The 237,908-nt window shown below is 39.3% G+C and overlaps 6 protein-coding genes across 6 annotated transcripts; 3 read left to right on the top strand and 3 right to left on the bottom strand.

Annotated features, from left to right (window-relative positions):
* Positions 1–4,810: 4,810 nt before the first annotated feature.
* Positions 4,811–151,277, bottom strand: LOC134648848 (uncharacterized). The gene is made up of 131 exons (XM_063503429.1): positions 150,926–151,277; positions 114,784–114,845; positions 114,122–114,323; positions 113,525–113,629; positions 112,951–113,067; positions 112,725–112,856; positions 112,481–112,596; positions 109,944–110,193; positions 109,141–109,406; positions 108,298–109,033; positions 106,929–108,101; positions 106,622–106,831; positions 106,242–106,535; positions 103,169–106,159; positions 102,413–103,081; positions 101,625–102,335; positions 101,338–101,529; positions 100,795–100,977; positions 92,298–92,429; positions 91,497–92,217; positions 91,184–91,359; positions 90,049–90,960; positions 89,658–89,795; positions 87,675–88,448; positions 86,676–86,819; positions 86,371–86,442; positions 80,974–81,189; positions 80,035–80,217; positions 79,743–79,943; positions 79,352–79,642; positions 77,983–79,137; positions 77,569–77,904; positions 75,910–77,166; positions 75,303–75,608; positions 74,346–74,666; positions 73,892–74,209; positions 73,489–73,800; positions 73,091–73,405; positions 72,696–73,010; positions 72,293–72,604; positions 71,768–72,082; positions 71,356–71,682; positions 70,956–71,267; positions 70,414–70,734; positions 70,008–70,322; positions 66,317–66,640; positions 65,896–66,210; positions 65,490–65,822; positions 65,045–65,344; positions 64,500–64,823; positions 63,478–64,413; positions 62,123–63,052; positions 61,706–62,020; positions 61,302–61,610; positions 60,887–61,204; positions 59,692–60,012; positions 59,293–59,607; positions 58,799–59,125; positions 58,385–58,693; positions 57,992–58,294; positions 57,033–57,671; positions 56,639–56,950; positions 55,734–56,069; positions 53,127–53,735; positions 52,398–53,021; positions 51,891–52,205; positions 51,470–51,793; positions 50,416–50,715; positions 50,030–50,335; positions 49,314–49,949; positions 48,897–49,214; positions 48,449–48,775; positions 48,074–48,367; positions 47,664–47,969; positions 46,936–47,568; positions 46,532–46,852; positions 46,063–46,389; positions 45,659–45,961; positions 45,188–45,496; positions 44,459–45,079; positions 44,031–44,356; positions 43,637–43,952; positions 43,232–43,531; positions 42,675–42,980; positions 40,962–41,594; positions 40,183–40,806; positions 39,688–39,996; positions 38,274–39,593; positions 36,067–36,702; positions 35,677–35,982; positions 34,103–34,732; positions 33,678–33,989; positions 33,159–33,494; positions 32,766–33,065; positions 32,152–32,454; positions 31,739–32,056; positions 31,330–31,647; positions 30,941–31,243; positions 30,421–30,756; positions 30,011–30,304; positions 29,332–29,634; positions 28,604–29,248; positions 27,861–28,493; positions 27,441–27,743; positions 27,062–27,358; positions 26,325–26,978; positions 25,813–26,118; positions 25,404–25,724; positions 24,720–25,025; positions 24,280–24,594; positions 23,350–23,664; positions 22,358–22,684; positions 21,341–22,270; positions 20,934–21,236; positions 20,542–20,853; positions 19,939–20,256; positions 19,555–19,857; positions 18,972–19,439; positions 18,523–18,879; positions 18,110–18,313; positions 17,411–17,593; positions 16,732–16,920; positions 15,876–16,640; positions 15,205–15,402; positions 14,361–14,555; positions 12,089–14,188; positions 11,618–12,000; positions 11,161–11,340; positions 10,506–10,776; positions 5,754–5,998; positions 4,811–5,527 (listed from the first exon to the last, which is right to left on the bottom strand). Exons 2-131 carry the CDS (start codon positions 114,838–114,840, stop codon positions 5,138–5,140), a joined length of 54,585 nt encoding a protein of 18,194 aa, XP_063359499.1. The 5' UTR covers positions 114,841–114,845; positions 150,926–151,277; the 3' UTR covers positions 4,811–5,137.
* Positions 130,400–134,856, top strand: LOC134649145 (uncharacterized). The gene is made up of 5 exons (XM_063503859.1): positions 130,400–131,516; positions 131,566–132,959; positions 133,539–133,711; positions 133,784–134,017; positions 134,845–134,856. Exons 2-5 carry the CDS (start codon positions 131,801–131,803, stop codon positions 134,854–134,856), a joined length of 1,578 nt encoding a protein of 525 aa, XP_063359929.1. The 5' UTR covers positions 130,400–131,516; positions 131,566–131,800.
* Positions 151,278–199,063: 47,786 nt separating the features above from the next.
* On the top strand, positions 199,064–200,199 carry LOC134648796 (transmembrane protein 11 homolog, mitochondrial). Its single transcript, XM_063503353.1, has 3 exons — positions 199,064–199,134; positions 199,307–199,527; positions 199,603–200,199. The coding sequence occupies exons 1-3, from the start codon at positions 199,112–199,114 to the stop codon at positions 199,881–199,883; spliced, it is 525 nt and encodes a 174-aa protein (XP_063359423.1). The 5' UTR covers positions 199,064–199,111; the 3' UTR covers positions 199,884–200,199.
* Positions 200,200–201,219: 1,020 nt separating this feature from the next.
* LOC134648795 (dehydrogenase/reductase SDR family protein 7-like) lies at positions 201,220–203,173 on the bottom strand. Its single transcript, XM_063503352.1, has 6 exons — positions 203,094–203,173; positions 202,821–202,981; positions 202,574–202,717; positions 202,273–202,492; positions 201,821–202,066; positions 201,220–201,424 (listed from the first exon to the last, which is right to left on the bottom strand). The coding sequence occupies exons 2-6, from the start codon at positions 202,953–202,955 to the stop codon at positions 201,228–201,230; spliced, it is 942 nt and encodes a 313-aa protein (XP_063359422.1). The 5' UTR covers positions 202,956–202,981; positions 203,094–203,173; the 3' UTR covers positions 201,220–201,227.
* Positions 203,174–204,577: 1,404 nt separating this feature from the next.
* On the top strand, positions 204,578–235,423 carry LOC134649144 (nipped-B-like protein). Its single transcript, XM_063503858.1, has 28 exons — positions 204,578–205,021; positions 205,513–205,681; positions 207,115–207,707; positions 207,780–207,988; positions 208,881–209,112; positions 209,347–209,508; positions 209,695–209,882; positions 211,082–211,319; positions 212,337–212,581; positions 213,202–213,435; positions 213,985–214,203; positions 214,925–215,107; positions 215,192–215,932; positions 216,302–216,451; positions 216,733–216,888; positions 221,783–221,921; positions 222,286–222,410; positions 223,197–223,431; positions 225,280–225,434; positions 225,574–225,838; positions 226,685–226,875; positions 229,679–229,875; positions 229,957–230,080; positions 230,187–230,333; positions 231,442–231,629; positions 232,351–232,525; positions 234,961–235,036; positions 235,377–235,423. The coding sequence occupies exons 1-28, from the start codon at positions 204,955–204,957 to the stop codon at positions 235,421–235,423; spliced, it is 5,850 nt and encodes a 1,949-aa protein (XP_063359928.1). The 5' UTR covers positions 204,578–204,954.
* A 248-nt stretch (positions 235,424–235,671) lies between these two features.
* Positions 235,672–237,263, bottom strand: LOC134649143 (uncharacterized; the record flags this gene model as incomplete). Its single annotated transcript, XM_063503856.1, has 2 exons — positions 235,672–235,994; positions 237,060–237,263. Coding segments are annotated over 2 exons (366 nt in total), but the record flags the coding sequence as incomplete, so codon positions are not given.
* Between the last annotated feature and the right edge of the window lie 645 nt (positions 237,264–237,908).

Here is a 237,908-nt window from a genome sequence, read left to right as displayed (position 1 = left end):
TTTATTATATTTGTACCTACCCATTAAATAAATTCATTAAATGTAAACCGCTTACTGTCCCTCACTAAACTACGTAAAATTATATTTTCTTCGGTTAGGTAACGAGGTTTTAAAATTGAAATAGTTATTTGTACAACAAGAGATCAAAGTTTGATATTTCTTCGAGTGCTTATTTTGAGTCCCGTGCAAGCGAAAGATTCTATACTAGATTCACGAGCGTAGCAAGTGAATCTAATTTAGAATCTGGAGCGTAGTAAGGGACTCAAAAGCGCACGAGATGTAAATAACTTTGATCTCGTGTAGTTCACAAAACTTTTCACCTCAGCAGTGAGAACATATTAGAGAACCCGAAAAATGTATTCCTTCTTCATCACTTACCTATTCACTCATGTTTTCTTAAGATATACCAACAATTAAGTTTTCACCTCAGCAGCTCGAACAAGGGTACTTTGCTACTTAAAAACAGTGAGCAAAATCGCATTTTGCTCATTTTATCTCACTCAGTGAGCAAAATGCGATTTTGCTCACTGTTTTTAAGTAGCAAAGTACCCTTGTTCCAGCTGCTGAGGTGAAAATACTTATTTTAAATCGATTAAATATGTTGCCTATTTATATTATTTAATTTATACGTGCCGACATGCTCTTGTTATTATTTACAACTAAGTACTGTATTGGTTTTGTTTTTAACTAGATCATTCTAAGGAATGCTTCTTAAATGTCAAAGAACGCTTTTATTTAGGTCCATCAGCGCTTTTGCTAAAATTCAAAACAATGAAGTTTTCATCACTCCCGCGATATCTGTGGCTACCAGCCAGACTTTTTCCACTTGGATACCCTATACTCGTATACAAGGTGGGAACGAGTAACCCGACAAGATTTTTAAAGGTGTATTCTTAACCGCATTTGGAGGCTAAAATGTGAAATCGGTCTTGTGATAAATTTGTTTGTGATTGATAACTCAGTGAAAATTAATCGCCTGTTAGGCTGCGACGCTGCCACTATGTGACTTGGTTTACACAATAGACATACCTACTGACAGAAGTACTTAACTCGTAAAATTTATGTAATGTTTTTTTTCGCCAAGATGAAAAAATAAATAACGTGTCTTGTGTGTAGAAAATGCATTATCCGGATTGGCGGGAAAATGCAAACGACAGGGTTGAGTGGAGGAAGGGAGGGGAGGCCTTTGCCCAGCAGTGGGACACTAAACCAGGCTAACAAAAAAAAAATATATATGTAAGTAGGTACACAACATTTTTTGTCGTATTTGACTAAATGTTATATAACATTTTCTGCTCCTTATGATCTCAATAATGCGGGGTTACTCGTTCTCATCGTGTATATTCAATATTCCCCACTCCTTAATAGTCATTGTTTCCAGGTGCCCTAGCCATCGAAACTTGCAGAAATAACTGTCAAACTGCTGTAATTCACAAAACAAAACTCTACCTATAGTACGAGGGCGGGCTAAATTCCTAATTTTCTTTTAGCCAATAATATAATTTACTAGCTTCTGACGCAAAAACTATCATATGACTTTCCCCGAGACTCATAAACTACCTCCTAAACAAATTTTGTCTAAATCGGTTCAACAGTTTAAGCGAAAAGAGGTTACACAGTAACAGGCATAAAACAGATTTAGCATTTATAATATTGGTCGGGATCGCTGGTGGCCTAGCGGTAAGAGCGTGCGACTTTCAATCCGGAAGTCGCGGGTTCGAACCCCGGCTCGTACCAATGAGTTTTTCGGAACTTATGTACGAAATATCATTTGATATTTACCAGTCGCTTTTCGGTGAACGAAAACATCGTGAGGAAGCCGGACTAATCCCAATACGGGCCTAGTTTACCCTCTGGGTTGGAAGGTCAGATGGCAGTCGCGTTCGTAAAAACTAGCGCCCACGCCAATTACTGGGATTAGTTGCCAAGCGGACCCCAGGCTCCCATGAGCCGTGGCAAAATGCCGGGACAACGCGAGGAAGATGATGATGATGAATATTGGTCGGGATACTTTTAATATGAAAGGAAGTCTTAATCTTACTGAGGTATAACTGGTATCCGGAACTGCAGTCGGTATGCCCGTATTGTCCGTCTCGTGTCGATTGCTCTACTTCTACTGCGTGATCTATCATTTAAAAAATAACACAGACACATGCATATTTCGATGTCAAAATATTGATGATGGTTCACTTGACCCCGGCTTATTCTATTTGACTCCGGTCTACTCTACAGGAAACATATGAATATTACTTAATAAATAAAGTTCTCCTTATTTAGCCCTATAGGGCCGTTACATAATCTTTCGATTGGTTCCTTAAATAAAACCCTTATTTTTCTAAAGCCACCTTAACGCCCTCTTTGTAGTTTTGACGCTTTGACGCTTGGTATTTTCACGCACAAAAACCTACTCTTGAAAATGAATAAGAAGCTCTTGACTTACCATATTTGTTCATATTTCTTCTTTGAAGAGTCGAGTAATACCGGAATTCGAGACATTGGATGTAGATCGTTATCCCTAAAGTTGTTCGATTAAACTGGACGTTGCCAAAATCTGGCAAACAATATATAACTTACCTAAAGTACACATACACACCCCTTTTGTCAATAACTGATGTTTGTCGCCATTCGTTACCTTTTCATTAGCGTTCCTAATTTACAAGTCCGTTTATATTAGTGATACTCGCGGTATGGTCGTAAGTAGCCATGTGACATTCTTTGCTGGTAGTTGCTTAAGTATAATTGCGTTTGTGGTTTTCCAGGTGGGTATAATAAACCTAATAGCCGTGTAAGTCTACTGGAATGCCGTTTCCTATCACACTACTAAAATAATTTATCTTTCATTATTTTAAAACCTGGATTTCAAGGAGAAGCCAGGTCTTGCGGCAGGCAGGTCATGTGGGCTAGTAGTGTAAAGGTGTAGAAATCTATATCGGAGGTTAATTCCTATCATAGCGGCCAAATGTTGTGTAAACTTTCAAGACCTTAATTTATTTTGTCTCTCATATATTTAGGCTTTTATTTTTAAGATGAAGGACTACGGACGGAATTTAGCATCGCGAAACATAAGGGAAATCCACGTGGAATGTTCACGACCTCGCAAGGGATTATTAAACGTTAATAAACTTAATTTTTATACGACACTAGCGACCCGCCCCGGCTTCGCACGGGTTAACAAATTATACATAAACCTTGAATCACTCTATTTATTAAAACAAACCGCATCAAAATCCGTTGCGTAGTTTTAAAGATCTAAGCATACATACAGACAGACAGCGGGAAGCTACTTTGTTTTATACTATGTATATGTATGTAGTGATCTTTATACAAATCAATCTAGTCCAGAGTTTTCCAACCACTTGGGGGGGCTAGTGTGATTCCAAGGGAGGCGCTACCTACGAGGGGCTCCAGATTTACCTCCTTATATTCATAAAACCTCAGATATATATAAATATAAACTAGTATACGCGACTGTACTCGTTGTCCACCTACCTACAGGTATTTTGTTTATAGTAGATTGTTAACCAAGGGTGGAAAGTGAACTAACTTACTTAGCGCCACTTGCACCATTCCACTAACCCGGGGTTAACCGGTTAAATCTGGAGTTGCCATGGTTACCAGTACAAATTGACACTGAGTTAACGGTTTAACCGGTAAACCCTGGGTTAGTGAGATGGTGCAAGTGGCCCTTAGTGTACTTTAACCCCAGTTAAACACTCTCTAAAGTTAAACTGAATGAATGAATGTAATGTAATGATAATATTTTGAACATTAATCGTCATTTATATTGATATATTGACAAACTGACATATTAAACACAAGTAGTATTTTTTTTTAAGTGAAGACTTCTTTAGCGGCGCTGGGCACTTTTTGAGGTGGGGAAAAAATTATAAACTCGAGACAGCGTAAGGCGATCACGTGACCGTAAAGTTTAGATGGCCACTCATTTAGATGGCATTTAAATTAATAAAGATTCTCAATGACATAATTCAATAAAGCTACATCTTGATGAAATCGCTAATAAAAGTGAACTCTAGTACTGGTGAATAAAACTCAAAATATCATGACCATATATTTAGATGCGAGGTCTGCAAGGTAACTTTATAATTTCTATTCGAATTTTAAACAATTAACGCTACAAATTTGAATTTCGAATTTTAAACAAGCTCACTGACCAGCAATTTCGGAACTAATTTTTTTCAATAGAAAGGAGAGTGGGTCAATTATACATAGTGCTGCAGACATTTTCGACTAGTCATTGAGTTTTCACTTCTGTCGGCACTCCCGGAGTGCAACCCGTTGTTTTTTTTATTATAAAGCAATGCAATTATTTCGATAATACTTGGTCTGAAAATGCGGAAGCTAATATTATAGTTTTTAACTGAATAAAATGGTATATATGGCTGATACCCGTTACTCGAAGTAAAAATAATAAAAAAATACTTTCCACCCTAGGTTGGGAAATGCAATTTTCCACCCGGCTATCAGCCTATGAAAGGTGAACTTCCCGAATAGGAGAGATGAAAATAAAATAATATTTACAGTACATATGGCCTTATTTTTCCGCACTAGTGCGTAAAATGTACTGTACTATAAAACGTTGTACGATACACGTGCGAATAGGTAATTCGCAACTCGTGTCGATTTAAAACACTCCCTTCGGTCGTGTTTTAATTTATCGCCACTCGTTTCGAATTTCCTCTTTTCCGCACTTGTATCGTAAATAACAATTCTACTTGAGTATAACCTTGATTAGTATATGACTTGGTATTGGCACCTATGGTGGATAAGGGGAAAGATAAAAAGTACACGATTATTTATTAATTGTTTATTTTCCTTAACCTAAGTTTATTTTACATAAAAATCTGGTGATTTCTTTCAGTGTATATTATGTTTTATGAATATCACAAAATTCGAAGTATTTGACGATTCTACGTTAATATAGATACAATATAAATCTAAAAAGGGCGCTGGTAGCGCAAGCGAGGGGCGCGGTATGAAGCCGCGCGGCGCTCCCGGCGCCCTAGCCCGGCGGTCCTCCGACGGCGCGCACATATTAAAGCTAAGTGAGTAAGAAGAAAGGAGCCGACACCGCCCAGCGCCGGCGGAGGAGCGGGGCGAGGACTAGTAGTAGTGTGTCTTAGCGCTGGAACAGAGGGTTCGGGAAGTCAGGCGGGTGTGGTAGCGGCGCGGGCGGAGGCCTCGCGCGTCGCCACGCCACCAGCCAGCACGCCACGGCCGCCGCTACCGCCACGAGCGCTAGCAGCGCTGTCAGCGCCAACGCCACCGCCAGCCCGGCCGCCGACACGCACACCTCGCCGGCGCCGGCCGCCGGGTCCCCGCTGCCGCCGGACGCATCGCGCTGACGCGCAACACGAGACGGATCGCGTCTTTCTAATGTTAATATCTGATTCGATTCGACCTTAACTTCTTCTCGAATTTGGTCCTCTCTGGTCGACAGAGGGCCATCGGTGTCGATCGCTTCTCGTTTTCTTCGTTTGCCGTAGGCATCAGCGCCGCGGCAATTAACCTGCGGGTATACGAAAAATAAATGTATTAAGTTTCTCAGAAAAAACTCGATAAGGTCAAGGACGGATTTAACTACATTGACCTTAGTTAAAAATTTGTTACCACTAGCACTACCACCTCGGTGGTAACACTGTTTTCACTTTTGACTAGGGTTTTTTTTTGTTCGTGGGTACAATTTTTACGTCTCGCGCAGGAAAGTGGTACCTAACATATAATGAGTGTCTTACCGGTTGACATTTTCCAAAGCAGACTCGTATGTTGCACTGGAAGCGTATGTTGTCGCTGCTTGGGAACTTGAAGGCGTTGAAGGCGGCGCGTAGCGCGCTGCCGTCCTCGCTGCGCTCCCAATCGTTGAAAATGGTGGCGTCCGTTGCGCAGCCGTCCGCGTCCGTCACCGTGTACTCGTTCTCCACGTTCGTCGATGCTTCGCTCGTCTTCGCGATACAGCTGCGCGCGAAACCGCCGTATATACCTTCGAAAAAGAGAAATCTAACAGTTAGTGGTTCTCATATATATATATTTTTAGGGTTCCGTACCCAAAGAGTAAAAAACGGGACCCTATTACTAAGACTTCGCTGTCCGTTTGTCCGTCCGTCCGTCTGTCACCAGGCTGTATCTCATGAACCGCGATACAGTTGAAATTTTCACAAATGATGTATCTCTGTTGCCGCTATAACAACAAATACTAAAAATAAAATAAATAATTTAAGGTGGCTCCTATACAACAAACATGATTTTTTTGCTCTATTTTTTGTTGATGCTGCGGAACCCTCCGTGCGCGAGTCCGACTCGCACTTGGCCGGTTTTTAATTTATTATTATAAATGGGCTTACTCATGGCCACAGACTAGCCTAGGCGAAGACGTGGCCTACGATGGAGCGAGCCTGCCATAAGGTGCCTGTTCAGGTTCACCCTTGATTTGAAGGTTGCCGGGTATAAAGGAATCCTAACAAAATTCGACAATGTGTAATGTTAAATTGTATACACAGATGTCAATCACAATGAAATTAACGATGATCAACTCTGGCCATCAACATCAATGGCATTTGATCATCGTTAATTTTTTTATTGTGATTGATCTGTACAAATATACAATTTATAGATTGTAATGTGGTAAATACGTCCCATCAAATAAAAAAGCGGCCAAGTGCAAGTCGGACTCGCCCATGAAGGGTTCCGTATTTAGGCGATTTAAGACGTATAAAAAAAAAACTACTTACTAGATCTCGTTCAAACCAATTTTCGGTGGAAGTTTATATGGTAATGTACATCATATATTTTTTTTAGTTTTATCATTCTCTTATTTTAGAAGTTACAGGGGGGGGGGGGGGACACATTTTACCACTTTGGAAGTGTCTCTCGCGCAAACTATTCAGTTTAGAAAAAAATGATATTAGAAACCTCAATATCATTTTTGAAGACCTATCCATAGATACCTTGGAGGATATAATCAAACGGAGACGCCATGTCTGTAATTTTCTGTACAAAACAGTCTGCCGATTTTTGCGGGGGAGGGGAACGTCAAATGTATGCGTAACGTAAAAATAGCCATGTCAGATAAACGTCAGTCCATACATTGTGTATGACCGTTGGCCGCCTATTTTCGACAGAGGGGAAAGCCTGTTAATGGCTACTCCGTTTAGTTGTATCCTCCAAGATACGAGGGGCGTTCAAAATATTCTCGGTATTGATATCTTACAACCTCTTCTAAAATTTCTTTCGTTACTGGCCGCTAAGGTTTATTCATTGACATTAAAAAAAAGTATAATTCGAACCGAGATGTTCTTTTGTTTTTCTGCAATTGCTGAACAAACATGAACATCATGTGGGAATTGACAATGTTAACTAAATTAGAACATCGATGCGTGATAAAATTCTTGACAAAACAGGGTAAAAATCAAAAAACCATAAAAGAGGAAATGGATTGTGTTTACTGTGAGTCTGCTCCTTCTTTATCTACCATTCAAAAGTGGTCAAGCGAGTTTAAACGTGGAAGGGAGAGTGTTGAAGACGACCCTAGACCTGGCCGGCCTGTAGTAGCTACTTCACAAGAAAATATTGATAAAGTGGAAAAACTTATATTGGAAGATGGTCGAGTGAAGGTAAAATCTATAGCACAAGTAACCAATCTCTCTATTGGTACCGTACATGATATTATCCATGACCATCTTAATATGTCAAAAGTAAGTGCAAGATGGGTTCCGCGAATGCTGACTCGGCTTCAAAAAGACATGCGTGTAGCTTGTTGTTCCGATTTTATTGACCTGTGCGGTGAAAATCCTGATGAGGTGCTGCAAAGAATAGTTACTGGAGATGAAACCTGGGTTCATCATTATGACCCAGAGAGTAAACAAGAGTCCATGCAGTGGCACATTAAGGGTTCAGCTCATCCCAAGAAGTTCAAGGTCATCCCTTCAGCTGGCAAGGTCATGGCCACGATATTTTGGGATTGTGAAGGAGTATTACTGATCGATTATAAAGAAAAAGGTGTAAATATCACAGGACAGTACTACGCTAACATTCTACGTCAATTAAAGGATGCAATCAAAGAAAAGAGGCGAGGAAAGTTAACCAAAGGTGTTATGCTTCTGCATGACAACGCCCCCGCCATACTGCTCATATTGCCAAGGCAGCTATTGTTGAATGTGGGTTTGAAACTGTTACTCACCCACCGTATAGTTCGGACTTAGCCCCCAGCGACTTCTTTTTGTTCCCCAATCTTAAAAAGGATCTGCGTGGAAATAAATTTTCCGATGATGAAGCATTGAAGGCGGCAGTGGAGGAGCATTTTTACACCAAAGATAAAAAATATTTTTATGCAGGATTAAAAAAAATAATTGATCGATCTTTTAAGTGTATGAACATAGGGGGGGAGTATATTGAAAAATAAAAATATCAAACTTTTCGTACTTGTTTGTTTTCATTCTCATACCGAGAATATTTTGAACACCCCTCGTAGATACCCCACACGTATGGGTTTGATGAAAAAAAAAATTTTTGAGTTTCAGTTCGAAGTATGGGGAACCCCAAAAATTTATTGTTTTTTTCTATTTTTGTGTGAAAATCTTAATGCGGTTCACAGAATACATCTACTTACCAAGTTTCAACACTATAGTTCTTATAGTTTCGGAGAAAAGTGGCTGTGACATACGGACGGACAGACAGACGGACAGACAGACAGACAGACAGACAGACAGACATGACGAATCTATAAGGGTTCCGTTTTTTGCCATTTGGCTACGGAACCCTAAAAAGGGGAAAATATTAACATTTAAGATCTAATGTTGTTTTCTTATACGCGATTGGTACTAATTTGTTCCAATCGCGCATTTCAAATTAGTTCATTAGTGCATCTCAGTAGCCATTTTAATAAACTCTTATTAATTGACCAATTTATTTCAAATCAAGCTTTAAATAACTTTCAATTTAAAACTAATAATGTTTATTCGGTGAAAAACGACGAAATGCTGATTTTTAGGGTTCCGTAGCCAAATGGCAAAAAACGGAACCCTTATGAATTCGTCATGTCTGTCTGTCTGTCCGTCTGTCCGTCTGTCCGTCTGTCTGTCTGTCCGTCCGTATGTCACAGCCACTTTTCTCCGAAACTATAAGAACTATACTGTTGAAACTTGGTAAGTAGATGTATTCTGTTAACCGCATTAAGATTTTCACATAAAAATAGAAAAAAAAACAATAAATTTTTGGGGTTCCCCATACTTCGAACTGAAACTCAAAAATTTTTTTTTCATCAAACCCATACTTGTGGGGTATCTATGGATAGGTCTTCAAAAATGATATTGAGGTTTCTAATATCATTTTTTTCTAAACTGAATAGTTTGCGCGAGAGACACTTCCAAAGTGGTAAAATGTGTGTCCCCCCCCCCCTGTAACTTCTAAAATAAGAGAATGATAAAACTAAAAAAAATATATGATGTACACTACCATGTAAACTTCTACCAAAAATTGGTTTGAACGAGATCTAGTAAGTAGTTTTTTTTTTATACGTCATAAATCGCCTAAATACGGAACCCTTCATGGGCGAGTCCGACTCGCACTTGGCCGCTTTTTGAAATACGAGCGATAGAAATTGGGAATCTAGTGGTATCAACCACTCGTTTTCAATTCTATTAGTAGAATTTACATGCTTAGTAGTGGAGATATTACTGAACGAAATACAGGAAATCGAGCGGTAGAATTTCAAAAATCGGCCCCCTGTCTTGTTTATGATTATGATAAAAAATATATTTTCACCACACCGCTGCTACCAAGCTGCCAATGGCTCTCTTGTTTGTTAAAAAACTGATGAGAAAGTTGCATTTTATCCAAATTTGTGGCAAAGTAAATGTTGAGTTGTTTCCTTATGTTGGCTGGTAGATTTGATTTTACATGATGATTTTGAATGATAAATATTTAATAACATTCATTTTAAATTGATTTAGTTCGATTTTGTTTGTTATGTTACAGTTAGTATTTTTCTTGCGTTAGTGTGATGAAACATTTCGTATTTCACTCGGTTGCAACATTTGTTTAACCCTCGTGCCTTGCAACCCTCGCAACGCTCATGTTTCCACTTTTCGGAAGTGATTTTGAGAATTTGGATTTTGGAATCTTTCGCTTGCTCTGGTATCAATAGATTAAACAGCAACTTTGCCCTCTTGTAAAACAAATAACAATTTTTTTATGATTAAATAAATAGCCGTTTCCACAGTTTTCAATCGTGGCTGTATACCGAATGGGCTTTTGCCTTTAACGTCTTTACGACAAACAAAAACAAATTAGCGAACGGTATTAACCTGAAAAAAAGTTGTTTTCGCAACTGTAACGAGAAACGTTGTGGGTAACACGGATACCTCCCGTGTTACATAATGTTTAACATTAAAAAAAACTTTTGCAATAATAATTAACACGGCGACAACTTACAACTACAAAATGTGCGTAGGTACCTAAACTTAATCAAAATAGCCCTCGGAAATACTTACTTGACGGTTGGACATCAACTTGTAAGACGAGGTTCTCTCCGATCTCCGCAGAGCTTACTTCGTCACCAGTCCTTGAGACGATGCGCATTGAACACGTGGGTGGTGGGCCAGTATTTGCAATTGTACCAGCTGTAGTTAACATTGACACATTGAACGCCAGCGTTACGTTCTTTTCACCCGTCTGGTATATGCACTTGATGTGGAATGCCTTTGCGTTTGATGTTAGCAGTGTTGGGTGAATCTGCATCACGAGCACGAAGCTGGCCATGCCCTGTAGGAAGTACATTATGATACAACAATCCATTCTTAAGATCTATCTTATATAGACACCATCTTATAAAAATAATATTTATAATTACAATTCTTTAGCTGTATATTCAATACAAGCAGCTGCGGGTTATGTAAATACGTAGCAGTTGTTTCAATTTAAATACTTAAATCGTTGTTATGTTTAAAGTGGGTTCAATTGACGTGGTGGGGGTAGAGGCATACTTCATAGATCCTATATGGTTGAAGTAGACATGTTTGAACTTTATGCATACCGCGATATTATCTTATCTCTAGGCTGAGCAGGCGTATAAATTAAATAAATAAATGAAAAGCTGCCTAGCTTTTCATTTATTTATTTAATTTATTTTAAAATTATTGTACTTACATTAACGTGCACTAAACCGCAGTCCCCGAAGTGCACAGTGAAATCAATCAGTTCTTCGTGCTCGGGGATATGTACAACTAGTCTACAGCGTTCATCTTTGCTGTATCCCTTTACGTACAAAACTCCATTAAAGTCCTTGATTTTCAGGCTCACTTTCACAGCGTCAGCGAGACAATGCACCTAAAAATTGTGTTATTTAAAAATAATTATGTATGTAGACAAAAGTGCCTTATTCTTTGTAAAAATGTACCATGCGGGCCACCTATGAAACTATGTTATCTGCTATCTTTGGCGTCGAATTAAATGTAACAAGAACTTTATTTAGCAAGCCTTTGACTGCTAAAACGTCCCAGCAAAAACACGAAGTTCGCAGACAGTTTTGAACAATATAACTACCTAAATCGTTATATACGTATTGCATGCTTATACATTTTATAATTTAGATTAGTTTACGTACTTGCATGTCCGGCAATGGGAAGTCCGTACGATAGTTAGGAGTGGTAGCGTTGCAGTGTTCTTTCGGATTTCCAGTGTAACCGTTGGCACATGTGCAAATGGAGCGATGCCCCTGTGCGGTGCAGATGGCGTGTAACCCGCAGGGCTCAGCATCGCAGGCTGGTATGCAGACGCTGTTGCGACATGTGGCGCGGTAGTCGCAGTCGTTGTCGGAGCTACAGCTCGCAATAGGCAAGCACTTGTCGCCACGCAGAACAATGCCGCGACTTGCGTCGCATACGCAGCGTCCGCGTGAGTCCACAATGCGGCCCTCTGATTCGCGGCATGGAACGCATTCACCGTTCGCATCCATTCCTTGCCCTTCTATGCATACCGCGGTAGGTGCTGAAAAATTACGTAATTGTTAGGATTTGTTGATAGCTCATAGGTATTCAATTAAATCTATTGGATTATATAAAATATTGGCACTTACGTATATTTGGGGTGCATTCCACTAAAGCATTTCCTCTATATCCTGGTAAGCATTCGCAAACCATTGTCCTAACAGGAAGCGAGTCGACCACTCTACATTCAGCGTTATTCCCACACGGGCTTGTCTCGAGACATGGTTCGACGCACTTAGCATTTAGACACGCGGTTCCTGCTGGACATTCTGAATCGGTAGTGCACTGGGGTTCCGTCGTTTTAGTGCAACCTTGGTCTGTGCTCTGGTAACCGGGTGGGCAGACACAGTGCACCTCGTAAAGATGCACTCTGCACTCTGCAGGTTGTTCGCAGGTGTTTGCTGTACAGGGTTCTATGCACTGTGAGTTAACACACAATCTATCCGACGGGCAGTCCGAGTTCGTCCTACAACCAATAGGCGTACAGCCAATAGACGGATTACCGGCAGTTCCGATTTTACAGCGGCAAGAAGCTCGATGGTTGTTTCCGTAACATTCGGCCGACGTTCCACATATTTCGCCGTCCACTGAACAGGCTGGAATACAGCGGTTATTGATGCAAGTTTCGTCGTCTGAACATTGTGAGTCTGATCGGCAAAGAACATCATAGCACCCAGTGCGAGCATCGCCGATGAATCCTGGTCGACAAGCGCATACCGGTTTATGATTTTTAATTTGACAATCTGTGTTTGGACCACATTCACATGGATTCTGACAAACCGAAGTTATGCAGGCGTGATTAGACGTGCAGTTAGTATCAATTTCACAAGCGACATCCGAGAAAGTAGTGAATGGGCGGCATAAGCCTCCTCCGCTGCTGATGTAACCAGGTGGACAGGTACAGATCATAGTGCGAACAGGCAATGTGGGAGAGACTTCACACTGCGCCGGTGAGGCGCATGGTTTAAGCACTGAACAAGGATTAACACATCTCGATGATAAACATGCTGATTTAGGTGGGCAATCTGCATCAACGAAACATTCTGCTATAATTTCAGGCTTACATTCTACATAGGGACTTCCAATAAATCCTTGTTCACATTTACAAACTGCAATATGATTGCGCACTAAGCAAACTGCGTTGGTTCCGCAATTCGTTTTCGAATAACATGGATTAATGCATCTGTGGCTGCGGCATTCTTTGTCTAGAGGACAGTCTCCATTTGATCTACATTCTATCGCATTACATCCTTCATATGCGTCTCCTTCGAATCCAGGTCGACAACGGCAGAGTGGTTGGTTTCTTTCAACGTAACAATCAGCATTTGGTCCACAGTTACTGTTCAATAAGCATGGGCTAACACAATTTCCATTTACACATGCTTGATTTGATTCACATTCTGAATTGGAGCGACAACCAACAGTGCGGCAAGTTTGATAAGGATTTCCGTCAAAGCCCTCGCGGCATGAGCATACCGGACGATGATTGCGTACAAAGCATTCGGCATTTTCACCACAATTACATGGATTCCGACAAATCCTGTTAACGCATGATTCATTATCGCTGCAGTCATCGTCAGATGAACAACTAGGAGCAGGCAGTTGTGTAGGTCTGCAGGCGCCGCCGACATCCGGAATGTAGCCTTCGGTACAACGGCATATCAATGTGCGGAAAGGCACACTATCAGATACTGTGCACCTTGCATTAGCCTGGCATGGTTGTAATTCAGCGCAAGCTTCACGACATTGATCTCTGAGGCACGCTTGGCCACTTGGGCAATCGCTGTCCATTAAGCATTCTGGTCCAATGACTACTTTTTCGCAGTGTGTTAGAGGATCGCCTATAGGAAGTGCTGGAGGACACTTACAAGATGCAGCGTGGTTTCGTGCGAAGCACTCTGCATTACTTGCGCATGGGCTGCGTCCTTCTGTAGAACAGGCATGTCGGCAAACTCCTTTCATGCAAACGCTGTCATCGTTGCAATCGGCATTGATTTCGCATTCAACTGGTTGACATCTGGTGTATGGATTGCCATTTGTGCCAGCTGGACAGCGACAGTTTGCTCGATGATTTCTGCCGAAACATTCGGCGCTTATGGAGCATGGAGCCTCAACAATACAAGGATTGACGCAAGCGCCGTTGTAGCATGTATCGCTGTCAGGACATTCAGAGTCCGATGAACATCCAACTGTAAAAATAAAAACATTATTATATTTATATTCTTTAACTTTTTAGGGAATAAATTTGTCATAAACTTTCCGGAAAACAGGCGTCTTTCCTGTGGACATTATAAAACTGCACGATTTAGGTCAATTTTCCTAAGATCCTAGTTATACAGCTTTTAAAAAAGTAGAATCTACCTTTAGTGCATCCGATGTACGGGTTGCCAGAGTAGCCTTCTTCGCAGTAACATACGGGATGGTGTCGTACAACATTGCACTCTGCATGTGATCCACACGCACACGGTTCAGCGCAAGCGCCATTTATGCACGCTTGAGACAGGGGACAGTCCGAGTTGGCCTTGCATCCCACTGGAACCACTTGAACGTCTGATGCTGAAATATACAATATTGTTTATTACATAGATAGATAGAATACTCTTTATTGGCACACCTCAGTAAAAAGATACAAAAGAAAAGAACAATTGATTAAATGTAGAGGCAGACAACAGGCGGTTAGGCTAGGATTTTGTTTCCAAATTAATATAGAACCATCTTCGGGTTATAACCCTTTCCAATAAAAATAGAATTATCAAAATCGGACTACTCTGTAAAAAGTTATGCGCCATACATAAAAAAACATATTCGCGTCGGCTTGAGAGCCCCCTCCGTTTTTTTTGTCGGTTACAAATGTCCAACGCTAAGCCGACTTAATCATAAGATGTATGGCTTATAAAATAAACAAGGTTTAAAAAAAAATGTCTAACGCGCCTAAAGAAGTTTTTACTTCAAAAAACCCGTAAAGTAAACTTTACAATGTAACAAAAACAAATTGACGTGTACATGCAACAGAATAGCTGTTTATGATTAATATAACGTTAAAAAGGAGCTTTCCATAATGTTCCATTCACTTCAAAAGCTGGTATTCAGGCGAACCCTTAGTACAAATTTTAATCACTCACTCGACGCTGTCTACTCGATGTTTAGTCATATTGCGCGTAACATTGATTTGTTAATGTTAATAAAATTTGTTTCTGGAACTTACGTGGTTGACATCTAACACGAGCATCGCCTGAGAATCCTCTAGGGCAAGAACATTGCGCCTTATGGTCAATGACTCTACACAGTGCGCCTTCGCCACAAGCAGAGCTACATGGGTTTACGCATCGACGATCCTCGCAGGCACGCTCTGGGCCGCATTCGTCATCGTTATAACACTCCCATATAGATGGTAGCCTGGGTTCTAAAAATAAAATTAATTGAGTTAAAATTGATGGCTACTTTTAATTAAGCATCGCATGTAATTTCAGATTCAGATTTAGTTTATTCAGAAACAATACAAGCATTTTGTGTTTGAAATCATATGTAAGCTTAAACTATGCATCTACGATTTAACAAATCAACGTACCTATTAAAAAAAAAACATTAATACAGTAAGGGCCACCCCACACTAGCGAGTAGCGACCAATCGGTAGACCGAGCGTCGGCGTCTAGCCATCTCTATAGCTGCTGCTCGACGCAACATTGGCGCAACTGCACAGCGACGCCATTTTCCATAGCACTGACTAGACACTGACGCTCAGAAAACGCTAGTGCGGGGTTGCCCTTAAGACAATACAGCAGTCGCTCAATGTGGTAAATCCGCAAAGTTCTTGTCAATACTGTAATTATTTATTTACATGCGACCAGATGGTTTGTATTTTAAAAACATCTTACCTAAGTTGCATTCTGTTCTTGGGTTTCCAGTGTATTCAGGTGGGCATGAACAACGGGAGGCATGGTCGATTGATTCGCAAAGGGCGTTGAGTCCGCACGGGTCGGCTCTGCAAGCTTCGACACAGCTGCCGCGGCGACAAGTTTGACTATTGGCGCAGTCTGAATCTGCTGAGCACTCTGCATCCGGTGGCGCGCGGCAGCCACTATCGGGGGCCACACGTCCTCCATCCGGACAGACACAAGCCACAGCGCGCAATGGCAATACATCGACCGTTTTACACACAAGCCCGGTTTCGCATGGGTTGCCCACGCACAGATCCACGCAGCGAGTGTTAACGCACGCCAGTGGAGCCGAGCACTCGGAGTCGCTTGTGCATTCGGGGCCGACGTCGTAAGAGGTACAACCAAGCGAGTAAGGATCACCGGAGCGCCCAGGTGGACACGAGCAGATCGAACGATGTCTTTGAGCTGTACATAGTGCTCCAGGCGCGCAAGCGCTGTCGGAACAAGCGGGGCGGCAAACTCTATTGAGGCGGTCGCAGATCTGCGTATCATCACAGTCCTCGTTATAGTGGCAGACGGCGGAGATGCAAGCTCGTCGTGGGTCGCCCTGCGTTCCCGCCGGGCAACGGCACGTAGCCACGTGAGCGATGGCCTGGCAAGTCGCATCCCGAGCGCAAGGTGATCCGAGTATACATGGGTCTTGGCAATATCCGTTAATGCAGGTCTTGTCAAATGGACAATTGTCATCTGATGTGCACTCAGCTAAAAAAAGTACATAATGTTTCATTAGGATTCTGAACTGAATGTAATCATTGACTTAATGGACATTATGTAGTGTAAATTAAATTCTTACGTGTATAACAAGTGCGGGCTGGGTCTCCGGCTGTACCGGGCGGGCAGTGGCAGCGCGCGCGGTGCAGCGTGGCCTCACACAAGGCGCCGGTGCCGCACGCTCCAGCGCACGCTGACACACATTGCCGATTTACACACGCTTCCGCGGAGCCGCATTCTGAATCCGCTGTACATTGAACGTCTGGAAGACCTAGAAATATAAAAAATAAAGTTAGTAACTATTAAAACAAAGGACGGAAAAAGCTTTTATGAAAACATTGTTATGATATGTATAAACATTTAAGTAATTAGCATAGTGTAATTCAGCGGTCGGCAACCTTTTAACAGCCAACATAGTAATGTGGCCCACATAGTAGGTAACGAAGTTGACGCGGGTCGCACTTTGTTAATATTTATGACTAGACTAGACATTGTCGTTTGTCAATATTACATACAAAATAGCCAGGGAGGCTCGCGGGCCGCAAGTGACAGGTTCACGGGCCGCATGCGGCCCGCGAGCCGCGGGTTGCCGACCGCTGGTGTAATTGATGGGTAATTATGGCTAAATTGTTTACGTCAGAGATAAAGAAGGCAAAGAAAAGATATTGAATTGAACACGTCTCCTCGTCACCGCAACAAGTCTTCGTTACATTTCAACTATCAAGCAATTTCAAAACAACCTTATGCTATATACTACTAACCTGGCAAACAGGCAACTCGAGCATCGCCCTGTAACGGCGGCAAGCAAGTACAAGAGGCGCGATGCGCGCGGCCGCGGCACTCGGCGCCCACGCCGCACGCGCCGGGCCCGCACACCGGGACGCACCGCTTTGAGGAACACGTCTCCTCGTCCCCGCACTCTGAGTCCTCGTTGCATTCACCTCCTAAAGCCACAAGGTAAAATTGGGTGGTGTGTATTAGATAAACTTAATATTTTTTAATGCTAAGCTACGTTGGCTAGGAAAAACTGACTAGACGTACCGTGTACTTTGACTAACTAATTAAAAGTAATAAAGAGTATTGTGTATCTAATTTATACAGTGGCTATTTGTGTATATATACAATAGTGAAGATTATAAAACATGCTATATTATACCCACTCATTTTATTTGGGTTCTTTTTTTACATTTCAGTGTCGTCGATGCCATTAGAAATCGCACCTGCACTTTAAACAATAACATTTTAATCATTAGCATTAGCCCGATTCTACACTTGTAAGTTTTACTTACGTAAGTAGGGACAAAGCTATTTGTTAGAATGAGATAACGATATTCATCTTTCATTCTCTAGTATAGCTGTGTCCCTACTTACGTAAGTAAAACTTACAAGTGTAGAAACGGGCTTATATTTGATAAATTACAAATCATTTTATAGGTAAACGAATAGTCGAAACAACTTACTTGGACTACATTGGACGGACGCGTCACCCGTTAGTGGTTTAGGGCATTCGCATACTAGTGTCCGGAACGGCAGAGTATTGGCGACACGACACACGGCGCCTCTCCCGCATGAGGTAGCGTCGCAAGGGTTCTTGCATTTGCCTTGCAGACATGCCAAATCAGGGCCGCAGCCAGCGTCAGTTTCACATTCCACGTCATCAATAACTAGAAAAAAAAACAATTGTAAGTATATATGTATTTTAAATGATTAATTTTACATTTTATCCTAAGATATTTTTCGTTTATGTAAGTATTTCATTTTATTGTATTTTAATAGTATGTACATATGAGTATATGTATTTATAAGTAACATTTTTAATTGATTCAGAATGGAAGAATTAAACATTGTGGTTAAATAACTGACAGAAATTTACCTCGTCGGCATTCAACGTTCGGGTTGCCTACAGTGCCGCGCGGGCATTCGCAGATTGGTGAATGGCGAGTGACAGTGCACACCGCGTCCGGCGCACAAGCTCCGGGACAAGGGTTCTGACAAGTGCCTCCACGGCACGCCAGCCACGTGGCACAGTCGTCGTCTACCGTACATTCGGCTCTATGGCAGGCCGTCCACGGGTTGCCGCGAGCTCCGCTGTCACATTCGCAGGTGGCAACGTGTCCACGCGCGACGCAATGCGCCTCCGTGCCACAACGAATTCGCGGACACACCTTTACGCAAGACCCGCCATCGCAACTCTCGTCGTATGGGCAGTCGTTGTTGCTGTGACATTGAACTGTGAAACATATTTGAAATGTAAGCTTTAAAGTACTTTTAACGCACAAACAACTGTATCATTTATATTGAGTGAATGATAGATGTTTATACCTGAATAACAGCCAGTATATGCGTCGCCTTCGTATCCTGGCAAGCAAGCACAGCGAGCTCTATGCTGTCTAGCTATGCAACGTGCGTTGAGGCCGCAATTTGAGGGTCCGCATACGGGAGAGCAACGAGAGTCGACGCATGCGGCATTGTCGGCGCACTGGTCATCTCTGATGCATTCTGGTACAGGTGCGGGTGTGGGTGTGGGCATGATGATCCGTTCGCAACGTACAAATGGAGAGCCCGTGTAACCGTTGGGACATGAGCAAACCGCCGAGTGCCGCACGCCAGAACAAATCGCATTTAATCCACAAGCTCCGACGCAAGGATCAGTACATTTTTGATTAATGCAAGCGCGGTCTCCAGAGCAGTCATCGTTAACAATACATTCCGGATAGGTGCAGAAACCGTTGCGGCATGTTCCGTGTGGTCCACATGGGTTAGGATCGCATGGGCCCTTACTGGGTTGCACTGGAATGAGAAAAATATTGCTTGAAAGGGTCTTCTTCTTTTGCTTTTTAATAAAATAAAATAAATTATTTAAGTAAACCCAAAGGTCTCTACGTAATTAATATAAATATATTACCATCCAACTGTCTACATCCTAGGAATGGATTTCCAGTTGTTGGTGGTGGGCAGGAGCAAATTGGCGCATGATCAAACACACGACACTCTGCACCGTTGCCGCATGCGCCGATGCAGGGGTCGACGCACCGGTTTCGCACACAAGTACGATCGCGCGGGCACTCTGAGCTGACGACGCACTCGGGTCGACAGCCACCTGCGGCTGCATCGCCGCTGGTGCCTTGCGGGCATGAGCACACCGCATTTTCATCGACGGCAGTGCACAAAGCTCCTGGACCACAAGGGGACGGATCGCACGGTGGCACTAAAAATACATAATGTGTGATTAATTACACAGAAATCAGTATTATTAGTTGCGAATTAAATTATTTTTTTGTATATTTACCCGATTTGAGCACTTCTTCACATCGTACAAAAGGATTGCCCCTTGTTCCCGGTGGACAAGAACAAGTCGGTAGGTGGTTGAAGGTTTCGCAATCTGCTCCTATTCCGCAACTGCCGATGCAAGGGTCACGACAGTGAGAACGTACGCAAGCGCGCGAAGGTGAACAGTCCGAGTCCGCCAAACATTCCGGTCGACAACCCGTGTACGGGTCACCGCGAAGTCCTGGTTCACATTCGCAAGATGCGCCTGTGCCTCTCGTGCGACAGATCGCTCCAGGCCCGCAGGGCGACGGATAGCAAGGATCGTCTTTTGGTTTCTCTGAAACATTTGAATATTAAAAATGAGATCATGTCCTTATAAACGCTCTAGAATTAGCAAAATCGTACGAAGCGCTTTTCGCAAAGCGACCTAAGAACATCAGTTCACGCTCACGTAAGTTTTGGGATAAACAGCTCGCTCAGTTTCACTAGTAAAACCCATGCCTAAGTTTTAAAAGCGAAAGCCGAGTTTGCCGTCTAACCTAACCTAACATATTTTTTTATCTAGCAACACATTCGTAATAATTTAAAAGACAAAGCAATCTTTTATTTGAGTCTGTCTTACGGATATCACTAATTGGACGACATTCAACAAGAGGGTTTCCAGTAGTAGAGGGGGGACATTCGCAGCGAGGTTCATGGGAGACAGGCGAACAGATCGCGCCACGACCGCACGCGCCGGGGCAAGGGTCCATGCAGCGACGATTGACGCAAGTAAGGCGCCATTCGCAGTCACTGGAGCTTAGACATTCAGGGCGACAGAAAGGAGGCGCTCCAAAGTAATTAGTTCTGCATCGACATTGGCCATCGATGCAGTCTGCGTTCGGCCCGCAGTCGGGACATCGTGAGACAACCTTAGACTCTACGTCTGTGGGTGCTGAAAAGTAAATGCAACATGAGAATACAGTTTTCAAATGAACACTGTTGATTAAACTGATTTATGTAGGTGTATTTTACCTGGTGAACAACGAACAAATGGATCTCCAATGAAGTTTATTGGACAAGAGCAAATGGGTAAATGCATTCTAGTTTGGCAATGAGCTCGGAGGCCGCATACGCCAGGACAAGGGTCGCGACATTTGTTATTTCGGCAGGCGCGATCTGCTGGACAGTCGGAGTCAGCGCGGCACTCGGGGCGGCAACTGGTCGGATCGGAAAGCGCGGGTGGCCGGCAAGAACAATGCGCCACGGTGCCCTGTGCTCGGCAAATGCTGTTTGGACCACATGGATTTGGAGTGCAGGGGTCAGTTACCGTTGGAGCTAAAAAAATAAACGATTTTATGAAACAAAAAAAAATAAAAAACAATACTGAACCAATTATTTGATATGATATACTGTAAATAATATTTCTTGATGAGTCTTACCTACGACAGGGCGACATGCAATAAATGGATCACCTTGTAGAGGAACGGGACATTCGCAAATCGCAATGTGGTTGTAAACGTTACAAATTGCATCTAAGCCACAAGCATTTTTGCATGGGTTGACACATTTATAATTAACACAGGCCTGTTGTTTCGAGCATTCATTATCGTTTATACATTCAGGTCGACATTCAATAAATGGGTTTCCTTGATATCCGGGGATACATGAACAAGAACCGTTAGAACACATTGCATTGATTCCACATGGAGATTGCGCACAGGGATCTAGCGGTAAATCTTTTTGAGGTTCTTTAAACGGATAGCAATTGACAAACGGATTGCCGCTATAACCGGCTGGGCACGTACAAATAGCAAGATGATTCATTGCTCGACAGTCAGCAAATGTCCCGCAGGACCCACGACATGGGTTGACACACTTTTCTCGCACACATGCCTTGTCATTGGGACAATCCTCATTAATTGTACATTCGGGTGCGCAATTCGGCGGCGCACCGGTGTAACCTTGTAAACAACTACAAATAGCTGACCCACCAACGTCTCTGCATGTAGCATATCTACCGCAAGGGCTAGGTTCACATACAGGTGGTTTTGGTGGTGGAGATGCTACTGGTTTGATGCATCTTACAAATGGATCTCCTTCAAAGCCAGGGGCACAGGTGCAATAAGGACTATGATAATGTACTCGACATTGTGAATTTTCTCCGCACGTTCCAATGCATGGATCTATACATTTTTGTCTTATGCAAGCTTTGTTTGGTGGGCATTCAGGGTTTGTTACACACTCGGGTCGACAATTAGGAGGGCTGCCGAAATATTGTGGTAAACATGTGCACATAGCTTGACCGTTCAATGCTTTGCACGTGCTGTATGCTCCACAAGGAGATGGGGTGCAAGGATCAGTAGGTGATTCTGAAATAAATAAATTTGTTACTTGCTAAATGAAATAAATCAAAACTGACATTTAAGTATAAGCATACAATCGTTGAACCTCATTACCTTCTCTCAAGATGCAACCATCATAAGGATTTCCCACATGTCGATCGAGGCAAACACACATAGGATAATGATTGACCATTTCGCACCGAGTATTTGATCCACATAAGCCAGGGCATGGATTTTGACATTTGTTATTTGTGCATGCGAGATTTTCTGGACAATCAGAGTTAATTAAACATTCTGGCCGGCAACCTTCATATGGATTACCGAAGTAGCCACTAAGACAGGTGCAGCTGCCCACATCGTTACGTTCTTGACAAATCGCGTTTGGCCCGCAAGGATTAGGCACACATGGTTGAGTTGAGGTGGGTGGTTTCCGATGTGGTACTGAAATGAAAAAGTAAGCTATTTTTAAGTAAGTTCATTTTACTACCTACCTAACATCTTTGGTTCTATTGAAATACGATGTATTAAATATATTAAAAGGGGCAGAAAATAGATACAGCTAGATTTTTTTCTTTAGACAATTCGCTTTTAGGTAGTAGGCACCCGTACCCCAGATATTAGTAAAAAACCGGTTGATAACCCTATAACTTAAACCGGTTGAGTTGAAATTTCGTGCCCAAAATATAAGTCAGCGATCCAAAGATGTAATATTTAAAATAAACGAATTTTATTTTACTGAGGGCATAGAGAAATAAGTAAGCTTAGAGTGCTGAACTGCTCACTCCATGTAATAAAATTTAAGCTTAAGTCTAGTGTTCATTCAGTTTTAAGCGCGTTATAAACTTATTATTTACTGTACCTACCTCTCATACAACGAATTATTTATTATTTTATTAACTAAGGAAATTGATGCTTGAAGTGAGCACATAAGAGCCACGTCACTTTTTGGCCATAAAATAGAAAATTTAAAGTAATTTTTCGAAGTTTATCGTCTGGCATATCAAATTAAAAGGAGCGTGAGTATCTCAATGCCCTCCTAACGATAAACATGGCAGTTTTTTCGTAGTACTTCTAGTACTTGCTAGAAATGTAACTATGCATCGTACCTTTAATTGGTAGACATTGATCAAAGGAGTTTCCTTCGTATCCTGGTTGGCAAACACATTGAGGTGAATGACTGATGACGCGGCATATGGCGTTTTGTCCACAAGCACCAGGGCATGGGTCTACACATTTGTTATTGATACAAGCCTTATCGAAAGTACATTCACTGTTTGCGACGCATTCAGGACGGCAGAATGGAGGTGTTCCAATGAAACCTGTTAAGCAGGAACATGACGGTGCATCATTTGCGGCTCGACAGATGGAATTAGGACCACAGGGCGATGGTTCACATGGAGCCTTTCTTGGTGGTTGATCACCTGAAATAATACATATCATATTGAATCAATATTCTTTCGTTTTCTTCATTTATTTACAAACAAGATATATACAGTGGTATTACTAAAAGAAATTAATAACTAGCTTAAATCTAAAATAGGCCCTTGAGGCATTGTACCAAGGATGCCGGCGACATTTCCTCGTTGTATCGCAATGCTGATACGTTGTATGAGGTAGCCGCCAGCTCTTCGGTCACCAGTTACGTCAACCAGACGCTTCGCGATTTCTGCGAAAAACTTATCTATGCGCGCTGGGACCCCTTGGACCTAGAGTTTCAACTCCAAATTGTACAAAATGGTACTCTCTACCGAGGCTCTTATATTTGTTACGTTTTAAAATTTCGGCGCTTTCCGCCGCCCCGCCCGCTTTTACATTAGTCCGTTGGAGGTGGGACGGTGCCAGTGTGTCTACGCAGGTAGCATTTCACACTAACATCCGTCCCAAGCTCCAAGGAACTAAGGACACCCCATCGGGCCTCTTGCCATCATGTCTGATAATGCCAGTCGGCTCAAGAAGAGCAGGCACATTGATGGTGGCAAGAGACCGACGGATTTTTATATTCCAGATGTTAATATGATATAAATACGGAGACTTACGGTCCACAACAATGGCACATCTGGTGAATGGATCACCAGTAAAGCCATTTGGGCAATAGCATATTGGTTTGTGGTTGTGCACTCTGCATTCTGCGTTAAGGCCACAAGAGCCTGCGCAAGGATTATTACATTTCTGATTGGAGCAGGCCATGAAACTTGTACAGTCTGAATCGACAGTGCACTCCGGCCTACACGAAGGTGGTGCGCCAATGTATCCCATTAAACACGAGCAAATCGCTTGCTCATTTATTGCTCGACATACGCTGTATGGTCCACAAGGTGAAGGCGTGCAAGGGTCTTTTCTGATGGATATAGCTGAAAATAAATATATTATTAGAACATGTGGAGAAGAGAAGGTATACAAATACAATATATTTAAGAAAAATTAAAACAAGTTTCGGGCTTCTTCATTAATGTAACAGTCTAGATAGATTACTTACATGTAATAGGAGTGCAAGAGAAGAATGCATTTCCTGTTGTATTAGAAGGACAACTACACATTGGTATGTGATTATAAACTTCGCAAACGGCACCTTGACCACAAATATTTGCGCATGGGTTTTTACACTCATTATTAATGCATGAAAGATGAGGCGCACAGTCAGAATTGTGTGTGCATTCGGGCTGGCAGCTCATGTAGGGGTTGCCGAAATATTTTGGTCTACAGGTGCATTGGCCATCTCTACAATCAGCGTTAGCTCCACAAGGGCTTGGATTGCATTCATCGTATACAGTTGGTTGGGGTTCTGAAAGAAAACAATATTGTAAGGCAAAACCAATACCACCTATTTTTACCTCGTCATATTAAAAGATTAGGTATACATATACTTATTTAGTAAGGGCAACGTTGATAAAATAAAATTAACCGTAATGTTTTCAAATAATAGATAATATCTGCGTGACCGAGCTTTGCTCGGAAAACATATAAAAACTCGAAACTGCGCATTTTCCCAGAGATAAGACCTAGCTGGATCGATTTTTCGCCCCCGAAAACCCCCGTATAGCAAATTTCATCGAAATCGTTAGAGCTGTTTCCGAGATCCCCGAAATATATATATATATATATATAAATAAATAAATAAATAAATAAACAAGAATTGCTCGTTTAAAGGTATTAGATTTACCTATATGTTCTTGGATGTAACAATTCTGGAATGGATTTCCAGTGAAACCCTCTTTGCAGGTACATACAGCAGCATGTTGATAAACTTGACACACGGTCTGTAGTCCACACGAGCCGGGACAAGGGTCACGACACTTTTGATTCATGCAAGCCATAGTACTGGGACAGTCTGAGTTTACTGTGCATTCAGGCCTACAGTTTGGAGGCGTTCCGATGTAGTTGTTAATACAAGTGCACACAGGTGCTTGATTTACAATTTGGCAGAGAGCGTTTGGTCCACAGGGAGATGGTATGCATGGGTTCACTTCAGATGGTGGAGTTTCTGAAAAAAATTGGTCAGTAAGGACAATTCAATAAATAATAAAGAATTCCGATTAAGTACTTACTAAGTAAAACTAGAATTAACTTACTGTCAACTACTACGCATCTGATGAACGGATCTCCTTGAAAACCTGGTCGGCAAGAGCAAATAGGAGCATGGTTGACTACTCTGCACTCAGCGTTTTGTCCACAAGCATTTGAGCATGGGTTAATACATTTCTGCCTTGAGCAACTCTTTGTTGTTTCGCACTCCGAGTTTACAGTACATTCAGGTCGGCAATTTGGAGGAGCTCCCAGAAAATCTGGTTGACATGAGCAAGCCACATGTCCATTGTTGTTATTGCAAACTGAATTGCTTCCACAAGGGTTTGGAACACAAGTATCTTTGGTTGGTTCTGTAAAAAACGTTAAAATTAGGTAGTTACCTAACTTATTAGATATGAAAGGTACCTACGTTTCATATCTAATAGGTATTATTGACATTACCTATAATAAAATGTGTAGGTATTAGCAAAGCTTACTTAAAACCCGCAGAAAAGGAATATGTACGGTACGCAACTATGCTTTTGTTTCCAAACGTATGAATTAATAAAATAATTACCCGGAGTGTTGATTATAATGTGGCAATATGCGTAAGGATTTCCAGTGTATCCTGGTGTACAACTACATGATGGGATGTGGTTGATAACTTGACACACGGCTGAAACACCACACGTTCCGGGACAAGGATCAACACATTTATTCTTTAAGCATGCTTTGTTGTACGGACAATCTGTTTGTGTAACGCATTCGGGCCTGCATGCTTCGTAAGGATTTCCATAATAATCAGGGTCACATATGCATGCAGCAGCTTGGTTTCTTGAAGCTTTACATTGGGCATTAGCACCACACGGCGTTGGATTACATGGGTCTGTCGGTTCAGGTAATGGTATTCTGTGACATGCTGTAAAGGGATCACCAGTATAGCTTTCTTCACAGGAACACATGGGACTATGCAGCCGTACAATGCACACTGTGTTGAGTCCACAAGATCCTGGACAGGGGTCTTTACATTGATAGTTTATGCATGCTTTGTCCATTGAACAATCATCATTGCTTGTACATTCTCGACGACACTGTGGCGGGGTACCTTCAAATGTCGGCTGACATGTACATACATAAGATGAACCGCCGTTAGTTGGTTTGCAAATACTATTCTGTCCGCATGGGGAAGGTACACATGGGTCAGACGGTGGTAGTTCTTCCGGAACAAATACTGTAATATAAATGAATTTTATAAAATGTTTGTTTACGAACAATCCTCATATCCAGTAGATACTTTAAAGAAACATAACATACCATAGCAATGGGAGAACGGAGAACCAGTGTATCTGTCAGGACAGCTGCAGATAGGATTATGTTTTATAACATTACAGATAGCATTACTTCCACATGATCCCGGGCATGGATCTTCACATTTTTGATTAATACACGCACGCGATGGAGCACAGTCTGAGCTTTGAATACATTCGGGGCGACAATTAGGTGGATTTCCAACATAATTTGGTAAGCACGCACATACAGCTTGCTCGTTAATTTCTCTGCAGTTACTGTTAGGCCCGCATGGAGAAAGTTCACAAGGTCTATTTGTTGGTTCTGGGAACAAACAAATAAATGCATTTTAAACCAAAAACAGGTACATATAATGCTTAACTACCTTTTGGTGTAGGTTACTTACTTTCGATTATGCTGCATTGGCTGAAAGCATTACCCGTCATACTAGCCGGGCAACTGCATACTGCAACATGGTTGTAAACGTTGCACTCCGCATTAACACCGCACATGTTTCGGCATGGGTCAACGCATTTGGAACGCACGCAAGCCTTGTCCAGAGGGCAGTCAGAGCTCAGCACGCACTCAGGACGGCAGCCGAAATATGGATCTCCGGAGTATTCAGCGAGACATGTACATATACCGTTATTGCATTGAGCATTAGCCCCACACGGTGTTGGATTACAAGGATCTGTCTTTTGTGGGGGTTCTGAAATAAAAGCAATTTTATTAATTTCAATGTGCTAAAAAAGATCTGCGTTAACTACCATGTTTCTAGTCTCGTGAACATGCAAAATAAAATATAGAATAGAACGTTGAGTCGTACCTGAGGGTTTAAGGTTGCAAATGGCAAAGGGATCTCCTTGATAACCTTCTAAACACGAACACATAGGCATGTGATTGATTACATTACAGACAGCATTCAGTCCGCATGAGCCTAAACATGGATTTTCGCATTTCATGTTTATGCACGCTCTGTCATTGCTACATTCGGCATTAGCAACACATTCCGGTTTGCAGTTCGGTGGGCTGCCTAGGTATCCAACATTGCATGTGCACGAAGGGATGCCACCGATGTCACGGCATATGGCGTTCGAACCACATGGTGAAGGTATGCATGGGTTAACCGGAACCATGGGCGGCCGTTCTGGTATTGGAGACACGTAACATTGTGAGAATGGATCTCCAGTATAACCTTGTCTGCATGTACAAATGGCGTTATGCTTAATAACTCTGCAGTCTGAATTAACACCGCAGCCTTTCGGGCATGGATTGACACACTTAAGATTTTCACAGGCCTTATCCATGGGACATTCCGAGCTGGTTAAACATTCTGGCCGGCACATTGGAGGTGATCCTTGGTATCCATCCAAGCACGTGCAGATAGACAACCCATTTTGAGATCTGCATTGACTATTAGGCCCGCATGGTGATGGATCACAGGGATCATGTATTTCAGCTGAAATTCATTAAATATACATTAATAAACCAACGTTATCAATTAGGTACTCGTATACTAAATACGCGTTAGTAAAAATTATAAGTGTATTAAGTAAAATTGATACTCACATTGAAGCTTAAATGTGCATATTTTGTAAGGATCCCCGTAATATTGATCTGGACAAGAGCAGCTCGGAATATGGTTGATTACATTGCATAGCGCATTTAGTCCGCAAGTACCAGGACAGGGATCATAGCATTTATTATTTCGGCAAGCTAGATTAGCCGGACAGTCCGAGTTAAGTACGCATTCTGGCTTACAGGCCTCATATGGATTTCCGAAATAACCTTCTAGGCAAGTACAAGACCCGGCGTTGTATTGTTCACGGCATTCTGCGTTAAAACCGCATGGAGAAGGAATGCACGGTGTAGGGCGTTCCAGTTCCGTAGCAACAACTTCAAGGTAAGTGCACGTCAGAAACGGATCACCAGTATATCCATTTTGACATAAGCATATCGGTGTATGGCTTACAACTCTACATTCAGCGTTCACGCCACATGAGCCGATGCAAGGGTCTACACACTTCCTATTGATACATGCCATGTTCAAAGCACATTCAGTGTTACTAGTACATTCGGGTCGGCAATTGGGTGGTGTGCCAACAAATTCGGGTAAGCATGTGCAAACGTAATTTTCACCATTTTCATTGCATTGTGAATTTGGCCCACAAGGAGACGGTAGGCATGGGTTAACATTCACTGGCGGTGCTGGAGCTGTAAAAAGATGTACAATGTGAATTTTATACCTATTTCGACAACTGTTATTGAAACATTTTATTTGTAAACTGGTTACTTACGAATAAATTGGCAATATGAAAATGGATCGCCTGAATATCCAGCCAAACAAGTACACACTGGATTGTGGTTCACCACTATGCATTGAGTGTTGCGACCGCATGCTCCTGGGCATGGATCAATGCATTTTTGATTAGAGCAAGCACGATTTAACCTACATTCGGCGCTTATTGTACATTCTGGTCGACAATTTGGAGGACTACCTATGTAGCCTTGAATACACACACACACCGCGTTTCCATTTACTTCTCTGCACTGACTGTTGGGCCCACACGGGGACGGCTGACATAAGTTGGTTGGCATGTCTGTAAAAAAATAAAAATAAGTATTACGGATGAAGTTCCCTACCCGCATGGAGCCAATTTATAATTAATTAATAAATTAAGATAACGTTACAGGCTCATTACAACTCAGCCAATGATTAAAAAAAATTAAATAAATAAAAACCTATTTCGACAACTTCGATAAAATTAGCATGTCTTAAAAAAACACATACAAGACAAGACCTCATTTTGTCGTGGACACTCTATTACAACGTATTCATAACACAGGAAACTTTTGATGAATTTTGTCCCTTTCTAATAAACACAAATGTTAAACCGACAGATAAGGACAAACGATTATCATGGGCTTTGTGAGGCTTGACAAGAAGCTTTACGTTGATAGAAACATAATACTTACCAATAACTTCAGTACAGTACGAGAATGGCGATCCAGTATAGCCCGGTGGGCAAGAACACATAGGAATATGATTGAAAACTTCACAAATAGCGCCGCTGCCACATGTTCCAACGCAAGGATCCTTGCATTTATTGTTCATACATGCTTTGTCGCGTGGACATTCGGTGTTCAAAACGCATTCAGGATGGCAACCGAAATAAGGATCACCCTGATATTCAGGTAAACATGTGCAGGTGCCATCTCGGCAGACTGCATTAGAACCACATGGGGAGGGAGAACACGGATCTATTGGATCTAAAATAAAAAAAAAACAAACAAACATTGAATTCGTTAGCTGTTTGGTGCTTACGGTTTATGTCATTTTGACAGGATTCCAAGCAACTTTATATTTTGATATGTAGATAGCTAACCTTTGGGCGGGATATCGTGACAGGCAACGAACGGATCCCCAGTATTACCAGGTATACATGAACAGATCGGCAGGTGGTTAACGACGCTGCATTGGGCACGGAGACCACAAGCTCCGGGACACGGATCCGCGCAGCGGTTGTTGATGCAAGCAGTTGCAGCACTACATTCCGCGCTGGTCACACATTCCGGCCTGCATCGAGGTGGTGAACTTATGTAGTTCGGTAAACAAGTGCATCGAGCGCTGCCTCCGTATACTTGGCATTCTGAATTCGGTCCACACGGCGACGGGATGCACGGGTTGACTTCTGCAGGTGGCGGTGAAATCGACTCTACAACTATAAATAAATTACATTACACACATAGACAGACAGAAGACGATATCACAAGACATATATTTGACACAAACATAAACATTTTTTATTATTCTCAAGCAAGAGAAGAGACATGAAATAAAATATACCAAATTAAATAAGCTAATTCTAACGTTCAAATGAGATTAAATAAGTTGAGACAACTTACTCGGGATACAGTTGGTAAAAGGATCTCCAGTAAACCGTTCTTGGCAGGAGCATATCGGATTATGTGATATTACCCTACAAATAGCATTTCTAGCACATTGACCAACACAGGGATTAACACACTTGCGATTTATGCATGCTTTATCTGTCTGGCATTCGCTATTAATCGTGCATTCCGGCCGGCAGTTTGGTGGAGAACCAATAAATTCAGATAAGCAGCTGCATACTGCTTGAGAGTTCACCTCTCGACATTGACTATTCGGTCCGCATGGAGACGGATTACACGGCGCCGGTTTAATTTGATCTGAAATTATATGTTTTACTTTTTAATTCAAGGATATGGCTATAGTAAAACATAAAGTATTACGTAGCAGCGTAAATAAATAATACCTTCCAATTGTGGTACGCAGTAGGAGTATGGATTGCCAGTTAGTCCTGGAGGACAATAACATGTGGGTAGATGATTCACAACTTGACAAATGCCATTTGATCCACACACACCAGGGCAAGGATTTTTGCACTTGTTTTGAATGCAAGCTAACATGGGTGGGCAGTCTGTATTTATGACACATTCTGGGCGACATCCTTCGTATGGGTTGCCGACATACGATTCAATACATCTGCATGCGCCCGCTCCGTTTCGTTCAGAACACTCTGCATTAAGTCCACACGGCGATGGCTCACAAGGAGAATCATAAACGATGGAATCTGTAAAACACAATTATAGTTTAGTTGGAAACATACAAAAAAGCACGTTTTGAATTATTAATAGGTACTTGGTACAGTTATGATATCTTACCCGGAATAGAATTACAGGAAATAAGAGGATCTCCAGATAAACCGAAGGGACAGGTGCAGACCATAGCATGGCTAATAATTTTACAGTCTGCATTATATCCACAACTACCTGGGCAGGGATTTTTGCATTTTTGATTAATGCATGTTAAATCGCTTCTACATTCTGAATTACTGACGCACTCTGGACGACAATTGGGAGGTTGGCCTAAGTAATCTGGTTGACATGTACATGATGGTGACTCTCCAATCACTTTGCAAACAGAATACGGTCCACATGGAGAAGGCGTACATGGGTCTCCCTGCGGTATTGGCGTGGCAGCTGTAATCAGAAGTATTCGTGTCATTTTTTAATCAGAAATTGTTGCATTGCTATTACTTTAAGTAGAAGAAAACAAGCGAACGTTGGTTACTTACGTATTGGTGTGCATTGAGTAAATGGATTGCCTGTATATTGGTTTGGACACGAACATATCGGGTTGTGATTTATAACTTCACATTTAGCTGCATAGCCGCAAGCACCAACACATGGGTTGATACATTTATGATTGTTGCAAGCTTCATTCTGTGGACATTCGGCGCTGATAGTGCATTCCGGTCGGCATGATGGCGGGTTCCCAATAAACGTAGGTAAACAAGAACATACTGCCTGGTTATTGATTGAACGGCATTGGCTATTCGGACCGCATGGACTTGGATTACACGGTTCGACCAAAGAAACTGCAATAAAAATACATCCATTGTCAACAAACTGGGCTGTACGCCATTTTTTTCACCCAAAAAAAGAAGGCTACATAAAGCAAGCGGGTTTGCCAATGATGATGATGCTGATGATGAAAATTAAATTGCATGTGTTAGATTATCATCTACTGTTTGGTACATATATAATGTTCCGGAATAAATACTTATTGATATGCAATAAATCACTTCGATAGTTACGTACTTAATATTTCATAGCAAATTCCTATAATTAGTCTGTCGTGAAATATTTACTAAAAATAATTTAGATTTAAAATGTTTCAACAACGTACCTGTGATTGTATGACATCCAGTAAACGCATTTCCAGAAGTACCTTCTGGACATGTGCAAATTGGTATGTGATTATAAACGTTACATTGAGCGGTCGCTGCACACATTGCAGGGCATGGATTGATACATTTGTTCCTGGAACAAACTTTGTCCGGAGCACAGTCTGCACTCGATACGCATTCGGGTTTGCAAGCGAAATATGGATCTCCCTGGTAGTCACTAATACACGTGCATTCCCCATTTCTGCATTGGGCGTTGATACCGCACGGTGAAGGATTACAAGGATCAGATGGTAATTCATCTAAAAAATTGAACAAAGATGAATTAAAAACTAATTTAATAATTTATATAAGAAGTTATTTCAATATTTGGGATTAGTTTGTGATTAGTTTACCTCTTTCCGGTGGAATTGGTCTACAGGCAACAAACGAATCGCCACTATAACCTTGAGAGCATGTGCAAGACGGAGAATGATTAAAGACTGTGCATATTGCGTTTTCTCCGCAACTTCCTGGACATGGATCACGGCATTTCATATTTATGCATGCCATGTTAGACGGGCAGTCCTGGTTAATAGCACATTCAGGTCTACAATTAGGAGGCTGTCCTTGATATTGTGGCATACAACTGCAAGATGGACCTCCATTTATTTCTCGACAAATTGAATTGTCTCCACAAGGATTTGGGACGCATGGGTTTCTCGTCGGTTCCGGTGGTAATTGCAATGGTTCTAAAAGAAAGTACATCAAATTATTAGGCCGAATACGTCGGAGGTCAATTTAAAACTTAATTTTACGCGAAAAATTGTGCAAGTTTAAATCAGTGTTTTGCAAACCGTTACGGGCCGGGTAATAAAAGTTATATTGTATTTTTTTCTACTTATACCTATTGATGTCAAAGTTTAAAGACTTACGTTGGGGATAGCAGCGGGTGAATGGATCGCCTGTGAATCCAGGCGAACACGAGCACAGAGGACTATGATTAATAACTCTGCAGTCTGAGTTTAAGCCACAACGTCCGGGGCATGGGTCAGCACATTTCTGATTAATGCATGCGCTATTGGTAGAACATTCCGAACTAACGGTACACTCAGGTCTACAGCCAGGTGGCGAACCAATGTAGTTAGCCATACAGGAACAAGCGCTTTGTTCATTTACTGCCCGACAGACGCTGTTTGGTCCACACGGATTGGGTACACATGGCGTAACCGGTTCCGGTGTAGGTTCTGTAAACATGAATCAATTATTAGTGACTAAAAGTAGACCCATGACAGCTTTGGAAAGGGTATTACATTTTACATATAGCAATCGGAAAATAATGTGTTTGAATAATAATTACCATTCTGAATAAGGCACTGCCGATACGGGTCACCTGTAAATCCAGGCAAGCAAGTACAAGATGGTAAGTGATTAACGACAGTACACGAAGCCATCGTTCCACATGTGCCTGGACAAGGGTCTTGACATTTATTACGTATGCAAGCTTTGTTTGACGTACAGTCAGTATTAACTGTGCATTCGGGTCGACATCCTTCATATGGATTTCCTATATAGTCTGGCAGACAAGTACAAGATCCAGCGAAGTTCAATTCTTTACACACTGCATTAGCACCACAAGGTGTTGGATCACAAGGAGTTGGTATTTCTTGTATTACATCTTGAACATAGCAGTTGGAAAAGGCGTCGCCAGTAAAACCATTATCGCAGAAACACATTGGAGAATGGCTTATTGTTCTGCATTGCGCATTAGTACCACATGCATTGATACACGGGTCTGAACATTTTGAATTGGTGCAGGCTTTGTTGGGTGGGCATTCGCTGTTACTGGAACATTCAGGTCTGCAATATGGTGGTGATCCGAAGAAGTTAGGCATGCAAGTGCACGATGGCGTCCCTGAAGTTTCCTTACAGATAGAGTTCGGGCCACACGGCGAAGGCGTGCATGGAGCTACAGGGTCTTGTGTGAGAGCTGAAAATAACAGAAAAAATAATTTTTGGTACTAGCTTTTATCGCTGACTGTACTTTTCTTTCCACAGACAACTAATACTCATCGAGACAATTCTAAAAACCCCAAACACAATTAGGTTGCGTTGCTTTATCACAGAGTTCCTATAGCCACCTCCTGTCTTTAACATCAGATCAGCTCCATGGTACCATGCAAATTTTCAGCTCCATCGGAAACCGGGAAGTGGGTCAAATTTAACTTGCAAAATTTGACCCGTACAAACATAGTTACATTGGTACATATAATGCAAGTTAAGTAAACGCTTGTAAAAAATAGCACAAAGAGAAAATAACCCATGCATGGCATGAGTAAATAACTCACTCACGCCACAAGGGTTTCGTGCCGTTACCGTACACATTTGTTATCATGTTTGAATTTTTTTCTTATATCCGACTCGAGCTTGGCCGGTTGTTATACATTTTCGTTATGAAGTTTGTTATCATTATCACTCTTAAGTTTGATGCGTGTACGTTTAACAGTTATAGGTGAACCAGGATCTATTGAGGGTGCGCCATGTTGCGGAATTTCACTGGAACTTATTTTTTCATACTACACTGAATTGTCACCCTATACATGAGAATAACAGCGCCCTCTTGACAATTATCATATATTACTGGTCAGGCTATAGGTACAGAGATATATAAAAATTAAAAACAAAATTCAGTACTTTAATTTTTCAACAATATTGATTGAAATGTATACATCATGTGTAAATGAATATATTATACACATTATGCATACATTTGAACCGTTTTAGAAGACGTGACGTTCTCTCTTTGACGCAGGATAAAAAACACGACTAGGGGACCAAGGCGGGAAATCTAGGTGCGAACAATGAGCGATCTTTTCCACCCTCGCGCGTTGATTTCAAATGATCAGTAATCAATGTGTTGTTATTGTGACTTACCGAAGGGTACGCATCGCACAAATGGATTACCCGTGTACATTCTTTCACAAGTACATATCGGGTTGTGTTTCACCACTTCGCACTTTGCTTCGACTCCGCAGGCTCCCGCACAAGGATCGATGCATTTCTGATTGCTGCAGGCTCGATTCAATGGGCAATCTGAACTGACTGTACACTCTGGTCGACATAGCGGAGGGCTGCCAATGTAGCCTGATACGCAACTGCAGACTGCTTGTCCATTAATTTCTCGGCATTTACTGTTTGGACCACATAGAGAAGGTTGGCAAGGGTTGGTCGGTATTGCCACTGGAAAATAAAGCGCTATTTATTACACAAATCCAATGCTAAATTAATAAATGAAAAATTATATTAAGTTAGTTAAATGAATACCTTGGATTGGCGTACAGTCGTAGAATGCATTTCCTGTCATTCCCTGAGGACAGCTACACATAGGCACGTGATTGATGACGTCACAAATAGCAGTGGCTGCACATGTGCCTATGCATGGATTAACGCATTTATTTTTTGAGCACGCTTTGTCTCTTGGACAGTCAGTGCTCAAGACACACTCGGGTCTGCAGCCTACGTACGGGTCTCCTTGATGCTCAGATATGCACGTGCATATGCCTTCGTTACAAATTGCATTGGATCCGCATGGTGATGGATTGCATTTATCGACAATATCAGCATATACTGGTGGTTTAGGAGCGCAGGATGTAAATGCGTCGCCGGCATAACCTTCAGGGCACGTGCATATTGGATTGTGTTGAGTTACGGTACATACAGCACTAATACCGCAAGAACCAGGACATGGGTCGCGGCATTTCTGTTGGATGCATGCTTGAGATGTAGGACATTCAGAATTTATAGTACATTCTGGTCTGCAATTAGGAGGACTGCCAACATAAGTTGGCATACATGCACACGAGGGTATATTTCCAATATCGTGGCACACCGCATTAGGCCCGCAAGGTGATGGTACGCATGGATTCCTATATGGCTCCAACTCAGCGTTTGCAACTGGTGCTGCAAACAAAAATAGTTTTAACAATGATATTACCTTATTTGATATAAATTTTAGAATACAGTGCGTGTAAAGACTGTACAAGATAAAGCCCGGCCACGCATGATATAGTAAATCTTTTCAATGAACGTGCATTTTCAAGCAGTTTTTTTTTCAACCATTTGTGGTAATCAACCTACATAATAAAATTACAAACACAATATAACATTAGGTTGTCTGTGACTTTGAGCGTTATATATAAATAGAATAGTACCAAATTTATCTGTCTTTAACTACCAAATTCTCCTGTTAAAAAGTTTTTTTTTTTTTTCAAATTTAAGATAAATTATGCCTTATTAAATTATCTTTTCACAATAGCTCACATTTTTCTAATAATTTTATTCAGATTGAGATAGTTCTGAGGTGTTTTAACATTGGTGAATTCGACTTTTTGACAAAAAACGACTTTCAGTGCTTGGAGTAGAAAGTCTTCCTAACCTGGTAAGATGATATCCTAATGTGCATAAAACAGCTTGTAAAAATATAAACACAATTGTGGCTTTGTAGCAGGAAGCGAGTGAAGATTACCAAAAAATCCTGGACAAATAATTACTTCCGTATACAGACGAGCTGGGCAAATCGACCGATTTGATCAGGAAAATAATTGGCGCCAATCTAGCCTAGAAAATTGGCATTTTTGTGTCCGCAAGATTGTCTCGTCTGGACTCCACTAAATATAATTATGATGAATGTATTCGGCGAAAATTTACACACGCCCATACATTCTAATATTATCATATTTTATTATATAGTACTATATACAGTGTGTAAGTCAAATACGGGCAATAAATTAAACCAGATATAGAATTTACCCGTCTTATCATTAATTAAGATGTTTTTTTAAGTTACACTTAATTATGACCCCGTGATTAATTTTTTCCACATGTACCGAGCAGCAATGTACTGTAAACATTAAGAAACAAGATGATAATGACATTACGAGATACGAGCTTTTCATAGTAACTGCCAACAAGCGTTGACAGTTACTTTAAAAAGCTCGTATCCCGTAACGTGTGTGGTGTATTACATTGCGGGCCGAATTATTTTGTATGGTTATAATTTTCAATGCATTTCTAAGTAAAATCTATCTCAATATACTTTTTAGGTCCTATGCTAACCACCGTTTAAATATTCGCCCGTATTGGATTTACACACTGTATATACAGATTATTAAAATAAAAGAACTGCTTGAATATCTCCATTCGGTAAAAATATATACCAGTTCATGCGTGGCCGGGTTTTATCGTGCAGTCTTCATATAGATATCGTAATAATAGTGACTAAACGTAGAAACCACAAATAAGTTTTTCGAATGGAGGCCCTCTTCAGAGGAAAGTTGACGACCGTGCACAAAGCCTTCTCCATATAACATGATATAACGTAACGTTAACATACTCAAATTGTGTAAAAATATTTTCCATAGTGTCAATTTCCATTGAGTAAAAATAAGACTACGTTTGTATGCACAAGACGGTTGCCGTAAAAACTAACAGCAAAGGAATTCATAAAAATAAATGTTGGTTTGGAAACTTACGAGGTATAGGCGAACACCTTGCGAAGGGATCTCCTGTATATCTTGGTTTACATTGACAGATTGGACTATGATTAATAACTCTACAATCAGAATGTATGCCACATGCATTAATGCATGGATCTTGACATTTTCGATTGATGCATGCCTTGTCTTTATAACATTCAGCACTAGTAGTGCATTCTGGACGACATCCTGGAGGTGTTCCAATGTATTCGGGTAAACAAGAACACACAGCTTGCTGATTTACTTCTTTGCATCTGCTGTTTGGCCCACAAGGTGATGGTCGACATACATCTTTAGGCGTGTCATATTGAACTGAAATAAAATAAATGCAATGGTGAAAACTTGTTTCAATTTTGATTATCAATTTACTAGTAAATGAAAACTTACTCTCAGGTACACAGTAGCGGAATGGATCGCCAGTAAAACCTCCTTGACATGAACATTGTGGAGCATGATTGACCACTTGGCACAAAGCGTTCGGTGCACACGCGCCCGGACATGGATCACGACAGTTATTCTGTAAGCAGGCTTTGTGCGATGGACAATCAGTATTAATTAAACATTCAGGTCTGCATCCCTCATATGGGTTTCCGAAATAATTGGTTTGACAAGTGCATGATCCAGCACCATTCAGTTCTTTGCAAATTGCATTAGCACCACACGGAGACGGTTGACAAGGAGATGTAAAATCTTGCTCTGGCAATTGGGTATGACATTCAAAGAATGGATTTCCTGTGTATCCTGGTAAGCAAGAGCATGCCGGAGAATGGCTGATTACGTGACATTGAGCATTCACTCCGCAAGAACCAACGCACGGGTCTGCACATTTTTGTTTGATACAAGCTTGATGAGTAGGGCATTCTGTGTTACTAATACATTCTGGTTTACAGTAAGGTGGAGATCCAATGAATCCTTCTTGGCAGGAACATGAAGGTGATCCTGAGGTTTCTTTACATATCGAGTTAGGCCCACAGGGTGACGGAATACAAGGATTAACTGGTTCCTGTTCGAACGGCTGGGCGATGCATCTTATAAATGGATTTCCAGTATATGAAGTTGGGCAAGAGCATATAGGATTGTGATTGATTACTTGACATATTGCCTCTACTCCACATGCACCTTGACATGGCTTAATACATTTATTGTTACTACAGGCTTCGTTCGGTAAGCAATCGGAACTGACAGTACACTCAGGTCTGCAAGATGGTGGACTTCCGATAAATCCTGTTACGCAAGAGCACACTGGTTGTCCATTAATATTGCGGCACTGGCTATTAGGCCCACAAGGGCTGGGTTGGCACGGCTCTGGCCGAACAACTAAAATAAAAATAAAAAACAAATTAGGTATAGTTTCTTCGAATTAAGAACTGGATTTGTTTTTGTATACATGTTTATTAAACTATGCAGTTACCTTCCATGGGTGTGCAATGAATAAAAGCATTCCCAGTCATAGCTTCAGGACATCGGCACATCGGTACATGTCCGATAACTTCACATATCGCATTGCTCGCGCATACACCACTATTACACGGATTTACGCATTTGTTACGCATACATGCTTTGTCTTGAGAACAATCAGAACTCAAAATGCATTCAGGATGACATTCAAAGTATGGATCTCCTTGATATTCCGGGATACATGTGCACACTCCCTTATTGCATACTGCATTTGCTCCACAAGGTGAAGGATTGCAAGGGTCGATTTCATCCTGAGATGGAACTGTAAAAATAAGTTATGAAATTACATTAGCGAAGTTTTTATTTTCTTGGTCGGGCTTATACTTTTTAGATGAGTGCGTGTGTGAGTGTGAGAGAGAGAGATGGAGACAGATAAATTAACCTTTTTAACTAACATATTTCAGGAATGGTATAATATGAGTATGATATTATTAAGAATTAAAATTACCTTGTAATTTACATTCACTGAAGGCATCGCCAACATAATTATCGATGCACGTACATATGGGAGTGTGATTTTTAATTGTACAACGTGTATTCAAGCCACATGATCCTGGACAAGGATCTCTGCATTTTTGATTGATGCATGCTGTATCACTGGGACAATCTGAATTTATTGTACACTCGGGTCGACACTGCGGTGGAGCGCCTATATAGGTAGGCAAACAAGTGCATGACGGGATACCGCCTATATCTCTACACTGACTGAAAGATCCGCAAGGTGAAGGTAAGCATGGATCCTGGGGTTTAAATTCCACAGGGACGGTCATTAAGTAGCAGCGGCTGAAAGGATCACCGGTATATCGGTCAATGCAGGAACATATTGGACTATGGTTTATAACGTGACATCTAGCATTCTGTCCGCATTGACCCATGCAAGGATCTGTACATTTCTGACGAAGGCAAGCCATATTTGTCGGACATTCGGCACTGATAATGCATTCCGGTCTGCAGTTTGGTGGAGATCCCTGATATTCGGGCTGGCAAGAGCAAACTGCTTGATCGTTTATTACTTTGCAGGCACTGTTGGGACCACACGGCGACGGAGAACAAGGGTTTTTGTGTTCTACAGCTGTAAAAGAAAATTTTATTTGAAATACATATATTTGTCATAACTTTTGACTTGTATGTATTTTAAACTACACTCATTAAGTGAAGTGTTTCTTTTGAGTAAATAATACTTATACCAATACTATTCATATAAAAAAAACTATGAATAGAACTTACGGCGTATCGGGACGCAATTCTGGAAGGGGTTTCCAGTAAATCCTTGTAGGCAGGTACAAGTCGGAGAGTGATTAATCGCTTGACATTGGGCGTTTACTCCACAAGTGCCAGGGCAAGGATCTCGACATTTGTTTTGCTGACATATTCTATTAGATGGACAGTCGGTATTAACCGAGCATTCAGGTCGGCATCCTTCGTAAGGGTTTCCAATATATTCTGATGCACAAACACACGAGGCAGCGTTGTTTCGTTCCTTACACACCGCATTGCTTCCGCAAGGTGACGGAGTACAGGGCTGCGGCGGTTGTTCAGTATTAACTTGCACACGACACAAAACAAATGGATCACCCATATATCCCTGAGGGCACACACAGTTCGGTGTATGACTAACAACTCTACATTCAGCCATCGTGCCACAAGCACCTATGCAAGGATCGGCGCACTTGTTATTAATACACGCTAAATTATTAGAACACTCGCTGTTACTAGAGCATTCGGGTCGACAATTTGGTGGTAATCCGATAAATTGTGGCAGACAAGAACACGACGGTGAATCATTTATAGTTTGACAAGCTGCGTTGGGCCCACACGGAGAAGGCTGGCATGGATTAACTTGAGGTGGGACTTCGAGTGCTGAAAAAGAAGAATTCCAATTATTAATAATGAAATATATATATTATTTCAGAATAAGAAGCTGAATAAATATTTTTCACCACACCAGTTGGTAAAGGCTCTCTTGATTGTTCAAAAACGGATAACAAAGTTGCATTTTATCCACATTTGTGGCAATAGTAGATTGTTAACCAAGGGATGAAAGGCACTCATTTCTGCCGAGGTAGTCCGAGGCTGAAATGATGCCTTTCACCCGAGTTAAACACTCTACTTTTCATTTCGAATACGAGGAAAGTAAAATGCATGTGTTTTTGTGACTAAGTATAACATTTTATAGTAAATATTGAGGCTACTTTCAATTAACAATTTAGGTAACAGTATCGTTATTTATGGAATGATGAGTTAAATATCAGAATGTATAACAAATCCATTTAAACCCAAATTTAATTTACTTATAGGTAAAAACTTCATTAAAATCGTGAAATGCTCTAGCTAGTGCAGAAACGTATTATTTTCTGCACACCTTTTAGAACAACAATGACCCTCTTTCAGAGCATGAGAAATGAAAAGTACTTAATCAAATAAAGTATACACATTTTGAGTTGTTTCCTTAGGTTTGTGGTTTGACCGGTTGAATTGGCTTTTAAATGGTGATTTTTAATGATAAATATTTTAATAATGTTCATTTGGATTTTTTTGTATTGTTTTTGTTTGATATGTTACAGTTAGTATTTTCCTCGCGTTGCTGTGGTGAAATTTTGTGTTTCAGACGGTGGCAAAATTTTGTCTAACCCTCGTACCTTGAAACCCTCGCAGCGCTCAAGATTCCACTTTCAAGTTTGAAATCTTTCACGTACGTGGGTATCAACATTGCCCCCTTGTAAAACAAATAACTATTTCCGTATATTTCCAAGACTGATTTCAAAAAATCTGTATATTATGTTTGAAAGGATGATCATAGTTGGTCAAAATCTAATATTATACAAATATACACACACCTTTTACTAATTTCGGTATTTTTATAGCAACTCATGCATTTGCTGTCCGAAAATAATTTAGTAAATTGAAATTGGCAATGAATTTTTGTTAAAAGTTACTTACGTCTCGGAATACACCTGGAGAATGGGTCACCCGTGAGTTCGTTTGGACAAGAACAAATGGGATTATGGTTGACAACTTCGCAATTTGCCCGTATACCACAAGCTCCGATGCATGGATTCACACATTTGTAGTTGTTACAAGCCTTGTTCAATGCGCATTCGGCGCTTGTCGTGCACTCGGGCCTGCATGTGGGAGGATTTCCAGAAAAGCCAGGCAGGCAAGAGCAAACCGCTACGTTATTTATTTCCCGACATTGACTATTCGGTCCGCAAGGACTCGGATTACATGGCATTGTAGATAATGGCGCTGTAATAAAAAAAATGTGTATATAATAATAATAATAACGTGTCATCATGTATCATTTTTAGGGCTCATTTAGACGATGCGGGAACTCGCATGTGAGTTGCATTACATTGCGGGTTTTGATCGGTCGGTTGAATTGGACGTAACGTAACCAACAGTCCGCAATGTAACTAAAATCGCATGCCAGTTCGCGCGCCGCATATTTCAGCCTTTATTCTCTAGTTCACGTAATGGTAAACTCAGATAACACTTACTTTGAATAGCATTACATGTAACGAATGAGTTTCCTGTGAAACCTGGTGGACAACTGCACATGGGTACGTGGTTGATGACTTCGCATATTGCGTTGCTACCACAGGTATCGGGGCATGGATTTACACATTTCTTGTTGACACAAATTTGGTTTCTTTGACAGTCCGTACTTATGGTACACTGTGGTCGACAGCCAATATAAGGATCTCCATTATATTCAGGTAAACATCTACAATTTCCATTATTACACTCTGCATTAGGACCACAAGGCGATGGGTTACATAAATCCGTCGGTGTAGGATCTAAAACATAACCCAAATGTAAACAATCTATGTAAATATGCATAATACCCACTTTATATCTGTAATTAGTGTTCTTTGTTGCGCAATTATTATGATAGCTATTACCTTCTTGTATAATATAGCAAGCCGTGAAAGGATCGCCTTTGAACCCATCTATACATGTGCACATAGAAATGTGATTTAAAACGGAACAACGTGAGTTTTGCCCACATGCTCCAGTGCAAGGATCTCTGCATTTTTCGTTGATGCACGCAAGAGAGCTAACGCAATCTTGATTGGTGACGCACTCTGGCCGGCAGTTGGGAGGGCTTCCAAAGTATCCTGGAGAACACGAGCAAGATGCGTGCCCGCCATTATTGCGACAAGTTGCATATATTCCACACGGTGATGGTACGCACGGGTCTCTTTCCACGACTGTCGGCTGGGTCACTAAAAGAATTCACACGTCGAGTTTATAGAATATTGAGAATAATTTAAATATTTAACTATATAACTGAACGACGGGCTTACCTGGCTTTGCATAACATCTTGTAAATGGGTCTCCAGTAAAGCCCGAAAAACAGCTACAAATTGGATTATGGTTGAATATTCTGCATTCTGCATTCTGGCCACAAGGTCCAGGACAAGGATTAACGCATTTTTTATTGATGCATGCTCTGTCTGACGCACAGTCAGAGCTTAATAAACATTCAGGTTTGCAAGAAGGCGGTTCGCCGGTGTAGTCGGGTAAACAACTACAAACAGCCTGATTATTAATCTCGCGACATTGGCTGTTTGGACCGCATGGGCTAGGGGAGCATACGTTTCTTATAGGTGTATCTTGAGCTAAAATAAGTAATACAATATTAATCAGACTATATTTAAATAAATATTGTGTATTATACTGACGAAAGATAATATAAGACACTAAATAAAAATTTTACTTACGAGAAATATTACAGATGCGTAAAGCATTACCAGTGTATCCCGCAATACAAACGCAATTAGGAGAATGATTAATGACTGAACATTCCGCATTAATTCCACATGTGCCAGGGCATGGATCTTGGCACTTGTTTCCAATACAAGCTTTATTTCCGGGACAGTCAGAATTAGACACGCATTGTGGACGACATCCTTCGTATGGGTTTCCAAAATAGCCTTCAGTGCACATACATGAGCCCACATTATTTTGTTCCTTGCATACTGCATTCGAACCGCAAGGTGAGGGCGTGCAAGGTCTTAATATTTCAGTTGGGGGTTGCAACGTGCATTGAGAGAAGGGATCACCAACATAACCTTGTGTACATACGCACATTGCTGAATGGCTAACAACTCTACATTCAGCATTCGATCCACAGGCCCCAACACATGGATCTCTGCATTTCTGATTGACACAAGCTAAGTGTGATGCACATTCGCTATTGCTTATACATTCCGGTCTACAGTAGGGCGGTTGGCCCTTGTAATTAGGCATACATGTACACGATGGACTTTCATTACCTTCCTTACAGATTGAATTCGGGCCACATGGCGATGGTTGACATGGGTTCACAAACTCCGGCGTACCTACAATAGCAATTATTAGGATTAACCATTGATAAAAATAAAAACGATATCTTAGGCAAAATAACAATAGTAAGTTTAGGTAGCAAAAAAAAACATAATTACACTTACTGAACACTAAAGTACACTGTACGAATGGGTCGCCTGAGTATGATGGTGGACATGTGCATACAGGATTGTGATTTATAACTTTGCATGTTGCTCTTAGTCCGCAAGCTCCAATGCACGGATCTACACATTTCTGTCCCATACATGCTTGGTTCTGTAAGCATTCCGCGTTTACCACACATTCAGGCCTGCAGGCTGGCGGGATGCCTAGGTAAGAAGGTAGACAAGAACAAACAGCTTGATTGTTTATTTCCCTGCATTGACTGTTTGGTCCACAGACTGCCGTACTGCATGGATTTTCTACCGATGGTGCTGTAAAATAATAAATATGATAAAGATTGATGAATATTTCTATATTAATGTGTATATGCTTTTCTGTTTAAACATTCATAACATTTTGGTGTTATAGCATCGTTCGCAGACGTTTCTGCTTGTTAAATATTAATTTAATTTTGATGTTATTCTTATTATTACCTCTCATTGGATTGCAAAGTACAAATGCATTGCCAGTGAAACCATTGTTGCAGCTGCACATGGGGATATGGTTTACAACAGTGCATATGGCATTTTGGCCACAAGCACCAACACAAGGGTCGACACATTTCCTTTGAACACATGCTTTGTTTTGGTCACAATCGGTGCTATAAACACACTCAGGGCGGCAGTTAAAGTAAGGGTCTCCATGAAATTGTGGTAAACATTGACACTGGCCGCTTAGGCACTCTGCGTTTGAACCGCAACGCACATTAGCACAAGCATCGGTGATAAGAGGTTTATCTGTAATATGTAAAGTATTTAATTTTTTGTAATAATATTTTAATATTACCACTATGGATAACTTAGCTAAATATGTTACAGCAGTTGTGTGATATATTTACCTTCCAAAGGCTTTACTCTGCAGCTCGTGAACGGATCTCCAGTGTATCCTTCAATACATGTACATATAGGAATATGATTTAGGACATTGCAAGTGGCGTAGACTCCGCAAGCTCCCGGGCAAGGATCTTGACATTTTGAGTTCATACAAGCACGATCACTTTGACAGTCCGAATGGATAGTACATTCGGGTCTACAGTTGGGAGGACTACCAATAAAGTTGACCATACACGAGCACGATGGTGAATTTTGTATGTTACGACATTCTGCATTAGGACCACAAGGTGATGGAATGCAAGGATTATCAGAAACCGGTGGTTGCACATCATCTGAAATAGACAAAGTATACAGTAACTATTATCTTAAATTAAAGAATGATTTAAATTGCCAAGGCAGCTTCTTTTTGGTACAGTTAGTAAATTATAATAAAAATGAAAAAATATGTATTAACATTAAGTTATAATGACTTACATTGGACAAAGGTGCAAATTGTAAACGGGTCTCCAGTGTAAGATGTTTTACAAGAGCATATAGGGCTATGGTTAACCACTTTGCAGTTAGCATTAACTCCACATGGCTTCGGGCATGGGTTTATGCACTTGGTGTTGACACACGCCTTATCGTGAGGGCACTCTGTACTAACAACGCATTCAGGTCGGCAATTAGGTGGCGAGCCCACATACTCCTGCAGACAGGAACATGCAGCCTGATTGTTAACAGATTTACATTGACTGTTTGGCCCGCAAGGCGATGGATAACAAACATCAACCGTTGGTGGTGACACGTGTGGTTCTAGAATATATAAAAAAGATTTGAATTTGAGTTCAGTACCACTGTTTCTATTTCATTAATCACTTAGTGCACCGGTTACTTACCCTGATAAACGCAGTACCTAAATGGATCCCCCGTGTAACTATTTATGCATGTGCATAGAGGGGAGTGATTCACCACTTGACACTCTGCATTAGTGCCGCAGGTGCCCGGGCACGGGTCAGCACATTTATTGTTTAAGCATGCTTCATTTAGTGGACAGTCAGTATTAACAACGCATTCTGGACGACAGCCTTCATACGGGTTCCCAATATAACCCTCTAAGCAGGAACATGATCCGGCACTATTTCTTTCTCTGCAAACGGCATTAACACCGCAAGGTGAAGGTGAGCAGGGAGTTGCAGGAGGCTCTATTTGAAGTGGAGTTGGTTGACATGCCACAAATGGATCTCCTGTATATCCGAACGGGCATATACAGTTAGGCGAATGACTGACCACTCTACATTCGGCATTGGAACCACAAACGCCCTCACATGGATTTTTACATTTATTATTTATGCATGACAGGTGTAGGGAACATTCTTCGCTGCTGATACACTCAGGTCGACAATATGGGACTGACCCCTGGTAACCGTCTAAGCAGGTACATGAAGGTGCTCCATTTACTTCTTTGCATAAAGAGTAAGGTCCGCATGGTGATGGTGTGCATGGATTAACGGGCTCTGGTATTTGTTCGGCTGCAATTATAAATGGCATAATGAATAATTTAAGCCTGATTTCACATGTACAACGCGTATAAGTTATGTAGTTGTCAAACATTTTTATTACTTACGTTGTTTAAAGCATCGTAAGAATGGATTCCCTGTGTAGGTTGCGGGACATGAGCAAATCGGATTGTGGTTTACAACTTTACATTCTGCATTTACACCACAGGACCCGATGCACGGATTGACACAACGCTGATTACTACAAGCTTGGTTGAGTGTACACTCAGCGCTAATGATACATTCTGGGCGACAAGAAGGAGGTGACCCTATGTTGTTCGGAGCGCACGAGCAGGCGGCTTGCCCATTTACGTTCCTGCACAGACTGTTTGGTCCACACGGTGATGGTTGACAGGGATTTGTAATAACGGGTTCTGGAATTAATCAGTTGTTTTAATTTTATCTGCTAATCGTAATGTTTTATTTTATCTGTCTAGTAAATAATCGTTAGAAAAGTTGGGATTTCTATTCTACTCACCTACAACAGGTCGACAATCTAAAAGTGCGTTTCCGGTCATCCTGTCAGGACAAGAGCACATCGGTATATGGTTAACCACGCTGCATATAGCGTTAACAGCGCAGGTGCCAGGGCAAGGATCCTTACATTTATTTTTCAAACAGGCCAAATTTTTCTCACAGTCCGAGCTCTGCACACATTCGGGCCTGCATCCCGTGTAAGCATCGCCACGGAATTCCGCGATACAACTGCATTGGCCGTTTGAGCATACTGCATTTACACCACACGGCGAAGGATTGCATGGATCATCATGCTCTGCAACATTAATTTTAATTGTAATACAAATTGTCTAAACCACAATAAGAAAGAAAATGTCTAAATGTATATAAACACTACCTTGGACGGGAATGGGATTGCATTGCGTAAAAGCATTTCCTGTGTACCCCTGGTTGCACGAACAAACCGAAAAATGATTGACAACCTGGCATACTGCGTTTAGACCGCATGAGCCAGGACATGGATCCCTACATTTCTGGTTGGTACATGCTAGGTTACTGGGACATTCTTCATTAATTGTGCACTCGGGCTTGCAGTTAGGAGGACTGCCTTCGAAATTTGGTAAACACGAGCATGAAGGAATACCATTCAAATTTCTGCACAGCGAATTGGGACCGCACGGTGAAGGTACGCATGGATCTTGCTCAGGCGTGAATACTGCCGGTGCTGAAATATAATTTAACAGTTATTACTTAATGTTACATATGCGATCATAAGATTAAAATAATGTATGGTAATATTTAATTAGGCTTTTAGGAAAGATGCTACTACTATTATAATTACTAACCTGTGAACAAGTAACATCTAGAGAATGGATCTCCTGTGTACTTGTTTTGACAAGTGCATATTGGACTGTGGTTTACAACTCTACAATCTGCGTTTTGTCCACACGGTCCCGGACAAGGTGAGTCACATTTCTGATTTCTACATGTTTTGTCAGACGGACATTCTGAATTCACTACGCACTCTGGTCTACAATTTGGAGGATAACCCCTGTATTCAGGTAAGCAAGAACACACGCTCTGGCCATTTGTTACGCGACATTGACTATTAGGCCCACATGGAGAAGGTTGACATGGAGTTGGAGGAGGTAAGTTTTCAACAGCTGAAATTATAACATTATGTTAAGAATGATAATGATACAACATAGTATAATTTATACAACAACATACCCACTTAAGTACAACGCTTGAAATATACTTACATTGTCGGACACATTGTCTGAAAGGGTCGCCAGTAAAGCCAGATGGACATGTACACAGCGGCAAGTGGTTTACAACTTGGCATTCAGCATTCGGTGCACAAGTACCCGGACATGGATCTATACATTTATTTCTAGTGCAAGCTCTGTGGCTCGGACAGTCTGTGCTTACGACACATTCGGGACGGCATCCTTCATATGGGTCACCGAAGTACCCTGTAATGCAAACACAGGCACCAGCACCTGAACGCTCTCTACATTCAGCATTGGGCCCGCACGGAGAAGGAGAACAAGGAGATAACTGAGCCACTGGTATCAAAGACTGAGGAGTACACTGCACTGCCGCGTCGCCATAATAGCCCTCTGGACATTTACATATAGAAGTGTGACTAACAACTTGACATTCTGCGTTTATTCCGCAGACATTTAAACATGGGGTTTGGCATTTTCTGTTAATGCACGCCATTTGTGGAGCGCATTCGCTGTTAGCGATACATTCAGGACGACAGTTTGGCGGTGATCCAATCAATTCGGGCATGCATTGACAAGATGGTATATTTCCACCAGTTTGCTGACATATGGAATTGGGACCACACGGTGATGGCTGGCAGGGGTTGATAGGCAATGGTGGTTGAGTCGCTAAAATTAAAAAAAATATGTTAAAAAACACGTAAACTTAACTTCAACGTACGTACTTTAAAATAAAAATGTTAACTTACGCATCGGTATGCATCTTGTGAAAGCATCACCCGTCATGGATGATGGGCAGGAACATATGGGATTGTGATTAATCACTTGACACTGAGCACCCACTCCACATGTGCCTTGACAAGGATTTATGCATTTCTGGTTGCTACAGGCCTTGTCAAGTGGGCAGTCGGAACTGGAAACGCATTCAGGCCGGCACGAAGGTGGTGCACCACGGTAACCACGTAAACATGAGCATACTGCTTGATCACTAAGTACTCTGCATTGGCTGTTGGGGCCACAGGGCGAAGGTTGGCATGGGTTCTTAGGTGGTTGCGCTATAAATAGATAGGTATGGATGTATTACATTTCTTTCTAAAAAAAATTATTGAGGAATTCAACTAAGGTACCAACTCACCTTTGACAGGATCACATTGTACAAAAGCGTTTCCTGTGGTTTGAGGTGGACATGAGCAAACCGCCATGTGAGTAACTACTTGACAAAGCGCATTTGTACCGCACGTACTAACACATGGATCGACACAACGGTTTCGGACACATGTTTTATCCATTGGGCAATCTGAGCTGATGGTACATTCAGGGCGACATCCGAAGTAAGGATCACCATTATATTCTGGTATGCAGGTACATATTCCATTATTACAAACAGCGTTAGAACCACAAGGAGAAGGATTGCACGGATCATTTGGTACAAGATCTGAAAAAAGCTTAAACTTAGATACACTTGTTTACAAAAAACGACACGTAAAGGTATTTTCTGTTCTTCATGCGGAAAAGTGTCAAGTTTCGGACGCTGAGCTAAACGAAGTTGCCGCTTTCCGGCTCCGTCGAACAGAAAAATAGCATTCACACCTCGACCAGTAAATAAGAAAGCCTCCGATCTCATGGAACTGTCGGCAGAGAAGAAGCTGAGGACACATTTCATTTCATTAGAGGAGGCATTTCTTACTTTACTGCCCTTGGTTTTTAATGTACCTACTAATGTCAACGTGACTTCACGATATATTTTATTCATTTCGATACTGTTTAGGCAACTATAATGAAATTGACCAATCGAAAGCGCGGAGCAAGTACCAGGGCCTCATGAGTTACGAGAAGGTGTCGTTGACCAACCGGCCGGCGGCGCGGGGCGCGGGGGCCGGGTCACGTACGAGTATGAAGGTATCGCGGCTGCTCGCGCATCTTAGTTGTATACTTTTGGTTTTTTTAGCTACATATATGATTCTTCTACTAGTTTTAAGTATTTTTTTTGTTGACTCGTAGAAAAAGTATTGTATACAATAGTGATATAATCAAGCTTTTCAATCTCGTACCTTCCTCATCTTCTCGTACCTTAAACACGGTACTCGACTGAAAAGCTCTCCATTATATCACGATTGTATAAAATACTATTATCTATGGGCCAATAGTTGCCTGGAAATAAATTTTCATTTCATTTCATAAATACCCACCATTTTGCACTTTGACAGAGCATTGATTGAAGGGATCACCTTCGTAATTTTCTATACAAGTACAAATTGCTAAGTGACTTTGGACTCTACAGATTGCATTTATGCCACATGAGCCTGGACAAGGATCCACGCATCTTTCGTTAATGCAAGCTTTGTCACTTGCACAATCAGAATTAAGGGTGCACTCAGGGCGACAATTCGGAGGGCTTCCAGTGTATCGTGGCAAACAAGCGCATGACGGCACGCCATTTGCATCGTGGCATTCAGAGAAAGGACCACACGGTGAAGGCGCACATGGATTACTTGGAAAAATGACATCTGCAGCTGAAATTGTAAAATGTTATTTGTAATACAGACGGCAAGATCGAAAAAATGGAGTAACTATAATACAAAACTAAGATATAAATTAATAGGCACTTACTTGGAATTTGATAGCATCGACTGAACGGGTCACCCGTATAGATTGGTTGACAGGAACAAATAGGGCTGTGATTTATAACTTTGCATTCTGTGTTAAGGCCACAAACGCCGGTGCATGGGTTGGTACATTTCTGTCGTATGCACGCTTGCTGCTGGTTACACTCAGAGCTTGTGACGCATTCTGGCCTACATGCAGGTGGTGTTCCTAAATATCCTGGATTACATGTACACACTGCTTGATCGTTGGACACTTTACATATGCTGTTCGGTCCACACGGTGACGGTACGCAAGGATTTCTTTGTATAGCCGGTGTATCTGTAATGAAACAAGTACCTATAAAGGTTTGTTTTAAGTTATTTTAAATAAATTCATAATTATAATTTATGTAATAGGGTTTAAGTACTAGTATTAAGACATGACATGTAATTTTTTTTTATCAATAAATGATCGTATCGTATAAATTAACTTTTTAAAATATATGATGATTTACCTATCTGATGAACATACCTTGGATTTTTTCATAACACTGTTGATAAGGGTTGCCAACTAAGCCGTCAATACATTCACATGTTGGCACATGATTGACAACATTACATTGCGCATTAATGCCACAATTGTTGTTGCATGGATTTTTACATTTATTTTGAATACATGCTAAGTTGGTGACACAATCTGAATTTACTACGCATTCAGGTCGACAACCTTCGTACGGATTACCAAAATACTCGGGTAGACATATGCATGCACCAGCACCTCGTTGCTCTTTACACACGGCATTAGGTCCACACGGTGAGGGTGAACATGGTAGTAGAGGAGTGTCTAGAATTCTGCATGCTATAAAAGCGTCTCCTGTAAAGCCTGGCGGACACAAACATTGCGGAGTATGACTTATCACTTGACATTCTGCACCTGTTCCACAAGAACCAGGGCAAGGATCTTTACATTTATAATTGATACAAGCCAATTGATTTGGGCATTCTGAATTAGCAATGCATTCAGGCCGACAATTTGGTGGGGAACCCATAAAATAGTCTTGGCAAGCACAGGACGGAGAACCACTGATTTCTTTACATATAGAATTAGGGCCGCACGGCGATGGTTCGCACGGATTCACATATGGCGGCGGTACCTCTGAAATAATTATGTCAAGGGTTACATATTTGGTATATTTGATAACATTATCATTTTTACTATGTGCAAGATGATTGTACGCGGAAACAAGACCATAATACATACCTTCTCTAATCACACATCTTGAAAATGGATCCCCTGTTAAACCAGAAGGGCAAGTGCAGATAGGATTATGATTTATAACCTGACATTGTGCTGAAATTCCGCAAGTTCCTTTACATGGATCAATGCAACGCTGATTAGAGCAGGCTTGGTTAAGGCTACATTCTGAACTCGTAACACATTCTGGTCTACAAGTTGGTGGCGCTCCTCGGTATCCCTGAACGCATGAGCATATAGCTTGACCATTTATACTTCTGCATTGGCTGTTGGGCCCACAAGGTGATGGGTTACATGGTTCTACAATGTCGGTGATAATCACAGGTCTGCAATCTAAGAAAGCATTCCCAGAAAATCCTTGCAAACATGTGCACATTGGTATATGATTATACACATTGCACATAGCATTACGGCCACAGGTGTTAACGCAAGGATCTACGCATTTATTTTCTACACAAGCTTTGGTCTGGGGACAATCGCTACTCATGAGACATTCTGGTCTACATCCAAAGTATGGGTCACCCTGATAATTTGCAATACATTTACAAACGCCATTGTTGCATTCTGCGTTCGGCCCGCATGGGGACGGGTTACAGGGGTTGGCATCAAAGGTATCTGTAAAGAAAAGTAATAGGTAGTTATGAAAAAACTTGATTCATGTTCTGTGCTGTTCTGGATTATTTTATAGACATTATCATTGCAAGATACGCGTATTGGGCCAGATGCTAAGCTTGCTTTTGATTGAGTAATAATTCCAAGTGACTAAAATATTGGATAATCACGGATAATGGCTATACAAAAATGAATTATGGTTTAAGAATTTATTTCTCCAAAAGAATATTACATTCACTTACATAGATAAATACAAACAAACATTATATACACTAGCTTTTTCCCGCTACTTCGTCTGCGTGGAATTAGTAATTTAGGTAGATATTTACTTTTTCCAATTTGCTTTTTGTTGGTTCCCCATACAAACTTCCACCCCCATTTTCACCCCCCTTGAAGGGTGATTTCTGGAATAAAACTACCCTCTGTCCTTCCCCGGGACTCGACCTATCTCTGTACCAAATTTCAATTAAATCGTGCACCAGCGCCGGTGCTACACCGCGCGGGTGGGACAGTTCCTATCGACAAAGTTTGTTATGCAGTTGCTGTTGATTCCTCATTCAAAATGCCATCCCCTTAAGGGATGATTTCTGAGATAAAACTTTTCCTATGTCCATCCTCGGGACTCAAACAATCTCTATACCAAATTTCATCTGAATTGGTTCAGCGGTTTAAGTGAAGAGGTAACAGACAGACAGACAGACTTTTTTTATAATATTATTTACAGAGTGCACGAATAGCATAAAATATATTCTAGGACAAAACAAAGCAACTTAATTATTTCGTATTATATTAGATAAGTAATTAGAGTACGGTGTAAGGAATAATGACATGTTTACGACTTCTTAGTCAACAAGATTTCCACTGGTACTGACGTTGCCTGTCCGCTTGTAGGTACGTCTGGAGGTCTAGAAAGGCAGGCTAAGAGGCAAGGAGTCAATAAATTTGGTATGGGTATAAATCACGCCAACAAAGTGGTAAAATAAAATATTAAAAAACCATCTGAGGCCCGCGTAGAGAAAAGTACGTGGGACAGATTTTTATGACAGTATTTTTCAATTCAGGGCTCCGTTTATGAATTATTAAACTTAGTGCCAAACAATAGGTTCAATGGAAAGCTGCCAGAAAGACTCTCACACAAATTCGATAATAACCTTTACAGTACATATGGCCCTATTTTCCCGCACTAGTGCGTAAAATAGCACTTTTCGTATGTATGTCAAAAGTTTAAAGGGCCATATTATATATGTACTGTAAAACGTTGTACGATACACGTGCGAATAGGTAATTCGCAACTCGTGTCGATTTAAAACACTCCCTTCGGTCGTGTTTTAATTTATCGCCACTCGTTTCGAAATTCCTCTTTTCCGCACTTGTATCGTAAATAACTATTTTCTACTCCCGTACTTTTATTTGTCATTTAAAGGGTCGTGCACAAACCTTTAAACCCCTATCTTATAGTTGTCAAGACAAGTCTTTAGTCTATTCCCCAAAAAAGTATTTGTGCATACACGCATTATCTTTTTGGTACTTTTACGATACTTCGTGTAATCACCATTTAAAAAATATTGTATGAAATACATGTTGCCAACCTAATTTTAATTGTCATCTCTGACAGATGAGTGAACTATAGAAATGTTTGTTTTATTTCATTCATTCTATTCCCGCCCGTACCCTCTATTTTTGAATGAAAAATATTTGTTAAATTTACAATTTTATTCCAAAGTAAGTGCTTGGTCGTAGAAAAAATGTTGTATGCAACGTTGTTTAACCGAGTCAAAAAATACTCGTGGCGTCTTTATTAACAATTTTCGGCTTCGCCTCAAATTGTTACTCACGCCACTCGCCTTTTTTGACCTCTCTTAAATAACGGTTGCATAAAATACTATTTCGGTAGTCGAAGTACCTATACTTAGTATACATACTTTGTACCTAATTATTTTTTTATAGCAGCAGCTTGACATGTTTCACTGGAGTTAAAATATTTATCTAATAATAACTCACCATCATTTTCTGGCATTAACAAACATTGAGTAAATGGATCACCAGAATATCGCTCCAAGCAACCACATTGAGCTATGTGGTTGTATACAGTGCATTCAGCGTTGAGGCCACAAGCTCCCGGACAAGGATCGCGGCATTTCTCATTCATGCACGCTAGGTTACTTGGGCACTCTGAGTTCATTGTGCATTCTGGTCTACAGTTGGGTGGATTTCCGGTATAAGTTGGTTGACATGCGCACGAGGGAGCGCCTCCAATAACACGACACTCTGCATATAAGCCACAGGGCGACGGCAGACATGGGTCGCGATTCGCAGGTGGAAGTGGTGGTTGTGATACTAAAATTAATACGGAATTATTTTAAAAGCCATTAACACTTTACCATAGGAAATTACCATATATTGCAGCCAGGTAATTCATAATAGTTATTTTCGATACAAGTGCGAAAAAGAGGAAATTCGAAACTAGTGGCGATAAATTAAAACACGACCGAAGGGAGTGTTTTAAATCGACACGAGTTGCGAATTACCTATTCGCACGTGTATCGAACAACGTTTTACAGTACATATGGCACTTTAAAGTTTCGACATACGCACGAAAAGTTCTATTTTACACACTAGTGCGGAAAAGTAGCCCCATATGTACTGTAAATATGTTTTACAGTACATATGGGGCTAATTTTCCGCACTAGTGCGTAAAATAGCACTGTTCGTGCGTATGTCGAAACTTTAAAGTGCCATATGTACTGTAAAACGTTGTTCGATACACGTGCGAATAGGTAATTCGCAACTCGTGTCGATTTAAAACACTCCCTTCGGTCGTGTTTTAATTTATCGCCACTCGTTTCGAATTTCCTCTTTTCCGCACTTGTATCGTAAATAACTATTTTCTTACATACGAGACCTACCTATTAATGGATAACATCTAGTGAACGGATTCCCTGTCAACCCTTGCTTGCATACACAGATGGGGCTATGGTTGATGACATTGCAGTTGGCATTTTCACCACACGCGGAAACACAGGGGTTGGAGCATTTTTGATTTGTGCATGCCATGTTTGATGGGCATTCGGAGCTAACGACACATTCTGGTCGACAATTTGGCGGTGAACCAACAAAGCTTGGTAAACATGAGCAAACTGCTTGTCTGTTTATATCTTTGCATTGGCTGTTGGCTCCGCATGGTGAAGGATTACAAGGTGAAACTTCTGTTGGAGGTGCTGTAACAGTCAAATTTGGTTAAATTGTCGAATACTGCAGAACCTAAATAATAAATTGTGTAATATTACTTAGCATACTTACATTCCAACACGATTGTGCAGTGGCTAAATGGGTTCCCGGTGTAACCTTGTTGGCAAGTACAGATCGGCATATGATTAGTTACTTGACAGAAACTATTCAATCCACATGTACCCGGACAGGGATCTACACACTTCATACCAGAACAAGCCCTATTGAGTGGACAATCTGAATTGACAACACACTCTGGTCGACATCCCTCATATGGATTACCGGAATAGCCATCTAAGCACTGACATGCACCAACGCCATTCTGCTCTCTGCAGCGGGCATTAGACCCACATGGACTCGGGCTACATGGCGTTAATACTTCAGTAGTGTCTGGTAGTGTCTGAAGACTACAGTATGAAAATGGATCACCGATATAACCCACTTGGCATATACACATGGGTGCATGGCTTACTACTCGGCATTCTGCATTTGCACCACAAGTACCGATACAAGGATCCACACACTTTTGATTCTGGCATGCGAGATTGTAAGCACATTCGCTGTTACTGATACATTCTGGTCGGCAATTTGGTGGAATACCTTTGAATTCAGGCATACACGCACATATAAAGCTGTTTCCCGTAATTTTGCAGACGGAATTAGGTCCACAAGGTGACGGTTCACATGGATTAACTTCAACCTCGGTTGCCACTGTAATAAGCATTATATGAATTAAAATACTTATACGTAAACTGTTTATACGACAACGGCTTCACTCACTTGCATTTTTAGTCTCTATTGGCGACATGTTGTTGTGAGCCTGAGGAAGGACCCCCGAAGGGCCCGAAACATGTCGCCAAGAGCGACTAAAAATTCAAGTGAGTGAAACCGTTGTCGTATAAACAGTTTAAAATATGTCTCACGAAAGTTTAATATCGATACTTATACGTAGTTTGCTGATAAATAAGAAGGCACAGCATACTTTATCATCACCACATTTACATCGGAATGCTTAACAAAGTAATACTCACATCGAATTGTACATCTGATGAATGGGTCGCCAGAAAATGATGGCGGGCATGTGCAAATAGGATTGTGATTGTGAACATCACAAACTGCTGCAACTCCACAAGCTCCGATACATGGATTAACGCATTTTTGATTGTTGCAAGTTTCTTTCAGAGAACATTCAGAGCTGACTACACATTCTGGTTTGCATGTTGGAGGACTTCCTCTAAAACCAGGCACGCAAGAACATATCGCTTGTCCATTTGATTGACGACATTGGCTGTTAGGTCCACATGGCGATGGATTACATGGATTTGCCGGTGCAACTGTGAAATGATAATAAGGTTTAAGGCAACGTATATAGGTACGTTTTTTTTTGCCTCAGATACTACTTGTACTCAGTATTTAAAATTTACCTAGCGTTGGTCTACATTCCATGAACGCGTTTCCACTCATACCTTTCGTGCAAGTGCACATTGGTATATGGTTAAGGACTTCGCAAACTGCATTCGTTCCGCAAGTTCCGATACACGGATTAACGCATTTGTTGTTTTGGCATGCCTTAGCAGGAGGACAGTCTGTATTATAAACACATTCTGGACGACACCCCAAATTGGGATCCCCGTGATAACCTATCACACATGAACAAATTCCATTGTTGCATAAGGTATTTGGACCGCATGGGCTCGGTTCACATGGATTGAATGGATGTGATGAAGTTACTCCTGGAAGCAATGTTTTGTCTTAATAATCAAATTCATAATATACACGAGAAAATAAATGATAAAAAATATATGAATAACTTGCATAATTAATATACTTAAAAGTACCTTGAATTGGATTTAATGTGCATTGTCTGAATGGATCTCCAGAATATCCATCTGGGCACAAGCATACTGGTACATGATTGTTAACAAAGCAATCTGCGTAGAGACCACATGAACCTTCGCAAGGATTTCGGCACTTTTCAGCTATACAAGCCTTGTCACTGGGGCAGTCAGAATTTATGACACATTCCGGCTTGCAGAATGGTGGCGAGCCGGTGTACGAAGGTAAACAAGAACACGAAGGTAAACCATTGATATTACGGCATTCTGCATAAGGACCACATGGTGACGGAATACATGGATCTGTTGGCGGGTTATTCGGTGAGTTGTCTGCGAAAAAATATACAAACAGTTATCATAACATAAATATAGGCAAGAGCATATGGAAGATAGAAATCTTCCATCACGGAAAATATATTTTTCGCGCGTAGATACTGTATGTACAATCTATGTAGGTAAGTCGAGTTTTTATTTTGTGCATAGGACTTGTTACTTACATGAAACAGCCGCACATGCCATGAATGGATTTCCAGAGTAACCGGGACGACATGAACATACTGGACTATGATTTATTACTTTGCAATCTGTATTTTGCCCACAAGGCTTCGGGCAAGGATTTACACATCTTTGATTAACACATGCTCTGTTTGTTTTACACTCCGAATTCACAACGCATTCGGGTTTACAGTTCGGAGGACTGCCTATATAGTTCGTTAAACATGAACACACAGGCTGTCCATTAACTTCCTTACAAATCGCATTAGCGCCACACGGAGATGGACTGCATTTGTCTATTGTTTGTATGTCACGATCTGTAAGCATAGTTATTGAATAATAGAAAATCCATCACACACAATAAGTAGTTTTAACATATCGGTAGAAATTCAAAAGCTTACCCGGTGTCAGAGAACACATTGAAAATGGGTTTCCTGTATAACCTGCGTTACATTGGCATACAGGTTTATGATTTGTTACATAACATTCTGAGTTATATCCGCACACTCCAGGACATGGGTCAGTACATTTGTTTTTAGAACATGCGGACGTCAAAGGACAGTCAGAGTCAGCTACGCATTCAGGTCTGCAACCTTGATATGGATCTCCGGTGTAATCATTTAGGCATGTACAAGATCCCGCATTTCCTTGTACCTTGCACTGAGCGTTCGCCCCACAAGGGGAAGGTTCACAAGGATTGAGATATTCATTCATAGAAGGAGCTGAAAATTATTATAAAATCATGAATTCACTTACCAAAAAACAGCCAGATACCGTAGAAGCACTTCCTCTGTCAGAAGCGTTAGTCGAAGCTTGTTGGGCTCGGCGTCGTTTAGTGTACTCCTTAGTCCGGCGACGGCGGCACTATCTCTAGCGGCACCATCCAAAAGCGGCCGTCACGGCAACGGCCCAAGCTTACTGTAAGTGCTAGGTTATCTCCGCGTGCTCCGTTGTCAAGCAAAGGCATTATTAATATCCTATACATATAGTTACATCGAAATGTTACGTCCCTTCTGGAAGCTGTTTTGAAATCCAATATTATTAACGGTTTCAGCTTCGCGTTCCTGCTCCGATGTTTTATTATGAATTTTAAGCGACTCTATAGTTTTGGCATTGATAAATTTGCTTATGAACCAAGCGATGGGCATGGTCAACACTCAGTCCTGAAGTCAAATCATCTATACCAATCTATAGCTTTTTACATTAGTACCTAGACCGTGTGAGGCGTGACAATTTTCTAAACACTTTAAATAAAGCACAATTTTCCAAGCATGAATTATCACGCTTTGCAAAGCAGGGGGTTACATGCGTTTTGCATCTAAACGTTTAAGGCCGAACAATCATTTAATCACCACAAAATAAACAACTATTTTTACCTTATAATCATATAAAACCCCAATATTTTATAATACAGTAATTAAAAACTCATTGTAAAATGGATGAATTTCTTTCTGTTGTCGCGCAGCCGGGTAGAAAATACAATTCCAACCCTCGGCGCAACATGACATCAGCATATAAAATTATAGAGGCGTAGTAATTCTAGATAAATAGATATTCATCTAGAAGTAAGTACTCGAGTACAAAATGTTTTCTTACCTCGTGGTGGTGTACAACCCTGGAATGGGTCTCCTTCGAGGCCAGGTTCGCAGACGCAGGAAGCACGGTGATCTACCACTGAGCAAACAGCTCTTGGGCCACATGCTTGCACGCACGGATCCTTGCATCGTTGATTCACACAAGCAAAAGCCGCTGGACATTCGGCACTGATTGTACATTCAGGTCGACAGTTTGGTGGAGTCCCAATGAACCCTGGTTGGCAACTGCAAGCCGGTGTTTCTCCTGATTTTATACATATTGAATTTGGTCCACAAGGCGAAGGTTGACATGGCTCTGGGTCTTCCGGTGGTACACTCACTATAAGAATAAATTTACAATTAGGAAAAATAACTCTATCGATAATAATAAATAACGAACATTAAAACCCGATGTAGAGTTTAAATTAATGTAATACCTGGCGCAGGATAGCAATATGTAAACGGATCGCCAGTTAACCCATCGTGGCAAGTGCAAATTGGTGAATGTGCTACGACTTGGCATCGAGCACCACGTCCACAAGCGCCATCGCAAGGGTCGCGACATCTACGGTCAATACACGCCAACTGCAACTTGCACTCTGCACTCACGAGGCACTCTGGTCGACAAGATGGTGGTGAGCCCACGTGCCCGGGACGGCACGAACATGCAGCAGCCCCATTACTACTAACACTACATTCGCTATATGGACCGCAAGGAGACGGCGAACATGGTGATTGTGGAGGTCCTAAAAGTAAAAGATATAATATACCAATGGTACCATTTACATTGAATAATGCTAATAGCTAATGCCAATTTATTTTATTTAAAATATTTAGGTACCTGGTGGTTGTCGCGTTTCTGTACAGAATGAAAACGGATCTCCAGATGTTCCGGGTGGACAAGAGCAAGATGGTATGTGATTATTGACAGAACAAACAGCACGAGTTCCACAAGCTCCAGGGCATGGATCCACGCATTTGCCTCCCTGACATGTACGAGTGGGAGAACATTCACCGTTTGTGCTGCATTCCAATCGACATCCTACGTAAGGATCTCCAAAGTATCCAGTAGGACACGTACAGATACCGGCATCACAAATTGCATTGGTTCCGCAGGGGGATGGATTGCAGAGATCCGGTGCAGGAGTTGGATTAACTGAAAAGATAGTTGATATTAAATAATATCCTTAATTATTTACTTAATCCGGCACTGATAATCCGTTTATAGCAACATCCGTATCCATAATTAAAAACTTACCAAACTCAGAGCACTGTATAAACGGATCTCCAGAAAAGCCTGATGGACAACTACATATTGGTATGTGATCGTGAACTCTGCATTCGGCTCTAAATCCACAGGAACCATCACATGGATTAGTGCATTTTTCAGCGATGCATGCCTGGTGTGAAGGGCAGTCAGTATTTACTAGACATTCTGGTCGGCAGTTAGGTGGACCGCCTATATATCCTTGTAAGCAGGAGCAGGATGGGTTACCATTAAGTACACGACATTCACTATAAGGTCCACACGGATTTGGATAACACGGCTGTGTTGGTGGAGGTGGTTGGTCTTCAATGGGTTCTACACATCTAATGAATGCGTCTCCAGTAGTTCCTGCTGGACAGCTGCATAAAGGACTGTGATTGATGACTTGACAGTGTGCACCTAGACCGCAAGTGCCTCGGCATGGATCAGCACATTTTAACTTATGGCAAGCACGATCTGATGGACATTCACTGCTTACTGTGCATTCAGGCCGACAATCTGGCGGTGCACCCCTATAATCTGGAAGACATTCGCAAGAAGCTAGACCACCGTTTTCTCTACAAATACTGTTGGGACCGCATGGTGATGGCTGGCACGGTCTAATTGGGCCTTCTTCAGTCTTCGCACACTGTTCGAATGGATTTCCGGAATAGCCCTTAACACACGCACAAGATGGAACGTGGTTTATGACAGTGCATTCGGCGTTAGAGCCACAAATTCCGGGACAAGGGTCTGCACATTTGTTTCGAATACACGCCTTATCCGCTGAACAGTCTGAACTCAAAACGCATTCTGGACGACATCCTTCGTATGGATTGCCAAAATAACCTTCTAAGCATGAGCAAGCTCCAGCGCCATCACGTTGAGTACATACAGCATTAGCTCCGCATGGAGAAGGGTCGCACGGCTGACGTTCAGTTTCTAAAATGAAAATTTCATTTTCTTAAATGTACAGAACAACAAATAATTATATGGGGTACAGTGTAAAAGCTGAAAATTGCTGTCAGAATTAGAATTTATTTGTTTAACATAGGTAATATACAGGTGGTACTTTTAAACACATTTCGATCACCATGTTTTGCGGATGTACAAATTGTACATGTACAAATTAAATGTCATGCATGCCTAACCTAAAATAATAACATGTTGCATGCATGTATTCATTGACATTAATAATTAACAATATTAAACAGATTAGGTACTGATAAACGTAAAAAAATATCGTAAATGTACAAGGAACCCTTTAATTATAACCCTTTAATAAAATCATGATTTGATCTTAGTTAAATTACCGAAATCATATAAAAAATACACTAATGAAACGGAAATAACTATACTATACTAACCTTTTTCGGGAACACATTGTAGGAAAGGGTTGCCAGTAAATTTCTCTTTACAGCTGCACGAAACAGTGTGGCTGACAACATTGCATTCAGCGTTCAATCCACACGAGCCTGGGCATGGATCTATACACTTGTTACGAACACAAGCTTGATTCGAAGGACAGTCCGGATTGATAACACATTCTGGCCTGCAATTCGGTGGCTGTCCGATATAGTTATCAATGCATTTACAGTTAGGTTTTCCATTTCTGTCCATACATAAAGCATTTGGTCCACACGGTGAAGGGTGGCATACATCAATTTGATCAGACGGCGGAATTATAATTTCGTAGCAGCCCTTAAATGGGTCCCCAGTTTGACCAGGGTTACAACTACATATTGGGCTGTGATTTATGACCTCACACCTAGCGGCATGACCACAAGAATTAATACAAGGATTTATACATTTTTGATTAACGCATGCCTTAGTAGAAGCGCACTCTGAGCTAATAATGCATTCCGGTCGGCATGATGGTGGAGATCCTTGGAATCCTTCAATACACGCACAAACAGCTGTATTATCTACATTTCGACAAATGCTATTGGGTCCACATGGGGAAGGATGACATGGATCTTTTTTATCTGTAATAATTTCAACTGGACGACATTGAGTAAATGGATTACCGGTGAAGTCAGACATGCAAGAGCAAGACGGAATATGATTAATAACGTCACATTTCGCATTTTGACCACACACTCCGGGGCATGGATCTCGACATTTATTTCTGAAGCAGGCTTTGTCTCTTGGACATTCTTGACTACCAGTACATTCTGGTCTGCATGATTCGTAAGGATTGCCACTGTATTCTGGTAAACATGTACAAAAGCCATTATTACACTGAGCATTTGGACCACAAGGCGAAGGGTTACATGGGTCTAATGGTGTAGGGGTCGTAGGTTCTGAAAGACAATTTATTGTTTTTAGAGACCATTCGTAATTAATATAATGAGACAGTCATACATTTTACAGTCATAAGACTACAAACCTTCGAGAATTGGCAAACATCTTGAGAAAGGATCGCCTGTAAATCTATCATTGCAAACACACACCGCTACATGATTTAGAACATGGCAGTTTGCATCTACTCCGCAGGATCCTGGACATGGGTCTTCACATTTTTGTCGCACGCAAGCTAGCTCGGCCGGACATTCAGAATTAATTGTACATTCAGGGCGGCAATTCGGTGGTGATCCAACATATCCGGGTAAGCACGAACAGGCTGGTCCACTAGCCAACAATTGGCAGCGAGAATGAGGACCACAAGGTGAAGGGGTACAAGATGGTGGCCGTTCGGTGGTCGAAACGATTTCTAGAATAAATGTAGGTATATTAATAATGTAAGAGTAGACAAGTCGAGTTTAATTTATTTGACAAATTGACTGTAAAACAATCGGGTTTGGTTAAATAATTTAAAAATGAAAAGCCTATATAACTAAATCAAAGAAAGTCACCATTATAATAATTTGTAAAGCTACCATTATATATGTATTTTTAGAAATAATCATCATCAAAACAAACATTGACACTTACGATAACATTGTGTAAATGGATCCCCAGTCATTCCTGCTGGACATGTGCAAATAGGATTGTGATTTTTAACTTGACAATGGGCTCTTAATCCGCAAGTATTGGGACAAGGGTCATCACATTTCTGGTTGATGCAAGCTTTAGAGGTATCACATTCACTATTCACAACACACTCCGGTTTGCATGACGGGGGTGATCCCACGTAGCTTGGAAGACATGAACATACTGCTTGCATATTGACTTGTCTACATTGGCTGTTAGGTCCACATGGTGAAGGCTCGCATGGGTTTTGTGTTGGAGGAGCTAAAATAAATGAAACGATATTTATAAAGATAAGACAGCCTTCTGGCAGTCGAAAAACAGTAATATTGTTCAGATTTTAATCTTATGTATACTTTTAACTAGTTTACCAAATCTGCTAAGTTTATTATTAAAATAAATTACTTACGAGTATATGTCAACTCTTTGCACTGGTAAAACGGATCACCAGAGAAGCCTTTTGGACAAGTACAGATTGGAACGTGGTTTTCGACTAAGCACTGAGCCATTTGTCCGCATGTTCCAGGACAAGGATCTATGCACTTGAACCGTGTGCATGCCAGCTGTGGCGCACAATCATCATTGACCTCACATTCCCTGCGGCAGCCACTGGGGCTATATGGATCTCCGTCGTAACCTGACGAGCAAACGCAAGCACCAGCCCCGTTGTGCTCCCGACATTCCGCATTTGGTCCGCAAGGTGACGGCGTGCATGGACTCGATGTTGGAGTCATCTCAGTAGCTAAAATTTAATTTAATTTAAATATGATCGCTCGCAGTTGAATATGCATTATAAACACTACTAACATACTTACATGATATCACAACTTGTATGCAATTTCTTGACGCATCTCCTGTAAAACCTTGTTGACAACTGCATATCGGTCTATGATTAACAGTCAAACAGAGAGCATTCTGACCGCATGCACCTTGGCAAGGGTCTTTACATCGTTCATTAACACAGGCTGTATTGCTAGGACATTCAGCGTCAATAGTACATTCGGGACGACAGTTTGGCACTCTTCCTATGTAATTTGGCATACACGAGCATGCTGCTTGATCTCCAATTATCCGGCATTCGGAGTTCGGTCCACACGGAGTTGGTTCACATGGATTTGAAGGTACTTTCTCTAAAATATCGTTATAAATATGTAGTTAAATATCATTTTCAATTTAAAATATAATATGTACCTACTTCCCATTGAACCAAGTAGCATAGCTTTATAGTATACTTACTTTCTTCCAACTCGCATTTGGAAAACGGATCGCCAGTGTATCCAGGTGTACAACTGCATATGGGATTATGTGTAACGACTTGACAGCGTGCATTATATCCACAAGCATTCGGGCATGGATCAATACATTTTTTGTTGACACATGCCTTATCTTGTGGGCATTCAGAGCTCACGATACATTCAGGGCGGCAGGTGGGAGGTGTACCGATATACCCGCTATCGCATGTGCATACGCTATGACCGTTTACTTCTCGGCATAAACTGTTAGGTCCGCAAGGAGATGGCTGGCATGGTTTTACGTTATCGTCTCGTCCAGGAGGAAGTTCTGTAAATGTTCATTTATTAAACATTGAATATTAAAATCTGCCTTGTAAGTTAAATATAGCCTACAAATATGGAGCTTAGTGATTGCTAGTATTCAAAAGTAAAGGGTGGTCCAGAGATAGAGGGCGTTTTTTCCAGCCGTGTATATGACTACGAGAATAAACAATTGGATTAAATCGTGTACCTACTGACTTTGCATCACTTTCGCAAGCAAAATGTACCTGACCGGATTATCCGAAATGTGATCAAACGGTACGTAGCCAAACATCAAGTGGGATTCAAGCCAGTTCCTGGTCAAAAACCAGTGAATATTCTTTATATAATGTGTTAAAATAATTAACCAGATATATAAAAAAAACATACAACCGAATTGATAACCTCCTTCTTTGAGATTTGGAAGACGGTTAAAAAATAAGAAAAGTACATTTTAATGTACCTAGATTATGTACTTAACAGAAGATTATACTGTTTTTCAACTTGATGTATTTTCTTATTTTTTGATATATTTATTTATTTAAACTTTATTGCACAAAATATATACAACAATGTACAAATGGCGGACTTAATGCCAAATGGCCAGTCAACCATAGGGCCAAACAGAGATACCTTCAATTGGTGCAGAAAGAGAAAATGTAATGAGTGAATTACAAAAAAAAAACAAAAAATAATTACTTAATATAATAATATATCTTTTTTTTTTAAAGGGAACCGCCTTCAAAAAACCAACCCACTGAAAAGCACAAAATAATTTTTATATGGCACCCCTATACGTGTCCAGTCCCTATCCCGTCGTAAAGCAAATTTCTGCCAAAAAGTAATTAATACCTAATAATAAGAAAATTAATAATCATCCGGGTAATTACTTAGTTTTTGAAGTCGGTGCCAAACCAAAATTTTTGAGAACCGATATTTTAGACAACGAAGAACTGCACTTACTTGCATTATAAAGACATATATATACTTAGTTTACTCATTAATTTAGTTCTTGTAGGTACTACGTATTTTTTTGCTGATTGGTAGTTAAGAATATTTTGTTGGTTTGGCACTAGGGCTTCCAAATACCGGACTTCTCACAATACCGGTATTAATACTGAAACTGTCTTCGTCAATACCGGGATCCCGGGATCCCGGTATTGGATATGAATCGCTTACAAATATATAGTTTTATTAAAAACGGGAATTAGAAAGGCTCACTGGAATACCAGATATGTCCTAAAAGCGATTACAACAATAAACAATCAATGCCGCCATCTGCAATAATTTTATTTCACACTCCAGGTTGGCAATAATTTTATCCAATTTGTTGACTTCACCTCACCAGTCACATTTGTAGTCCAACTTAACCAACCAGACAACATTTTTTCAAATTTCCGTCAAAATTGGTTTGCCATTATTACAGTTATCCTTGCTCTTTCGTTTTATTTTTTGATAAAATTATAAGAACTAATTATGTTAAATTTAATGTCACTATCATCATATTCATCACTCACATAACTTCAGGATTCATCCACCACCAACCACCAAATATTTATCTGACGCCTTAGCCAACGATCTTGTTTCAATAATAAAATGCGGGCTAGAGACCAGTTAGAGTTAGACCAAGTAAAGTCTGCAACGATTTTGATAACATATGCAGTACGCAGTGCAAGTGTTATTTGTACGTCATAATTTCATAGAAGTTTAATATAATACTTGCACTGCGCGTGCTATCAAAATCGTTGCAGACTTTTCTTGGTCTAACTCTAGATGCGTCTGACGTTTAGTAAGCATTTTGATACAACCGAATATAATGGATTTAAAGGGTTTATACTGCGCATTTCCCTCATTTTTTAAAATACCGGGATCCCGGTATTGCCTTTAAAAATACCGGTATTGAAAAATGCGTTTAAAAGGACGGGATCCCGGGATCCCGAAATATCGGGATCCCGGTATTGGAAGCCCTATTTGGCACCGCCTTCAAAAACTAAGTAATTACCCGGATGATTATTCATTTTCTTATTGTTAGGTATTAATTACTTTTTGGCAGAAATTTGCTTTACGACGGGATAGGGACTGGACACGTATAGGGGTGCCATATAAAAATTATTTTGTGCTTTTCAGTGGGTTGGTTTTTTGAAGGCGGTTCCCTTTTTTTTTAAAGATATATTATTATATTAAGTAATTTTTTTTGTTGTTTTTTTTTTAATTTTTAAATTCTGTTTTATTTATTTTATGTTACTTTTTAGTGATAGGTAATTTATTTTAGGTTTTGGGCTAAAATACTAGTTTCTTAGGCTCTCCATTTAGTTTTAGTGTAATTTAGTATTAAGTTAATTTGGTTTGGTTTTCTAGATGTGACCGATGACCTAAATAGCGTGGGCTTATGTTGCACCAACCCTGAGTTCCATTAGGTACAGCCAGGGTTCAGCATCAGCTCTATCTTGGGTACTGCTCTCCCAAGTGCTCATCAAGATGTGACGGATGACCAAAATAGCGTGGGCCTATGGCGCACCAAACCTGAGTTCCACTAGGTACAGCCAGGGTTCAGCATCAGCTCTATCTTGGGTACTGCTCTCCCAAATGCTCATCATGATGTGAAGGATGATCAAAATAGCGTGGGCCTATGTTGCACCAAACCTGAGTTCCACTAGGTACATCCAGGGTTCAGCATCAGCTCTATCTTGGGTACTGCTCTCCCAAGTGCTCATCAAGGCGTGTGGGATGACCAAAACAGCGTGTGCCTACGTTGCACCAAACCTGAGTTCCACTAGTTTGGGTAGGCACAGCCAGGGTTCAGCATCAGCTCAGATCTATGTATACTAAAACCTTCTCCAGAATGTAACAAACACTTTTCTGAAAACCGCATCAAAATCGGTTCATCCAAACGCGAGATAATCGCGAACAAATATACATACATACATACGGGTCAAACTGAGAACCTCCTTTTTTTTGAAGGCGGTTAAAAAGCAAACTATACTTATAAATTACATAAATAAATAAAATATATATAAACTACCACATACATATATCTGGCTAATTATTTTTGAACATTATATAGAGGATATTCACACTCATTTGGTATACAATTTTGAATAATCCATTCAGTCATTTTCAATTTAGAGCAGTTCAAAGTCAACTCTGGATTGTGAAACTTTTGAAAGTTTTCTAATAATTTGTTAGACCAAGTAGTGAAAATGTTACAGTATGTTATATATTGCGATCTACTCACAAAGCCCTTTCATTTGGATTCCACATGATACGATTAAAGAAAGAAAGAAAAGTTGGTACTGCCGACTTTATGACGCACAGCAACTACCCCCACCACTTTCGGAAAAATGATAAGTTGTAATGTGTGAAGTTTTAAGTGAAGGTCCTTAAAATCGTTTTACCTTTTATGACACATTGAACAAGCGGATTTCCTGTATATCCAGACATGCACGTACAGGTAGGCGAATGGTTGACTGTTCTACATTCAGCGTTTACTCCACATGCTCCTGGGCATGGATCTTTACATCTGTTGTTTGAGCAAGCTTTGTTCCGATCACAATCGGAATTAGAAACACATTCTGGCCGACAACCAGTGTACGGATCTCCGAAATATTCTGGCAAGCAAGAACAAGATCCAACTCCATTCCGTTCTTTGCATAATGCATTCGCTCCACATGGTGAAGGATTGCAGGGATTTGGCAAAGGTTCAGGTGGATCTGTAATAATCATATCGTACATTATTATCCTTTATGGGTTATGTAACTCGGAGTACTGAAATTAACACAAATCATGCAACTAAAAACTTACACTCGACTCGAGAACATCCACTGAAAGGATCACCTGTGTAACCTGCTATACAATTACATAATGCTACATGATTGCCTACGGAACAGTCCGCGTTCAAACCGCATGACCCCGGACACGGATCTATACACCGCTCGTTTTGGCATGCAAGATTACCAGGGCATTCCGCATTGATAGAACATTCTGGTCTACAATTAGGTGCAATACCAATATAGTTTGGTAAGCATGAACATGCAGGCGCTTCTCCCACTACTTTACATTGAGAATATGGACCACACGGTGATGGTATGCATGGATTTCCTTTAGGCCCTTCAAACATAGGTTCTAAGAAAGAAAACAAAAAATTAAGTGATACAGCATATAAGGCAGAAACAGAAAAGTCGAACAATGATATGGTATTGAATATATACAGTAAAAAGGATAGCATGCAAAAGTACAGTAAGTTATATATTGAAAGAAAAACTGAAATATTCTTGTCTGTTGACAAGTTAAAATTAAACTTTTAATGTTTTTTAAACATATTTTATTGTTTGATGCTCTCTTACTTGGTTCTAACTGGCAAGATACGAATGGATCACCAGTGTATCCAGCTTTACACGTGCAAATAGGATTATGATTAATAACTTGACATCTAGCGTTTATGCCACAAGTTCCTGGACATGGATCTTTACACCTCTGTTGAATGCATGCTTGATGCTGAGGACAATCTGTGCTAGATACGCATTCAGGCCTGCATGTGGGCGGCGACCCAACATAACCTTCCTGACATGAACACACGCCATGACCGTCGACCACCTTGCAGTGGCTGTATGTTCCACACGGAGAAGGCATGCATGGATTTAAAATGGTAGTTGGCGCTGCAATAATTATTTTATTGAATTACTATTAAATATATTTAATTACATAAAGTACAAATTATTTAGTGAGTTGCATATGTATACTAACGTATTAGTCGAGGATGACAGGAAACTACGGGATTGCCTTCATAACCCTCTAGGCACAAACATACGGGATTATGATGGGCAACCGTACATTGCGCATTAATGCCGCAGGCTCCTTGGCATGGATCCGTACATTTATTATTCGAACAAGCCTTATCCCATGGACAATCATTATTTGTCACACATTCTGGTCGACACCCAAGATATGGATCTCCGAAATATCCAGGAGAACATGTACATGCTCCAGCAGAATTTCTTTCTGTGCATACAGCATTAGGGCCGCAGGGTGACTGAGAACATGGGTTTGTTTCCTCTTCGCTCGCCACAATAACTGAATATGTAATAATTGTTGATATTATTATTGATGATAAAATGATTTACCATTATATTTAACCCAGAGAAATCAAGATTCTTACCGAAAAAGTGGCAACCTCCATATGGATCACCAGTGTAACCCTCCCAACAATGACAAACAGCCTTGTGGTTTATTACAACGCATTCTGCATTTGTGCCACAAGAGCCCGCACATGGATTGACACATTTTTCCCGAACACACGCAAGGTTACTAGAACACTCTTCATCGTATATACATTCAGGTCGGCAATTAGGTGCTCTACCGATGTATCCTTGCAGACAAGAACACGCAGGCGTTTCTCCTACCACACGGCACTGGGAATTTGGTCCGCAAGGAGAAGGTACACAGGGATTTCCCAGCGGTCTTGGTTGTGATTCTAAAAATATTTTTTTTAAGTATTTATTTTAATAAATTCGTTTAGCTATTTCATAATTAGTTTAGGCGCGTTTTAGTTATTTATAATTGGCCGTTTTTAGTGGTTAATCGCTAACGTTGTTAATGAATAAGTGCGTTAGGTGATACTACTCTTAAAATCAGAGTTAGTAATAATTAGAAAGTTAAATAAAGAACAAGTCATATATCTCACTTGGTGCTTCCGTGCACTGTACAAATGGGTCCCCTATATAATTTGTTGGACAGCTACATAATGCATTGTGATTTACAACAGTGCATTTTGCATTATTTCCACATGCCCCAATGCATGGATCTGCACATCTCTGATTTTTACATGCCTTATTAGGCATACACTCACTGCTGACCATGCATTCTGGACGACAAGAAGGTGGGGACCCAAAGTACTGGTCTTGGCATGAACATATTGCATGGCCAGCGCTTACACGGCACACGCTAGAAGGCCCGCATGGAGAAGGCACACAAGGGTCAATTGGATCAATCTTTCCTAAAATGAAAAACGGTTTTTATTATTATTTGAATATTGACTATCCGAATTCTAAAAAAAATGTTTTATTGTTTTGTTTTTAATGCCGTACCGATATAACAAGATGAAAACGGATTCCCTTCGTATCCTGGTAAACATGCACAAGAAGGAGCGTGATTGTGCACACGGCATTCAGCATTCATACCGCAAACTCCTGGGCATGGATCTTTACACTTGTTATTGAAACAAGCTTTGTCTTTAGGACAATCAGAGTTTAATACACATTCTGGTCTACATTCAACGTATGGGTCTCCGTAATATTCTGGAAGGCATGAGCAGGATCCGATACCATTTCTTTCTTTACAGATAGCGTTTGTTCCGCAAGGAGAACGATGACATGGGCTTTCTTGAACCTGAGGCTCTATATCTAAAAGATAAGTTAAAATTTGTATATACCTGTTGTTCCAAGATTATAACGGTTAACTGTTTATTGTATTTTTAACTTACTGGGTATGAATGAGCATCCCGAAAATGGATCTCCCGTATATCCTTGTTCACAAGAACATACCGGTACGTGCTTAACAACAGTGCAAGTAGCATGCACTCCGCATGAACCCGGACATGGATCTCTACATTTTTCGGCAAGGCAAGCTAGGTTTCCAGGACATTCCACATCAATAACACACTCTGGTCTACAGTTAGGAGGACGACCCACGTAGTCATTCAAACACGAGCATACAGGTACACCATTTATCTCTTTACATTGAGAATTTGGACCGCATGGGTTTGGTATACAAACATCTATCGGAGGCGCAGGTGGCCCTGGTGAAGTAGGTTTATAAAGTAAGTAAGTGTTTTAAGAGAGGAATAATAATTATCAAAACAACGTAATAAATATAACTCACTTTCATCAATGTAACATCTTGAAAATGGATCGCCAGTAAAACCACTCAAACAGCTACATATTGGATTATGGTTGACCACTTGACATTGCGCATTAATACCACACATACCAGGGCACGGGTCTTGGCATTTTTGATTGATACACGCTTTGTTAGGTCGACAATCGGATGTGGCAATACATTCAGGCCGACAATTTGGTGGAGAACCAATACATTTTTCTAGGCATGTACAAACAGCATGCCCGTTAAATGTACGGCATGTACTATAAGGGCCACAAGGGGAAGGGTGGCACGGATCCACAGGTTCTGGCGAAACTATAGAAAAAGTATAAGACGAAACAGAAATATATGAAATAACAGTTAAAAACAGAGATATACAAAGTAATATGAAGATTGAAAGTCTTACTCGTAATAGGAGAACATGCATGAAGAGGGTTCCCAATATATCCAGTCAAGCAGTAACATGAGGGTGCGTGGTTGGTCACTCTACATTCAGCGTTTTGCCCACAAGTACCAGGGCATGGGTCCACACATTTATTGTTAAAGCAGGCTTTGTGTCTTGCGCAATCAGTATTCATTACGCATTCAGGGCGACAACCAAGGTATGGATCTCCGTAAAATTCATCTATACAAGTGCAAGAACCAGCGCCACTTCTTTCTCGACAAATGGCGTTGGGTCCACATGGCGATGGGTTGCAAGGATGACTTGGTATCTCTTTTGCAACTGAAAAATGGTGTGTAATACATGCTGTCAAAAACTACAATAATGTAACATGCAGAAGAGTGAAGAACAATTCCCTAAAACCAATAATTTCTACACAATGATAATTCAATACAAACATGTATAATTCTTAACTCACCTTCAATGAAACTGCAGCCAGCAAATGGATCACCGGAATATCCATCATCGCAGGAACAAATAGGTTGATGATTTTGCACAATACACCGTGCATTGAATCCGCAAGAGCCAACGCAAGGGTTGACACAAGACCCGGCGAGGCAGGCTAGAGCTAGAGGACAGTCTTGATTGATGACGCATTGAGGGCGACACGAAGGCGGCGCGCCTAAGGTGCCAGGTTCGCAGGCGCACACAGCACGACCGCTTTCACTGGCACACGTAGAATGAGGCCCACATGGCGAAGGTAAACATGGATCTGGATGAGGAGATGGCGGCAGCTTACCTTAAAAAAAACAATGCTCAGTATTTCTATTCATAGCTTATACATACGAGTATTAACATTGTTCCTAGCCTATTAGTCGATAGTGACCCTACCTAAGAACGGGTTCTACTATTGGAAGAATTATTTATTTATATATTTGAATTTACGTTAAACTGGTTTCAACTAAAGATTTATATTACGAGTATAGTACATTCTAGACGTAAATAAATGTATTCTATTCTATTGTAATTATGTATGCAAAATGTGTCATTATGTACGACATGTAAAGACACGGGACAATTACATAATGACACTGGCACACTTACAACAAATGACGTTTTTAATACATTTGTGAAAAAATCACAATATAACAAATATTGGTTACATAAGTAACACAAATAACATTTTTCGAACCAAACCACTTTTCAAATTGAATTGAATTCTAAAATTTTCAATTTTGGAATATTTCGCTTGCTCGGATATCAATATTAGCACGAGCGGTTAAACAACAACTTGTAAAACAAATAACTATTATTAATTCCTCTTATTTCATATTTAACGCGCTGTATTTAGTAGTTCAGTTGAAACAAAAAGCTACAATAGAAATAAAATTGTTTACAGTAATTTCGTTTCTTTACAATAAGAGAGGCAACTTACTCTTCCAGTAACATTTAATGAACGGATCGCCTTCGGGCTGGTTTTCCGGGCATGTGCAGATCGGATTGTGTCCAACTACATGACAGCGGGCATCAAGACCACAGCTGTGTATGCAGGGATCCTTGCATTTTTGATTTATGCAGGCTCTTGTAGATGGGCAGTCTGAGTTGACAGAGCACTCCGGGCGACAAGCAGGAGGCGATCCGAGGTAACCTACACGACATGAACACGCCGCTCGCTGGTTCACCACTTGGCATTCACTGTTAGGACCGCATGGCGAAGGTTCACAAGGATTTAAAGGAGGATCTGTAAAGTAAAAAACAAAAACAATTTTAGTTTGTACCTAATTTACCACGTTATTTATTAATCAGCATCACATTTTACGCCATTTATTAATCAGCCGAAAGCTGTATATTCCCCTGTCTCCAGACATAATAGCATGGCCGCGTTTGTATCGCCTGTCGTGGCATGCGTCACTTTCGCAGTTAGGTATTAGAACGTGACAGGCATGGTGACAGAAGATAAAGAGGCAACCATTTTAGCCCTATACAGGAAATTAAAATTGATTTTAACATTGAATGCAGAATATGTTACAAGTACTACTTACGAGTTACAGTAACTGGTCGACAGGATGAGAACGGATCACCTTCATGGTTTTTGAAACAAGTGCAAACCGGCACATGGTTGGTGACACTGCATTCAGCGTTTAATCCGCATAAGTCTCTGCAAGGATCCCGACAGTGATTGGATAAACAGGCTAAGTTATTAGGACAGTCTGGGTTCATGGTACACTCTGGTCGACAACCACCTGCGTAAGGGTTTCCGATATTTGGCGGTATACATGAGCATCGAGCTACGTCATTCACTACTGTGCATATAGTATTTTCTCCACAAGGTGAAGGATTGCAAGGTGTCGGTGGTTCATTAACTATTATAACACATCCAATAAAAGCGTCTCCCCTGTAGCCCTCGAGACAACTACACAGAGGCGTATGGTTAACGACGTCGCACTTGGCATTATTTCCACAAGCGCCAACACACGGATCCGCGCATTTCTCGTTTATGCACGCTTGATTAGACGCGCATTCTTGGCTTATTACACATTCCGGTCTACAGAATGGAGGAGTTCCGACATAGTTGGAGCTACATGAGCAGACGGGATGATTAGATTTAATTTCACATATGGAATTAGGCCCGCAAGGAGAAGGCACACAAGGATTTTTTGGTACAGTATCGATAGGTTCCATCTCTCCACAAGCAACAAAAGGATCCCCAGTCTTATCACGTCCACAAGCACATATAGGATTATGATTTACAACTATACAATCTGCGTTGACGCCACAGCTACCCAGGCATGGGTTGACACATTTCTGATTGACACATGTCTCTGTTTGTTGACAATCTGAGTTACTGACGCATTCTGGCTGACACATTGGTGCGACTCCTCTGTAGCCTGGCAAACACGAGCAAACTGGGAATCCGGTTGGTGAGACAAGACAACGACTGTATGGCCCACAAGGCGAAGGGTCGCACACGTGGTGCGATGGTGGAGATTCAATAACAGGCTGACATCTTACGTAAGGGTCGCCCGTTTCACCTGGTGAGCAGTAGCATATTGCGTGATGGTTAACAGTATCGCATTGGGCTCTTATACCGCAAACATCTTTGCATGGATTTTCACATTTATTGTTAAGACAGGCTAGATTAGTAGCACAATCGCTGTTAACAACACATTCAGGACGACATGACAACTGAGGATTGCCATAGAAATTTGGTAGGCATTGACAACTTAGTACTCCATAAGAATCCTGGCAAAAAGCGTTAGCTCCACATTGAATGTTGTCACAAGTTGTCGCTTCAATAGCTGAAATAAATAAATAAATCTTATTATTTGCTCAAAACATTATTATTAGTGATTCAACAAATAGCATTATGTAAGTATTAAAATTCCAACTGCAAATATAACTTTGTCATCACAAATGTATAATTTCTCTCAATCTAAATGTGATGCGTTTAATCATTCAAATGTACGAACTTTTATATAACTAGAAATTAAATCAAATTATTTTATTAAAATATTTTCATTTGTGTTACTAGAATTATTTATAAAGAGTAAATATACTCGCGAAACTTCAACCGATAGCGTAAGTCGGAGCCAAATATTAAAAAAAAGGAAAGTTAAGAGTCTCGAAAACCACATTTTACCAAACCTATAAGTCAATTTTCTGAATCGGTCTAAGGTGCCCGGAATAAAAAAAGCACTTACGTCTGGTTGTGGGTTTGCAATATTCATAAGGATTTCCTTCAAAGTCCTTAATACATCGACATATCGGATCATGTCGATAAACAGTACAATCGGTGTTCATACCACACGAACCAGGACATGGATCTACACACTTATTCTTTAAGCATGCCTTATCAAATGCACAATCTGAGTTAAGGACACATTCTGGCCTGCATGATGGATTACTAACAGCGTCCGGTCCCAAGCAAACATCGCAAATTGCAAATTGATTCCCATAAGTATCACATGGAGCGTTCGGATCACAAGGGTTCGGAGTGCATGGCTGTGCCGTAGTGTTATCAGACGGAATGATAATGGCTGAAAACAATAAGAAATGTTAGCAAAAAATATAGAGCATACCTAAACAATTTTAAGTAAGTACAATAATATACTTACGTCGATAGGTACATTGAACCAACGGATCCCCTATATAACCATCTGGACATAAACATGATACAGTGTGATCGGAGCAGAGACAAACTGCATTTAGACCACAAACATTTTTAGTTAAACAAGGGTCAGCACACTTATTATTGACACACGCTTCGTTCGATGGGCAATCTGAATTCATTGTACATTCTAGTTTGCATTCAACATATGGATCCCCGATGAAGTCCGTTGGGCAGTAGCACTGAGCTTCATTTCCGTTATCCTGGCAAATTGCATTAATGCCGCACTGCACCTTGTTACATGGTGATATCGCCTTGTGAGATTCCGGAGGCAAGCAGCAGAGTAAAGGATTCCCTATTAGTCCATCTTCACATACGCACACTGGACGATGGGATTCAACATGGCATTTAGTATTTAAACCGCAAGCACCTGGACAAGGGTCCCTACACGTATATCCAATGCAAGCTCTATTAGCGGAGCACTCATCATCTACTTCGCATTCTCGTGAAAGACAGCCTTCAACACCGTATGGATTACCAGTGCTACCACCTGCACAAGTACAAGAAGCTTGACCATCATAGTTGACATTACAAATAGCTTGCGGTCCACATGGATTTGGTGTGCAGGGATTACGTTGAGCTTGACAATCAACATATGGATCTCCACTATAGCCAGACTTACAGAAACACATTTCTCGGTTACTGCTTACGTAGCAGTCAGCATTCGCGCCACAAGGGCTTGGATTGCATAAAGTGGTATCAGGTGGCAAATATCCTTGTGGATTACAAGATTTGTAGGGGTTGCCAATAGTATTTTCAGGGCAGTAACATGCAGGGATCCTGTTAGGGTCACAACGTGCGCCTGATCCGCACGTGTTTGGATCGCAAGGATTACGAGCCTCTATACAACCTCTTACTGTATTGGGGCTTTCAATAAAACCTTGTAGGCAAGTGCATTTTGCAAAGCCATTTGATAATACAGTACATTGGGTATTCGGTCCACAAGGTGAAGGATTGCAGGGATTACTTGGTAGTCTACAAGTTTGTCTAGGGGGATTTCCTTCATAATTTGGAAGACAGAAACAAGCTGGTTTGTTGTCTATTAACCGACAGCCTGAGTTTGGCCCACAGGGGTTGGGCTCACATTCATTACCTTCTGGTACTGAAACAGGAAACAATGTTTACTTTAGTTATTATATTTCTAAAATACGTTTTCCTTTATGTTAATTGAAAGTAAAACCAGCGCTTTTTCTAATATGTCGTGATCAGAGTATATAGTAAGAACTATTTATTATTTATTACGTTAAGGCATGTTTTTCGGTTTCCGTGGAAATGTAGATAATGTCGCAATAAATAACTATTATCTTATAACTTACTACAATTCTTGAACGGGTTGCCAGTCGATCCTTTAGGACAGTAGCATATGGGATTTCCGTTGTCGATCTCACACAATGCATTAATTCCACATGGATTTGGGATGCATGGGTTTACTGGAGGATCACATCCTAGCATGGGATTTCCATTGTATCCTGGTAGACATTTGCAAGATGCTCGGTGGTTTATAACATCGCAAATAGCATTAATGCCACATCTACAAGGCGAATCACATCTACCGTTTATGCAAGCCTCGGAATTTGCACATTCATTATCGGACCTACATCCTTGTACTGAAACAAGTAAAATAAAATTGCGTGACTAAGTATACTTGTAGCTTAATAATAATAAGAATATATGTTTATACATTGAGCAATATATAATTACTCTTACCTTGATAACATTCCAAATAAGCGTTACCCGTGTATCCTTCAAGACACTGGCATTGAATACCATGGTTTGATGGGACGCATTCGGCGTTATCACCGCATTTGTTTGCGGAGCAGGGGTTAATGCAGACTCTATTTAATCTATCGCACAGCAGATGTGGTGGACAATCTTCATTATATTGACATACTGACGATGAGTCAATAACTAAAATCATATAAATTTCTCAGTAAGTTGCACTTGTACTTGTAGTTGTATATGTTATCCATGACGCAAAATTTCTAGCAAATAAGCTTACCTGGCACACATCCAACATATCCGTTTCCTTGAAAACCTTGAAGGCAGCTGCAGTCGGAGCCATGATTCGTATTTATACAGGCCGCGTTCGGCACGCATGGGTTGTGTATGGCACATGGGAGTTGACATGCATTATTTATACAAGCCTCGGTGATGAGACAATCTTCGTTTCTAGTGCAACCGGCTGTGCGCAATGAAATATATGTATTATACAAAAATTACAGACGATTGTGCATTGAAAAGTCATAGCTTACGTACATTAAATACTTACTCCCCCAACCACATAGAACCCATGAATTCGATTTAGTTTCAAACCTTTGAATGGTTAAAATAAAAATAACAATAACCCGTTAAAATTATTTTTCACCACACCAATTCGGAAAGGCTTTGCACTTCAAAAACTGATTTGCATTTTATCCAAAGTAATCTGATGCAAATTTTGAGTTGTTTGCTCATGTTGGCTGATAGATTTGACTTTTAAATGATAGTTTTGAATGATAAATATTTAACAACATTCGTTTGGATTTGATTTGGTTTCATTTTGTTTGATGTTTTACTGTTGATATTTTCCTGGCGTTGCTGTGGTGAAAAATTTTGTGTTTCACTCGGTGGCAAACGGCAAACTCGGTTGAAACCCTCGCAACGCTAAAGATTCCACTTTTCGAACCACTCATCTCAATATAAGCACTAGCGGTTAAACAATAACTTTGCTCCCTTGTAAAACAAAAGTAACTATTATAGGTACACAAATTATTTACAATAAGTTAGATACCTCACATACATCCATTTCATACTGTGGCAGTAGATTCGTCAAATAAAATTATCGTAATAAATGACTACAAACGATAAATACCGTAATTGTATGTAGGTGATGGCCTTTAACGTATTGCATTTTATAATAATAAGTAATACTGAATTATTAGTGTGAGTTAAATCTTACTTATTTTAGGTGAACATTTAACAGCAGGATCTCCGTCTTGTCCAGCGGGACATGAACACATCGGTCTTTGCTTGATAGGGTGGCAATTGGCTCCAATACCACAAACATTGTTAAACCCACAGGGGTTTTGACACAGTCCCATAAAGCAGGCTTCTGTCTGTATACAGTCTCGGTCAGATTGACATGGTTCTGGTGCCTTAGGTGTCCCAGGTGATGCTAGTGTGTTAGATGGTAAATTAGTAAACGTGTTACGTTTATAGTAAGATATTACAGTATATTAGTGTCTTTATTTACAACTACTTACAGGTGAAACAAATGATAAACGTACTGTACATATTTGTCCGATAAAACAAAACCATCAAAGTTCTGAATATATTACATTGTGTTTGGAAAATGTACACCTACGAGTATATAACTTTCTATAACAATTTAACATGTTCTTACATGTATGCAAATTATCGAAGTAGCATACCTCTTACGCAGTTGTTCCCAGTGATCCCATCGCACATGCACAGGGGCACATGGTCGACAACGATACATGTCGTGTTCATTATACACAGGCTCTGCATCGCACATGGGTTCTCGCACACTCCATTTATGCAGGTTTTGTCCGTAGAGCAGTTCGAGTTCACTTTACAGCTAGTTACGTTGTAAGAACCATTATTCGGATACGCTGTTTCCGTAGAAGTCATGTCAGTATATGGAGTCGAGTCAGTCCAGGCTAGTATGTCTACATCTTTTCTACGTGATGATAGATTAGCGTTGGGAGTTGTTGAGTGTGAGGGGCTTGTATATGTGTTACCCGTTAGTTCAGTCACTGTATTAGTTTCAGTTGTTAGCTCGATTTTTAATTCCCGCGTTGTTTCGGTTATATTATAAGCATTTGTAGTAGTTCCCTCCCAAGAGCTAGTGTAGTCCGTTTTATTTGCGTAAATTAAGGTAGTGTTTTCAGTCGAAAAATCAGTATCATGTGATGCCAAATTATCATTATTTGTGATATAATCATCATCGTTGGAGGAGGTGTGAACTCCATAAGAATTCTCGGTCGACAAGTCATCAGGCACATATTCATCAGTTATGCCCTCGGGAAACGTATTATCCGTTGTGGGTACTGTCTCAGTTTCCGAAGTTTTTATGAGTTGGTCAGAGCTGGTAGATGCGTGAACCCTTATAGTATTAGTTGTATGTTCTTCCTCTATTTTTGTATATTTATTCAGTACCGTCGTTGTCTCTGGCAAGTCATAGATATTTGTAGTATCTTGTTCCCAAGATTTCGTATTAATTACGTGAATTGGTATAGTTTTCGTCGTTGGTAATTTGGAATGACTATCAGATGTTGTCAATTTATCGACATCATCACTGGTAGATGTATAATAATTCTCAGTTGATGTATTAATTACTAGGTTTTTATTCGTTATACCGTCGTGCGTTGTAACCGTCGTGGTTTCTGTTAAAGTTTCCGTGTCTGAATCGCTATATATTATACCTTCTGTGTAGGTTTCATCTGTAACACTTTTTTTTGGTAATTCGGTTGTGTAGTCATGCGTAACAGAAGTGGTTATAGATTGCTTATCGTCAATAGTTAAACTTATTGATGTTTTATTAATATAGGAAACATCTACAGAATCTTCCACAGTGCTTTGTGTAGGATTTGTCATGACTGCATCGGGGCTGGTTGATTGTGGTATGTTATTTGTTACTTTTGGTGTAATTAATCGCGTAGGATATGTTTCTGTCGAATATGATTTTGTTGTGCTGTCACTATTCGATTCCATAGACATAGTTGATATCGTAAGTTCCTCTGTGTCTGTATTGATTGAAAGAGATTCAGTGATATCGTTCAAAGAAGTTATATGGGAAATTTCATTTGTTCGTCCCATAGGCGTGTACAAATTGTTTTCTGACGTTAAATGTTCACTTTTGGTTGTATAATCAGTTGCGGTAGTTTTAACTATATGTGAGATATCTGAGTACGCTTCCGTATTGACTGATTTTTTATCTGAAATGTCCCTAATACTACTAAAATCTGCCGAAATACTAGTCGTCCCCTCCATACCGGTTGTCGTTGAAAATGTTAATTGATCTGTAGTTTTAGTTTCAGATATGTCTAGTAATTTAGTTATCGCTTGTTCCGTAAATGTATATGTTGTATCTAACGCTTCTGAATTCGTCGATGATTCAGTGGAATATGAAGGTTGTGTATCGGGTAAGTATGTTGTTGTATCTGTTAAAGTCGCACGCGATTCATTGTCTTCAGTAGTTATCGGAAAATCAGTTTCTGCAAAACTAGATTTAGTGGTTTTACTAATATATAAGTCTTCTAGATGAGTTGAATGTTTAGTCGAATCCAATTCGTTATACAAGTCGGTAGTGCTTAATGAGTGACTTGTTGTAGTTTCCTTTGTATCAAATGCTTCTGAATCTGTTGACAAAGATTGTATGTGTAAATTTTTACTGGTTGTTTGTTTTTCCACTGTTGTGTCATATGGTTTATATGTAGCTGTAATCATATGATCATTCGGTTCCTTATCAGTTTCGCTAAATCCACTTGTTTCGTTGCTATAAGGAATTTCATCTATTGGCTTTGTGAATGGCTCTGTTACAGAGTTATAACCCATTATTGTGAAGTTATCCGAACCTATTGAGTGATAAGGGTCAGTTATTTTGGCGTTTGTATTTGTAGTTGACGATTCAAATGATTCAGGTGATTTATATAAAGCAGTTTTTACAGTTGTGGATGCTTCAGAAACTGTCTCAACTGTTCCTTTTTCAGTTGAATGTTGCATGTCTTCATTAATCATATTGGTGATTACGGGAGAAAAATCTGTGATTTTATTTTGTGCTGAATAAGTTGAACGTTTTGTCGAGTCAAATTCAGTATGCGATTCAGTAATACTTGATGAGTGAAGTGTTGTAGTTTCACTTATATCGGACGCTTGTGAATTTATTTCCAAAGATTCTGTGTGCAAAGTTTGACTGGTAGTTTGTTGATCCACGGTTGAATCATACGATTCAAATGACACTGTAGTTAATAGATCATTCGATGTCATGTCATGGGTATTACTAAGTTCACTTGTACCGGTGCTTGTTGAAATGTTACCTACTAGGCCAGTATAAGGCTCTGTTACAGAATCAGTTTCTGTGTTTGTAGTCTGCGTTGGCCCGGATGAAAATAAAGAAAATGATGTTTCAGTAACTGTTGCAAAACCTGATTCAACAGTTGAATATTGCATATTTTCAATAACTGTGTTGGTGGTGACTTTAGGTAAAGCATCTGTTTTTTTGGTTTCATTAACATTTTTATTAAGTGGTGTTGTAACAGTATTTCCTTCTGTGTCTTCGTCATCGTTTCCTTGTGGAGATTGGACTTCAGTACTTAAAGTTTTATAGGACTCAGTAGTAAATGAAGTTATTTCCATATTCTGCGTGTATGGAATTTCACTAGAGACAGTCATAGGGTTTACTGTATTTCCAGTAACTGCACTTTTTTTGTCTTCTAGGGATATTTCTGTATACTGTGTTTGAGTTGCTAAATCCGTAGTTACCTCGGTTTTAGTTGTTGAATCAAATATTTCTTTCATGTCTTCATGGGAAGTAGACGAATCCTTATTAGTAACCCCTAAAATTGTTGTAGTAGCCGTAGAATATGTACTCAGACTATTTAAGGTGTTATCTTCATCTTGATTAGTGGCAAATGCGTTTGTATTTTCTGTAGGAACGCTGTCTGTTTCTCCATCAGTTTCCCTTGCTATACTTGTAATTGTTGAATTATTATCTAAAATCATAACAGGGAATTCTGGCCTGTCCCTATGTTTAATTGTTACATTGTACATACTGTTTGCGGTGTCAGTGAAATTGCTTCCTAATTGTCTTTGATTATCTGGTGTTTTTGTATTTTTATTTTCGTTAGGCGTTGCTGTTGAACTTTTTGTTGTATAGTTGACTGTTGGCTTCACCGTACTTTCAAAATGGACAGTACTACTACTTTCTACTAGTTGATCAGAATCTAAAGTAGATGAATAATTGCGTATAGTTTCGGTAAAAAGGGCAGTCATTTCTGTTACACTGTCATCTTGTTGACGAGTTCCTAATTTAATATTATTATCCGTAGTTGCAAACTCTGTTGACGAAGAATATCCAGAACTTTCAGGGGTAGTATTAGTTCCAGTTGATTTAGTTTCAGTGATCTGCATACCACTTGGAGTGTTAATATCACTTATTGTGTCCGTAGAAAATGTTGTCTCTACGCTATCCGTCATAGTTTGTAAAGAACTAACGGTAGTTTTAATGGTGGGGGTTTCTGTGAATGATTCAATTTTGACACTAGACTCTCTGTATTCTACAGTAGGGATGTGCGAATCGATAGTTGATATGACCTTCATTTCATCTGAATGGTAAGTTGTGGATGTAACGTCAAATGAGTTAAAGTTCAATATAGTAGTTGTGTCAGTAATATTCAAATAGTCGGGAGACATTTTAGTTGTGTCAGTTACATCAGTTTCGCCTTCTGTTCCCAGATTTATGGTTTCCGTGGTTGTATCGAGGAATATTTCAGTTAGTGGGTCATTTTTAGGCGGAACATCTGTTAATAGGAACGCAACAATAAAATAGTTAGTATTATTCATTTAAAATCGTGTATTAACAAAAGCTACATTACATTTTTTTATGTATTACATGTATGTAGATAATGATTATTATTTTGTGAGATGTGTCAGATAGAAGGAAAAGCGAGAATAGAAAAGAAAAAATAGACGTCAGGGAGTCATGCGATATAAAGCCAAACCCAACCACAAGAGGAAATATAAAAGAATAGTGAGTCAATTACGTGTGCCAGGTATAAGTGACAAAAATTTAGTACTTCAGTAGTTAAAGTTATAAGCCAGATTTGGTAGGAATTCACTTTAATATTAATTCACACACAAAATAGTCATAAACAAATGTATGTAATGTATCGTAATTAGTAACCAAGTCGCTTAAACAGGCACACGCTAAGGTCAATTATACATTTAGTAATTGATAGAGAAACTAATTATCAGATCCTATGAAATATAACTACCCCAAAGTCTCGAAATCCTCACTGGGTCTGCCGAGGTAATGTAGCCAGAACTTTGTGGCGTTTTATCGGACAAATGTAGGTACGTTGAAGTTATAGCAATTACCAGTTCATCTGGAGTTAGTTTTGCTATTCACATAGCTACTAAGAACAGCCGTAGACCTGCTAGCATTATAGGAGTCCACGATACGTCAATTGTTTCTAATGGCATGTACATAATATGGATGAATAGATGGTAGTCTTATTATATAATTAATTTAGTTAAAGCTATAATGATGTTTTTTTTTTGTTTTATAATTTTCAGTTGTTTATATTACACCTTGTTATATTTAGTAGGTACTTACTTTCCATGCAGGCCCCTGAAAATGGGTCGCAAGGTACTCCTGGACGACAGTGTGCACAATTTGTAACAGGCCCTAGCAAAAAAAAACAATAATTACTTATTACCTGCAAAAAAACTCTCTTACAACATAAATATATTATTATTTTTGACATATTCAGTACCAGCACGTGCTACGCGCTACGAGTGTAGCTGATAATATGTGAAAACCCGTATGTAGGGAAAAGCGACTACGGTCTGAGTGCCCGCTTCGCGGGTTGCTGGCAGTGAATGAGTTAATAAAAATAATGAATATTGTGCATGAATTACCTCTAGAGCAGACGGGTTGATGGTTGGAAACGGCGCAGTGTTGGCCAGAGGCGCAAGGACCGCCACGCTCGCACGGGCTGACACAGCGCCCACCTGCACACGCCAGATTCGGCGCGCATTGTTCATCCGAAGTGCATTCTAACGCTGTGCACACCGAAATGCTGGTTAATTATGATTTTAACGGGCTTAAATTTTCTGGGGCAGTTATTGAACTTACTGATACTGTCTGAGTAATGAAATATAAGTTGAATCGAAACATTTAATAAAAAAATACTAATGCTTGCTTTAAAAAATCTGAAGGGGAACGTAGACATCAATTTTATCCCAAAAAGAGAGATTGTATGTGATTAGAATTTGAAGTCGAACTCTTACTAACATATTATTTTATTGCACACTCTAAATATTTCACTATATTAAATAAAACTCACGGCAATACAATGCGAGTATTCCCTGCTTTAATAGAATATATCGAATTATCAAAGTTTAATAACCAATGTTGTATTGGGTTATTCAAACCTTTCGAACAGATTATAATAATTAAATATATCATTTTAAAACAGGGTTTCAAATAACAGCACGTAATTAAGCGGTAAAGTTAAAATATTATTGCACACTCTGTCTCGTGGCAGCTTTACGCATTTTCATTTTGTAACCAAAGCTTAGTATATGGTAAGTATATGCATGCACAACCATCACCATAATGTTTAAGTGGAAGTTATTTTCAATATGATAAATGTATGTCTATGTATATTTACACAAATATGTTTATCGTGCTTGAAAACTACCTGATACAGAAGAAGTTCAAACTGTGGAAAAAACAATAACAAGAAACATGCTAGAAAAAGGAAAGAAATAGACAAAGAGCTCGCATGAAATCATAAAGTATAACTATCAACATTTCCTGCAATATGAAGAAAAAAAGATTATTAAGATTGGTACAAGATGCTAATAAACTAAGATTCACTAAATAGTATTTAAAATTGCAGCTCTATCAATTACCTTTAATGCAGCCATGATTTTGATCGTGTGTGAATCCTTTAGGACAGAACTTGCAAACTGGATGGTGGTCTTCTACTGAACATGGAGCACCACCGCAAGCGCCTTTACAAGGGTCTCTGCATTCGAAGTCTCTGCACGCCAAGTTTTGCGGACACCCATTGTCTCGTAAACATATTGATACTGCGGTGTGACAGTCTTCGATGCACACGCAGATAGCGTTGTGCTCCACGACTTCGCATTGTTTTCCCTTTGGACACATGGGTTCCTTTGACGCCAAGCAGGGATTCACACACTTGGAATTACGACATGCCGCATTAGAAGGACATTGTTCGTCCCGTGTACATTCTGCATCTTCCGGTGCGCAAGTTAATTCTCCCTTATCATTTAATGCAAATCCATTGCGGCAAACGCAAACGGGTTCGTGATTTCTAACTTCACACTTTTGGTTTCTACGACAGTTTTGGTAGTTCAGGCATGGATTTCGGCACTGGCCTGCATCAAAGTCGCATGCCAATCGAGGCGGGCAAGACTTAGTTGGAGAACATGTGAATGTAGAGTTTGGCTCTGATGATGGTGTGCAGGCTGGATCGGGCCGACAGGCCACGCGTGGCTGCCCTACGTAACACTGTGGGCACGAGCATTGCGGCCGGTGCGCCACCGACTCACACAGCGCATCTTCACCACACGCGCCGCGAACAGTGCAAGGGTCCACGCAATGCAAGCTCAGGCAGGCCTTGTCCAGTGGACACTCCTTATCGCTCGTACATTCGATACCTAGGAAGATGTGAAAGAAGGAAGCAAAGTCGAAAGAGCGGTACCTTCAGCCGCGAAGAGGAAACTTTCTCACGAGACAGTGCATGCTTTTCGAAACTGATAGTTTATGACGAGAGATATGTATACAACGGTATATTATAATACAAGCGATATGTACATGAAGCCGAACAAAATGTTACCGACTGTTTGATAATTCAAGCACGAACGGTGAGAATGCTTCCACTAAGACAACATGTTACAGTAATTACAGATTGTATCATCCATCCACTTTAACCAAACGTGTGTAGGTTTTCTACTTGGGTGTTAATCGTATCTTTAGTATAATAATCGAATATCTTCTTTACAATCGGGGTATCTAAAGATGTAATTATTTTACGGAAAGTAAGAATTGCTTTACACTGATTTAAACTTTCACGATTTTTACTCATTATTATTCACAACGACGGGGCTTAATCGCGTAAAATTAAGTTTTAAAGTTAACCTCCGAAGTTTCCAGGACGGCGTTGTTCGCGTGGTCTGGGAGAAGACTGGCTAAAGTTGACATCAACATCTTCTAGGCACGCGAGTTTTTCGAACTACCCGCACTTGGTCTTGTTTATTAACTTGAACGTTTTGCGTACAAGTTAGTAGGTGGTAGGTTGTCGATCCGGTGACATCCCCAGTGTGCAAAACGTTCAAGTTAATAAACGAGATCAAGTGCGGGTAGTTCGAAAAACTCGCGCGCCTAGAAGATGTTAATGTCAACTTTAGCCAATCTACTCCAAGACCACGCGGACAACGCTGTCCTCGAAACTGTGGAGGTAAATTTAAAACTTAATTTTACGCGATTACGAGTATCGTTACGCGTGTCGTTGTGTATAATAAAGAATTGTTTTTATTATCTAATATATGATTCTCCACAATCCACATCCTTTGACACCCAAATTTGAATGCATATATATTGCCCAAAAACCATTGTATTTACATACGTGGTGTGGGGTGATTCTCTAAATTATAGTATCTTTTAATTTGAACGCTAACAAAAATCTACCCACATTTACCTGTTGAGCAGGCAATATTCAAAAATATCAATATTCTAATTGGCCGTATCTGTCAAGTGAGATACAATAGCATATTTACTTTTGCATTATGCTTTTGATGACGAATGTCTTTGTCGTGCATTTATACAAGTGATCTTAACTCATGTTCTGTCAATAGGTATTTACTCACTAGTATGGCATTCAATATCTGCTTGTCCTTCCGTGCCAGGAATACAATGGCAAACAAACTCTGCTCCTTCTCTCAAACATTCTCCGTTGATTCCGCAACCAGTTGTTCGACAGTCAACTACACTACGCTCTTGAGAACCTGTAAAAGTATTTTAAAGTCTTAAAATGTTGTTAGTTTTCCAATTATATTGGTTATTTCACACGTCGATTAGTAAGTTGAAACTTCTTTAAAAATTTAGCACACTGTCATTAATCTAAATTCAATCAAATAATAGCTACTGACTCACTTCTGACTTTTCTTAATACTTATTAAAACCATCAAACATCATTTCTCTCATCTCTCATCACATAATAGAATTCAGCAAATGATTGATTTGAGCCCAGTTACTTACATTCTATATTTGGGTCACCGTTAGGGTAGTTGCGTGGGCAGTAACATTGAGCTTCCTTATTATGCCCAATACGACACTGCGCATTCGTCCCACACGCTTTGTATGCGCAGGGCTCCATAGCACCACAGAAGCACTGTTTTTGTGGGTCACCAGCGCAGTTTGGCGGGCATGTACACTCGTAACTACCATCGTCCAAATCCCGGCAACGAGCATTTATTCCGCAAGGATTGCGCAAGCAGCTGCCGGCTGCTGGCTTAGAACATTCAAATTTAGGGTTCCCTAAATAATTTGGCGGACAAGAGCACTGTGGTAATCTGTTCATTGCACGACAGATAGCATTGATTCCGCATGCGCCTACGCATACATTTTTACATTTTCCTTCTTCCAGGCATACTTCATCGGCACCACATTCTTCGTCGTGCTGACACTCGTAAGCATTACACTCGCTTAATGGATCACCTGAAAATCCGCTAGGGCAATTACATACGGCTCGATGGTGGGTCGGTAAACAAACTGCATTTTTCCCACAAGACTTTTCTTGGCAAGCCGGCTGACAAAGTTTTGCAGAACATAACATGTCATCTCCACAATCTCTGTCATTGTTGCACCCAGCAATGCATGCACCTTTAACGCATATCTGTCTTTGAGGACATTTGTTTTTCGATGAGCATAATGATCGACAACCGCCGTCAACACATTTTTCTCCACATGAACAATCCAAATTATCATCGCATAGGGATATACAATATCCACTGTCATCGCATGGACAATATCCATCACACTGCACTTGTTTTCTTTTACATTCCACCAAAGGATTACCGGTGAAATTTCTGGAGCAACTACATTGTGCTCGATGATTTAAAACATTGCACTCTGAACAAATGCCACATAAACGGCTTTCCTTGCATGGATCTAAAACAGTATTAAAATATAACAGTAGTTAGAATGTGGCATAGTCGGTGGTTTAATTTGACCTAAGTATCCACTTTTCTATACAGCTAGTCCCAGTTAAGTCTCGCAATAATAAAAGGAAAAATCAATAGGTATGTAACATATTTATATTAAAATGTTTTGATTTATCAACAGTTTATGTAACTGAATTTTTACTATATATGTATTTACGAATGTATCATACCTTTACATTGGCCGTTGAAACAGGCTTGAGATTCATCACAAGCGTTGTCATCTCTGCAGCCTTGTTTACAAATTCTGTTTTCACAAATTTGTCCATCGCTACACGCTTCGTCACTATTGCATACAACTCGGCATATTCCCCGAATGCACTTTTCGTTAGATAAACATATGACGTCACTGAAAAATTGTTGTTGTTATATTAATAATACATAACAATGTTGATATCCGTTTTATAAGCTAATAAATAAATATGGCTACGACTACTATTAATACTGTTTGACAATGTCTCAATGTGTACAATTCTAAATTCTTACCTTCTACAAGATGGATGACAAGTGTCGCCGTAACAGCTAAATCCATCTGCACAATTTTTATTTCGATCACAAGGAGTCATTTCTCTCCTACAAACCGTTCTTGGGTCTCCAACTAATGCTGATGGACAACTACAAACAGGGCGATGATCTTTAGTTGTGCATAAAGCGTTCGAACCGCATGTAGCTGGTTCAGTGCATGGATCACTACATTGTCCTGATATGCACGCAAGATTGTTTGCGCAGTGAGAATCTGTTTTACACCCTGTTACGCACAAGCGGCCATCACATACTTCGTCGTCTGAGCATTGCTCGTCGGAAGTACACGCGTAACGGCACACCCCGGCGTCACACCGTTCGCCCTGCAGGCACTCAGAGCCGTCAAGCGTACAAGCCGGCCGGCAACGGTCGTCCTCGCACCTCCAACCAGCAGAACAATCTGTATGCATGCGGCACTGTAATGTGGGCGTTCGCACGCATGCTATATTGGGTGTTGGGTTTGGTATAAGACCGTCAGGACACGAACAGAGTGCTTTCCTGTCCACTGCAGAGCAAAGTGCATTGGGTCCGCATGGATTTATGTTACTGGCACATGGGTTTTCACAAAAATTGTTTTTGCAAATTTCATCAGGACCACAATCTTCGTCATGCCTGCATCCGTATTGACAAGTGTTTTCTAAGCATATGTGTCCTAAGAAGCAGTCATTATCGACTCTGCACGTTACTGAAAAAAACAGGTATCATTAGTGAACGGATCCCAGAGGTGCCTACACGCAACAATTAAATACAAATGTATGCACTTACACAAACAAGCTCCTTTGGAACACCGTTCATTAAGTGCACATTCTTCATCCACTTTACATCGAGGAACGCACATTGAATCATGACACATATGACCATTTTCACATTCTCCAGCGCCACCACATAAACGGGGAACTGAAAAAATATATTTAATAAAGTTTCATATCTTTTAATGTAGCAATTTTGTATTCTGATTATAGTAGTTTATGTGACTGCTACATAATGAGAGGCATTAAAATACGAGTGTGGGTTTAAGAAACGAACGTTAGTGAGTTTCTTAAAAGGATCACACGAGTGTTTTAATGCCTAATCGATGATCAAACGAACTTCTCGAGCAAAGTTCGATCACTATTATATGAGTCGTTTCATTCGAAGATATAACATTTACCAGGCCCCTATTTCACCAAGCTGACAGGTACGACAATTGTCAAAAAAATGACAGACCTTTGTTTCACCACGCCGACATTTGTCAGTGACATATGTCGTGTGACAATTGTCAAGTGACAGGTGACAGATGACAATTTCGTAAATTGTTTTGTATAGAACTTCATATAAACATGACAGGTAGTTTAGTACAATTGTCCATCTTAAATTTAATGACAATTATTTTGTGAAACAAGGGTAATGTTTACTAGTCGACATATTTGTCAATTCTTCACAGATCGTTAATTGCTTTCGATGTGCCGTGTTGTCATCACTAACATGATATTGATTGAGATCCCATCTGTGTCCCGACCCCATTTAATGCAGCGTATACCTACATTATATGATGAGAGAAACCTTGGATAAGTGGACAAGAGACCTTGTAGAGTGGTGCCCTAGATATAATAAAAGAAAGAGTGGCCCACAAAAGTTTAGATGGTCGAATGATTTAACAAGAATAGGAGGTAAATGGATGCAAACAGCAAAAGAAAGAAACAAATGGAAAGCTATGGAGGAGGCCTACGTCAAAGGACGAGTTGAAGCTAAAGTTGATAAATCAAATTAATATATGTTATGTACCAGCTTCAATAATAAAGGCTAATTACAATTACAATTACAATACCTATATTATTTGTTGACAAGGCGTCAAAGCATTATTTTTTTGTTCGTTTTAAGTATTTTTTTCTGCAAATGCAAAGTCAGTGACGTCAAAGTAGGAATCTATTCGTACTTTATATATTCCCTTGTATAAGAATATCACCACTATTGCTTTCGCGGAGATTCATTTTCTAACTAACCAAAACCCTAACTTTACTGTTAGTACCCAACTTCGCCCAAGTAAATTATTAAAAAAACAATAAGATAAGATAAGATAAGATAGTTTATTCCATAACAATTTTACAATCATGTCGGAAATTTAACTTACAATACCTATCTAAACATACCTAATTTCGCTACCGGTCCCCAACTTCGCATTATATATTTTTTTTTATTATGAAAACTATATTGAGACTTATTCCAAATCCTAAATGTTGAATTACTAAACGCCTTCATAGGCAACAATTACAATTTATAATGGAATTATGATTTAATGCTAGTTAAGAAGAATTTAAAAGCGATTTAAAGCGATTTTTATTTGTACCCTAAAGGCGAATTTAGGGTACACAGTTTTGCGAACGTTTATTTTCAATGAACTGCAACGATGATAACGGGGTTTGCTAACAACGAAAACACTACAATTGTCACCCAAGCCTGACACAGCTCCGATCTCATGTCAAGAATTACCGACAAATTGACAAATATGTCGACTTATAAAAACTACTCTTGTTTCACCAAATCATTGTCAATTGGACAATTGTAACTAAATGCCTGTCATGTTTATAAGCACTTCTATACAAAAACAGTTTACGAAGTTGTCACTTGTCACCTGTCACTTGACAATTGTCACCCGACATATGTCACTGACAAATGTCGGCGTGGTGAAATTGGGGCCAGGTAGTCCTTTAAACCTACAGGCGACTTTTGCACTATATTAAGAGACAGTCATTTGACTATTGAACTGATTTTTAGTTCATTCATTCGTTCCCCTACCCTTCCCGTTCGTTCCACCATCATGGCTGCTCAAGTGCTCATTATCTTTAGAGAAAATGCAAAACTTTAAAATTTGGGGTCATATTAGGGTGGGGAGGGATATTATATCTTCGAATGAAACTACTCATATAATAGTGATCGAACTTCGCTCGAGAAGTTCGTTTGATCATCTATTATATTTCGTTCGTTTCATTCTTCAGATATAACATTTACCAGGTAGATGTTTAGAGTCTTAAAGTTTTGCTGGTGGAATGAAACTATAGATAGGTACAAAATCGTATTTTTATTTAATCTTTTGACGTGACCCTATTAGTCCGTCATCTAATATTAACATTTATTCATATTAATAAATCATCTAATTATGATCAATAATCTTAATATCTAAGGATTGTCACTTGTACTCGGCAAGCAAACAGATCTCGCAAAGAGTCCTTCATCCGATAGTGGCCTATTATAGAACCGCGCAAACGACGTGGACGCCGCGGTCCAGCCCGCCGTGCGGCGGATAGTGTCGACGCTGACGCCGCCGCGGCTCGCGGCCGACGTGGCGGCGTGGCGCGCACTGTGTGCGCTAAACACTGTAATGTCCTAATGTCAATGCCACTTTCCGACAAAACATTTTTAATCCATCTGCTGATGGTCTGAGAAGTTGCAGGCCTATGTGGAGGTTTGTATGTCAATAACAAATTTCCTATACTATCAACTCTCTTATTTTTTGTTACAAAAATATTATAATCTCTGAGAGTTGTAGCAGGGCATATAGACACGTTATCTTTAAAATATGGAAGGATGAGAACGGGTTGTTCTCGTCCGGCAGCTGATGTTTTGATTATGTCAGTAATTCCAATTTTGACACCGTTTGGGGAAATAACAATATTTTCGATTTTTATAAGCGCTAATGTTTGAACCCTATGCGCTGTGCATATGGCCAGTAATGTCACTATTTTTTTCGACAGTTTTTCCAGGCTTATGCTTGTGTTGGGATACCAGTGAGAAACACGGTTTAAAACAACCTGAGGGTCCCATGTATGGTTATACTTGGGACCGTTCGGTCTTTGTTTGTACGCACCTTTGAGGAGGCGTTTCACGCAATCGTCCGAACCGACATTGTCTCCCAATAACAAGGATAAGGCTGAACGGTGACTATTCAGTGTGCCGTATGCACAATTTTTATTAAATTGTTCTGTTAAAAAAGACAATATTGACGATTTCGGGGGATCTAAAATTTCAATAGAATTAACGGTGCAAAATTGCCACCAGAGCTTATATGTAACTTCGTATTGCTGTAATGTTTTGTCGGAGAGTGATGCCAACATCAGTGTTATAGCCTCTGGTGGGGAGCCTCTTCGACTGAAGGACTGTTGCAGAGCTTCGCGACCCCCAGGGTAAGCCCCTTGTGTAGGGGATGGCAGTCCCTGTAACGGGAATGAAGCAAGTTTTTATTCGGGTTGAGAAACATTATCTCTGAACTAAGGAGGCTCCGCATTAGGGGGAACCACGGTTGCGATGGCCAATAAGGAAACACTAGGATTCCATTTGCTTGATCGTCTACGATCTTTCTAAGGCATTTTAAAATTAACGAAAAAGGGGGAAAGGCGTAGAAATATTTTTCACCCCAGTTAATCGTAAATGCATCGACCGCTATCGCATCTGGGTCGGGTTTCCATGAAACGAACTTTTGGCATTTGGCATTGGAACGAGAAGCGAATAAATCTATTGTTGGTTTACCAAACCGTTGTACTATAGATTCAAACGCTCTGTCTGACAGTTCCCATTCGGTATCAGGGTTAACTATTTTTCTAGACTCTGGATCCGCAATGTTTTCTTTTGTATTTATATACGATGCGAAGATCAATATATTTCGCTTCTCGCACCATTGCCAAATTGTACGAGACAAATCGTTTAGGTGTGGAAACTGTATGCCCCCCATGCGGTTTATATAACTTATGGCGGTCGTGTTATCAACTCGCAACAAAATTGCACAATTAGTCATATTTTTTGCAAAGCTCTTTAATCCAAGGTAAACAGCCAGCAATTCCAAATAATTTATATGAGAGTCCCGTTCCGATGATTTCCACATGCCATTAACCGTATTTTTCCCGCAAACCGCACCCCAACCGGAGTTGGATGCGTCACTGTAAATTTCGAGTTGAAAACTAGGATATCTCATGTAATTATTTGATTTTATAATATTGTTTAACCACCAGTTAAGATCGTTCAATATGGAACAAGAAGGTTTCATTTTGGCATCAAAATTGTCGTTATTTTTTAATAACTCGAGATATTTTAGCCTTTCTAAGGTTTTCGTATAAACCCAACTATATTTAACAGCGGGACAGGCTGACACTAAAACTCCGATGAGTTGTGAAAAGTCTCGAATGGTACATTTAGGCAGCCCTAAGAATTTGCGAACCAATTGTGCAATTTTATTTCGTTTATCATCGGGTAAGGCAATGGTCAAATTTTGGGTGTGAAAGTTAAACCCTAAAAATTTACAAGTTTGTTCCGGATGCAAGGAGCTCTTATCGTAATTGATAACAAATCCTAAACATTGCAATAGCTTTAAAGTTTCCTTAACATTATTTAGACATTCTTGAAAGGTATTTCCTATGCACAGAATATCGTCCAAATAAATGACAGACTTAAAGCCTCGAGATCTCAAATTAGATACCACTTCTTTCATTATCTTTGTGAATACTCTAGGAGCTACAGATAAACCATACGGCATTGATGTAAATTCGTATGTCAGATTATTAAATTGAAATCTCAAGTACTTTGTCATTTATATTTATATAAGGTATAAGCAAATATGCTTCTGTCAAATCTATTGAGGCTAAAAAACCATTTTGAGGAATGAGTTTTGAGGCCGTGCGATAATCCTCCATCTTGAAATGACAGGGAGCAATAAATTTATTGAGACCTTTTAAATTTAGGATAAAACGCTTTCCTCCGTTAGGTTTTGGGGCGAGAAAAACCTTAGATATATATTGGTTTTTGACTTTAGGGCACTCAGATATGGCTCCTAAATCTAACAGCTTTTGTATAGCTAATTTCATATCCGCTACTTCACTTTGTTCGACCGTGTTTGATGGAACAAATGTTTGTTTTACGTCCGAGTTAAATGGGATTGAGTAGCCATATCTGACCCAATCTAAAACCAAGTCGTTCGATGTTATTTTTAGCCAACAGTTATAAAAATGACTTATTCGGCCGGCATGTACCTGCGTTACGGTGCCTGGGCACGTGTCTTGGTCGCAGGGGGTGTCTTGGCCGGTTGTGGAGCTGGAAACGTCCGACGGGTGTAATCCGTCTGCCTGCGAGCACCTCTCCGCCCCCCCCTGTTCGACGCGTAACGAGGGGGCGCTGACCAGTTTCCCGAGTACGACGCTCGACTTGTCGACGGCTGAGCAGGCGCGGGTTTCTTTGGGGACGTTTTCTTGATTTGGAGACCTTGTTTTTCAATGGTCTTCGCTGCCTTGATTTTCTCGGACAATTTATTACTGAACAGGGTATCATCACGTTCTGTGTCTTGAATAACTTGCAAGAACGTCTTATCGAGACTAGGTGTGATGAGTTTTATGCGGCTTTGAGTAGATGACGCATGAAGGTCACACAGAATACGGCAGCCGTTGCTGAGGTGTTTCATAGCTTCGATTCCGTTGGAATCTACACATTTAATTAGAATATCCATGGCCCTGTTGACGGCAGCGATCCCGTGGCCGAGTTGTTGCTGCGCTGCAGCCAGGTTTTTGTCTCGGTTCCGGACCATATCGGGTACGGCTGCTGAAATCTCCACGTTTAATTTTGGTGCTTGTAGCAATCGACAGTCGTCGGGAACCAAATAGTCTTTTCGGATTTTATCTTTGGCTTCATTTGTCATACCTTTTTTGAGTAACGGTAACCAAAGTTTCGATAAATTATCGTGGATTTTATCGCCATACTCGGGGGTATCCTCGGTCGATTCCCCGAGAGCCAGCAGCATGTCCGGGTCGAGCTCGGGTTGAGCTGATAACATGGGTAAATCTGCCTGATTTTCAGGTGCAGGAATCTCGTTATTATGGTCCGGTACGGGATTTTCGATGTTTAGCTGTAGTTCCTGTATAATAGGATCATGAGCCGGCACGGAACCATCTGGATTTTGTTCCATTACAACATCTAAAACAAAAAAGAAGTGATTATTACATTTAATGAAAAATATTTTCTCTTGGGGGTAGGTTGAGAAAATATTTGTGTCGCAGAGTAACGCGCATCTACTGAAGACTGCTCGCATTGTTCTGCTTATTTGCATCGTTGGAGACTCGCGGTCAACCCCGATGGTTATATGATCATAGTTAGAGACTCGCAGTCAATCCCTATGTCGGCTCATTTTAATCATTTCTTAACACTAAATAATAAAACAAACAACTTACCTTCATCTTCCGATGAAGACGAATCATAAATGATCCTGTATCGTCTTTTATGATCTTCAAGGCGTTTAATTTTTTCACGGTAATATTTTAACTTGTCTTTAGCTGTCCGCTTCGACATTTTTGTTGGTAATAATGTCGTAGCCGAGGAGCTAAAGGGCGCGTGCGCTCGTCGCCGTGCACGAAAAAAGAATGAGCAGCCATGATGGTGGCACGAACGGGAAGGGTAGGGGAACGAATGAATGAACTAAAAATCAGTTCAATAGTCAAATGACTGTCTCTTAATATAGTGCAAAAGTCGCCTGTAGGTTTAAAGGACTACCTGGTAAATGTTATATCTGAAGAATGAAACGAACGAAATATAATTATGTACAGTTACATACACTACTTTATCTAAACACATACTTAAAACTAACTAAAAGATAAACTGTACGTCAAATGGCGGCGAATGAAAACTTTTTTCACGCATGTCACATGCCGTAGTTTTTTTAATTCCTAGACAAAAGAATGAAGTCCCTATTCTCATGTCACTCGAGATCAAATATCGTGCGGTTTTAATTAAAAAAACATACTAAATTGACGTTTCGTATCGATAACTGTTTTAATATCTATGGATACTAGAATAGAGACCCACTTGAGTTTTGGCTGCTGTTCCAAATTTAAACTCATAACCTTACAAAAATCTATAACGTTACATATGTACTCGTACATTAAAGTACAAATTTTCCTACTACCACAGATAAGAAAGTTCTCATAGTAAAATTGGTTGTAATAAAGCTTATCATTTCCTACGGTTTCTGAACGCATTATAGAGCACTAATGACATGTGTGTAGATAAAGATTTTTACATTATTTCTAATCTAAAATGTTGGTAGGTACAGTAATTTGAAAATACTCATTTCAATACAACACGGTTTATTATCTAAGTTGACCGCGCCTAAAGTTAGATGGAAGTTTCAGATGTAAATACATACACTAAATACAACCTCACCTCTGCTGTCTATGTAATGCATTAGTAAATTGTTATCGAAGGGTGGAAAGTGAACCATATCACCCGAGATATTTTGGCGCTCAAACGAAATGAGAGCACCAATAGTTCGAGGGTGAGATGGTTACACTCTGTTCACTTAGTTAAACACTCTGCTTTTCATTTCGACTATGAGGAAAGTCAAACACAAGAAATGTAGGTTACATTTTGACGGTTAAGAGAATTAGGTATGGAATTAATTTGATCGGAAAAAAATTTTAATCCATAGACAATCCGATCTTAAATTGGGATGTGTCTGAAACGGCCTTTTATGTCTACGCGCCTTAAAAACAGTGAAACTGAATTAATGAATGTAATGCAATATTTTAAACATTCGTCGTCATTTATAATGATTTATCAACAATTTTTTAATAATGCTATGCAATTGACGTTTAATTTCGATAATACTTGGTCATACTTGGTCTGAAAATGCGGAAGCGAATATTAGAGCTTTTAACTGAATAATATGGCATTTATGGCTGTGAGCCGTTGCTCGAAGTACAAATTAAAAAAAAAACTTTTTACTTTCTACCCTAGGATGGGAAATGCAATTTTCCACCCGGCTATCAGGCTATGAAAGGTGAAGTTTCCGAATAGGAGATATGAAAACGTATATGCATTCCCATGCATATTGCAAAATTTATTTTTATTAAATTTATTTTAGCAAAATTGTTAGCCTAGTATCCCTACTAGGCTAACAATTTTGCTAACTGTAGGTACATATATTGTATAGGTATGTTATGTTTAAAAAATCCCTCATATGTGACAGAGCGACAAATACTGAACCCTACTCTGAACATGGTCCGAAATGTTCTTGGCTTATTTTTAAGATGCCGTAGTCTTCTAGGAGCCATTTTGCTTTCCTGGTATTCGATATGAAAAGTAAATTGTTTAACTAGGGTGAAAGGCACCAAGCACCATTTCATCCCTTTGTTAACAATCTTCTATAATAATAGCTCCAGTTTAGCCTATTATGTCGGAAGGGTGACTACGGTTCCATATACTGAGCATGGCCCGACATGCTCTTGGCCAGTTTTTAAAATATAAAACTCACTTCGAACACATTCTACATCTTGATTTCCGGTAAATGCATGTGGACAGCTACATTGCACCACGTGATTTTCAGAGCGACAGATAGCATTCAAACCGCAGCTTTTTTCCACCTGACATGGATCCAAACATTGACCAGTAATGCATTTCTCCGATGAACCACATTCTTCATCCAAAAGACAGAGAGCTGCAACCAAATATGTTATACTTGCTAAACATGTCATTGCAGACAAACCGATAATATAAAACGAGTTGAACGTGTAGTTAACTGTGTTATTCAGTTAAACCTAATAAAATATGTACCTACCTATTTTAATTGTGTTATGCTGCGACGACGAAAAAATAGATGTAAATATGTATTTTAATATGTTCTCATGTCAGTGATGTATTGTCTTTATGAGAATAAATGTCTTTAAACCTAAACCTAATATTTCAAATTATCGTATTATAATCTTTCTATATAGATGTATTTGTACATACTTTGGTTAGATTTATATATATTTTAGAATACGATTAGATATATTATATGACTCAAAATTGTGTTTACCTTTACAAATTGCTTTATGGCAATATTTGTCATCAGGACAGTCTGTTTTCCCAGTGCATGTAATTTCACGAGGGCTACATCCATTTGGAGGATTAGGATTTCCTACATACCCTGTTCTACATTTACATTGTCCCATATGTCGAACGGCAACACATTCTGAATTTTTTCCGCATTTTATGTTTTCACATGCATCTAAAAAAATACATGAACGCCATAAGTTCGCACCTTTTTTAAGTCTGAAAATTAAAATTTGCATTTGTTTTTTCGATCATATACCTGACACTTACCTGTACATTTGCTTATAGCACCAGTAACAGTACAGCGAGCGGCAGCTGGGCAATCTCTATTATATCGGCATTCTTGTGCTTTACGACATCCTTCCTCATAAGCATTGCCAACTGTTCCGGTAGGACATGTGCATAGCGCACTGTTTCGTGTGTTCTTACATTCAGCTCCACTCCCACAAGTATTAGATTCGCACCAATTAATTTCCATGCAACCTCTGTAGGGATCGCCAGTATACCCGGGTTGGCAATAACATACACCTTTATGATTTTCAGATGAACAAACTGAATTGTCTCCACAGTCGTTACTCATCAGACAGGCTATTTTACACATATTCTTATCACACAATTTGTCATCCGTACAGTCATTATCAATATCACATTGTTTTCTTTTACAACTTTGTTGTGGATCTCCATAATACCCAGTTTTACATGAGCAAACGGGCTTATGAACTTGACCTAAACAGTTAGCTTGCCGTCCACATGGATGTCCGTCACATACTTTGACACATTGCGGAATTCCATTTCGGCTTACAGAACATTTTTCATCTTCACCACAATCATCGTCGGCCATGCACTGAACTTCCTTTGTGCAAACTCTATTTAAGCAAAATTGAAAATCTGGGCAGGTATTATTCGAGTTGCAGGTTAATCGACATGTTCCTTGAATACAAACCTGATCACTTAAACATTCCCTTGAACTTTTACATAAACCTACAACAAATAATAAAAATAAAAATAGGATACATCGAGTAAAACAAAAAAAATGTTTAGGCCAGCAGTTTACGTACCGACACACAAATTATCGACACATTTAGTGCCAGAAGAACATCTGCTGTCATCAGTGCAGTACTGTATTGGGACGCACCCAAGCACTGGGTCCCCAGTATAGCCAGGTGAACACGAACAATGTCCGATATGGCTCCTGGAAAGACAATCAGCATTTCTGCCGCAAGCTCGTGGAATACTACAAGAGTTTACACATTTGTAGTTGACGCATGCTTCTTCTGACGAACAATCGGTATCTTTTGTACATTCGAATCTAGTGCATTTCTTGTAAGGATCCCCTTGGCTATTTGGCAGGCACTCACAAATAGCATTATGTGATTCCACGATACACTGCGCATTTTCACCGCATGGTGATGATTTTTGACAGGGGTTGATGCATTGACTGTTAATACACGTAGTTTTTTCCGAGCAGTCATTATTTGAAAAACAATCGCCGGGTAGTTTGCAAATGCCTTTACTTGTGTCTAATATTGTTCCATTAATGCATTTGCATGCATAAGATCCATGTGAATTTTCGCAATCTGAATTTATGGGGCAAGGATTGTTCAGGCATTCGTTAATATCCTCACAGGCATTATTATTCAAATTAAATCCTATTGGGCAAGTACACGTTGATTTATGATTTATAATTTTACACGTACCCCCATGACATGCTGAATCATCGCATTTATCTAAAAACAATATACAAATTATAAAATTAATCTGCAAAGTAATTTTGAAATAATCACTAACCTACGGAGATAATAATAAAAACTTACCGGAACATTTGTTACTTCTACTATTGCAATATTTTTCACTGGTACAATCTGAGCTATCGACACATTCCACTTTGAAACATCCAATATTTTTGTCTAGTGGATTGCCGAGATATCCTTTTTTGCAAGAGCATGCAACTCTATGGTTTAAAACTGAACACATTGCATTCAACCCGCATGCTTTAGTCTGACAAGGATTCTGGCATTTTCCTCGTATACAAGCAAGTAAACTGTCACATTGTTCATCTCGTCTACACTGGTTTGGTAGTATACATCCAGTTTTATAAGGATCACCGATTGCTCCAGTTGGGCAAATACATTTGAAAGACCCTATTGTGTCTTCACACTGAGCTGATGGATGGCACGGATTGTCTAAACATTCATTGATATTAATACATTCGTCAGTATTTATTTTAAAACCAGGTAAGCATTTACATGTTGCTGATTTACAACTTTGGTTACTAAGGCAATCTGCATCTGAATTGCAGCCAGGTATACATAATCCAGAACTGCAATGTTCTCCATGCAAACAGTTGCCACTGGAGTGGCAGATTTTGTGGCATTTGTTATCGCTGCATTTCTCACCAATCGCGCACCCAGAGTTATCTTGACAAGGCACTTGGCACAGAAATCCAATACACATATGATCTGGTGGACATTCGGATGTTCTACTACATGCACTTGGTATCCGTACACAGCCTTGTTGAGGAGATGGTGTTCCTTCAAATCCGAGTGGACATTCACATTTTGTACTGTGATTAATTCTTGAACAAATAGCATTCGGACCACACACTCGTGTTGCAAGACATGGATTAACACATTTGTTGTTTATGCAAGATTCTTCGCTGGCACAGTCGTCATTAACTCTGCAGCCAACTAAACATTGTCCACCTACGCATGCTAGTCCAATGCCACATTGAGAATGCTTTGCGCATTGAGTCATACAAAAATTCTTTAGGCATATATCTCCTTTATCGCATTGGCTGGAGTTTTTACAAGCCGTTAAACACTGTCCATTATAACACACATCCCCGTCGCAATGAACATCATTATCACAGGTTAGCAACTTTTTCTTGCAAGCATTACCGCCTTGAATGTTTTCATAACCTTCGGGACATAAACATATAGGTTTTCTATCTACAATTTTACACAGAGAGTTTATACCACATGCTCCGTCACATGGATTTACACATCGTCCTGCGACGCAAGTTGCTTCTAACGGACAGTCATCATCACCATTATGACAATCGTCTTGAACTCTACATACTCCTGTTTTGTCACTTGTCAATCCAACAGGACATTTACATGTGTAGGATGTAAGATGTGGCTCGCAGATGGCAGTTGGATGACAAGGGTTTGGATTGCAGACCTCTATCTTTCTACAATTAACCTCTGGTAGTGGATCCGCTTTATAACCACTTGGGCATTGACAACTTATTTTATGATTCTCTGCTATACATACAGCATTATCACCACAAGAATCCTCGGCACATGCATTCATACAAGTATGTATCATACGGTTACACAATTCGTGGGTTAAGCAATCCGTGTTATATATGCATGGAACTGATTGACACCCTTTTTCTAGATCATCGGGATTGCCGGTAAAGGGACCAGATGGACACTGACATTTTGCAGCATGGTTATTGGTAACGCAGATAGCATTCGGACCGCAAATTTTTTGTTGACAAGCTGATGTACATTTTTTAATAGAACCAACATATTTACAAATCTCATTTTCTCGACATTGTGCATCATCGACGCATTGGTTTTTATTGATAGGTAAACATCCATCACGGTCATTGGGATTTCCTATAAAACCCGATAAACACTCGCATTGACTTTTATGGCGTCTAGTTATACATTTTGAATTCTGAGGGCAACTAAATGCCAAACAATTGTCAAAACATTTCCTTACACCGAGTTCATCTTTTTGGCATGACTTGTTGTTGTCGCAGTCATCATCTTTTTCACAGCTTGGAGTAGATGGTTGCTCACAAATAGAAGTTACAGGATTCCAACGGAAATTATCTTTGCAATCACACCGTGCACTATTGTCTATCACTCTACACACTTCGTTAGCGCTGCAAGCTATAGTTGAACATAAATCTATACACCTATTCGTAGATTCATCCACGGGCATGCAAAGTTGTGGATCTGTGCAGTCGCTGTGTCCATTGCATTCCATTACATTTGGTTCGCCATGCTCTAAATAGCAACCAGATTTAACGTCATTTGCTTTACCCACGTACCCTTCAGCACATAAACAATGAGCTTGATGATTGGAGCTAACACACAATGAATTAGGTCCACATTGCAACTTACTGCAAGAATCCACGCATTTTCTTACACTTTTTGCTACCTGAAAGCATATTTCGGTGTCTTTGCAATCACCATCTGTCATACACTTATTATCGGGAACACACCCATGTTGCAAGTTGTTGGGATTTCCTGTATATCCGGGTAGACAATGGCAAATGCCTTCTTCACATATTGATTTCAGACCACAAGACATTTTGCGACAAGCATCGACACATCTGGATCTTTCACATATGTATCCATCTGGGCAAGTAGCATTATGAGTACAAGTGCAACTGTTGCCTTCGGTACACTTAGAAATGGATACATGCGAACAAAGTTCGTACGGATTACCCACATAGTGGCTTTTGCAAATACAACTGAAACTTCCGGGGGTATTGATGCAAATTGCATTCTCAGCACATGGTTTAGAGCTACATTCATCTATATCAATGCATTGTAGATTTGGATTTCCAATATAACCTGGTGGGCAGAGGCACTCGACATGTGATCGTGTTTGTTGACACACAGCGTTCCGACCGCAAGATGCTTTAGCACAAGTTATTTGTCTCCGAGGGAGGCATTTAATATACGGATTTCCAGTATAACCTTTGTTACACTTACAAGCGTTTGAAAGTCCGTAAACGCAATGTGCATTATCCCCACATCCTGGTTCGCAGGTTGGTGGTGAAATAGCTAAAATATAAAATATTATTTATAAAGGTGAAATGGATACAAAAACATTATATACGTCAAATTTAAGTGTGAGTATACTTACGTGGCATGCATAGCAAATCAGGGTTTCCGACAAAGAAATCATTACAAACGCATTTTCCACTTTGTTCATTGCACGAGGCGCCTACTCCGCATACTACGCCTTCACATCGCTGGCGACAACGCCCCGCCACACAAGACATGGGCTCCTCACACGGAGCACCCGGCCCGCAAACGTCTCTTCTGCAAGAGCCCCCCGGGAATGGATTTCCTACCATACCCTCAGGGCACACACATGTTGCCCCTGACTTCGATATAATACATTTTGCACGAGAAGCGCATGAGAACGAATCGCAACCTGGAAATTGATTTTCATTATTATTAACATGTTAATTTATGGATAGCTTGATTATTTTCTATGTTATTATTGAAGTTAATATTCACCGGATATGCACTTTCCACCTTCAGGTTTAGTGTATCCGGGATTGCAGCGACACCATGCTGCGTGATTATCGACTTCACAAAACGCATTAGGCCCACAAGAAACACTGCCGCAAGGTGATAGGCAAGTGTGGTTCAAGCATGATAGCGTGTTCGGACATTCATTGTCTGAGCTACAAAGTTGTTTTTGTGTCGGCTCTTCCTCGACGCTACCTACAACCAAAATGAAAGACGAATTCATAATGAATTATTACCAATATAATAATTATTTGATCAATCTTACTAAGTATATGTATTAATTTATACTCACATCCGGTTTTATAAGGATCCCCAATCATATTTTGAGGACATTCGCATTGAAAACCACCCTTTTTGTCGTGACATATCGCACCGTATGCACAGGGAGCGCTATGACATTCATTTCTGTTAGTGCAACCTGTATATGGATCTCCCTCGAATCCCGCCATACACATACACCTAGGTGGGTCACTAGGTGTACACTTTGCATTGATTCCACAAGTAAACCTCTCGCATGGACTTTTGCACTTTTGACCGTCAGTTACGTCTAGATAAAATGGCGGCGGGCAAACACATTTCCCAGGTTCGATACATTTTTCATTAGAAAAGCAATCAGAATCACTAATACATCGTTTTTGATTTATGCTACAATGCCCAGTAGTGATGTCTTGACCATAACCTGGAGGACATTTACAAATAAAAGAACCCGCTGTATTCATACATTCCGCGCCGATTCCGCACACAGGCTGACCAGCAGTGCATTCGTTTATATCTTCGCATGAACCATCGAGAGTTTGAGAAAATCCGGCAGGGCAAGCACAGTAACTTACTCCGTCTGAAATAACTATGCACTCGGCACCCTTCCCGCATTTTTTATCTTTTGAGCACCCTGATAGAACGCAATGACCATTTACAACTTTGTATGGTGGCTGGCATTGGCAGTTAATATCATTGCACATTTCACATAGGTTGTAAGGGTTTCCACTATATTCCGAGGGGCATTTGCACTCGTAACTGCCCGGTAGGTTTTTACAGATTGCATTTAGACCACATGGGGAGTGACCATGTTGAGTGCATTCGTTGATGTCTTCGCACAAACCCGTTTCTTTACTACGAATGTACCCTTGAGAGCAAATGCAGACATTTTCTGCGTCGTGTGATATACATTGTTCGCCGAGAGGACAAGGATTAGTGTCACTGCATTCACTTGGCATTTTGCCTGGCACGCAGCCATCAATATAAGGGTCCCCGTGGAAACTGCCAGGACATTCGCATTGGAAATTTCCAGGTAAATTTGTACAAACAGCTCCAGTGCCACATGGATTAGACAGACACTCATCTATATCTTGACAACCTCCGAGAGATGACGGGTTTCCAGTGAAACCACTTCGACACGTGCACTGAGCTGTTTGGTCTGTCAGTAGGCATTCGGAGTTGCTACCGCAATGTAAAGTTTCGCAAGGATCTACAACAGACGAATAAATAGTAAATTATGATAAAATGTTGTTGTGTATGTATGATTATGGTTTACAGTCAGAAACAAGAATGTAACATTAAGTCAAATGGTTTTATTACTAAGTTGTATTTGCTTGAAATGCATATTTCTATTTACTGCTGACTGGACGTATTTATTTACTTATAGGGTGATACATATTACTTACGCCTGCATTCATTGCCAACGTTAGGATCTGGACATAAACATCTTGAGTTTTGATCGCATATAGCATTACCGGGGCATTCATCATTATTTCTACATAAAAGAATTTCAGCACATCGTACTCGTGGATCAGGATCGGGCACTGTACCTTCAGCGCATTCACAGCTGTATGAACCATCTCGATTAATACATTCAGCGCCAACTCCGCATGCTCCGTCAGTTTGGCATTCATCGATATCTATGCACTGTTTATAGGCATTTCCAGTATAACCTTCTGGACACTGGCACATGAAGCTACCCAATGTGTTTGAACATCTCGCATTTATACCACAGCGCCCGACTGGTCCAACAGAGGTGTCACATTCATTAATATCGATACAACCGGCTGCTATATCTGTGGGATCGAAAGTCCAACCATCGTCACATACGCAGTAAGCTTCAGCGCCGTCTGGTTTGCAGAAGGCATGATCTCCACATTTCACATCATCGCACGGAGCGCGACATTTTACTGTCGGTGGTGACCCTACGAATCCTGTAGCGCACTCACATTCGTATGACCCGAGCGTATTAATACACATGGCATTTTCTCCACAAGTCGATGTTTTTGTAGCACATTCATCAACATCAACGCAAACAGATCCTTTTGCATCGAATCCCTCTTTACAGAAACACTGATCTTCTATACACTCGGCGTTATTTGTACAGTCAAAATTAGATTTACATAGAGTATTGACGTCGATCTGAAAGCATATCAATTAATGTGAATAATTCCTATGCAATAACATTATGAAAGTCTGATTTTTGAGCTTAAACTGCAAACATAGTATAACAATTGTCATTTATTTACCTGTTCACAGGCGACTTGTGGGTTAGGTTTGGCTCTGTATCCTTGAGGACAGACGCAGTTGTAGCCGGGCGCAGCATTCTCGCAGACGGCGTGCGTGCCACATGGGCGTTCCAGCGCTTCGCATTCGTCGACGTCGCGGCAGCCGTGTGGGGCGCGCGCATCGCCTGTGTACTCCGGTTCGCACGCGCACACGTAACTGCCCACCGTGTTGGTACACACGGCGTGGTCGCCGCAAACCTTCTTGCTACTCTTACATTCATCCACGTCTGGTGTAAAAAACAACTCACGTCTAAATTACATCTACCGCCGGCGCACCTCATATAAAGACAATACGCACGCAATAGGAACGCCGGCGGCCACTACGAAGTCTACGAAGAGCAAGAAATAGGAGAACAGACGACTGAGCATAAAACAGTGTTAGAGAATCGTCGAAATTTGTGAAGTAGAAACTGGAAGGAAGAAGTTTATCTAATAAAACAAAATATTTCACGAACAAGGATCCGTCAATGCCTCTTGTCGCCAACATAAAACTCATTAGCTACAAAAGTCTTCGGGCAGTTGTCTTCCGAACGCCGATGTGAATGCACCAACTAGCTGAAAATTGGTTCGTTACATTTGTCGGTAAATGTTTCGAATGAAGTGATAATTAGTAAAAGCGTGAAGCTACCGCGCGTCCGGATGCGGTAGTGTTCAGCGCGATTCGTTACACGCGACCATTTACAATACCACAAAGCGTTAGACCACACAGTAGTAGTAGTAGTAGAGTAGGTTAGCAGTTCACTTGAGACATTTTGGTTGCTCACCAGTGCATCCTACTTCTGGGTTGCCTTGGAAACCAGGCGGGCAGACGCAGCGGTAAGCGCCAGGCAGATTCTGGCAGATAGCTCCGCGACCGCACTGGGCACGTGCGCACGCGTCCAGCTCCTGACAGGCGACGCGCGGGTCACCCTCGCTGCCGGGGGGACAACTGCACTCGAACCCGCCTTCCACGTTTCTGCACGTCGCACCTGCGCCGCATGCCGACCCGCTTGCGCACTCATCCACGTCCACACACTAGCCCGATCAAAGAGGACTCAATGACATGCATGTTATAATGAATTATGTATAAGTACCTACGCTATAGCTAGGCTATTTTTATAATGAGGTATCTACTAGGAAGTAGGCACATAGGTACAACAGTATTTTTCAAATTGGAAGGGTACGATGATAGATCTCATCTCCATTAGGGCTTGCATTCCGGAATTTCTAAATTCCGGAATCTCGGACAAATTTTCCGATATTACAATTCCGGAATTGAGACAACTGAATATCGAAAATTCCGGAATTGGATTTAAGTACTTTTATTAGATTTTAATACGTATACTACTGAAAATTTCCAAGAAAACTACACTATGCTGGTGTTATAATAGCCGTCACTGATAAAAGTCTGAAGTCAAAGCAGCGTGCATTAACATGCCCCGTTATAACGTAACCATATTTTTTTTTCTTTTGATAATTGCTTAAGCAAAGCCATACATTTACTTGCCCAGAATCCTACCAACGCGCAATTTTTATTTAAAATTTATAAGCATTTGGATATTTTATTCTCAATTCAGAAAGAAGTTTCCTCCATGGAATTTTCGGATCCTGTAGAAGCTAATATTCTGAATTAGGAATTTAGGAACTAGTAAGGAAAAAACCAAACTTAATAGGTAAGCGTAATCTCAATAAGGCTTGCGTTTTTGGCATTAGTCGGCAATGCATAAAGGTAATATGTACCTATAGCTGAATACCTACTTTAATGCATAGAAAACAACCATAACTCAGAAACAAATCGTCATAACACAATAAATGACCTTATCGAGATCGGAACCCCAGGACCGTCATCTTCGTAAACAGGGCCACTTTCTACCTACCTACTAGGCTACGAAGCCGTTATATTTAGACATTATATTAAATTGGGCATGTAACCGAATAAAAATCTAGCATCCGCGTAGTTTCCCCAAATAAATACACCGTATCATTGAAGTGAATAAAAGTGACCATAGTGATAAGGTGCTAAAATAAGAGGTGCAAAGACGGCACTACTCAATTTATTGATATTTTTCGATTAATAATACTTCAGATTAAATTTCTCTAAAACAATACTTTCTTTAATAAACGTAAAGTATCAGTATATCATATTTTTTGTTGTTTTTTATTAAACAATCTAATAAAAATATGATAAACCCTAAGAATTCCGGAATTGGGACCCAATATCGAAAATCAGTTCCGGAATTGGAAACCGTCCGATATTGCAAGCCCTAATCTCCATACAATTTATAACCTAAAAACGCCAAATGTCGCAAAACTGTATTGAATTGTCATTTATCATCGTACCCTTCCAGTTTGTACCCTTCCTCTAATCACATATATAAAATACTGAATAATCAGGCTTTACTACGGGAGTGCGACACACGCTTGTGCGAAGTATTGTTAGTGCGACGTATGATTAGGCGATGTACGATTGTACGACATGTCATTTGTGGGAATTATTGTTCGTGCGAAACATTATTAGGCGATGCACGACTATACGATGTGCCGTTTGAGCGAATCATCGTGTGTGCGAAATATAAATCAATAGGTAGGTTAGGTTCTTTAGGTAGCTTCAGATGCCCGAAGGGCAAAGCGCCCTGAAATAGGAGCCCCGCGAAGCGGGGCTCCGTCTAGTTCAGTTGTGAAGGAAATGTTTTTTTAGAAGAAACAGTGTAAGTACTGAGACCATGTTAAAAATAAATTACCCGTAGACCCACAAATACCGTCGTGCACTAGAAGTATTGTCGAGCCGTAATATGTCGCACAATTTAACTTCGATCAAAAATACTACCGGACTATAGTTTGGTCGAATATATATGTCGCACAATATCACTTCGCAGAATTGCAGTGTCGTTAAAAAAATTATGTCGCACGATCGTGCATCACACACTTGGGGTCGCACTTATTTAATAATCCCGGTTACGTCAGAGGTACCCTAATTGTCAAAAGTGTAGATGACTCCCAATCTGGATCATGGTCCATAATACTTCAAAGAAAGAAGTACTAACTGTAATAATAGTTCAATAACTAGGTATTAGTGGTATTACTAGTATTACAGTAAATTACATTTTCCAAAATGTGTGTCAAGGCACTCTTCTCTATACAACTGAAGTGAAGCAAATTCTCTTTCCATCTCTCTCTCTCTTTGATGTATTATAAAACGAGATCCAGACCAGATTGCGATTCATCCACACTTTGACAATTAGGCTCTTCTGACGCCACCGAGATCTTACGCCGGTTTACCTTCATTCGAAATATTTTTTAAATTCACTGCAAAATAACTTACACCATCGAACGGACTTCCAGTGTAACCAGCTAGACAGGCGCACGTGTAATTGCCCGGATAATTTTGGCAGACAGCGTTGATTCCACAAGCGCCAGGTCGTCGACATTCGTCGATATCTAAAATTTATATTTAGAAGTAATCAAAATTCAAAAACTGATTAATTTAAATCTTATGGTAATAGAATTGTACGAATTTGATACGCACTAATTTTGCTAATAATATTTATATCGTAAAAAAAATATACCTCGGCACTCTTCCTCGCCATCTCCTTCGAATCCACGATTGCATTTGCAGATGAAATGAGCAGGCAAATTGCAACACTCAGCGTTTGCTACACATCGTGATGCCACTGCTGGATCTTCACATTCGTTTATATCTGGCGATTACAAAAACGACAAATACAATCTCATACTTTTTAAGTTACTGAACACAATAGCGCAAGTATAATAAGTATCAGTCTTTGTACTAACCTCTGCAAGTAAAACCATCGCCTTCGTACCCTGGGAAACAGGAACATTGGAAACTACCCACCGTATTTGTACAGTGAGCAAAAACATCACATGGCCGTTCCTTGCATTCGTTTACATCTAAAACAGCGATACGCGCGTTAATGAGGTTTTTGTCATGCTTTAATAATACATAATTCTGTTGTTTCCTGTTATTAATAAGTTTTTGGCAAAAAATAATTTTTGGTACAAGCTTTTATCGCTGACTGTACTTTTCTTACGACAGACAACTAATACTCATCGAGACAATTCTAAAAACCCCTAACACAATTAGGTTGTGTTGTTTCATCACAGAGTTCCTATGGCCACCTCCTGTCTCCATCATCAGATCAGTTCGACAGTACCATATTATTGTATTGTCATCAGAACTACATACAGCTGCCAATTTTCATGACGCTACGATCCTTGGAAGATGGTTAAATTAGTTACCTTAGATTCCATTACATAGTTACATACAGGTCGACCTAATAAAAGCTTGTTAAAAATAAATAAAAGAAAAACGGTGAAAGAGGTTAAAAAATGAGATGTGGAAACTTACCGGTTTCTTGGCAATTGCATCCTCCGAAACCGTCATTACAATGGCACACACCGTTCAGGCAAGCTCCGTTTATACACTGCGCGCCATCTTCTTTGGTACAATCGTCTAAAATTTAACATAAATACAAGGGTTTGTAGTAGGTAGGTAAATATTTTAATATGTAATATTTCAAGTAGACACACTACTATTTACAATTTTACATTACAAACTGAAATAAATGTCATATACGAAGGAAAAAATTACCAAGACAGTGTCGGTTTAGAATCAATAATATTAAAGTACCGTAAATGATAGAGCATGGGCACCCATGGCACACGGGCATATTCGCCCTGTGCCATGAGTTCACAATGCTGTTTTTTTTTCTTTTCTTTTATAAGATGTTGATCAGTGGTTATTTTTGTATAGGTACTTACTACAAAATTTTAGAGTATAAGAAATAAATAAGATTCATGAAATTCCCATTAAAATCCCTTCTACTTCAGATAGTTGGAGTAAAAGGGATTGTAATTAAATGTTTAAATGGGAATGAAGTAATTTTAATTTCTTGTTTTTATTATAACTCATCAACTAGAAACTCAATAATAGCAGTTGACTCACCTGTGCATTTCAGCTCTGACCTAAGTTCGTCGGAAGCTTTATAGCAGTCTGGCACACCGTCGCATAATTTCGATAATTCATATAATTGTAATATTTGTGTTGATTCGTTTACTTGACAGCCAAAATAGCCGTCTTCTAAATTTAAGAAAAATACTTCTCGTTTTATTCCTAAACCTATTCCATATTGGCCTTCTGTCGCTACCTGTAAAACAATTGATAAAAATATTCACACGTCGCTCGCCTGTTTAGGAATCAATATCTGTAGTATCTGGTCAAATAAAACATATGTATAAAAACTCAAAAATGCGCGTTTTCCCAGAGATAAGACCTAGCTAGGTCGATTTTTCGCCCCCGAAAACCCCCATATAGCATATTTCATCGTAATCGTTAGAGCCGTTTCCGAGATCCCCGAAATAGATATATAAATAAATAAATAAATCTATATACAAAAATTGCTCGTTTACTACTCGTTTTAAAATGACAGCGTAACTAGTTTTTGTATTGAGAACCGAGCTTGCCGGGGATTCTTAACTTACCTAAAGGCAAGGTTATCAAAAGTTCATCTATTTCGTAATCGATCAAAACATGGCCGAAAGATATTGGCCTTCTACATATTACACTTCACCGTTGTTATGTGATGGGTAGGTATATGAAGTACTTACATGTGTCGTTGTGACTAAAAGCGTCCAAACCACTAGAGGTAAGGTGTCTATATACATGGTCTCTGAAACAAAATAAAAAGGTTTACGTTAAAATATTATATTAAACGTATAATTCTACCAATCCAATTGTAAGTAATATGTATTGTCAAGAATATATTTGTGTGAAAGGGGTAGAGCTAATTATTTTGTCTAAATATATTTGTTACTGCCTATTAAAAGGCCAACATAATTATCGTAATAAAAACATAATTGGTGTCCAATCTCGAGAAAAATGGAGTTAGAGCCCTAAGTGGTAGGGTAAATGGCCTATTACTGGCCACCTTCCAATAACCTTATGCTAAAATGGCTAAAATCGAAATTCAATTTATTTATTCACACACCATTCGTTCTGAAAATTTACTTGGGTTGTTACCCAGTAATAGACGGTTTACCCTAATTATTAAGAGTTAAAAAACAAAAATGTAATATTCTTAGAATATCGATTTACCTCCCACATATTTATTGTTTGTAAAGATGTAAGTAGGTACCTTATGTTTGTGTTTCTAGTGCACACGGCTGCGACGCGAATATATACAGAGTGCTTCCTGTAACAGGAGCAATAAATTAAACTGTAGGCTGTACTCCTCAAACTGACCAACATTTGTTCAGCAACTTTCGAAAAACTCAGGTTTTGATTTTTATTAAACTTTAAAGTTTATTCTAAGACGCAATGTATTGCAAATTTTGTTATGTTTAAAGCGTGACAAGCAACGTCAAACACACTGATGTCAGCGTACATTGAAGGCAATATTTATTTTGTATGAAAAAGAGGAAGTCTAAAGGATTCATTAAAAGTTGCTGAACAAATGTTGGTCAGTTTGAGGAGTACAGCCTACAGTTTAATTTATTGCTCCTGTTACAGGAAGCATCCTGTAGATTAGGTAACCGTAAAAGTTTACAATACGGGTGAACCTAAGCCAAGCCCGAGCCAAGGATATCGAAATTTTAAGGAATATAGCGGTGTTTGATTTTAGATGTTAGCGAGTAACGTGTTCATACACTCAGATATGTAATACAATACAGACATATCGATACTGCAGAACCTCACTAAATCTAGTATTCTTGCCGTTACCAGCAACCATATTGTTTCCGTTTATAATTGCTAGTCGCGACAAAGGCGAAGGCCGCCTTGCGAGGTCAGATAACGGTGTGAGTGGCACTTATTTTGGCCACTTACTTAATGTTCAATCACAATCAATACATTATTGTTATTAGGTTGATGAAAAATAGTAAGTATATAAGACATATCCGAGTGCATATTTTATCTTAAAGCGGACCACTCACTATTAATAAAAATATCTTTGTAATTGCATTACCATCGACAGTGTACTTTTGGAATAAAAAGAAATAAATTTTCAAATTGGAAACACACGAATGACAATATTGATATAACTGACAATATGACAAAAATGACAGTAAGGGGGAGGAGTGGATGATGTTTAACCCGTTAACCATTTGACATTTCTTTCTGGTCATTTGATTTCGAACCGTAATTCTTATAGTAGAGATGCGTTTTTGTTTTAAGTATGTATGATGGCAAGTATGTTGCCGCTACGGACTAAAAGGGTGAACCTGTCTAACCTAACCTATAGACTACATTATCGTCCAAATACCTATAAGAAACACGTAATGTTTAGTTAAAAAATGTTTACATTATGCTTGTTAGCCTAGTTTAACGAAAACAAGCGAGCGCTAAAAATGTACATTTATCTGTTCAGGCTAAGCGTGACGAGCCTAGTTTGTTGTAGGTATGTGTTAACTAAGTACCTATACTACATTCGTAGCTAGGCCAGTGCAGCACTATGCTCGGCTGTAAATCAATGTCGTTGTCCTAGTTGTCGCGGCGTCCGCAAAACATAGTGGTACCGGCGGCAGCTAGAAACACGCGGTCACGTTATATAACCGCAACAATAAGCATAATTATGCTATCCGTATACGTAACATCACCGTCATTTAAGTTAAATCTAGTTCGGTTTTCGATGACCTTCATTATTTAAATTTGTGATATAAAGTGGTTATTATTATGAATAATATTCAGTAGAGTCTGTGCGGAAAGAGAAGAGTCGTGGAATGTATGGGGCCCAATACATTCCACGACTCTTCTCTTTCCGCACAGACTACTAGCTTTCGCCCGCGACTTCGTATGCGTATACTTAATTAGTCACCTTATATTTTACCCCCTTTTCACCTTATTGGGGCTGATTACCATGGTCCATGAATTCCATGATTTATAACAATATTACCATGTTATGAGATTGAATTTCTTTATGAATTCGGGTTATTTTTATGGTTCTACTCTTTCTTATAATAGCATTTTTAACGAGTTACCTATATACAATACAATACAACAATACAAATACTCTTTATTGCACACCTCAATAAAAGAAAACAATATAAATAAAACAGAAATACAAACAGAGGTAAACAACAGGCGGTCTACATACCTAAAAATATTTTTAATGTATTTGTAACTCAAAAGGCCGGGGCACTCATGTTTTAGTCTGTGTCCGGCCATCTATCTCAGCCAATGTGTTCCGAAACTACTGAGCTCAATTGTTGAAATTTGGCGCACCTATGTAAAAGGTGTACGGAAACATGACGGACGAGGACTTTAGTAATAGAATTTAATGAGGGAGGGGTGGTTTAATTAATTAAAATGTATTATTAGTAGTAGCTAATGATAAGGTGTCTAATGTTCATTATGTTCAGCTAATTTCCGAAAACATTAACTTCAAAAGGTTTTAAGGTCTTCATGTATCATGGCCTTCGTTTGATCTTTATTGAAAAGCTCGTTGATGTCTTTTGTATATTATTTTGTTTTGTTTTGTCTTGTGTCCGTGGCAATACGTCAAATCCATTATAAAGTGTAATTAATAAACTCATTATGGGTAGTTGATTTTGGAGATCCTAAGAAAAAATATGCGAATTGGTCTATACTATGAAATCTTAACTTAAAAAACATTAAAGTCCACAAAAAGTTACCTTGTAATCGACTGATACCTGCCATTACTACCTATTAGGTATGATATGAGTAAACTGATCGTCCTGAATGCTCCACTTAACTTTAACTATCGATACGTAATTAATGCTAAAAAGGTACCTACATAACACAAAAGTGAAAAAATTAAAAAATATATTGCGGGGAAATTAAAAATAAGAAACTTGTTAATTTTAATTTCCCGCAATATAATTTTCGAGCAAGGTTCGTTATATTTATTTTCCATTGGCTATATTTGTGGCCGATTACCCAGATTTAAAAATTGTGCCCAGATGGCCTACCGCGAAATCCGAAATTCACAAATAGCAGGGATCATTCTCTTTTACTTCAATGAAGGCATAATTAGAGTGACATAATAAGATGCCCGCAATTTGCGAACTTCGATTTTCGCGGTTATAGCCCTGGCTGGAACCCTACTTGATCAAGCTAGCGCGAAGAGTCTCCGTATTAGCAAAGAAAATTTGAAATTTCACTCTATTCTCTGTGGTATTATTAGCTTGGGGGGAAAAGGCTTTTGTTATGTTTTGCAGCCTGGGGGACGATTTGGAATTGAGCGCTCGATTTCGTGTGGCTCGCTTCAATATATCTCCACTACTAGACATTTACATTCTACTAATAGAATTGAAAACGACTGGCCAATATCTACCGTATATATTCCCAATTTTTATTGCTCGTATTTCAAAAATATCAATTCGCCGTTTCCACAGATTTTCGAGTGACGAAATCGAGCGCTAGAAATTCTAAAATCGGGCCCCTGTTTTCCTCTAGAGGTCACATTTATCAACCGATTGTCGTGAAATTTTATGAGTTTGATAATATGTTTTTTTCTACTATTCAATTTAAAAACTGTAAAATAGCGGAGCCATGGGTATTCGCGAGATCTACAGTGGGCTTAGCACGGTAGCAGTTATCACGCAATATGGTATAAAATATGTGAATAAAACGTTAGTTACCGACGATTTTATCATGCATACTATGGTAGCAGACGATATATGGAGTTATCCACATTTGACAGCGGTAGATGACAGAAGACAATTTGCATAACATGGGGGTTGGATAATTTGACATATTATCCCATTTTGACAGTTCAACTTAGTTAATTTTATCTAAGTGCTTCTTAGGTGACGATAAGCCTTGTCGTGAAAGCAAAACTAGTGAATAAACCTATTACAAATACAAATTACAGGTAAATATCCGTTTTTCTATGATTATATTGAGAGTTATTACTTACAATGTTCCGCTTTATATAATATAGTCAATATTTTATTTGCAGGGAAGTCAAATTTTATTATTCCTACTCGCGGCTGCTGTTGAAGAAACAAAGCGTCGAAAAATCTCGTGCATAGCTTTAAGAAACGCTTGCAACCCGTTTGATATGCCAGACGAAGAGTTTCGGCATATTTACAGAGTGTAAGGAGTGTGCAGTGCATTTATGTGCCGAACTTAACGCAGAGTCTCAAAACGGTGATGGATTACCAAAACACCTTAAAGGTAAAGCTTAATAAAATTGTAGTGTTTCTTTAAAGTTAATATGTATTCCATGTAAGACAGGCGTCTCAATGACAATGCTACTAAACTCTTAAATACTATCTCATATTATAATTGTAAAAATTAGTATGTTAAGATATTCTGTTGCACAATCTTATACTTATTAACAGAGGTTACTTATTTAAGCCACTTTTTACCTCAACATTCATATCCTAACCTAAAGGGGAAAGTCTACTTACCTAGGTACAAATATTACATCTATGTTCTTATTTGTTTTAGGTTTTAACAGTATTAGCTGTAATACTGGTAGCTGATGGCAACTACCAACGCGGGACTAGTCAAGATGATGGCTTGTCCATTGGCCAGACTACTGTAAGTCAATACCTTTCTCGAGCAACTTGCACACAGAAGGTAAGTTCTCTTGAGCACTGAATTAAGTACTAACTAGACATAAAAAACTGTGACGTTCCACTAGGCGTGTCTTAGTAACTTTTTTGAATAAGTATGAGTGTGGCTGTATTGTGCAATGAGATAGGTAACTATTGTTTGATAGTTATGTTAAGTAGTTACTGGGTCTAGGATACATACTGTTATTCTTCATATTCAATTATTCATTATGTGAAAAAAACTGACAATCACAATATAAATTCCTGAAAATCTACCATGTGTAATTTTAAGTGAAATTGTATATTGTGAGATAAATAAATCATATCATATCATATCATAATCTGGGAATGCATTTAAGGTTTAACTAAGGCATCCAGTTCTAGTTCTAATGTGCTGCATTGTTGACAAACATACTTAGTCATATTTTTATTCAAAAAAAAATAATACAGGCCTATTGCTTGATGACTAGCGGAATGCGCAGCAAGCAGCAACCACGAGTCTAGGACAAAACTTAACTTTCATATTTTTGGTGTGCATCAGTAAGCGTTCATATTGCTCTTCACGAGACTCCAAGGGATAATACATATATATAAAAACTAGCGGATAATATATATAAAAACCAATGGATATTATTCCCCGAAATGGTCGTTCCCGTCGATTAGTTACTAGTAGCTATATTTTGGGTGCAAATAGCCTGCACTCATGTGAAAATATTTCATTCATAGCTGCCACATGAACCTGCTGTTACTTATTTCCTTATTTTTCTTCCAGAAAACTTCTCGTGGATACAGGGGGAAATTAAGGAAGGCGCTCCCCGAGGACTTCCTAAGCATCATGCACAAAACCGGCTGTTGTTAAGAGCCCATCAACCTGCACACTAGCGCCACTGCTAAGTAATCGTGATTATTTCAATTTAACGAAATATATTTAAAAAAGGGGGCCGCTACGCATTGTATCTTGTATTAAAGTACCTTTTGAATATTCGTACATCAAACTAGTTTCTATGTTGCTGGATTCGTCAATCTATGCGTCCAAGTTAAAACGGCCGTTTTTGTTTTGAGTTTATAGATTGACGAATTCAGCAACATAGAAACTAGTTTGATATATTCACAAGGTACTTTAATACAAGATACAGTACGTAGCGGCCCCCCTTTTTTAAATATCTTTCGTTAAATTGAAATAATCATGATTATTTAGCAGTGGCGCTAGTGTGCACGTTGATGGGCTCTTGAGAATGTGCGCGTGCGAGCCAGCTTAATAAATACTTATTTCGCCTATAACCAACTATGTTTTACTATCACACAAATACCTACCTAATCTATTTACCTATTTTTCTATGGTCAATCTTCATACAAAACAGCATTCCCCGCATGTAGGTGTCGCTTATTCTTATTTTTCATTTTAGCGTACAAAATCTGTCACTGTTACTACTTATAGCTTCTAAACGTATTTAATCCGACTTTCATATATATACACTATAGTATAATTAAAGCATTTTAAGCACGTTCTTATTTAAAGACGCATCTAGTTAGTCTGTGGCGGTCAAAAGGTTAAATAAGAATATTCCTAAATGCTCTATTATGCTATAAGTCTACCTACTTTAGTAACTATAACTACGGTCAGACAGAGTTTAATACTCTAATAATTAATGTTAAATTTTAAAAAACTATGTTAAATCCATTAACAACAATGTCAATATTCTCGCGGCGTTGGCACTGTTGTCAGTCTTCTATGTTTACTAGGTAAGTTAAGAGCCCGTCAACGTGCACACTAGCGCCACTGCTAAATAATCGTGATAATTTAAATTTAACGAAAGATTTTTTTAAAGGGGGCCGCTACGTATTGTATCTACATAGTATTAAAGTAACTTTTGAATACATCAAACTAGTTTTATGTTGCTGGATTCGCCGATCTATGAACTTAAAACAAAAACGGCCGTTTTAACTTTGGACGCATAGATTGAAGAATCCAGCAACATAAAAACTAGTTTGATGTATTCAAGAGGTACTTAAATGTGACGGAATCTATGAAAAGGGACCTTATTGTCGATGGCGCTTACGTCATTATTAAAGATGCTCCGATATAAATATAATGCCGCGCGATGTAAGCGCCATCGACAATAAGGTCCCTTTTCATAGATAATGCCCCAAATACAAAATACAGTACGTAGCGGCCCCCTTTTTTAAATACCTGACGTTAATTTGAAATAATCACGATTATTTAGCAGTGGCGCTAGTGTGCACGTTGATGGGCTCTTAACAATATCGGCTCTGTGCTGCTGGAGAGAATATTATAAATGGGTAAATAACACAACTATTGCCAAAAAGATAAACCAAGTTTATTTTCACATTAAATTATGGTATACAAACAAATCATTAATTGTCGTCCCCGGTGCGAAAGTGCCCATGATGCTAGCAACTTTTCAACGCTGAATTACTATGGGCAGCTTTTGCACCAGGAACGGCTCGGAGCGAGGGCCGTAATGTATAGGTATACATAGTAATGACTTGAAAAGGGAAAAAGTGTTTTGGTCTCAGACACACTCGGAGTACTCAGACAACGATATAACCGGAGAGTTAGCCACGGAAATAGGTACTTATGCAATTTATAGAGCAACGTAATCCCTCTAGTTAGTGTGCCATACTATCATTATTAATTAATCCGGTCGCCTGGCAGCAGTTCAGCGGTGGGTGTGAGAGTGGTTGGGCAACAACGGAGTTGTAAAATCAATTGAAGGTGTGCAATTTATAGGGCTCTGTGTTTGGTGTGATATTATAGCTAATTATGTATTTAATTCAAATATAACAATGCCAGGCGTTTTTGCTTTACGTATATAATCCACTCGTACTTTTCGCAATCGTACTTTTTGTACTCTGTCACAGAATAAATAATAGTACTACTCTGTTCGATTACGCCTAGGTATGTGTTAAGAAAAAGTAGAAGACATATACAACTATGCGTGAAGCAATTGTGAGTCAGGTGGAATTTGCTCATGGTCTTCCTGCAGGCGCTCAAGTGGTTTGTGTACTTTCATCACCTGACACTACTATTCCCCCAAATAAAACGCCTGGCATTGTTATATTTGAATTAAATATATAATTAGCTATGATATCATTTTACAACCCCTTTGTTGCCCATCCACTCACACACCCACCGCTGAACTGCTGCCATGCTGGATTAATTAATAATGATAGTATGGCCCACTAACTAGAGGGATTTCGTTGCTCTATAAATTGCATAAGTACCTATTTCCGTGGCTAGCTCTTAGACTAATATATATAATATACAAATACTTAAATACATAGAAAACATCCATGACTCGGGAACAAATATCTGTGCTCATCACACAAATTAATGCCCTTACCGGGATTCGAACCAGGACCGCGGCTTCACAGGCAGGGTGACTACCCATTAGACCAGACCGGTCGTCAAAACATATATATGTACTTACATAAGAGAATTTGGGACGTTAGCCGCGTACCCTGCCTCGTTTCCAGCCTTGGCCACCGGTGGACTTGATCACTTTATCTTTAGTGTATGACATATATTTCAATTTATAAGAACTGAAACAAACTACTAATGATGTCGCGGGGTAAACTATAAAAATACTAACGCGTTGGCCACATTGCGCGACTGGCTCCGGCTAAGGCAGGGAAGGCTAGATGGGAACGAAAGGTCCGATCGCTGTGTCTCGCTACAACCTATGGTTGTCGCCTTAGCCGAAGCCAGTCGAGCAATGTCATGGCCAAGCCGTAAGGCTAAAGGCTTCGTCACACAGGCGCGTTTTCCGGGCGGGGCGTTAGCGGGGCGCGCCGCTTTTACATATAAAACGCTCACGCCCCGCCCGGGAAACGCGCCTGTGTGACGGAAACTTAAGCGTATGCTGAGACGCAGGCGACGTAGGTCACGCAGCGCAGCACAGAGCGATTTTTGTAAAGTATAGAACGTCCTTTAGGTACGCACACTCCAGAGTAAGGACGTTCCATACTTTACAAAATATGCTCTGTGCTGCGCTGCATGAACTGCGTCGCCTGCGTCTCATAATACGCTTAGCCTAGTGGCATTATTCATAAAAGTGTTACTGCCCTGAATTAGCTATGAATCGTTTGTCTTTATCTGTCATTTTGACTTAGATAAAGATAAGATAAAAGATAGTTTATTCAAGTAGGCATAATTACAATGCGCTTATGAACGTCAAATAAAGCTAGGTAGACCGGCTCCCTTATGTATTTGAAAGAAAGGGATAAAAAATTATTTAACTAAATTAGGTCCGTAAAGTTTTATGAATAAGGTGGTAAGTACATATCTTGTCAAATAAAAATGATATTTTTGATAAAAGTTTTTATTGCCGACTATAAAGGCCCCTGTACACAATGGGCCATCGCCGGCCAAACCAAGGGACGCAGCCATGCGGTAGAATGAGATAGCAATATCACTTGCTCCCTCTAACGCATAAATGCGTCCCCCAGAATGGCGCATTGTGTACTGGGGCCTTAACAGGCAATTAATACCTACTCATAAAAACAATTTCTAAGAAACCCAAACACAAATTAGGTTGCTTTATATATATCAAAGAGTTTCTTTGCCCACATCCTGCGTCCATCATCAGATATTCGGTGGTACCATAATATTGCGTTATCAGTTATCACCCAACTTAAATAATGTATATTAAGTTTTAGCTCAATCGAATAAAGAGACGTGGGGTCTAATTTATCTTGTAATATGTACTTGATACATACATTGCAACTTAAAGGTTTGTTAGAAAAAACCTTTTAAATACCACTGTAATAGTTTCACCTACATATGCTTAACAAATAAACACTTTTACTATTGACTTCGAAATGCATGGACGTGCCTGCTGAGAAGTGTGTTCCACGCAGAAAGTCAGAACTTTTTTTTGGCGCACTCTCTCGTTCTATAGCTAAATATTATGACTATCCCTTTTCTAAATAAGTCATTAAATAATTGAGGCTGCAGATTTTAGTTAATTTCTATCGTGTCCTCGATAACTTGAGTGTCCTCCAATATGTTATGACTGAAACAGAAACAAATAGATTAGATGAGGTCATGATTCTATAGTGGCGCAGGCTAGTACAGAGGTTCATTTGCAAATTATAAGAAATTAATGTCATTTTTAGAAAGCTGTCGTTTTTAAGTCAGGGGGATTTTATAGTTTCATTGGTCCGATTTCGTTTCGACTGAAAATAAATTAAATTTTGTTCCAGTAACTATTAATCCGTTATTTAAAGCATTTTTGTTATTATTATTTTATTAAAGAGTACCTATTATGTATTAAAGTGTAGTCTATGCCACCTGCGGCATAAAAACATACCAATGAACATCTTATTCAACAATATTTGTCTCAGTAGTTAAGCTTTTATGCTAGGGTAATACACGACACAAACATACCCACACACATACATACATACCTACATACATAGGCTGCTAAAATCATAATTCTTCCCATTGTCACGTATACAATCAAACCACTTAGGGTATTGCAAATGAAAACATTTAAAATAAGAGTACCTACTTAAATCTTTCAATTAAACTGCTGGCAATACACACTAGGCTATGCCTGCACAGTTTAGCATGTACACTGTACAGTTCAACTGCACAGGTAAAGCCGGTTTGGAAACTGCAGTCGAATGCCTTTTTACCTGTGCAGTTAGACTGTACATAAAAATTAAATATTAATAATATTTTATCCTTATGTCTTAGATTCATGGCACATTTTAGTTTAAGAAAGGTGTACTTACATCTCCAATCCTTGATTCTTCTGGATCCATTTTAGACAAGCCAGTTCTCCCGGTAATTGGTTGAGTTACCGCTCACTGCTAGCGGAGCCTGGGTTGCTGCCACATTGATTTTTCTAACTTTGCAGCTCAATTAACGACAAGTCTGACAATAAAAATAGAATTTATAGATAATTGACACATTTAACAGCTAAATTGTATTCAGTGATGACTTGATGACCCTACCTGCAACGGTAGTTAGAAACTGGATTTGGGCTAATATCAACAAGATAAACAACAAACATTAACACATTAACTGCCAGCGACTCACTAGGGGAGTTCACTGTTCGTAGGCGCTTTTTGCTACATACGGTTTTTCCCGTGTTATCGGCTACACTCGTAGCGCGTAGCTCGCGCTGGCACTGAATGTTTTAAGTAATGCTAAGTTATGGATGTTTCTTGTGTCCATACTACAAACTTTGCTTAGTTTGAGATGAGGTTGATCTGTATTAATTATTAGCATAGTACTTACCGACTTCCATGCCTGCTGCCACTGATGCCACTGATCTGTACGGATCGTGCTCTCATAGAACTTGTATGCAGCACTGCACTTATCTCTGGCTTCCGAGAGGCTCATGGTCCTCCCTGTACTCCCTGTAGGCGAACAGGGGATGCTGAGTTATATATTTTGCTAGCATTTTCTTCTGCGTCAAAGAATCGACTGAAAAACATATTCATGACAAAATCAGTTATGATCAAACGAATTATAACTTTTTCTGTAAATAAATTATTGGTTTTTAGAGAAACTTACATTATGCGTGGCATTTTCTTTAGATTTCACAGCAAATCAGTATTTTTCTTCAACTTGGTTTGTATTCTGATATTTTCACTGATCACGCGCGTACGCGATGCTTGTCAATGTCAAATTATTGTCAATTGACTCAATTGTCAAACACGATTATCCGTGCATGTTATAATGTAGGTCAATTTGTATAAAGCTGTCACTCATTTAAACACTTTTCAATTTGGAAGTGTAGTAATAAAATTGACTATTCATGTTCAAACTATGTCCGACACACGTCCGACATATGAATAAGGGCAGCCATTGAATAGATTTTTCATAAGCTCTACGCATAGACAGTCGTGGTCACTATCGTATGATAGTCGATAACTTTATTCAATATCGACGTGGTAGGCTTATCGTAGCTCGGGGCCATGCTCAGCGATATGACAAATTTACCAATAACGTTAGAAGACAACGTATCATACCACGTGCAATATGATACGCCCGTGCTAAGCCCGCAGCTCACATAGGCATTACTTATTATTTATGTATATAAATATACTGGCCCGACTACTAAATTTATTTTTCATGCTTAGTCACAAAGTTTTTAGTACCAACACAATACGCAACATAATTATAATTACTCAGAAACAATACTGTGTAACCAGTCAATAAGCACAACTATGTTAAACTGTAGTACCTAGCTATTGATGACAAGGTTTCTAACATGGATGACACAGTCTACTATTACGTAAGCTCTTAAGGTCGCAAGACACAAACAGTGCGACAATCTTCAAACATGGAAACCTTGACATACCTACCTATATTTGCGATAAGTTAAAGGCAATTGTGTACATACATAAAACCCAGGGATAGCCCATGGTGACAAATGTGCCACGACACGTGTACGCAAATCTGTGTTAATTATTATTCGAAATGATTATTTATTGATTAGGTATATTTGATTAATGATGAGGAAATTGATATTCCGATGTATGTATGTACTTCTTTTGTTTTTATTTATTTATTTGACATTTAGATTTTATTCTAGAAACATTCTAGACTACTATTTTTTTATACAATTTTTTGTCATGTTTGACGATCCTTTTTCTTAAATTTGTGTTAAATTTGATTTGTATAATAATCCAAATTATTATCGAATAATAACTTAAAATAAATTGCTCTGATAATTAGCTTAAGATAATATAATTATAATTATGTTACGATTCATAAGTGCTTGTTGCTATGCCTACATGAACAAAGTATATTTTGACTTTGACTTTGACTTTGTCTGCATGCGGAAGTAATTAACATCGGGAAATACCTAAACTGTGTTTATACGTCTTCGATACTAAAATAACAGTAAAGTAACAGCCTAACTAGGTATTGCCCAATCAACTTTTCATCGTCATTTTAATAGTGCCTAGGCGGGTGCGAACGATTGGTGTATGTTCGCCAGAGGACAAGAACACTCGAAAGTTCTAATCAAAGGGTTCAACAAAGCTCAAAAGACACAAAACCTGCGCGGTGACTAGAATACTGACTGGACACTGTAAGTTGAACAAACACATGTTTCAAATTGGAAAGAAACAAGATGCGACATGCAGGTTCTGCCAGGAGTTAGAGGAGACTGCAATGCACATTCTCTGTTCCTGTGGACCACTAATGTCAAAAAGAAGTACCTAACCTACTTAAGGCGGCACGTAATGCAACCCTATGAGGCACAGGGTAAAGGGCACTATTCGATTCCTTACATTTTATTTAAAAAAATATAGTACAGCAACAATATTCATAAACGCAATACTTCACCGACGAAATTACAATATCCTTGTTTTCCATACATTGAAACGGCTTCTAACGTACATGGTGACGTCACGATATACATATTGCCATTTTTTTAGAAGCGTTTCGTCAGTAAAGCGCGGGTGCCAGACTTTGTCCATCATTTGTGATTTTTGTATTGCTTTAACTGCTGCTGATCTTCAAAACAAACCTGATCGACTGAAAAATGTCAAATACCCTATAATAATAGTACCTAGGCTATAATAATATTATCTAAAAAGCTCTGAAAAAAATCGTAACTGCGCCATCCATTAAGTTAAACCAAACTAAGAAAAGAACTGTCACTGGTATATCACCCTTTACTGAAAACCACTAACAAATTGGTACATACGAAAACGAAAAGGCCTTTCACCCATAGATTTATAAGAATTATAAGGCACAGATGGAGTGTTCGTAGGTACATACCATGTGAAGCCATTTCAAGTGTGACGTCACGTCAAAAATGATTACGGATGGCTTCCCGGTTGGCGGGCCGATATCTTTTACTAGTGTCGTCAACGTTTGGTAAGCGTGTTACATACATGGTACGTACTGAACAATACTTATATTTTCACACTGTTCCACCTTTGTTATTTACATGAAACTTATATATTATGTAGATAGGTAGTTGGTTAATAATTAGTACAAAAATGGTGATAGTACAACGAGCTTGAACTGATATACAGGGTGTTTTATTTTTTTATTTAGGTTTTTTTCTAGGAAAATAAGTAAGTAGAGAGTTAGTTTTTTTTTTGATAGTTTGTATAGATGACATCAACATTTATGAAAAATTTCATAATTGTCCGTTTTATACTTTTTGAGAAAAAAAATAAAAACTTTTTAGGGTTAAATGAATGTCACGGGGTTCCAGGCGGCAGTAGAGGGTTAAAAATTGGTGTGGATTATTTTCATTTGACGGGGCATCAACTGGTAGTAGTTTTGAACTCAAAGCTTTGGGGGCAATTTTTGAAGGCTTATCCTGCTACACCCTTTAGGTAGGTCATATAACTAGGGTACTATTAGTATATCAGTTAACTAATCATGCATGACACAACAAGTATTACGCCACATTATGAGATGTAAGTGCACGGATATGCGTTCATGTTCGCATGTACGAATGTTAGTGTCAAATCGAGCGTAAAATGCGTCCGGGCGTCCGTGCATTCGCTTGCGCCATTCACTTTCACGTCGCACCGAGCTCGCGGCTCCCCGCTGCCGGCGCGGCGCTCGGGGCTCAGCCGTGTACGGCTACAGAAAGTTGGCTGCAAAACAATGCCTTTACACCAGTTTCTCTCCTGAGAAAATATTGTGTGTCATCTTATCGATGTCCGCTACTCAGTCCGTATGCGACAAAACATCGTATTGTTATTTGCCGTTTTGTTTAACGTGTGTTCTTCTTTCTGCATTGAAACTATTGAATACTTTTCGCTCGAGGTCTTTTGTTTAATCGTTTTAGAAAACTATGCTTGTTTCATGTAAATATGCATTTTATGAACTTGTATTCGTTCATAAAAGCCGTTTTCTTCACATACGTTAGTTTAGTAAATAATTATTTATAAAAGGATAAGTACATTTCTTAAGCAAAAATCAGGATTTACGAGTAGGTACTATAAAAAAATATTAATTAACTGGTATTTTAAGTGCACTTAAATAACTGTTTTAACCTCCAAAGTTTATTTCATTCAGGAGCAAGAGCAACTGAAAAAGTCGCTCAATCTTGAAACGATCGAACGAGTTAAATAAAATAATAGAACAACGAAAGGCACGTTTAGGCACGGCCGAGATAAGAATGGGTTGAAGCAATACTAGTAACTGGCCTTAAGGCAATTCGTGTGAGGTAACGGATCTTACTAGCGGACTTACTTCTGTCTCGGTGACTTACCCGTAATTCGAAACCAGTTTCAGGTATTATTACTCATACAACGAATGCATAAAACATAGGTATATTATCGTAGTTAACGATGTTCACAATAAAATTGAGATTAATTTTAATCAGAAAGGTCATTCGTAATAAAAATAAACAGATCATAAATGCCTAAAGTGCACTTAGGTCAGAGTTGTATAAAATAGGAATTAAATGAAACGGGAGGTATAAAGGGACCTACAACTCCTACATGTACAAAAAAACAACACTCGATACGAACATATTAACACTTAATTTGTGTTGATTATGAACAAATCGACCCAAACCAACTCTATCGCAAATATGCAATCTAAAGGTCGATATGAATTACTAAACACAGCATCAAGCGCTCGGTCGATCTATTCTCAATCTTCTATTGGTTTGATATTATATGATAACTGAAGTACTTATTCATTATACAACTCCTGAGATAATTATAATATAATAATACGCATTATACGCTTTTTTGGTCTACCCTCATTTGAAAGTGCACTTGTGTTTTAACAACGATCTCTTAGAAAATTAGATTAAAACACAATAAGTGTTGTTATTTCGCAGTATATTAGGAGTGTTGTGTTTAGTGTAATACAAAAACGAAGTGGAAGTGTTATCTCGCAAATATTTTCGTCCTGAAATAACTAATTGGCAATTTTTTAAATATCTAACCTCAAAGTGCATTGTTTAACTGTGTCCGAAATGCCGATGTGTCTTAAATGCGATAAGGAAATACCAAGAGTGGATGAAAAAAACCCGAGAATTAAATGTCATGGTTGTGAAAGATTTATATGTGTTAAGTGTAGCGGGTTGTTAGCCACGGAGTTGAGAGTTGTAGTGCTACAATCTCCTACACTCAAATATTTGTGTCCTGAGTGTGAACAAGGAGTACGGCAGTTGCCGGCTTTAAGGAATACGGTGACCCAGCTGAAAACTGAAATTGAGGCCCTGAAAAGCAAACAAAGTGAAGGGTCAAGCATGGAGTGCATTTTGGCAGAATTAGCAGAGAGAAAAAAACGCAGTGCAAACGTTATTATGTTTGGCATTGGTGAGTGCTCGCGACAGACGGGCGACGTCGCCCGGGACAAGGAGGTACGTGTTGCGCATGATTTTTCGCAGGTCCAAGCAGCTCTGTCAGACGTGCCGGAGGCAGAGGTGCCGGTGGCCGTTATCCGTCTAGGCAAACCCAGAGCCGACGCCGTGGCTCGCCCACTCAAAGTCATCTTCACCAATAAAAAAGCTGCCCTTAAGGTTTTGAAAAATAACAGTAAGCTTCCGAGTCACGTGTCCGCCAAAAATGATCAAACACCCTATCAGCGGGACTATTTGAAAAAGCTGCGTGAAGAATTACAACGAAGAATCGATAGTGGTGAAACTGACTTGACTTTGAAATATGTGAATAATTCCCCAAAGATTGTTAGTTCAAAAAAGTTATAACTAATGATGCTGGGATTTTGGAATTTACATTCTTATACACGAACTTGGCATCCCTAACGGCTAAACGAGATTTACTTATAATAGAAGTGAACAGATTGAAACCAACTTGCATCGTCATTACTGAAACACACTTAAAACCATCGATAGGTGATAGTTTGGTAGATATTAAAGGATATGCTTTATATAGACATGATAGAATTAAAGGAACGGGCTGGGGAGGAGTCGCTATATACATATCTCATACGCTTTACGGCAGACCTATACAAGTAATCCCGCACCCGAGTTATAACTCTCACCCCCACGTCGAGGCATTGTGGCTAAACTTGAAATATGAAAGTTATACAATTACAATTGCAGGAGTATATCGCCCAACACATTACACTTTTGAAGAGACTGATAGAATATTATTCGAAACAATTAATCAAGCTGCTATGGACCGCAACCCTCTGATAATATTGGGTGATTTTAACTTGCCTGACCTCAAGTGGCCGCTGGATGATCTTGATACCGATAAGTACAATACACTACATGCTAACTTTCTTGATATGTTTGTAAACAGTAACCTAAACCAACTAGTGACTGAAGTAACAAGGAAGCGAAATAGCGAGGAATCTTTACTTGACCTTATTATGTGCAACGAAGAAAACCTTTGTACTAAAGTACAATACTACCCTAACATAGGAAAAAGCGACCACCTAGTACTCCTAGCAACATTACAGATTCAGCTAAAATCGAACCGAAGTACATGTACGCATGAAGTAAGAAGAAACTTTTTTAAGGCTGATTTTCAGGAAATTATGAAGACTATTTCAATAAACACAACAGATTGCACAGACACGGTTAACATTGACGAAGCTTGGAAACAATTCAAGTCGAAATCACTCACTGCTATCGAGACCCATGTACCATTGTCAACAAAAAAAAAAAAGGTAAATGTAAATAAACCATGGATAACAAAGCAAGTACTAGAAAAGGTAGAAAATAAATTAAAACTTTGGAAAGAGTATAAATTGAATGGCTGTGAAAAATCATATAAAGCATATAGAACTGAAAATAATAAACTGGTGACACTAGTCAGGAAATTAAGAGCAGAATTTGAAAGAGGAGTAGTTAACTGTGGTCCAAAATCGTTTTATAGTTACATTCGTAAGCAGCTATCCTCTGAGGTATCCGTACCTCCTTCACTGAGAGACGAGAAGGGAGATATCACGAACGATCAGAAAGTTGTCGCCGAGCTTTTTGCCCATCAATTTGAGAAATCCTTTGTTAGTGAATCAGCACACACGAACATTCCGGACGTTCAGATGCCTCGTGTAGAAAATTCAATCGAATCAGTATGTTTCACTTCTGAGAACGTGGCAAAAACGTTAGCAACATTTAGCGACTCCACTTCGATGGGCCCGGATACTCTACCTTCTGTTTTTCTTAAAAAGTGCAGTAGCGTGCTTGTCCATGAGCTGGCTTTTATAATGAATTTATCCCTCAAGAATGGAACCCTACCTCGAGACTGGAAGGAAGCACATGTCACTCCCATATACAAAAAAGGCGATAAGTTTGTTGCTGCTAACTATCGTCCGATCAGCCTCACAAGTATAACTATGGAAAAAATTATAGTAACTGAATTGCGAAATTTCATAAGTAAGGAGAATGTAATTATCAATGAGCAGCATGGATTTATACCGAAAAGATCCACAGTGACAAATCTTCTTGTATGTCTTGATAAGTGGACACGTGACTGGGACAATCGTCAGCCTACGGACGTAATATACTTAGACTACGAAAAGGCATTCGATCGTGTACCTATTCGAAGGCTTATTGCTAAATTGGAGCACTTTGGAATTCGTGGTCAGCTCCTTGAATGGATATCGGACTTTCTAACCCACAGGATATTTAAAGTAAGAGTAGGGAAAACTCTATCGAATGCACACAACGTATATAGTGGTGTTCCTCAGGGATCAGTGCTTGGACCAATCCTGTTTGGCATATTTATAACGGATTTAAAGAGTGTAGTACAGTCGGAATTGTCAATATTTGCTGATGATACCAAAGTTATGGGTAATCCACTAGTAACTCATAATATTATCCAAAGTGATTTAGATCGCATAATTCAGTGGACCAAAGACTGGCTTATATCACTAAATGCTGACAAGTGCACAGTTCTCCACATAGGTAAAACAAACCCTAAACTAAATTACCACATTGACTCTGTTCCCCTCCAAGCAGTAGCTGGTCAAAGAGACCTGGGTATCACTATTTCACATAATTTGAAATGGGACACGCATATAACCAAAATCACCAAGAGAGCAAATTCTGTGCTGTATATGATCCGCAAAGCATTCCATGTAATTACTAAGGACCTATTTATTGGAATATATAAGTCATACCTTCGTCCTTTACTTGAGTATGCTTTTCAGATATGGTCCCCCTACTTTAAAAAGGACATCACATTGCTGGAGAAAGTTCAGCGAAGAGCAACCAAAATGGTTATTTCATTGAAAGACAAGCCATACGAAGAACGGCTTCAGGAATTAGGTCTTACAACATTGGAGGACCGAAGGAAGCGAGGCGATCTTATCGAGACATACAAAATCTTGTCTGGACACTACAATGTTCCTAATATTATCGACCTATACACATCAAGCCAGAATGTAAGGTTAAGAGGACACTCCAAAAAACTTGTCAAACCTCCGTGTGCTAGTAATCCTAGAAAACACTTCTTACCGAATCGTGTGGTAAATGTGTGGAACTCTCTACCAGAGACTGTTGTTAGTGCACCATCGGTCAACATTTTCAAAAATAGACTGGATGCACATTTTAGAACTTTAAAAAGTGCAAAATAAAATAAAATACAAGTGCTTCGATATACACGCATCAGCTCCAAGAGCTGCTAGTGTATCAAATAAAATAATAAATAATAATAATAATATACATCTACGTCTTGAAAGAACTATAATATTAATTATACAACACTTACTCACTGTTCGACACTAACGACATCAACGCGCCTTGCGACTCCTGATGCTGCACGAGGGAAACTTCGTGAAGAATCCAGACTAACATGAATAGGGTCTAGTTTCCCGTCTGTGTTGAAAGATCAGAGTCATTTTCGTAAAAATTAGTGCCTGTGCCGACTTCCAAATTCCAAAAGAAGATTATCAATTTTGTTGTATGTTTTTTACTACAGAACTCCGTCATTTCTCAATCGATTTCGAAAATATTTATTCGTAAAGGCTCTCTTTATCCTTCAAATGCTGATGAGTGATGACTGATGCATTTTATACACAAAAGTGGTATTTAAAGTAAGTTGATGCAATTTTGTGTTGAATCCATAACAAATAATTGAATGTCAATTTATTAACGTCATACGAGTATTGAACATAGGCTGTGAATGACTTCATTTCTACGCGGCACACACAACAAGTAAAATGTCAGAATCTGTAGAGAACTTGTTTGTTTTCATTGTTATATGTTATAGGTACCGCAGTGAATTCTAAAGCAGCAATTAACATATATTACAATCCTTACAAAATGTTACTACCTTTAGTAAGAACATATTCTTAACGCGGGAGCTACCTGACCTGAGCAAGTGAGCATTCCCGTTAAACCGGATCTGTGTTATTTTAATGGTAGGAGTAAAATCTCGCTTCATATTTTCCTGTCATCTATGAATTCTTTAGGGCTTATTGTAATGTCAAATCAATATCAAATCCAGGTAAGATCAATTAAGTACCTATTTTTATCTATCTTGGATGATTTGGAATTACATAGGTAATGTAACTGCAAGTACACAATTTTGATAGTATATATTTATAACAAGTTCAATAGCATTGAACCTCCGTTTTTACCAAATGACATTTATCTTAGTTCCGTATGAAATCGAAAGAAATTGTGAATAAGTTAGTATCGATTGCGCGAAACGTTTGGTAGTCGTATAGCGAACGGTACACGGGTACAGGTACATACCTACTTCATGCGTTTAGCTCATAGCGGTACCTTCCCACTGTTTCTAAGGCAATAGCGGACTCAAATGTTATGCTCTTGATGTTATCACTACATCAAGGTTGTTCGAGTCACATAACTGTTACAGGATACATACACGTAAAATGTTAAGTAATTCACATGTGTTCTTCTTATTAGAATATTTCTTATTGGATTACTCAGAGTTAGACTATTGAGGCACGACTTTGCTAGTTATAAAATAAACATTAAACTCGCGTGTTAGCATGCTTACCGAGCCCGTAAAAGTTATGCTTATGATTCCGTAAGTTTGTCTATCTCATTTGTATTCTCCCCTCATCTACTCATACTCAAAGGTTAGCTGGAAGAGATCCCTACCGGGATAAGTTCGCCTTTGTACCTTTATTTCTGTAAATTTTATGTAAATCTGTGTTGTGTACAATAAAGTGATTACTACTACTACTACTTATGTTCGGTTTGATGAAACTGAAACCGTAACTAAAATTCAAAATTAAAATATGTTAATAAATACTTACTTTTAACTTAGGTGTAAGAAATCTAGCATTTAGTGTACTTGTGTTTTATTATAGGTAGTTTATACATTGGTCACCGGCGTTTCAATTGTCATTCCCTGGCTTCAACACTTTACAACCAACAACCCAACTTTGGGCTTTGCGCCCAACGTTCAAAATGTAATAACAGTGTTTGAAGGGGATAAAACGGCGGTTGAGCTCAGTCGGTAGAGCATGAGACTCTTAATCTCAGGATTTGTTAAGTGTTATAGCCAGGGAATGATAAAGTACCTAATTGAAACGCCGGTGATCAATGTATTAAAATACCTATAATAAAATTTATAAAACACACAAGTACACATCCTACTGTCCGTATCCGCGACAGTCGATAAGATGACTAAAATTGTATGATCATAATTTCTTTAAAAGTAAGTAAGCAGTAAGTAACTGGAATGTGTAGAAAACTATTATAAGTACGCATCGTTGTATAACTAAGGGTAACATTCCATTTCTGACCGCAGCTGCACTACTGGTACTGAACGCGTCGTTGTTACTGTCAATTTCCATAGTAAAATGAACAGTAGTGCAGCTGCGGTTGGAAATGGACTGTCACCTTAAGTCAAAAAGCTCGTAGCGGCTTTCGTAACAATTTTCTCCTTCAGCTGCACCTCTGCTCATATTCGTATTATCACGCCACTCGGCTTTTTTTCCCTCTCAATCAACTGTTGCATATAGAATACTATTATGTGTATATATTTGGCTTCTCTCTGATATAGGTCCTCTCATATAGGTAATAACAGAGTAAATAAATGGTCGGCCAGACAAATTCCATAATTGCATTGCCTCGGACTATTTTATATTGAAGATAATGTTACAAGGAAAACTAGCAAAGACGCCGCCGGCTCTTACTTAAAACTTCGTTAGTTTAAACAACAAGTGTTACAATATAATATCCACACCTAAAGCAGTCACGCAACTCATCATAAAACTGTATACGCTTGATTGTTTCATGTGAGAAATGAGTAAACCGTACATTTGTATTGAGCGCATGACTGTCATTGGAAGATGGATGGGTGACGCGTGAGAGTATGGGACTGTTCCGTCATTACGGAGGTATGGAGCTATGGAGTGACATAACGGGCCCTGCAGGCGGGCGCGCGACCGCTCGGCGACAGGTGCGCGGTGCCGCGATACACCGACCCCCGCCATATGTGGTCTACGGAGTTATCGTTAGCCGCTACCTCAGTTTTATTGCTTAGCATTTTATCGTTCAATGTATTTAAGAATGAAAATTGTCATGTTTTTAAAGCGTTTATAATATTTTATCGGGAAAAATCTTTATCAGAATCTTAATCCTATATATAGTATATAGGTACTTACTAGGTACCTAATAATGAGCTCTGCTCTGGATACCTATATGTAGACTAGATGAAAAACATGGCATACCATGCGTAAGGTATCTCAATTGTACAGTCGCCATCAGATAATTCGGAGCGGCCAAGGTGCTCACAAATATCTGTAACACGGGGCTGTACTGTCAAGACGTTAGAGTGTGTGTTCAGATATTTTTGAGCACCTCCGCTTCGCTCCGATATATGAGATATATCTGATGCTGACTGTACAGAGTATCGAAATTAACTGCGAGAATTAAGATCCAATTACCTAGTAATTTTTAAGATAAGAAATGATGGTCACTCTTTAATAGTTAATAGCCATGTACATATGTTTTGAGTTTTAAGGCCTCCGATTAACAGCGGTTTCTTAAAAATACACCGTGCGAAATAAACATAAATTCACAACAACAGTAAAGAATAGAGTCTATGTCGAAACGTTACAAGAAAATATTCTTGATCGTAGCTGATTACAATTAACCGCTTTGTGGGAATAAATTGCATTAACAACAAAGGAACCTTGGCTCCGCGGACATTATTAATAGATGACACTACTTTTAACAGTTTATTTTGACGATTATCTCGCCACTATCGCATTGTTATATACTTAGGACTTAATTTTTTTTGTACCCAAAATCAATCGGGCAAAAACGGCATGTACACTAATAATGTATTTACAAAAAAAATATTAAGGTATACTTTTGTGGCAGTGCTAAGTTTTAAATGATAAATATGCCACGGTATTAACAAAACAATGGTTACAAAGAAGAATAGGACTTACTGGCCCAACGGTAGCAGAGTTAAATATTAATTTATGATAAACTATTTTCAAGGCTGTATTTCGCGTCATGGGCTGTTAGATCTTTCAGGATTAGTACAGCATCTATCTATTTTTAATTTTCCATTTTTACTTATCAAAACTAAATAGCAAATAAGTTCTATCATCCTAATCAGGGGGGACGCACGGAGGGTTCCGCACCATCAACAAAAAATAGAGCAAACAAGCAAAATAACGGTCACCCATCCAAGTACTGACCCCGCCCGACGTTGCTTAACTTCGGTCAAAAATCACGTTTGTTGTATGGGAGCCCCACTTAAATCTTTATTTTATTCTGTTTTTAGTATTTGTTGTTATAGCGGCAACAGAAATACATCATCAGTGAAAATTTCAACTGTCTAGCTATCACGGTTCGTGAGATACAGCCTGGTGACAGACGGACGGACGGACGGACGGACAGCGGAGTCGTAGTAATAGGGTCTACTTTTTACCCTTTGGGTACGGAACCCTAAAAATCGGACCCTGCGTATTGAAGTCATCAGACGATTCACAAGTATGCGTGACTAAGCATAATTCAAATTAGCTGCGACGACGTATAAATCGTATAATAATGGACAATGGTTTTGCCCACAACGAGAATAATTTAACGAATCCTCTGTTTTTACGAAGATGTAGCATCCGGTACGCCCCAGGTTACGGTGGACAGTTCGAGGTCACTTCTCGATACTCATTGAAATTTTGCTTTAATTATTTACGCACGCGGTTTGAATTGTATGTTACTATACGTTTTTGACACTGAATCTTCGTACGTAACGTAAAGAGAATATTTGATTCGAGTTCATCTACGAAACCTAAGAACCCTGAAATTGGCTTTACTATCCACAATATTCCAATTTTCCTTTTTTGGCCTAAATGAATGATTATTAAACTCTTTTATTTCCTAATTACAATATCATCATCAGCATAATTAAAATATAGCAGTTTTAAAATCGTATCGAATGAGTTATCAATTATTCACCACGTAATCCAGCAAAAAGGACACACAAGGTACCTACCTACTTATGTGCTCAAGTTTCGTCATGCCCATGACTACATTAACTTTCTGTTCTGTCTTATATGTAGGTATGACGTGATCACCTTAACAACCGACTCGCAAACTAGTTATTAAACTAGTTGTTATGAAACCAATATATTTTCAATATCGCACTGTGCCTGTGCCGACAGTTGTTGAGAAAGGTGTCTAGGTCGTCCCTCCATCTCCATCTGGGCCTGCCTCGTCCGCGCCCTTCTGGTATCCACTTGGTACACTATGGCTACACTATGTATTTAATCAATTTAATCATAATTAAATATAATTAATCATAACTATATTTTTGGTTAGATTTATGTGTTTTACTAAAATTCAAACATTTTAGCTAGGTAGGCTACTTTTGACCAAAACAAAAAAAAAACTTTTTATAAATATGTAGTTATAGCTACCTAGTTAGTGTCAAGTTTCAATGCCAGTATAGCAATTAGTTAACCTAATAGGCCAGTGTTCACGGATTTACTGGCATCTACCAATTTCGCTAACTTTTCAAGGTTCCATGCATTATTCCGAATAAATCAATTAAAATATTTGACGATGCCGGTTTACAACATCTACGCCACGCGTATCGTATAAATGGAAGACTGGCAGTTTGATTTGATTTTATCTAATCTAAGTGTATAGCCGCCCTCATCAGACATTGGAGCGCGAGTGGTTTTAAATATCTGAAATTGCTATGGGCATGGTGCATGTTCCGATATTTTTGAGACCCCATATACCTATCTCAAATGTTTTTAGGGTTCCGTACCCAAAGGGTAAAAACGGGACCCTATTACTAAGACTCCGCTGTCCGTCCGTCCGTCCGTCTGTCACCAGGCTGTATCTCAAGAACCGTGATAGCTAGACAGTTGAAATTTTCACAGATGATGTATTTCTGTTGCCGCTATAACAACAAATACTAAAAACGGAATAAAATAAAGATTTAAGTGGGGCTCCCATACAACAAACGTGATTTTTGACCGAAGTTAAGCAACGTCGGGCGGGGTCAGTACTTGGATGGGTGACCGTTTTTTTGCTTGTTTTTTGTTGATGGTGCGGAACCCTCCGTGCGCGAGTCCGACTCGCACTTGGCCGATTTTTTAATTGCGACTTTGGCTTGAGTGCTTGTACGACATTTGTTATTCCCGGGAATACCAATGTTTTATGCAATTGAGGCATATGGAAAACATAAGTGAAAACTAGCTAGGTACTTTCTCTGATAAATCCTTCGATGTTAAAATCTAGTATAGTAGGTTTTTTTCATTGTTTTATAATAATATAAATGTAATGTAATTGTATAGTAGTGGGTACTCAATTTAAAATTTAATTACCACATGTTTTAGCGAATATATCAGTCATGTTTGCTAACACATGTGTTAATTAAATTTAAAGAAAGCAGTTTATTTTCTGTATTCATATCATATATCTTGTCCGCTGCTGATGATTGCGGCTGCCGACTATTCACATTCAGATTCATAAAAGTGACGATAGCCAAGATTTCAAATTTATGAAATACGAATGCGAAATCGCATTTTATGTGAGAATTCCCTTCTTTTAAATTTCTCAACCTTGTTTAGGTATACATATATCCCTATTTTTTTATTACCTTAAATTACTACGGAGTTTCAACTCCAGTACCATCGCGATTAAGCAATTTAGTCACGTATGTCAAAGCGAACAGTTATGCATAAACAAACGGATTCGCCGCGTCCCATGGTTAAACGGTTTCTTTACTTGATATATGTACCTACTATGTGTTTAGTGCAGGTATATCTTCTTTGTACTCCGAGTTTCTCTTTGTTATTCTTATTATAATCACCAACTGTCTACGTTTTCACCCTTCTGGGGAGTTTATTTACTCTTGAAATGATAGAGAAGGATAGCAGTATAAAATACTTCCCATTTAGACTACCCTGCTATAAGGTTATGGTATGTAACTAGTAAGCCCGGGCCACTATGCGATGTTGACACCTAGAGAATCTGCTTTTACACGTTTTATGTTTTTTAACGTTCCTTATGTAGGCACATTCAGTCGACATCGCATAGATGTTTTATATACATGTATCTGTAACATAGAATTACATGCAGAGTCGTTCAAATAATTTTATAGAGTAGGTAGGTACCTAATACTACTATATATAATTTGGTATTAAGTAATACGTATGTTGCACCAATTGAGATATCCACCATGTAGGTTTAGCTATTGCTTGTAGCGCCATTACTTATGTGGCGCTACAAGCAATAGCTATTAATCGTTTGTCTTAATCTGTCATTTTTACTTAGGTATATATTTGTAAGAGAGGGATAAAACATAAATTAACTAATTGATTGATTGAGGCTTGTAAAGTTTTATGAATAAGGGGGTTAGTTTTACAGCGATAAGGGAGTAAAGTTAAAATGCCTGCACAATTGCACATGTGAAACGTTTATATTAATCTATCTAATCTATCTAATATCTAATACCTTTAAATGAGCAATTCTTGTATATTTATTTATATGTATATATATTTCGGGGATCTCGGGAACGGCTCTAACGATTTCGTTGAAATTTGGTATATGGGGGTTTTCGGGGGCAAAAAATCGATCTAGCTGGGTCTTATCTCTGGGAAAACGCTCATTTTTGAGTTTTTATATGTTTACCGAGCAAAGCTCGGTCTCCCAGATATTATTTATTTTATGTGATTTTAAATTGCCTCGACCGGTAAACGGCTCTATCATGACTATCATGAGCAATAAAAGCTTTCGCAGTGAAAGTTGTTAAGGCTTCAATACAGAGAAATAGAAGTATCCACGTTAGTAGGATATATGACATTATGCATAAATATATGTACTCAGAAACCTATCCAAACATTTTTTAAGTGAAAACTTCTTTAGCGGCGTTGGGCACTTTTTGAGGTGGGGTAAAAATGATAAACTCGAGACAGCGTAAGACGTAAGGAGTAAGACGTAACCCTCTCTTTCTACCGCGCGGCGAAAATGTATGCCTGAGCCTGCTGTTTCGTTTAGGCGGCGCAGGGCGCTTGCGCGAATGTGTGTGTGTGTGTTTGTGTTACAGCGTGCTACGCACATCCATGGATGGTGACTGCTGATGGCTCGACCGTCTATGTACTCGTAAAATTCGTGTATATAAAGTGTTTAAAATATGGAAATTGAACAAAGTGCATCTATTAATGAAAAAAGTGACGAAGAAATAGCGAAAGAAAATGAGTACTTTATAAATACACTAGATAAAAACCCGGCTTCGCTCGGGTGAAATGTGACTCATTATACACATGTAGGTACAAAATGTAGGTAGATATTTCTGTACTTTATCGGTTCTCTAGGAATATTATAGGCAAAGCAAGGCGTAGATTTGTATAGCATCGTTCATTGTGTTTAATAATTTTAATAAATATAGGAAATTAAAACTGCAAAAGTCAAGATGACATCCGGTGTCAGCATAGAAAATGGGTGTAGATGTAATATTTGTAATATGTTTATACTTTATAGCAGCGGTCGGCAACCCGCGGCCCGCGGGCCGCATGCGGCCCGTGAACCTGTCACTTGCGGCCCGCGAGCCTCCCTGTCTATTTTGTATGTAATATTGACAAACGACAGTGTCTAGTCTAGTCATCAATATTAACAAAGTGCGGCCTGCGTCAACTTCGTTACCTACTATGTGGCCCTTGGCTGCTAAAAGGTTGCCGACCGCTGCTTTATAGCATTAACCTATATTTTCATAACATCACAATACATTGGCGGTACTTCCATACAAGCCCAAAAGCCGGGCTTGCTTTAGGTACCGAAATTACGTAGTGATAAGTAGTGTCCGACCGAAACATGTTTTTTTGCCGAAACCGAAACCTAAAGTTCAAAGCCGAACTTTAGGTTTCGGTTTCGGCTCTAGTTTCGGCCGAAACAGAAACCGAAACTTTTGTAGACATTAAAATCGTTGAAAAAATGTCATTATACCACTTTTATACGAGCACACATATTAAGACTACATCGACCGTCCAGTGGCGCTCTAGGGGAATAGTGTTTTTAAATAAACCAATTAATTTATTTATACATAAATATGGGACTCAAGAACGTATACGGTCGGTACCAGGGATGTTGCGGATGCCGATTTTTTGACATCCGCGGATGCGGATGCGGATTTTTAAAGGCTCACATCCGCGGATGCGGATGCGGATGCGGATGTCAAGATAGAACCATAAAAAACGTCAAATATTACATTTTAGTAATTTTTATTTCAAAAAACCGGCCAAGTGCGAGTCGGACTCGCGTTCCAAGGATTCCGTAAATTAAGTCCCACTCACGCTTGACTGCTCATTTCTAATAGGTTTTTTGGTTAACGACTAAATTACCTAGCAGTCTAGCACTTACGCTGATGTTATAAGACGTTCCTGTACCGACCTGTTCCACATCCGCATCCGCATTAAATCCGCATCGATTTTATGCGGATGCGGATGTTTAAAATAATGCGGAAGTTCCGCGGTTGCGGATGCGGATATTCGCAACATCCCTGGTCGGTACTTAAGGTGGTTCGATTTTCATACAAAATTCAATCGACTTTCATTAAGTAACTACACACTATTACTACATAAATATTTCCGCATTTATCTTCTTTCGAATATTCATTTTCGCTAAATGAATAGGAAAACAATGTTTCATACAGAAATCATGCAAAAATCATAGTTAACTTTTCATCAATTTTACGTATGTGTGCGTCACAAATGTCGTGTACGGATACATTTGCGACGTTGCCATACCATTTCCGACGTTGCCGGGCTGACCACGGCGCGAACTTGAAGTGCCGTGATGTTTAGCGCAATTTTGTTGACCTACCCGATTTTGTTGAATAAGTACCCGAAGTTCGTCAGCTTAGCTAAGAACTATCATGGCGCGTTTTGTAAACAGTCGCTTTTTTGCTTACAAACGGAAGGTCCCCGGTTCAAACCCCAGTGATTGTATGCTGGGACATAACTTTTTGTATTTTTTTTTACACTAAGCGTATTCGTTTAATTTTTACAAAGATAATTAGAAATTATACTCTACCTAATCTCTTTGATTTTTCACAGCAATAAAAAAGAAATGTATAAAATTTCCTGTGGTTGAAAATAATGGAATTTTGTCTATGAATGAAAAACACAATTATTACTAGTTACTACCAGGTATGTAAATTATAACTTGATTATAACTTTATTAGAATCCATATTGTTGCATCATCTTTCTTCCTATTACATTAGATATTTTTTTCTATCATGATTCATGATATTATATTTCTTTCAGGTACAGGGACTACTACGGATAACAAATATAAAAATTTGTACTGTAGGTACTTGAATTAAAAAAAAATGTTTTCCTTTTATTTTATTTTACAATTACCTACTACTTTATTAGAGGCTGGGCAGTAAGGGATTGCTTTACTTGTAGAACAAACTATTAGCGCTTTAAAAAAAACTGATACCTGACACTTACAGACTGGACTTCCTTGGGCTTATTCTACTAAGAATCGTCAGTAGGTATTCTCCATCCTAGCATAAAAAGATATCCTAAAATGTCGGTCATCACGTCAGGTTTTAGTATCAAAAATGTTTCCCAGCCTGCGTGACGTAGCGGAAACTAAAACTTCTATACAAATATTTGGGACATAGTTTTTATATTAGCTTCAGGATTCAATAAGAATATGCTAGTGATTCTGAGTTGGAAGAACCCAAAAAGATCATAATCTGTGAAAATCAGGTATTGTTTTTTTTTTTTAAACGTTGATAATGTAATTTATTGATAATAGCTACCCGCCCCGGCTTCGCACGGGTTAACAAATTATACATAAACCTTCCTCTTGAATCACTCTATCTATTAAAAAAAACCGCATCAAAATCCGTTGCGTAGTTTTAAAGATCTAAGCATACAGACAGACAGACAGAAAAGCGACTTTGTTTTATACTATGTAGTGATAGTGATGATGATGATACTGAATATCTGGGGGAAGCGCTGGTGGCCTAGAGGAAAGAGCGTGCGACTTGCAATCCGGAGGTCGCGGGTTCTAACCCCGGCTCGTACCGTCGTACCAATGATTTTTCGGAACTTTTGTACGAAATATCATTTGATACCTATTTACCGGAACCTATTTATATACCGATACCTATTTTTCGGTGAAAGAAACCAATGTGAGGAAACCGGACTAATCCCAATGAGTTTACTCTCTGGGTTGGAAGGTCAGGGTCGCTTTCTTAAAAACTAGTGCCCATGCCAATTCTGGGATTAGTTGCCAAGTGGACCCCACGCGAGGAAGAAGAGATTGAATATCTGGGAGACCGACCAAAGCTCAGAAAACATATAAAAACCCAAAAATGCGCGTTTTCTCACAGATCATACCTAGCTAAGAGATCAAACCCCTTATAGCAAATTTCATCGAAATCGTTAGAGCCGTTTCTGATATCATCCAAATATATAAATAAATATATATATATATATAATAATTGCTCGTTTAAAGGTAAGATAACACAAAAAGGACAAAAATAAACAAAAAGAAATTACCTACTCGCACCAGTCTTGAACCCCAATCCTCTTGCACGTATTTCCACGAACATACCGTAACGCTATTGCAGCATACTTACGTTGTGTGAAATTGTCTACTATAAGCGTCACGGAAACACTGTTTGCATGTGTGAGTTATAGTAGGAAAAAGCATGACAGCAACACTCCGTCGACTTTAAAGGGTGGTTTTTGCACAATGAAGTATTCAATGTTTATTTTAATAGTTCAATATTTACTTAAAGAGTTCGCTAAACATACTTTTAAGTATACAAATACCAAGACCATTCCATAAAAAAATTAAACATGAAATTTTGCGAAAGTGGCACCATCTAGCGAGGGTTAAGCTTTGAGTAACCTAGTCGAACCACCTTAATACTTCCTGTTGACCTATACTTACACATAAAAACAGGCAGGCATCAATGTTTTATTATCGCCCTTGCGATACAGAGAGCTAAAGCCGCCAGTGACATGGGGTCCATGCCGTAGGGCCTACGCCTGCCCAGCCCTGCCCAGCAGGTCAGCCTACGGCGTAGGCTGACCTGCTGGGCAGGATGTAAATTTTTTTGTTATAAATATTGTTGTCCTACTTGATCCCCAACTTTTGGTCTTTGTCACATAGTACGAAGTACCATTTCGTAAGTTTCGGCCCGGCCGAAAGGTTCGGCCGTTTTTTGGCCAAAACCGAAACTACGGCCGAAACATGATTAAAGGCCGAAACTGGCCGAAACCGAATCTTCGGTCGGACACTAGTGATAAGATCAATAATCAATATAGATTATTTTTAAGTGTGTAAGTTTTCACTTCTGTCGGCACCGGCCCGGAGTGCAACCCGTTGTTTTTTTTTTATTGACTCGCGCTATATTTGTTACCCGTACCGTACCGGTTAGAGCTTGAAAGAGTTTTTATACATACGCTTCAGAAACAATTACAGGAGGTATATTTCGGAGGCCTGTTACAGTAAATTTAGCTTAAATGACTTCATCATACATCCGAGACTGCATCCGAGTCACTAACTTGGTGAGCGTCAGGATGACAAGACCATGGTCGCTGTTTATAGCTAGTGTTAATCCAAGATTTAGTACCTATTTAGTACTATTTGGTACCTGACATCAAATATTTAGTACCTCAATAAAAATCTAGAAATATTGAAAATAAAGTGGTCAGCCATTCTGACGTCAGGTTGACAGGACCAAGTCCAGTTCCCCTAGTTGTAGGCATTATATCAAATCCTGACAAAGATTTAGTACCTAATTAGTACCTCTCATAATTATTCTTCTTATTTAATTTCGACTTACCGTAAAAAAGTTACAGCTAGAATAAACTTTGTATGTGCACAGTGGTGCAGCCAGTCAATGTGAACCGGGCCTAAAAATTTGTTCAAAGTTAATATTTTTGACTACAACATTTACTTTACAACTACTTTACGTTGTTTGGCCAATCCAAAATGAACCACGAGCGTAGTGAGTGGTTTGAAAGTGGAATCTTGAGCATTGCGAGGGTTTCAAGGCATGAGTTTTAAACAACTTTTCTGCCGAGTGATACACAACATTTTTGACCATGACCACACTAACTTGAGGGAAATGCTCACTTAAAATTCATAATCATCACTTAAAAGTCAATTTGTGACGTTCCACGGGAAAAGGTACATTATGTGAGTTTCTAGTTTCGGAGATATTAATATCGATTGACATTCGATTGCTCGATTTGACATTTAAATGTTTTGTAAAAAGGTGCAAAAATGCAAAATAAATTTTTATTCTGTGATCTGAAACCTTAACGCGTAATGTTTGTTTACATATTTTCATTTTTGTTATAAGTAAGTTATAAGCCTAGTAATTATCTTTTCAAAGTTTAGTAGAAAAGGTACCTTATGGAGGAGTGATTGAAAATTCCAATAAGAACTAGTCAATACGGGAAAAGAAGTTTGGTAGAGAACTGTAGTAGCATTCTGAAAAAATAATTTGATAATTTTAGTTCTGGGTAGGGTTGCCAACCGTACTATATTATATAGTATTGTACTATATTTTGGCTCTCTGTACTATATACTTTTGGAAAAATATATAGTACGCTAAAGTACTATATTTCCGATTAAACGTATATTACACTTATGTTTAGTATTTTATCTAAAAGTACTATATTTTTTTGAAATGTACTATATTTTTGATGCCTTATTCTGGAAAATACTATATTCCACCAAAAAATAGTTGGCAACCCTAGTTCTGGGGGCATAGCCAATATTACATGAACCTACCTAGTAATTTAACTGGACCAGGCATGAGGGGTGGGGGGAACTGACCGAACGGGATAGTCTTATGTATCTTTCAGTAGGAGTAGTAGCGAAAGCGCTATTATTGTTTGTCCTTGTCAGAGTCTCATTTTCTTTTTTATTCCCCACCATAAATTAGTATGGATTATGGTGGGCAACAAGTAAATTCGACCATTCATAGCGTCGCATTGCGTATGTTTTGTCCTTCTATGCAATATTATAACCGTGCGTCGACCGACATTACAAATCCAAGTAGCCTGATATTATACCAAAGTTACTCTCGTCAAGTCTTTCTTAACTAGAATAATCTTCATTTGGTTCAGTCGCATGTAATAAATAATGGATTTGGTTTGCTGAAAAATGTCAACATCCGACGCATTTCTATATAGGATATAGGTAGTATCTGAGGATTCTGAGGTAGTATCTGATAGGAAATATCTGAGGTCATCGAACCTTTAAAGAACCAAAATATATTATTGATAAACAAATAGACGATTTTTACCATCTTAACCCCAAAATATTATTAGTTTATCTTAACAGTTCCATCATCATCATGCCTCATCCTGTAGGCATAAGAGGTTAAATATAGTATTTAGTTACGGTTTTAGGATTTATTTTATTTAAATGACAGAATTTATTTCATATATGCTCAGATAAATTGATTGTGGGTCACATTAAAACTAAAAAATGCTCAATTTTGTGACTTTGCATGAAAATGTCAGAAATATCACCTAAAAACCGGTATTTTTCTTTGCTTAAACTTTCTCTCAGTATCGTTTTCTAATAGATAAATTTAAAGCGTGAAATTTTGAGAGCTCATTGCAATCAATCGTGAACATGAAACTAAACTTTAATTTTAAATGATTGGTTAGTATACACATAAATCAGTCGATATCAAAGGTTTATATTTGAAGTACAGATCAACTGGCAAGATTTTTTTTTTAATCCCAGGAGTCTAGGGTATTATTTTTTGTACTCAACTATGTAACTTACTTCAGGAACATAGTTTTTTAGGTGGCTTAACTTAAAACGTCTCTATCGTAACCTTTTTGCTCATTTTACATTTAATATTTCCGATACTAGAAACCCTCATAAAGTACTTTTTCCCGTGGAACGTCATAAATTGACTTCTAAGTGGTAATTATGAATTTTAAGTATTTCCCTCAAGTTGGTGTGGTCATGGTCAAAAATGTTGTGTATCGCTCGGTAGAAAAGTTGTTTAAACCTCATGCCTTGAAACCCTCGCAATGCTCAAGATTCCACTTTCAAACCACTCACTACGCTCGTGGTTCATTTTGGATTGGCCAAACAACTTAAAGTAGTTGTAAAGTAAATGTTGTAGTCAAAAATATCAACTTTTGAAAAATTTTTTAGGCCCGGTTCACATTGACTGGCTGCACCACTGTGCACATATAAAGTTTATTCTAGCTGTAACTTTTTTACGGTAAGTCGAAATTAAATAAGAAGAATAATTATGAGAGGTACTCATTAGGTACTAAATCTTTGTCAAAAGATGGATTCGATATAATGCCTACAACTAGGAGAACTGGACTTGGTCCTGTCAACCTGACGTCAGAATGGCTGACCACTTTATTTTCAATATTTCTAGATTTTTATTGAGGTACTAAATATTTGATGTCAGGTACCAAATAGTACTAAATAGGTACTAAATCTTGGATTAACACTCGCTATAAATAGCGTTCATGGTCCTGTCATCCTGATGCTCACACTAACTTGCTATTACTAATTTACATAAATTAGTATTAAAATTAAAACCTAGGTAGGAGATATCTGTTATCCGTTTACTTTGAGTCTGAATAGCTTATTGGCTGGTGAATTGAATTAAAGTAAGGTAATGAATTGAAATAAAGCGAAAAATATTGTTTTGAGCTCTGTGTGAATCTGATTATGTAACGCTAAATATTTGACATGCAAATGACATTTTTCTATGACTTAACTCCTCTCAGTTTTTACCCAAGGAGAAGGTACGCCAAAGGAGGGTTATGTTCTGCTTATGTATGTACCAATGTATGGAATTTTTTTTGGCACTGCAACGGCAACTCACATCATTCGAAAGATTGCAATATATGAGATCTCATAAGATTCGTTCCAGTTTTGTCAGTGACACAGGCTATATGATAATTTCTTCCGAAGACGCTCTTGGGTTTTATGTATATTTGTCAATATGAAATGACTCTAGAATGGTACTCTGAGGGCCTACCGCGAACCACGTTCGACGTGTTGCCTCTCTGTCGCACTTGTAAATTCGTACGTAAGTGTGACAGGGAGGCAACACGTCGAACGTGGTTCGCGGTAGGCCCTCTGATATGAGGGTTATATCTATGATTGTATGATTCTAGAGTTCAGCAATTATTTGACTCTACTGGTTAAGAGTTAAAGTTCATTTAGTTTTGTAAGGAATGCATACTAGTTACTATTCTAAATACTCGTACTTGCATCAGAGGTGACGACAGCGCGCTGCCGGATGACGCGCAACGCGGGAAAAGCTATCCCGATAAGGTAAAGTATGTGCCTTGTTCTGCATGGTGTGTTACATAAGCGCTCGCGAGGCGCCACCTAGTTTAGATGACCGCCGTTATCTAATGCTTCCACTGTCATAAACATAAGGTATCGATACTAATAATTTAGCAATACTTAGTTCCAATACTAATAAGTTTCGTTCAAGTGTTACGGGTACTTAGGTATTGGATAGTTGAAGCAATTTGGCCTAAACAGCAGCTACAAGGACTACATACTTTTGAAATTGTAAACTAATTTTTCAGGTCGTCTTAACGCATTTTCAGAATTCTAATAAGATTTTAATCATATTTTCCATTAAATCAATAACTTCAAACATGAATAAAATTGTTCAATATGTACGATAGGTATTTCGCATCTAAGAGAGTGTCTCAATGTTATTGTAACAAGTTGAAAGCAAAGAGAACAAATAGGTAGGTAGGTAGTGTAGAAGAGAATGCGAGCGCGGTCGCGGGGTCGAGTCGTGTGAAGTTGCGACATGGCTCGATTCAGGTTTGTATGGAGAGAAAACTATAGCAGTTCCAACCTTGAGATCATCGGTGAGTGTAGGGACTATGGTGTGCGGGGCTCATTCCTCCCGGTTGAAGCGATCCGCCTTCCCTCGCCGGCAGGCGAACAGCCGTTAGACAACTCCGTGGAACTCGCAACACACCGGACTGTGGTACTTTATAGCGATACACTGTTTGCTGTACAGCTAAAAACACACCATCACTTCACTGCACGCACACTCCAGGGATCAGAGCAAACCGTTCGGAAAACGGGCACTCGACAAACGAAGTAGCGACGGCCGATCGGCGGATGGACGTACGACCAGGTTTTTGGTCGGACAATGACTGAGCGCGAAGTCGCAGGCTGCGGCGCTCGCGCACGCCCCCGCGCGCCCCCGCGCCTCCGCGCCGCCGCGCCCGGCGCCTGCGCGGGCTGCAACCTCGCCCTCTACTTCCCATTCCCAATGGCCGAGCTTTGGCCGGTCGCGCTCTACGTTGCACCAGATAATAAAACTGCAAGGGCGCACGAGTCTGAAACTCGTTCGTCAGCTTGCAAAAAATATTACTTTCGACCTAAACTGGTATGAGGATGAAAAATAAAATCAAAGCTCACTGAAATTTACTTAGGTCCTTATACGAAGCAGTTGACCGGTTGTATTACACTTTGACAGCATAAGATTGTTCTTAATTGGCCATCCATTATTCATTTTCTATCGTACCAATAAATCTATATTGTGTGTGAGTAGTTTGCTATATTACAAAGCATTCACGTCGCAAGCGTTTATCTTATTTAAAGCTGGCCGCCCGGCGGATGCGCCCAATGACCATCCTTCGTTTTTTCTCGCTACCAATTACTGCTGGTTTTTCGTAATGGCTATTGAAAAGCACAATTGTGGGTAATAATAGTCCCACAATCGAAATGAGTGTGTTAGATTACGTTGCTTTATCATCTTAATTCGAAAATAGTGAAGTAATGATTCATTGTGTACACGTTTGCGCGAAAATAGATTTAGAAACCAGATACCTACATATCTTTATACATTTGCCTCACATTTATTTACGTTAGAGTTAGTGGGTAAGAAAATATGGGTGTTGTTAGTTTTCAGCGAATGTTTAATTTTTTTATGTGACGTCTTTAAATAAATATTAATATCTGGGAGACCGAGCTTTGCTCGGAAAACATAAAAACTCAAAAATGCGCGTTTTCCCAGAGATAAAACCTAGCTAGATCGATTTTTCGCCCCCGAAAACCCCCATATACCAAATTTCATCGAAATCGTTAGAGCCGTTCCCGAGATCCCCGAAATATATATACATATAAATAAATAAATAAATAAATAAATATACAAGAATTGCTCGTTTAAAGGTACATATAAGATAAGATAAGATAGGTCAAATTTACACAGATCGACTTAATCCCACAATAAGCTCAGTAAGGCTTGCGTTCTGGGTACTAGACGACGATATATATATTGTAAATATTGTAATAGTTAATTAGGTACTAACATTAGGAACGTAAGTCTACTAACAAATCTGTATGGGTCCATAGTTGCTCGAAATAAATATTTTTCATTTCATTTTCATTTCATTTCATATAACAACATATAATACAGTAATTAAATACTTAATATACAGTTATATATAATTTAAGTTGGGGACGAAAACTGAGTACCTAACTGACTTTAACTACATACATTAAGCTGCAAGTATAAATACTTGGTTAAAAATCTACTTGTGGTTAATTATCCACGGCGAAGAAGCTTGATTTCTTCCAAACTGAACCATAAAATGAAGTGATGCAAACCATTGCCTCATAACATAAAACAATGAGATTTTTTCTGGCGCTGGTCGTTTTTGTCGTTCCATATTTTAGACATAAACGCGCGCCGGCGCAGCGCCGCTGCTGGGATCACAAATTAGTAACGGAAATAGTCGCTACCGACGGCTCTCCACGGATACCATTAATTTAACGCTGTCGACGTCTCCATGGAGAACTTTATTTAGTTTAGTTGGTAAGGAAGTCAATAAATTTAGTCAAATATTCTTATATAAAAGTAAAATATCATGTCAAAATTACTGTCATCATCAAAGTAGCATAAAGTAAACTTCGAATAAAACATTTGCTGAAGAAGATTCAAATAAAGTTTGTAAATTATTGTACATTAATAATCTTCCGTAATAAAGGTAATTTTACCTTGAAAGTGTTAAATATGTGTGCAGCCCACATGCCCGCCTCGCTCTATGCTACTGAATCCAGTATCACCATACTGGATCGTTGCCGAATTTAGTGTTAACATCCTTGTCAAGTATATTCGCCTCGAGTCGTGAGTCATTTTATTGCAGCGTTTGCCAACCTGTTTATTTTACCAATGAAATCAAGTTTTGCTTTTCCAAAGAAAATTTGAGTTCCTGTTCTTATAACAGTAAACTTCACTTCATTAAAATGTGGTTCGCAACTGTCAAAGGTTTGCATAGATGACCCTTTTTCATTATTTCATTTCATTTTGGCTTAAAGGGCTATATAATTCAAAAAAATCATTACCGATATAAAATTCTAAAAACAAAATAAGAATTTGACACAATCGTAAGGATTGACCGAAAACCTATGCTGGTGCCATCGGTAAATTACTTCAAGCGGCCAACCCCACTAAAATTTCATTTTCAATTACACTTTCACTCACACGCCCAAAGTAAATTTCGTATATGCATGTATTAATTTAATGTTTCAGGAAAATTTCAATTACCTATGTATTACATACTCGTATTGTGTATTAATAAAGTCATCAGCGTGTTCGTCACGCGACAAAAACGTATTATTAATAGATAGTTTTATATTTTAGTTACACAGCGAATGAGTCGTCATTCAGCAAGCAAGAGTCACTGCTGAGTATATTAGCTATTATTTGGGCACTTTAAGCTGAACTTAACTCAATAAATACACCTACATAGAAAGCAATATAATCGATAACCAACTCGTTTCTAAAGGTAATACGTTACGCAAAAAGGTGCAATAAAAAACCGATACGTTATTGGCATGACAGCGGTTACTTTCACTGGCCTCCAATAGACACGAGGAACATAATATCAGTCAATCAAAGAACAAATAAAAGAGTATGAATAAACGCACTCCGAAACAAATATCACATCGTAATGTTATTATACTTAGACTTAGAATAATAACATTTATAATTCATTTATAATGTTACAGCGCTTAAAACGTTTTACGGAATGTGTCGTCTCGCGACTACAGCAGGTATTTGACTTAACGCTGCATTTAGTTATCCGAGTTATTATATAGATAGTTCATCTGTTTTACGAACTGTTACTGCAGTAAAGTTAAGCAAAACAATAGCTAGCTCTCTCAATGCATATCTAACTGTAGAAAGCGATTATAGTTAACATCAACAGTCGGGTATAGAACCGTTCTTATTTCTAATTCCCAACGGTTTGAATGTGGTTGTTTTCCACGGCGGGGCGCGGGCGCGGCGCGTAGCGGTGACCGCCTAACGGTCGCGGAGGTACTCACACTCTTAGGGCACTAAGTTGTTCCCAGCTACTCGGTACAACACCGAAACAAGAGAATACTTGCTCGGATACAAGTCATTACCATAGCGTCAGTGTCACGGTCGGGCTGCCATCGCAATCATGCCGCCATCACACAAGGTTGCAATAATACGTGTGCACGTAACGTTATGCCATAGCATAACCCCGACACTACTTGATATAATTGAAGACACACGGCAACAGGAGACAAAATAGCTGTTTGTCATCTATAAACCGTACTTAAATGCCAAGTTTTTGCGAATTCATTATGTTGTATGATTTTCAAAACTTACAACTTCAACGTCATACTTAACATTCGTAGAGGTCATAATGTCATCCGCATAAAATATTTACCTATGCTAGAAGGTTGATTCTTTATTAACTCGTAGAAGTTTTTATGAATCATGTATTTAGTACCAACAGCTGTTACCTAAATATTTTTAAACATGAACAAAAATATTAAATTATAAACGTCAGTATTTTATAAGTCAAATCCATTTATACCTACTTATTTCGTGTTAATTACTGTCATAATTAAAAAAAAAGCTATAACTGACTCGTGAGTTATAGCTTTTCACAATCCATAACATAACTCCCGCGGGAACAATATAGGCGTTTTGTCTTTAGTACACCTGCATGAAATAAGATCTTTGTCGAGCAAGTGTGATGAAAAATAAATAAAAATTACCAACATAGTTCAATCGCTCTGAACAATCAGACGGGTTACCTCTATACAATGCAATGGGGAAACTCATGCAGCTTTCGTCCAAGCAGCATGCAGCAGTATATGAATAAACCTCTTTCCTTCATTCAACCTTTAATACGCATGTTGACCGTCCTTAAAGGTTGTCCATTGTTGATCAACTTAAGTTGTTTTAAAACAACTTTTACTTGCGATTTAAGCTTCCTTATATGCAGTGAGAGGGCATATCTTGAAGATTTGGCACAGTCGCTGTGGGTGTGATTTCGCCAGCCTGCGCCACTTTCCCCGTGTGGCGCAACGAACGCGCGAACACATGCCGCTGTCGCAGACCAGAACATCCGCGGCGCGCTCTGTGACATTTTAAAACAACACCTAAATATCAAGGCAGTCCGCTTTAACTCTCAAATAGAGCTAATAACAAATAATTATAAGCATTATATCTGCTTGTTTTTCAACATTTACCCGCTCACTTTGCAGCAATAAAATGACCAATGATTCACGTGCCTTTGCGGAGGTGTGACGTGTGACAAATATGTATATTATGCAAATATTGTTTTCGCCATTCCCAGCAATTTAAGAGCATATAACTAGTTCTCAAATAGGAGTTGCTGAATTAGCAACAGAGAGTCAAGGTGGTTTAGTGATTCATTGGCCACGAGAAGAATATATTGTATATCACTTAAGAATAAAAACGGTCGGTCTCTAACCGGATACAGGACCTGTGATAATACCTACGCGTTTTTTTAACCAAAACTGTTTTTTTCTAGTTAGGTAGCTATCTACTATCATTAAACCACCATACCACGATTTACCTATATTAACCTTTTGGACGCCAATGACCGATATATCCACACCGCAGCTTCAACGCCAAAGACCGATTAATCAGTCACAGACCACAGAGCAACATCGACCTACGTGCATATACATAAAGTTCAACTTCAGTTTTGACACTTCGATAACGTGGCGTCAGCGTGACAGCCTTTGTGTTTAACACGGCGTCGAAAAGGTTAAACTAGCTGTTGCCCGCGACTTTGTACGCGTGGATTTTTATGTTGGTTGTTATATTTATATATCATCTGTATGAACATGAACATTGAAGATTGTGCAGCAAAGGTAGCAGAAAGATAATTTGTTATTTTGACATAACGTTTGTCTGTCATAACGACTTTCAAGAGTGTGTGCGGAAAGAGAAGAGTCGTGAAATGTATTGAGCTGAGCCCCATACATTCCACGACTCTTCTCTTTCCGAACAGACTCTACGCAGTTTTAAGTCTCTCACTCAAAAAAATATTTCCATATAAACCTTGATAGTTTCTGTTCGGAAAGAGAAGAGTCGTGAAATGTATTGGGCCTAAAAGCATTTTTATTGTACATATTTAAAACAAAAATATTTTCAACACCATTTTAGTAACTAAGGGTTTATTTACTAAGGGATGCACCTTAAATAACTCTGAAATACCTTTTCTTGTTTTCAAATATTGTGATTTTCTAAGAAGTTTCAACTGTTTCAAGTCCCTCACTCAAAAGACGAATCATAACAAAATGAATTTTCATAAACGCTGAAATATCTTTTCTTCATTTCCAATGTTGTGTAATATATCTATGAAGTTTCAAGTTCCTAGCTCAAAAAATATTCGTTGTCAATACACACTGTCCTTATGCAACCTCCTTCAGGGATAAGTTTTCAAAAATGCTGAAAACTATTTTCTTTTAAGAATTTAAAATTTTCACAAACGCTTAAATTGGTTTTCTTGTTACATATTTAATGAAATACCTTTTAACAAAAGTACAGAGCTGTTTCGCTTCTACACATCATGAGTTTAATAACGCCTTAACTTACAGAATTGTAGTAACGTCCCGCATATTGTTCGAGTCAGTCCGTAAGATTTATTAGGCTAACCTTCCACCACCGTCCTTGTGCAATGCCTTGATGAAGCCCGCACTACAGGCGTCGAGCGCTGACAGCTCTGGCCGTGTAGGCCGCCGAGAGCCTGCCAATCTGTCCTTACAATCGAAAAGAACGAACGTGTATATTATATACTTAGTTCAAATAATTTTACGTCCAACTCTATGTATACTTTAGCAATAGATGCTGAGTGACATGTAACACGCGTGGGAGCAAGGCGACACCCACGGTTCGAAAGCTCCTTCTCCATTATCTAAGCGCGGTGGCGTTAGTCACTCCTTACTGTTATTTATGAACCCATTTTTTTTACGTATTATGAGGATATAATTAATCTTGCGCGTCCATAGACCTTTTGATCCACATTAAAGTAATGTAGGCGGCAATGACTGTGCAGTTTATTGAAAAGTTTACTGTTCAACAAATACGATCCGTGAGAAATATGATTACGATGCCCTCTTTTTGATGGATTCTCAATATGCAAGAGCTGAAGAATCCGGAAAATGTCAACATTAAGGAAAGGTTGCTTGATATTAATGTCGTACACCAACATTCCGTCAAGCCTGGCATAGCGTAATATCGTGAAAGTGGTTGACGATATATTTTGTTTCTAATCTGCGGTTGAAAATTAATCATCTCCGTTTCAGATAATGTCACCCGTGGCCTGACCAAAACGACATACTAAAAGTTGGTGCTGCTTACCTGATCTGAACTATGTTTAATCTACCATATACAACTCGTCCGTCACAGATATTGAAGGAATACGAGCCACAGTGAACAGTTGTTATTTGCAATTATTATCATACGCATTTATTTGGTGACAATGGTGACATAAACAGATAGTATCTAATACAGTGAAATTAAACACTTGTTAAATAATATTATGAAAAAGAATTTATTTAAGTACTATGTATTTTAAAATTCGTACCTACATATTACTATACATATATACCTAATGGAATGCAATTTTCTTGTTAATAAAAACTGCCTCTAATTACTGTCATCAATCACTGATTCGGTGAAGCGGTATATTAATTGTAAAAAATCCGTGAAGTGAACATGCCCTTTCTATTAATTGCATATCGTAGTAATTAAAACAAAGAAATAAATATTCTCACATGGTATGTATATTTATTTTCAATAACAATCATTTAGAATTCTGTGTGTCTGAAGAAAGTTATTAAAATAAAAAATAAAATAATAATACCAAATAATGGCCAGTGTACACAATACTGTACTCGTACCTACATTGTAAAAAGGCGTTATTTGTCGACTACGACAGTTTTTATGTCTTTCTAATGGGTTCCGACGCAGGCAGTTTACATAATTGAGCATACAGTCGGCAAAACAATCCGCACGTTGGAACATCATATCCTCTAAAAGCTTTATTCGAATGTACAGTAAGCTGCAGAGAAAATGCCGGGGTAAGGTACTGCCCCTGCATAGAAGTTTGCTGTGCACGTGCAGTATTGGTCACTTTCCACACTTGTATAGGTAGGTAAGTATTGTAACTTATGATAAACGATTTCGTGTTTTACGATTAATACAAATTACAAACACGCCACAGTATCAGACTTCAATCTTGAATTGTAGGGTTTTTAAGAATATCTAAATAAAAAATATGCAAAATAGGTAAGTATATTAAAACTCTCAATACCTACTTTAAATGTTATTAAAGCTTTTTATGGATATAACTTTTATATTATGGAAAATGGTGGTAAATAAGCATATGACCCGTTTGATCAGTAGATGGTAAACAGATTCCCACTCTGAGATGAACAATTAGCAAAATTATTCACCTGCACTATATTGGGTGTTATTTTTGTAAAATAAAGTTGTGGAGACCTACAAAATTGTCAACTAAGTGAAATGTATATCTCCTACTCCTATTACAACTGTTCCATTTATTTCACTTGCTATTGATGTACTCCCTTACACTGTTCTTCGAACATATTTTAAATAAGTATGTAAATACGAATTTTAGAGCACACAAATGCGTGCAGCGGCGTATTGAAACACATACAGAGTGTTTTATAGCAGAGTACTTCTAATGAAGTACTATTTCTTAAGCATGCCCGGACTGTTAAATCTCTGTTTATAAAGGAATGATGTAGCGGGAGCGTTTACGTGCGTTCGGGAGAGGAGCGCAGGCGCAGCGCCGAGCGGTGACACAGCGCTAAAAATAGAGCGCGGCTCACGGCCTGGCTGGCGGTCAATCCTGCCCGGACGCACCCCTCCCTCGCTGAAGTCCCCCACGTTCCCCAGCGCCATCTTGAGATCCACGAACCGCTGCGGACACTAAGCTCTAGATTGCAAGGCCATTGCGTTTAAACGTAAAGGGCTTTGCCACCTCAGCCCCAACGAGACATAAGCTAATTGGCCTGAGGTTTAAACCAGTCTCATTACTTGCAATTTCGTCATTAAAGTAAGATAGATGGATACACAGATTGGAGGCATTTCACGTTCTTGGTATTTTTGCATGGGCAAGTAAGTTTTGAATTTAATTTTTGAAACGTCCATCTCCGACCGAAAACTGTCGAGTTTATTTACCGGTTGAGTTACGAATTACGAAGCCATCCCGTATATCTATTTGGCAATTTACTACGATATTATTACCATACCATCTTTACTGATCTTATTTTGACTGATCGGTGTAGATTTTTATTCCTAAAGACTCCTAATGCAAAAAAGAATTAAATGCAATAAAAAAAATCAAATGACATATCAGATGAGCTAAGCGCTTATAAAAATACAGTCAATAAATAAAACCAGCCTGTCATTGCTCATAGATATATGTAGAAGTTTTTATGTGGGCAGATTGGTATAGAGAATGTTACAAGAATACATTTTCGATATATCGTTATCGTCCTCATTGACGTAGCCTCTGCTACCTTGTATAAGTAGGTACCGTAAAATGGGGTGAGTAGGGACAAAACTGACATTCAAACCTCGATAAAACTTTATTTTTACATGTGGCAAACTGATTTATATACATAATAAATGTTCCGGTCGTTTATATTTTGTTTTTTTTTTATGATTTTATGTAATTCCATTTAAAGATAAACGCGAAATAGTAGGAAATCCCAGCTCACCCCGTAGTTGGAGTGAGGAGTGATTTCCTACTAAGGTGAGTTTTGAAAATTGTTGGTACGACACTTTGGGATTATGAACATTATAATAGCTTGATTTGTTATTAGAATATATTATAATTTATGTAGCAGTAGCCTGTAAAAACCAACTCACCCCTCTTTCATCCCTTCTCTCCCCATTCATAACCCAACTGCCCTCGTAATCCCTACTCACCCCATTTTACGGTGTAAACTATTTAACCGTGTATGATGACCCATCAGGATATGGATACAATTCATGGAAATGTAATTGATTATCTCCTTTGTGCAAACATGTTTATATCCTACATGTTTATACTCTAATTACAGAGCAATTTAATTTAGCTAGCAAGGTCGAGATAGATGTGCTAGATAATAGATAAAGACCGACGCGCGAGTTCATGCGTAGCGTTCATTGTTGTAGGCTCTAAAATAAGACAATAGGCAGTACATCGTATCTCTCGCTTAATCGTAGACAACTGATGCAATTCTCTGCTAGATTGACTGACCTATAAGATTTTAAACCTACTCTTCATGAGGTAAATAAGTACCTACTGTAAAACAACATTTCAATAGTTTTTAGTTTTTTACAGTACATATGGTGCTAATTTACCGCCCTAGTGCGGTAATTACCACAATACGTGCCTATGTCGAAAATTTAAAGGGCCATATGTACTGTAAAACGTTGTACAATACACGTGCGAAAAGATAATTCGCAACTCGGTTCGATTTAAAACACTCCCTTCGGTCGTGTTTCCTACTTTTTACACTTGTATCGTAATGTACTATTTTTAATCAATCTAAATAAAGCCTAACTAGCCGAGCTCATTTCTTATATACTTACCTACTTAGTTTTAGTCTGTCTTTTAATATATTCGTAAAGGACATGGCCTCTTGCGGCACAGGAAGATGATGTCACTGCTTCGACTGGTTTTGCTTATTATTCGACTGGTGTTTAGCGGAGAACTGAATGCATTAGGTATTCGACCGGCTATTTGTCAATGTTCGGCGTTCGGTCAAATAATCACCTGTTGATGTTGCTTATGTTTATTTAGTAATTAAGGAGCCTCAGAAGTTTGCTGAACTAACCTTCTTCACAAAGGTGACCTCATATCTAAGAAATAAATAAATACCTGTTAGATTAGCTCTGAAGGTGCCTACTATCTGACTAAAGTGTAGGTAGGTAGGTAGGTAATTTATTTCACTCGAGGTTAATACCATACCTACCTACATGTGAAACTAAAGTGTTCAGTGTTGCTTGATTTCTTAAAGTGTTAGTATTATGTCGTAAGGTTTATTTCTTATTCAATTTGAAGCACACAATTGAATGGGCATAGGCGGCGCCGGCGCCGTACGTGCTTTACTTAGCCCTATGTTCCGAACTCCTTAACGTGCGGAAATGAGCGTTGAGCGCAGAAACCAGAATAAGCGTGGTCTCCAACTACTCGTAGGTGTTAAATATTTCAAGTTCACACGTTTAGTGGTTGACCTGAGGTAAAAGCTCTCCAGCACTTATTAAATGAGGGGAACAGCCGCCCAGCCGACTCAGACGTGGCAACGCATTCCTGGAACTTTAATTTCAATGTCGGCCCTCAACTACATTAAGATCATTCTTCAACCCGGCCGCGGTATGCTATTATTTTTACCTTTTACAGTACATAAATTCTAAATTTAGCTTTGCTGGAAGTTTCAATACTAAAATAGAAGTGCTCACATATCTACAGTCTCTACCTACTCAACAGTTGATAGAGCATAATGTAATTAAAACCTTAACGCGTAGGTTAAATTTCAAATATTTTTTTATAAAATAAAGAATTTGTAATTAAAAGAAAAATTTCATACTTCAGTCAATTTTCCCAAGGTGTCTGAACATAAAAAATAATACTTACATCTATATACATATGTATTTCTGATATCTTGTAAAGCAAAACACCTTCTTTATGCTTAACAAAATATTACTACTTTACTTAAGCAGCTAATTATCCATCTGACCTTGCAGGTATATATAAAAAGTATTCAATAATATTATAAATAGTATTCAATTTATTATTTATTGATTGTACTGCCATAGCCAATTGAGTTCTATACAGACTCTAGTAGGTATAATAATATATTCGTAATTGGCAATCCATAATACTCTTTTTCAATATAGTAAAAGAAGGTTTGCCAAGAATGAGATCATCAGAAGACCTCGACGGATGACACAAGACGTGATTCAACAATACATTAATAGTAGGGCTCCCAATACCGGGATCCCGAAATACCGGGATACCGTCTTTTTAAACGCATTTTTCAATACCGGTATTTTTAAATGCAATACCGGGATCCCGGTATTTTAAAAAACGAGGGATATGTGCAGTATAAACCCTTTAAATCCATTATATTCGCCTGTATCATAAAGCTTCTAAATGTCAGACGCATCTAGAGTTAGACCAAGAAAAGTCTGCAACGATTTTGATAGCACACGCAGTGCAAATGTTACTTTAAACGTCAAACTTCTATGACATTATGACGTACAAATAACACTTGCACTGCGTACCTATGCTATCAAAATCGTTGCAGACTTTTCTTGGTCTAACTCTAACTGGCCTCTAGCCCTCATTTTATTATTCAAACAAGATCGTTGCCTATACGTCAGATAAATATTTGGTGGTTGGTGATGGATGAATCCTGAAGTTTTGTGAGTGATGAATATGATGATAGTGACATTAACATAATTAGTTCTTATAATTTATCAAAAAATAAAACGAAAGAGCAAGGATAACTGTAATAATGGCAAACCAATTATGACGGAAAAGTCAACAAATTGGATAAAATAAATTATTGCCAACCTGGGGCCGATTGCATAACAAACTACAACTAATATTACAAGCGGAACTCCTTTTCTAATTTCACTTTTTAAATAAGGAGTTCCGCTTGTAATATTAGTTGTAGTTATGCAATCGGCCCCTGGGGTGTGAAATAAAATTATTGCAGATGGCGGCATTGATTGTTTATTGTTGTAATAGCTTTTAGGACATACCTGGTATTCCAGTGAGCCTTTTTACTTACCCTGTTCAATAAAACTATATTTTTTTAAGCGATTCATATCCAATACCGGGATCCCGGGATCCCGGTATTGATGAAGACAGTTTCGGTATTAATACCGGTATTGTGAGAAGCCCGGTATTTGGAAGCCCTAATTAATAGGTAGCCGGCCGCAAAATAATTTGTTAAAGGTTTTTGACATGTTACCTATTTACGTACCTACTGTAACCCGTCCCGGAAGTAACATCAACTCATTTCGGATAAAAATAGCTATTGTGTTCGTTTATAGTATAAATTTTATACGTATGTTTATGAATTCGTATTTTTTATACTAATATGGGTATGTTTACAACACGCGTCTGTTGTTCGTCTTGGGATAATAAAATGTATAATCCGTAAGTTTTTCTAAAAGGGTTTTTAAAAAATGTGTCAAGTGATAAGGCTCGCTATTTTTCGTGTTTGTCGGTCCGTTTGCTCAAGCAGTTAACAAGCTATACGTATTCGGGCACTGTTGTTCAAACAGTATAGGTGTGGGCTGTGGCTAAGTAAGAGCGGCCCCGTGCTATATCCGCTGCCCGCTGACGAAATCGTCGTTTACGCAACGCATCTTCGGACGAACCGGTAACACACTTAAACAGACATGGCGAACGTACATTGTTACATTTACATTTCTCAAGCAATTTTACACACACGCCATTGCTTGCTAGGTCGTACTGAAAGCTAATTTAGTTTAGCAGTTCGCTTTGTTTGAATATCGTAGATATAATTTAACTTTTTTTTATATCTTATTTTGCCTAATGACGGTGACAATATCTTTTTTTACCATACCAGCTGGTAAAGGCTCTCTTGATTGTTCATAAACTGCTGAGAAAATTTTGAGTTGTTTCCTTATGTTAACTCGTAGAATTGACTTTTAAATGATGATTTTGAATGATAAATATTTAAAGACGTTCATTTGGATTTGATTTTGTTTAATATCTTACAGTTCATATTTTCTTCGGGTTGGTGTGGTGGAAGGTCTTTGTGTTTCATTACGCCGGGGGTAAAATTTGTTTAACACGAGGGTTAAATAAATTTGAAACCCTCGCAATGCTCAAGATTTCAAAATTGGAGTTCACTAAGCTCGTGGTTAAAGTTTGGAATCTTTCGCTTGCTGATCGGGTATCAATATTAGCACGAGCGGTTAAACAACAACTTTGCCCCCTTGTAAAACAAATAACTATTTCATTCCTTTTTATTAATTCAAATATTGCTTAGATATCTAATCTTATTTTAACTATTTTTCTCGATTTATCCTATGTTTTTGTAACGTAACTGATTGTTGACTGTTCCCACGATAAGTTCTCCAAGCATAGAATCGTCATCGTCCGATATTTATCAACCGATTCATTAGCGAGTTCTCGGATGCTTGAACCAAGGTTGTCAAATACAACATAAAATAATAGCCGTAATGATGAATTATTGAAAACCAGAGGTCACTTTGAAATTGGCAGAGACCGGCAAGGGTACCTAACTGGCAATCTTTATTTTATTTCTGTCAAAGAATAGCACGCCAAACGAAGACTATAAATCTATATGCAAATAACTTACGACTCGTCTGTAGAATGATATCCAGCAGTCGTTCAATTAAAAAGGGAAAGAGTGTTTAGAGAATAAAACATAAAAAGCTTTGTCAGGTCTGTGTGCGGCTGAGCAAAGCGAAGGGAAAAGGAGAGGTGAATAGTGGGGCCTGCATAATGCATAAGATGCGGTGCAACGGCCGATGAACCCTGCTTGCAATTAGTCTAGTGCAACTACGCCAAGGCAGTACAGCTGTCGAGATGCCTTCCAGATGGGTTCTCACGCGACGACGCGTCCTTACCTACCGGCTACCGGGCACCGCCCACGCGCTCGAGCCTCTTACTGCACGTCGCCAATCTCTGGCAGAACTAGCTAAGCTAACTAACTAACATCGGAGCCGTGGGGCACTCGCTATACCCGTCTCCGGTTCAACTACAGTAATCGTTTCCTTGTACCATTAATTGAAACTTTATCAATACAACTTTTATGTGTATGTTTGGTAATAGGTATACGTACTTCAGGCAGGTATCAATAACACCACCCGGAGAAGAGAATACTCTTAATAGGGAATATTACTGTAATGTTTTGCCGCCAGAGTGCAGCACTAGTGACTTGAGTATACCATAGAGTAACTTATACATACTGTACCTTAAACTGTTTTTTAACAAGTTTTCACAGACAATCAAATATGAAATTGATAGTTACATCAAGGCGGTTTGTTTACAAAGGGTCTACCGGGAAACGCGAAATCGAAACTCAGCTATCTGCCTCTTTATGGCTCATATGCAAGAGTGATAGAGAGGTTAGATAACAAAATGTCGACTCTCTCGTTTGCGGTAGACCCTTAGATTGTGACTTGTTGTGGAAGTGGCGCCCTCTCACTTTCGCATAATATTCCCTATTTGTGATATCTAACTATAGGTAGTTATAATTTTACAGAAAACATAAAACTGGATTGTTTTATATGTCAATATTTCCTGTTTCATAATGACATCAGCATCCGTGTAAGCTGAGAGCTCAATTACACAGTGATGAGCTTACCATGCCGCATATAAAGATTAAGTCATCCAATATTCTAGTAGTTATAAAAGAATCCAACAGGATATTCTTTTAATTGCAAATGATTACACCGCAGTCTATCTACCTACATAGATAGATCTAATTAAGTTTTAATAAAGTAGTAGGCAGCATAGACCTTGAGAACCTTGGGTGCTCTAATCACAATTATTTTGCTACTAGTAGAAGCGAACAGTCTGGTGCAGCTTTGTCATGAAACACGCGACGCTGCGACGGCGCTGCATGCATATTACATTGTTTTTGCTTTCCTTATAGAGTTAACATATGAACATACTCACAAATCTTAGATATAGTAGACGTTCGTGTTATTATTATTTGTATTGCAAACATTCTTATCATTATGACACTATACAGGGTGGCCCATTTAGATCGGTCAGTATGGGAAAATCTGAAACTATAAGACATACGACGATCTCTTCTTAGGAACCATGTCATCGATTTTAGTAACAAGAAAAACTGCATTAATAAAACTGCCGCTTGGGAATCGAACCCGGACGTTTTGAAAAAAATATCTAAAATTATTTCTATTTAGATATCGATTGTGTAGGTCTTAAGCAGTAAATGTTACTATGAAACATGATGTCTGAAATGAATAAAATGCATTGTATTCATATCCTTTAATTTATTTTAGTATATTTTCGAAATGGCCACCATTTTTTTCAATACATTTTACATAAAAAAAAATTAAATGTATGAATGCAGTTTTTCTTGTTACTAAAATCGATGACATGGTTCCTAAGAAGAGATCGTCGTATGTCTTATAGTTTCCGATTTTCCCATACTGACCGATCTAAATGGGCCTGTATTCTAACCGCAATTCTTTGAATTTACCTGCCAACATTATCTACTTTTGCCATGTTACGTCCGCGTAAATACACACGGCTCAAATGAATACAAATTAGCTAACAACAGCCATACTAACCATATATTTTTTAAATATCATCTTTAATATATACTTAATAATTAAATTTATCTTTGATCAGATATAATGAAAACTAAATAAATAGTAGGTTCATTAATTATCACTACACCTTATATAAGAAAGTCCCCCGCCGCGTCTAAATTTTCGTGTGTATGTATGTTCGCAATAAACTCAAAACTACTGAATAGATTTTCATGCGGTTTTCACCTATCAATATCACTCTATTGATAGGTGAAAACCGAATGAATTTTTAAGGAAGTTTCAGGTGTATAATTTGTTTAGGTTTTGTGCAACCCTTGCGAAGCCCTAATCTATCTATCTAATCTAATCTATCTATCTGATACCTTTAAACGAGCAATTCTTGTTTATTTATTTATTTATATATATATTTCGGGGATCTCGGAAACGGCTCTAACGATTTCGATAAAATTTACTATATGGGGGTTTTCGGGGGCGAAAAATCTATCTAGGTCTTATCTCTGGGAAAACGCGCATTTTTGAGTTTTTATATGTTGTCCGAGCAAAGCTCGGTCTCCCAGATATTGTATAAAAAACACAACTGAATAAATAAATAATGAACATATAACTTTTTATGCACTATAATTCTTTGTAGAATGCAATTATTGCAAGCAGTATGGATTCTACTCCGCAGTAATAAAATAAATGTATGTTAATGACACCAAGCGCCTCGCATCGTTGCCCCTGCGACACCAATAAGAGAATGACGCTGTTTTGTTACCAAGGCTACCGAGTTAGCAATTTTATTTATCCCCAGCCTCTAGCATTTGAATTCAAATGGGTTCCACTGACAACATTGATGCGATTCTTTACGGCCATGTAATACAACGTTATGTCCGTGTATCCCCTTACAATTATTAGGACCTGCATTCAGCGACAATCAATTCACTCGCAATCTAAAGTCTATTTTTTTATTCGGTAGACTAAAATGACATTTCATAGTATGAAATGACATTATGTTCATACTATGAACTGTCATTTCAGTCTACCGAATAAAAAAATAGACTTTAACGAAAGCCTAAACGCGCAAGTTAGCCTTTTGTATAGTGTGTTTTCTTATGTGCAATAAAGATTAAATAAATAAATAACACCCAAGACACAATTTGAACAGTTCAGGGGTAGACGATTACTATTATTTTAACGACATTAGGAAATAATTGAATTTTCCAATCACACTGTAATACGAGTAGTAGGTAACCTAGACTTACTTTTTAGGGTTCCCTACCTCATAGGGAAAAAACGGAACCCTTATAGGACCACTTTGTTTTCCGTCCGTATGTCTGTGTGTCAAAACCCTTTATCTCGGGAACGCGTGGAGGTCTCGAGTTGAAATAGTTGAAATTAAACCATATTCAGGTCTACAGCCTATATGTATATTATACTACTCTTTGGTCTACAGTCTCTCGACTGCTGTGAAAAAATTAAACTTGTAAGTCAACCTTAAAAAAATATACGGCCGTTTATGCCGCAAAAAAACGTATTTCGACACTCACGAGGGATTCAATTTTTATAGTGTATTTTCCGTTGACCTAGAACTATGAAATTTGGCAAGTAATATCCTCTTATACTTCTCGTACAGAGAAAAATCTGAAAACTATATACCTACATATTTGTAAAACATTAAAAATTATAAAAATCTAAGTAAGATAAAAATGTACGGAACCCTCGGTGAGCGAGTCCAACTCGCACTTGTCCGGTATTTTTATGGATAAATCAATAAAACAAATTTATTCATGACAAAACAAAACCATAAAAATAATCCAGTGTAGGTTCAATGTAAAATATCCGCACCGCAGGCTTGGTCAGGTGGCGTACTTTCTGTAACAATACAATACAAATACTCTTTATTGCACACCTCATTACAGAAAACAATACAGATAATACAGGAAGAAGAGGTTAAACAACAGGCGGTCTTATCGCTAAAAAGCGATCTCTTCCAGACAACCTTTAGGTAGCGGAAATTAATAAATTTATGTCATGTCAGTAGGTGTTTCATATTCAATATATGAATTTTAGCACAGAAAAACACAATACAAAACAGTATAACACAAATAAAAATAAAATAAAATAAGATACATATACATACACATATACACATATATATATATATATATATATATATATAAGCGTCCATTTTTTGAGTATTTTTATCATTCTTTAAAGTTTAGGAATTTCAGTTCCCGAAATATTTTGAATTTGAAAGCTATGTTACAGCTATAAAATAAACTTAAATAACACAACACATAACATAGCTTTAGCATAGCTGTAACATAGCTTTCAAATTCAAAATATTTCGGGAACTGAAATTCCTAAACTTTAAAGAATGATAAAAATACTCAAAAAATGGACGCTTATCGTTTTACCTTTATTTGGTTTTTCGGTAGGCACAAATACCTACGATCAAATTACAGTACGAAAATGAGTAGGGTGAACTAGCTCCGCGCTATTAGTATTAAAATTATATTATCTGTATAGGAAAATCTCTTTGCATCAGGTTATTAACATTCCGCATATCATGACTATCTTTGAAGTAGAAAATCAGCTTGCGGTGGATTCCACCGCAGCGTTTGACCTGTCTTACAAAGTGCGCAAACACCGCACGCGGAGCTGCGAGGCGTGTACGACTCTCATCCGTGCCGTGCTTTAACTGTCACAGATTAATGCCATGAATGCTTAAACTTAAATAAACCTACCACTCCTACCAGTAGCCGTTTGTTAATGTAAGTGGGCAATCATGCCACATTTAGATAATTATCATTCACGAGGGATTACCTCACTTATTATAAACATAATAATGGCCAGGAGCATGAGTTCCGTAGCCGCTATTAAGTGTAAAGAATCAGACTGCCGAAACTACTACTCGTAGGCCAATAACTATATACTTATTATATAGTGTATTCATTAATGAGGTAGGTACACCTTAATCGCTATTATCGCCGTATGTGCATCTATTGGTAATAATGATTTTACTTTTTAGCCTACTTTACATATAGGCAATAGTAATAGCCCTAATAACCCTAATAAATAGTTGCCTACGAAGTTGGATTGGAGGTCAGTGATCACGTCCCGGTAAGGCAATTTATCTATAAAATATATATTGGAGTAGGTATATCGACGTCTAGTACCTACCATATGATACCAACCCGTATTACAGCCGTGTTATTTTTAGCACTTATCATTTTATCTACTGACGCATACCTTTATCAAAATATCTAGTGACACTTTATAAACAGTTGTTAACTGCGGTACGGGTTCCTAAAAAGCAGTGCAATATAGCAATAAATTATAATCTATGTCTAATGAAGTAATAAATATAATTAATAATTGATGAAATAATAAAAACTATATTAGAGGCATGATTGTTTGTGGTTACAGTTGGTGATGTCAGCAGGTGATGTGATGACGGAAGCAGGCAAGGTGACGAGGTGGGCACCAGCGGTCGCCTTGCGCCGTACGGTGGGCGACCCAACCACGCTACATAATGTCCCTTTGGTTACATCATTTAAGAGGAAACGCTTGCGCGCTGCTCTGTCCTAAGTAAAAGAATTGGTTTAGATAGAGATAGATAGACTAGTTTTTAGTTTAATAATAATACTTTAGTCATTCCGGCAGGGCCGCAGGGCTATCATTTCCTTCTTATATAGAGCGTTCTTTTTGCCTAATATTTAAAATATCTGAAAAGTATGAGAGTCCAAATATTGTCCCCATGTAATTATAGGTACATCAATGTAGCTAGGTTTTTATATGTTGATTTTTTTGACGTTAATAAATTACCTGCACGGCCGTATCATTTTACATTTTCAACGTGAACGAATTCGAGGGAAAAACCAGCCCTAGTAGCACGGTCGCATTTTTATCGTTTGTCACCATGCCTGTCACGTTCTAACAAGTATGTAAGTGCAAAAGTGACGGGCATAGTGATAGTCGATAAAAATGGAACCATGCTGAGCCCGCAGTTTTAAATTAAAGAATGTGCGAAAGAATTCAATGTAAAAGACTGACAAAAATGCTGTTTTTTATTAGTAGTATTTTTTGTCTCCGTATGAGCACTTATCGCAAAACATTAGCAGTCGGCTTTAGCAAAAACTGTTCCGGAATATATAAATCTTCCCAAGCATAACGTTTTCCGTGTTTCTTTCCTGTTACAAGTTTTAACACATGTGTAACTATGTATGTACTATTCTTTTTAAACCATACTACTCGTTGAGCAGAAATTTTGAAGACGTATTTTTGATATAAATTATATATAAAGTTTTGGTTATAGAATTTTAGATTAGGAAAAAAATCTGATTAAAATTTGTAAAATATTCTGGTAGAGGCATTTACTTAAGTTTTGCCATTTATCTGAAAACAAGTAGGTAGTATTAATTGCTATAAAATATAAATATGAAACTATAAATGCGAGTATCCGGTGTTGAGTAATAAGGTAATTAAAGCAACGAGTGGCGATGTGGTACGCACAGGGACCTGTTTCCATCAAACTTGGATTTCACGGTGAGTTCAATGCTCGAGTGTTTGAGCAGATGCCGTCGAGCCGACACAAAACAAAGACAACCAGAAGAGTGAGAAGAACGACGGCTTACACTAATAAAATCAGTTGGTCGGCGTAAAGATGAAAGGCAGAACGCTACATCTTAATTTAGTTAGTTTGTTGTCTGTAAATAATTCATTTACTAATTATTGAGCTCCATTATTTTTCTAACAAGCTTATAACGTAGCCTTAATGTTGTTAGCTCGCAATAAAAATACATCACAAAAATATCTGAAAACAAAAACGTTTAAACCTACTACACTTAAACCAATAAACATGGAACAAAGAATCAAAACCATACACAATCATAAAATTTAACTATCGAATACCAACAATTTGCCTAATCTACTTAACTTGTGTAATTTGTAATTATTTATGTTAAACTATTCCACTGATATAATTATTTACGTAAAGTAATAAGAATATGTAATGTGGAATAGATAATAGCTTCCGTTGCGAGGAATGCACAATGTTAGAGTTAGACCAAGAAAAGTCTGCAGCGATTTTGATAGCCTACGCAGAGAAAGTGTTATTTACACGTCATAAATTCATAGAAGTTTGACGTTTAAAATGACACTTGCACGGCGTGGCTATCAAAATTGCTGCAGACTTTTCTCGGTCTGACTCTAGCTGCTTCTCTACTGCTGCCGGCAGCGCCTGTGCTAATACTAACACAAATACGAGCAGAATACGTGGCTGACCGTGTCATCGGCTCGCCTTTTTGTCTCCGCCGCCAGCTAAACCCACACATACGGCCACCTGTTACACGGATACGGAACCCCTACTTAACATTACTGTGGAATTATTTCAACGACCCCCCAGCTAACTACTTAATTCAAAAACATTATCTCGTGCTCGTTTCCAGTATAACTTGACCGAATGCTATCTATGTCATGCTGTGTATTGATTATATTGTACGTATTGCATATTTTTTTATGTTCTTTCATGTGTATGTTAAATTCTTAATTTAGAGACTGCTTTTTGGCATCAAGTCCAGGTGGACTTGATGCCAAAAAGCAGGTTTTGCAAGGTTTTGTACATCAGTTTTTCTTTTTTGCAATAAAGATTAAATAAATAAATGCTTATTAAAAAAGTGGAAAAACTTACTGTCTGTTTTGGGGTTTATTTCTAAGCATTGTGGTATAGTTTGCGGCACCACAGTTTAAAATTTTACAAGGTGTAAGAAATTGTGCATAATAAGTGATAATAAGGCTGAACAAGATTTTACTCGATGACGACGATAACAATAGCAAGACATCCTCTGCCAGACATTTCACTGTGAATCTGACAGTACAATTTAAAAGAAACAAAAAACACATTGTACCTATGTATTCATGATTGATAATGAATATTACCTACGAATCGTTTTCATTTGCGATAGAAGTAATAGCAGTAATTTCCAAAATTTGGCTCTTTGCTTCAATCTGTGGGAACCTTTAATGATGGGAACTCAACACTAGACAGAATGATTGGTGTTAAAAGGAAACTTTCCTTTAAAAGAGACAAGAATATATCTATATTAAAATGCGCTTTAGATACGAAAGTTGTTTTGAAACAGTTGAATGCGTAGGGACTTCACATGCTTAAATTTGCTTCACATTAAGAATTAAGAGTCGCTAGTACAGAGCCACCGAATTCACCTCTTCATACAATTGAAGTTACGCTCTCATTTTATAACGAAATTTCAGGCATAGATATATATTACTTCAATGTTCATGTTATTTTATACTTCGTTTTTTTTAGCATTAGAAATATGGTAAACAATCTGGATGTGTTTTTTAATTGTTAAACACATTTTAAAAATAAGTTACGGCAAATATGTAACAATTATGAATCTAATACGATCATTTATATTCATCTGCTTTCATAAGTAATAGTTACTGATTTTTAAAAAGCATTTTTCAATTAAAAGACATGTCAAGATCGCTTACCTTCTTTCAAGTTCTTTCTAATGCTAAAAAAAACACGAACTATAGCATGTCATTATAAAATGAGAGTGTAGTGTCGGTAACTACGTTTCTGTGGTGGCAGCTCTGTACTGACGACTGTAAATCGATAATAATATAAAACTATGATAAGACCAAAGACATATATAGCTCCGTATAAGATGAATAAAGTCTAAGGGAAAAACGTGCCTCGGAAATTAAGAAAAAGTCATTCTCGGATAGATGGCGCCATTACCTTTGGCCTATGCTCGGCACATATCAGTGAAAGAATATGGGTCAAAATCATATAAAAATAATAATTGATAATAAAAAACCATTTATCCATATAAATATATTTTTTGATATTTAAATACTTTTTTATTTTTAGTTTTAATCGTGTCGATACTCGATAGATGGCAGTAAATTTACTGTGACACAAAATTCATTATGACAGTAACCCTCTATACTATCTATTCTCTTTGGTAAGACAGTAAGTATTACATCCATACTTATAGCCGTTAAGAATTTTAAAAATATTATAAAATGGCGCCTACGCGACGCCTACTGTACCTATCCTTAAGCTTGGCACCAATAAAGTCAAGGCTTAAATTTGCAATTTGATTGCACAATGTTAAGTCACAAGTGTTTGTCTGAGTTTTGCATTTTGCATATTTCTAAGAAACATTTAGGATTTTATCGGACCATATATCCTTAAAACCCGAGTATAAAGTGATTAGGTAAATTTATATTGTATGATTACCACTTTAATCGTTGCCGCCAACGCATTGCGAAATGTAGATACCTAACCTAAGTACATATTTAGTTTCAATTTCGCCAGCCCTTTTGTACTGTTTTCAACCCTCCATTTCGACTAAGTATGTAAAGGTACATTAAATACATATAAATATTTACTTATTACAAATCCCGGTATCAACTTTTAGCAGTTGAATTCCTAGTACAGTTTTATTGATTTCAACGATTGAAGTCAACGCTTGAAAATACAGTACCGATTTATTTAATAAATGCATTATGCAAGCCACATCTGCAAACGGTGTCATTATAAATATTTGGTTCATGTCTGAATAATATCGACGTAATTTATCGAAAGATTCGAAAGGCTCTAGTAGGCCGGTTACTAAACTTTAAATTGTTCGAGAGCATCACATTATATCCTACAGTATATTTGTGTTTGGAATATAATAGAACACTATTTTGTGAATGTATGTGTAAAGTTATCTCTAAAAAATATATTGAGATTTTTGGAAAAAAAAAATTTAAAAATTTAGTTTTTAAAAAGATGTAAACATCAAATTCTACAGTAGCGATTTTTCGTTCAAAAGGCATAACTAAATATTTTACACTGTAAGTAAAATATGCACCACTTTTTTAGTGGTGCATACGTCACGAGCAATAAAAATGTTTGAAATAAATAATTACAATACAACAATAATTAAACACTTGGTGATTTTCCACTATATTGTTACGCCAATTATTTTACTCAATCTAATAAAATAAAAAAACAGGGGATTTTATTTTTACTATTTTTTAAACAATTATAACGTATTTTACCCCACGCGCATTAATTCTACAGTATATTTTTTTAATGCACCATACAGCCTGTAATTAATATTATCACAACGTCAAAGAATCTCCTATTAATACAATGAGCTTTTGTCACAATTGTAAAATTGGCTATCGTTAAATTATTTAAATGATCGGCGCGGGGCGGGAGGGGAAGCGATGGCGATACCTCAAGGCCGCACGGCCGCAAAGCAACGGATTGGATAGGATGAAGGTATCTTAGGACGGTTACAGAGTAGCGTTTTATACGAGCGTACGCGTACAGTCACCAGCAATTAAATGTCTGCTAGTGCACGAAAATACTAACGACCTTTTTTCCTACGTCCAGTTGACCTAAGTTTAAAATGTATAAATTGCGAAACTTGTAAAGACATGTGTCCCATGTTTAGCTGACCTAAGTTTAAAAAGTCTACCGTACCGCGAAGAAATTCAAAGGTGTATGTGAAGTCCCCAATCCGCATTGGGCTAGCGTGGGGACTACCGTACGAAACTGATAATTTTATTTAACATCACGATTTTTGGTCGTTCATGAACTGTCAAAAGTGACGTTTCTTCAAATAAAAACGTCACTTTTGACACTTGTATGGATGGGATATGTCAGTGTCAAACAAGTGACTAAAGTGACGTTTTTTTTAGAAACGTCACTTGACACTTGTATGGATGGGATATGTCAGGGTCAAACAAGTGAGAAAGGTGACGTTTTTTTAAGAAACGTCACTCTTGACACTTGTATGGATGGGATATGTCAGTGTCAAACAAGTGACAAAAGTGACTTTTTTTTAAAGAAACGTCCCTTTTGACAAGTATGGATGGGCTATGTCAGTGTCAAACAAGTGACAAAAGTGGCGTTTTTGAAGAAACGTCACTCTTGACTTTGTATGAATGGGATATGTCAGGATCAAACAAGTGAGAAAAGTGACGTTTGTTTTTAAGAAACGTCACTTTTGACACTTGTATGGATGGGATATGTCGGTGTCAAACAAGTGACAAAGGTGACTTTTTTAAAGAAACGTCACTTTTGACATGTATGGATGGGCTATGTCAGTGTCAAACAAATGACAAAAGTGACGTTTTTGAAGAAACGTCACTCTTGACACTTGTATGGATGGGATATGTCAGTGTCAAACAAGTGAGAAAGGTGAAGTTTTTTAAGAAACGTCACTCTTGACACTTGTATGCATGGGCTATGTCAGTATCAAACAAGTGACAAAAGTGACGTTTTTGAAGAAACGTCACTCTTGACACTTGTATGGATGGGATATGTCAGGGTCAAACAAGTGAGAAAAGTGACGTTTGTTTTTAGGAAACGTCACTTTTGACACTTGTACGGATGGGATATGTCGGTGTCAAACAAGTGACAAGTGACTTTTTTTAAAGAAACGTCACTTTTGACATGTATGGATGGGATATGTCAGTGTCAAACAAGTGACAAAAGTGACTTTTTTATTTAAAGAAACGTCACTTTTGACACTTGTATGGATGGGATATGTCGGTGTCAAACAAGTGACAAAAGTGACGTTTTTTATGACATGTCACTATTGACACTTGTATGGATGGGATATGTCAGTGTCAAACAAGTGACTAAAGTGACGTTTCTTCAAAAACGTCACTTTTGACATATATGGATGGGCTATGTTAGTGTCAAACAAGTGACAAAAGTGACGTTTTTGAAGAAACGTCACTCTTGACATTGACACTTGTATGGATGGGATATGTCAGGGTCAAACAAGTGAGAAAGGTGACGTTTTTTTAAGAAACGTCACTTTTGACACTTGTATGGATGGGATATGTCGGTGTCAAACAAGTGACAAAATTGACGTTTTTTATGAAACGTCACTATTGACACTTGTATGGATGGGATATGTTAGGGTCAAACAAGTGAAAATGTGACGTTTTTTAAGAAACGTCACTCTTGACACTTGTATGGATGGGATATGTCAGTGTCAAAAAAGTGACAAAAGTGACTTTTTTTTTAAAGAAACGTCACTTTTGACATGTAGGGATGGGCTATGTTAGTGTCAAACAAGTGACAAAAGTGATGTTTTTGAAGAAACGTCACTCTTGACACTTGTATGGATGGGATATGTCAGGGTCAAACAAGTGAAAATGTGACGTTTTTTTAAGAAACGTCACTCTTGACACTTGTATGGATGGGATATGTCAGGGTCAAACAAGTGAGAAAGCTGATTTTTTTTTAAGAAACGTCACTAATACACTTGTATGGATGGGATTTGTCGGTGTCAAACAAGTGACAAAAGTGACGTTTTTTATGAAACGTCACTATTGACACTTGTATGGATGGGATATGTCAGTGTCAAACAAGTGACTAAAGTGACATTTTTTTTTTAGAAACGTTACTCTTGACACTTGTATGGATGGGCTATGTCAGTGTCAAACAAGTGACAAAAGTGACGTTTTTGTAGGAACGTCACTCTTGGCACTTGTATGGATGGGATATGTCAGTGACAAAAGTGACTTTTTTTTAAAGAAACGTCACTTTTGACATATATGGATGGGTTATGTCAGTGTCAAACAAGTAACAAGAGTGACGTTTTTGAAGAAACGTCACTCTTGACACTTGTATGGATGGGATATGTCAGGGTCAAACAAGTGAGAAATGTGACTTTTTTTTTAAGAAATGTCACTTTTGACACTTGTATGGATGGGATATATGTCGTTGTCAAACAAGTGACAAAAGTGACGTTTTTTATGAAATGTCACTATTGACACTTGTATGGATGGGATATGTCAGTGTCAAACAAGTGACTAAAGTGACGTTTTTTTAGAAACGTCACTCTTGACACTTGTATGGATGGGCTATGTCAGTGTCAAACAAGTGACAAAAGTGACGTTTTTGAAGAAACGTCACTCTTGACACTTGTATGGATGGGATATGTCAGTGTCAAACAAGTGAGAAAGGTGACGTTTTTTAAGAAACGTCACTCTTGACACTTGTATGCATGGGCTATGTCAGTATCAAACAAGTGGCAAAAGTGACGTTTTTGAAGAAACGTCACTCTTGACACTTGTATGGATGGGATATGTCAGGGTCAAACAAGTGAGAAAGCTGAAATTTTTTTAAGAAACGTCAATAATACACTTGTATGGATGGGATTTGTCGGTGTCAAACAAGTGACAAAAGTGGCGTTTTTTATGAAACGTCACTATTGACACTTGTATGGATGGGATATGTCAGTGTCAAACAAGTGACTAAAGTCATTTTTTTTTTAGAAACGTTACTCTTGACACTTGTATGGATGGGCTATGTCAGTGTCAAACAAGTGACAAAAGTGACGTTTTTGTAGGAACGTCACTCTTGGCACTTGTATGGATGGGATATGTCAGTGACAAAAGTGACTTTTTTTTTAAGAAACGTCACTTTTGACATATATGGATGGGCTATGTCAGTGTCAAACAAGTAACAAGAGTGACGTTTTTCAAGAAACGTCACTCTTGACACTTGTATGGATGGGATATGTCAGGGTCAAACAAGTGAGAAATGTGACTTTTTTTAAGAAACGTCACTTTTGACACTTGTATGGATGTGATATATGTCGTTGTCAAACAAGTGACAAAAGTGACGTTTTTATGAAATGTCACTATTGACACTTGTATGGATGGGATATGTCAGTGTCAAACAAGTGACTAAAGTGACATTTTTTTTTTAGAAACGTTACTCTTGACACTTGTATGGATGGGCTATGTCAGTGTCAAACAAGTGACAAAAGTGACGTTTTTGTAGGAACGTCACTCTTGGCACTTGTATGGATGGGATATGTCAGTGACAAAAGTGACTTTTTTTTAAAGAAACGTCACTTTTGACATATATGGATGGGCTATGTCAGTGTCAAACAAGTAACAAGAGTGACGTTTTTGAAGAAACGTCACTCTTGACACTTGTATGGATGGGATATGTCAGGGTCAAACAAGTGAGAAATGTGACTTTTTTTTTAAGAAATGTCACTTTTGACACTTGTATGGATGGGATATGTCAGTGTCAAACAAGTGACTAAAGTGACGTTTTTTAGAAACGTCACTCTTGACACTTGTATGGATGGGCTATGTCAGTGTCAAACAAGTGACAAAAGTGACGTTTTTGAAGAAACGTCACTTTTGACATGTATGGATGGGCTATGGCAGTGTCAAACAAGTGACAAAAGTGACGTTTTTGAAGGAACGTCACTCTTGACACTTGTATGGATGGGATATGTCAGGGTCAAACAAGTGAGAAAGGTGACGTTTTTTTTATAAATATTGACTTTCAAATTATTTTCATTAGGCTTTTTGAACGTAGCTATTTTGAGCGTAGCAATTTTAAAAGTATTGGTCTCAAATTATTTGTTATTTATTTTGATTTCTCGCAAAGCACTTGTTATTATTCCAATATTTTTTTGATAACACGTGTTAAATAAACAGATAATTGTAGAAATATAAAATTTTCGAGTGTAGGATGAATAAACATATTTTTTAAGCATAAAATAAAAAATAAAAAATCATAATAAATAGATCTCACGGTATCCGAGTGGTGCAAATTTCCATATCAATTGAGATTAATATTATGACCTAATCATCAAATTTTCGAATTGTGTAGGAATTTTTAAGTTATATTTATATCGATTATTTAAAAAAAAAACTATAGTTTGAGCTTACTGTACACAGCTCACAGGAAACTCTCGGGATTTCTTTGTTATTAATCATGAACTAACTTAAGACATATAATTGATACATTATCCCGACTGTATGACTTAGTCTGTATAGTGTTCTAGATATTGACCCTAGGGTCATTAATTTCATGAAGAGCTCAATTACGGTACTGGAGATAATCGTATCGTGGGCATCTGTAAACCCTAAATATTGATTAGAAAAAGCTTTCGAAACTGTACGAATTAATGCAAGCAAAATTTTTTCTTCCCCCGCCTATAGTTGCAGATTCTGAGAATGCTTAATTTGTATACATACATTCGACCAGACATTTACAAGAATTATGCCTGTATAAGCTTTAGGCTGCTGCAAAATATATGCCGCGTTAACTTGGTATAGCATTCAAAATACCCGATTCTGGATTGCATTGAGCAATATAAAATACATCAAATTCAACTTTTTTTTTCCTTAATTTAATGAATGTGCCACAGTCTTACACATGAACTGGGTAATATTAGTTATGTCCCTATTCTAATTTTAGGCCGTTTTTGAAGAAACTAAGTAGTAGGTAAATAGTCAATGACTAAGACTTGTTGTGGAACAATTGAATGTGTGATGAGACGATTACGTATATTTACCAACTCTGACTTCTGCCTTAGTAGCACGGTCGCATTTTTATCGTTTGTCACCATGCCTGTCACGTTCTAACAAGTATGTAAGTGCGAAAGTGACGGGCATAGTGATAGTCGATAAAAGTGGAACCATGCTGAGCCCGCTGTAGGTAATAGATGCTGACGGGAATTGAACCCGCTGCCGTTACCTTCATTGTCAACCTGATTGCCGCATTATTATGATCGTGAGACAGTTTCGAAGCAATCACACGCGGTGTAACGCGCAACATTCTATTTCTGAACCACTAACTTTTTTAGCAATTACGGTCCTTTTTTTTTTTTTTTTTTATTAAAAATGGGCTTACTCATGGCCACAGACTAGCCGGGGCGAAGACGTGGCCTACGATGGAGCGAGTCTGTCCTTTACTATAGTTCGTTTTTTTAGCATTAGAAATAAGGTAAACAATCTTGACGTGACTTTTTATTGAAAAAGACGTTTTAAAAATTTATAATGGCAAATATGTAACAATTATGAATCTAATACGATCATTTATATTCTTCTGCTTTCATAAGTAATAGTTACTGATTTTTAAAAAGCATTTTTCAATTAAAAGACATGTCAAGATCGCTTACCTTCTTTCTAATGCTAATAAAAGCGAACTATACTAGTATGTACCTACCTATTAGGACTAGGAACACATTTAATCTGGGTATTTCTATTAATTTTAACTGAGTAGTAAGTAATAATGTTAATAAATCCACACTGTTAATAGAGATAACATATCAATGCCGACATTCACGGCCAATTAATCCAACAAAAAACTTATCATACCTTTTTTAGGTTTTGAAGGAAATTAGGTGAGAATGTAGAAAAATAGATCAATTTTTAAGATAACAGACAAGAACTGATTTCCAACACATTTTTTTATACATACATAGAGCCAGATTGCATTGTAAAATTATACCTATGCCCGAGATTCTTAAGAAGCGAATAAATTGCCTCACTTTAACCAGTGATAATGAGCTAGTAGTACCTAGAACTACTAGTGAAATTTAATTAAGGTTCAGATAAAATTATATAATAGCCCGAGCAGAGGTCGGCGCCGGCTCCTTACCTAATTACAGGAATGGAGCGTGTAGTTAAACACACCATTGCATACATTTCATCAATTATTAACTTCGATCAACAGAACCTTAGAAGGATATCAAGAAACATGTTAATTTTATAAGGTATAACTATACATACTTTAAAAAGTTTCTGTTATTGAAATTTAGTTATGATTTATGATACACCTTTTCTACTACGTTATAAGGGTTCTGTGAACCGAAAGCGTTAAATAAAATGTTATAAAAACTTTGGCCTAGCTACCAATTTTAACTTTGCATGTGTACTTACTTAGAACTTCTAAAAAGAAGAAGTTATTTTAAAATTAGGCTTTGTACCTGGGCTATCTAAATGTACTAGGTAACTGACACCTAAGTCATTAAAATTGTTAGTTATTTTTATAAAAAATATATATAGTCATTAGATAGTTTCGATGAAGACACGTCATTAGAATACAAACGAATAAGTAATCCTAAAAACCATTCCTTTTTACCTACCTACTCAAATAAAAGAGTAAACAAAAATGGTTGTATAAAAGTAAAGCTCAACACAGTGTGGAATCTTGAAAGGCATCATATTTTATCCATCTAGAACTATAATCTCGATATATTTATAGGCCTGAGCCCTGCAGCTACGCATTCAAAAGCTCACGACCGCGGTGAAATTAAATCGGAGCAGCGATTATCAAGAATCTATTTAAACCCGCCACGGAAAAATAATATTCAGTAGGTATGTATACGCCACTGATGATAAGAAAACTAGTACCTATCGTAGGTATCTATCATTTATCATTAAATTTAATGACACTATATAATTAACATAGAAGGTACCTACTTTAATTTATTCTTGCAGCTGAACATTGTGGAGCGCGGCGGGTGCTGTCAACGATATTTTTTTGATTACTCGTTGCAGCGCGTTGAAGTCTTTTATAGGAACCTATCAACCCGAACGCACCAAACTCAAAAAAAAATGAAAATACCAAATCCGTCACACAACAATGAAGCGTTATTACTTAACTGACTGTGCTCAGATACCTCCCAAGATAATCTACAGAGTGCTTCAATTAAACTTGTTCTTTGCACAGAAAAAGCCAAGCGAGTACAAAAGTAAAATGATATCTCATCATTACGAAGCTATTTGTTGATTCCGATATTAATCAGTTAGTTATGACGCTCCCTAGAAACTTTCAAACTATTTTATCGTTTGATGGTAGCAAAGATTTCGTTTTTTATGTCTCTAACCTAACGTTCTCGTACACAAAGGCGTCTGAAAGTGTTGCTAATAAGTACTGCTTGCTATTTGCATAAAATATGCGAACTCAGTTGCATATGCTGAAGGTGATACGTCCGTTGCTACAAGTTTTCCGTTTTTTGTCTCAAATGAGGAATAAATTACCTTTCATATGCCTCAGTATTTTTATCTGTGGACATCTTCGCGACTCTAGCGCTTATTAGATATTCAGCGAGAGGTCACAGTGTTCGGTGACCGGATCGGGCAGAGGGCATCGCGGACGGGGCCCGGGGGTGCGGGGTGGGGAGGGGGAGAGAGGGGAGGAGCACGGCCAGGGCGTGACTCCGCGACAGTCACAAGGAGACAGGAAATCATAGCCGACACATATTCATTATTGTGGCTTTCACCCCGACGGAATACTAATTTGGTGTCTCACTCGAGCAACAGCAACGTTTATTCTAAGTCAATACCTGCATTACTCGAACCTTAGGTATTGAACATATTCGATGTAGGCACATTGGCAGTACTATATTATGTAAATTAGAATCACCCACATTTACATTTTAACAGATATTTTCGATTAAGAATACCTAACATAAAGAATCAACAGAAATCTCCAAACTTTTCTCGTGTCACTGATGTTGATGTACATAATATCGGGTGACTTTACACAGCATGACCAAGATCGGATCGCAGTGACGGATCAAGTTAAATATAATAGATAGCCTTTAGTCGGGCCAGCCAATCGTACATTAGGTACCACTTTCTAGGAATTTTGCAATGATCTTTTGGTACGCTATGTACTATCACCCAAAGACGATATTGAACTCGTACAATCTGCTTATTTTTTAACTGTTTTGTGATCGCCAGGACCAGATATAATGTAACACTCATATAACACAAAGTAGGCACGTATACGTATTAGGTTAATGCGAAGTGCAGGTTGCCTCAAGGGACATGTTCGGCCTAGCTATCTATTTCCATTGCTTTCAGAGCACTTGGCTGTGACGAACTAGTATTAATGTGTCTTCCGATTACTCACCGTAGCTAAGGATACCGTGATCACTTGCGATGGTTAACGTAGGTATAGCTGGTCAAGCAAATCTTGTCAGTAAAAAAAGGCGCGAAATTCAAATTTTCTATGGGACGATATCCCTTCGCGCCTACATTTTTCAAATTTGCCGCCTTTTTCTACTGACAAGATCTGCTTGACCAAGTATAATAGCGATTGGTCGGTGAGCAATACAATAACAGGTCTGATTATATTCCGACGGCATGCCATCGCTCAGGATATGGCTGCTTCCGCTCCCTTGCCCACGAGACCTCTAACGGTCGCTGCGTCAATAAACTCGCACAATCCTGCACCGAGAAACGTGATAATAGCAGTAATAGCACGTAATAGCACGGCCGGCTGGAATAAGATTTTTATTATGATATTATGAATACAGAGCCCGGAATTCTCGTAGCATTTTTGAGCTGTCATAGAGACTTCTCGTTTATCGACTTCCGATTAGACATATGTATATCGATAAATACAGAATACAATGTGTAAAGTATGATTACGAGTAGAAGTAAACAACATGCAGTCTTATCGCATTATAATTTATAAGAAACAATAAAATATTATTACATATTTTAATTTCTATTTATAATTTCCTAAAAATTGGTATCCAAAGGTTATCTCGAAGAGATCGCTCATTCGCGATAAGACTGCATGTTGTTTACTTCTACTCGTAATCATATTTTACACATTGTATTCTGTATTTATCGATATACATATGCAGGGCCGGATTAACCCTAAGGCAGAGTAGGCAACTGCCTATGGGCCCCGCCTCGGCTAGGGGGCCCCGCCTCGTCTAGGGGGCCCCGGCGGCCCCGCGCGCGCCATAAAAAATTGTGTTTCATATGGCCAAAATTCATAAATAATTTTTTATGGTACCTACTTATACCTAATGTCCAATATCAGTTTCTCAGACACACAATCATCATATGTAAATTATGTTATATTATAGCTTTTAAAGTCTGTAAATCGAGCTCGAATTTCAGGCTCGCGAGGGCCTAAACCTCATTAATGAAACTTCGGCCCTCCGAGTAACTCTTGTATGACACATATATTATTGTTGAGTAACATTTGATGATTGGTTCGTATCAGAGCGCTGCTTTCTTACAGTTCGACCTTCGGCGTCGCTTTTTAACAAATATAAACATTGATTTCAGAAGCTTAGCCTTTTGCCTCGCATGAAAGCTCACCTCGCTGGTTATAAGTACGCTTCGGGCTTGTTAAGTATGTGGAGATTGCTGAGCTCGACCTTCAGCCTCACTTTTTATCTCAATTTTTGGTTCGTCTACCAAATCTAGCTGAAGAAGACTTCAGCTTAGCCTTTGGCCTCGCTGCGCCAAGCTCGGCCTGCGGTCTCGCTTTTTAATACAATGGACATTGGTTGGCGTCTGTGATCTAGCTGAGCTTATCCTGAAGCACGGCTTTGACCTCGCATGAAAGCTCGCCTCACTGGGTAACTTCGGATTTTTAGGCTTTTTTAACACGCTTTCACAATTTTTTCACAAAAAATTTCGCGCTCGCTGCGCTCGCGATTTTTATTGCTTTTCCGATTTACAATGAAGAATCATTTAGACACATGTAAAATATTTCTTATTAGGTTAATTTTAATCGTGTGCCTCGCAAAATATTTAACTACTTATTGAGAAAAAAAGAGCTCTCCTCACGCTGGACGCAAGGAGGAATCGGCAAAAACTAATATAAAAAACCTTTATGTCCACGCAAGAGCGAAAAAGACATCGTTCGGCATGTTCGGATCGGCTCAACCGACACCAGAAGGTTGAAATTAAAACCGCAAACTTACTTCCCTGTACTGAACAACTGAACTTATGTATGCAGAATTAACTGTAAGGGGGCCCCGAGCATTGCACTGCCTAGGGGCCCCGACATGCTTAATCCGGCCCTGTACATATGTATAATCGGAAGTCGATAAACGAGAAGTCCCTATGACAGCTCAAAAATGCTACGAGAATTCCGGGCTCATTATAGGAGGCAAACGAGCATACGAATCGCCTGATGGTAGGTACCTAAGTAATTACCGTCGCCCATGGACACCTGCAACGCCAAAGGGGTTGTAAATGCGTTGCCGGCCTTTAAGGTGGGAGTACGGTCTTTTATCGTTTTTTCATTGAAGAAAAGAAAGTTATAATGACATACTGGGAAAAATACTAATTATTAAAGAAATATTATTGATTTTTATTTGAGATTTAATTTCGGTGTTGTTTTTGTGAGTAAAAATGTATGTAAGATGATAATTCGCTAGTTTAGTTATCTAGCTTTCAAAATCACACAACAATTCAACGCACATAACTTATTGGAAGCGCAAACACATTTGGCGACAGTGTCACACCCGTTATGTCATGATGTATGCAAATAAGTGAGTGGAAACGAATAAATCATTGATGATTACTTGATTATAATGATATCATCGACATTTGGATGTAGGAGCACGAAATTGTAAATTGTGACAATATGTAGAGTCAAGGCTTAAAATATCGTTCGCCAAACTTACAAAATGTCATATCTAAGTGAACCGTAAAAGTATAAAACTTTATCCTCTAACAAAACTTTTCCCACCGCGTCACATACTGAACTGTTCCGCGGTGGGCAAAGTTATGTTAAAGGGCAAAATTTTATACTTTGACGGTATATATTTATTATAGAGGCCTATGAAATTAGGCCAAGATCCTCTTTGGGTCACTGAGCCAGTGATGTATGTATGTATGAAATTAGGTATAGCTGCCTGATTATTTTCCGCTTCTTTTTGCATAACAGATTTTAAAAAATACGATGTTCAGTAAGTACTTCTCTCATTTTAATCTCTCATTTTTAGGGTTCCGTACCCAAAGGGTAAAAACGGGACCCTATTACTAAGACTCCGCTGTCCGTCCGTCCGTCCGTCCTTCCGTCTGTCACCAGGCTGTATCTCACGAACCGTGATAGCTAGACAGTTGAAATTTTCACAGATGATGTATTTCTGTTGCCACTATAACAACAAATACTAAAAACAGAATAAAATAAAGATTTAAGTGGAGCTCCCATACAACAAACGTGATTTTTGACCGAAGTTAAGCAACGTCGGGTGGGGTCAATATTTGGATGGGTGACCGTTTTTTTGCTTGTTTTTTTTGTTTGTTTTGTTCTATTTTTTGTTGATGGTGCGGAACCCACCGTGCGCGAGTCCGACTCGCACTTGGCCGGTTTTTAAGTGCCAATGAGACGCCGTAGTAGATATTCTGATATTTTGTGTATTTAGGTAACTATGTGTTATTTATTGCATTTGGACATTTTTCCGCCTTGTTTCAAACATTTTAATCTTCGTTAAATTTATCTGCATGAAGATTAATCGATGTTCAAATTGCTCATATGCCTTAGCTGGAACATTTGGAAGTGATTTACTTGTAAATATTTCGCTAGAGGGCTCTAACCTGCTTGCAATGCGCGTCTACCGGCAAGCAAGGTATGTAAAGTGTTACACGCAGGCTCGCTGCCGGGTAATTCATAAAGACCGATACGGTGCGTGGGGTGCGTGTAACGCCAATGTAAGTTGTTATATCGCACAGTTTGTACCAAAATATAGAAGTCAATTGAAACCAGGCTGTATCCGGTTGAAGAGTACAAAATGTGTTGCGAATAAAGTTGTGCGCAACGTCGCGTGCGTCGCCAGTGCCGTGCCGTTGCCGCAAACTGTTGCCGTCACGATAGTCACGATACATTACGTACTGATTGCAATAATCGATTTTGTAACGTTCCGTATTAAGAGGCACAGACACATTTGAAATTTGTAAGTGACGTTATCGACTTTAGTAATTAGGTACTCTACCAAAGTAGCTTTACGTTATGTTAAAGTAAAATAGTAAAGGTAAACGTAAAAGTGGAAAAGTAATGAATATCTATCAATTAAGTAAAGTCTATCAAACATATTTATTTAGACACAAAATAGTGTAAGGTCAGGTGGGGTAAGAGGAACTATGGGGGAAGATAGCCACTTGTAGGGAAAATAAACAGTTGGAGATACTTAATGAGATTAAAAACTAAATTAAATGATAGTGGTTATTAGATAATTTTTTTCTTCAATTTTTATTTATTTAAGGATTGTATATACCATGTAATCTCATATGGTGAATGAATGAAGTTTTATTTCTAAAATTGAAAATATATTAAAATTAAATGATAATACCGTAAAACGGGGTGAGTAGGTTTCACGGGGAGAGGTGGGTTATGAATGGGGAGAGAAGGTTTGAGAGGGGGGTGAGAAGGGATTTTAAGGCTACTGCTACAAAAATAATGTATTCCAATTTAAAATGGAGCTATAGTAATTCAAATAATAAAAAAAAATCGATCCAACAATCTTCCAAAATCACCTTTGTATGAAAACCCCTCTCACCCCAAATACGAGGCACTACGGGGTGAGGTGGGTTTTCCTCTTTATCGTCAAAGTTATGAAATGGAACTACCCAAAATAAAATAAAAACTAAAATACAAACGTCCGGAACACTTATTATACAGGCTGCTTCCTGTAACAGGAGCAATAAATTAAACTGTAGGCTGTACTCCTCAAACTGACCAACATTTGTTCAGCAACTTTTGAAAATAACTCATGTTTTAATTTTTATTACACTTTAAAGTTTATTCTAAGACGCAATGTATTGCAAATTTTGTATGATTAAAGCGTGACAAGCAACGTCAAACACACTGATGTCAGCGTACATTGAAGGCAATATTTATTTTGTATGAAAAAGAGGAAGTCTAAAGGATTCATAATTTTTAAAAGTTCCTGAACAAATGTTGGTCAGTTTGAGGAGTACAGCCTTTAGTTTAATTTATTGCTCCTGTTACAGGAAGCACCCTGTATACACCATTCAGTTTTCATATGTAAAAATAAAATGTTATCGAGGTTTGAATTTCAGTTTTCATCCTACTCACCCCATTTTACGGTACTAAAAATAAAGCATACCTATTCATAAATAAATTTAACTTAAAAATATTTACGTAGAAGGACTTTTCTGATATGGTTATACTCTTATCCCGATACAAATAAAGTATGTTTCCCTTACCCCACCTGACCTCATCTAAGTACAATGAATCAAAATAATAACACTCTATATACCCCTTATTCATAAAAAAAACTGTGCAAGGCTCAATTAGTTAATTTATGTTTTATCCCTTACTTACAAAAGCAAAAGTGAAATGACAAATTAAGATAAGACGATGAATACTTCGGTAATTGAGGCTTATAACGCGTTTATGAATAACGCCATATATATCCACATCATAGACACACACACGTACCTATTATATACGTATACCTACAGAATTAGGGTATTAATTTGGCATGTAAAGAGTTTAAGTACCTTCTTTTTGTGCAAAAAATATAAAAGTAAACGGTTTGAGCTCATTTACCACACTTATTTATTCGGCGCGGGTGCGGTAGAGAAACAAAACAAAATCACTAAACATCAGTAAACTGGCTAGTTCAGATAGCAATACAAACAATGTTTGTTTTCGAAGTCCGAGGAGCCCTAAGGAGCATCGTGGTCGTGTTCGTGCGAGACGTGCGCGGGCGCCGCGGCCGGTGCGCAGGAGGGGGGCACTCGCGGGTCCCGCGGATGCTCGGGTTCATTACCCGCGCCCGTTCGATCGCGGACTATCCACAATGGGGGCCATACCATCCTAGGGCACGATATACCACCGCAATATAAATCCAATAAGAGTGCCCTCACTGCTCGTGATCACATAGCGCAACTGTGCTGCCCTTTATACACGACACGAATGCTGCTAATGGGCTTTTCCATTCCTTTCAAAGTACGTTCGTTAGTTACCATATTCTTCACACGTTCCAAAATGAAATATTTATTATTTTGAAGAGTTGAAAGATAAACATTGATTGAGCCCATTTTCCGACAGGAATTTTTTAACAGTAGGTAAGTAAGTATTTGCGCTGACGTTGTCGTCATACTCGTCATTGCGATAATAGCAACTGCAACTCGAAAAAAAATCCTAAATTAAATAATCGATAATCCAGAATATCCAGATATGATTTTCGAGTGCAAAATGTGTATAGCTGACCAATAAATAATCAGTTTGCGACCTATTTAAAACTAAACCGTTACAAAAACTTATTTAATAAATTTACAAACAAGATATATACAGTGTATTACTAAAAGAAATTAAAAACTAGCTTAAATCTAAAATAGGCCCTTGAGGCATTGTACCAAGGATGCTGGCGACATTTCCTCGCTGTATCGCAATGCTGATACGTTGTGCGAGGTAGCCGCCAGCTCTTCGGTCACCAGTTACGTCAACCAGACGCTTCGCGATTTCTGCGAACCACTTATGCGCGCTGGGACCCCATGGACCTAGAGTTTCAACTCCAAATGGTACAAAATGGTACTCTCTACCGAGGCTCTTATATTTGTTACGTTTTAAAATTTCGGCGCTTTCCGCCGCCCCGCCCGCTTTTACATTAGTCCGTTGGAGGTGGGACGGTGCCAGTGTGTCTACGCAGGTAGCATCCCACACTAACATCCGTCCCAAGCTCCAAGGAACTAAGTACACCCCATCGGGCCTCTTGCCATCGTCTCTGAAAATGCCAGTCGGCTCAAGAAGAGCAGGCACATTGATGGTGGCAAGAGACCGACGGATTATGTCATTAAGCGACGCATGTCTCGAAAAGCGTCCTGCACTTTTTTGACAAGATAATCCATGGTGTCCCAGTCGGTCCACGTCCGTGCCACAAGAGTATATGTGTGGCGTACACACCGAAACCCCAAGTTGCAAACCAGTCGCCAGTCTAAGGGAGGCCGGATCTAAGAAAGTACCAGTATTGGGCGAAGGATGGGCATGTAGCCAGTAACCGGCTTCCCGGGCTCCGACCGCCAAAAGCCTCGCGCGATCTGGACCTGTACAGTTGTTTAGCAGAGTATTGTAAGCTAAATCACAGTAAACATTATCCCAGCTCCTTTGTGAATTTGGGTTGTCTGGAAATTGTTTGCCTGGGCAAGCAATTTTAAAAGCATTTTTGGCGTCCTCAAAGCCCGCAAAAAAAAAACCGGTACAATACATTTTTAAACCACCGAATTTAATAAGCAAAATGGACACGGATCTCAAATCAATGATTTTGAATTGTGGTTTCTAGAAAGAGGACAAAATACTCTGACCTTGAGGCGAACTATTATTCTTGGGGGTCTGACGCCATAGCTTTTATAAGGGAGGGGGGACATTGGAATAGGGAGAGGCCCTCTGATGCTCGCGCGGGTTCGTAGGTATATACCTTGTGCAAAGGCTGGCCATCGCTATCCAACGTGGTAACGCGGCAAGTGTGATGGGCATCTTTGCACCCGGTACACCTCGCGGAGGTCTTTTAGAATAAAATATTTTATTTAGCTTTGTAGTTCATTACTTAATTAATATTTGATATATTTAAGTTATTTTTGTATGATTGTATATACCATTAACTTTATTTCATCTGCTGAATAAAATATATTGGGGTTTCCGTATTCAACTGTTTGTCAGTCCGCCTAAAGCTTAGTTCACTGACCTACAATTATTAGTAATTTTTATGCCATGGATATAATATTAGGTACTTATAACAGTTATCACACCAACACAACGTTAAAATAAAATATTGATATAATGTTTTTTTAATTAAATTTTCTTAGAAAATCCATTAATTAGCGGAAATAGTACCTAACCTTTGAAATATGTTTAAAATGCAAAGCTTCGACAGAGTCCCAATTTACTAATTCACGGTGTATTGATTGAGGTGAGATTTGGTAATATTTCCATATTTTCGATGATAATGCACTAATGCAGCGATCTGAAGATGCAGGATGCAGTCGGAAACTTTCACAAAAAAACCTCAAAAGTCGAAACTTTAAAGTGCCATATGTACTGTAAAACGTTGTTCGATACACGTACGAATAGGTAATTCGCTTTCGCAACTCGTGTCGATTTAAAACACTCCCTTCGGTCGTGTTTTAATTTATCGCCACTCGTTTCGAATTTCCTCTTTTTCGCACTTCTATCGAAAATAACTATTAGTTGCTTGTTTTCGGTTTTAAGCAGTAAACTAATCAAAATACAGGACAACCAATTTAACTAGGTACTTTGCCACAGTAATACTGCAAATATAAAAACTTGGGCATCTAGTTCCATACATCTCATCATCAAACGAGAATTATTGTGCAATTGTTTAATTGTATCGGTTTTCAATATTGACAGATAATTAAGTAAGCTTTCACAGCACTAAAGGAAATGTTTGCTACACCTGAAAATATTAGTCTGAAATCGCACGGTGTGCTACTTGCCACATTCAATTGTCTGTTCACTTGCGGAAGCGACATGATGTTGTAGGTACCTATTCAGTTCGACCTGAGTAAGTATAAATTAGTTTTCTATTTAAACAAGTGAACTAACACGAATCAGACGTTTTAATGGGGACAGAAATATACAAAGAACTCGAAACAGAAACGTGCCATCAATTGGAAAACAAAACCAATTCAGAGGTGATCGTTCGATGAATTTCCTCTAGTGCTACGTGGTGGTCTTATTTATTCCAGGGATGTTGCGAATATCCGCATCCGCATCCGCAACCGCGGAACTTCCGCATTATTTTCAACATCCGCATCTGCATCCGCATTAAATCGATGCGGAGTTTAATGCGGATGCGGATGTGAAACAGGTCGGTACAGGAATGTCTTAACATCGGCGTAAGTGCTAGACTGCTAGGTAATTTAGTCATTAGCCAAAAAAAACCTATTAGAAATGAACAGTCAAGCGTGAGTGGAACTTAATGTACGGAACCCTTAGAACGCGAGTCCGACTCGCACTTGGCCGGTTTTTTGAAATAAAAAAACGGCCAAGTGCGAGTCGGACTCGCGCACGGAGGGTTCCGCACCATCAACAAAAAATAGAGCAAAACAAGCAAAAAAACGGTCACCCATCCAAGTACTGATACTGACCCCGCCCGACGATGCTTAACTTCGGTCAAAAATCACGTTTGTTGTATGGGAGCCCCACTTAAATCTTTATTTTATTCTGCTTTTAGTATTTGTTGTTATAGCGGCAACAGAAATACATCATCTGTGAAAATTTCAACTGTCTAGCTATCACGGTTCGTGAGATACAGCCTGGTGACAGACGGACGGACAGCGGACTCTTAGTAATAGGGTCCCGTTTTTACCCTTCGGATACGGAACCCTAATTACTAAAATGTAATATTTGACGTTTTTTATGTACCTATCTTCACATCCGCATCCGCATCCGCGGACGTCAAAAAATCGGCATCCGCAACATCCCATGCAGGTTATATATTCGCCGATTATGTAAAATTTGACCCATATCTACATAGCAATTGCTAGGTAACATAAATACGCGAATGCCATTCTTAGGAAGTAGATCATTTGGTAATGAATAGTCTTTCTGTTAGTTGATTCTGACGTTAGTCCTTGCTCGTGAGTATCGTGATATAGCCGTAAATGCAGTGGCGGATTAACCTAACAGCAGAAAAAGCATATGCTACGGGCCCCGCGCCTAGGGGGGGCCCCGCGCTTCGACCCTGGCCCCCTGACCAAGCGATTTTGAAATTGACTAGTATGAAAAACAAAAAAAATACACTAAATAACGAAAAGGCGCGTGACAAAACCAAAATCATCTATCGCTTTCAAAACCTTTCGCCAATCAAACGCGATTCGCACCTATATTTTTAATGTGAAACTTTTATTCTATCGCCCCAAATTTTTGGACTGTCTATCAGCATGTCGCATTACATAATTACAGCATTAGTAAAATTCTACTTTATTTATAATACTTAGAGTTCATAGACTTTAAACTAAGCATACGACTTTTTGTTTTCGAACATCACGGATACAATACTTAATTCACGAAGGCTGATATTTGCTTGTAATGTCATAGAAAATTTTAAGGACCTTATCTACCTTTAAACGAGCAATTCTTGTATGTACACCTATTTATTGATTTATGCACATATATTTTTTGAGGATCTCGGAAACGGCTCTAACGATTTAGATGAAATTTGCTATATGGGGGTTTGCGGTGGCGAAAAATCTATCTAACTAGGTCTTATCTCCGGGAAAACGCGCATTTTTGAGTTTTTATATGTTGTCTGAGCAAAGCCCGGTCTCCCAGATATTTAAAAACTTAAATACGGTAACAAACTCTCTTTATTTCTACGGTGAAAGGTAAATAGTCATGTCATGTTTTCCAACGCCACGTCATGTTCCCAAGGGTTGGCTAAAAGAATTAAAAAAATCGGCCAAGAGCATGTCGGGCCATGCTCAGTGTAGGGTTTCGTAGGCCAAACGGGGGCTAGCTATTAGTAAGTACCTAGATATCATGTACATTACAAGATTTACAAGAATAAGGGAGTAACTTCGCAGCGCTTTTGTACGTATTTTTACTAAGAAGAGATTTTTCGCAATAACTCAAAAACGGCTGGACCGATCATATTCGCTATAATTTTCAATGAAAGTATTTATTAAGCTTTTGTTTAACGATTCTTTCATATGTTTTGGAGCCATGGTTCAAAAGTCAGAGGAGGCATATATTTATTTATTTCGGAGCGATTATTTCCGAAAATATTAACTTTATCAAAAATGGTTTTTGGATACCCGTATTCGTGTTGAAAGACCTATCCCACACTATTGGATCGAAGCAAAAAAAAAAACATTTTTTATGGAGGCACCGAATTTTTTTAGTTTTCATTTACCCGTTCTATCGCCATGCATGATTTATGTATCCATGCCAAATTGCAGCTTTCTAGCACTAACGATCACGGAGCAAAGCCGCGGACAGACCGACGGACATGGCGAAACTATAAGGGTTTCTAGGTGACTACGAAATCCTAAAAACGAATTGAGGAACACAATGGGGCAAGAACGTCTGAATCATATGTCTTTGATGAACATAGAACATGATCTCCTTGAAGAAATTGACACAGACCCCATAATACATCAATTTGCATATATAAAATCACGAAAAGTGAATGGCTATTAACAACTTTGTTTTTTTTATCCTCTTTACCTAAGAAACTAAATGAAACCATCAGGGGGCCCCGCTGACGAATATGCTACGGGCCCCGCACCAGCTTAATCCGCCCCTGCGTAAATGACTAAATGTGTTATATCACGAATTTCGCCGTGTGTCTGTCAACTTTTTATGTAGGCGAATGGTGTAGCTTTTAAAATAAACGTTGCTACGAGTTAAAATAGTATGCACAAAATTTACATTTTGGATACTCGAGGTTCGCCAAAGACTCTATAAGGTCAACCGAGGTAAATGCGTCACTTGAGGTAAATGCGTCTTTTAAATATTTCTTCTAAACGGAACATATTAGAACTATTGCAACCCTCTCTGTTTGAAGAAGATAAGATATCTTCAAATGACGCATTTACCACAAGAGACGCATTTACCTCGGTTGACCTTACCTAAAGTAGATTCTTACACATTTATTTAACTTTCGACGCGATTGAATAAAAAATTTGGAAATTTAAAATGGCTGCCGATTTATTTTAATTCGGACTACGGATTTATGTTAGGCTTTTCAGGGTCCTCAACTATTCTTTCGACCGATTTTATTAATAGAAAGAGCCTTTTTTAGCCTTACCATATTTTTTCATTGTTCTAGCAGGTACCTCTACCTATAATGAATGGTTGCGTGGGTAGTCGGGAAATTATACAAATGTTCAGCATAGCCTGTGGGTAGCGCCTATAAGGTCAGCCTTGCACCCACACACTCCTTATACGTATCAAAGTATTAAACACGATTGCGACCCTCGTGTCAAAAAAAGCGTATGAGGCACTTGCTATCCAAATTAAAACAAATCGTAAAGCAGATGTAATAACGTCCAAAATGTACAATAAAAATCGTAGCCTTTTCGTTATATGCTCTTTAAGAGCTTAGTTTGCAACATTCACCTTTACCTAATCAGGCAAGCGGATTTTAGAACGGCTAGATGTGGGCGACAGTTGTGAGTAGAGGAAAATATTTTCTAAAAGATACCTAGTTTACAAAAATGCTGTTCACGTTTATTGAGTAGATAGAATATGTGTAATGTTGCAATCGAGTTGCACAATGATCATGACTATTTTACATACAAAATTGACGCAAGCAGTTAAAATATATTTAGCTAATTAATAATATAGGTAATTAGTTGTTTTAAATTCAACGTTAACCGTCCGGACCCGGCCGGATTCAGCCCGCAAAACTTTCAAAAGAAACAAATTCAATACCTACAAATATCACAAAAAGAAAAAACAACGGGTTGCACTCCGGGAGTGCCGACAGAAGTGAAAACTCAATGACTAATCCAAAATGTCTGCAGCACTATGTATAATTGACCCATCCTAGCTCCTTTCTATTGAAAAACTTTAGTTCCGAAATTGCTGGTGAGCTTGTTTAAAATTCGAAATTCAAATTTGTAGCGTTAATTGTTTAAAATTCTAATAGAAATTGTAAAGTTACCTTGCAGACCTCGCATCTAAATATAGGTATTTGGTTATGATATTTTGAGTTTTATTCACCAGTACTAGAGTTCACTTTTATTAGCGATTTCATCAAGATGTAGTTAGCTTTATTGAATTATATTTGAGTGATAAAGTTAGAATGTAACTGTGAGATCCTCGTATTTCAGCCCGTACAAGATTAGAACCTTTTTCATGTAATATCATTCAGTTTTTCTTTATTGATTTAAATGCCATCTAAATGAGTGGCCATCTAAACCTTACGGTCACGTGATCGCCTTCCGCTGTCTCGAGTTTATCATTTTTTCCCCACCTCAAAAAGTGCCCAGCGCCGCTAAAGAAGTTTCACTTCAAAAAGAAAGCAAAGGCGCAGGCTTCCGTATCTCAGGTACTTGCAGGCAGGCGAAGGAACCCCGGTCTGTCACGGAGGCTGCGACAGCTGAAGAGGCCACAGCTCCGGCTTCTAGCTGGGGCCATAACTGGCCACGCCTCATTAAACAAGCAGTGGCAGAGTACCGGGAACAACACCTCGGTTCACCGGAGCCGTCTCTCCCAGAAGTAGTCGGAAACATAAGGGTCTGCTAGGCTTCTTGGTAGAGTTGTGTTGGCAAAAATAGTGCCGACCATCACGCAAAATAGGCGGAATAATATGACGTCGAGTTGCGGAAACCAAGCCCTCGAGAACCTATAACCTATATGGGTCTCTATTGTTTCCCAAATAGTTTTAAGCCATAATGTATTGTTTGCCCGTATTTTCGTTAGTCATAATTAATTTGGTTCAGAAACGAGTCACTTTTCAGGATTGCCATAAAACAAACCTAACCTATCTATAGGATAACCTAACGAAAATCCTAAAATGTTACCGGTTTCAGTTTTATGACTAACGATAATATGATAAACAATACATTCTGACTTAAAACTTTATGGGAAACAACGGGACCCCAACCTATATACATGTATTAGGGTGTTTCATTTGTCCGAATTTTCGATTTTCATCTGACTTTGCTCGAATTCTGGTTCTTCCTGAATAAAAAATATTATATACCAAAAAAAATTAAAATCGGTGAATATTTAGAGGTTGCACAACATCAACAAAGTTTTATCAAATAACCAACGACTCTACATCGGAGGGTAGAAAATGGTTTAAGCGGCTACCATCAAAGCGGTGAGTAGAGTGATACTGAACCTTCTACATATAAATCAATTTTAAAATTAGTAGGTAACATGGATTTTGGTTACTCGATAAATGTTCTAAAGATTTTTCAGTTTTTCCACCTGTTTCCAAAGGAAAAGTGGTTTTATTGTGTTTTAGACGCAAACTTCAGTTTTTTCATTAGATTTTAGTATCAGTTCATTATATTTTGTTATTAAAAAGAATAGTTAATTTTCACGCAAAGTATGGGGTTCTCCCTCCACATTTTCAATTTGTGCAACCTTTAAACGTTAATCGATTATTATGAAAATTGAAATAGATAGTTTTTAGAGTGGGGAGACTCGATTGGTGAGCAAAGTCAGGAAAAATATCACAACTTTTTTTTCTCCATATAAACATATAAAAGTGAAACACCTACTGTTGGCCTACTGTATATGGCTCGGCACTCGACAGACAGATTTCAGACTTTCTTATTGCGCACTCGCTTTCAGCTCGCGCGCACATATCGCACAATAAGTATCGCCTCGTGTGTGATGACCAATGTAGCACACTTATATCACGATGTACTACTACAGTACATATGGTGCTACTTTACCGCACTAGTGCGATAAACAACACATTATGTGACTATAGCTGGTCAAGCAAATCTTGTCAGTAAAAAAGGCGCGAAATTCAAATTTTCTATGGGACGATATCCCTTCGCGCTATGCTTCGCGCATACATTTTTCAAATTTGCCGCCTTTTTCTACTGACAAGATCTGCTTGACCAAGTAGGGGAGCGGGGGTGAATTGGAGCCTACTAAGGAAAATTGTTAATAAAAACGACATATGTTTAAATTATAATATATTTCAAGTATGAACATAAACCTTGTTTATTTGAGTATCAGATAATCACGTTTTGAACCTGCTAAAGATATGCTTTTTGGAAAAACAAATCAAATTATAAAAAAAGTCATTCGCTCTCATTACCCCACACTTCGGAAAATGAGAGCCTAATAAATTTTCATAAGGGTAATGAGAGCCATAATTTAGAATCTTGCTGGATATGATTTTTACCATAACTAAATCAGCAAAACCTTACTCTGCTAATAAAGATAAATCTTTAGATCCTTTAGATCCTTCAGATCTTTAGATAGATTTTTAGATAAATCCTAGGCTCCCATTACCCGCTTACCTCCATTTTGATAAATAATTCCATAAATATTTTAATCAGCTTTCTATCAGAATCGATTGAATGGCACTTGATAGATGATTAATTTGTGTATGCAATTAATACAAACTTGTTCAACAATATCATATTTCCATGCTTATCTCGTTGCTGACAATTTGAACTTTTTTATAAGCACGGTTAGAAAAACAAACAACCGTCTCCTGCGACTCAACGCTGCACACCAACGAGTTGGCCGCGTTACACGAACATTCCTGAAGGTCGAAGAACACGCCCGAGTGGTCACTCGTGCACCAATAGGGGTAGTTTTCGGTAAAATACCATCGCTCTCATTACCCCCCGTTCCCCTATATGTCGAAAATGTTCTCTGGGAACACAACACGGTTTTTTTTTAAATTAGCCGCCTTTCTCTACTGACGGAAATGGCTTGCCAAACTAACTGTAATAGCTTAAGTAGTCCTGTACGGATATGATGGTCGTTCTTGTCTACGTGACAGCGTGATAAAACGGTGTCCGTCACTTTCTTCCCCACGGTGTTAAACAGTGACAGTTATTTTATCACGTGGATAAAGATGGATAAAGCTATCCATAATAGGCTGGCAGACGAGCTGGGCAAATCGACCGATTTGATCAGGATAATAATTGGCGCCAATCTCATCTAGCGTACACAGTCCACACGTACGTGGCCTGTTTCGGTCGAACAATTTCATCAGATTGGCGAAAAATTGTCTCGTCTGGACTCCATAGTGTAATTTTTCGTCGATATGAAACTGGCTTTATTACCATAGATAGACCATATGGAAATAACGATAAACTGGAATCCCGCTTAGAAATTATTATATGTAGTAACACTGCTTTGCTCTATTGTCTATAGTTAACATGGCGGGTAATGAAAGTGACAGGTTTGTAATTGTAAATAATAGACATAGCTCTAATACTTTATTTTTAGAAACCAAAGTACAACTTAACATGTAATTTTTTATTGAAGCGAATAATATTAATATTTTTCCTTCTACTAACATTTACGGGTTTTATGTATGGGCCATATTTTGACAAATGACCATTATTTTGCAGCGATTTAAAGCCATCGAGTGTCGCAATTATACGAGAAGTTTACGATAGTGAAAATGCACACATCAAATTTGAAATGGAATTGGAAAGAGCACTTGAGGCCGGCGTGAGCGTTATAGTTATAGAACCGGAGTCTCTTGGAGAAGAGACTGCAAGGTGGATTTATGTAGGCAACCTATTGCATAAAGTCTCTGTCTACAGTGGACTATGTGGAATTGCTTCTGGTAAATATTTAAAACTGTTTCAGATTCATTATATTTTTTAATTTCAATGTAATTGCCATGTTATAAAACTTTCAGGTTTAGCATGGCGTTCCTTAGCTTGTGCGCCCTTTGGTGTTGCATCCATTCTCTGTGCTGGTTGTTACACACTCTCGTGGCAATGGGACCCATGCTGCAAATATCAAGAGGAAAAAGATCGCCGTCATCTATCTACCTTACCTATATTGAGTGACCTCACATCTGCATCTCCGGTTGTGCTAGTGCGCACTGACAACAGACGGAAAATATATTTGCATAGCTCAGTTTCTATAGCAGCAGCTGCAATATGCTTATGGAGACTTTATGAAACATTTAAATAAAGGGAACGGTTCAACAAAAGATAGTCCTTATGCCAATACATGCTTAACTAGGTTAATCTTGTTCTCAAATATGAAGTAGGTAGTACTATTTTTGAAGCTTACTAGTGAATATTGTATCAATTATATTAAATGGTAGGAAGCAGAGTGTAAAAATGTTATAATAATAGTTTTAGACAAAGTCTGTACAAAAGATATTTTCATTATATAAAATAACTAGGATAAACAATAAACATGGAATGAAATCAGTAAATCACTGATGATAATTATGGTTGGCAAGGAAATAACCAATTTTAATGCAATAAAATATGTTCCAAGATATCATTTATTTTTTTCAAGATTACATTGCTTAACATCATAAAACCTAATTCAATAAAAAATTAAGATTAGGTACCTATGATTTTTTGTTCATATTCCGATGAAAATGATCACTTGACAAGTTTAGTTGTTTTATCTAGTGACTAGTCCTTTGTTTGAAAAGTCACTTGACAATGACAGATCAGTATCGTATCGGTGTGACAACTTATAAACATTGTTCGAATTGGGCCGAATGTCACGAAACCTGGAAATGCGCGTCCGAGATCATCGGGCGACCGAGTGATCCACAAACCCGTGAGCGTCAGAATGCCTTGGACCTCAAGAATTTCAATTAAATAATTTAAGTAAATACCAAAAACATAACGTACAATATATTATTTGCTGGTTTTGACTCGTATTTAGCATCGATTTAAAAGAATATCTTTTAATTAAAAACAACTCGTCTCATACATACATAGCTAAGATTAATTGATGTTCAAAGTCTATAAAAAAAATCGTGACCAGTATTTATAGCTGATTATTATGGCACGATTTAATCCTTATCTCGAGGTCTTACTCAATTGCTACCTCAGTTCTAGATTGAACTCCTAATAAAAGATTTCTGGTGCACTTAATAAGTAATGCGTATGTGAATCTCATAAAAATGTAGATAAAAAAATACAGGTTTATTTTTAACTTTATCATTTTATCAATGTTAAATTTATGTATGTAAATGAAGCGCTGGTGGCGGTAAGAGCGTGCGTCTTGCAATCAATTTATGTATGTAAGTGAAACGCTGGTGGCCTAGCGGTAAGAGCGTGTGACTTGCAATCCGGACGTCACGGGTTCAAATTCTGGCTCATACCAATGAGTTTTTTGAAACGAAATATCATTGTACACGCCAGTTTAGTGCACACGCCAAAGTGGACCCCAAGCTCCCGTAAGCCGTGGCAAAATGCCGGGACAACGAGAGGAAGATGACGACTAAAGATAAAACCCAAAATCCCAACTATAAACCAGAAAGCATAGAGGAAACATAGACACAATCATTTATGGGACACTTGTTTTGGTAGCCCTTCTGGTCATTGCCCAATGATAGAGTCCTGGCATGTTGTGTCTCAGGAATATTGCTACTTTTGGTAGAAACTGACTGATCACTAGATCATTTTCTTTGGACACTACCATGTCCAGAATCCTGTCTGCAACATACTCGGCAGAAAACCCTTCAGCAGTTGACTGATCCATCACTGGGAACAAAAAAGACCCAAATTTATATTTTTACGGTAACATTCTATCAATGCTTATCCTAAGTTGCCAGTGCCAGGAATACCAGGATAAATCAAAATCCAATGTGTTATGAATCATATATTTATTCAATAAAACAATACAATACCTGTATTGTTTTATTGAATAAATATATGACTATGACTGGTTGTGATGGTGTCATATTCCAATTACATTATAGTATGTTTACATTTTTGGTCTCAGTAATCAGTAAAAAACTGTAAACAAGATGCACTCCTACTACTTGTGCTGTGCAAACTGTCAACAGGCAGGACAGAGAAACTGGAGCTATGTTGTTACAGTTGTTACCTAAGTTGATTTTGCCTCAACCGGCATGTTTAACAAACAAGTGTTCTCACCTGCATGCCTTTCTCCACTGCCCTTTAGGGCATTTAGAGAAACTGCAGTCTTGACATATCCAGGGCTTACTACAGAGACATTAACATTATGCTGGTGCATTTCAGATCTCAATGCATCTCCAAATGCCTGCATGGCAAACTTGGATGCTGCATATGCAGAACGATCTGGGAGAGCTATCAATCCTTGTACGGAGCTTATAAATACTATATGACCACTCTTTTGTTCAACCATTTTCGGCAGCAAAGCTGAAATGAAAATATGGAAAGATTGTAGGTAAAGGAAGCTAACGAGACAATACACGTTCACAAATATTAATCATCATAAGAAAAATATTTTGAAAATTGACTTTAATGTCAGTGGCTACAGAAACAAGAATATGTAATTAAATGTAAAAATTTGATTACTAAAGTTAGTTGAAAATAATAAAATAAAAGGAAATGGCCAGTATTACCTTTTGTTAAGCACACAGGACCAAAGTAGTTGATATACATGATTAGTTTGTCTACATCTATCTTGGTGTGCAATATTGAATCTCTGTGAGATACCCCTCCATTGTTAATCAAAATGTCCACTCGGCCACAAAGAGTTTGTACATTTTTGGCAAAACCTTCTAGACTATCCAGATCTGCTAGATCCAAACGAATTACAATGGGTTCCAGAGTAGCAGTTGCCTGAAAATTAACAACAATCAAGGTCTTAGACTAATAATTTAGCATAGGGGTATTACTACTTTAGATGTAATTTCTACTTACCAGCTTCTTAGATAACAAGTCTGTTTTAACTCTATTAAGTTCAGGTTCCCTTCTAGCAGCTAATACAACCTTACTTCCTTGCTCATAGAAAGCATGAGCCAACGCTTCCCCTATGCCAGAACTGGCCCCAGTTATGAGTACAACCTGAAATAGAAAAACATTAAAATTACATTATGTATACTTGCAGCTCTCATATCCACTACAACAGCAGAAACATACAATAGTAATCTTATAAAACTATACATGCCTTTCCTTGTAAAGTAGCCCTTCGCTTTTTCTGGGACACTCGGTTGTATACTTTGCATATAGTTACGCACAATGCTAAAGGTAGACCGAAATATTTGAGATACCAAATAATCCCTCCATAATTGTCGAGTTTCATATTGTCTGTCAGTACAAATACAATATCTGGAAGTATTATAAAATTACAAAAAACGTAAGTGAGCACAGTAACTCAACATAGCTATCACTAGTACATTTCTGATAACCAAAGCCGGGTTGCAAAATAAGATGGTCGTACCGGTGAGAGTGGAACTTTGACCTTCGTAGATGACGGCGTCTTGTAACAGAACAAACGAGTAGAAAAACTAGAAGTCGAAATCAAAATACAATGACGCAAATTCACATCACTGCATCACAAGAATGAGAATGACATTGACATGTTGACAACTCTCAAGAAGTCATGAATGACATTGACAACCATAGACATTAAAATAAAATAAGGCAGAGTATTCACAAAGGTAAAACGTTGAGCCCCCTCCACACTCGTGCCCGAATACAGTGTGTACTTTCATCACCTGGCCTGCGAATGTGGAGTCGATTTTCGCAGCCAGTGAAATCGACTCCACACTCGCGTTCGCGGCTTCGCCTGCGATTCACACACATAGTCTGGAGGGGGCTAATTAAATACATAATTATAGCTGGTCAACCAAATCTTGTCAGTAAAAAAAGACGCGAAATTCAAATTTTCTTTGGGACGATATCCCTTCGCGCCTAGATTTTTCAAATTTTCCGCCTTTTTCTACTGTCAAGATCTGAGGGCCTACCGCGAACCACGTTCGACGTGTTACCTCTCTGTCGCACTTGTAAATTCGTAAGTATGTGTGACAGGGAGGCAACACCTCGAACTTGGTTCGCGGTAGTCCCTCTGGTTGACCAAGTATAGCTATAATATCACACCAAACACAGAGCTCTATAAATTGCACACATTCAATTGATTTTACAACCCCTTTGTTGCCCAACCACTGTCACACCCACCGCTGAACAGCTGCCAGCCGCCCGGATTAATTAATAATGATAGTATGGCACACTAACTAGAGCCACTAGAGGGATTTCGTTGCTCTATAAATTGCATACCTATTTCCGTAGCTTACTCTCCGGCTATAATAATGCCGGTAGCCGGCACAGTTTAATCGCTACGATTTATCGTTACGTGTGTAGTCAGCATAAAACCGACAACTTTCCGATTGCGCGCCACGATGGCCAATCGTTCGCCATTGTACGTGGACTATCATGGCCATCATGGCATGGCATTATTAAGGCCCCAGTATACATTGGGCCATCGCCGGCCACTCCAAGGGACGCAGCCATGCGGTAGAATGAGATAGCAATATCACTTGCTCCCTCTAACCTAACGCATAAATGCTTCCCTTGGAGTGGCCGGCGATGGCCCATTGTGTACTGGGGCCTTTATTATGTACTCGGGCATTTAGGCTGGTGTTTACGTAGCATAAAAAAATCTGTCTTGGCACTCGGAACTTTGCTCAGAACCGTTTCACTGCAGCGCCATCTTCGTTGAGCTTTGCGCGTTTAACCTCATTTTCAAGCTTCATGGCATTTTTGTAACCTGACAACACTATGTTGATTTTATTAGTCAATATGGCAACATTGTTTCTCGATTCCGTGGTTATCTAAATGTTGGAATAATGTTTGGTTTTTCCGGATTTTTATATATTTTTATTAATTAACATAATGTTTCAGTGAGTATAAGTCGATTTAATATAACAAAAAACAATATAATACTGCCTACTCGACGTTCTCCACGAAACGCAGGGAGTGTCGTTCAGATGCGCTGACCTTCGTTTTGATGCACAACGCACAACAAAGCATCAAATTGACGGCTGCCCCATTTTCACAACAATCTTTGGATTTGTTGTTATATTTGTGGAATGTATTCCTTATGATATATCTTCAGCAACTTTAATTTAGTTGATTGTGTAAAGTGTTACGTATGTGGAAAGTAAAATGAGAATGGCATCAGTGACTACGCAAACATCGTCTGGTGTGTGTTACAATACGACAGCAAAGACTTTCTTTTTAACTTCTAGGCTAGTGTTAGTGCAACAGAGGAAATAATTTACTCCCGAAATTGTATAATCAAGATGAATGAGAGGGATATTCCAAGTGTCCCTATTACAACTTTGGCAGGAGTAGCCAGTTTGACGGATTGTAAGTACAGTAATGTAACCGTATTTGTAATAATTTCTGTGCAGTGTCAATATATCTATTAATTTCAATGATATTTAAGAAAATTAGTTTATTTTCTAATTAGGTGTTGTTTATTTACTACTACGATTAGAATTTGGAAATTTCGTGTTTTCCCATGCAATGTAGCTCTATGTCAAAATAGCTCTTTTTGGACCATTCATATATAATGATTGGATTTAATGTATGAAGTTATTCAAAGTTTATTAATTTTTATTAAACTATGTATGTTTAGACTGCTTCTAAAGCACCATTAACTATATGAAAACGGGGTCACTAAATAAGTTATGGCCTGAAGTATGATTGACTTGACTCTGTCTATATATTTTACTCAATACTCAAATTCTTTATATTGAAGAATAATAATATATATATTCTTTAATATTGAAGGCTTCTTTTATTACAAGTAGAATGAAAAAAACGGAAGCATGCCTTAAATTATATATTTTCCACAGTATTACCAGTGCTGCCACTTCCCACACCTTTACCATCAACCCTCAACAATAAGTCTCAGTTGTTTCACCCGCGAGTAGCGGAGGAAGCTGCAATATTACTTGCTACCCGAGATGAAAATTTGGTTACCCTTCTTTTGCAGTCGCTTATGAAAACCTCTGTGGAACATATGTAAGTAATATTATAGCTTTTCTTGTTATTATTTATAGCTTTTCTTGTTATTATTTATATAAATTTGTTATTTATTTAAAACTAATGTCTAATAATAGTTTTTATGCACACCAAACAGTTTAAAGGCAAGGAATTGATGTATTTAAAAGTTACTTGGTCAAATTTAGAACAATTTGTCAAAAAAAGTTAATACTCCCAACTATGTAACTTTAGATAATTTCCTTATGGGGTGGTGCATAATGCATAGCTGGTTATAGTTATTTCATATTGACTGTTTTACTTTTGAAGTAATTAACCATAGAAGTTCTGTTCATAAATGCTAACCCATTTAGGCTTATGGAATAAAACAATTATATTGTTTGTTTTTATTTGAACATATTTAATATTAGTCATTATTTGCCACATAAATATTAGTAACAAATTACTATCATTCACAGTTTATTTTTGGTTTTAATGATAAATAATAGAATTTGTACCACACATAATTCAAAAATTAGTAAGTGCAACATACTTCAAAGACAGCTATTGTAGGGAACTAAATGATGAATATATTTCAACAGATGAAAATGAATAATATTTTGTAAGCTTAAGTTATTATTATGTATGTCTCAAAATTTTGTAATTGAAATCTTTTGCAAATAGTTTAAGAGTAACATACTACTATACACTCATATAGTATATCAAATTATCAATAAAAATGATAAATGTATAAAAGGTGAGGTTTATTTGCAAGTATAATTCATCTAAAAGCAGGGTTCTCTTATTTCAAATAGTAAATTTAATGATAATTGAATGGAATTAATTCCAAACTTTCAGGTAAAAAAGTATAATTATAATGATAACAATTCTACATTGAAAAGGGTACTGACAGTTTCAGTTTTTGTCTGTATATTTTGCGCTGGCCTTTCCTTTATAAAGTTGGTCATTCTGGTCTCCATACATTTTATATTTTCCACAATTGATCAATCTTTTAGAAGCTTTTAATGAAAAATGTGATTTTATTAATAAAGACATAATTTGAAAAAATTGTTCCGGTCATCATAAAGTTCTAATTTATAACTGTATATTAGCATAACTATTAAAGAATATTTAACAACAAACAGGACGAAAAATCTCTTAATTTATGGCCTTTCGTTGTTAAAGTGAAATAAGGTGTCAAGAAAAGTTGGATTGTATTGGTAATTTTAATAACAAAACTTCCGTGAGACACAGACATAGTAAATATATTTAAAACGTTTTTAATATATTTACTATGTATTGGTAATCACGGAAATTTGACTAAACCTATAAGTCCATTTTCTGGACCAGCCTGAGGTAAATCCTAAGGTTATCCATTACTTACAGGTAACCCGGTAGGTAGGCCCGGTAGGTTGCTGAAGAGCAGGATTTTTAGTATTTTTACTTGATTTATTTGATTAAACTGTACATTTCAGAGATCTTAAGGAGGAAAGCATACCCAATGCAGTGAGCCCGGCTCCTCAACAAGCCACACCAGAACTACTGAAAGCAATATTACACGTAAATCCCAACGTATTTGACCAACAACAGAGAAACCATTGGGGCAATCATGTCACCTCAAAATTTAATGGATTGTCACCTTCTGCCTCATACAATTACGCATCACACAATACTGCTCACTCAAGTCCGTCTTCAGTCGGGACAGCAGTTCATTCGGCAGCCATTCCAAACCAGCAACTGCTAGCCCCACCATGCCAGTCCTCACCACACGTCAACATGGGCTCTCCACCATCACAAGCCAGGCCTGGAAGCCAAGTAAACATCACTGCGCAGAACAATGTGTCTCCTTTATGGAATAGTGCTAATTCTTCCACGTATACAAGTCCCATGTCCAACACTTCTAGTTCTAACCCCCAAAATGGTGGTTTCTATGGAAGTTTGACCCAAGAGAATCCAAGTTTTGGTACTAATTTATCCGAAGATAAAGATCCTCTTGCTATGTCACCTGGCAATTTGCCTGACCAGCAGAGATTAATGATGCAATCTCAGGAAAAGCCATTTGAACAAGGTAACCACAGTTTTTAATGCATTGCTATGTCAGTGGTAATTAACTGATTACTTATGTAAGTGTATGTTGTAGATGGAAATGTGGTAACGGGCCAGTCGCCCGCACAAGCAAGTGTGGCGCCGTCGCCACTGCGCCAGGAACCCCAAGTGCCTCAGCCGTCGATGGGCGCGCCATACGCTCCGCAGCAGTTACCACATAATCCCAATCAAGATAAACCGGACTCTAAAAATAATACTGTCATAAATAATAGATATCCTGTTGTCAAACTCGGCAGATTACCTGTAAGTGAAATCCTAGGAACAATTACCCTTATTCTAAGTCCAACCAAATCTTGTCAGTAAAAAAAGGCGCGAAATTCAAATTCCCTATGGGACAATTTCCCTTCGCGCCTATATTTTTCAAATCTGCCGCCTTTTTCTACTGTCAAGATCTGGTTGACCGAGTATAGTGTCCATTTTTCCGCACTCTGCTCCCGTGCGCGAGCGAGACCGCGCTATGCACGTATATAATAGCGATATCCCGCTTTTACACCAGAGTGGCGTATGAAAAACGCCTAAATCGCTTAATTGTATTCTGATTATAAAATAGTGATATTATGTTAATGAGCGACGAACCTAGTACCAGGAAAATTTAATTTCTTCAGTTATCTATTTCACTCTTATAATATTACGTATACATATTTTTTAAAGTAAATTTAAACCTAAAAACTGTGGAACAAAACAGAATACAGCAATAACGTTCGTTAGGGTGAAGTATACTTGGTCAACCAGATCATGACAGTAGAAAAAGGCAGCAAATTTGAAAAATGTAGGCGCGAAGGGATATCGTCCCATAGAAAATTTGAATTTCGCGCCTTTTTTTATTGACAAGATTTGGTTGACCAGCTATAGATACTAAGTGAAAGAGATAGTGTGATTCTCTCATATCTTCCATAGTGACAGATGTTGACCATTTTTTTTTATTTAAAAAGAAACGGACTTTCATTTTTTTTTAATACATAGTTGAAAATGTGTTGAAAAAAATAACGCGGGAAAGTGTTTTGTAAGAAACTTTTTGATGATGATGTCCAATAATGAATCAAAATTTTATTAAATATGTACGATTGTATTTAGGTACTCGTATTACATACTTTTTTCCCAGAATCTAATTAGATTTTTTCTTGAAATTACACAGGAAGGCTTGTTGAAAAGGCATGAGACGCCAGGTGACGAGAGGTCAAGAAAAAATAGTACAATGGAATCAGATTCAGATGACAATGCTCCTTTGAAGCCAAAGTCATCAAATGTTACTCCAGCCGTAGACAAAGAAAGAGAAGCAATAGATTTAGCTAGAGAGAAAAATTGGGAAGCTGTCAAAAGGAAACATGAAGAATTAAGCAGAAAAGAGGAAAGTGAAACGGCAATAGGTAAAGATTTAGTTTGGATTGGAAAATTGTTTCTGTCGAATAATACTTTCAATTGATGAATTAAAAGATAGTTATAAAATGTTCGTGTCGTAATGATAAATTGTGTCAATTGTCCTACAATCCCAAGAGAGCTCAGGGTAGTTTAAGATCTCTTTTCTGATTCCTACTATATATGTAAATGTTTATTTTTTGATAAAATAAAAAAGTCAGTTCATATATTTATTTATATTTTAGTACGGCCCAAGCTGCGGAAAGTTGAACGAAGATTAGTACCTGTGTTGGAGATGTTATCAGTAGACGAACTAATGGAGACCAACACTTACCAACGTTTCAACAAGCTCATTGAAACAGTTTTTGAAACTATTGAAGACGATATCATTGTCACTGATGAAATGGGTACGTAGTTTTCACTGTTGTTTTATTGATACGTTAAAAATTGTAATTTAAACTGATATAGAACTTGCAATTTCATACATTTGCCCGGTCAAGCACTACCACAGAACAAAATTTTTACTAATAGAACTATTTGGTGGTTTTCTTTACTGTGGTTATAGTTTGACATGTATTTGTTGTATAACTCAGAAGGGACAGACATTCCTGAAGACTTGTTGTTGCCGCGGTACCAGCTCCAGGAACTGTGCACCGAAGCAGCAAAGCTGAAGAACCTGGGTGCTATGGAAGCTATTCCTTCCGATCGGCTCGTGCGGTTGTTGTCTATACTCGAGAAAAATATACGCGCCGCAGAGAAGATGTCATTAGCTGGCGATCCTGTAAGTAATATTAGCCAAAGGCCAAAATACTATCAAACTAGAAGCTAAAGTTTTATTTATTTATTGAAATTAGTAAATAGCCAGATGATTTAAAAACTAGGATTTGTGAAAAAAATACTTTTACTCTAAGACCGAATTAACCCTTAAATACATGATTTTTTCGTTTTGCCCGAAATTAATATATATATCACATAATTGTTTGCCGTTTCTAGGAAAAATAGTAAAAAAAATTATATCATCGATTTTCACTGGGAAATCAGTGTTAAAAGTTGCATAGTCTAAATCATATTTTTGGAAATATATAGCTATTAGTAAGGGGTATAGGAAAAATCTTAACTGCCAACAGAAAGGTACACTATTTGTGATGTTCCTATGATAAAATTTGTAAATATAAAATAATTACAAACCCCGAAAAATCTGCCCAAAATCACATACTAAAAATCATCAACTTCCAGGTTTTTCCAAGTTTTCCGACATTTCGTCTATAAACAAATGTAACTTTTATAAATTAAAATACTGCGTAAATTTATGTAATAATTCGGAAAATTTATTAGTTTTACTATTGAAATAATATACAAGAACAAATAGAATTTGTTTAATAATGCATAACATTTGATGTTTATGTTGTGTGTATAAATGCATCACTATGCATTTAAGGGTTAAATTATTTTCTATGAAAATATTTCGGTTATTATTTATTTCGGTTTGTAAAAATACTTTTGTCTAAATAAAACCTATCACCATATGGTATAGCTATAACTTGTATGTATATGATAGTAACAAAGAGGCATCATATGAATCTTTGGCATAGATTGAGAGATTATTTATATTTGACCTTGAAATGTTTATGTCCAAAATGTTCCTTTGTAATTTGTAATCATTTCATATTTACATATTTCTGATTCATTTGTTAGATATGTATAGTAAGTGTAAGGCCTGAGTGGACGCTCGAAGCGGAGCGTTCGGCGGGGCGTGCAGCGTGGCGTCGGGCTCACAAGTAATTTGAGCAGCGTGCACTAAGGCCGCTCCTATACGCTTGCATTTGTTTAACATGCACGCCGCACGCCCCGCCCCGCTGCACGCCCAACTCGAGCGCCCACTCAGGCCTTACACTAAGAGAGAAGTTTCAACTCTACAATCACCTATCTTCATCTTATATGTGTTTACTTTATACCTAAAATAAGTGTAATCTTCAACAGGAGGACAGTGAAGAGATGCGTCAGATATGGCTGGAGTCAGCCCTGGAGCGGGTGATGTGCGCGTCTGACTCGTGCCTCACGGCGCTCTACATCATGACGTCGCCCTGCATGCCCAAACGCATATTCCTCGAGGACGTCATCGACCGGATCATCATGTTCATCAAATTCCAGTTGAATAATACTATTTACTGTGTCTATGATCCGGTCTACAGCATTCAGACTACTTCTAAGAAGAAAGGTTAGTGTTGAAGACATTATTTCTAGTTCACACCACATATGTTTTTTTTTACGATCCTAGTGAGTCAGCGCTAAGCAAAGGTGGAAAACATTCCGTATCCCGATCTTAAGTAACCTCTGACGAGGTCTAACGTGACGCCTAATTTGGTCAACGTTAATAACGTAAAGTAGATCAACTATATAATATGAATCAGGTAATTTTTACAGATGAGTTCCATTTCAAGGTGAAGCGGTCCGTTTAGACTTTTAGATACTGACTTTAAGTTTGACCATTTGAATCTACTACGACAGTAATGAATTAAATTCTATATTTAAGTGACGGCGTTAATGGTCGCGAACAACCGCGGGAACGGCCACTGAATTGGGAATTTAACTAAAGAGTAGATGAAGGCTTAAATTCTTCTGGCCCGAGTAATAAGCGCCTCGACACAGACCATTTGTTGGGAATCGTACAAAAATGTGCTCGACGCGCTCACATGCCAACTTGTGGACGTCTTCAAATTCGACGTATAACGCAGGTCCTACACGATCTTTGTGCATCTAGGTATACTACCGCAAACCAAACTGACGACCGAGATCATATTAGCGTCTCTTTCACTCTTGCTACGACTATGCAAGTGTGAATAAGAATTTTTCCCACTTCCACTTCCATTCCACCACCACCACTCCACTTCCACTTTCTCTATCTCTTTTTTTTCCACTTCGATTTTTCCGTCCCCGGTCTTCAGTTTGGTTAGCGAATAGTATATAGTTCGTTTTTTTTTAGCATTAGAAAGAACTTGAAAGAAGGTAAGCGATTTTGACATGTCTTTTAATTGAAAAACACTTTTTAAAAATCAATAACTATTACTTATGAAAGCAGAAGACTATAAAAGATCGTATTAGATTCATAATTGTTACATATTTACCGTAACTTATTTTAAAAATGTGTTTTTCAATTAAAAGACACATCAAGATTGTTTACCAAATTTCTAATGCTAAAAAAAACGAAGTATAGTAATGATATGTCGCATCGCAGTGGACGGGCGCAAGCGGCGCGGCGGCGCGGCCGGCACCGCGTCGCGGCGCTCGGGCGGCTGCACCAAGGCCGTGCGCGAGCTGTACACGCACGCGCACGAGTGCGTGACGCTGCTGGCCGAGCTGCTGGCCGCGCACCACCTCACCGACACCACCGTGCTGCACGCCTCCACGGTCGGCGTGTCGCCCTTCTTCGTCGAGAACGTCAGCGAGCTGCAGCTCTCCGCGCTCAAGCTCGTCACCACGGTACGATCCGCTCCAAACAGAGTGAAACTGCAGATAGATTTTGCATTTCAAATTACACCCGCGTCGACTACTATAAACCGTTACACGCGAGTTAAATTTTTCATGATTTAGCGCATTTTTTGACTATACTTGGTCAACCAGATCTTGACAGTAGAAAAAGGCGGCAAATTTGAAAAATGTAGGCGCGAATGGATATCGTCCCATAGAAAATTTGAATTTCGCGCCTTTTTTTACTGACAAGATTTGGTTGACCAGCTATAAAATCTAACGCAATTTTTTAATAATTCTAATTACATTATTTAACTTGCGAATAAGTGAGCAAACCCTTATGCTACTAGACTAGAATGGACACGCTAAAAAAAATGAGACCCACTTCCTATAATTCGATTGAGCTGAAACTTCACATACATATGAAAGTTGGTAAACAATGCAATATGGTACCATCGAGCCGAACTGATGATGGACACAGGAGGAACTCTATGATAAAACAACGCAACCTAATTGTGTTTGGGTTTGTTAGAATGTTTTCGATGAGTATTAGTTGTCCGTTGAAAGTAAAGTACAATCACTAAAAACTTGTATCAAAAATTAAATTTTTAACAAAAACGTTATTTTTTCAGATTTTCACAAAATACGAACAACATCGAAGACTGTTACTGGAGGATATCCTGGCGTCGATAGCGCGCATCCCCAGCTCGAAGCACAACCTGCGCTCGTTCCAGCTGAGCTCCGACCAGCACATCCAGATGCTGACGGCGCTGGTGCTTCAGCTCGTCCAGTGCGTCGTCACCTTGCCAGACTCCATGTGTAAAACTCAAGATAAAGATAAGGAGCTTTCGGAATCTAACAAAAAGGTATTCATGTAACTTTAATTGCTCTGCTTTGAGTTCATAGCTCCTGATACGAGGTTACGCTACGATGTTGTTGGCTGACTGCGTAATGGCATAAACAAAAACACTTCATAATCTTGAAAAGACACTCAAACTGACTGCTATCTTAGGTCCAGAATACTAACGTCCATCATAATTTTCGGAATAATTATGCATCTCTGTAAATCTTAAACTGACGGACCTGAAATAATCCTTAAATACTGAATGAATTTCAAATTAATAGTGGAAAGAGTTGGAAAGAGCGTTGAATTTATTTTGAAAACGAACGAAAAAATGAAATCCAACTTTGTTCCAGTTGAAAATGGGTTAAATTACATTGAAGCAATTAGTATTATGGGTAGGGCTGTGGACCTTAGTGGGCTATGCTATTACATATTTTACGAAAAAATATGATTAATGAAAACGATGAATATTATCGCATGAAACATCTAGAATTACTCTATTAGTGACATAGTTGTAACTTGATCTGGAGCTGCTCGCTGAATATTCACTAACAATATTCCCTTTTTCCAGAGTGTGGACAAAGATCTGTTGATAATATCCAAGTACGAGGCAGCGATCAGCGTGGGCGGCACGTTCCTGACGTCGTTCCTGAACAAGTGCCGCAGCCGCAGCGAGGAGGTGGACTTCCGGCCCCTGTTCGAGAACTTCGTGCACGACCTGCTCACCACCGTCAACAAGCCCGAGTGGCCCGCCACGGAGCTGCTGCTTAGTTTACTTGGAACGATGCTTGTGAGTACCTAATATAGGCCAATGTTCACTACTTACATTTCAACAACTAGCCTAGTCCTATACTAAGCCACCGCTTAAGCTTCGGTACGCCTTTAAGGGCCACTCCACACTAGCGTCTTTTGAGCGTCGGCGTCTAGTCAGCGCTATGGAAAATGTCGCAGCCCAGTTGCGTCAACATTGCGTCGAGCAGCACCCATAGAGTTGACTAGACGCCGACGCTCCGATTACGCTAGTGTGAGGCATCCCTAAAGCATACGACTCGCTTTATACATGACGCAGGGGCAGTAGCCAACGGCAAGTGGCCATGCGTGAGAGTGAGAAACTGCAATGTGTTCTCTCGCTCTCACCCATGCCATCTCCTCGCCGCTGCCCCTTGCGCCGCAAAGCCATTGCGCATACTCTCAAGAGACATCTCACGGAACTTGGCTTAACCTTTTTGACGCCAATGACGTATATATCCGCACCGTAGGTCCAACGCCCAATACGGACAGAGAAACATATACCTACGTGCATATGTTTAAAGTTCTATTTCAGTTTTGACACTTCGGTGACGTGGCATCTGAGTGTACGTGTGATTGACACGGCGTCTGTAAGGTTAAAGTTCCAGAACTCTACAACCCCCCACACGATGTAACAACCCCATTATTAAAAACGCCAGTTGCCTTATACTATACTGTATTAATGTAGTACTACCCTTGCTTGATAATAAAATAATGTACAGGTAAAATACATGTCGGATAAGTCAATGGAGATGTCTGTGCGCGTGGCGTCGCTGGAGTACCTGGGACTGGTGGCGGCGCGGCTGCGGCGCGACAGCGTGACGTCACGCGCCAAGCTCTCCACCATGGATGCCGTCGTGCGCGACATCAAGGCCGAGGAGGAGAAGGACGGCAACCAGGGCATGGTGAGCACCCACACACATGCACTTACCACTTCACTAACATGACAATGTAGAGATGTTAGACTCACTCCTAATCTTTCCTTTCAGAACGCCACCGCGGGACTGGACGAAGACGAAGAGAGGACGGAGTTCTTACAGCGCGTCCTCCTCGACTACCTCGCGGTCAACGGCCAGAAGGACCAGGCCTGGAACTGTGCGCGGCACTTCTACATCACGCAGTGGTACAGGGACATGGTCGTGCAGCCTAAAAGCTCCTCGCCCACCAAGAAACCCAAGCACAAAACGAAGAAACGGCACAAAAGCGACACCAGCGACGAGGACTCCGACGACGACGACAGCGACGCCGAAACAAAATCGGAACGGAAAATCAACACCAGCGCTATAGTCTCGGCGGAGAAATTCAAGACGATAGAGCGGCGGAAAACATTTTTTGTCGAAAAAATCAGGCCGTTCAGATACCAAGGCGGCACTCAAGTACAAGTGATGCAATCCTACATCGACTACGGCGGAGCGGAACTGATCTCGCAATACTTGGCGTCGAAGCGGTCGTTCTCGCAGAGCTTCGACCGGTATTTACGAAAGATACTGGTGATTCTCTGCGAGAACACGATCGCCATCCGGACGAAGGCGATGAAGTGCCTCGCGAACATCGTGGAGGCGGACCCGGGCGTGCTGGCGCGGCAGGACATGCAGATCGGCGTCAACCGCTCCTTCCTCGACCAGTCCACGGCCGTGCGCGAGGCCGCCGTCGACCTGGTCGGCAAGTTCGTGCTCAGCCGGCCCGAGCTCATAGACAAGTATTACGGGATGCTCTCCAATAGAATCCTAGTAAGTGCCTCATCACATCTCTAACATGCTCTTTATTTTCTCACTTACCTAGCCCTGTATTTTACACAAACGATTTTTATCTTCCTATGGTTTAGGTACTTATTAGAAGAAGTTATCATTAAACGAAAACTAATCCTGATTTGAATATATAGCTGCGTGGTTGTAACTTAATTAACATAGGTTCAAATAAGTCTCGTGCAGAGGACTACGTTATTAATATTTTTTTAGAAAGGCGTTGTCAAGGAGCGAGCAGGCCGGAATAATTAGAAACAGCGACCTCAAAACAATATTCAGTTTAGTGTGAAAACGTAAAAGCTAGTCCTAAATAGCCGACGCCTATCGTCATTAACAATATTTCACCTCTTTCAGGATACGGGCGTGTCTGTCAGGAAACGTGTGATAAAAATTTTAAAAGACATCTGCACCGAGTGCCCCGAATTCCCCAAGATCCCGGAGATCTGCGTGAAGATGATCCGGCGGGTGAACGACGAGGAGGGCATTCGCAAGCTGGTGATGGAGGTGAAATAGAAATACATTTATTTGATTAAAAATAGTAGCAAGTGTGAGTCATCCTTAATTTTGGTGTACTTAAATTTGAACAGGAACTGATATAAGGTGTGCGTCAATTTGATTAAATTTAAACAAATGTGAAACAGAAAAGTACAACAAATTAATTCAGCATACAACGTAATAAGATGATAGAAGTTTAATACGATGATTATACATTTAGTAGTATTTAGAGTATAAATATAAAATGTCAGCACTTGAATGAGTGGTAGTAACGTTATATTATCGGGCAGGTGTTCCAGAACATGTGGTTCAGCCCTTGCCCGGCGACGCGGGTGGCCGCGCTGGACGCCGCGGACCCGCTCACGCGCAAGGTGCTCAACATCACCGACGTCGTCATCTCCTCCCGGGACATGGGCCTAGAGTGGTTCCAGCAGCTGTTGATGAGCGTGAGTATTTATTGATTCCATATTTGTAATTGTTACATGTAAAAGTGCTCTTGTGGCCTATTTGCTGAATAAATGTTTGATGTTTGAGCACACTGTCAAGAACTACTCTAGGCTGCTTTTATGTATTCATTATTTAGATTAATAATAACATATTTAAATGTTTACGTTATTTTATTGAATGACATTGACATGAATGACAAGACTATTTCTTCTATGGCCATAGAGGTCTCCTAATACAAAATAGGTATAACACCTCCGTCGCAAATCTCTATGATCGGTCTTCTGCATCTTGAATTGGTATTACCGTGCTCAACATCTGGTCTATGTGTCTTTTCCAAATATCTCCAGAATCCGTCTTAATCTCGTAATGGAGCCGGCCCAGAGTTTTAGTTACAGTTCCAAATTGCCATTTATTACGTCCGCTAGTATAATCTCTTGCTTGAACTCTCTGGCCGACCGTAAATGACCGGACGGTGTGGTTCTCTTCGGACCTTGTCCCCACATCTTCCCCCCTGGTCTTGAACTGCACGTGCAACATATTTCTTATCGTTCTTTTAAACATAAGTTCATATGGGCTCTTGCCGGTGGTAGTACTCGGCGTTCTCAACAATCGCTCCTTTACCGCTAAGATTTTGTCGTGCAGATTACCTGGTTCAGCGTCCATGCATTTTAGAGCCTTTTTAATTGTCTGGACATATCTCTCAGCTTGCCCGTTGGTAGCTGGATGGTACGGTGCGGATGTTTTATGTACTACTCCTTTTTTCTTAAGGTAATCTTCGAACTCTGTTGAAATGAATTGACGTCCGTTATCAGAAACGAGTGTTAAGGGAAACCCAAACGTAATAAAAATCTCATGTAATTTTCTGATACACCAAGAGCTGGTTGTCGTTTTGGTTGGGAAGATTTCAACCCATTTAGTGAAAGCATCGACAACTATAAGTAAGGACTGTCCTTTCAGAGGTCCCGCGAAGTCAATATGGAGGCGCTGCCACGGGCCGGTCGGAGGCTCCCAGTGGTGTAGTGTAACCGGTGGAGGCTCGTTTTGGTGTAGCCGGCATTCACGACAGTTTCTTACTACGTCTTCTAATTCTTTGTCCATATTTTTCCAATAGACGTAGCCTCTTGCTAGTAATTTCATCCTCACCATACCGAGATGTCCTGAATGTAATTCATCCAATATATGTTTTCTCAGCCCTGCTGGTATCATGACTCGCGTTCCCTTTAAGATACACCCATCTTGAATGGTAAGTTCGTTATCGTTGTAGCCATATCGGCGAACGGTCGTGCCCGCCATTAACGCTTGTAATAGGATGCTGTATTCGGGATCTCTTAACGTTTCTTCAGCGATTTTCACACGGTCAACCGCAATGGTGTTCATTTGATTTAATTGAAATGCGGTATGTACATCAATTATATTGGGAGATATTGTATCTACTGGAAATCTTGACAAATAATCTGCATTACTATTATCGTTGGAAGTCCGGTACTCGATTGTGTAGTTGAAACCGGATAGAAAATGTGCGTAGTGGAAAAGCCTCATTGTGCTCATTGCTGGCAAGGTTTTGTGTGGGTGAAAAATGGTGGTTAGCGGCTTGTGATCAGTCACAAGTATGAATTTGCGTCCGTAGCAATAATGGAAAAACTTTTTGAGACCCCAGAACAGCGATGTAGCCTCCTTGTCTATTTGGCTGTACTTTTTCTCGCTACTTGTTAATGAGCGCGATGCGAATGCAATAGGTCTATCAGATCCATCCGGTAAGCGGTGCGAAAGAACGGCTCCCAGACCCGTAGGTGATGCATCAGTAGCTAAAACCAGAGGATGTTCTGGGTTGAAGTGGGTCAGTACTCTATCGCTGAGTATTTCTTTTTTGATCCTATTAAAGCTTTCAGCACATTTCTGTGTCCACACGAAGTGTGCGTTTTTCTTAAGCAGGTTATTCAAAGGCGTAGATATTGAAGCCAAGTTCGGTATAAATTTGTTATAATAATTAGCCATGCCAAGGAAGGTCCTTAATTCATTTACGTTACTGGGTGGTTTAGTATCTGTAATGGCTTTTACTTTGTTTTTATTCTTGTGTAAACCGTTTTTATCAATAATATGCCCTAAATACTCAATGCTCTCCTTCATAAAATGGCATTTGTCTTTGTTCAGTTTCAAGTTGTTTTCATTTAATTTTTGTAATACTTGTCGTAGTCTAGCCAGTAGTTCTTTTTCTGAAGATCCTTGAATGATGATGTCATCGAAAAAGCATTTGACGCCGGTGATTCCTTGTAGCAGTTGATCCATGAATTTTTGCCATAAATTAGGGGCTACTTTGACCCCGAACATGAGTCTGTTTACTTTAAACGTTCCCTTATGTGTACTGAGGGTCTGCATCATGGCACTTTCTTCGTCCATCATCATGTGTAAATAGGCTTGGCTAAGGTCTAATGTACAGAACAATTCTCCTCCATTCATCTCTACCAGGATGTCTTCTATGATAGGGATGGGGTACTGTTCATCTCTAATTGATTTATTTAGGGTGACCTTATAATCTGCGCATAAGCGTATGCTACCGTTAGGTTTGACAATCGGTACAACAGGTGTCCCCCATTCTGAGTTGTCAATCTTTGTGATGACTCCTTGTTTACATAATCGATCTATTTCGTCATCTACCTTATCCTTTAACGCATATGGAATGCGTCTAGGTTTGACAAAGATTGGCGTTGAATTTTCATTTAAGGTGAAACGACCTTTGTAGTTAGGTATACAACCTAGGGTACCATCAAATACATTGGGAAATTCAGAGATAAGTTTTTCGATGTCTGGGTGTGTTTCTAAATTGAGCTGATTAATATTATCCATGTCGAATAAATTTATTGCGCGTATCCATGTTCGGCCGAAGATAGCATCTAAGTCTTCTTTCATAATGTAGAGTTTTCCATCAAATATTTTATCTTTGCATTTGCAAGTGACATAAGCTACGCCAAACGGTACGAAAACTTCTTTCGTGTATGTCCTCATTGTAATTTTAGATTTGTATATTTTACACCCTGTATTTAATTTCTGGAAATCTTTGTAAGACATGGACGACAGGGCCGCACCCGTATCTACTTCCATGACGGTGTCCTTGTTGTTGAGAGACACGTTTATCATAAACTTATCTGTGTTACGGGATTGTATTAAGTTCATATCCCAGGGTGTGTTGTCATCGACTGTTTCAGTTGAGCTATCCGTGTCGTGATCTTCCGTGAGTTCATGTTCTATTTGTTTGTTCGCTTGCGTAGATCGTAAACAAACTCGAGCAAGATGGCCTTTTCGCTTGCACTTGGTACATGTGTCATTTATGCTTCGACACGTATTTGCTTGATGTTCTTGACTTCCGCAACGGAAACATTTCCCCTTTAAATCTTTAATCGAAAGAGGTTTGTTATCCATTTTACGTTTAAAACTATCGTATCTAGTTTTAATTAAGTGTTGATCTTGAGGTTCTTGCGTAGAGCAGTGTGCAGGTGACATGTAGGTACTGTCCGATTTTGCCAGTTCGAGTGTAGTTGCAGTTTTTATTACGTCTGTGAAACTTTTTACCTTTACTTCCTGCAAGAGTTTTGTTCTTATATCGTTGTCGCGTAAACCTCTTATAAATTGTAGAGTAAGAAATTGATCGCAAATTGATTTCTTGCAGTGAATACACGAAAACTCGCAATCTTGGCACAATCGTTTCAATTCAGAGGTATAAAGCATGACTGTTTCATGTGTATCTTGTACTCGCGTAATAAATTTATGTTGGCATGCCCAAACGCTAGGCTTTGGATTTACATATTCCTTCAATATTTTGGCAACATGATTGAAATCCATTTCACACGGATTGTCGGGTGCACATAAGTCGTAGGCCTTTTGGTGTAGGTCTGGTGGTATAGAGCTTAAAAGCATTAGGGTCCGGGTTCTTGAATCTTCACAGATATTTAGTTGCATGTATGTTTCCAACCTTCGTATGAAATTTGTGAAGTCTTCTCGATCATGATATGGTTGAAATGTGATCTTGGGTCGGTGTACAGCCACGGGTGTATTATCGCGCGTGCCTTCAAGACTCCGAGCGTGCTGCGACACCGACACGTAAGTTGAGGATCCCTCGACAGCGGGGGTAGGGCGTAAGCCGTGTAACTTCATTTTTAATTGCAAAATACATTCCTCTGTCGCGTGGCGTTGCTCGATTTCGGTCTCTATATTTTCTGTTCGTGACTCTATTTCATTCTGGATGTTGTCAAACTTTTTCTCGTAATTTTCAAGGCTTGTAAGCCGTTGACATATTTCGAAGTCCGATGTAATGTGTAATTGTTGTAGTTGTTGGTCTAATTTTGTAAGTTGACCACGTACCGATGCTCGCAAGCGCGTAAAGCGTTCTAATTCCTCCGTCATCGTCGCCAGTTTTATGTATTCATTATTTAGATTAATAATAACATATTTAAATGTTTACGTTATTTTATTGAATGACATTGACATGAATGACAAGACTATTTCTTCTATGGCCATAGAGGTCTCCTAATACAAAATAGGTATAACAGCTGCCTTTAGTGTTTTGTGTTTTCTTTAAATGATTTCTTTCTTCTGAACCTTAGTAGATTACCTTTCGGTATTTTTGGTTGGCCGGTATCGAGGTCGTATCTGCCTTTTGCTGAATAGTCTTGCAGGTCTTAAACATGAATAAAACTGTGACGTTCCACACTGACACTTACGCCATTATCACTCTTATTAATGATGATCCAATACTAATGCGGTGCTACGCGATGTAAGTGCCGATCGCCAGGTACCTTTCCCGTGGAACGTCACGAATATATACAAGCATATTTGAATAAATACAATGTTCACGAAGTTATCATCACCTATGTCAATTATCTTTTTCTTTCTTTTCAGTTATTCAAACCGAAAGAGGACAAAGATGACTCCACGAAAATTATATATCAACCGCCTAAATCGCTTTTAATAGCCTGCCAACAAATCGTTGACTGCCTTATTGAGAGTTTACTACAATTAGAAGAAACCAGTGCTGAAGGTAAAAGGAGAACAGTAATTTAAAGTTCAAATCAATGTGTTACGCCTTGTGTTTGATAATATTTGACGACCGGTCTGGCCTAGTGGGTAGTGACCCTGCCTGTGAAGCCGCGGTCCTGGGTTCGAATCCCAGTAAGGGCATTTATTTGTGTGATGAGCACAGATATTTGTTCCTGAGTCATGGTTGTTTTCTATGTATTTAAGTATTTGTATATTATATCTATCGTTGTCTGAGTACCCACAACACAAGCCTTCTTGAGCTTACTGTGGGGCTTAGTCAATTTGTGTAAAAATGTCCTATAGTATTTATTTATTATTATTTATTATTTATTTATTTATATTGTAATCAATATTTTACTTTTCAGGGAGTGGATCATCTCAACGGATACTCGCGTGTCTCTCCACTCTGCATTTATTCGCTAAAATTAGGCCACAGTTATTAGTTAATCACGCCCTGACTCTACAACCGTACCTGAGTTTAAAATGCCAGGTGAGTCATTTGAATATAAATCGTATAATAGATAACGAGCTTTTATTAATGGTATGGGGACCCATTGCATTATATCGATACAAAAGTCAGAAACAGTATTAATATCGTAGTCAATGCACGAAATTGCCTTACAGTCTATTTAACCTTTTAACCGCCAGCAATTTTTGATCGAGCGTGCTCGTGTTGCCACCGACAGTAATTGTACCACGCAGAGTAAGGTTGGCATAGTTACGGGAGTTGTGACGGTAACAAAGATGGCGGCTTTGAAAATTAAAACATCACCATTAGTCCACACAAATTTAGTTAAAAAGTCTCAAGGTCTGAGGTCTTTACGCCAATTATTACCATTAGTTTTTAGTTTTTAAAGCTACGTTAATATCGTTAATTTACTTAATTATATTGTTCATGTAACACTACGTTACAATAAATGTGCTGTAAAAACCAAATCAGATCTATGTCTTATTTATCAGACTGTGGCGAAATGAGCTGGATATGTAATGTCGTATATATCAGACTCTGGCGGTTAAAGGGTTAACAATAAAATTTAAGGAATCAAAGGGTACCTTTTCTCGTTTTTGGAAGTTAAAAAAATACTGCAATTTAAAACATTCAGGTCTTGTACTTTTATCATACATTTTTAGTGTCAAATCTATTATGATAAATTGCTCATTTTCTATCTACTTAAATAGGTTTATGTGACTGTCAAGATATGGCATCAACCCAATTGCTTAATATAGTTAATAGCTTTTCTCAGTTTATCAATAACATTGTACTTTGTATGCGCAGAACCAATACGAGCAACAGATAACGTCGACGGTAGCGTCGACGCTGGAGCTGGTGGTGCCTCTGATGGAGCACCCGAGCGAGGTGTTCCTGGCGCAGCTGGAGGAGGACGCCGTGAAGCTGATCCTGCAGCGCGGGCAGCTCGTCATCGCCGCCTGCATCGCGCTGCTCGCCGCCATCGTCAACAACCTCACGCGCAACTACAAGCTCATCCGGGACGTGTTCAACAAGTACCACGGTACGTCACTCACGTGCCTGCTAGAGCGAGGTGTTCCCGGCGCAGCTGGAGGAGGACGCCGTGAAGCTGATCCTGCAGCGCGGGCAGCTCGTCATCGCCGCCTGCATCGCGCTGCTCGCCGCCATCGTCAACAACCTCACGCGCAACTACAAGCTCATCCGGGACGTGTTCAACAAGTACCACGGTACGTCACTCACGTGCCTGCTAGAGCGAGGTGTTCCCGGCGCAGCTGGAGGAGGACGCCGTGAAGCTGATCCTGCAGCGCGGGCAGCTCGTCATCGCCGCCTGCATCGCGCTGCTCGCCGCCATCGTCAACAACCTCACGCGCAACTACAAGCTCATCCGGGACGTGTTCAACAAGTACCACGGTACGTCACTCACGTGCCTGCTAGAGCGAGGTGTTCCCGGCGCAGCTGGAGGAGGACGCCGTGAAGCTGATCCTGCAGCGCGGGCAGCTCGTCATCGCCGCCTGCATCGCGCTGCTCGCCGCCATCGTCAACAACCTCACGCGCAACTACAAGCTCATCCGGGACGTGTTCAACAAGTACCACGGTACGTCACTCACGTGCCTGCTAGAGCGAGGTGTTCCCGGCGCAGCTGGAGGAGGACGCCGTGAAGCTGATCCTGCAGCGCGGGCAGCTCGTCATCGCCGCCTGCATCGCGCTGCTCGCCGCCATCGTCAACAACCTCACGCGCAACTACAAGCTCATCCGGGACGTGTTCAACAAGTACCACGCTACGTCACTCACGTGCCTGCTAGAGCGAGGTGTTCCCGGCGCAGCTGGAGGAGGACGCCGTGAAGCTGATCCTGCAGCGCGGGCAGCTCGTCATCGCCGCCTGCATCGCGCTGCTCGCCGCCATCGTCAACAACCTCACGCGCAACTACAAGCTCATCCGGGACGTGTTCAACAAGTACCACGGTACGTCACTCACGTGCCTGCTAGAGCGAGGTGTTCCCGGCGCAGCTGGAGGAGGACGCCGTGAAGCTGATCCTGCAGCGCGGGCAGCTCGTCATCGCCGCCTGCATCGCGCTGCTCGCCGCCATCGTCAACAACCTCACGCGCAACTACAAGCTCATCCGGGACGTGTTCAACAAGTACCACGCTACGTCACTCACGTGCCTGCTAGAGCGATGAACAGCCACACGCTAAGGCCGAGTACCTGGATTACTCAATGGACTGAACCGTTATGGAATTAAATGGTACTCAGGCGTTGCATGTGCCTGCACAGACTGCATAAAATAAGGTGGGAGGCGATAGCAAGGGATCCTATTGGCCTAAGTCCCTACTTCCCTAGCCCTAACTTATTCTATGACAAGGATGTCTGTACCGGGAGACCTATCGGTAACAGACGGATTCCCTACGGGGGGGGATCAAGGTGGTTTGGATGGATACTTGCTGCCGATCGCCCAGGCTCAAGCGACCGATTAAGGCTGAAGGAGTCTTATGCCACAACAAGGGTTCCTGTAAAAAGGTGGTGGATGGGAGCCTCTACTCTCAGAGTGTCGCCCTGAGCAAGCAGAGGTTTTTTGGGTATAGAGGTAGTGAAACACCAACGGACAATTGGTATCTGATTTATTTACAATTTGCATTTCTTTATATACACAACTTTACCTATAGCACACATGTAAATCTTATTTGTATTACATCCGTGTAAAGTGCAACTAAGAAAATATGTTTCTGCTGGTTTATGCCCTAGATTGATCTGCGTGGATCAGCGCGATGCGCTGACGCAATCTGTTGCTTAAACAAGCGAGGTGTTCCCGGCGCAGCTGGCGGAGGACCTCCTGCTTTATTCAGACAGACCATTATTACACCAAGAAGATTTATTTGAATCCTTCAATTTTAGGAATACTTCTACAATGGAAGTCGAGTTGGCAGAGGAACCCTGACATAACGCGCACCCTGCACGCGAGGCCTCAGTTCCGGAGGTCGCTCTTCATCGTGGGCCTCCTGCTGCGATATTTTGACTTCACGGACCCCAAAGTCATTGATGGCCTTGCAGTAAGTTACATTAATAAGCAGCAAACTATTTTTACCGGTTAAATTCTAATACAAATATCTACTGTTTTATGTTCCATATGTTCGACTTTTGGCGTCTCATAATCTAAGTTCAAGTTCTGAATTTTATTTATTCTTTCAGATTGACATCAAAGAACAATTGTTCACAACGTTGATGTTTTTTGTGGGATTGGAAGATGAGGATTTTGTGTCGCACACACTTAAAGCGCTGGGTTCCGTTTGCGTCAGGCATTACGAGTTTATGCTAAGGCCGGAACTGAAAGAGTTTTACCACCAGCTGCTAACTTCTGACCTCGCGCCCATAGAAATGAAAGCAGACGTGCTCAGGAACGTCGAAATGTATTTACAAGAGGAAGAACAAAGAATGATCAGACAGGACAAAGAATGTAAGTTCGAAAATACTTATACACATTTTTAGTTTTAACTACATATTTCGTTCGTTTGGTCATATTAGTAGTTTATGCAACAGTGATATAATAAGGGTTCTTAAAATTCAAGGGTCGAAGTTACAAAACGAGACGTAGTCGAGTTTTGTAAAAAAAGACCCGAGAATTTTAAGAACCAATTATGAGCTGTTGCATACATTACTTTTTCTATGACAGCTGCAGCAAAAAAAAAAAAAAAAAAAAAAAAAAAGAGTTATTATTAAAAAAAAAAAGAGATTATTAAAAAAAAGAGTTATTATTAAAAAAAAGAGTTGTTATTAAAAAAAAATTTAGTTATTATTTAAAAAAAAAAAGAGTTATTATTTAAAAAAAATAAGAGTTATTATTGTAAATGAAAACATACCTCTTTCAATCAAGATGATCGGAACTTGTATCTTTAAAAAAAATAAAGCAGTTGTATTATACTCATAAGATGACTGCTAGCAGTCATCTTATGAGCCTATAGACAAAGCATTCAAATGACATTGCTTTAGATATCACTGTCAGTCATTTAATTGACACATTTGAGTGCTGGAGTAGAAAAAAAGAATAATAGATGTAATGTGATATCATTTACACTTCTATTGCCAGTATGTATTTTAATTTCCATTACATTCATGATGTGTTGCCAGAATAAATATGACTAGAGAGCCATTAGAGTTTTGAATAAAATGTATATAGGGTATTAGTGACCATTGACAGTATTTCAAAGACAAAAGACGGTTTTAAGGACCTTTGCTGGTCCTTTTATACTCCTACTTGCGAGCACAACTAGCACAAGTAACATTATCTATTCTGCTTTCCCAGGGTCGAAGCGATCGAAGCTAGAGAACCTGAAAGAGATGGGCGACGTGTCGTCGGGCATGGCGTCGACGGTGATCCAGCTGTACCTGAAGGAGATCCTCGGCGCCTTCCTGCACCCCAGCACGACGGTGCGCTCCAGCGCCATGAAGGTCGTGCAGCTCGTGCTGGCGCAGGGGCTAGTGCACCCCGTGCAGGTACACTCACACACAGACACTACACTTAGGCTTTGGTTTCCTCCGAAAGCGGTGCCGTTATATACCGGTGAATGACGTCACTAGAACGTTGTCTATGTAAACCAAATGGTGCGGTTTCCTAGAGGGCGGTGATTGACACCGTGACGTCAAAAAGCGGTGCCGCCATTTGCATGACGGCCGTCTTGACGGTGTCGATAGTTTCGTAAATGTTTTATTTGATAGCGGTGAAGTCATTTGTACTAAAATCTCAAATGCACTTATTATTATTATTATTTTATTTTATATTAATAATAGTGTATTTGAGATTTTCCTCTTCTGTTGATATTTCATCCTCCAAGTAAATTATTAAAGATAAATCAAAGTCGCCCATTTTCTGTCCTGGATACTTTTCGTTTGAGCTTGGTGGCTGACAGTGTGTTATGATGCCGTGGAACTTTCCACATGTCGTCACCGTAAAGACGGCCGTCTTTTTGCGTCCGCTATATGACGGCACCGCTTTCTGAGGAGACCAAAGCTTTATTCTCATAAGAATTGCAAATTCACTTACATGAGAACATTATAAACTAAAATACATTTTTTAAAGATGTGGGAGCGGACGGGTTAATACAGTTGCTCAAAAAGTGCTACTTTACGTAGCTGTTTAGTGTTCGCAAAGTAGTTTTTTGCGAACTAGTGTTTTTTACTTTTCGAGCTTTTTAACAAGCTTTTATTAGGTCGACCTGTATGTAACTATAGCTGGTCAACCAAATCTTGTCAGTAAAAAAAGGCGCGAAATTCAAAATTTCTATGGGACTATCCCTTCGCGACTACATTTTTCAAATTTGCCGCCTTTTTCTACTGTCAAGATCTGGTTGACCAAGTATAATTATGTAATGGAATCTTGCTAGTTAAATTTGATCCACTTCCCGGTTTCCGATTGAGCTGAAATTTTACATACACATGTAAGTCGGGTGACAATGCAATATTATGGTACCATCGAGCTGATCTGATGATGGAGACAGGAGGTGGCCATAGGAACTCTGTGATGAAACAATGCAACCTAATTGTGTTAGGGGTTTTTAGAATTGTCTCGATGAGTATTAGTTGTCTGTCGTAAGAAAAGTACAGTCAGCGATAAAAGCTTGTACCAAAAATGAAACTTTTGCCAAAAACTTATTTAAGTTTAATTCTGACCGTAATCGATACGTCCACACCAAAAAGTTTGGATGATCAAAAATGTATATATTTTATTTTGCCATTAGACATATATTACGTACAAAAAGTATAAAGTATATAAAGTAATTATTTATTTATTATTATATAAATAAAACGTTATATAATACGATATTTCACTAAAAAAACTTTTTTATTATTTGGCTGAATGGAAAACTATCATTGCCAAGTTGGCTGTCATTAACAGAAAAAATTAAAAAGTTAAACCGGCGCCCGCTATTTTCACTTAGAATTTAGTTGTATCAAAATAATTAACTTAAATTGCAACTGTAAGAGTGTTTTTGTATGAAATGACTTAATGTGATTAATTTTTGTAGTGCTGAATAATATATAATATACAATATCATTCCAGTTCAAGCGAAAATTCGTAACTGTAAGTGTAATTCTCATGTAACCAATATTTGTTTTATTGTGATTTTTTCGCAAATGTATTTAAAAAAGTCGTTCAATGTACGTGTGAAAGTGTTACATCTCGGGACTCGTACATATTAACACACTTTCCACAATTGCATTGAAATGTACTATTCAAGTTAAACTAACAGTGAAGTCCCTACTAAAAACATATCGTCGCTATACTTACTCAACCTCATATCTGCAACAATCATTTGATGGAAATGTCGCTTCTCTTTCATTCGGAATACGGGTGTTTTTGTCATCAAATAGTGTTGCAGATAAGAGGTTGAGTAAGTATAGCGGCGATATGTAGGTAAGTTGACAATCGGCATGCAAACTAGTTATGTTGCTGTGCGGCGGCACATCGTCGAGTGCTAGAGTAAACATTAACGTATAACGTATTGGATGCGGCATCGGGCAAATTTCTTACAGTACGATTAGATTCAGTTTAGGACTCGTATCTTTGCATTTGCGAATAGGGAGTATTACGCAAAACACAAAACAGTAAACTAACCTCATTGATCAGTGTTGTGAATAACGCTTATTTACTAAAGACTCGAGCCCTCAAGAGTCGTAAGTCTTGAAGACTCGACTATATTTGAGAATTGTATTTATGTATTTATTTTACGCGTATGGATGTAAGAAGTCGTCTTTGCCGCGTTTGAGGCGTTAAGCCTAGAGAGTGTTAAGGGTTCGAGTCTTTAAGCCTCGAAATGAGCGTTATTCACAACACTATTTGATGCATCAATGTCATATTTATTCGTAACTAATAATCTGTGAAAACTTGTCTAAAAACTGTTTACGGCATAGTATATACATACCTATAAGTTACTCTATGGTTTACAGTTTGTGCTAGTGCTTCACTCTAGCGGCAGAACATTGCAGTAATATTCGCTATTCGTCGTCGTTGAGTCAAATTCACAATTTACCAGAGTATAAAATAGAGTCCCCCACCGCGTCAGTCTGTTTATATGTATGTTCGCGATAAACTCGAAAACTACTGAACGGATTTTCATGTAGTTTTTACCTATCAATAGAGTGATTATTGAGGAAAGTTTAGGTATATAATTTGTAAAGGTTCCACCCGTGCGAAGTCGGGGCGGGTCGCTCGTAAGATAATATGTAGTTTGTAAATAAATTTCTACAGTTTTATTATTATTTATCGCTGGGTATTTAATAACGAGTTATTTATTTTCAGATTGTTCCATATTTGATCTGCATGAGTACTGATTTAGAAGTGACAGTATCTCACGCAGCGGACAAAAACCTACAAGACATAGATAAGAAATACCCCGGATTCATCCATATGAAAGCGCAACTTGGCATCAGGCTGTCTTATCAGTTACAAAAAATAATTCAGAACAGCGTCAAGAATGATGTCATTCGAGGGTTTAGGTAACTTGACAGTCATTTAACGTTTTTGTAAGACTATTGATCAACTAAGAAAAGTTACTAAACATACTAATGGCATTTCAGGAAAAAAGACCAAGACGAATTACCTTCGTCTCTGAATGGATTTTTATATTCATTACTACGTAATACACGACCGCAAAGGAGAGCGCTGGTTTTATCCTTACTTAAGCAATTTGACGATGTTTCCGTGAGTACCCATTCTTCAGTCCATTTCCAATATGCACGCAATATATCATTATAAGTTATATTCCTATATATATAGTGTTTATTTTCATAATTAAACTTGTTTCCAGACTGCGCCTTTGGATCAAATGTTGTACCTGGCAGACAATTTGAGTTACTTCCCGTTTCAAGTACAAGACGAACCACTTTTTATAATTCATCACATCGATATCATCATATCTACATCCGGATCAAACTTACTGCAAGTTTTTCGTGAGGTAATTTCATAAATATTACTAGTTTAGTCGTAGATAGTTTTTAGCGCACTGTTGTTGCAAGTGTTATTTTAAACGTCAATCTTCTATGAAATTATGACGTATAAATAACACTTGCACTGCGTATGATATCAAAATCGCTGACTTTTCGTGGTCTAACTCTATGAGCTGTGAGCTTGGTCGATCTGTGTAAAATAGGTTATTTGACTGTATTTATAATAAATAAATAATTTTACACCATGCCTGAAATACAGCACCAGAAGATTAATAGAGAAACGTAGACAGCAGTTATTTTTAGACACAATTTCTATTTTAAAACCCGTATAAAGTGTAAAGTTTATTTGATTGTGACGTCACATGCTAGTGTTTCATATAAATTCCATAGTAGCAAAATCGTTTTGACAGTTCGAAAAAAGAAACTGGTTTGACTAAGTTAGGCCCACTTGCACCATGTAAGTTTCCCTTGCACCTAGGAGTGATGGTTCCTCAACGCATCGGATAAAATGTCCCAGAGCTTCGTTCTGGTGCGGTTGACCCAGCCTAAGCTGGCTGGGATGTCGGGGGCGTCATGGCGGAATGTTAGCGATCCCATGGCGTCCCCCAGTCGGCAATGCGAGTAAAGCCGATGTGGGTTTAGTGCATAGGACGTCTCCCACTTTTTCTCGCTAAGAGAAAGGAATGAGATGGGAGTCCCACATAACCCCCAACAGGGGGTATGCGTAACAGCATTACCACATCGTTAAAAAAAAAAGGCCCACTTGCACCATCCCACAAACCCGGGGTTAAGCTATTAAACCGTTAACCGATTGTCAAATCGTACTGGTAACCATGGTAACTCGAGGTTTAATCGGTTAAACCCGGGTTAATGAAATGGTGCAAGTGGGCTCAAATACCCTATTGTCCTATAATAATCAACAACTTCCTCGCGTTGTCCCGGCATTTTGCCACGGCTCATGGGAGCCTGGGGTCCGCTTGGCAACTAATCCAAGTAATTGGCGTGGGCACTAGTCTTTACGAAAGCGACTGCCATCTAACCTTCCTACCCAGAGGGTAAACTAGGCCCGTATTGGGATTATCCTATAATAATAAAAAATCCTAACCTCTGTCTAAGGGTCTGGTGAGCACGAGCTCGGAGGAGAAGGAAGAGGAGGAGGAGGACGAGGAGGAGGCGGAGGCGCTGGTGGCGCGGCTGCCGGAGTGCACGCGGCCGCTCGCCGACGCCATGCGCCAGGCGCGCGGCTGTCTGCTGCTGCTGGTGCTCAAGCAGCACCTCAAGCAGCTCTACGGGTTCACCGACGCGTCAGTATCAATACATTTCCTTAACCCCTGGGGTATTAGGGGCTGACCCCTAAAACCTCTCAATTTTCCAGCCGGAAAACTACCTCGAGGAATTAAATTTGTCGCGATATCGGCTGCGTGGGACTCAAGGTTAGCTTAAGGAAAAAAACAAGTACTTCTTACAACCATTATTAGTGTTCTTCATATCCTGGATACTGGTTAGGAAAACCGCTTTCAAGTCGGTTAAGACTTCAATTTTAAGAAGGACATTCTGTTTTTCGGGCGTGGCCATTTTCACAAGGTTTTATCTATTTGGCATTGTTCGTATGTATCTATAAGTTGTCTTTAATATTTGCAAACCAACTAATTTACGACCAAATGTTGGTATACGATTGAGCTGAAATTTTGTAATGGTTTGATAATGTGTGACAGATTATACCACTTAAAAACTGACCAATATCACTACATAGTATAAAACAAAGTCGCTTCCTGCTGTCTGTCTGTATGTATGCTTAGATCTTTAAAACTACCCAACGGATTTAAATGCGGCCCGCTGTCTGTCTGTACTCTGTATGTATGCTTAGATCTTTAAAACTACGCAACGGATTTTTTAATAGATAGAGTGATTCAAGAGGAAGGTTTATGTATAATTTGTTAACCTAGTCGCTAGTTAGTAATAAAGCATCAAGGTTCTTGATAACCAACTGCGTATCTCTTGTCGAATGTAGCATATTTGTTACAGCAAAATCAACCAGTACTCGCCGTCGGAGAGCGCGAAGGTGTACGAGAAGGCGATATCGCGGCGGCAGGCGCCGGTGTTCGAGCCGCGCGCCACCATCGCGCAGCTGCGCGACGAGCCGCAGGACCTCGAGCTCGACGAGCGCGGCCGCCGCCGGCTGGTCGACGACTACCTCGAGGTATGTACACGTGGCTCTTATGTACTCGCCGACGGAGAGTAAGGTGTACGAGAAGGCGATATCGCGGCGGCAGGCGCCGGTGTTCGAGCCGCGCGCCACCATCGCGCAGCTGCGCGACGAGCCGCAGGACCTCGAGCTCGACGAGCGCGGCCGCCGCCGGCTGGTCGACGACTACCTCGAGGTATGTACACGTGGCTCTTATGTACTCGCCGACGGAGAGTAAGGTGTACGAGAAGGCGATATCGCGGCGGCAGGCGCCGGTGTTCGAGCCGCGCGCCACCATCGCGCAGCTGCGCGACGAGCCGCAGGACCTCGAGCTCGACGAGCGCGGCCGCCGCCGGCTGGTCGACGACTACCTCGAGGTATGTACACGTGGCTCTTATGTACTCGCCGACGGAGAGTAAGGTGTACGAGAAGGCGATATCGCGGCGGCAGGCGCCGGTGTTCGAGCCGCGCGCCACCATCGCGCAGCTGCGCGACGAGCCGCAGGACCTCGAGCTCGACGAGCGCGGCCGCCGCCGGCTGGTCGACGACTACCTCGAGGTATGTACACGTGGCTCTTATGTACTCGCCGACGGAGAGTAAGGTGTACGAGAAGGCGATATCGCGGCGGCAGGCGCCGGTGTTCGAGCCGCGCGCCACCATCGCGCAGCTGCGCGACGAGCCGCAGGACCTCGAGCTCGACGAGCGCGGCCGCCGCCGGCTGGTCGACGACTACCTCGAGGTATGTACACGTGGCTCTTATGTACTCGCCGACGGAGAGTAAGGTGTACGAGAAGGCGAGGTCGCGGTGGCAGGCGCCGGTGTTGGAGCCGCGCGCCACCATCGCGCAGCTGCGCGACGAGCCGCAGGACCTCGAGCTCGACGAGCGCGGCCGCCGCCGGCTGGTCGACGACTACCTCGAGGTATGTACACGTGGCTCTTATGTACTCGCCGACGGAGAGTAAGATGTACGAGAAGGCGAGGTCGCGGTGGCAGGCGCCGGTGTTCGAGCCGCGCGCCACCATCGCGCAGCTGCGCGACGAGCCGCAGGACCTCGAGCTCGACGAGCGCGGCCGCCGCCGGCTGGTCGACGACTACCTCGAGGTATGTACACGTGGCTCTTATGTACTCGCCGACGGAGAGTAAGGTGTACGAGAAGGCGAGGTCGCGGTGGCAGGAGCCGGTGTTGGAGTCGCGCGTCACCATCGCGCAGCTGCGCTACGAGCCGCAGGACCTCGAGCTCGACGAGCGCGGCCGCCGCCGGCTGGTCGACGACTACCTCGAGGTATGTACACGTGGCTCTTATTTACTCGCCGACGGAGAGTAAGATGTACGAGAAGGCGAGGTCGCGGTGGCAGGAGCCGGTGTTGGAGCCGCGCGTCACCATCGCGCAGCTGCGCGACGAGACACAGGACCTTGAGCTCGACGGGCGCGGCTGTGAACGGCTGGGCGACGATTATCTAGAGGTATTTGTTGCATGGAGCTCTGACATGATGTGTGAAGGCTAAGGTAAAATTCTTGTTTTCAATATAAATCTATATAAAGAGATACGCCCTCAACGTGGAATTTTCAGTGCCATTTTAAATTTTGAACTCTAATCTTACTTTTTTCACTCGCGTATGTAACTTCCGGACAAAGGTTCGGGCCTCGGCCACGACAGCTGATATAGATGGCGTTCTACGACTCCGTATATTAGGCGGGAACTTTGCTGCCGTTGACCGTTGAGGACTTGCGACAATCGAGGGACGACAAAACATATGCATCTATTTCAGCTGTCAAGAATGCCATCGATATTTCGATAGACCCCTCGGACATCTTCCCCGAGCGGGAACTCTATGCTCCACGTAAGAATGACGCCGGCCGGGTCTAGTCTATCCGTCTCCCCGGGCCGGGGTCCCCCGACAAACGGAGAGAACGCGGGCACAAAATAGATACAGTACAGAAGTCAATCACATGTATGTACTTCACTTTTCATACCTACGCTCGGCGGTCGCTCTAGGGTTGTCAACTATGATTTATGCACAAAAAACTATCGTGATAGTGGCACTCGTATCTAGTAGTGGCCGGGGCGGGGTGCATATTTACCTACCTAACTGTTCTGTTTAACGTTAAAACGAACCATCGAAATACAAGCAGATACCTACTTACCTCTCTGAAACCACTGGTAGCTTAAAAAGCGACAATTCACCGTTTAATGTTGAATTTAAACAACCGTCCACTGAACAGTTATAATAACTTTTTTTTTGTTTCTCCATTATTGCACAAAAAAGCTCACAGACGCGTGTCTCAAGCGGATGGCACTCGCGCTCGCACTGGTCCCAACCGGTCCGAGATACCGTGTCCGTGAGCAGTGTCTATGTGTGCGTTGCTCGAGCGCACTTTGTATGTAGATTGATTTCTGTACTGTTATCTATTTTGTGACGCGGGTCTAATACCGTTCGAATGCCCCCCAGTTCAAGCAGCTGATGCTGAAGTTCGACCCCGAGGAGGAGGAGGAGGAGGAGTTGGCGGCGGGCGGCGCGGCGGCGGCGGCGGGCCCCGGCGCGGCCGCGCGGCCGCCGCCCGCGCCGCCCGCGCCGCCGCCGCCGCCCAACACCTAGCGCGCCCGGCCCGGCCCGGCGCCGCAGTGATCAGTGCGCGTGCAGTGCCAGTGCCAGTGCCCGCGGACTTTACACATACAGACGATTAGACTCGCGCGGCCCCGTCGGGGGACCCGGGAGATTGATTAATTTATTGCGCCGGGGCGGGCGGCCGCGTGCGGCGCCCCGTCGCCGCCGCCCCGCCCCCGGCGCGCCCGGCGATCTTAATTTTTTGCGTAAGTTACATCTGAGAAACTCGATTTGGTTTATATTAAAAGTCTTGTGTGTAGATAATTTTTATGAAGAATATAAAGTATATGTACCTTCCCGGACTTGAGTTTCTTGACCGTAGTCTTAGCTGTTGTATTCGATATTATTTCTCGGGAGACGGCGGCGAATTCGAATATTGTAAGATCGAGGGTCAATTTTAAATGTATCCGTCGATATCCGTTTTAATAGAGCACGTTTGGCGTACATTTTAAAACTCGAGTCCACGTAACGGGGGACCTCGCTATGTTGACGCGGAGGACGCTGCAATAATTGCATTTCTTATGATTAAGAAGACATTAAAGTTACAAGGCTAGATTTTTACAAATATTATGTTTTATATTTACAACCCTGTTTATTATTCAAAGATTTTATAGCGAAACGCTTACAAATATCACACTTGAGAGTAAATAAATGTAAAATATAGTAAATATCGTATATAAATTTCACGAACGACACATAGACATGGAAGGGGACTCCTAGCAGGAAACCTTGTTGGCCCTCTCCTCGGAGATGGCGAACTTGTTGCAGAGGAAGAAGATGAGGTTCTCCTTGGTCGGTTTGACCTTGCCCTCCGCCACGAGCCGCTTCAGGTTGCGCAGGCGCTGCTTGTGCGGGTACTCGCCGCCTGGTTTTGTGCCCTGATAAAAATTCATAAATAAAAATTGATAAATTCATAACATTCAGTAAAATGAATGAACGTTCATGAGTCATGACAAATAGGACAAACAGAAGTAATACATATGCGAAACATCAGGTAGTTATTACTGGTTATAACTTTTAGTAGGGGTTCGTCTTCGGCAGTTCTCACACTGGCGCGGCATTCGAATGTGGCGATATTATGCCAGATAGACATGCATAGCACTGTCTGGCTCTGAATCTAGTAAGACGCGGCCCGAATACAGCCGTTTGATGTGTAACGTAAACTCATTCATCAACGCCTAAAAATTAATTGAAAACTGGCGAGAACAAAATTATGAAAGATAAACATTTAAATATACCGCCTTACCGCCTAATGTTGGTTAAAAACAGTTCCTCAATTATTGAAAGTGAAGTGGCTAGGAAACGCATTTGCTATCGACGATGAAAGATTAATTTATATTTAGGCGATCTTTAAAATTTTGTTTTTTATTGACGTAGCGCTATTCTTGACTTCATCGCAGATATTCAACGATAAAATCTGGCACGCTTGTTAGTTGTTTATCAATCTTTCACATTCTCGAGTCGTCAAGCCAGCATAAAACCATTTGACGCTCTAAGGGCCGATACAGACGGACTGCAACCCGACTGCAATTTTATCGCTCGCGGTTCAATGTCAAAAAACATACATGAGCGGTGGTAATAAATGCTCTTTCAGAGTGAAACAGTGCTATAGTTCGTTTTTTTAGCATTAGAAAAAAGGCAAACAATCTTGATGTGTCTTTTAATTGAAAAACATGTTTTAAAAATAAGTCACGACAAATATGTAACAATTATGAATCTAATACTATCATTTATATTCTTCTGCTTTCATAAGTATAAGTTACTGATTTTTAAAAAGCGTTTTTCAATTAGAAGACATGTCAAGATCGCTTACCTTCTTTCTAATGCTAAAGATAACGAACTTATAAAGACGCTGCTTTTATTAAAGGCTTGCACATAGAGTTGCGCCCAACAAGTCGCTTTACTTTTAACTTGTTAAAAATATCCGAGAAGAACAATGATACCTCATCACCATCAGCGTTCGGTGAGTAGTCCGGTGGCGGGATACCGATGATGGAGCTGTCCCACATGACGGGGTGCCACGGGCGGCGCACGGGCCGCGGCGGCGGCGCGGCGGCCACCGGCGGCCGCAGCGGCAGCGACCTCACGTCCACGTACTGCTCCTCCTCAAACTCCTCCTCGTGCGCCCCCTTAGTCTCCTCGTGCGCCCCCTCAGTCTCCTCGTGCGCCCCCTCGGTCGCCGGAGCCTGTTCACTGCCTTCCCGGCTCATAGTGGTGCTGTACAAACATCACATGTCTTTAGATCAAGTTCATCAATCAAGACAAATCTACTAAACACCAGTGATCTTGGTCTACTTATACAGGGTGCTTTCTGTAACAGGAGCAATAAATTAAACAGTAGGCTGTACTCCTCAAACTGACCAACATTTGTTCAGCAACTTTTGAAAATAACTCATGTTTTGATTTTTATTACACTTTTAAGTTTATTCTAAGACGCAATGTATTGCAAATTTTGTTATGTTTAAAGCGTGACAAGCAACGTCAAACACACTGATGTCAGCGTACATTGAAGGCAATATTTATTTTGTATGTAAAAGTGGAAGTCTAAAGGATTCATAATTTTTAAAAGTTGCTGAACAAATGTTGGTCAGTTTGAGGAGTACAGACTTTAGTTTAATTTATTGCTCCTGTTACAGGAAGCACCATGTATATAGAAAGGAAAACTAACTCCAAATTGAGTTTCCGAACACGTTACAGATAGACATAGCCGACTTCCAAATCTGGTTCTCAGTTCGGTTGTATGTTTTTTTTATTCGCAGTTTTGTTGTGGCTTTGTCTATTGTTGTACGAAA

Source organism: Cydia amplana, chromosome 6 (assembly GCF_948474715.1).
Source record: "Cydia amplana chromosome 6, ilCydAmpl1.1, whole genome shotgun sequence".
In the NCBI taxonomy this organism is placed as follows: Eukaryota; Metazoa; Arthropoda; class Insecta; order Lepidoptera; family Tortricidae; genus Cydia; species Cydia amplana.
The sequence above is the reverse complement of the archived record's forward strand: the minus strand, read 5'-3'. Positions and strand labels throughout refer to the sequence as shown.

What these genes read in the sequence shown, in the direction of transcription:
- LOC134648796 (XM_063503353.1), top strand. Translation starts at nt 199,112, where the DNA reads ATGGCGGGTAATGAAAGTGACAG. An exon ending in GCGGGTAATGAAAGTGACAG is followed by an intron (nt 199,135 to 199,306) that starts GTTTGTAATTGT and finishes ATTATTTTGCAG; the next exon opens with CGATTTAAAGCCATCGAGTG. An exon ending in ACTATGTGGAATTGCTTCTG is followed by an intron (nt 199,528 to 199,602) that starts GTAAATATTTAA and finishes TAAAACTTTCAG; the next exon opens with GTTTAGCATGGCGTTCCTTA.
- LOC134649145 (XM_063503859.1), top strand. Translation starts at nt 131,801, where the DNA reads ATGGACCGCAACCCTCTGATAATATTGGGTGATTTTAACTTGCCTGAC. An exon ending in TCGTCCGATCAGCCTCACAA is followed by an intron (nt 132,960 to 133,538) that starts GTATAACTATGG and finishes TTCTCCACATAG; the next exon opens with GTAAAACAAACCCTAAACTA. An exon ending in TGATCCGCAAAGCATTCCAT is followed by an intron (nt 133,712 to 133,783) that starts GTAATTACTAAG and finishes TATGCTTTTCAG; the next exon opens with ATATGGTCCCCCTACTTTAA.
- LOC134648848 (XM_063503429.1), bottom strand. Translation starts at nt 114,840, where the DNA reads ATGTATATAGACACCTTACCTCTAGTGGTTTGGACGCTTTTAGTCACA. An exon ending in TGGTTGCATCTTGAGAGAAG is followed by an intron (nt 22,271 to 22,357) that starts GTAATGAGGTTC and finishes TATTTATTTCAG; the next exon opens with AATCACCTACTGATCCTTGC. An exon ending in TCCCATTGCCGGACATGCAA is followed by an intron (nt 11,341 to 11,617) that starts GTACGTAAACTA and finishes CACAATTTTTAG; the next exon opens with GTGCATTGTCTCGCTGACGC.
- LOC134649144 (XM_063503858.1), top strand. Translation starts at nt 204,955, where the DNA reads ATGAATGAGAGGGATATTCCAAGTGTCCCTATTACAACTTTGGCAGGA. An exon ending in GATGTCATTCGAGGGTTTAG is followed by an intron (nt 229,876 to 229,956) that starts GTAACTTGACAG and finishes ATGGCATTTCAG; the next exon opens with GAAAAAAGACCAAGACGAAT. An exon ending in TGGTCGACGACTACCTCGAG is followed by an intron (nt 232,526 to 234,960) that starts GTATGTACACGT and finishes AATGCCCCCCAG; the next exon opens with TTCAAGCAGCTGATGCTGAA.
- LOC134648795 (XM_063503352.1), bottom strand. Translation starts at nt 202,955, where the DNA reads ATGAAACTCGACAATTATGGAGGGATTATTTGGTATCTCAAATATTTC. An exon ending in ACTTGTTATCTAAGAAGCTG is followed by an intron (nt 202,493 to 202,573) that starts GTAAGTAGAAAT and finishes GTTAATTTTCAG; the next exon opens with GCAACTGCTACTCTGGAACC. An exon ending in CAGTGGAGAAAGGCATGCAG is followed by an intron (nt 201,425 to 201,820) that starts GTGAGAACACTT and finishes TTTTGTTCCCAG; the next exon opens with TGATGGATCAGTCAACTGCT.